The 243,793-nt window shown below is 42.4% G+C and overlaps 17 protein-coding genes and 2 long non-coding RNA genes across 35 annotated transcripts; 9 read left to right on the top strand and 10 right to left on the bottom strand.

The window, feature by feature from the left end:
* Window positions 1-11,066: 11,066 nt before the first annotated feature.
* Window positions 11,067-35,281, bottom strand: ehd1b (EH-domain containing 1b). Its single transcript, XM_035771966.2, has 5 exons — window positions 34,429-35,281; window positions 27,038-27,135; window positions 12,382-12,794; window positions 12,056-12,220; window positions 11,067-11,900 (listed from the first exon to the last, which is right to left on the bottom strand). The coding sequence occupies exons 1-5, from the start codon at window positions 34,815-34,817 to the stop codon at window positions 11,379-11,381; spliced, it is 1,587 nt and encodes a 528-aa protein (XP_035627859.1). The 5' UTR covers window positions 34,818-35,281; the 3' UTR covers window positions 11,067-11,378.
* An 18,206-nt stretch (window positions 35,282-53,487) lies between these two features.
* Window positions 53,488-58,108, bottom strand: LOC118385645 (uncharacterized). The gene is made up of 2 exons (XR_004826070.1): window positions 57,868-58,108; window positions 53,488-54,251 (listed from the first exon to the last, which is right to left on the bottom strand). It is a non-coding gene; the product is annotated as an uncharacterized LOC118385645 (long non-coding RNA).
* A 3,565-nt stretch (window positions 58,109-61,673) lies between these two features.
* wdr74 (WD repeat domain 74) lies at window positions 61,674-65,124 on the bottom strand. The gene is made up of 10 exons (XM_035771965.2): window positions 64,959-65,124; window positions 64,645-64,751; window positions 64,369-64,493; window positions 63,944-64,007; window positions 63,658-63,801; window positions 63,442-63,543; window positions 62,991-63,147; window positions 62,521-62,663; window positions 62,330-62,383; window positions 61,674-62,223 (listed from the first exon to the last, which is right to left on the bottom strand). The coding sequence occupies exons 1-10, from the start codon at window positions 65,017-65,019 to the stop codon at window positions 62,041-62,043; spliced, it is 1,140 nt and encodes a 379-aa protein (XP_035627858.1). The 5' UTR covers window positions 65,020-65,124; the 3' UTR covers window positions 61,674-62,040.
* Window positions 65,125-65,797: 673 nt separating this feature from the next.
* Window positions 65,798-75,675, top strand: cnih2 (cornichon family AMPA receptor auxiliary protein 2). The gene is made up of 6 exons (XM_052521045.1): window positions 65,798-68,088; window positions 71,751-71,819; window positions 72,770-72,817; window positions 73,884-73,996; window positions 74,667-74,810; window positions 75,024-75,675. Exons 1-6 carry the CDS (start codon window positions 68,008-68,010, stop codon window positions 75,049-75,051), a joined length of 483 nt encoding a protein of 160 aa, XP_052377005.1. The 5' UTR covers window positions 65,798-68,007; the 3' UTR covers window positions 75,052-75,675.
* Window positions 75,676-83,391: 7,716 nt separating this feature from the next.
* On the top strand, window positions 83,392-85,728 carry LOC118385104 (ubiquinol-cytochrome-c reductase complex assembly factor 3). The gene is made up of 2 exons (XM_035771963.2): window positions 83,392-83,654; window positions 85,041-85,728. The coding sequence occupies exons 1-2, from the start codon at window positions 83,538-83,540 to the stop codon at window positions 85,176-85,178; spliced, it is 255 nt and encodes an 84-aa protein (XP_035627856.1). The 5' UTR covers window positions 83,392-83,537; the 3' UTR covers window positions 85,179-85,728.
* Window positions 85,729-88,542: 2,814 nt separating this feature from the next.
* Window positions 88,543-90,067, bottom strand: LOC118385103 (FAU ubiquitin-like and ribosomal protein S30). The gene is made up of 5 exons (XM_035771962.2): window positions 89,908-90,067; window positions 89,410-89,491; window positions 89,153-89,294; window positions 88,975-89,030; window positions 88,543-88,836 (listed from the first exon to the last, which is right to left on the bottom strand). The coding sequence occupies exons 1-5, from the start codon at window positions 90,060-90,062 to the stop codon at window positions 88,711-88,713; spliced, it is 561 nt and encodes a 186-aa protein (XP_035627855.2). The 5' UTR covers window positions 90,063-90,067; the 3' UTR covers window positions 88,543-88,710.
* On the top strand, window positions 90,051-95,729 carry LOC118385106 (39S ribosomal protein L49, mitochondrial-like). The gene is given in 4 exon segments (XM_035771964.2): window positions 90,051-90,155; window positions 95,097-95,183; window positions 95,186-95,208; window positions 95,426-95,729. Coding segments are annotated over 3 exon segments (234 nt in total). The 5' UTR covers window positions 90,051-90,155; window positions 95,097-95,119; the 3' UTR covers window positions 95,573-95,729.
* Window positions 95,730-97,797: 2,068 nt separating this feature from the next.
* On the top strand, window positions 97,798-100,194 carry znhit2 (zinc finger, HIT-type containing 2). Its single transcript, XM_035771958.2, has 2 exons — window positions 97,798-98,020; window positions 98,111-100,194. Exon 2 carries the CDS (start codon window positions 98,195-98,197, stop codon window positions 100,061-100,063), a length of 1,869 nt encoding a protein of 622 aa, XP_035627851.1. The 5' UTR covers window positions 97,798-98,020; window positions 98,111-98,194; the 3' UTR covers window positions 100,064-100,194.
* A 191-nt stretch (window positions 100,195-100,385) lies between these two features.
* On the bottom strand, window positions 100,386-105,231 carry LOC118385101 (delta(14)-sterol reductase TM7SF2-like). 5 transcript variants are annotated; one of them, XM_052521042.1, is made up of 10 exons: window positions 104,738-105,231; window positions 104,469-104,702; window positions 104,313-104,367; window positions 103,772-103,831; window positions 102,657-102,851; window positions 102,437-102,540; window positions 102,221-102,340; window positions 101,656-101,731; window positions 101,189-101,311; window positions 100,386-101,035 (listed from the first exon to the last, which is right to left on the bottom strand). In XM_052521042.1, the coding sequence occupies exons 5-10, from the start codon at window positions 102,793-102,795 to the stop codon at window positions 100,833-100,835; spliced, it is 765 nt and encodes a 254-aa protein (XP_052377002.1). In that variant the 5' UTR covers window positions 102,796-102,851; window positions 103,772-103,831; window positions 104,313-104,367; window positions 104,469-104,702; window positions 104,738-105,231; the 3' UTR covers window positions 100,386-100,832. The 5 variants fall into 5 exon arrangements, with proteins under 5 accessions (XP_052377002.1, XP_052377003.1, XP_052377004.1 ...); XM_052521043.1 differs by having other exon boundaries at window positions 104,773-105,231; XM_052521044.1 differs by having other exon boundaries at window positions 104,808-105,231.
* Window positions 105,232-106,154: 923 nt separating this feature from the next.
* On the bottom strand, window positions 106,155-113,138 carry vps51 (VPS51 subunit of GARP complex). Of its 2 annotated transcripts, none has more exons than XM_035771954.2 (11): window positions 112,810-113,138; window positions 111,533-111,662; window positions 111,250-111,396; window positions 110,280-110,499; window positions 108,468-109,389; window positions 108,114-108,329; window positions 107,879-107,962; window positions 107,635-107,769; window positions 107,350-107,471; window positions 107,097-107,184; window positions 106,155-107,000 (listed from the first exon to the last, which is right to left on the bottom strand). In XM_035771954.2, exons 1-11 carry the CDS (start codon window positions 112,999-113,001, stop codon window positions 106,740-106,742), a joined length of 2,517 nt encoding a protein of 838 aa, XP_035627847.1. In that variant the 5' UTR covers window positions 113,002-113,138; the 3' UTR covers window positions 106,155-106,739. The 2 variants fall into 2 exon arrangements, with proteins under 2 accessions (XP_035627847.1, XP_035627850.1); XM_035771957.2 differs by lacking the exon at window positions 112,810-113,138 and adding an exon at window positions 111,938-112,064.
* Window positions 113,139-113,208: 70 nt separating this feature from the next.
* On the bottom strand, window positions 113,209-122,157 carry LOC118385102 (FERM domain-containing protein 8). Its single transcript, XM_052521769.1, has 11 exons — window positions 121,990-122,157; window positions 121,573-121,660; window positions 121,260-121,427; window positions 119,605-119,706; window positions 119,281-119,339; window positions 117,421-117,545; window positions 117,046-117,261; window positions 116,786-116,909; window positions 116,436-116,585; window positions 116,095-116,320; window positions 113,209-114,848 (listed from the first exon to the last, which is right to left on the bottom strand). The coding sequence occupies exons 2-11, from the start codon at window positions 121,658-121,660 to the stop codon at window positions 114,736-114,738; spliced, it is 1,371 nt and encodes a 456-aa protein (XP_052377729.1). The 5' UTR covers window positions 121,990-122,157; the 3' UTR covers window positions 113,209-114,735.
* Window positions 122,158-124,398: 2,241 nt separating this feature from the next.
* On the top strand, window positions 124,399-133,124 carry LOC118385096 (solute carrier family 25 member 45). Of its 4 annotated transcripts, none has more exons than XM_035771951.2 (7): window positions 124,399-124,546; window positions 125,733-125,788; window positions 125,891-125,934; window positions 126,045-126,116; window positions 131,587-131,775; window positions 131,857-132,109; window positions 132,405-133,124. In XM_035771951.2, exons 2-7 carry the CDS (start codon window positions 125,752-125,754, stop codon window positions 132,686-132,688), a joined length of 879 nt encoding a protein of 292 aa, XP_035627844.1. In that variant the 5' UTR covers window positions 124,399-124,546; window positions 125,733-125,751; the 3' UTR covers window positions 132,689-133,124. The 4 variants fall into 4 exon arrangements, with proteins under 4 accessions (XP_035627844.1, XP_035627843.1, XP_052377000.1 ...); XM_035771950.2 differs by lacking the exon at window positions 124,399-124,546 and adding an exon at window positions 124,571-124,920; XM_052521040.1 differs by lacking the exons at window positions 124,399-124,546; window positions 125,733-125,788; window positions 125,891-125,934; window positions 126,045-126,116 and adding an exon at window positions 129,272-129,610.
* A 2,092-nt stretch (window positions 133,125-135,216) lies between these two features.
* On the bottom strand, window positions 135,217-149,131 carry LOC118385095 (neutral alpha-glucosidase AB-like). 3 transcript variants are annotated; one of them, XM_035771948.2, is made up of 25 exons: window positions 148,863-149,131; window positions 148,502-148,603; window positions 148,198-148,306; window positions 147,898-148,025; window positions 147,580-147,759; window positions 147,210-147,275; window positions 144,825-144,891; window positions 144,462-144,555; window positions 144,204-144,300; window positions 143,548-143,719; window positions 143,315-143,435; window positions 142,900-143,135; window positions 142,640-142,766; window positions 138,761-138,840; window positions 138,402-138,542; window positions 138,159-138,255; window positions 137,927-138,028; window positions 137,583-137,826; window positions 136,995-137,059; window positions 136,756-136,832; window positions 136,553-136,627; window positions 136,307-136,420; window positions 136,092-136,204; window positions 135,895-135,995; window positions 135,217-135,684 (listed from the first exon to the last, which is right to left on the bottom strand). In XM_035771948.2, exons 1-25 carry the CDS (start codon window positions 148,880-148,882, stop codon window positions 135,575-135,577), a joined length of 2,838 nt encoding a protein of 945 aa, XP_035627841.1. In that variant the 5' UTR covers window positions 148,883-149,131; the 3' UTR covers window positions 135,217-135,574. The 3 variants fall into 3 exon arrangements, with proteins under 3 accessions (XP_035627841.1, XP_035627840.2, XP_035627842.2); XM_035771947.2 differs by lacking the exon at window positions 148,863-149,131 and adding an exon at window positions 148,751-148,773; XM_035771949.2 differs by lacking the exons at window positions 147,210-147,275; window positions 148,863-149,131 and adding an exon at window positions 148,751-148,772.
* A 127-nt stretch (window positions 149,132-149,258) lies between these two features.
* Window positions 149,259-153,954, top strand: LOC118385098 (phospholipase A and acyltransferase 3-like). Its single transcript, XM_035771953.2, has 4 exons — window positions 149,259-152,139; window positions 152,317-152,413; window positions 152,676-152,944; window positions 153,615-153,954. Exons 1-4 carry the CDS (start codon window positions 152,086-152,088, stop codon window positions 153,726-153,728), a joined length of 534 nt encoding a protein of 177 aa, XP_035627846.1. The 5' UTR covers window positions 149,259-152,085; the 3' UTR covers window positions 153,729-153,954.
* Window positions 153,955-155,951: 1,997 nt separating this feature from the next.
* Window positions 155,952-161,097, bottom strand: LOC118385094 (zinc finger protein-like 1). The gene is made up of 8 exons (XM_035771946.2): window positions 160,780-161,097; window positions 160,394-160,510; window positions 160,173-160,284; window positions 159,873-160,066; window positions 159,537-159,612; window positions 159,120-159,326; window positions 158,767-158,890; window positions 155,952-158,558 (listed from the first exon to the last, which is right to left on the bottom strand). Exons 2-8 carry the CDS (start codon window positions 160,493-160,495, stop codon window positions 158,372-158,374), a joined length of 1,002 nt encoding a protein of 333 aa, XP_035627839.1. The 5' UTR covers window positions 160,496-160,510; window positions 160,780-161,097; the 3' UTR covers window positions 155,952-158,371.
* A 2,147-nt stretch (window positions 161,098-163,244) lies between these two features.
* On the top strand, window positions 163,245-168,876 carry LOC118385093 (sororin-B-like). The gene is made up of 5 exons (XM_035771945.2): window positions 163,245-163,587; window positions 164,040-164,107; window positions 164,243-164,311; window positions 164,428-164,925; window positions 165,937-168,876. Exons 1-5 carry the CDS (start codon window positions 163,554-163,556, stop codon window positions 166,015-166,017), a joined length of 750 nt encoding a protein of 249 aa, XP_035627838.1. The 5' UTR covers window positions 163,245-163,553; the 3' UTR covers window positions 166,018-168,876.
* Window positions 168,877-183,629: 14,753 nt separating this feature from the next.
* On the top strand, window positions 183,630-187,177 carry LOC118385092 (RDS/peripherin-like protein xRDS35). 3 transcript variants are annotated; one of them, XM_035771944.2, is made up of 5 exons: window positions 183,630-184,042; window positions 184,138-184,323; window positions 185,428-185,858; window positions 186,040-186,286; window positions 186,490-187,177. In XM_035771944.2, the coding sequence occupies exons 2-5, from the start codon at window positions 184,174-184,176 to the stop codon at window positions 186,679-186,681; spliced, it is 1,020 nt and encodes a 339-aa protein (XP_035627837.1). In that variant the 5' UTR covers window positions 183,630-184,042; window positions 184,138-184,173; the 3' UTR covers window positions 186,682-187,177. The 3 variants fall into 3 exon arrangements, with proteins under 3 accessions (XP_035627837.1, XP_035627836.1, XP_052377737.1); XM_052521777.1 differs by having other exon boundaries at window positions 183,685-183,744; XM_035771943.2 differs by having other exon boundaries at window positions 183,630-184,323.
* A 1,584-nt stretch (window positions 187,178-188,761) lies between these two features.
* On the top strand, window positions 188,762-216,268 carry LOC118385091 (ribosomal protein S6 kinase alpha-4-like). The gene is made up of 18 exons (XM_035771942.2): window positions 188,762-189,772; window positions 190,367-190,438; window positions 190,645-190,712; window positions 190,818-190,968; window positions 192,433-192,548; window positions 192,718-192,825; window positions 193,063-193,143; window positions 193,275-193,378; window positions 193,742-193,892; window positions 194,008-194,169; window positions 209,061-209,186; window positions 210,231-210,364; window positions 211,083-211,176; window positions 212,430-212,600; window positions 212,968-213,159; window positions 213,259-213,427; window positions 214,617-214,780; window positions 215,476-216,268. The coding sequence occupies exons 1-18, from the start codon at window positions 189,679-189,681 to the stop codon at window positions 215,698-215,700; spliced, it is 2,382 nt and encodes a 793-aa protein (XP_035627835.1). The 5' UTR covers window positions 188,762-189,678; the 3' UTR covers window positions 215,701-216,268.
* On the bottom strand, window positions 211,222-212,413 carry LOC127930740 (uncharacterized). 5 transcript variants are annotated; one of them, XR_008139152.1, is made up of 4 exons: window positions 211,991-212,413; window positions 211,691-211,780; window positions 211,331-211,630; window positions 211,222-211,270 (listed from the first exon to the last, which is right to left on the bottom strand). It is a non-coding gene; the product is annotated as an uncharacterized LOC127930740 (long non-coding RNA). The 5 variants fall into 5 exon arrangements; XR_008139156.1 differs by lacking the exon at window positions 211,222-211,270 and having other exon boundaries at window positions 211,318-211,540; window positions 211,571-211,630; XR_008139154.1 differs by lacking the exon at window positions 211,222-211,270 and having other exon boundaries at window positions 211,318-211,630; window positions 211,661-211,780.
* Window positions 216,269-243,793: the final 27,525 nt, after the last annotated feature.

Below are 243,793 nucleotides of genomic sequence, written 5' to 3'. Positions count from 1 at the left end.
AGGCACTTGTCTAGTGGTGCACGGGTCAACTGTTTGTTCACCCGCCTGCAATTGCTTATAATAACCCAGCCCCAACCGCTTTATTCATAAAGAAAAATGTTTTTTTAAATCCTCAGCAATGTACACACAATACCTCACAATGACAAAGCGAATAAAGGGTCTTTTGAAATATTTACAACAGTTTTTTTTTTTACGTTTGCAAAAAAACATACCTTAGTATTCAGACCATTTGCCATAAGATTCAGGTGCATCCTGTTTCTATTGATTATCTTTGAGATGTTTCTACAACTTGATTGGAGTCAACCTGTGAAAAATTCAATTGGTTGGACATGATTTGGAAAGGTACAAACCTGTCTATATGAAGTTGAAGGAATTGTCCGTAGAGCTCCGAGACAGGAGTTTGTCGAGGCATAGATCTGGGGAAGTGTACCAAAAAATATCTGTAGCATTGAAGGTCCCCATTCCTATGGTGAAGCATCGTGGTGGCAGCATCATGCTGAGGAGACTGGATCGACGCAAAGAGGAACGTCCTTGATGAAAACCTGCTCCAGAGCACGCTGGACCTCGACCCTAAGCCAAGACAACACAGGAGTGGCTTCGAGACAAGTCTCTGAATGTCCTTGAGTGGTCCAGCCAAAGTCTGGACTTGAACCTGATCAAACATTTCTAGAGAGATCTGAAAATAGCAGTGCAGCGATGCTCCCCATCCAACCTGACAGAGCTTGAGAGGATCTGCAGAGAAGAATGGGAGAAACTCAAACCCAAATACAGGTGTGCCAAGCTTGTAGCGTCATACCCAAGAAGACTTGAGGCTGTAATCCCTGCTAAACACTGTGTCTCAGCGTGGTAGCATAGTACCGATGACCCCACGGCTTCCCTGTTCCATCTAATTGCTGTTCACTGGACCTTATGATCACTTGGCTACATAGCTGATGCCTGCTGGACTGTTCGAGCTTTTCATTTTAAAAATGAATCTCTCCAGAAATAAGTCTCTCACTGTTGCCGCCTGCTATCGACCCCCCTCCGCTACGAGCTGTGACCTGGACACCATTTGTGAATTGATCGCCCCCCATCTAGCTTCAGAGTTCGTTCTGTTAGGTGACCTAAACTGGGATATGCTTAACACCCCGGCCGTCCTACAATCTAAGCTAGGTGTCCTCAATCTCACACAAATCATCAAGGAACCCACCAGGTACAACCCTTAATCCATAAACATGGGCACCCACATAGACATTATCCTGATCAACTTGCCCTCCAAATACACCTCCGCTGTTTTCAATCATTATCTCAGCGATCACTGCCTCATTGCCTGTATCCGCTATGGGTCCGCGGTCAAACGACCACCCCTCATCACTGTCAAACGCTCCCTAAAACACTTCTGCGAGCAGGCCTTTCTAGTCGACCTGGCCCGGGTATCCTGGAAGGATATTGACCTCATCCCATCGGTCAAGGATGCCTGGTCGTTCTTTAAAAGTAATCTCCTCACCATCTTAAATAAGCATGCTCCTTTCAAAAAATGTAGAACTAATAACAGATATAGCCCTTGGTTCACTCCAGACCTGACTGCCCTCGACCAGCACAAAAACATCCTGTGGCGGACTGCGCTAGCATCAAATAGTCCCCGCGATATGCAACTTTTCAAGGAAGAAAGGAACCAATACACACAGTCAATCAGGAAAGCAAAGGCTAGCTTTTTCAAACAGAAACTTGCATCCTGTAGCGGTTAACTCCAAAAAGTTTTGGCACACTTTAAAGTCCATGGAGAATAATAGCACCTCCTCCCAGCTGCTCACTGCACTAAAACTAGGTAACACTGTCACCACTGATAAATCCACAATAATCGAGAATTTCAAGAAGCATTTCTCTACGGCTGGCCATGCTTTCCTCCTGGCTACCCCAACCCCCGCCAACAGTTCCGCACCCCCAGCAGCTACTTGCCCAAGCCTCCCCAGCTTCTCCTCCACCCAAATCCAGATAGCAGATGTTCTGAAAGAGCTGCAAAACCTGTACCCGTAAAAATCAGCTGGGCAAGACAATCTAGACCCTCTCTTTCTAAATAAATGTCCCTCAACCATTCGAGACCCCTCCCACAGCCCCCCGGAAGAAAATAAGTAAAAATAATGAATTCCCTTCCCCACCCCCAAGAACCCCCAAATGCAACAACCAAGAGAATGAACTAAAGAGAAACAAGAAAAAGACAGAAGAAAACAGCAAACAACAATGCAAAAAAAATACACTGCTCAAAAAATAAAGGGAACACTTAAACAACACAATGTAACTCCAAGTCAATCACACTTCTGTGAAATCAAACTGTCCACTTAGGAAGCATCACTGATTGACAATAAATTTCACATGCTGTTGTGCAAATGGAATAGACAACAGGTGGAAATTATAGGCAATTAGTAAGACACCCCAATAAAGGAGTGGTTCTGCAGGTGATAACCACAGACCACTTCTCAGTTCCTATGCTTCCTGGCTGATGTTTTGGTCACTTTTGAATGCTGGCGGTGCTTTCACTCTAGTGGTAGCATGAGACGGAGTCTACAACCCACACAAGTGGCTCAGGTAGTGCAGCTCATCCAGGATGGCATATCAATGCGAACTGGGGAAAAAGGTTTGCGGTGTCTGTCAGCGTAGTGTCCAGAGCATGGAGGTGCTACCAGGAGACAGGCCAGTACATCAGGAGACGTGGAGGAGGCCGTAGGAGGGCAACAACCCAGCATCAGGACCGCTACCTCTGCCTTTGTGCAAGGAGGAGCAGGAGGAGCACTGCCAGAGCCCTGCAAAATGACCTCCAGCAGGCCACAAATCTACATGTGTCTGCTCAAACGGTCAGAAACAGACTCCACGAGGGTGGTATGAGGGCCCGACGTCCACAGGTGGGGGTTGTACTTTACAGCCCAACACCATGCAGGACGTTTGGCATTTGCCAGAGAACACCAAGATTGGCAAATTCGCCACTGGCGCCCTGTGATCTTCACAGATGAAAACAGGTTCACACTGAGCACACATGACAGTCTGGAGACGCCGTGGAGAACGTTCTGCTGCCTGCAACATCCTCCAGCATGATCGGTTTGGCGGTGGGTCAGTCATGGTGTGGGGTAGCATTTCTTTGGGGGGCCGCACAGCCCTCCATGTGCTCACCAGAGGTAGCCTGACTGCCATTAGGTACCGAGATGAGATCCTCAGACCCCTTGTGAGACCATATGCTGGTGCGGTTGGCCCTGGGTTCCTCCTAATGCAAGACAATGCCAGACCTCATGTGGCTGGAGTGTGTCAGCAGTTCCTGCAAGAGGAAGGCATTGATGCTATGGACTGGCCCGCCCATTCCCCAGACCTGAATCCAATTGAGCACATCTGGGACATCATGTCTCGCTCCATCCACCAACGCGGCAGTGGTTAGAGCGTTGGACTAGTAACCGGAAGGTTGCGAGTTCAAACCCTCGAGCTGACAAGGTACAAATCTGTCGTTCTGCCCCTGAACAGGCAGTTAACCCACTGTTCCCAGGCCGTCATTGAAAATAAGAATATGTTCTTAACTGACTTGCCTGGTTAAATAAAGGTAAACATTTTTTTTTTTTTTTTTTTTTTTTTTTAAACGCCACGTTGCACCACAGACTGTCCAGGAGTTGGCGGATGCTTTAGTCCAGGTCTGGGAGGAGATGCCTCAGGAGACCATCCGCCACCTCATCAGGGGCATGCCCAGGCATGGTAGGGAGGTCATACAGGCACGTGGAGGCCACACACATTACTGAGCCTCATTTTGACTTGTTTTAAGGACATTACATCAAAGTTGGATCAGCCTGTAGTGTGGTTTTCCACTTTAATTTTGAGTGTCACTGCAAATCCAGACCTCCATGGGTTGATAAATTTGATTACCATTGATAATTTTAGTGTGATTTTGTTGTCAGCACATTCAACTATGAAAAGAAAAAAACATTTAATAAAAATATTTAATTCATTCAGATCTAGGATGTGTTATTTTAGTGTTCACTTTATTTTTTGAGCAGTGTATATATATATATTTTTTTTAAACAAAGGACATCAAGGGCTTCTGAAATCATAACAGCAATGCCAACTGTTTGTGTGCATGTCTGGCACTATTACATGCATGTGTGTGTTCTTGTATGTGTTTATTTGAATGAGAGAGTGTGTATATGCATGTGTACAAACACTTGCACGGCATCAGCCTCAGGCAAACTAGCATTAGTTGTAAAAACACTTCCACCTAGTGTCATTCAAATGTACTTTTATGTTTTATGGTGACTTTTTTTCTTCTAACTCCCCTCCCACTTGTCTCCAATTCCACATACCAACCCTCAGCTTCCCTCAGCCCATCCCATCTATCTCTGCTGGCCACCCACTTCGTGTTCCTACGCAACACATATCTTTCAACTATGCTATGATGTTTAACGTACAATTTCAATCTATCTAATCTACAGATTGTGTGTCAAAGATAAATACTTTTACTAAGAGTATTAGTAATTGACTGACCCGGTCTTTCCAGATCTCCTAACAGTACTATTTCTAGGGTCAATTTTAGATCAATGCTCTGCATTTTCAGCCATTCCTGAACCTGAGACCAGAAACAGGCTACCTACCTGAGGGCAATACCAAAATAAATGGTCTATTGATTCTGTATCCTCACAACAAAATCTGCAGAGCTTCAATGATTTTATGCCCCAAATATTCAACATTTTGTTGGTGGTAAGAATTCAATATAATAATTTTAGCTGAAAAGCACAAAGTTTTGAATCTTGCGTTGTTTTATATATCAACTCATAAACCGATTCTATTGTACAGGGTGTATCAAAAATCTCTTCCCAACTATTTTTCAATCTGTATGGCACAGTTGTCAACATCTTGGTCCTCAAATGAAACTGGTATACTTTCCTATTGATGCTATTTTTATTCCTCCGCCAGTTTTGATTCTTTATATTGGGCAGACAGACCTGTTCCCTACCTCCTCCCGCTGCCACCCACCTCCTCCATTTTTGGGGCAATGCTGTCATCAATTGGTTGTACTCTTGGATTGAGCAGACCTCTCCGTACAATTCTGATAACTCCATGAAAGACATAACTCTACAATTACAATTTACAATATCATTTAAGAACAAAATACCCTTTTCAAACATCTTTCCCATAAATATAGGTATTTTATAAACCAGCACATTTGAGTTCAGCCATAATTTGTTCTATCTTTTCAGGGGGATGAAATTGAAATTGTAGCCAGCTCTGCAATGCTTGTTTGAAAAAGACAGTTTGAAAAAAGTACAATTTTCAGTTAATCGAAAATGAGACATGGCCATCTGCACAAAGGATGAGCTTTTCTTGTTAATCTACTTGAGAACCATTTAAGGTTCAAATAAAACTTTTGAATGAGTGAAGCTTTTAGAGAGAGGTTTAGTGCTTTTATATTTAAGAATTTCAACCCACCCAATTCATATTCATTATATAGATAGGCTCATTTTACTTTGTCTGGTTTAGCGTCCCAGATAAAGCGAAATATATTTTGCTCATATGATTTGAAAAACGAATCATCAGGAGTAGGCAGCGCCATAAGTAAGTGAGTAAATTGCGATATGACTAAGGAGTTGAATCAGGGCAATTTTTCCATAAATAGACAGGTATTTACCTCTAAGGTTGCAGGATCTTGTCTATTTTTACAAGTTATCTATTGAAATTCATTGTGGAGAGCTTATTTATATATTTTGTGATATGAATACTGAGTATGTCTACTTCACCATCAGCCCATTTTATAGGTAAGCTGCAGGGTAATGTAAAAGTTGTATTGGATCCTTAAAAAATACCTAATATTGTACACTTATCATAATTAGGTTTTAGTCCAGAGAGTACAGAAAAGTTTAGATCTTTAATAAGACATTGCGAGGATCAAGCTTGCGGACTTAACATAAAACTTGAGTCATCGGCATACATGGACTCCTTTGTTTTAAAGCCTTGGATTTCTAATCCTCTGTTGTTATTGGATCTGATTTTCATAACTAGCATTTCGATGGCCATAACGAATAGATATGGTGACAGTGGACACCCTTGTTTAACTCCTCTTGACAATTCAAAATTCTCTGAGAAGTATCCGGTATTTACTATTTTACACCTGGGGTTGCTATACATTATTTTTTACCCATTTTATAAGTGAATTGCCGAAATTGAAAAAATCCAGGCATTTATAAATAAAATCCAGTCTTTCTTTATCAAATGCCTTTTCAAAGTCCGCTATAAATACCATTCCTGGCTTCTTATGTTTCATGATGTTCTATTATTTCTAGTAGTGGTCATATATTATCTCCAATGTATCGTCCATGTAAAAACACTGATCAGGATGAACAATACCTGGTAAAACTCTTTTAATTCTGAGTGCTATGCATTTTGCTAGTATTTTTGCATCACAACATTGAAGTGTAAGGGGCCTCCAGTTTTTTAGATAGACTGGGTCTTTATATTTGCCATCTGGGTCTTGTTCTAATACTAGAGAAATCAGACCTTCCTGCAGAGTACCTGACAGACTACCTTTTCTATAAGTAGTTAAAACAAATATTTGTATGCCATCAAGCCCTGGGGTTTTTCCAGACTGAAAGGATTTATTAGCCTCAAAAAGTTATTCCTCTGTAATTTGGCCTTCTCACTGATCTTTCTGTACATTTGTTAATTTTCCATTTTTTATATTATTTGGAAAGAATTCCTTACCGTAATCTTCATTCAGTGGGAGAGGATGAGACGGAAAAGAGAACATCTGCCTAAAATAATTATCTTCCTCTTTTAAAATCTAATTCGTATAATTATTTTTGTATCTCTGTAGTATCGTTTTTGCCATCTACCTGTACTATTAGTTCATGGATTTCCTTTGATAGTCTTGTTTCTTTAGCCAGAAACTGATTTTTTATTATTGATGAATATTGAATTGAATGACCCCTGAAGGTACATTTATTTAATCAATTTTAGAATAAGGCTGTAACCTAACAAAGTGGAAAAAGTCAAGGGGTCTGAATACTTTCCGAAGGCACTGTATATGACACGTATTAATGCCAAAATAACATGCAAAACAGGCAACAAAAAACAAGTGTCTTTTATCTAAACAGGTGGGGCTCAAAACAGGTGGCTCTGCCCCACTTGCCCTGAATGACTGGTTGCCACTGGTATTGATACACCATCCAAAGTATTTTTAATATAATTAATAACAATGCTCAAATGGATTTTGAATGTCTGCTTTAAAAAAAATGTTTTACCTATCTACCAACAGGTGCCCTTCTTTGTGAGGGATTGGGAAACCTCCCTGGTCTTTGTGGTTGAATCTATTATTGCACGTAAAGTGAGTCCACAGAAATTATGCAACTTGTTAAGCTAATTTGTCCTCCTGAACTTATTTAGGCTTGCCATATTAAAGGGGTTGACTCAAGAAATATCAGGTTTTCGTTTAAAACATTTTAAATGCATAATTATTTTCAAATAAATACAATGTTATTGGTCACATACACATGGTTAGCAGATGTTAATGCAAGTGTGGTGAAATGCTTGTGTTACTGCATAGTTTCTTAAGGACCTGAAGCGAGGTGCCCATCTCTGTCGGCGCCATATTTTGGCCCCATAAAGGGAGGGCGTATTGCCCCACTAACGCCCCCTTTCTAAATATGTTTTTATTGAATAACAGAGAATTCTGCTAACTTATTTCCCTTCAAATATGTTTGCCTACGGATAGCCAGTATGCACATAACTTTTTTTCCTGTCAGAAAAAAATGACTTTTCCCTTAAGGTTAGTTTCCATTTTAACCATCTGAACAGTAGGCTACAGTTCCCTTGACGTGCCTTAGGCCCATTTGAAGTCCCCGTCTTGTGAATAATTTTTTATAGCATCTCACATTTTATTTTACTAGGTAAGTCAGTTAAGAACAAATTCTTATTACGGCCTAGGAACAGTGGGTTAACTGCCTGTTCAGGGGCAGAACGACAGATTTGTACCTTGTCAGCTCGGGGATTTGAACTTGTAACCTTTCGGATACTAGTCCAACGCTCTAACCACTAGGCTACCCTGCCGCCCCACAACATAGCCTATCATCCTCTTTTACCACTTCACCAAATCTTTCCCAAACATTACTTTTATAACAAATTCTTATTTACAAAGGACGGAGCCAAGTCTACGCCTCTTCATCAGTGATTTGTCAACAGCAGGGATTATTCAGTAAAGTATTTTTCATTCAATGAGAGACAATGACAATACAATATAAATAACAGAATTATATTATGACAGGGAGATGGATAACGGTTCCAAAATGGCAGCATCCATGGAATTGTTGTTCGAATCTGAAAGTGCAGCAAGTGAAGTGTGTGACAATGAATGGAGAATAAGCAAAAGTTGTAGAAGACAAGGACCGGTACAATGCATTTCGGATTGCGTTTCTTTTAGACGAGGTTCATTTGGGAAATTGTACTATCGAGGACTGTGAAGAGAGCAGTGGGAAAGGTGGGTTCAATCAAGGTGACTAGAAGCGGCCTTGTATTGGTTAATTGTGTCGATGAAGAACAGAAGAATCTGCACTGGATCTGGCAAAATTGCCCACATCAGAAGTAACATGTATTGATCTTCAGACCAGGGCACCTGCCAAAGTTGTTATAGCTGGAGTCTCGTTAGATATAGATGACTAATACATTATTCAGAAAATCCCAGGTGTGGTCAGTGCACCTTATGGTAAATGGAAGAAAGGAGAAGCGCCTATAGATACTGTGAGGAAACCACCTGAACGGAGACCATGTGTTCAAACCACTACAGTGTGGGAATTGTAAAGGATATGGTCAAGTGTGAAATGTTTGCAGACGGCAGAAGTATGGTATTGAAGAATCTCTGAATAGAACATGTTGCCACTGTGCTGGGGTTCATACTCTGGACTTCCTTGAGTGCCCTGTTAGGGTGAAAGGGGTTGAGGTGTCAAGGATCAGGGCTGTACAGCAGATCTTCAATGTGGAGACGGTGAAGAGCGTTGAAAGGGCAAGAGGCCACAGTGTTGAAGATATGGCGGTGGATGCATTGCAACCAGTTGATGTTTTAAATCAATCAAGCGAACTGTCCAAGAAGGTGGACAGATCTGCAGCCGATACGTTTTTGGTGCTCCAAGACTTCACAGCAGAAGCACTGCATGGACTATTGTCGCTAGGAAATGTTCCGCCCTCACAGGAGACTTCTGAGCATGTGTAGGATCTGATTAGAATTTTTTTTTTTTTTTTACAAAAAAGTTGTTTTTGTTCATTTAAAATACATTTGTATATTTACACCCCCCAACACACACTATTTCCTTTTCGGAATCCTTATTATCCACCCGCACAGTAGGTTGTGGATTGCACATCCAATCATTTGCAAATGCCATTATACTATAGAAGAGACAACACGTCTTAGTGCACATTTTTTCCATTAAAATACAGCACTAAACATCTGTTTGATGTTAAATTGAACAACTACGACACCTTCCAAATTAGTAACAGATTTTCGGTTACCTTGGAAGTGTATCCTGGCTACGGTGTATCAAAATGGGCAAACTGTACTATTGTCGCTTTAAGTTAAGGTCAAGGGAGTATGCAAACAATCTTGTTCGGTTAGCCGCCAGCTGAACTGAAGCATGCCGACGCTGTCAAACCGTGCATCACTACAACAAGCTAACATTGGCTGCATGAGCTCACATGTTCCCAATGAACATTTGGCAAAATTAAAGCATATTTGTACAAAGTGTATTTTACTAATGCATTTGAACAGTTAGTACATTTTCAAATAGTTCATTATAAGGACTACTTCACTGGAATGAACAAGGACAATTTTAGCAATGTTTTATCCAGTCATTTCAAAACAGACAAAGTCTATGAAAAACAAATGTATTATAATACAATTTTATTTCAAAATAGACTAGAAACAATGTACATATGAACATTTAAGAGCTGTAAAGTTGAGGCACTTCTACAAAAACGTCTACAGCGACTGTCATTAAAAGCTAACCAAAGATGTTACTGCCAGGGATCAAACTGGGATTTTGAAGCTAGTCTGTCCCCTAAAATCAGTTAATTGGTTTTCCATAAATATATTTGATCAGACATTTTGTTAATTCATACTGTATGCCCAACTAGATCTGGACAATATCAGAAAAAAAATCCATATGATAAATTGACTGAAATGGCAAAATGTAGCTTAAATGTAACATATTTCATAATTTGACAAAATATGGTTTACAGGAGACAGCTGTTAAAGACACCAGGAGCTAGGAAATGTTGTCCAAGACAAACGTTTGTCTGTGATCTAATAAATCTACAAGTCCGTGACAATATGAGGCACAACAATCTGAACTTATTATTCAATTAATGAGAAGTTCAGATAATGTAAGGTTGATGTACCATCTGCATGTCAGTTGAGTCTACACAAGAGAACAAAGCAGAAGTGTTTGGCATGCTGGGAAGAACACTAATACCTTGTCTATTGTTATCATTCATTATGGGGTGACCAATATTTGCCCTGCCAACAGGTAGCCCTATATTTGTACTTCTGCAACTCTTGTTTTCAGACTTTAAAGCCACAATTCCTTTGAGGACTCCAGTGTTTTACCTAAAAGGCTCAGACTTTTCTCTTTCCATGGGTGCCTGTGCTTCTGCAACTCTTGTTTTCAGACTCAAAGAACACTTTGCTTTATAATGGCTTTAGAAAAGCCAAACATACACATTGTTTTTATTAGAAATTATATATTTTGATTAAATGTTTGTAAGTAGAATAAACAATGGACTAAACTCAGACAAACCATATCGAACTTAATGGAAGACAAGGATAAAATATAATTTTCCCCAGCATATATTTGTTATGAGCGTCCCTTGTTTCTTTAATCGTTTGATTTGTTGAGTGACCTGTATAAGTATACAAACCCTCTTATGAGACATTTTTTTAATCAAAGGAATAAATTGAATTCACTTTTGGACATGGCCCAATGAGGAAAATTTAAATGCGATTGTACTGTGAGCACAAATGACATCAAAGACCTTATAAGGATGAGAAATATAAGTAATAAAGATCAGGGATTCACAGGTGATGAATAAGTTAAACATGTTTATTTCTCTTTCTATTTTGAATGGACTATCCCAATTGTCATATACAGGCTAACATTACTTTAACCCCAACACCACAATTTATGTCACATTCCCATACCCCACAACACCTTATCTAGACAGTTTGCTATCAAACACCCACTTAGCAGTCACATTTACCCTGGCCAAAAATACTAACCCTTTCCCTTTTAGCTCATCCCATCCACCCACCCACCCAGCTCTCCCAAACACCTCTAAGCACCATTCTACTTGTTCAGGCCGATTCCAATGCCATATATGACAGATTTCCAATTCTACAGTCCCCTTTTGGAGGGGGGGATAAGGTGTTCTGGCAGGTCAGTGGGAAGCTCGTGACCCTCAAGCTTCACCTTGATCAAGTGATTGGCAAGGGCAAACTCTTCGTCGTCCAGGAAACCGTCCTTGTCTACGTCAGCCAGCTTCCAGATCTTCCCCAGCACTGTGTTGGGCAGCTTGGACTTCACCATTTCCTTCTTGGCCATGGCACCAGACACTTTGCCGTTGACAGGAGACAGGGTGTAGAAGATCTCATCGTAGGTGGGTTTGTCTCGTGCCACTACCCACTCCAGCTCATCAATGCCCTCGCCTGCACCCTCGCCGTAGCCATGGCCGAAGGGCCCATTCATGGTGCCCTCGAAGGCACCACCTTGGACTGACTGGCTGGGCATGGCTGCCTCCTCCTGGCGGACAAGGGTCATGAGTTTGGCGATGTCATTGGCTAGCATGTCCTCAACAGCCTCCAGCAGCTTGGGCTTCACCACCTGGAACTTACTGAAGTCCTGGTTTGCCAAGATCTCCTGTGTGTTCATAAAGTTGAAGAGGTCAGGAGAATTCTAGTCAAGTAAAAAGGCATCTGCAATGCTCATCACTACTACCGCTATCATTACTTACATGGCCACTTTGGTTAACAGAAGTACTACCTCCACTAGAAAAATAATGTATATTTATGTACCTGCATCTTAGCTAGTTTGGGGAAGTCTCCAGGTGAGATCTGGTGCTCTTTCTCAATCCTTGTGTAGATCTCCCCCAGGTTGGCAATCAGCTCCTTCTTCTTATTATCCTTCCCAAACATATTGGGCATCTCCTTCTTTAGAGAGCTGATAATGTAAGCGTGAACCTGGAGGGAGGGAAGACTAAATCACATCTGGACCTAAACAGCTACCCACTGATCAATTGATTTCAGCACAATGAGGATGATACAATAATGCAGTAGAGTAATTGCTTTCTGAGATTAATGTTACTGTTAACAAGCCCCAACATTTGAGACCTAGGTCTCACCTTGGCGAGGCGAGCCCGCTTGATGAGGTCATTGAGCTTCCTCAGAGCAGCATTCCGAGGCAGCCCCTGAATATCCTTGAAAAGGTCCTGTTCCTCAGCCTCAAAAAGCTTGCGGTTGTCTGGGACCAGGAGCGGCTGAGCCCAAAAAGAACCGATATACACCCGGATCACCTCTGGAGTGCCAACAATTTTACCAAGAGACCACATGAGGGCGCCATAGACCCTCATCAACTGCTGCGTGCCAATCTGGTCAGCCTTGTTCAGAACCACCCGCATCTTATCCTCATGGTTCTTCAGGGCACGGATCACCTCAGAGAATTCATCTGAGATGTCCAGCTTGTGGGCGTCGAAGAGCAGGATGATGCGGTCAACGCGTTCTGCAAACCACTCCAGCACTGCAGCAAAGTCATAACCTGAAGAGAGGAAAGAGAATTGTTCAAATAAAAAGGGGTGTGAAATCTTCAAAACATCAATGTGAATTAAATCCTTTTATCAAAAAGGTTAAGATTTAAATCATATGAAAATTGTGTGAGACGCATTCAAACAAAATTCCAGTCCAATAAGTTTGGCATCTGATTATGTAAGGAGTGGAAATATTCACATAAATCAACACCAATTTGATTTCAATTGGTGTGAGCTGCTCCTAGTAGTCCATGGGCCACCCACCAAAAAAAGGCTTCAGAAAAGGCATTCTGTGACCCAGGAAACATCATTACGTAGATCAAACTTGTAAGTTAAACATCAATAGTTTTAGATCTTTAATCAAAATTATGATCCAATATGTTAACTATATACAGTGATTTTCTGAACAACATTTTGGGGGGTGACCGTTAGACTAGACCATAGTAAGAGTGTGGTTGTTTCTCTATGCAAATCAAACTCAGATTCCAGCTTATCCTGTCTCCATGGTCTCTCTCCACACAGCAACAGACACCCCCCAGCTACAGAGCCAAAAACAGGTATATTTCACAATGAGACACAATATGTGTTTTTCCTGTGCCAGGAAAACCTTAACCAAACACCCTCCATCTTCCTCCCTCTTCTCAGTGTGACACCGACACTGACCCTTCACCCATGACCTCCTGAGCATAGAAATGGATAAAGCAGAATCCAGTTCATTGTACGTGACACACCTAGTAAAGCCTTATGAAATTGATGTGATGATGCAAGCGAATTTGGGCCTCACATTTCACCCTCATGTTCTAAAAGATAAGGTCTTATTCATAGTTGTTTTCTGGAGCACAATGTTGAACACTAGGTCTAGCCTACATAAAACACAACAAAAATATAAAACATGCAACAATTTAGATTTACAGTTCATAAGGAAATGAGTCAATTGAAATACATTAGGCCCCAATCTATGGATTTCACATGACCGGGAATACAGATATGCATTGGTTGGTTGATTGTGGCATGTGTAATGCTGTCCCACTCTTCAATGGCTGTGCAAAGTTGGATATTTGTGGGAACTGGAACAGGTTGTCGTCCACGTCAATCCAGAGCATACCAAACATGCTCAACGGATGACATCTGGTGAGTATGCAGGCCATAGCAGAACTGGGACGACTTCAGCTTCCAGGAATTGTGAGAAGATCCTTGTGCCGTATAATTTTATGCTGAAACATGAGTTGATGGCGGCATATGAATGGCACAACAATGGGCCTCAGGATCTCATGGTATCTCTGTGCGTTCAAATCGCCATCGATAAAATGCAATTGTGTTCATTGTCCGTAGCTAATGCCTGCCCATACCATAATCCCACCCTGGGGAACTCTGTTCACAACATTGACATCAGCAAACCGCTCTCCCACACAACGCCATACACAGCTCTGGTGGACATTCCTGCAGTCAGTACGCTAATCGCGCACACACACACACACACACACACACACACTCAAAACACGAGACATCGGTGGCATTGTTGTGCGTGACAAAATTGCACATTTTAGTGGCCTTTGTCCCCAGCACAAGGTACACGTATGTAATGTGGTTTAATCATCTGCCACACCTGTCAGGTGGATGGATTATCTTGGCAAAGGAGAAATGCTAACTAACAGGGATGTAAACATTTGAGATAAGCTTTTTGTGCATATGGAAAGATTCTGGGATATTTTATTTCAGCTAATGAAACCAACACATTACATGTTGCATTTATATTTTTTATTAAGTGTGTAATTAATATACATCTCACTCCAAAATATAAAATGTTTAAGCATTGGTTTACAAACATTCAAAAGGAAAACATAAGAAATTCTTGGTTCTGAATGAGAACAGATGCTTTATACATTAATTTGTCCAATCAAACTTGACATTCACACTTATCTTTTAAATGAACGAAAGTCCATTCTATTCACTCCATTTCTACGACAGGATTGACTTCGCCCCACACAATATCCTCCCCTGAATGACAAACAGGAAAGAGCCTTTGGTGCATTAATTGTGCAGCGGGGAGACACTGGGACCACAAAGAGACCTCTTCCTCACCTCTGTTTAGAACAGTTATTTATTTGTTCATTCTGAATTGAACTAGAGGGCAGCAGGGCACTGACTCTGCCTTGGCACGCTGTGCTGGAGACTTTAAAAAAAAACTGTTTAAAGGGAAAGGCCACAATTACTATCAACGTCCACAGTTAAAATGTGCTTGGGAAGTACAATGCAGAGAACAGTCTGACTCAGCGTTCCATTTGAGCAGTGAGAAACAGCTGTCTTCATCCGATCATTGTTTCTCTCGCACATACATTAAAGAGATCCATTATAAAATGGTGCAGAGCTGTTATTTTATATGCAATAGCTAGGCTACTTACTTAAAGCCTAATAAAAAGTAATGTATTTATTAAATCACATTTCTGCTGATTAAACCAGAAGAGAAGCCTGAAAGGCGTCGACCTGTGTACGTAGAGCCCGATCTTCCTCTGTCGAAGGATTGGTGCTCGACTAATATCACTTTACGTAATTGTTGTGTCTAGATTTGTTCAATGTTGTGTTAGTATGTATGTACAGTTGAAGTCAAAGTCTACACAAACACACACACACACCATAGCCAAATACATGTAAACTCAGTTTCACAATTGCTGACATTGAATCCTAGTAAAGATTCCCCATCTTAGGTCAGTTAGGATCACCACATTATTTTAAGAATGTGAAATGTCAGAATGATTAGTTTCAGCTTTTCTTTCTTTCATGACATTCCCAGTGGGTCAGATGTTTACATACACTCAATTAGTATTTGGTAGCATTGCCTTTAAATTTTTGAACTTAGGTCAAACCTTTCAGGTAGCCTTCCACAATAAGTTGTGACTTTTGGCCCATTTCTCCCGACAGAGCCAGTTGTAACGGAGTCTGGTTTGTAGGCCTCCTTGCACACACACACTTTCAGTTCTGCCCACAGATTTTCTATGGGATTGAGGTCAGGGCTTTGTGATGGCCACTCCAATACCTAGACTGTTGTCCTTAAGCCATTTCTCCACAACTTTAAAAGTATGCTTGGGGTCATTGTTCATCTGGAAGACTCTTTGCAACCAAGCTTTAACTTTAACTGATGTCTGGAGATGTTGCATCAAAATATCCACAATTTTCCTGCTTCATGATGCCATCTATTTTGTGAAGTGCACCAGTCCCTCCTGCAGCAAAGCACCCCCACAACATGACATTGTACTTGTACCGTGAAGCACGGGGGTGGCCATCTTTGTCCCCATGTGCAGTTGCAAACCGTAATATGGCTTTTTTTAATGGCGTTTTTGGAGCAGTGGCTTCTTCCTTGCTGAGCGGCCTCTCAGGTTATGTCGCTATAGGACTCGTTTTGCTGTGGACATAGATACCTTTGTTCCTGTTTCCTCCAGCATCTTCACAAGATCCTTTGCTGTTGTTCTAGGATTGATTTGCACTTTTCGCACCAAAGTACATTCATCTGTAGGAGACAGAACGAGTCTCCTTCCTGAGCAGTATGACGGCTGCATGGTCCCATGGTGTTTATACTTCCGCACTATTGTTTGTACAGATGAACGTGATACCTTCAGGCATTTGGAAATTGCACCCAAGGATGAACTAGACCGGTCTTGGCTGATTTCTTTAGATTTTCCCATGATGTCAAGCAAAAGAGGCACCGAGTTGGAAGGTAGGCCTTGAAATACATCCACAGGTACACCTCCAATTGACGTCAATTAGCCTATCAGATGCTTCTAAAGCCATGAGTTATTTTTCTGGAATTTCCCAAACTGTTTAACTTGTTATGGCTGCAATCCCCCTATCGGGTTAAGTGTCATGAACAACTGCTGAATAGCATAGTGCTACATACAATAAATATTACTATAAATATTTATATTCATGAAATCACAAGTGCAATATAGGAAAACACCGCTTAGCCTTTTGTTAATCCACCGGTCGTGTCAGATTTTGAAATTATGCTTTACAGCGAAAGCAATCCAAGTGTTAAAACATTAAGTACACTTCGCATCAGGTAGCTCGGTCACGAAAATCAGAAAAGTAATCAAATTAATTATTTACCTTTGATGATCTTCGGATGTTTTCACTCACGAGACTCCCAGTTACACAAATGTTCCGTTTGTTCCATAAAGATGACTTTTATATCCAAAATACCGCCGTTTGTTTGTATGTTCTGAAATCCACAGGAATGAGCAGTCACGACAACGCAGACAAATTCCAAATAGTTTCAATAATGTCCACAGAAACATGTCAAATGTTTTTTTATAATCAATCCTCAGGTTGTTTTTAAAATATATAATCGATAATATATCACCCGCAAATGTCTTTCACAGTAGGAGGGGGGAAAACAATGGCTGTCCAAATTCTGTTGCGTAAGCAAAACTCATGTGACCACTTGACGCGATGTTATCGTTCTGGCTCATTTTTCAAAATAAAAGCCTGAAACTGTCTGAAGACTGTTGACACCTTGAGGAAGCGATAGGAAAATGAATCTGGTTCATATTCCTTTAAATCCAGCAAAGGGAGGCTATGGAACATGGAGTTTTCAAAATAGAAGCCACTTCGTTTTGGTTTTCCTCAGGGTTTCGCCTGCAATATCAGTTCTGTTATACACAGACAATATTTTGACAGTTTTGGAAACTTTAGAGTGATTTCTATCCAATACTAATAATAATAATAATAATAAGCATATATTAGCAACTGAGACTGAGGAGCTGGCCATTTACAGTGGGCACCTTTTCATCCAAGCTACTCAATACTGCCCCTGCAGCTATATGAAGTTAAAGGCACAGTCAACGTAGTGTATGTAAACTTCTGACCAAATGGAATTGTGATAGTGAATTTATAAGTGAAATAATCTGTCTAAACAATTGTTGGAAAAATGACTTAGGACATCTACTTTGCGCATGACACAGACTTGCCAAAACTATAGTTTGTTCACAAAAAAATTTGTGGAGTGGTTGAAAAATTAGTTTTAATGACTCCAACCTAAGTGTAAGTAAACTTCCGACTTCAACTGTATGTATGGATGTAAGTTGTTTTGTCAGAGCCAAGAGTCAATTAAACAGTACAGTAGTTTGTTAAGATTGTTATTCACTAGGATAATAAGCACAGTAAGTAAGTAATAAGTTGGCTTTAGTGAATCACAGGAAAGTATTCTTCCATCAGTCTGGGTTTTGTGTCAACGTCAGCAGGATGTGTGATCTCTGGACCGATCCAATGAGGGCGTTACCTGGCAAAGTCCACGAGAACAGCTCCACTTATCTCTACTCCCTTTAAGGAGGGATGTACTGGTAATAAAGTCAGGGATGTCAAACCTACACCGAGAAGATCAAAAAGCACAGCAGGTCACAATTCTTCATTTAACCTGAAGGTTAATTGTTGCCACATCACATTGTAACTGAACAATCAATCTCTGGTGATATAAAGTTGAACACTTCAAGGTGAGCTCAATCACAAGAGAGAAAGAACATTCTGAATATTCAACCTTACCTCTTACCAGCCAATCAACTGTATGTCAAGCCCACCCAAAGTCTGTTTCAAACAATGGCATTAATCATTGTATTGACTTTTCTGCCTGATACAGATAGTCAGGGTCAATTCTGCTTGTCTTGCAATAACTAAAAGAGTTGAATTGCCCCCAACCTTGGAGCCAATTATTGGTGGAGGTGAAAGTGAACCTAAATGGAAGGAATTTCTCAGTTGTGATTTCCAGCAGCACAGTTCGCTAATCATCCAACATCAGTGCCAAACCTCTAATGCCCTTGTGGCTGAATGGAAGCAAGTACCCACTGCAATGTTCCAACATCTAGTGGAAAGTCTTCCCAGAAGAGCAGAGGCTGTTATAGCAGCAAAGGGGGGACCTTGGATGTACACAGATAGCTAACAATAATATGCATGTCAAGCTCTCCTGGCTGAAATTGGTGGAGAGAACTACTGGCACACAGCTTAGACACTCATGCATACCCCACAAGACATGCCACCAGAGGCCTCTTCAAAGTCCAGAGCAGACTATGGTAGGTGCACAGTACTACATGGAACTCTGTTCCACATCAAGTAACTCAAAGCAGTAAAATGAGAGATATAAAAAAATATATATATATATATATACATTATATATATTTTTTAAACACCTTAAGGAACAACGGACTGTGAAGCAACACATATTGGGCACACACTTAATGTTGTGAATGTATTGTAATGTTTTAAAACATTTATAACTGCCTGGACCCTAGGAAGAGTAGTTGCTGCCTTGGTAGCAGCTAACGGGGATCCATAATAAATACAAATACCAACGATTTTGGAATGAGATGTTCGACGAGCAGGTGTCCACATAGCAGATACACTAATTGCCAAAAATATCAGCAACTATCTGCTATGAACGCACGCATGGAGTTGAGAACAATACCAAACTAGGGGAGATAATTTCTCATTTCAAAATCATGTAATAATAGAGAATGTGGCACTGCCTAGGGTGAGAACGATCACTGTATGCTGAGCTGGTGGAGAATGTCTGCGTCATACCTATATGAAGCATAGGTTAGAAATTTGAGACAATCCTTGCAGGGCTCAGAAAGAGACATACTCAGCTGTCTGTCCAGTAGGCGCATACAAACAGGCATGCTGCTAGGCACCTACACAGCTTACCCAAAATACTGTCCAGATAGACATCCACACATTCATAACCTATTGTCAGTGCATTCCATCAGTTTGGCTTAGATATTAACTGTGTAAATCATGTCTGAACTTAATAAACCATGCAAGTGAAACCTGATCCATGTGGGGGGGGAGAATGCTTTCAAAGACTGACAGTTAACCACCCCCCCTGCCTGGCATCACATCCTAAAATGTGGTCCTACTGACGTGTACTTGCTGGTCATGAGGTCATGAACACCGCTAGCCTTGTCATGAGTTACATTACTGGTTATTTAGTACATGGTAGTCCCCAACAGCTCAACTCCTTCACCCCTGACAATAGGCAGGGTCATTATCAATGTCCTGGTGGATAGAACAGGAGACTGGGTGGTATAACATCAAATAACTATCTCCTCTGTGTCCCCTTGGGAAATGGCTAGCTTTTCACACTAATGGGAGTCATAAGCATGGCATCCCCTCTCCAGTTAATAGAAAGGCTTGGAACAGAAGGATCTAGGAATATGTTCATTGAATGGAAATTAGAATTCCACAATACAATGGATAATTACTTATTTGTTGGCACAGGGCCTGTTTTTGATGGAACATGTTGTTATCCTGTATGGCCTGAGGTCAAATGATTCATTGTGGGATGTGTGTGTGAATGTATGCATTCGTTCAACAAACTAAAAAAACTGAACTTAATACATTTCAGAAATATAAAAGAAACAGGCATAGGGTGGTTGGTGGACATGAACACTTTCTCCTTTAAGGTTAAGGAACCAGCAAAGTTGCATAAGCTGTTTGTTGTTACTGGTTAACCACATGGGTTCAAATCTCTTCCAACTCACTTGCTGACAGCTGACACAGCAACCCCTTTATTACCAGCCTTAATTTGCCAGGAATTGTTTAAGCGTGAGAGAGAATGCCCGTGACACCCGAAACCGGGAGAAACCTTGGGAGTCACCGAGGAGGACCTTGAGCATGTATACAGTAAATAATGAACGGTCTGTCTAAGTGAACCTTGCAGGACATGCTAGAGTGGCAAGGACATCACCCAATTCACCTGCCGTACCTTCACAGATAAAGTAGTAACCTAGATTCACTACTGTAACCCTGAGGCAAAATAGCAGTGCCCTTATTTGGAAAAGTCCTCACTCTAGCACCCTAAAAGAAAGGTAGCTAAATAGCCTACTCTTTTTTTCCATATAGCCTAGTCAAGAAGGCCATAGTATTATGATTAACAGAATTGTAAAGCAGCCGTGGAGCTGAACTAGTCGACAAATACATAGAAGACTTGAGATTATTAACTGTCCTTGCCAGGTTTGAGCCAGGGCAAATGAGACAAGTATCACTTTGAGGCAGATAACACTACAACAACAAAAAATAACTGTTTTAAGTGAGAAGTAGGCATTGGTATGAGGATGAAAAAGGAAATTCATCAGTACCACAATGCCTACTCTCCACCATAATAACAAGTTAACCAATGTAAAACGCATATGGGTTAAGAACTTTTGAGAAAGCACACAGTTTGAAAGATATGGCAAATAGAAATTAAACCGGATGTACCTGAGTTTTATTGGGCTGCTGTATTTAACATTAGGGGAAAAAAGAGCTTGCGTCCCTCTTCGAATGGTCTCTTGGTATAAGAAAAATCATGTCCAGCAAGCTAGTCTAGATTTTCTGCATGGGACTCCAAGAGCATTTGTTAAAGAGGCCAGCAGAGCACAGGTGCTTGCACAAGAGAGGATATAAGTTAAGCTTATTATGCATAACCCGTAATTAAATAAAGCTAACACTGCCTTGAATTCATTACTGGAAAGGGGTAGGCTAGAACATTTGGAAAGTATTCCGACCCCTTGACTTTCCACATTGTTACGTTACAGCCTTATTCTAAAATGGTTTGAAATTTACACACAATACCCCATAATGACAAAACATAAAAAGGTTTAGAAAAGTTTGCCAATTTATTAAAAACGGGGGTGCAACTCAATATTACATTTTTTTATTTTGTTGGCTCAGTGTATATTTAAGCATTAAGCACGGAGGGGTGTGGTATATGGCTGTTCCAATAGACAACGCAACGCAGAGTGCCTGGATACTGCCATTAGCCATAGTATATGGGCCATATCCCACAAACCCCGGGAAGTGCCTTATTGCTTTTATAAACTGGTTACCAAGGCAATTAGAATAGTAAAAAGTAATTTGTCATACCCGTGGTCTGATACACCACGACTTTCAGACAATCATTGAGGGTTTGAACCTCCCAATTTATAAACATTTGAATAGCAGGACACTAAAGTTACTCCACTGAAGAATTAGGCTGTTTGAGTAGGTTTGAATCCTAAGCAACCTGCATACACGTTGTTTGAAGTACAATAGACCAACAAAGCTGTTGTAGGAAGTCAAAGCTGTGTGCTGGAAAACCTTGGTAGAGCATGGGTGGAGTAGGCATTGTGGTGTTCATGTGAATTTCCTATTTTGTTTAAGACTGATGAGAACTCACTTTAAAAATTGTTTTGAATATCCATGGTTTTTACGTCGGAAGGTGATTACATTATAACACAGCAATACATAAGTAAAAATACACAATGACAAATGGCAACAGAAATAGTGTAGTAATTCATATTTATTTAATATTAAAATAACTGATTTGGCAGAGGGATGCGAAAAACCAGAAATCCATTTAAGCCAATATGGAGTTAACTGGAAAAAAAGACAAATTGAGCAAGCTCCTGGAAAATAAAAATAATCAATGTAGCCTACCAATCAACCATTTACATACATTATTGACGGTCACATTAGGTGGCTCTGAGAGCAAGGCATGAAGTGGCACAAACCGCTCTGTGTTCTGCGCCAGCAGAGTGCCTGTGCTACTTCTCCCCATGACATCCTAGTCACCCCACTCGATGGAAACGACTTGGGATACACCTAGGGGACGGCACCGGTGTGGCAGATGCACAGATTTGGTCATCCAAAAGGTTTCCCGGGACAACGGTGGTCTTCTCTGATATCGCACAGTGTAGGAGCTGGATGTTCCATAAGATAAACTAGTGCAGAGAGGGCCTTGTGCTCCATCAATCAGCTGGTGTAAGCATTTCAGGGAACACAATCCACCACCCTGCCACAAAGCAGTGTGTCCCTGGGATGTACCGTCGGGGTGGAGTGCATCTGGGAATTCTTTATACTTCTATTGGTCATTTTTAAGCTAGGACTCCAGTACACAGACTGGAGCACTACAGTAAAGTAGGTGGTAATTCACCATAACGTTGGATGCCAACTGCCGATAAACTCCACAGAAGAAAAGGCGGGGGCAACAACGCTGGTTGGTAGCAAGCTAGGACAACAGTAGACAGTGTCCTTCACCCCAGCCTGTCAGGCACCGTTTTCCTGCAGTTCTGTGAACGACGGCGAAGGCAGGTGTTTGGTAGGCGTTAGTGAAGGACACTGGGTGCTAGCTAGCTAAGTAGGACTTCAGTACACAGCAGGCGGAATTGTTAGCTAGCTCACACACCAGTAGACAGCGTACTTTGCAGGTGGTTGGCATGCAGGAGAAAAGGACACTGTGCTAGCTAGTTAGCTAGCTATCAGGAACCCAATGGAATGCTCGAGGTCTGAATTGCGGGTCGCAATCACACACTATTGGCAAGACGCGCACACTAGTACACACACAAACAGTCCCTGTCCATTGCAACTCAGCAATGCTTTGAAGAGCCACCTAATAAGCATGTGTCTGTGCGCACAAGTCTGTGTGCACAAGTTGGGACCGGGGTGTCAAAACAAATCTGATTTTAAACCTAACCACACAGGTTACCTTATGCCTAGCCCCAACCATAAATTAAAACCAAAGAGCTAATATTTATGAATTTTTACAACAACCCATTTTGACTTTGTGGCTGTGGTAACCCTTCAGATTCCATGGCTGTAATGTTAACGCTTACAGGCTGACTACACCGCTCGCGTTGCATGTGTGTTGCAAAATAAAATGTAGAAATCTATGTTATTCAATTATTGCGCCAATAAGCGTCTGCAATGCCAATGGCTAAATTAGAAGTTAGTTCTGACGCATATTGCGCCGTAAGTCCTACCTCTCCCATCTCCTCATTGGTTTATAGAAGCAGGTACCCACTGTAAGACAAACGAGGTCTTTCAGTGGCAGTAATGCACCTAATTTGTGAAAGTTGCCAATTGCATTATAAAGTCAAGAGAAGAAAAGCCCTGGAAAAAGGAGATGACTAGAAACGAGTCAGTTGACCGTTTTAGGTGTGAATTAATTGTCGGATTAGAGGGCCTTGTGAATTTCACGTAAAATAACAACTCAATGTTTATATCCCAGGACAAATTAGCTAACAGCAAGCTAGCTAAATTGCCATACATGTTTAATGCTTCGACCTGTCCCCAAATTAATATAATTGGTTCAGAGTTTGTTTTGATATTTTAACCTGCGTGTCGTGATCGCGTTTGGTGTGGGGGGACAAAATACATTTATGCACGATGGCGCACACGAGCAGTCTGTCTGGGTTCCGTGTTATGCTGCATTTAGACAAAGGACGCAAAAAACAAACCAGTCGGCATGGCGGAACAAGAAAGCATGAAAAACTGACGTCGAAAGCAAGCCAGCATGCATTGCTATGGTTATTTCAGTAAACAAACCAGTCAACATCCGGTAGAAAACAACACTATGGCAGACAGCAAAAGTGGAAATATTTGAACTCCGCCTACCACGGTGGCTGACCTCAAAGGCATTTACCATTGTGCTCGCATTGAAAACAATGATATCCGGTTTGCAGTCTACCATCTAAAACGCTACAAACCCTGTCATGAACGCATTATCTTGACACTATTTAAAAACAGACAGTCTGGTGATGACAGGACACTTGTTCTTCATTCACTCAGTACTGATTGAACTTTAACCATTGCATGCATAATGCGTGGCAGTTTTCCAAAGTTGCGCATTGACTAGGAACTTTACTTAGCTAGCTGTGATTTGTTTGTGGAAGAATGCGGGATAGCTATATTGTGCCGGTGCATGAGCCGTCCATTCAGCTAACATTACAGCCTTGGTGCTAGCTAATGTTACTGGCTAAAGTTAGTTGGCTAGCCAACTCGCAATATAAGCCAAGAATGCTTTTTGTGCTTATTACACGTGTAACAGTACAACTTTACGTCCGTCCCCTCGCCCATACCCGGGCGCGAACCAGGGACCTTCTGCACACAACGACAACAGTCACCCTCGAAGCATCGTTACCCATCACTCCACAAAAGCCGCGGACCTTGCAGAGCAAGGGGAACTACTACTTCAAGGTCTCAGAGCAAGTGACGTAACCGATTGAAGCGCTATTTAGCGCACACCGCTAACTAAGCTAGCCGTTTCACATCCGTTACACACGCAAGTGTCAAAGACCAACAGTTTACACAAAAGACTTCAGCCATGTGAAAAACCTGCAATAGCAAAATATAGTTAGATTCCTTTGCATGTAGCTTGCCTTTCATCCGACTGGTGTTAACTAGCTACTTGCACTGTTAATGCGCAACTCAATTACTTAGGTCCAGTTTTAGAACGCAGATGTGTCTGAAAAGATGTTAGCATTGTCGGAAATGCTACAACAATAGCACATCGTTGGTGCTTATTGGACAGAAATGAGCATGTGAGTGACAAATTATAAATGTAATACAAACTGTTGCACCTACAAACATATTCAGTCTTAAAGGTGGAAAGTCTAATGGTGGTAATGGATGCTGTAGCCTAGTTTTAAAATCAGACATCTGGAATTTCAGCTAGGTTTGGGCAAAGAAATAATGTCCAACAAAGCCATTCTGTTAACAGAGGTACTCAATGAAAATGAAAACAAAAGGATGAAAGGGAAAGTAGTTTGGAGTGGGATGAGAGAATTTGTGAAGGGAGATGGGCTGACAGCGTTCAATTTGGACATGTGCCACAGTCACAGGGACAATGGGGAAGTGTACTGCAGTGACCCTGCATTGACTGTGGTGTGGCTTTCCTTTGAGTGTCTGTGTGGTGTGTGTGTGTGTGTGTGTGTGTGTGTGTGTGTGTTTCCTATGCGTGTTTCCTATGTGTGTTTTAGCCCGTGTCTGTGTAGTATGCATGTTATAAAGAGATAAGAGGACAGCTTGGGGAAAAACAACCAACAACCTCCTATTTTCCATCAGTGACTAATGATTGTAGCAGAGCTTCCCCATTGTAGCCCCACTATTGCCTAATGAAAAATGTATTCTGACCACAATAACCACTCTACAAACTGTTGTAACCCCAGTTTCAATCCTTGTTCAATATACTGTCAGAATGTGAATTAAAATCCATTCTGGCCTGCCCAATTTTACTTCACCATGGTGCTCATGTGACTCGTGGGTACTGAGGTGTTCAATACTCTCTCCAGTAAGTGCATGAAAGCCCTGTTGCAATGTCCCAGTCCCCGACTCTCCCACCTAAAGTCAAGGACGGTACAGCACACCATGGTTCCACTCTTATTAATTCCACTGGACTTCAAACACTCATTCTATCTCCTGCCTTCAGCACTCCCAACATCAAAGTTAATTTAACATGACAAGTCTACTTTTATACCACCAATGTTTTAGTTAAAGACCAACTATAAAAGCCTCCCCGTTTTCTCACCTTCTACCTACCACTGCATCTCTTTTCTGTCCCCAGGAGGCTGTTTTACCCTGGGGTGACCATGCTAGCATCGCATGCTCTAGGGCACCCACAAGCCTCACAAGACTAGTCTGTTGCCCATCCCTGAAAGTGTGTGTAAAAACACATAACTAGAACTCAATGTATGCTTTGGATGAAGTCAAAAAGTTCCAGGCTCAACATTAAGTTAAACTAGCAACTCTTCCCGTCATCCTGCCCAGGAGTCAGTGTTTTGCCCTAACCATCCATCCTCCAGCCCTTTCCCTCTGAGGCTCCCACTGTTTCCTGGTGGCCTTCCTCTCTGTCAGGACATTTATCTTGGAGTGGGATGGCACTCACACACATTGTCACTGTGTTCAACATGAGGGGGGCAGGGGCGTGGAGAGGTTCTGACATCCTCTCTTCTGCAACACACACACACTCCCAACAGGAAGGTAAGACTGCTTAACACCCTACACTCTAAACAAAAAGGTGAACAATTGTTTCCTGAACAAAACCACTAGGCTATATCTCCACCCAATGCACTTGCCCTAGGACCATATATAGGAGGTAGTTGTCTTCTGAAGCAGATCACACACACAGGAATTCAGCCTAGAAAACAGAGTAGGCTGTTCTGCAGTAATATAAACAGGACGGCTAAAAATACACGCCGTGTTATGCTCTGGTAATGCAACTTATTCAATTTCATTCCTCTGCTTCACTACGGGTGTGTCCGAAATGCCTACAGTATGAATCTGCATTCTCAATGGCACAAAAAAAAAAAAAAAAGAATCATGGAGACAGAATATGGAGACAGAATATGGAGAGATAAGATGGAGAGCATGAGAGGAAATGAACAAGGGAGAGGAATAAAGGACAGCCATTGAGAGGGGGCATAGAGAAGAAAGATGGGGAAGTAAGAGACTGAAAAATAGGAGGTAAAGCACCAACCTCTGCTGAGCCTCTGCTTCTCTCCAGAAAGGATTCCTGGGGTGTCGATGATGCTGATGCTCTCCAATACAGCGTTGGGCATCTGAGCACACACAAACCTGGGAGAAAGATACAGAGTGTTGATATGTAGTAGGGCACACCCCATTTAGTCGAATGGTTGATTGTTTGGTCGACCGGCATTTCTTCAGTCGAGCAGTTGCAATAATTTTTTGCTAAAATCATGGTGTACCTGACACCTGTTTGATTGGTGCCTGTCTGATTGGTCTAATCCATTGTGAATGCTGTGGGGCTGGCACATTAGTGATGTGATCTATTAGTCTAAGACATGCTACTGAAATGTTATATAGTTATATCATGTAAGAACGGTACAACAAATAAAAATGATATTATTCTATAACAAATGCGCTTTCTCCCGCATTGGATAGTGATAGCTGTCCACGGTTCTGAAACATAATTGCGCTGTTGAATTGGCACCTTCCTAGACCATGCTGCTATGTGCATAATAGCTAAGTAAACAAGCATATTGGTGTTGAGAACCATGCGGGGGAGGTACCAACAAAGAGTTAGGAGACGAGAAAACAGCCCTTCCATTAATTGTATAAGAACAGTGAGAGGAAACCAACTTGTCTATAATCAATACCCTAAAATGTTAAGTGCCTTATATATACAGTGCATTCAGAAAGTATTCAGATCTTGACTTTTTCCACATTTTGTTACGTTACAGCCTTATTCTAAAATGGATTGAATTGTTCCCCACTAACATACACACAATACACCATAATGACAAAGAAAAAAACAAGTTTATGCATTTTTTCTAAAATATTTTAAATAAAATATCACATTAACATAAGTATTGAGACCCTTTACTCAGTACTTTGTTGAAGCACCTTTGGCAGCGATTACAGCCTCGAGTCTCATTGGGTACGACGCTACAAGCTTGGCACACATGTATTTGGAGAGTTTCTCCCATTCTTCTCTGCAGATCCTCTCAAGCTCTCCACAGAGTAATACTAGAGTTCTGTCAGAGTGACCATCAGGTTCTTGGTCACCTCCCTGACCAAGGCCCTTCTCCCCCGATGGCCCAGTTTGGCTGGTTGGTAACAAACTTCTTCCATTTAAGAATGGAGACCACTGTGTTCTTGGGGACCTTCAATGCTGCAGAAATGTTTTGGTACCCTTCCCCAGTTCTGTGCCGCAACACAATCTAGTCTCAGAGCTCTACGCACAACTCGTTTAACCTCATGGCTTGGTTTTTTCTTTGACATGCACTGTCAACTGTGGGACCTTATATAGACAGGTGTGATCCTTTTCAAATTATGTACAATCATTTGAATTTACCACAGGTGGACTCCAATCAAGTTGTAGAAATATTAAGGACGATCAATGGAAACAGGATGCACCGGAGCTCAATTTCGAGTCACATATAGCATAGGGTCTGAATACATATGTAAATGTGTTTTATATTTTTAATACATTTGCAAAAATTTCCAAAAACCTGTTTTTACTTAGTCATTATGTGGTGGTGTGTAGATTGATGAGGGGAGAAAAAAAATAACTATTGAAAGCCCGTTTGAGTGTTTGTTTAATAACCCACTGATTCCGTGAGCACCAAGCCTCACAACACGTCGTATAAACAATTTCACAAATTTGTCTATTATTATTATTGTCAATCGTTATAAGTAATGTCATTATCATTAGCAGGCTTAGTATAGCAGCCTTGTATAATCACCATTGAGCTGTAGAGCGCATCCTGTTTAGTTTTAATACCGTAACTTAAGCCTATATTTAAATACTTATCTAGGCTACTGTATCAATCAATTATTCGTTAATGTCATCATCACACGAGTCAGTTTCAAATGCAATCAAGCATTTTAGTTTAAAAAAATAAAGCAACCATTAAATAATTAACGTAAACAATAAATAGGCCTAAACCGTTGCACTTCAGAAATTTTATTCACAAATGAATGCAAATATAGGCTTTACAAAAATTATAGTAATCTAACAGCACCTGTTTGGCATGCGGTGCATGCTCCTGACCTTTTTTTAATCTCCGGTATTTTCCACAACTAGTCAAATTTATTTCACACATCTGAATTCCCCTCTACCTCCTGAGCAACCAATAAACATTCCCTTGTTTATATAGTTTAGTTGATCCTGTTTTCCCCATTCACATTATCAACACATTTGATCTAATTTATGCTTATAAATTCAGATGACAAGTAAATTACTGGAACTGAGCTTTGATGCAAACCTGCATCCTCTGACATCTTACAAGACAATAGATGAAGAGCTGTATCTGAGCTGTCCAGCTCCTCTAGAAATAGACTGACTATTGTTTTTGGAGACCCTCCAAATCAAGGCACAAAACCATATGCTACACTCAATACAACGAGCACACACACACACACTTTCTGTCCACTCTTATAAAACTATTTAGAGAGAGAGCTCAACAAAATCATTTGTGGAAATGTTGGGCAGCTACCTAGGCCTAAACACCAGATAACAATAAACACATGACTCCTGCATGATTATTTGAACACCATGTAATTGAAGTAGCTTTAATTTTTCATCCACCCCCAGAGGCAGTCAGTACATTTAGTTGGCAATCTAGACATTTACTAGACAGACTTCTCTATCCGCTGTCAGGCAATTCAAATGTAGTAGAGTCGTGTGACGGGCCTTCAGTGGAGTGATATAGTGAACCTGTACATGAGTTAATTTTCTTAGAAATTAGAGTAATGGCAAAAAGCAGAGCATACTGGAAAAAGTGATTTCTTTCCTCTCCCTTTTATTTTTTTTTATTTCACCTTTATTTAACCAGGTAGGCTAGTTGAGAACAAGTTCTCATTTGCAACTGCGACCTGGCCAAGATAAAGCATAGCAGTGTGAACAGACAACACAGAGTTACACATGGAGTAAACAATTAGCAAGTCAATAACACAGTAGAAAAAAATGGGCAGTCTATATACAATGTGTGCAAAAGGCATGAGGTAGGTGAATAATACAATTTTGCAGATTAACACTGGAGTGATAAATGATCAGATGGGCATGTACAGGTAGAGATATTGGTGTGCAAAAGAGCAGAAAAGTAAATAAATAAAAACAGTATAAAAACAGTATGGGAATGAGGTAGGTGAAAAAGGGTGAGCTATTTACCTATAGACTATGTACAGCTGCAGCGATCGGTTAGCTGCTCGGATAGCTGATGTTTGAAGTTGGTGAGGGAGATAAAAGTCTCCAACTTCAGCGATTTTTGCAATTCGTTCCAGTCACAGGCAGCAGAGTACTGGAACGAAAGGCGGCCAAATGAGGTGTTGGCTTTAGGGATGATCAGTGAGATACACCTGCTGGAGCGCGTGCTACGGATGGGTGTTGCCATCGTGACCAGTGAACTGAGATAAGGCGGAGCTTTACCTAGCATGGACTTGTAAATGACCTGGAGCCAGTGGGTCTGGCGACGAATATGTAGTGAGGGCCAGCCGACTAGAGCATACAAGTCGCAGTGGTGGGTGGTATAAGGTGCTTTAGTGACAAAACGGATGGCACTGTGATAGACTGCATCCAGTTTGCTGAGTAGAGTGTTGGAAGCCATTTTGTAGATGACATCGCCAAAGTCGAGGATCGGTAGGATAGTCAGTTTTACTAGGGTAAGCTTGGCAGCGTGAGTGAAGGAGGCTTTGTTGCGGAATAGAAAGCCGACTCTGGATTTGATTTTTGATTGGAGATGTTTGATGTGAGTCTGGAAGGAGAGTTTGCAGTCTAGCCAGACACCTAGGTACTTATAGATGTCCACATATTCAAGGTTGGAACCATCCAGGGTGGTGATGCTAGTCGGGCATGCGGGTGCAGGCAGCGATCGGTTGAAAAGCATGCATTTGGTTTTACTCGCGTTTAAGAGCAGTTGGAGGCCTTCAATGTGACAGAGTGGCAGGAATTCCCTTATTGTGGCAGAGGTCTTATCTTTCTAACCCCTTACCTCATCTGATCATGGGAAAAGTTTCCTTAGTGCATCTGGATGCGTGTGCATCACTCCTGACTAAACCACTCCATGTCGCTCACACAGCCACCATCACCCAATCCTAAAATATACTTGCCGGTTAGTCATAAAATGAAATAACATAAATATAAAAAACACTAACCCCTCAATTGCAACCCTCCACAGATCACTCAGCCAGACCTTATCTTCACGACACACCCACCCTTCCTGGAGGTTTCCCTTAGATTTTCCCCAGACCCATCTATGTTGGGTATCTTCCTCAGAGTCTCCGCTCCCTCAATTTTTTTCCCACATCTACTCTCATCCCGAATTCCTGGAGTTCCCTTGGCTCGGTTGCCAACGAACATGGTCTGTGTGTAAGCTGCAAACTGAAAAACAGAAAGGGGGCTCTGGGAGGCATTGACAGCAGCAGCATACACCACCCTGACAGGTTCATCATGCATCTGGAGTATTGTTAAGGGGTTGAGAGAGGCAGCAGAGAGGGGCTGGCTAGAACAGCAAGGTTATGGATGACAGTGCTGTGCATGATTGCCAAGAGAGAAAGGAAACATTAAGAGTCAGAATGTGCTGCCTATTGTGGTCCTTCTGTGGCTCAGTTGGTAGAGCATGGCGCTTGTAACGCCAGGTTAGTGGGTTCGATTCCCGGGACCACCCATACGTAGAATGTATGCACACATGACTGTAAGTCGCTTTGGATAAAAGCGTCAGCTAAATGGCATATATTATTATTATATTATTATTATTGTTTGAAGGAGAAACGGCTGATTCAGTACCCGAGTTCTTTCTGCCAAGGCAAAGCTGAAGTAAGGGACTGACTGGCCTTTCTGCTCAGAAAGCCTGACCAGTCTACAGACACAGAAAGAGTTTAAGAACCCCTGCACTAAAATAGTAACGAGCCAAATGTCTCATGGCAGGGGGTGACAGTCGCATAGAGCCAAGTATAAACTCAGCTGGTAAGTACCGCTATTGTAGCTTTTTATCAGCGCTTCTCCAGGAGACCCTCACCCCTCCTTACTGTTATAACCCCAGTCACCACTCCCTCCACATGACAACATTCAATACAGAGGATCCCATTCCTCAAGTGGCAGGCTAGTGTCAACTTGGGTCACACCCAAGGGAAAAGCACAACTGATTGAAAATAGAGGTGTTCTGAACACAGTGCTAAAAACACTGACACGTGAAATGACACAGCCACCTCAACTTTCAAAGGCAATTTTAAGTAAGGGGGGGTTGGGGTTGCATAGTCCTTGTTCTCACATTTCAAAATCCATAAGTGTGTGTGATATATATATATATATAAAAAAAACATTTTACACAAAGCAAAAGACAAGCCTACATGTCAAATACAGCATCTGCTTTTCAACTGCCACCCAAAAACATTATTTTCCATATGCACTACTGGAATGCAGGATAAAGTGATGAACACAGTGCAGGTTGTCACAAAATGTAGCTACAGTAGCACAGCTCAATGTGTAACCTAACTAATATATTTAATTATGTGAGAAAATGGAGGTGGGTCTTATTCTGTTGACATGATGATCAATGCTTGACAACCCTTCGACAGAGAAATATTCTCATCATGTAGACTAGCCTACCCACTGTATCTGCAAGCTGTTGGCTAGAGCACAAGTGCCAAGGCCAGTCCAGAGTAGACACATTTGCCATTTAACGCAATGGTTTGTGACAAAACTCTGTAGAGGGGAGTCAAGTGCAAGTGTTGGTTCAGGAACGTGATTTATTTTATTAGCGTTTGTAGAAACGCACCACTGGTGGGAAAATACAAAATGTTCTATATGTATATTTTTTAATAATCACCTGAAAATCTGTCACCAAATGGATGGAAACCTAGCTATAATCCATTTGAGTTGACATTCATATTTTTATGTTGAATAAATGAATGCGAAAAGGTGCATTTCCTCATCTAGACCTACTCCATAAATTAGCGCACACTACAAGTAGTATGACACCAAGATGTTGTCTGTATCATATACGGTTCACATATGATAAAGGTGTTGTATTCAGCGCATGTGACAAATACAATTTGAATGTTTAGGTCTAAAAAGGGCCACTTCCATCATGATTTCCTCAAAAATGGTTTGTGATATGCATGTCAAACATAGAAACCTCATGGGAGGAACTGTGAGGACTGTTGGAACAATCCAAGATTCCAAAAATATTTTCCGCTCCCACTGGCATGGAATCGCCATAGAATGTTGCAAGTGTAATGATTCACAGAGCAATGGTCATGATTTGGCATAGTTTTAGTAAAGCAAAAGGTCCATACCACTGACAATCCACTAAAGATGAGTATGTTTCTGACATCAGTTATACATTAAATAAAACAATGGTTGGTCAGGATACAACATTGTAGAATTGGTGTGTAAATTACAAATTTATAATGCCTTTTTAATGACTTGTTGCAGTTTCCCAGGAGGATAGATTACATATTTATTGGCTATTAACATGTCTTATCATGCCTTTTTTTCACTGATACGGGTCCGGTCTTTGTAATTTAACCGATTTGATGCTGAAGTGATAAAATAATGTCCCAAATTGGGATTAGTAAAGTACTACTCTACCCTGTCTGTCCAGGTATTCTGCATGAATGTGGAAATCAATGTAACAATGAAAGCAGCACCAGTTAATAATTGATCAAACCCGACAGCCGCTTCCGCAGCTTGTACCAGGACAGAGGCTGTGTCAATGGGTCCTCTGAGCGGAGACATTCTGCAATACAATTATCATACTTACAATACGTACAGTGTAATTAATAGATCACACATTTTCTCTCAGAGTAAGGGTAATAGTTTAGCTACTATCAGAGTTGATTCTCATTTCTTACATAAGCTATGACATCTCTTGCATTCATGTACAGAAGTTGATTGCAAGGTGATGTCAAAACAGGATGGACCTATTGACCACACCCCATTTCACTTTTTAAGAGACGACCTTAATAATATTTGTCATACTCCCATGACAGCTCTGTGTGGGAGCATTATGAAAGCATAGATTTTTTTGGGGGGGGGGTAGTAAACTTGTTAACTTGATCAGTCTCAGTCCAAGGACATGGGCTGAGCAGAGGTGGCTCTTCAACGTTCAACACAAACACACAGTCACTCCCCTGCATACTGTCACACACTGAACCGAGGATAAGAATTAATAAAATACCAAATATGAATAAATGGAGTGAAAAGAAAGTAGCATGATTATTCGATGATCCTCGGGCAAATATGACAATCAATAGAGAAGAGCTAGCGAACGTTAGCTGTCCACCAACAGTGCTAGCTCAGGCCATCTTTTTAATTCCCTGGCTGGGGGATTCATAAAATATTCCCAGTTAGCTGTCAATATAAACTAGTATTTCGCTAAGTAGTTAGACTGGACTGGGACTCACCTGTTAAGAAAAGCATTGCCAAAAGCGTTGAGTTTTCTGAAGGGTTTCTTGGGGTCAACTACTAGTGCGTTGCCTGGGATCAGCCCCTCCTGCTCTCCATGCATGACCGCTATGAAGGAGTCGGTGGTCGGTTCGGGCCCTATCCGCATGCCGGGGAAATCTTGCTCCATTAGATGCCGGATAAAGGTGGTTTTACCTGTAGAGTATTGGCCAACCAAGAGCACCATAGGCTTGTTGTCAAAGTCGGCATCTTCCAAAGCGGGTGAATGAAAATCGTGGAAGCGGTAGGTGTCTTCCAATGGAAAGAGTTTGGTCCTGTACAGTTTTTTCAGCCCTTCAGAGACATTTTGGAATAGTTCTGGGTCCTTCTTTCCATCCCGTTTAAACATGGTGCCCAAATTCGAAAATATTGCAGATGTACTTGTTATCTCAATGCAACGGTAGATGTTCAATAAGGTAGTTGTTGATATCGCTGGATAACGGTTATGTGTCTCTCCCCGATGAGGTAGAAAGTTTGAATTAGTAAATGTACTTGCCAGCCAGCCGGTTAGCTTTCTACGTGTCTTAAATAGATAGCTAGCTCAGTGTCTCCTCTTCACTCAAAATAATGTGTTAACGGTCTGAGGGGTTCGGCTAGCTACCACAGTTTGTGCAAATTAACAGACGGTTTAACAGTTCGAAGCTATTTAGTTTTACAATAGATTAATGAAGCTATCAAACACGTTTGCTCTAACTCTGGAACTCAAACCGCAAGGCTAGCAGCAGACCAAGAAACCGTCTCTTGTCAGACAACCGTGCTTCTCCAGTCAGGTCTCAAGCCCTCCCTAGTGGAACGTCAGAAAGCGTGTAACAGTGAGGGGATTCGATTAATATTGCCATGGTAGGCGTGTTTTGCACAGGGTGAAAGTTGATTGCATTCGTTTTGGAAAAGGACTAACCCCCGGGCGTGAGCCAGGTGCCCCGTTCAAAGCCCACGGCGAAGTCGGCTCAAAACAAAAGTAATGTCATTATGCACGATGAGTAATGAGTAGAATTCTGTGTTTTAACATGCAAACGTGATTGCTTTTGAATAAAACGCTTTATCTGCTTTCCCAATGAAAACTAGTTTTAAAATTCAAGCATATACTTTATGTAAAAGATATATATATATAGATGTATATTTCTGGCCAATGCACCATGCTGCCTCGTTGACAACATGGCCGAGCGGTGCAGATTACTGTTAGATTTGATAAGGACACTCCTCCCTCACCACTTTTGCCCGTTCACCTCACTGGCCATAGACCGGTGTCTTGCGGCTCAGCATAATTGAATAGATTCAGTATGGCGCCTGTATAGCAGAGTGAAAGGCAAAGCGAGGGGTATAATTGTTCCCAAACCCTGTCTTCTCCAGCAGTTGGCGTTTTTTCCACTCACCTAGCGGAGTTTTTGTATGGAGGACAACGAGAGTGTCGAATTTGGTTAACGAAAATGGAATGGCTTATTTGCAACGTGTGGTTTATTTGATCGAATAGAAGTTATAAGTAGGACTGATATAAGTAGCACGGACACGTGACATTCTGGCAACTTTCCTATAAAAAAAACGTTATATCGTGGCGCAGTGGTCTAAGGCACTGCATCTCTGTGTTAGAGGTGTCATTACAGACCCTGGTTCGATCCTGGTATAACAACTGGCCATGATTGGGAGTCCCAACGGGCAGTGCACAATTGGCCCAGCTTCGTTAGGGTTTGGCCAGGGTAGGCTGTCATTGTAGATAAGAATTTGTTCTTAACTGACTTGCTTAGTTAAATACATGTTCAAAATAAATGTCAGAGTGTATCTGCCCTCTCATTGGCTAGAATGGTCCCACCTGATCTTGCTTCCTCCCAATGCCTTCCATTTTTGAAGATATTTATTTTCATCCTTAGAGCGGCCACTAGAGCATTTGATCAATATGATGGATCATCTTTGATAGGGCCTAAAAAACACAAATTAGTTATCTCTGGTTTGTTCATCCATTCCTATGGGGAAAATCTCAAAACCATTACTGACACCCCTCTCGGCCCACTGCAATTTGCCTATAGAACTAACAGGTCTATGGAGGACGGTAATCAGCATGGGCCAACACTACATTCTCAAACACCTCAATAACCCAAAGACGTATGCAAGGATATTGTGTTTGTGGACTTTAGCTCTGCATTTACAGTTTTTTCTGAATGCTTAAACACTAACAGTGATTCTTGAAGCACTATCTCTGAAACCATTAACACTTGTAGCCAATGCAATTACCAAGTGTGCCAAACTGAATGCATGTTCTCTGCTTTACACTCAGTTTGCAATTTAATAACACACTTCTAGCAAAACTGTAAACATTGGTCTCTACATTGCAACACTATTTCACCAATTGCCTACCCACATTGACAGGTGAAAACACTTTCAGATAATGAGTTCACTTACAAATCAGAGCTTGAGCACTAAAAATAGGCAACAGGTAAACATTTGGTTAGGACAACAATGGAGGCCAATATTGGCCAGAGAGTAACAGGGGTGAGAACTAGAGGAGGACAAGGAAGAGTAGGATGAGGAGGTGAAGAAGTAAGAGGAGGAAGAGGTTAAGTGGGAGAAGGAGAGGACAGGGAAGAGGAAGGGGTTTCAGGAATACAATAACTGATGAAATCCGAGCGACTGTGGTTGACCATGTTGTCAACCAAGGGATGAGCATGAGAGAGGCTGAGCAACGGGTTCAACCAAATCTGAGCCCCTATGCTGTTGCAGGTATCATCCGGATATTTCGAAATGAGAACCGGTAAGTTACTGTTAGTGCTGTAGTCTTACTGGTACAGTAATATGTACTGTACTTTCATAATGAGAAGGATCAATAAAACCATTCAAATGTTTTTAATTAACTGCAAGAAATCCAGTATCTGGTGGAATAGGTTGACTGTTCACCCCAGAGCAGGAGACCCACATTTTAAAGATGGTCTTTGCAAATAACTGCATCAGACTCAGAGAACTGCAGGACCACATAATGGCAGATAACACCATATTCCAAAACGTCAACAGAGTGAGTCTCTATGCACTGTCTCGTCTGCTGAAACTCAATAGAATTAGGATGAAGCAGCTGTACTGTACAGAATTCCTTTCGAAAGAAACTCAGACCGTGTAAAACAACTGAGATATGAATATGTGCAGGTAAGTTATACTATCCTACCATTGGCACCGGATCTGGAAGTGTATACATCATGCTACATCATATTGACTGATCCCTGTCTTTTCTTACTGTGCTACATTGTTTTGTCTTGTCTCTTTCAGAGAGACATGGAGCTTGAATCAGATGCAGTGCATCATCAGCTAATATATGTGGACGAGGCAGGTTTCAACCTTGCAAAAACAAGGGGCCATTATCATCGGACACCGTGCCATCATCAACGTCCCGGGACAACGTGGTGGCAACATAACAATGTGTGCGGCTATTAGTCAAAACGGTGTCCTTCACTATCATGCAATTCTAGGCCCATACAACACTGCACACATTATCACATTTCTGGACACCCTCAACAACAGACTAACCCCTAATGACCAGGGGCCAGAGCAGCCCAGGTATGTTATCATTTGGGACAATGTTAGTTTCCACCGGGCTGCTGGGGTCCACAATTGGTTCACAGGTCACTTTTCATCGCACTCAATCTCCCCCATAATCTCCGTTCTTGAATCCTATTGAAGAATTCTTCTCTGCATGGCGTTGGAAGGTGTATGATCGCCAGCCCCACCAACGCATACCCCTTCTACAGGCAATGGAGGAGGCTTGTGGAGACATCGATCAGGGGTGATGTCAGGCCTGGATACGACCAGAACCACAAAGAAGGCGAGATGTAGCCTAATTTTTATTTCTGTTCTTTTTTGTTTCTAGCACAAATTTTAGAACATAAAAAAAAAAAATGTTTTTAAAAAACTTTTCCCCCTTATTTGTGTTAATAGTGTGTTATGTTCGGAATACACATCAATACTTTACACATTTGGATACCTGTGTGTATGTGTGTTTACTACATGAATGACAAAACTTTCTTGCAAACTGCTATGCCCTGCACACAGAAAAAGCCAAGTGTTTTTCATTTATACTTTCAGTGTGTAGTTTTGTGTGCTTATTCAAATTATGGTTTGTGTGGATTGTATTGACACAAAAACAAAAACTTTTTAAAGTTTGAAGAGTTTTGCAAGAATTGTTTGCTTTTGCAAGAGATGTATACTGTTTTGCTGGTTTAGTGAAAGGGTTTGTGGTTAGTGTGTAGAGTTTTTCAAAAATAGCCTATAGTTTCAAAGATCGTGCTTAAGCAATCAGAAAAAATCTAATACCATCGTCCCAGAACTGCTACAAAACAAATTCTCCCAGCTGAACGTGTCCAGCTCCATCTGTCAGTGGATCAGACTTCCTGTCCAACAGGACACAACACGTGAAGCTGGGAAAAGACCTTTCGTACTCTTTATCCCTCAGCACCAATGCACCACAGGGATGCGTGCTCTCACCTCTACAATACTCACTCAGCGCCAATGACTCCACCTCCAACAATGCATCGGTCAAACTACTGAAGTTTGCAGATGACACTACTCTGGCCGGTCTCATCACCGACGGCGATGAGTCCTTGTAACCTAGAGAGGTCTACCGGTTAGTGGCCTGGTGCAGTTACAATAACCTGGAACTTAAAACAGAAAAAAAAACATGGAAATGGTGGTTGACTACAATAAACTTATGGAAAATAGAAAGGAAAACGCTGCACACTGCTGCTCATGGTCCCGGTGATATTTATTTACAACAACGTTTCGACCTTTATGTCTTCATCAGGCATCCATATCCCAGGTGGGGTGGAAGGTCCTATATATATATATAATATGGGGCAGTACTCAGTGCCATCACTTCCTGAAACAGGAGGTAAAAAATGTATAACATAGTTTCACAATATTAACATTCAATGTATCAAAATATATGATCATCCACAGGGAACGTGATCAATATTTACAGTAATATACATACACATACAATATTCAATTAGGATTAAAAAAAACACCATTTAGAAATATTGAAACTATAAAAATGGTTTCAAGTCAAACTCCTCGTTAAGGCCAAGAGGAGACAGTGTGTTGAGCCTGTGGATCCAGAAAGATTCCATTTGAAGAAGTTTCCTCTCAATGTCCCCTCCCCTGTGTGACATCTTGACCATTTCTATTCCAATGTATCTCGGAGAACTAATAGGATGTCCAGCTTGTACAAAATGAGCAGCAACCAGATTTGTTTTCTCATCTGTCCATATATATTGCTGCAGTGCTCACTGATTCGTGTCTTAAGGCTTCTACGGGTTTTCAGACCACAAGGACAGACCACAAGGACATTTCAACATGTAGATAACATTTGTGGACATAGGGGTAATGTTAGGAATTTTATGAATAATGACTAAACAATATCTACATTTGAAATAGAACTATAACTAATCAAACTCTACTCTGTTTTATTATATCTGATTAATAATATTAATTCATAAGGAAGGGATTGTGGAGCATGAAACAGGGGGTAATTCAATTAAATAAATACCATTCCAGCCAGGTTGGAGAGGACTGGAATTGTGGGTTTTTAAGTAAGCAAAAAGGGGTCGTTAACCTATGGTTGAACCGACTCAACTTAGCTCTGGGATGTTTAGATAAGGCAGTGTGTGTTTTCTTAGGTTTTCCATTGGCTGGAACTGTCTGCTGAATGGTGATGGATGAAGACTTCAGAAGTTTAATCTCGATTTAACTGTGTGTCTGGAGTGAGAGAGAGAAGGGGCGGGAATAAACTTTTGAACTGTTGGGAGAAAGGACGTTTTATAACCTATGACGTCATATTTTGTATATAAACTGTTGTTCGTGGTTACATGGCAGCGCGCTCAGAAAATAAATACCATTATCTAATTTTTATAAGACTGGTCTCTGTCTATTTTATGCAAATAGGAATCTTACAAATTCTTATGAAATAGACTGAGTGATTTAAGTAATGTACAATTATAGGAATTATGAAATTCCAGTGACAGGTAATCAGGCCAATGATCTTAAATCTTTGTCCTGTGTGTGGGGGGGGGGGGTGCATTGAGCACATTGGCCACATTTGTAATGACCCTCCTTGTCCAAAAAAGTTTCCCTTTTCTCTGGTGGTTAATTAGATTTAACCACAATATCTCTCACGTTTGGGGGTCTTCTAAAAACCATACGTGGGGGATATTTAAAAATGGGTTTCAATTGTGGGTCAGTATCAATAATGTACTAGTGCTTCCGGATAATGTCCTTAAATGCCTTCCCCAATGGTGAGTATTGGGTGAAGCATGATGGTACATGTTCTGCTTTTTCTTTGACTTTTGGTTGAAGGCTTTCCAACTGTGTTAGTCCTTCAAAATGATCATTGGCATGTTTTAATATACACAATTGTCTTTGTACCCCGTGTCATGACGCTGCCCTTTTTGGGTATAGCAAGCCCCATCCCCCTCTCCCTGTCCCTGTCCCCCCCTTGCTTCCTTCAACTAGGCTGCTGTAGTCAAGAGAGAGGTCATAAATTCCTGAGAAGACCCTGCCACATGGCCACATAGTATAAGAGACAAAGGAATTTCTTCCACCTCACAGAACTTGAGGTACGTATACATTCAAATTGGTTGTGTGTGTGTTCCCATTTGAAGAAGCTACAGAGCGCCTCCGGTAGTGGTCTTTAGCGTCCGAGCAATGAGTGATAAATTCCAGATTTAGTCCGTTACGGTACTACTTCTGTCAGTCAATATTAATTCATAGAGCCAGTAAGGTTCGGAATTAGAAGATAGAACTTCGGGGTTCGAGCCAAAGTATTTAGCTGCCTACCGCACTACACCAGTGTGGACAGACTACAGGCATACCCGTATTATGTACCGTGTCGCTCCGGTCAACATAACGCTAGCAAAGTATGCCGAATGGGTTAATGTGAGACGTCACTAGTAAACCCACCCTTTCCATGGTGAGAGGACCCTATTTGGTGCTTAGAACATGATTTAGCTGGCACAAGAGGCTAAGCTAACAGAGAGGGAACATTTTTCACTTCCTGTGTTCTGTTTAAATTCCTCCGCCTTGCGCAACGGAAGTCCCGCCCTTTGTACATCTGTTTGATTTCAGCATTCTGCATCACTGGTGGTGAAGAATCTCAAGTACATCTCTTCAAAGAAGTGTTGGAATCACGTTAAAAGAATCCAGCAATCTCAATTGCTTGGATCTCATTCAATTTATTTATTTAAATTGTTGGACATACCTTTCTAGGTTCTTCCAATTAAATGAGACACCTTAAACGTTGCAATAGTAACCTAGATGAACCAACTTCCCAGGTGAATTTAAAGTTTCATTACCAGATTTCATATTCAGGTTTGATTATTCATTCAATTTGATCAATCAGTCAAATCTGCTTCTGCAAAGCACAATCAATCAGTCCCACCTCCAGCGGGAATCCCATATGGTTTTGGCCTGAGGGGAAAGTGTACCATAGTGGTAAATGTACCTAACATTACCTTTATGATAATCCAGCAATCGCAATCTCAATTGCTTGGGTATTATCGTCTCATTGATTGATTTATTTAAATTGTCGAACATACTAGGTTCTTCCAGTTAAATGAGACACTTTAAGCTTTGCAATAGTAACCTAGATGAACCAACTTCCCAGGTTAATTTAAAGTTTAATTCCCAGATAGCCTATACAGGTATGATTAATCATTATCATTGATTAATTCAATTTGCTTTGGCAAATTCATTCACGTCAAACTTCCACAGTACTGTCCAGTACTGATGGTTCATTAACGTCTATAAATAGATTAAAATCTGAAAATTTGGAAAATTAGGAAAAACTATTTTTCCTTTCAAATGTTCTAATAATGAGCAAGCTATCAGAGGGGGTAGTCCCCACTCGCCCGCTAATTAGTGAACCTCCACCCGCAAATGGATTGATCTCTGACCTCAGCAGCGATATCAACCCTAATTATGCCATTAGTGGAAAAGCAGACAACAACACTTTCCAAAATCAACCATCGGGTGCAGGCCTCGTAAAGGTTCTCTCCAGTCTAGCCCTGATGTCTTGCCACCCGAGATTGGCATCTGTCCAATACCGCAGTGCACAGCTGAAGCACAGCAGGTAATGGTAGACATAAAGGGACAGGTGGAGAGAACCGGGAAACCAATGACAAATGCAGAAAAGGGAAAATTCTGCTAGCTATGGAACTGCGCTTGAAAACTGAACAATTAAATGTAATTGCAAAAATGTATGACGATGAACAAGCACAAGCTCTTCAACAAAATCGTCTTCTATAGGAACAAAATCATATGCTACAGGAACAACTCGATTTAGCCAAAACTAATATGATGATGGTCACGCCAAACTAGATAAATCTGAAGAGTTATCTACAAACAGGAGCGCTCAACTTGATAACATGCATGCAGCTTTGTTGAACGTTACTCAAAGTAACACGGTGGGACCTAGAACAAGCATCTCTGTTTTGTCCGAGTTTAAAAGTAGAAAGTTTGCAGCCATCCACTTCCTTATCAAAAACTTGTTCTTATTCTGTCGGTATCGATAGTCTAAGAGTTTAACCACGTGGTATGGTTAAAAGATTCAGCAATGGTCTACAACCTTCGTCCTCTCCTAATGGAGAAAAACATGGTCTGGTGATAATTTCTCAAAGTTGGGTTTTATTCGGAATTGCAGAAAAGGGGCTGTCCCAGGATGCCTGACCCTAACTGGGCTCAGGGGCGGTCCTCTGATTTAGTTCAAATAATAAGGGATTTGGATTTTCCTTCATTAAACAGTCCAAAATCATATTACACAATTTTACAAACAGTATCATACTCACTCATTCATCTTATTCAACAATTAGATGTAAACCTCATATCTGAGGCTATTATATAAACAGCGTTATGGTAATGTGGCTACACCCATGAGCTTCCCCAAATTGTAACAAATGGACCAGTTCGTAGCTGGATTCTTCACCGATCTTTTATACTTTCTCCGGAACATGAAATTTGTTCGTACTTCAAGTTCTGTGAGGTGGAAGAAATTCCTTTGTACTCTATGAAAATTTACTCTGCCTCTTATACTATGTGGCCATGTGGCAGGGTCTTCTCAGGAATTTACGACCTCTCTCTGACCACAGCAGCCTAGTTGAAGGAGGCAAGGGGGAGGCAGGGAGAGGGGGATGGGGCTTGCTATACCCAAAGAGGGCAACATCATGACATACCCCCCCTGGTGGTTTGGATCTTGTTTGTCCTGCAAGTTACAAATCATCATAAAATCATGAACACGTGATATAGACACGTGACAAGGTTCATTCGTCTACAACAGCAACACGTACTAAATGACTATGCTAAACTTGCCAGCTTTGAAATTAGAATTCAGTGGTTCTGCGACTCGCAAACACGATAGCTCACTGGCTAACACCGTCAAACAACCTCGGAACGAACACCCACAAGCTTACTATCATAGGCTTTGTTCAGCCTACTTTGGCCTACTCACTGAAACAGGCATGGAAGACCTGTTATTATTTAAACAAATGTTCCTGTCGAACATGTAACCTACCTTGATTGCCTACTTGGGCCCTGCCGCCCACGTTGGTTTGCCTATCTTACAACTCAGAGAGCTTGCAAGCACAGCTTTTGAGGCATCAAAAGTTCACAACGCTCAGAGCCCTGACCACTCGGTTTTGAAGTTTGACCAGGAGCACTCACTCCAGTTAGAGGGTGCATTATCAGGTATTGGAGCGTTGAGAGATGACGCACAACAACAGTTTCTACCACAAAACCATAATTCCAATAACCTCCGCGGTCGAAATGACTGTAAAGTACGTCGCCATCAACATGACTACCACTACAATCAACCTGTTCACTACGTTCCTGCACCCAACCCACAAAAAGTTTCAGAGCACAAGGGTAACAAAGGGTTGAAGGACGATCAAAACGTAGACCAATGTTCTCCAGAAGTTCCACTATGGGATGAACTAAAGCGAGAACAATTTGAGAAAAGGGTAAAAGATAAGTCACAAGGACTAGACGAGGAATTACCGGACACCAGGTCCGCAGGAATTAACACACATAGCAAGGACGTTAAAGTTAAAATTTCTCCCGCTCTCATTCAAGACCCTATCCAGGGCTCGCTTGATCAAGAAACAAGCCCCCGGGCTTTGTCTATAGACTCTGATACAAAGGTTGCAAAGAAAATGGTCAAACGCTTCGTTAAAGCCAAGCCCACTCAAAATCGGAAAAGTCAATCTGCTTCCACCTTGAACAGAAATGGCACATCACGTCCTTGCGAACGACCACTCCACTTTGTGGGGAATATGTCCACTAACCACGAATCTAAACGGCCATACCTGGAAACAGTCCTGGAGGACTGCTTAACTTGTCATGCGCTAATTGATTCTGGTGAGACAATATCACTCATCTCTCAAACATTGTTTGATGATCTAAAAAGGGCTTTGAAGCCAACTAAACGTTGGTTAAAAGTGGAACGATGCGACACTACACTTCGAGGGGTCACTCAGACTACCTCGTCTCTCATATTGAGAGTCATGCTGAAACTACACTTCAAGGACATATCGCTCGTTCACCCTGTGTATGTTACCAGCCTCAAAACTGTAACCCTGCTACTTGGAGCAGACTTGATGGATCAGTTACTGCCATTGATGGATTGGAAAACCAACCATTTATGGTCACAGGCCACAGTGCCTTCTCCACTGACCACACTGTCTTCCCCTAACGCTAGCTGCAACGCAGTCATTCACAAGGGGTATCTGTCGAAAGCACCCCTTGGGAAAAATACGTTTAGAAACCTCTTGGGGCAGAATCCGATCCAAGGAGATATTACGATATCTCTACACATTCCATCAGCCAACCTGATTGACCATTCTTTTCATGATTTCGAGCCAGCTGTCTCTGTGAATACGCAACTTCCCTCCTCCTTGCAGTCGTGCAATACGGTAGTTGAGATGGACTCCTCTTGCCCTTCGGACACTTCCGCAAGCACTGCGGCAGTCTCAGCAAGAAAAACATTGATGCGCAGAGTATACTCTGCTTCCGATGATACACCTTCCACTTTGTTGGGGACTGTCACCCCTTACAATGATCCTTATGTAATACATGTATCACTAGCCACTTTAACTATGCCACTTTGTTTACATACTCATCTCATATGTATATACTGTACTCGATACCATCTACTGTATCTTGCCTATGCTGCTCTGTACCATCACTCATTCATATATCCTTATGTACATATTCTTTATCTCCTTACACTGTGTATAAGAAAGTAGTTTTGGAATTGTTAGTTAGATTACTTGTTGGTTATTACTGCATTGTCGGAACTAGAAGCACAAGCATTTCGCTACACTCGCATTAACATCTGCTAACCATGTGTATGTGACAAATAAAATTTGATTTGATTAATGGCGTCAGTCCAGCAACTGACCCGATGACTCCCACTGGTGAAACACTTTGCGATATCACAGACCGATATCCTCGTCTCAGTTCGCAGGTACTGAAGAGGTTGCCACACGGGACGCAGTGGTGACTGACATGCCTCGACAGCCACTTAGCATTTTGAAGCACAAACACCAGGAGATTTGGTTGAAAGGTTACAGCCATTCTCATAACGCGGCCGCTGACAACTCGTACATAGGGTCCGACCTTTTCGTTTGCGCCTCGGACACCAACACCACCCGCTGGTGGGGGGGTCCGAAGACACAAAGGGGGGAATAGTAGCCCAGACCCATGATGAGCCTCATCGAGGCCGGTGGGGGGGTCGAGACTACGGACGACACTGTACGAGGCCGCCAGAGCATAAATCAAATCTAGTTGTAAACTCCCCTATGAGAACAGTGAGGTGCAGACAGGCCCCTAGATGTGGATTATCTTAGATCACATCTAAGATAGTACTGAGGTGTACCACACTGGTCGTAAAGGAAGTCCAGTGGACTTGTCCACCTCCAAAACAAATGGCAGCAATAATCATTCCTTGCCATGTGTAGGTTCAACTACAATACAACTAGTAAAATGTTCCAATCATGTGTTCCAGTAGTATAATATTTCAGAATAAATCGGTAGGGTAACTGGTCTCTTTGAGCACCAGTACCAATACCAGCGACAGTCAGTCCAGCTACAATCAGTAAGAAGGTTAGAGACCTAACCAATCAAATTACCCTTAACAATAGCGACATAGGAGTCACTCAGAGTGCAACACGTGGAAGGGAATCTCCAGTGCACTCTTCCAATGGTTAACACACACGTCACTAATAAATAGAATCCTCCATTCAGGAAGAAAATTATTAGAAGTCATTAACCACGATCACACCACGTACGACTGGTCCAATACTTAAAAAGTACTTCCGTCGTGGGGTTAGCTCCTCCGTGGATGACATAGCTATGAAATAGACTTCATACCTATCACCACTACAATAGTGGAAGACAGTGACTTGTAGTAAAAACTACTCCAGACTCCCTCGACACAAATTCTGACGGACCTCCAGGCATTGACCTGAAAATTATCTGACTACGTCAGACTCATTCTGAACAAATTGTAATCTGCCAGGATACTTGGTTTTCTTCCCTTGACATGCACGCTTGTGTAAGCATAAACGCACATGCACAACGGAACATCCAATTAGGATTTATGCTAGGATCACTTAAGGGTCCAAGCAAAATACCAGCCTTAGTAAAGTTGAACATTTACTTATAGGCCTTTGACTCTACAGCACTCACCAGTTTTCTTCCCAGAAGTCCATAGGTCATCCCTGTAGACTGCCCAAAACTAGTGCCTTACAGCTGTAAACTTATCATATAGTTATCAACTTAGGATAGTGCCTAAGCAACACACCAAGTAGGAAAACCCTAGATATGGCATTAGAGACAATGCCATGATAGTCATTTTGCCAGAACATTGGACGTATATAGAATACAGTCCAATTAGATAATTTTTGTGTGAGAACTATATTTTGTATATCTTTTGTTTATGCTTTCATTCCTTTTCGGTTCAGTTCCTTTGACACTTAGGAAGTGATAGAGCCATTAACAAAGACCCCATACAACCATAACTTAGTGCCACAACGCCGCTCATTGGGGAATGAATGTAATTATATATATTTCCTGAGTGTGTGTGCGTTACTTTACAGTCATTTCGACCGCGGAGGTTATTGGAATTATGGTTTTGTGGTAGAAACTGTTGTTGTGCGTCATCTCTCAACGCTCCAATACCTGATAATGCACCCTCTAACTGGAGTGAGTGCTCCTGGTCAAACTTCAAAACCGAGTGGTCAGGGCTCTGAGCGTTGTGAACTTTTGATGCCTCAAAAGCTGTGCTTGCAAGCTCTCTGAGTTGTAAGATAGGCAAACCAACGTGGGCGGCAGGGCCCAAGTAGACAATGAAGGTAGGATACATCTTCGACAGGAACATTTGTTTAAATAATAACAGGTCTTCCATGCCTGTTTCAGTGAGTAGGCCAGAGTAGGCTGAACGAAGCCTATGATAGTAAGCTTGTGGGTGTTCGTTCCGAGGTTGTTTGACGGTGTTAGCCAGTGAGCTATCGTGTTTGCGAGTCGCAGAACCACTGAATTCTAATTTCAAAGCTGTGGCAAGTTTAGCATAGTCATTTAGTACGTGTTCCTGTTGTAGACGAATGAACCTTGTCACGTGTCTATATCACGTGTTCATGATTTTATGATGATTTGTAACTTGCAGGACAAACAAGATCCAAACCACCAGGGGGGGTATGTCATGATGTTGCCCTCTTTGGGTATAGCAAGCCCCATCCCCCTCTCGCTGCCTCCCCCTTGCCTCCTTCAACTAGGCTGCTGTTTTCAGAGAGAGGTCGTAAATTCCTGAGAAGACCCTGCCACATGGCCACATAGTGTAAGAGGCAGAGTAAATTTTCATAGAGTACAAAGGAATTTCTTCCACCTCACAGAACTTGAGGTACGAACAAATTTCATGTTCCGGAGAAAGTATAAAAGATCGGTGAAGAATCCAGCTACGAACTGGTCCATTTGTTACAATTTGGGGAAGCTCATGGGTGTAGCCACATTACCATAACGCTGTTTATATAATAGCCTCAGATATGAGGTTTACATCTAATTGTTGAATAAGATGAATGAGTGAGTATGATACTGTTTGTAAAATTGTGTAATATGATTTTGGACTGTTTAATGAAGGAAAATCCAAATCCCTTATTATTTGAACTAAATCAGAGGACCGCCCCTGAGCCCAGTTAGGGTCAGGCATCCTGGGACAGCCCCTTTTCTGCAATTCCGAATAAAACCCAACTTTGAGAAATTATCACCAGACCATGTTTTTCTCCATTAGGAGAGGACGAAGGTTGTAGACCATTGCTGAATCTTTTAACCATACCACGTGGTTAAACTCTTAGACTATCGATACCGACAGAATAAGAACAAGTTTTTGATAAGGAAGTGGATGGCTGCAAACTTTCTACTTTTAAACTCGGACAAAACAGAGATGCTTGTTCTAGGTCCCAAGAAACAAAGAGATCTTCTGTTGAATCTGACAATTAATCTTAATGGTTGTACAGTCGTCTCAAGTAAAACTGTGAAGGACCTCGGCGTTACTCTGAACGCTGATCTCTCTTTTGAAGAACATATCAAGACCATTTCAAGGACAGCTTTTTTCCATCTACGTAACATTGCAAAATCAGAAACTTTCTGTCCAAACATTATGCAGAAAAATTAATCCATGCTTTTGTCACTTCTAGGTTAGATTACTGCAATGCTCTACTTTCCGGCTACCCGGATAAAGCACTAAATAAATGATCATATTACTCCAGTGCTAGCCTCCCTACACTGGCTTCCTGTCAAGGCAAGGGCAATTTTCAAGGTTTTACTGCTAACCTACAAAGCTTTACATGGGGTTGCTCCTACCTATCTCTCTGATTTGGTCCTGTCGTACACACCTACACGTACGCTATGGTCACAAGAAGCAGGCCTCCTAATTGTCCCTAGAATTTCTAAGCAAACAGCTAGAGGCAGGGCTTTCTCCTATAGAGCTCAATTTTTATGGAATGGTCTGCCTACCCATGTCAGAGACACAAACTCGGTCTCAACCTTTAAGTCTTTACTGAAGACTCATCTCTTCAGTGGGTCATATGATTGAGTGTAGTCTGGCCCAGGAGTGGGAAGGTGAACGGAAAGGCTCTGGAGCAACGAACAGCCCTTGCTGTCTCTGCCTGGCCGGTTCCCCTCTTTCAACTGGGATTCTCTGCCTCTAACCCTGTTACAGGGGCTGAGTCAATGGCTTACTGGGGCTCTTTCATACCGTCCCTGGGAGGGGTGCGTCACTTGAGTGGGTTGAGTCACTGATGTGGTCTTCCTGTCAGGGTTGGCGCCCCATGCTGGTCATTTATGAACATTTAAACATCTTGGCCATGTTCTGTTATAATCTCCACCCGGCACAGCCAGAAGAGGACTGGTCACCCCACATAGCCTGGTTCCTCTCTAGGTTTCTTTCTAGGTTTTGGCCTTTCTAGGGAGTTTTCCCTAGCCACCGTGCTTCTACACCTGCATTGCTTGCTGTTTGGGGTTTTAGGCTGGGTTTCTGTACAGCACTTTGAGATATCAGCCGATGTACGAAGGGCTATATAAATACATTTGATTTGATTTTGATATGATATTAATTACTAGTCTGCAGCTAGGAATTCAGTATCATTGAACGCGAAGAACGACAACCGCCGAAACATCCATTCTATATCAAATTAATGAATATCACTCTGAACTATCCCCTCTAACCAAGGCAGAGAGAGAGAGAGAGAGAGAGAGAGAGAGAGAGAGAGAGAGAGAGAGAGAGAGGGGACGAAACTCTCCAACAGAAACAACCTTTTCAACAAAGATCCCGACGACACACTGAGCGTAAATATATATATTGATTGCAATTGTTCCCGAATGAGTTAGCATTTATGTGCAAAGGATTAGCATTTCAATTATTAGAATTATCAACTTTGTAGTGCCTCATCTCAGTTGTCCCCCACTTCCACTTTTGTCTAACAAGCCGCGATGCCGGTTTAGCCCACTAGGGCACATTCCCCTATCATTTCTTGTAACCACATTTACCTTGTTTGTTTGTTTATGCATTTCTGTGAATTACTTAGTTAGTAATAAATAAATGATTTAAGACAATTGATGTATAGATGACTCATAGTGAAGACGGGGTTCGTGCAGATAACCAACAATTTACGATGTTTGGAATGAGACTAACGTGAGGTAAAGTAAATAATTGATTCATCAGAAGACTATGGATCAGATATGAAAATATCTGAAAGGTTATATTAGGAAATTATAACCTTGTAATCTGAATATTTTTCCTTAGTGAAATCGATTACAGTTCCATGATTAATCAGTTGATCGCGTAATACTAATTACAGAGAATCTTTGATAAAACTAAGTCTTCAATTTAATGATAGTAAAGACACGACACCCCTTTCCTTAAATCTTTGTGTGAGGTCCGTGGTCTGTTTCTGATAAGAGGCATCAGAGCTGCATATTCTTCTGATACGACTTAATTGACTTATATGGAGACTTTTAATAAGTGGACGTGTTTGAAAGCTGTCACCTCTAAGGAGGGTATTTCTGTCTGTAGGTTTCCTATAGAGATCTGTAGAGAGGGAGGTTTTGTCCTTAATAACCATCACATCAGGAAAACTGATTTGTGATAGGTCATAGTTAATGGTGAAGTGAAAGTGTTCATTCATAGAGTTTAGCATGGAATTCCAAAAGTTCTTCCTGGGTGCCTGTACAGATCATGAAAATGTCCTCCACATATCTCAGAATTAGGAGAATATTGGAGGTCTGAAATCAGCACCACCTGTTTTCAAACATTTCTAGATACAGGTTAGCATAATTGGGAGCCCTAGTGCTCCCCATCTCTGTCCCTTTAGTCTGGAAGAAGAAGTCTCCTCTGAAGAGAAAATAGTTGGAGGTTAGTACCAGTTCAGCCAAGTCCACAATGCAATTGGTGCTGGGAAGAGCATTAGGGGGATGTTCATTGAGGTAGAACATGAGGGCCTCTAGGCCGCCCTGATGGGGGATGTTTGTATATAGACTGGTAACATCAAAAGTACACAGAATAGAATTTTCAGGTATATGGTCCACAGATTTATACAAATTAATAAAACCAATAGAGTCTCTAGTGTATGTGGGGAGGGAGATCGCCCCGGGTTTCACAAAATGGTCTACAAAGGTAGAGATATTCTCTGTCAAATATCCGTTACCTCTCACAATGGGCCTGCTTGGTATAGGTGGTGTCATGCTCTTGTGAATTTTGGGTAGAGCGTATATGACAGATGTGGTTGGACAGTCAACTTTCATAAACTCATATTCTGTCTTTGAATTTCCCCTTCATTCAAAAAACTGTGACACTTTATCATGGATCAGCGATTTGAATTGATTAGAAGGGTCATTTGGGAGTCTTTTGTCAAATTCATCATCAGAATGTCCTTTTCATAGTCTGCTGCATTTAGTATCACTATTGCACCTCCTTTGTCAGCAGGTTTTATAATGATACTGGAGTCATTTTTTCAGTTCCATAAGAGATTATTTCTCTGCTTTGGACATATCGTGGAAAACCTTGTATTGTTTTTTCTCAGCCAGGAGATGATGTACATCTTTCTCAACTAGGCGGAAATATGTTTCAAGAGAGGGATTTCTTTTGGGTGCTAAAAATGTGCTTTTCCTCTTAAAATATGTATTCTTCCTTATTCATGTCCTCAGGGTGAGAGTCAGGTTCATTGCCATTCAGGTTATCAATGGGGAAAACATTAGCATTGTTTCCTGTCTGGTTATTAATATCGTTCAATAGATTAACATTGGCAGGTGCATAGGGAGCAACCCCATTACCAAAAAACTCAGTCAATCTCAAACTGCAGAAAACGTTTGAAAGTCTATAAATGTATCAAAGTCCTTGGCCTGTGTTGGGACAGATGATAATCCCTTACCGAGGGCAGATGAACATGTATAAGAAATAGACCTGTTTGGCAAGTTTATTACAGGAAACCTCTTCAAAGGGAATCTTTCTGGATCCAAAGGCTCAATAAATATAACCTGGGAACATGAGCAGCAGTGTGCTGTGTTTTCCTTTCTGTTTTCTATGCATGATAGATGACCCCTGTACCATGTTTGACTATGATCGTTTTTAGTGTCTCAAAACTCAATTTCAGTGTTCTACAATGTGGTCCAAAAAAAATATGGATTTTGTATTATTGTATCACTCTGACAGTGACACTTACATTTTTCTAACTCTACTTAGTCAGTCCTCTTTCTTCATGGAGTTTACTGTTTGAGGTCAAACTATTGACACTGTTGACATATCACACACACACATAAAATATATTTCTTATTAAGTGCACTATGAAACTCCTCTGACTGGTAATATCCCTGTGAGATTCCTGAAGTGACTCATCCAGGGACCGCAATGTGAAAATTAAAGTAAGTTCATGACGTTTTCCCAGCACAAAGGTGATTTCATATAAACTGAAGAGACCTTAGGAAGATTTGTAGAACTAAGTGATAAAGTAAGATTGGGGAAAAGGTGTGGGAGTGGAGTCTGGGAATATTTTTGCTTTCACTTTTAAAAGCCCCTCCCTTGCAGGTTTATGTTAAAACACAACTCATCCTGTGGCAACACTCAGGAATACTAAGCTTCTACCAGACTAGACAACGTCTGTACAATTCTTGAATTTATAGAGACATTTTTTTCACTTACTCTCATGCACTTATAACAGGTATTATAAACTGGGTGGTTTGAGCCCTGAATTCTGATTGGCTGACAGCCGTGGTATATCAGACTGTATACCAAGGGTATGACAAAAAAAATATTTTTACTGCTGTAATTACTTTGGTAATCAGTAAGGCACCTCGGGTTTGTGGTATATGGCCAATATACCACGGCTAAGGGCTGTATCCGAGTGCTCCGTGTTGCGTCGTACTTAAGAACAGCCCTTAGCTGTAGTTATTGGCCATATACCACACCCTCTCGGACCTTATTGCTTAATTATATTATTTAAACAATCAGAGAGTGTTTTCAATCTTTATTTCCAAGGTTGGCAACAAAGCAATTGTATTGTCTTCAAATAACTTGCAAATGTATATCAAACAGAATATTATCAGGGGTTACACAAATACATCATAGGTTTCTGACAATTTATCAAACATATCAATGAGTTCATTTGCTCCATCTAAACCCCTGTGTGTGCTCAGTAGGATAGACACAGCAGTGGCCTACAGAACTGACAGGCAGTTGTGTTGCAGACACTGGCTGTCAATTCATAGGTCATCACCATGCATCCCAGGCATCCCTACTCTGAATTCAAACCAAAGTTTGGAGGGCATACATATCTTCACATGATGCTGTCATTGAAAACAAGGAGCCCATATCTCTTGAATGATCTAGAGACTGTTCTTAATAATACAAAATCAAAAAATACATGACAATGTGGTGAAAGCAGATATAACTGAGTTCAACCGAAAGAGGAGAAACATCAGAACAGCCATAATAAATAAGGACTGTGATATTCTAAAAATGGATTCCATGTCAGAGCTGGCTAGGGGGTGACTCTCTGCAGGTAACAGCATCTCCACTGGAACACAGACAACTTCCACATGGAGTTGCTGTTACAGCCAGCAAGCACCAGATTTGTCCACAAGCTGTTCATAGCACACGATGCCTCCTACAGGATAACAATATTACTGCATTCATGCAACATTTAGCTCGTCCCATTTATTGAGGTCACACCTTCAGTTGTTTCTGGTGGGCGTATGATATCTCACTTTGAAATACCTGAAACAGAAGTACATATAAGGTCAATTACAGGGAATTTACGTGGGGTTAAGGCAGGACTCTGACTTAGTCATTCGGTACTGGTACATGTGAGGAGCCTGCAATTGCAACTGACTTTGACCTGTCATTCCCCCTCTACCATCTTTATGACCGGCTATAGTCAACATCATAGCACACAAAGGCCAAGGCCTGTCTAGATAACAGGGTTTTATGGTGGCTGTCAACATAAGGGTGCATTGAGGATTGTGAACACAAGTTGAACATAATGGGTGTGTCTGGCTTCTCAATAACTATGTTCCCTTTTTAATCCTACTTTTACTTCACCATCAAATGTATTTAGTGTTTGGTATACTGATCATTTATTCCTGTTGGAATATTGTTACTCATTTATTTATTTTATTTCTCTCCCCTATCATGCTCAGCATTCCCTCTCCTGCTCTGATACCTCTGAATACTTTTCCTCGTAGTAAACCTCTCTATCTTGGTAAAAACAAAACAATAAAGCAATTAAAAAACAGTGACACTGACCCTGACGCCCCAGTCTGACTCATCGCACTTGTTGTTAGGCACACTCTCAAACACTGCCTTTTTCCTATTTTCTATCTCTCATCCATTTATCATTGTGTGTTGGCCGTGTGCCTCAGTTGGTAGAGCATGTTTCTTACCATGCTGAATGTCATGGGTTTGGTGAAAAATCTGTCAATGTGCTCTTGAGCAAAGCACTTAACCCTAGTTGCTCTGGATAAGAGTGTCTGTTAAATGACCAAAATGGCTGTAGGTAGCTTTGGATAAAAGCATCTGCTAAACGGCCTACATTCTTCTTATTTTTATTTCACAAGGTAAGCCAGTTGAGAACAAGTTCTCATTTACAACTGCAACCTGGCCAGGATAAAGCAAAGCAGTGCGACACAAACAACACAGAGTTACACAAGGGATAAACAAACGTACAGTCAATAACACAATAGAAAAGTCTATATACAGTGTGTGCAAATGTAGTAAGATTAGTGAGGTAAGGCAATAAATATGCCATAGTGGCGAAATAATTACAATTTGGCAATTAAACACTGGAGTGATAGATGTCCAGAAGATGAATGTGCAAGTAGAGATACTGGGGTGCAAAGGAGCAAAAAAATAAATAACAATATGGGGATGAGGTAGATGGGTGGGCTATTTACAGATGGGCTATGTACAGGTGCAATGATCGGTAAACTGCTCTGACAGCTGATGCTTAAAGTTAGTGAGGGAAATATAGGACTCCAGCTTCAGTGATTTTTGCAATTCGTTCCAGTTATTGGCAGCAGAGAACTGGAAGGAAAGGCGAGCCAAAGGAGGAGTTGGCTTTGGGGATGAGCAGTGAAATATACCTACTGGAGTTTGTGCTACGGGCAGATACTGCTATGGTGACCAGTGAGCTGAGATAAGGCGGGGCTTTGCCTAGCAAAGACTTATAGATCACCTGGAGCCAGTGGGTTTGGCGACGAATATGAAGCGAGGGCCAGCCAACGAGAGCATACAGGTCGCAGTGGTGGGCAGTATATGGGGCTTTGGTGACAAAATGGATGGCACTGTGATAGACTACATCCAATTTGCTGAGTAGAGTATTGGAGGCTATTTTGTAAATGACATAGCCGAATTCAAAGATCGGTAGGATAGTCAGTTTTACGAGGGTATGTTTGGCAGCATGAGTGAAGGATGCTTTGTTGCGAAATCGGAAGCCGATTCTAGATTTAATTGGAGATGCTTAATGTGAGTATGGAAGGTGAGTTTACAGTCTAACCAGACACCTAGGTATTTGTAGTTGTCCACATATTCTAGGTCAGAACCGTCCAGAGTAGTGATGCTAGATGGGCGGGCGAGTGCGGGCAGCGATCGGTTGAAGAGCATGCATTTAGTTTAACTTGCATTTAAGAGCATTTGGAGGCCACAGAAGGAGAGTTGTATGGCATTGAAGCTCGTCTGTAGGTTAGTTAACACAGTGTCCAAACAAGGACCAGAAGTATACAGAATGGTGTCGTCTGCATAGAGGTGGATCAGAGAATCACCAGCAGCAAGAGCGACTCTTCTTCTAATATATTAACAACTTTGTCAATTGGTCTTCATGTTTAAACACTGGCCCCTCTGAAACGGCACACTATATCAACAGTAACAAACACAAGGAGCCTGGCCTTCTCATACTAAATACAACAATTTCCCTAATAATTTCCCTAATAATGAATAACCATATTCCATGTTTGTCATGGGTTTGTACAGCAGAAGAAAGTAGAATTCTTTGGAAGGGTTATCCCACTAGACACCCACTGCTTGAATCAACATTTAACCATTTAATTTCAATGAAATTAAGTTGAACTAATGTGGAATAGAAGTTAAATTGGTGCCTGTGCCCAGTGGGATGTTAAGGTTTTCACAGTACTCAAGCATGTTTATTTGAATTCAAACACTGCTGACCTACTTATTTTGTCTTGGTTAACAAAAAAAACACTAAGCAAAAGCTCAGGGTTAGTTCAAATGCTTTAAAATACATATAATGTATTACATGCCATTCTCCTGTACTCTCTGTCTCTCACACACACACACACACACACACACACACACACACACACACACACACACACACACACACACACACACACACACACACACACACACACACACACACACACACACACACACACACACACACACACACACACACACATTGAATAACAGAAATATAATTAAATCTGTTAAATGTATATCTCGAAATACTCTCTGGTTGTAAGGAACTGATTTTAAACCATCTGCTTTCCCTGAAACTGCTCTACTCCAGCTGTCACTGTATAAAACAGTGGAATGTCAAATGATGTTTGTAGGCCTATGTGGCGAAACTTATTCAAACAGCCTCTTGTTAGGACAGCCGTTTAGCCTTTGAAACTGGAAGTAGAAAAATCAAGTACTGAGGTTTGTAAGATAATAACGTTGTGTTTTCCATTTTAAAGCAAAGACTGATATTGAGAGTTTATCTTACGAACAAAGGTTAGCATGGGATGGGTTGACACCTTTTGTGGATGGATAAATAGGAATCTCAGTTTCAAGCCTTTACAGGTCCAATGCAGACATTTTTATGTCAATATCAAATCATTTCTGGGTTATAATTAAGAACCGTACTGTGATTGTTTTCTTATTAAAATCGTCAAAAAGAAACAAAAATAGCTTCTTAGCAAGGAGCAATTTCTCAAGCAAGAATTTAGCTAGGACTGTCTGGGAGTGGTCTGAGTGGAGAGGGGAAAACTAGCTGTTATTGGCAGAGAGGTTTGGAACTCTCTTTTATTGGTCTATTAACAAATTGGCCAAAACGCCATCCTTACAAAACAGGCTGAAATTTTAGCCGGTCTTTTCAAACAGCTCTTACATTTAAAGAGCATTATCCTAATTTTTACTTCTCACAGTATTATTCCAACATCATAATGTGGAAATATATATGAAACACAGGATAATCACGTTTTTGACTGAACTAGGCCTTAAGATTATTCTTATCCTATCTAACATGTCTTGTAAATGTACAGTTGTAGGACATTTAAGTCCTGAATATGAGCTAACACATTCACACAGACAAACATCATACAAGCGCAGTACTCACCTTCAGATGCAGCCGAGCCTGGCCCGGTGACTTTCATAGCACGAGGCCAAAGGTTAGGGAGCGTCAGCTTTTGGGGGGTGCAAGGATAGAAAGGCAGAAATAAGGAAAGAGCGGTCTAATGTAGCAGAAAAGTCTGATGGAAGGCAAAGCAGTGATGAACATATACACAGACAGCCTCACTAAGAGGAGAGATAGAAAGGATAAGGAGTTTAGGGTGCATTTGTCAGCAATGCAATGGCAGAGAGGGTGGCCAGTTTAAGAGACATCAGGAGTGGGAGCCAAGTTAATTATTACACTCCCAGTCAATATTTAACAGTCTCAATGCCCTGCCCCTCAATCCAACATCCTGATTCCACAGACTCACACTCAAGGTAGGGCTACAGAGAAACACACTCGTAGTTCTCGTTTGCACCATTCACAAACACACAGTCAACACACAAAAACTGTGCCAATGACAGCAGAGCACACATTGTAAAACGCATTTGTAAATCCACCATTCCATTTGTCATTACCACTGAATGTATGATTATTTGACCTCAACGTGCCTTCCCATGAATGCACTTGATCTCATTGGCTCGTCAGTGTGAGCTCCATGTTATGTGGCAGCACTGATTTATCATTAAACCCGTACTAAAGTATACAACTGAGTGGAACTCTGCACCTTGATCAATGTCAGATTTCTCCACCAACTCTGAATCAGTGCTCTGAGCGAAAATATAAATTGTTTCAATGAAAAAACACTGGTGTGGTTGGCTAACATGGTGGGGATTGTGTGGTTGGCTAACATGGTGGGGATTGTGTGGTTGGCTAACATGGTGGGGATTGTGTGGTTGGCTAACATGGTGGGGATTGTGTGGTTGGCTTGGTGGGGTAACATGGTGGGGATTGTGTGGTTGGCTAACATGGTGGGGATTGTGTGGTTGGCTAACATGGTGGGGATTGTGTGGTTGGCTAACATGGTGGGGATTGTGTGGTTGGATAACATGGTGGGGATTGTGTGGTTGGATAACATGGTGGGGATTGTGTGGTTGGATAAACTTTTGTTCTAGTTTGTGTTTTTTGGAGTCACTAGACTAGAGTCAGAAACATCCCAAACTATTCAGTGGTCGACAAGCTGGCGGCATTTTGTCAAAAAGGATTGTTACATACTGTGAAAGAAATGCAAAAAGGGGTGAAACAAATTCATGCACACACTTGTTTTACTATTCTTGTGGGGACCAAACAATTGATTCCCATTCAAAATCCTATTTTCGCTAACCCCTAACCCTAACCCAAAACCTAATCCTCAACCTAACCCCAACTCCTAACCCTACCCTAATCCAAATTCTAACCCTAAACCTAACTCCTAATCTAAAATAGCCTTTTTCCTCGTGGGGACCGGCGAAATGTCCGAACTTCTGGTCCCCACAAGGATAGTAAGACTAAAAATACACACACACACACACAAGCAAGCACACACACACACACAAGCACACACACACACACACACACACACACACACACACACACACACACACACACACACACACACACACACACACACACACACACACACACACACACACGCTCTTAATTACTGGAGTAAGCAAAGATGAAACTCAGTGAGATCATGAGGTAATAGTGCAGGGGAAGCACAAGACTCTGGACTCCAAACACTGAACAAGGGAAACAGATTTTATAATAGCATAATAAAAATGATTTTGAAGAGTGTTAATGATTGTTAAAAACAGGGTTAAAGGGTACACGTCTTTTATCAGTGCAGAGATATAATACATATCTAAAGTTACGGATATATTTCACTTCATTTCTAAGAGCACAGACCTTTTACAATTCAATTCAGCAATATCCTCTGGTTTCTCAGCTCCTACTTAATCCAACAGGCCATTGCTGTAAAATGTCATCTCTTCTCATAAAGTGTGAATGTCTACTGAGAACTGAGAGATGATTGTAATGAAAACTTCCCACGGCATCATTTTTCGTCATGTATAAAAAAAAAAGGATCCCTGCTTAGACGAGCAGAAAGAAAATACTAAATAAGCTCCACACCATTGATATGAGGAAACTGAAAACATGAATCTCACAAGCCCACAGTCTGTGTTGAGGCCCCCTCCCCTCCAATAGGTTTTGTAATACTAAAACATTCCTTCCTCCACCCTAATAAGGTCTTAGGATCAAGTACATCATCTGGCCAGTTTAGCAACAATCTTTTCCTTTTTGTGCCATTTGCACCTAAACTACTTACCCTTTCTAACTTGTCCTTATTGCGGTCTATCGACAATCAGGTGACAAACGTCATTCCCATTTTATTAGACACATGACATGTTGCAAAAGACCGTGTGGATGTGTTATTTCCCTGAGAGAACATGACACCTCTTCAGGGTATTATTTATTTTGGGACCAAAAAAATGTATTTTTCCTTGAATGTCATTTTTGAACTGAAAGTAAATGCTGGGCAATTTATTTGCAACTGACAAATAAAGAGAAAAGTCTTCTTTCTTTGAAATTGTTTCCTCCTTGATTCAGACTGGTCTTATCGGGAGTTAAGGAATGGGTGTGTCCGTGTACAGAGTCCAGTCTCCGAATGAGTCGAACACAGGTATCTTATCTAGCACACACTGCTCTCCATGAAACTAGAGAAACGTGGTGCTGTCTTCAATACACCCACAAGGTCACAAGCAACTCCTAAATCCAAGCAGGTCAATTTGAAGACATAAAACCTAATGAAACTCACACTGCAATAATGTACTTTGTCAACCACAGTGATAAGTTACACAAGGGATTGATCAATCATGGTTATAACTAATCCATTCAACCAACACTTATCGCTACACCTAGGTTTATTATACCTTGATTCCGTAAATGTAAGATAGGCCTATCTCTTGAATAAGGTAGCAATTAAATTGAATCATTCATTAGACCCTTACCCCCTAGGCTTAGAAACATCATTTCCACAGAACACACCACTGCTGGTTAAAATCTAAACAATTAACAGAGACATATTTACTCAAACTGACAAACACAAATGATAAAACACTTCTGGGCTAACTTCACAGCTTTAAAGAGCAACTGCCCCTAAAAAGGTACTTCCAATTTTGAAATCGGCCAATGTGGCATTGATGAGTCAGAAACATTTATACTAGTGTCAAAATTTACTTGTGTAAATAGAATAATTTTGGTCATGAAGTCAGTCTCTTCCAAAACAGAGATTTGTGAAATAAGAAAAGATGGTGTGTCACAGAATGAAGGTTACCGTGACACTTTTCCTTTGTTTGGGTTTATTTTCATCCTGCCATGTATATGTCAATAGCTCTTAAAATGAAAAAAACTAAAAACGATATACAAATAATTAAAGAGACAACTAAAATATGTACATGAAAACATTGTCCAAATTATTGACCGTTCCTAACGACCCCCAGAGACCGGCTATCCAATTTCAAACCAACTTTGCCACGGTCACACACCAGCCGGCTGAAGCTAATTGGCGAATATGGCGACTTCAAGACAAGACCCGGTTGGACTGTTTCAGGTTATCTAGGAGGGTGAGTGACTGTAACTATGTACTTGGCAGAGTGAATGTACAAACGCTCACCACTCACGAACACACATTAAACCACACTCCCAAGACAACTCGTTTGGCTTCAGTCACGGCCGTTGCAGTTCTTAATTTCTAAGCCAAGAAAAGAGGTCATATCGGGAAGTTCAGCCCCCCTTTAAAAAGACACCCATCGCGCTGAGTGATTTTCCTAATCAGTACACTCTACTCCATTCCAGCAGACACCAAAACAGAAGCAAGCCAACCAATGGTATCAGATGCCATTGTTCTTTTTATTAGGGGCGTTGCACTCTCGCTGTCACACATACTTACAACCAATCCTGTTCAGAGTTCTGAGATATTGGAATAGCCCTGGGGATATTGTACATACAATACACTTATTTTGTGTGGCAAAAATAATATATATTATTTATGTTAGCTACATTTCAAGGAAGTTGGTATTGAAGGGCATGCAAACAACTCCAGAGTGAGTTTAGTTTTAATAGGAAAACTACAGCCATTTCAGTACAGACTCAACAGGAAAAGAGTCTGTACATCCGCAACACAGACTTTTGGCAGACCTCTAGAGCTTCTGCGTTTCTCATAGAGCACAGCCCTTTCCTTAAGCTCTCCACTGCAGGTCATTTGACCACTTTTCTTTTCTTCGTAGTCTTCTCTACACCTGTAACTATGGCTTCCTCTTCGTCTGTTGCTCGCTTCTTAGCCTGGTCATTTATCATCTCCATAGTGTCCCACACCTCATCCACTTCACCTCCCTCTTCTTTCACTTCCTCCACATCTCCGGTTACTGCTGAACTGCTCAGCTGAAATGGAGGACGGAGAGACTGTAAACACACTACAGTATTGTTGCAGCAAAATCACATGTTCACAGCAAAAGTATAATTCATAGCACTTTAAATTCTCCCCTACCTCTAGATCTTTGCTGGACAGAAGCACACAGTTGAGTCGTGACTTCAGATACACCTGCAAGGGAGACCGAGAGAGAACATCTTGAAGACAAATATTAAAAACAACTCCAGGATGCTTCCCTAATGATGGTTTGTGTAGCTAGCTTCAGGTGTACTGCGAGTGTAAGAGAAAGATAGTGTGTTTGTGTGTACCTTGTGCTGTAGGGAGCGGTCCTCCAGGCTGTGTACTCTCAGAAAGCGATCCAAACCACAGGTAGCCACCAGAGGGAGAGAGGGGTGGCACTGCAGCCCCCGCACTCCTCCTGCCAGCCCCTTCAAACACCCACGCACCAGACCTGCAGCGAATGGAGAAGAGAAGAGGCGGCAGGGTTATACAACCAACAGACTGTAGTCAAGGAGAGGATCTCACGCAACATGCACACATAAAAAGCTCCATACCTACATGACTATCAGAAGACAATAATTCTGATCATTACAGGCAAAGAACAATAAAGCTAAACAGATGCTTCAAAGAGAAAATACAGCAAAATGCCTCTCTAATGTAGTACAGTGAAAAATAAATACATGGGCAAAATGATAGCGGCTAACATGGAAATGTTCTGATGCAGATGGCTAAGAAAACACAATCATGTCAACAAGCAGACATCCTTTGCCTCATTCACCTTTCCGCAAATCTAAGATGGCGAGTTCTCCATGCGTGTTGCCCACTACAACACTGTCTTGGTTGGCAGGGAGGGAGAGGGCTGTGAGGGGGTACTCCCCAAAATGAGCCTCCAGAACCGGACGCCTCTGGGGAGAGGCTGGGTCATACACTCGCACCTAACAGAGAGAGAACAAACATATGAGTAAAAATAGATGTCTTTTGTAACGTCCTTAGATAAATGAGGCAAAGAGACGTGATCCAAGTCATTCATCCTGGTACCTGAACTTGACCAATATGAATTACAATCTTTACAGAAAAGGGACTATTAAAACCATTAAGAGTCCCTTTTCACACTACTGAGCAAACTGCAGCTGGACATATCATTTGAGGACTTTGCTCTGGGTCAGTGGCTGGGAACACCAGCAGACAAAGTCTAAGAGCAGGGCTTTTACAGGAAGAGACAGACAGACCTGGTGGTGACCTGTGCAGGTGACGATCTTGTCGGAGTCTGGGATGAAGGACATGTCTCTGACCCACTCTGGCACTCGCATGTCCAGCCAGTCATTACGTACCTGCAACATCAAAAACACAGCACTGTGTTAATGCAAAAATCACCTAAAAATAATAACATACTATGTAGTCATTCCCACTGTAATTCCTTGACATGTAGTTGTTAACGCTCTTACATTCTTAGAGGTGAAAATGGGTGTTTCAGGCCTCTCCAGATCCCAGACCTTTAGGCCATTCTCCTTCCCACCTGTGGCCACTTGGTTGCGCTGTGAGGGATTCTGTCGCATCCGACAAACATTCGTCCCTGCATTTATCTCAACCTGGATATAGGGACAGAGGTTATGTTCAAGGAACTGGCAGTGCACAAAAAGGCAGACAGTGAACCTTGTTCATTAATAAGTATCCATCAGCAATGTAACAACCCCTAAGGGGCCCAAGTGGTATACTGGCAGTGTCACTCACTGTGTCTGTGCTGCCCTCCTTCCAGACCCTCAGCAGTCCTGTCTCCACACACGTGATCAGAGCACTGCATAGACACACAGGGAGTGTGTAGTCCAGTGTCAACATCAGGGGTGTATTCATTATTCTCAGACTGTAGCAAAACATTTGGCTTGTTGCAAAACGTTTTGCAATGGAAACCGTTTACTGTAGGAAACAAACGGAAGCAAACAAAACGGGGAGGGACCATTTGTCCAATAGAAACTCTAGTTTTCGTTGCAAAACATTATGTTCATGGCAAATTATTTCTGTTACAGAATGTTGAAACAGACCAAACGTTTTACTACAGCCTGCGACAAATGAATACACCCCAGTATCCTCAACACATGACCACGGAGCTGCTGGTGTGTACGGTTTTGTTATGACTGTCTTCATCGACAAGACTATACCTGTCCGTGACAGCAATTCCTGTGAACCTGCCCTGGGTGCTCTCCCCACACTGTCTGGTCTCAGTGAAGATGCCCTTCTCTGTGCTAAATGTCTTCACTGTGCCATTCACAGACCCCACCAGTACCTAGAACAGAGACACTCCGGTAAATAACAGAATGGCACAATACTCATGAGGCAAACTTTCAGACCTACGTCCACTCTTAGCCAACACATCAATGACCAACAGATCAGACATCATCAAGGGCTCCATTACTTTCTAGAGCCCCCCCACACACCTCAGTCTCATGTTCATCTCCCCAGCCTAGGACACAGACTTCCTGGTCCCGGCTCAGGCAGCTCATCTCACAGAAGTTGAAAGCCTGTTTCTTGGATAGGCTCACTCCTAATGAAACAGACAGACAGAGTAAGTGATAGACATTTAAATATCCTGAAGATGAGCATCATTCCCAAACCAATCTGTGTTGGATTGGGTAATGCACTCTCAAGCTAGCTACAGCTAGCTAGCAAACACGTGGGATGGTTAGCTAGCTCTAACAAACCAGCACACATGCACAACATGGCTAAGTTGACTGATATACAGAATTTTTACCTTTTAATATCCCTGTTTCCGATCCAACCCATACTGAGCACACTTGACTTTTGTCTGCCATGAAAAAGAACGAAAAGATTGTCAAGAAAACAATTTTTTTAACACGTTAATGGTGTGTCCAGAATGTCCTCCGTAGGGATACACAGTCACCGTACTTCTGTTCCCGACCAAAATTATCTTATATAAAATTTCCAGGAGATGGTGCTCTTGAGTTTTACATTGTACATCACTGCATCTATCCAAAATCCACAGCCACTATTGCAGACAAAGTATTATGATATTTACAGTATCACTCAGACTGATAGATGAGGGCCATACACAGAAGCAACCCACAAGACACCAAAGGAGAACATTCATTTTGCTGTTGTTTTTACATTATGTAAGATTCACTGACTTAATTTTCAAAAGGGTATTTTTTCTGATGCTATTGGTGTTTTTCAAATGTTCAAGTTTGTAATAATTAGAGTGGCACTCAGGAGTGAGGTAGAGCAGGGAACAGGCAGAGGAGAAGGAAGAGAAGAGAAAATTGGACTTCAGGTCACCCTGGAGGATTTACCAGAGATTAGCTATTGGCATGGATTTAGTGGGTGACAAAAGATGGGACAGGGATAGGGATTAGGGGAAAACAGCATGGGCACTTTAATATCCAAAGCCAAAGAACTGTGGGAATTAAAAAGTTGTAGAAATCCTCAAAAGAGAATAAGAGTACCAGAGAGACTGGCAGGGAAGCAGGGTAGAAAGGGATGAGAGCGAAAACAGCAGGACCACAGAAAGATAGAGGTAGCTTTGAGAAAACAGAGAATGGGAGGGAATGAAAGTAAGAGAAATAATCATATACTTAAAAGAAAGAGAGAGAGCCTTTTCATCTTTCTGGAAATTACAGAAGAATAGGAGACACAGCATCATGACACAATGAGAGGGGAAGAGGGAGAGACAGAGAGAGAGAGCAGGAGAGAGTGAGAGAGAGAGATAGAGAGGGAGTGATAAAGAGAGTGAGAGAGAGAGAAGAAAGAGAGAGCGATAGAGAGAGAGAGAGCGGTAGAGAGAGAAAAAGGGAGCAGAGGGAGGGGTAGATAGAGACAAACAAGGGAAGTCGACAAAAAAAATATTTGGAGCTTCCCCTGCCCCCTCAACCATCTCTGGGGAACAAGGGAATACGGCAACGGTTCAAAGCCAGGGAGAGAGGGACCGAGAGAGAAAGAGAGAGAGAAAGAGGGAGGGAGAGACTGTTGAATGCACTTGGCCGGTATATTCTAGGGTGATCCAAATCTTGCTTTATCAGACTGTCTGAGAGAGAGAAGAAGACGAGACTGAGGAGGACAGAACATGAGGGAGAGTCTTTCTCGGTCTGTTTTCAAAATCGTTCCATTATTTTTTAGAGAAAGAGAAGAGAAAACATAAGGGGGAGCTTTGGAGAGAGAAAAGCGAAAGAGGATGGAGGGGGACAAGAGAAAGAGGGGAATTAATGAACTTAGAGACTTCTAAGGGCTGTGGAGATGTTTTTCCTTTCTTAAGAAAAAAGACTTGTACCCAAATAAGAGCAAAAAATGTTTTAACATCTAAACATAGTTGATTCTCTAAATGCTGTTTTTCCACCCTGCAAGTGAGCACTGAAAAGCATATGCGTGAAGAAATCTGATGGACGCGACTGAGATAGATAGAGAAAGGCAAGGCAGAGAATTCTGACATGGTGTCGACCCAAATTGACAGAGTGGGAAGAGGAAGGAGTTGGATATTCAGTGATAGACGCATCTACCACCAAACACAGGTACACTCTGATCAATATTAAGATCAGTCAAAATATCCATCGTCATCATCACAGATGATCATTATCCTGATACATCCATCGTTCATCAGTCTTTATTGATTTGAGACCTCAGTGTGGAGTGTAGTATTCTATCAAATTGCTGTTTATTTATATTCTACTCTATACATTACAGCACCATTTATCAAATCATTGCAAGCTATTGTTATCAAATTGATCATTTGATTGTAAAGCTGGTGATCTTTGCTCATTTTGTTATTATAAATGATCACTAATAACTGTCATCGTAAGAATATTTATGGGGCACATGTATGAATTGCTGTTATTGTATGAAAAACAAAATATCCTTTCTCTTTACATTAATGGACAATTATTATATGCCTACAAAACAGTCCTTTCTTTCTTGACAGCATATCTGCTCCGTTTAAAGACATTGAAATATCAGAATATACCAAAATCAAAATCTCTTTTGAATAATCTCTAATACCAATTACAACTATAAATGTTTGTAGTTAAAGTGTAAATAAATAAATATATTTGCCTATTACAGATGTGCGCTAACAATTATATTGTTCTTGAAATATGTGCCATCATGATTTTTTTCTAAGCAACTGAATAATAATAATAATAAGCCACAACACTGCAAACGTCTGCTATAATGACCACAAGCCATACTGTCTCTCACCAATAATCATTCCTCTCTTTACTTTACATACAGTCCAGTGTGTCAGGTAGTCACTTACTAGCTGTGTCACTGTGAGCAAGGTGTGTGGATATTGTGCAAAGTGGAGGTTACTGGAAGGGGGAGGGGACAGACACATAAAGGGCACAAAACCCCTGTCTAGAATCAGAGGAGGCTGGGACAAGAGGAAAGAGCATTACTCAGCTGTAGCTGTTCTCCATGAACAACTGTGCCTGTCGACCGCTTTGCAAATTGTATGTGTGACAGAGAAGAAAATATTTTGCACAGACTCATGAAAAGGAAAGAGGAACTCAAGCAGAAGGAGCAACCTAGATAAGCAGAAATAGAGAGACCTCAGCTGATAGACTAGAGAGTGGAGCAGGGATTTTTTCTTCCAACACAGTACTTCAGCTCCTCACCTGGACAATTCGGGCTCTCAATACAACGTAAGAGGGAAGGGAGTCAGAGAGTCAAGGGCAGGGAGTGGAAGAACAGACAAAAACCTCCTGAGGAAGGAGAGATAGTCATCAATAGAGAGAGAGAGAGGAGGGGAAGTTCCCCCTCTCTCGACCCAACTCGTTGTCAGGCTGGCTGACACAGCCATGGCGTTCACCTTCGCGGCCTTCTGCTACATGCTCACCTTAGTGCTGTGTGCCGCACTCATCTTCTTCGTCATCTGGCAGGTGAGTTGAGCTCACACACACACTCACCTTAACCATATTTATAAACTCTGGGTGATGGCGGTTAAACCATGTTTCAGCAATATTCTCTTGTTTGCTTTGTGACTCATACCTGAAATAAAGAATTGGTTGGTCTGAGAAATATCTATAATTCTGGGTGAAGACTACTTAACGTAATAGTAGTATGAGACAATGCAATAACTGAAGTCTAGCCATTGGTTGGTGTGAATGTGTGCCCACGTGCCCATCTGTGACTCACTATTTATTTTATTAATATCAGTACTGGAAGTGTCTCTCTCTCTCTCTCTCTCTCTGTTGTTATAATAAGCACATGTACAGTGCCTTCGAAAAGTATTCAGACCCCTTGACCATTTCCACATTTTGTTACCTTACGGCCTTATTCTAAAATTGATTAAATATTTTTTTCCCTTAATCAATCTACACACAATACCCAATAATGACAAAGCAAAAACAAACCCTTTACTCAGTACTTTGTTGAAGCACCTTTGGCAGTGATTACAACCTCGAGTCTTCTTGGGAGGACACTACAAGCTTGGCACACCTGTATTTGGGGAGTTTCTCCCATGCTTCTCTGCAGATCCTCTCAAGCTCTGTCAGGTTGGATGGGGATCATTGCTGCACAGCAATTTTCAGGTCTCTCCAAAGATGTTCAATCGGGTTCAAGTTCAGACACCTGTCCCGATGCCACTCCTGCGTTGTCTTGACTGTGTGCTTAGGGTCGTTGTCCTGTTGGAGGAAGGTGAACCTTTGCCCCACCCAGTCTGAGGTCCTGAGCGCTCTGGTGCAGGATTTCATCAAGGATCTCTCTGTATTTTGCTCCGTTCATCTTTCCCTTGATCCCGACTAGTTAGGTTTCCTCCAGACATGTGCCAGGTTTCCTCCAGATGTGATACTTGGTATTTAGGCCAAATAGTTCAATCTTGGTTTCATCAGACCAGAGAATCTTGTTTTTCATGATCTTAGAGTCTTTAGGTGCCTTTTGGCAAACTCCAAGCGGGTTGTCAGGTGCCTTTTACTGAGGAGTGGAGTGCTGCAGAGATGGTCGTCCTTATGGGAGGTTCTCCTATCTCCACAGAGGAACTGTAGAGCTCTGTCAGAGTGACCACCAGGTTCTTGACTCTTCTCCCCCGATTGCTCACTTTGGCCGGGCGGCCAGCTCTAGAAAAGTCTTGGTGGTTCCAAACTTCTTCCATTTAAGAATGATGGAGGCCACTGTGTTCTTTGGGACATTTAATGCTGCAGAACTGTTTTAGGTACCCTTCCCCAGATCTGTGCCTCGACACAATCCTGTCTCAGTGCTCTACTGACAGTTCCTTTGACCTCAAGGCTTGGTTTTTGCTCTGACATGCACTGTCAACTGTGGGACCTTACATAGACAGGTGTGTACCTTTCCAAATCATGTCCAATCAATAGAATTACCACAGGTGGACTACAATCAAGTTGTAGAAACATCTCAAAGATTATCAATGGAAACAGGATGCATCTGAACTCAATTTCGAGCCTCATAGCGAAGGTCCTGCATACTTATGTAAATAATGTATTTCTTTTTTAGTTTTTTATAAATTAGCAAAAACATTTTTAAAAATCGGTTTTCGCTTTGTTATTATGGGGTATTGTGTGTAGATTGCTGAGGATTACAAAATGTGGACATTTCTTTATTTAACTAGGCAAGTCAGTTAAGAAAAAAATCTTATTTATAATGCCAAACGCGGACAACGCTCCTTTCTAGGGAATTTTTCCTAGCCACCGTGCTTCTACAGCTGCATTGCTTGCTGTTTGGGGTTTTAGGCTGGGTTTCTGTACAGCACTTTGTGACATCAGCTGATGTAAGATGGGCTTTATAAATAAATTTGATTGATTGATTGTACACCGCCCTATGGGACTCCTAATCACGGCCAGATGTGATACAGCCTGGATTCAAACCAGAGACTGTAGTGACGCCTCTTGCATTGACATGCAGTGCCTTAGACCGCTGCGCCACTCAGGAGCCCAAAGTTTAGGGGTCTGAGTACTTTCCGATGGCACTGTATGGCACCATAAACAGGAAGTTTATTAATATGAGCTAGTGAAAAGGAATTTAAATTTGAGTAGGAATGGGGAGACAATTAGATGGAGGGCGAGAGAGATATATGTGCATTAATGCAACCTTCATCATAAGGACCAGCCTACTGACTGCAGAATTATGATAGGAATTTGTACAGGCGTCACTGGAGACTTCTTCACAATCAGTATTCTACATGTCTAAAGCCTCAGACACAGACTGCACAAAGGCCAGAGCTCATCTCTCTCAGCTATAGCCTTCTGTCGAGGGAGACATTGTTCATTTGAAATTCAACACAGCATTATCAGATCATTACAAAAGACTGGTTTGAAATTACTGTAAGTATTGACTGCTAAATTGACTAGTGGGTGAGACTGCACTGCATGTGAGTCAGTCAATGTGTGTGTGTCTGTGTTTGTGGGAGAGATGCGTGTGTATGTACCTGTGTGAGAGAAGGGCAAGGTAAAAGGTGGGATAGAGTGTGTGTATGCGTCAGCAACGAACCATGTTATTGAGAATGCTTATCAAACTATCATTTTGTTCCACCCCTTACCCCCATCTGCCTCCATCCATGGTTTGCGACCCCCATCTCTGTGTGTCTTTCAACCAATGAGATGGCTTGTTCACTTCTATAGTAACCATGGTGCCCGCTAAGGGGCTCATCAGATCACCATGGAAACTGTATCTGTTTACTACGAAGAGGAGCGTGAAACAGAGAATAGGGGGTTGTGCTATCCGGGATCCTTGGGACATCCCTACCCTAACCATAACCCGTATCGAACCCTAACGTTTACCTTAACCATTTTACATTTCAACTTCAAAGGGGTAGGGACGTTCCAAGGATCCCGGATAGCACGGGCCGAGAAGAGGGAGTGGTTTAGATCTATTAGGTGGAAAGGTGTTGTTGAAAGTCAAATACAGATGTGGAGCGTTACATTGGTTTCTGAAAGGGAAAGATGGATGTCACAGGGAGAGAGGAATGTTGAGAGGCAGAGAGGGATGCTTAGATGGAGATCTAAGAAACAGAGAGAAACAGAGAGAGACTGAGGATTTGAAAGATATAAAAGGATGAATGGAGGGAATTGCAAACTTAATGCGGCAATCAGCAGTTGACACAATAACAGAAGAACTCCCCGCCCCTCGTTTGGTAAAAAGCTAAGGGATGGAGCTGGAAATATGTAGCTATGGATGCAAGGACTGACCAAAATTATAGCTTTAACCATGTTGTGAGGCCATATGGTGTTTGTTTACATTGACATTGTTTAAAAACATTGGAGTAAAACAAGCTTATATTTTGGGCTCTGATGGGGTATGACAGTTGAGCTAAACTCACGAGGCATTATAAATGATATTCTTCAAGAATCAATGTGTACATATCATTAATTTACAAGTCCAAAATGTTTGTAGCAACTGCAGATTACCCCTTTAAGATGATAAGAAATCTTGTGAAAAGAGGCTAAAAGGGATATGATTGGAATTTAACGAGAATAACACATTGTGAATGTGAAAGAAAACACCATCCATTTACGTTCAATATTAATGTATCTTTATCCAATGCAAATGACAGAAAATGTAACCATATACACTGTACATGTGTTTTTAGATTATTGCGTTTGATGAGCTGTGCACAGACTTCAAGAACCCAATCGATCAGAGCAACCCCACCAGAGCGGTAAGGCCCCCTGCTTTATGAAAGGGAGGGGAGTTCTGTGAAGTGTGACCCAGTTCTATGAGCCCATCTACAGTCACGGCCACTCAGCTGTGAAGAGTAGAGCACTATAGACAGACAGGCAGACAGACAGACAGACACACATAGACTATGGCAATTTATTCAAATAGAAAAACCTTTGTTAATTTATCTATTTATTTATCATGTGTGAAGCATTTACTTCTATTTTGCCAGTGATATTTTTGTTGAGGGTTCCTTCATCTAAAAAAGCTACGCAATAATGTTCTGTATCTGACTCTCCATATCTGACTCTCCATATCTGACTCTCCATATCTGACTCTCCATATCTGACTCTCCATATCTGACTCTCCATATCTGACTCTCCATATCTGACTCTCCATATCTGACTCTCCATATCTGACTCTCCATATCTGACTCTCCATATCTGACTCTCCATATCTGACTCTCCATATCTGACTCTCCATATCTGACTCCCCATATCTGACTCTCCATATCTGACTCTCCATATCTGACTCCCCATATCTGACTCTCCATATCTGACTCTCCATATCTGACTCTCCATATCTGACTCTCCATATCTGACTCTCCATATCTGACTCTCCATATCTGACTCTCCATATCTGACTCTCCATATCTGACTCCCCATATCTGACTCTCCATATCTGACTCCCCATATCTGACTCTCCATATCTGACTCTCCATATCTGACTCTCCATATCTGACTCTCCATATCTGACTCCCCATATCTGACTCTCCATATCTGACTCTCCATATCTGACTCCCCATATCTGACTCTCCATATCTGACTCTCCATATCTGACTCTCCATATCTGACTCTCCATATCTGACTCTCCATATCTGACTCCCCATATCTGACTCTCCATATCTGACTCTCCATATCTGACTCTCCTTTCTCTCTGTTCACTTTTCAGAGGGAAAGAATTCTGAATATTGAAAGAATATGCAACTTGCTGCGGAAGGTCAGTAAGTGGCTCCAAGGCACACACACACACACACACACACACACACACACACACACACACACACACACACACACACACACACACACACACACACACACACACACACACACACACACCTTGTGGGAGAGAAGATCTACGCATCTATTTACAGGACTGAGACGGATTGATTCACATCTTCCCTTCCTGCCTGTAGGCCACCTTTTCATTCTCTCTTTACTCTCAGACACACACACACACACACACACACACACACACACACACACACACACACACACACACACACACACACACACACACACACACACACACACACACACACACACACACACACACACACAGACACTACAATTACCTGGCTTTCTATACTGCCACCACTCTCTAATTTTCTCTGTCAGTGTTAATGGACAAGCTGTAGAGTCGATGAGGGGAGATTGAAGGAGGGAACACCTGGAGGCCAGCAGGCTTTTATGAAAATCATAACTGATCCCTGCCACTCTCATTCCATATGAAAATCATAACTGATCCCTGCCACTCTCATTCCATATGAAAATCATAACTGATCCCTGCCACAATCATTCCATATGAAAATCATAACTGATCCCTGCCACTCTCATTCCATATGAAAATCATAACTGATCCCTGCCACTCTCATTCCATATGAAAATCATAACTGATCCCTGCCACTCTCATTCCATATGAAAATCATAACTGATCCCTACCACTCTCATTCCATATGAAAATCATAACTGATCCCTGCCACTCTCATTCCATATGAAAATCATAACTGATCCCTACTACTCTCATTCCATATGAAAATCATAACTGATCCCTGCCACTCTCATTCCATATGAAAATCATAACTGATCCCTACTACTCTCATTCCATATGAAAATCATAACTGATCCCTGCCACTCTCATTCCATATGAAAATCATAACTGATCCCTGCCACTCTCATTCCATATGAAAATTGCAGCTTTTTAAAAGCATTTTGTCCTGAAGTGTTTCTGATAACGACATTTGCATTTGTGTGGTGTGCACTCTATTTGTATATTTTATTTCTAGCTGGTGGTGCCAGAGTACTCCATACATGGGCTGTTCTGCCTGATGTTCATGTGTGCTGGGGAGTGGGTCACCCTGGGCCTAAACATCCCCCTGCTCTTCTACCATCTCTGGAGGTACACATACGACACAAAACGACACAAAACGACACAACACGACATGACAAGACGCAACAAGACATGACACAAGACACAACACAAACAACACAACACGACACAACACGAACGACACAACACAAGACAACACGACACAACAGGACACGACACAACATGACACGACACAACACAAACAACATGACATGACACAACACAAACAACATGACACAACACAACAAGACACGACACAAATCGACACAACAACACAACACGACACAACACGAACAACACGACACAACACAACACAACAGAAACAACATTACATGACACAACAGAAACAACACGACACAACACAACACGAACAACATGACACAACACGACACAACACAACACGAACAACATGACACAACACAACAGAAACAACATTACATGACACAACAGAAACAACACGACACAACACAACACGAACGACACAACACAACACGACACAACACAACACGAACAACATGACACAACACAACAGAAACAACATTACATGACACAACAGAAACAACACTAACAACACAACACGAACGACACGACACAACACGACACAACACAACACAAATGACACAACATGACACAACCACTCTCTCAAACAGGATGCTTTTTAGTTGTTTCTGTTGTAAGTATGCTCTCTCTGTCTCGTCAGGTATTTCCATCGGCCGGCAGATGGGTCAGAGGTAATGTATGACCCTGTCAGTGTGATGAATGCAGACATCCTGAACTACTGTCAGAAGGAGTCCTGGTGTAAGCTGGGCTTCTACCTGCTCTCCTTCTTCTACTACCTGTACAGGTGAGGTCATATTAATCAAGCTATTGATCATCAGTCCAGGCAAGTTCATTGGTGAATGGGAGCCTCCTCTTCTTACTGCACAATAACTGCTGTCACTCAGACCTAAAAAAAAAAGAGTGACAGGGGACATGATGTTATTGCTTGGCAACATCACATTCCTTCTAACATTGCTGTCCTTCTTTCCTATTTTCTGCCTCTCTCTGTCCTTGGCAGTATGGTCTACGCCTTGGTGAGTTTCTAAACACAGAATAGAAGACAAAGCGACAAAGAGGAGATTGAAAGACCGTAAAAGAGACAGAGCATGCAAGACTAAGACTGGGTGATGTCACTCACCCTTCTTTCTCACCACCCATTACTCCATCACAGACCCTGTTTTGCTCTCCTCAAATCTTTGGATGGAGGGACAAACATCGGAGGACATCGTGAGGAAATTAGGCAAAGTAAAGAGACTTTTTTGAGGCTGCTCAGACACTGCCGAGACATAGAAGAGGAGGCGCAGACAGTGAGGAGGAATGACATAATGAAGAGAAAGAGAGAACACATCTTAGCCTGTGTACGGGATGCCTTGATCTGACCACATCACGTCTTAAGGGCTGTGGGTCTGCTATTCTTAGTGATACTGTCACTCAACTGTGAATTTATAACGTTTGTGTTGCCTAAGTCCTAGCGTAGATGTTGCGAATTCATACATCAATATCCTTCCATTCCAATAAACCTCACCATTTTAGAAAATAAACATGTATTTAGTTATTCTACTAATTTGGTTATTATTAATTATTTCAATAATTCAGTACTTGTGGTAAATCTTATTCCGAGGATATGAATAGTTAGTTGTTTAAGCAAATAAATACACAGTTCAATGCTACTATTTTGATCCAGAGTGATAGTAATTGTGTTATTCACAAATATCTAATATACGTCATTTATGAAGTCAACAACACAAACACACAATATGAACTGAACATACGAACACAACATGAACCAATGGAGCAAGCCAACGAGGAGGAATAACAAGCTGTAACACTGTTTTGATTATGATGCAATGGCCATAAGCTTCTGCGAAGGATCACGGACACCCTGGAGCAATGTTTGAGTCTAGGTCCATCCCAATCAAGGCACTATCTCCCAGCCCCCGTTCCTGCCCAGGGCAAACAGGTCGGATTTCATTCCAACAGAAAATGATTCAGGATTGAAGGGAATGTTTTAGCTCTGACCGAGTTGGTATTTGGGTGTTTAAAAGTATTCTGTGTTTGTCTGTTCTGTTCTAGGCAGCAAGGGAGGATTTCACCTGGACTTTCCATGCTCTGTGCTCAGTGATTCTAGATCCTAGAAATCTCATTCAAGAAAAGCAATAGCTAGGAGTGATTACTGTACATGGGATCATATTTCCTCTGTGGACTAATACTGTGTGACACAAATAACTGATGAGGCTGCTGAAGATGCTGGTGTTGATAGGGTTCCAATGATGACTGTGTCAAGCGCAGAAACGCGTCTCACATAGAACATTATGGTGGGACATACATACAGTAACTGTTCTCACTCATAGATGTCACAGTGAATGTTGTCAGACACTTTAGTCTTCGGTTCATTTCAAAGCCGTGACTTAGCTGGTGCTGTCCTCATCGTCATGAATCCATAGCGCTATGGACATAGCGCCTACGTACATCAGCTGAGATATCAGATATCAGCTGATGTACGAAGGGCTATGTGTAGATCATTCATAATGATCGGACTGTGTGATGTTAAAATCATTAGAAAAATGGGTAATACTGGAACTTGAAAAATACATGTAAAAACTGAGTGATTATTTATTATAAACTGACCATAATTGTAGTAATGAATTGTTTACAACAGTTGTGATCAGTTGGCATCTGAACACACACAGAGCCCTCCCTGCATTATAATGGAGCCACTCACGTTTTAGTAATGTGTCAATATTGTTCAGCTAGGTTTCTTGTGCCAAGACACATACAGTATGTTGATCCTGACAGTTCCCTCTAAAAAAGGACAACAACTTCTCAACCCCTGCCAACAATGTGAGTCAATCACAGACAATTGCTAAAGCACAAAATGGCGGGTCACATAGGAGGGGAAATATAGCTAGGCTGACCATCAATGACTGTCATAATGCAGTTCATCAGAATGAATGAATTAATATATATTTAAGAATAACTATTTGTAACTGTCTTCTATACATCTCTCATCACTGTATGCTATATTTGTTGGTGCGGTAGTTTGTATTCATTAGAATACAATATGATATACAGGTCACAAACAGCAATTCACATATTATAATAAAATTGCAATGTGTTAAAATATTATGTGGTACAACTACTGTGTTTTCTCTTTTCTAAAACTATAGTTTCTTGAACAATTCTTTGTTAAGAATTGGATTCATTGGTCCAGTTGTAGTGCACTGGGTGTTCATAGTTAAAAATGCAAATGAAAGAAATTCAATGCATGATTGGGAGGTGAGGGAACTGTCTCAATAGCTGTAAGTAACAGGGGATCAAAAGAACATTGGAAGATCGAATAGGAGACGTATTCTGAAGGCCATACTTTGTTGTGTCTCAATCCCAAGATAATCTGTTTGCTATGGACTCGAGGGAACCTGGAATAGTACAATAAACAGGAGCTCAGGATTGTACATCTACAAGAGAGCAAGTATGATGGAGGAAGTGAGTGTGTTAATTATGGGGGTTGGAGGGGAGAGTGGGTGAGGGAGAGTTGGAGAGGTAGAGACAGGCAACCGGACATAGACTGCATCTCATTATACGGTGTCACCATGGCAACATAATTGTGTTAGATTCCTATTGACTCACCCTGTCTCTGCCTCACTCTCTTGCTCTCACTCAAATCTCAGAATCAAATCCAAAATAGACTTTACATGCATGGCAGCACTGAAGTATAGGTAGATGCATGATACAGCAAATACATTGTTATCACTTATCTTATTCAACTCAGATGCACAGCAAACCATCTCTCTACATTACTCACATACACCCACAAACACACACACACACACAAAACCACACGCACGCACACACACAAAGACAAACACACATAAAAACACACACACCCACAAACACACACACAAACACAAACACACATACGCACAGACACACACGCACACAAGTCATATTATATACACACCACACGTTTATGTAAGCATGCACATAAATGCCCTCTCTCCTTACACTCTCTCAGATAATTGACAGTCCATACCATATATTTCATATTTCATTCATTCTAGGCCCCCCCCTACCCTCCGAAATAATCATTTTCTCAACTCCGTCCCTGCATTCTCTCCCTCCTCTCTGCCTCCAGAGAGTAGTTGCCATGGAAACTGGTTACAATTGATAAGTTTGAAACATAAAGTACGCGCTTGGCATATGCACACACACACTCACTCTCTTTCTCTTTCTCTTTCACTCTCTCTCTTTCTCTCTCTCTCACACACACACACACACACACACACACACACACACACACACACACACACACACACACACACACACACACATTTTCACTTGCTCACACACACTCTCTCTCTCACTCACTCTCTTTCTCTCTCTCTCTCTCTCTCTCTCTCTCTCTCTCTCTCTCTCTCTCTCTCTCTCTCTCTCTCTCTCTCTCTCTCACACACACACACACACACACACACACACACACACACGCACACACACACTCACACAATTGAAACTACACTAGGATTTCTACATGGTGCATATACTCTACTCCCCATATTATAAAGTGTAAGCAAAGCAAGACATCAGGCAATATTATGACTCAGACATTGTGTGACCTCACAAACAGGGAATAGTCAAAGTAATTGGTGGTATGTCATGCCCATTGAAGTACAGTTGGTAAAATGGCTGATTAACACTTAGCTAAATTATTGGGTTTCTAGAAGTGAACCCATCACCTATATTTGGAATTAATTCCACAGGAATAGTCAGAGAGAAGGGGGATGCAAAATTGGGGGGAGATACAGTGGGGCAAAAAAGTATTTAGTCAGCCACCAATTGTGCAAGTTCTCCCACTTAAAAAGATGAGAGAGGCCTGTAATTTTCATCATAGGTATACTTCAACTATGACAGACAAAATGAGAAAAGAAAATCCAGAAAATCACATTGTAGGATTTTTTAATGAATTTATTTGCAAATTATGGTGGAAAATAAGTATTTGGTCACCTACAAACAAGCAAGATTTCTGGCTCTCACAGACCTGTAATTTATTCTTTAAGAGGCTCCTCTGTCCTCCACTCGGTACCTGTATTAATGGCACCTGTTTGAACTTGTTATCAGTATAAAAGACACCTGTCCACAACCTCAAACAGTCACACTCCAAACTCCACTATGGCCAAGACCAAAGAGCTGTCAAAGGACACCAGAAACAAAATTGTAGACCTGCACCAGGCTGGGAAGACTGAATCTGCAATAGATAAGCAGCTTGGTTTGAAGAAATCAACTGTGGGAGCAAGTATTAGGAAATGGAAGACATACAAGACCACTGATAATCTCCCTCGATCTGGGGCTCCACGCAAGATCTCACCCCGTGGGGTCAAAATGGGGCAAAAAATGGGGCAAAAATCCCAGAACCACACGGGGGGACCTAGTGAATGACCTGCAGAGAGCTGGGACCAAAGTAACAAAGCCTACCATCAGTAACACACTGCGCCGCCAGGGACTCAAATCCTGCAGTGCCAGACGTGTCCACCTGCTTAAGCTAGTACATGTCCAGGCCCATCTGAAGTTTGCTAGAGAACATTTGGATGATCCAGAAGAAGATTGGGAGAATGTCATATGGTCAGATGAAACCAAAATATAACTTTTTGGTAAAAACTCAACTCGTCGTGTTTGGAGGACAAAGAATGCTGAGTTGCATCCAAAGAACACCATTCCTACTGTGAAGCATGGGGGTGGAAACATCATGCTTTGGGGCTGTTTTTCTGCAAAGGGACCAGGACGACTGGTCCGTATAAAGGAAAGAATGAATGGGGCCGTGTATCGTGAGATTTTGAGTGAAAACCTCCTTCCATCAGCAAGGGCATTGAATATGAAACATGGCTGGGTCTTTCAGCATGACAATGATCCCAAACACACCACCCGGGCAACGAAGGAGTGGCTCCGTAAGAAGCATTTCAAGGTTCTGGAGTGGCCTAGCCAGCCTCCAGATCTCAACCCCATAGAAAATCTTTGGAGGGAGTTGAAAGTCCATGTTGCCCAGCAACAGCCCCAAAACATCACTGCTCTAGAGGAGATCTGCATGGAGGAATTGGCCAAAATACCAGCAACAGTGTGTGAAAACCTTGTGAAGACAGAAAACGTTTGACCTCTGTCATTGACAACAAAGGGTATATAACAAAGTATTGAGATAAACTTTTGTTATTGACCAAATACTTATTTTCCACCATAATTTGCAAATAAATTAATTAAAAATCCTACAATGTGATTTTCTGGATTTTTTTTCTTCCCATTTTGTCTGTCATAGATTAAGTGTACCTATGATGAAAATTACAGGCCTCTCTCATCTTTTTAAGTGGGAGAACTTGCACAATTGGTGGCTGACTAAATACTTTTTTGCCCCACTGTATGAATGACATACTATAGAAGAATTCTGATAGTTACACCTGGCCAGAAATAAGAAAATACTTTAACTGGAAGGGAAGGAGAGATGGGGAAGTGGATAGAGAAAAGGTTGACAAATTTCTGGGGGTTAGAAAAGACAGGGCGCTGTGGAAATATCTGGGTAAGAGAGACATGGGAGTCTGGATGGGGTTATTAAACAACTGGGCATGGACTGTAAAGACAAATGAGGGCATTAAATACTGTCCATTTGGTCTGTGTCAGTTGAGGATCTGTCATGATGCGACCGCCTAGTTTAAATATGCAGGTTACATGTAATCTATGAGCAAAGCATGTCAGAGATGAATGAACTAAACTGGTTGATACCAGACTCAGTAAGCTGAAGATGTGTGTATGTGTGTCATGTACTTTGTTCCCAGTGAGTCAATATGTCTGGAGACAAGCATGGTTCCCTGAATAAGAAACTCAGCCTATGCATAACATCTGCATATCATCACTTTTTTGGGCAGCAGTAAATGCTATACTAACTCACAAATAGATTTCCCCAATCTGCAGCCAAATCTGCAACATGCAACTGAAGAAGCAAGACTTTTTCACTGTGGCTTGTTTTCTACTAAATCTCTCAGTAAAAGGCACATGCTCACTAATATGCCAAGAGAGGTACATTAACACATACTGTATTCCTTCCCACCTTATCTCTCTCTAACACACACACACACACACACACACACACACACGCACGCACGCACGCACGCACGCACGCACACATGCACAAATGCACAAATACACACCACTGCTTCCCATTTGTACCCAAAAATGCATACTGAAGAGAGCCCAGATCCATCAATGAACATGTTGTATGTGTTTCAGATTATAGCAAACATACAGTAGTTGAAAACAACAATAGGCATGTCCTCTCGCTCAGTTTCATCTGTTTGATGCTGTGTCATGCTGTGAAATATAACACTGGAACAGCTGGGGAATGGGGCTACGTGTTGGTGTGAAGAATGCTACCAATTCTGTTTCTGAGCTATGCACAAACACACAAGCATTAATATTCAAGAATACTAGAATACTCTCAGACAAAAATGTACTAGGACAAACAGAGTGGGACAGGATTTAAACCACAATCAGACAAAGAATGTACACATGGATGTTGACTCTTGTGCACATAGCACCTTCGGGAAACACGGGTGTCATGGCAACGGGAACTGGCATCTGCAAGCGTTACTGTTGCAATTAGAGAGGAAAGGAATGGAAGATCAGATGGGGTAGGTGTGGGGGTGGGATGGAGGAGGGGATGGGGTAGGGGTGTGGGGGGGATGTAGGATGGAAAGGGGTATGGAGGATGGGATGGGTGGAGGATGGGATGGTGTAGGGGTGTGGGGTATGGAGGATGGGATCAGGTAGGGGTGGCGGTGAGGTGGAGGATAGGATGAGGTAATTGTGTGGGTGGGGTGGAGGATGGGATGAGGTAGGTGTGGGATGGGATGAAGGATGGGATGAGGCAGGGATGAGGGGGTGGAGGATGAGATGGGATGGGGTATGTGTGGTTGGGATGAGGTAGGGTTGGCGGTGAGGTGGAGGATGGGAAGAGGTGGTTGTGGGTGTGGGATGGAGGATGGGGTAGGTGTGGGGGGTGGGATGGAGGATGGGATGGGGTAGGTGTGGGGGGTGGGATGGAGGAGGGGATGGGGTGGGGTAGGTGTGGGGGGTGGGATGGAGGAGGGGATGGGGTAGGTGTGGGGGGATGGGATGGAGGATGGGGTAGGTGTGGGGGTGGGATGGAGGATGGGATGGGATGGGATGGGGTAGGGGTGGGTGGGTGGGTGGGATGGAGGATGGCATAGGGTAGGGGTGGGTGTGATGGAGAATGGGGTAGGGGTGGGGGGGGTGGGGTAGGTGTGTGGGGTGGATAAAAGTGTCATTATTGACTCAGCTATCATGGAAGAAGGGAGGGGGGGGAAAGAGTGAGGGGAAAATGTAATGTGCTGTTATGTATTTTGTGAAAAATGTTACACATAATTCTAAAGGGTCAGAGTGTTACAGTACGCCTAGGGCTAAGAGATATTTTGGAAAAGAAAGACAAAGTACTAAGTACTGAGTCTAAAAACTGTGAGGAATAAAATATGTGTCTTAGAAAGAAATAAAGCACACTGCCTCACTTACAGCAACATGTACTTCTAGTAACATTTAAAAAAGCAGATTGGTCAGACATTAGTTATCTTATATTGTTAAAATATGTATAAAATGGTATACACATGTTATTATAAGTGATGGACCTTTAAACAGTACAAAAAATGTCACGGGGGTCTCTAGTTTTGCTCACAATGTCACCAACTCTTGAAGAGTTAGGAGTACATTTTAGCACATAATATCACAGCAGAACTGCGAGTTCTATTATGTATTTTTAGCAAGTTACATTAGCTGGCACTGAACCTTAACAATCTTTCTCCTTCCACCCTACCTGACACTGATGAATGCATATTATCAGCACTTATCAGCACTCAATACACCCCCACACACTATGACTCACACATATATATACATATACACACACACACACACACACACACACACACACACACACACACACACACACACACACACACACACACACACACACACACACACACACACACACACACACACACACACACACACTTTCTGCCAATGTGCACACGGCAACACAGGTGATTTTCTGAAGAGAAAGTGTACCGAACAGTACTGTATTTGACCAAAAAAAGACGCTACTTGACTGACACCTGGTGGTTTTGAGTGGAAATTGCACAATTAAGCTTATCGTCAGTGGTCCCTACGCATTAAAAAATTGTGTTAATAATGCATCATCTTACATTTACATTAAAATATTGGTCAACACAAAGAGGAATATGGTCCACTTCTTGGATTAAAAAAGAAAAACGTGGTTTGACATGACATCTCATAACTCACCGAAAAAAGGTTGTATAAAGAAGGGTAGGCTATCCCATAATGCACTGCATATGTCTGTCAGCGGACATTGAGCACCTCCTAATGAACTTACTAGCTAACAGTCACAACAAAAACAGAACAGTGTATTGCTAATTAAGAATATACTCTCAATACGTCTTAGAAGGAGGATACATACAAGCTTAACATAATGAGTGGTCTACGCACTGTCCTGGTCTCTACTGGGTTTGTCGGTGTGGTAGGCATTGGATATGGAATGTGGTCAGTGATTACACCAGGAGAGGAAAGGAAGAGGGAAATGCTCAAGGTAGGCCGCTAACAATGCACTTGATTTACACAGCACTGACTTTTTAAACCGAGCAAAGGACTGCTTGTCATTTGTTAGTCAGATGTGTATGATTTGTGCATTACATTTTATTTTTGTAAATGGTAAATGGCTTGCCAGTAGCTTCACCTATCAGACATAGATAGGTACATGACGCTGTGGTTCTCTCTTTGCGCGCTTGTCCGAGAGAAGGTTCTCCTAGTGGTGCTTATTGCTTAATTCAGTGGTTCCCAAACTGGGGGGTGCGAGGGGTCAGTGTAAGAATGCACAAGGTGCAATTTCGAAAGTGCATCAACAGTTTTTCTCTTATGTCAGTCATTGCAGACCTTGGAGAGCTATTTATAACTTGTCAGAAATGTCCAGATCAACTACCCCACGTCAGCTGTTTATTTTGCTAGTTTTTTAAGCCCGTTGATTTTGTTGTAATGTTTGAGTCACTCGGATATCACAGGAACACACATAAGACATGGAAAATGTGTAGAATTTCAGGAAATAAGCTTTAAACTTGCAAAATGACAGAAGAGGGACCTAAGTGAAAAGTTTGGGAACCACTGGGTTACTTGATGAGCCATAGAATGGCATAGTCTGTCACTAATACTCACCAGAGACAGAAGAGAAAGTGCTGATAGAAATGTCATTTTTGAATATATTTTTTATTTATCTGTTATTTTACCAGGTAAGTTGACTGAGAACACGTTCTCATTTACAGCAATGACCTACAGCAATTTACAGCAACGACCTGGGGAATAGTCATGTGGATTGGAACATGCAATCATGTCCGTTCTCTATATTTAATTTCTATCTGCAACCATCTGCAATTGCCTCCCACTGAAAAAGGCCTCCTGATGGTTTCCTGGTCTGAATCAAACGTCGAAAGGAATAAGAAACAGCACAGCAGACAGTCTTCAATAACATTATACCTTGCTTTGTTTTGGTGTCAGCTTCTGTTGCATTATCTGTATGCAGTATCAGCTTTACATTCACCTCGGCTATGAAAAGCCAACTGACATTTACTCCTGGGGTGCTGACCTGTTGCACCCTCGACAACCACTGTGATTATAATGATTTGACCCTGCTGGTCATCTATGAACATTTGAACATCTTGGCCATGTTCTGTTAATCTCCACCTGGCACAGCCAGAAGAGGACTGGCCACCCCTCATAGCCTGGTTCCTCTCTAGGTTTCTTCCTAGGTTCTGGCCTTTCTAGGCAGTTTTTCCTAGCCACTGTGCTTCTACACCTGCATTGCTTGCTGTTTGGGGTTTTAGGCGGGTTTCTGTACAGCACTTTGAGATATCAGCTGATGTAAGAAGGGCTTTTATAAATACATTTGATTTGACCAGCTCTCTTTTTCCAATCTGACCATCAGAATCTACCCGAAGCTAACCCACTGAGAATGGAGGAGACAAGGAAGAGGAACGCCCTCATGATGCAGGTGCTGAAGGAAGCTGCAGAGACCGATGACAACATTGCAAGAGGATTGGGCCCTATGAGATCCCAGAAATAGTCATGCTCACATGCTGGTCATGTTCTCCAACTCAGACATCACATGCATCATCCAATGGTTACGTGCCATGTCATCGACTGTGCCGTCAGGCACCAGATTGATACAACGTGGTTAGCTGATACGTAAAAAAATATTTAAAAAACCTATCCAGATCTGACATGCAACGTCTGAGCAGGGGAACCAGACCATTGTCTTCACATTGATTTGAAAGACGTGGGGAAGAGACCATACTATTACAGATGACACACCAGTAAACCTGAGCTTCACCACTTCCTCTTAAGAGACAAGATTATATTGGTGTTTGCATTTGTGTTGAGTATGAATGAGTGTAAGGGGTATTAAGTACGTTGTTTCACTGAATGAGAAAGTGCTGAAAATAAGAGGCAATGGTTCCCAAACTTCACGACTTGAACACATGCTCTGTTACATTGAAACAAAGCATATTTATTACAATAATAGTGTTGTACATAATTCATTAATCATTTTTGCTAGCTGAATGTGCTTGTGATGGTCACAACAATGTATGGCTAATAAAATGTAAACAATCCTGCCCAGTTTTTTATATTGGATATTTTCTGTTACATTTTGTAAAACCAATTTGATTTCATGGATAGAGTAACGTTTTTAAATGATGTGGTTTACATGATCATGAATATAATTCTGTTGTCACTTGTCAGCGGACCAGTGTTGGGGACCCTTTTACCGGTTGCACCCATTTCCGGCTTGAGAAAATGACGTTAATTTCAACTGATGTCGAAGGTTGCGGTCAGGTACATGCACAACACATGCAGTCGTAATCGTCATACCTGAGTGGTCGTAACTGGGATCGGGGGATTACATTTTTAACTGTCTGATGTACGTTTTAAAAATAAGCGATTATAGTAATTTGTCAAGTTAGCTGCTTGGTAGTTATCACGTCAAGCCAAGCACAGCTAACGAGCTAGTTAGCATAAATCCATTTTTTTTTGACAATGTCAACACCAGAGCCATTTCCCGTACCACCGGGCTCAGTATCACCTGCAGCGGGTCAAATGTTTGGGAGCTGCTGGAGTTGTCGGATTCTTTCAGGTGGAGGTCTGCTGTTAGGAGCTGGATATGTCTTCCTATCCGCCCGAAAAGTAATGCGCCAAGGTGGGACAACCTCAATGGGAACTGTCGCACAAGTCGCGTTTGCAGCAAGTGAGTATTGTGATTTATTGGCAGCATGTCTAAATGTACAGTGGCAAGAAAAAGTATGTGAACCCTTTGGAAATACTCAGATTTCTGCATAAATTAGTCATAAAATGGCATCTTATCACCTAGGTCACAACAATAGACAGTCTGCTTAAACTAACACATACACAATGATACGTTTGCATGTCTTTATAGAACACACTGCGTAAACTTTCACAGTGCAGGGTGGGAAAAGTATGTGAAGCCTTGGATTTAATAACTGTTTGACCCTCCTTCGGCAGCAATAACCTCAACCAAACGTTTTCTGTAGTTGCGGATCAGACCTGCACAACAGTCAGGAGGAATTTTGGACCATTCCTCTTAACAAAACTGTTTCAGTTCAGCAATATTCTTTGGATGTCTGGTGTGAACTGCGAACTTGAAGTCATGCCACAGCATCTCAAATCAGGTTGAGGTCAGGACTCTGACTGGGCCACTCCAGAAGGTGTATTTTCTTCCATTGAAGCCATTCTATTGTTGATTTACTTCCGTTCTGGGTCATTGTCCTGTTGCATCACCCAACTTCTGTTGAGCTTCAATTGTTGGAAATATAACATTATCCTGCAAAATGTCTTGATAAACTTGAATTCATTTTTCCGTCGACAATAGCAAACTGTCCAGGCTGAGGCAGCAAAGCAGCTCCAAACCATGATGCTCCCTCCACCATACTTTACAGTTGGGATGAGGTTGATGTTGGAATGCTGTGCCTTTTATTCTCCACACATAGTGTTGTGTGTTCCTTCCAAACAACTCAACTGTCCACATATTTTGCCAGTAGCGCTGTGGAATATCCAGGGGCACGTTTGCAAACTTCAGACATGCAGCAGTGTTTTTTTTAGACAGCAGTGGCTTCTTCCTTGGTGTACTCCCATGAACACCATTCTTGTTTAGTGTTTTACATATCGTAGACTTGCCAGAGATGTAGGCATGTTCCAGAGATTTCTGTAAGTCTTTAGCTGACAATCTAGGATTCTTCTTAACCTCATCGAGCATTCTGCACTTTGCTCTTGCAGTCATCTTTGCAGTACGGCCACTCCTAGGGAGAGTAGCAACAGTGCTGAACTTTCTCCATTTATAGACAATTTGTCTTACCATGGACTGATGAAAATCAAGGCTTTTAGAGATACTTTTGTAACCCTTTCCAGCTATATGCAAGTCAACAATTCTTGATCTATTTTGTTCAAGGCATGGCTCACATTAGGCAATGTTTCTTGTGAATAGCTATCTCAAATTTTGTTAATGTTTTTTTTATAGGGCAAGGCAGCTCTAACCAACATCTCATCTCAATGATTGGACTCCAGGTTAGCAGACTCATGACTCCAATTAGCTTTTGGAGAAGTCATTAGCCTAGGGGTTCATACTTTTTCCAAAGAAGATCAGATCAAATTTGATGACCAATTTATGCAGAAATCCAAAGGGTTCACATACTTTTTCATGACACTATCTCCTGCATTGTATTAAGCAGCAGGAATTTATCCAACATTACTAAGAAGGTGAAAGCAAAGGCAAGAGCTATGATGAGTTGAAGCTATTCAAAGTATTCTTGCAGGGCCTCTGAGGTGCAGTCAACTCAATATTTCTGTTTCAGGTTTGGCTGCTTGGGGAGTCGTGGTCATCGCTGACCCTGTGGGGAAATCACACAGGAAGGCTTGAAGATGCTCTAACAGATGGAATTATTTGAAGCTGCTGAAGTATAAGCCATGGTCATATCCAAGATCACTTTGACAGATAGTGATCTTAGCATAACGAATGAGAACATGCCAAAGACTATTCTCATCATCTGTCAGTGTGACTTACATTAAATAAATTGAGAACATGTGCACTTGGAACTACCTTGTGCAAGTAAGAATTTCATTGGATGATATACCATGCGTATCCTGTACATACAACTAATACAACTTGAACTGCCCTGTGTTCATGCCACCATGACTGTATATAGACTGGTAGTCCAATTCTGATCATTCTCACTATAAAATTGTATTTCTTTCCCATCAGATAAGCTCTGAAAAATATCAGATTTGTCAAAAGACCAGTTGAGAAAAATATCAGAATTGGAATCTTGAGTCCATTTCATCTACTTCTGAACCATGAGAAAGACAGCCAATCATACAACTGTTCAATTCACCCATTGTAAAGGAACCATCAAATTGGGTCAGAGTACCACTCTTTCCTCACTGAGTTTTATTGTATTTCATCCCAGTGACAAATGTAATTATAAATGACAGATATTGCTCCCAGTCCATTGCTCACACTGCATGCATGGTCATGTCAATGTTGAACTGTGATGAGACAGCAGAAACAAGGCTTTGGGAAAATAGTTTTATGAGTTGGCATTGGGTCCCTTCTTCTTGCCAAATGTTGGTACCACATTCACAAAGCGCCGATTATACTGGATCCTCCTTTTAGCCCTACCAGTCTTCTTTTTCTTCTTCTCTTGCTTATCCACCTGTGAGAATGGTAATAAACATAGTTAGAGGTGTGGTCTCTTGACGTGCACACTAGAGACTAAGCAAACTTGCCAGAAGAGCAAGTCATGTTGAATATGCCACATGAATTTAATTTCTATTAAACACACAACGCCCACCTTGGGAGTCTGTCCCCTGACTTTCCCCGCTCGGGCCAAGGAGCCATGGACTTTGCCTGGGATAGGAAATGGAAATGAATCCAAGCAAGCCCCACCAAATAATGGTACAGAAACAAAGACCGTAATAATTTCACATATTTACAATAACGCTCAAGAATGTTGATTATTGATCACTTACCTCCCAACAGTCGGGGGGTAACCTCAAGAGTGCTGAACTCCAGTGCCGATTGGCCAATCACAGCATCATCCTGCAGGGGTTCCCCGCACAGAAAAACCACCTGGTCATCACAGGAGAGTCCCTCCAACGCCTCAATATGAGCCTTGTGGAGAAGGGACAAGAACAAAGAGCTGAATGTGGTTAAATTTTCATGGTCATCGATGAACTTTTAAACCAAAAAAGTTGGTAGACGAAAGCTCAGTAGTGCTATACTTTACCTTGATGTCAGCGACAGTATCTAACCCAGACACCTGAAAGGTGTGGAGAGTCTGAGCACGCACAAACAGCTGCATGGTCAACCTGTTCAAAATAAGATGGATGATAGGTCAGTGTGTTCTACAATCCTGAAAGACCCAAAGGGTTGTGCAGGATTTTGTTCCAGCCTAGCACTAAAACACCCGATTCAAACATGGTCACCAACAGGGTTTAATTGATTTAACTAACCAAGTTATGTATTAGTTTGTTTCTTCAGGCTTATGCCAGAATAAACGGTGAATCAAATGTCCAACAACTAGTGCAAAGATGAGTAGTTTGTGGTAAACCATTAGCAACTGACGTTATAGCTAGACTAGCCAGAGCGGTAGAACAATTTATATTTCCTGTCGACATCAAAAAATACAACTTTTTTTAAGAGACAATGTTTAAAATGTCATGAAACTTTTGAGTCCCTCTGTTATGAATTACAAAACAGAATTGAAACTTATTTCATAGCTCACCAAAATCTCGCTATGTAATAATCGTTTGCTTCGCCAATGGTGTTTGGCCTGGAGATGGAAAACAGGAAGCATTTCATTGCGCATACCTGTGACGTAGTATTCTCTGATCCCGCCCACGTGTGGTGGTCGAGAAAAAGTATGTCGCGCTCCTTCATAAACGGGACCACAATGTTATGCAGATAATTTAGGTAAAGTTTCGAGCTATGCGACCACACGGCAAGAATACCAATACTACGATACGGTTACGAGTGAGTTGGCTATTTGATACCCATATACAGTACCAGTCAAAAGTTTGGACACACCTACTCATTCAAGGGTTTTTCTATATTTAGACTATTTTCTACATTGTAGAACAATAGTGAAGACATCAAAACTCTGAAATAACACATATGGACTCATGTAGTAACCAAAAAAAGTGTTAAACAAATAAAGTATATTTTATATTCTTCAAAGTAGCCACCCTTTGCCTTGATGACAGCTTTGCACACTCTTGGCATTCTCTCAACCAGCTTCACCTGGAGTACTTTTCCAACATTCTTGAAGGAGTTTCCTTCTCTCTGCAGTCCAACTCATCCCAAACCATCTCAAATGGGTTGAGGTCGGGTGATTGTGGAGGCCGGGTTATTGTCCTGTTGAAAAGCAAATAACAGTCCCACTAAGCACTAACCAGATGGGATGGCATATCGCTGCAGAATGGTGTGGTAGCCATGCTGGTTAAGTGTGCCTAAATAAATCACAGACAGTGTCAACATCACACCTCCTACTTCATGCTTCATGGTGGGAATCACACATGCAGAGATCAACCGTTCATCTACTCTGCTTCTCACAAAGACTAGGCGGTTGGAACCAAAAATCTCTAATTTGTAATCATCAGACCAAAGGACAGATTTCCACCGGTCTAATGTCCATTGCTCAGGTTTCTAGACCCAAGCAAGTCTCTTCTTATTGGTGTCCTTAAGTAATGGTTTCTTTGCAGAAAATTGACCATCAAGGTCTGATTCACACAGTCTTCTCTGCACAGTTGATGTTGAGATGTGTCTGTTACTTGAATTCTGTGAAGCATTTATTTGGGGTGCAATCTGAGGCTGGTCACTCTAATGAACTTATCCAGCAGAGGTAACTCTTAGTCATCCTTCTTTGTGGTGAGTGTAGCGAAATTCTTGTGGTTCTAGTTGACAGTGCAGTAATTTCTAACAAGTAATCAAACAATTTCACAACAATGACCTTATGCACACAAGTGTAAAGGAATGAATAAGAATATGTATATATAAATATATGGATGAGCGATGGCCGTGCGGAACAGGAAAGATGAAGTAGATGGATTAGAGTACACTATATCAAATCAAATTTATTTCAAATCAAATGTATTTATATAGCCCTTCTTACATCAGCTGATATCTCAAAGTGCTGAACAGAAACCCCGCCTAAACCCCCAAACAGAAAGCAATGCAGGTGTAGAAGCACGGTGGCTAGGAAAAACTCCCTAGAAAGGCCAAAACCTATGAAGAAACCTAGAGAGGAACCAGGCTATGAGGGTTGGCCAGTCCTCTTCTAGCTTTGCTGGGTGGAGATTATAGCAGAACATGGCCAAGATGTTCAAATGTTCATAAATGACCAGCATGGTCAAATAATAATAATCACAATAGTTGTTGAGGGTGCAACAGGTCAGCACCTCAGGAGTAAATGTCAGTTGGCTTTTCATTGCCGATCATTGAGAGTATCTCTACCGCTCCTGCTGTCTCTAGAGAGTTGAAAACAGCACGTCCGGTGAACAGGTCAGGGTTCCATAGCCGCAGACAGAACAGTTGAAACTGGAGCAGCAGTACGGCCAGGTGGACTGGGGACAGCAAGGAGTCATCATGCCAGGTAGTCCTGAGTTATGGTCCTAGGGCTCAGGTCCTCCGAGGGAGAGAGAGAGAGAGAGAGAGAGAAAGAAAGAGAGAAAGAGAGAATTAGAGAGAGCATACTTACATTCACACAGGACACTGGATAAGACAGGAGAAATACTCCAGATATAACAGACTGACCCTAGCCCCCCGACACATAAACTACTGCAGCATAAATACTGGAGGCTGAGACAGGAGGGGTCAGGAGACACTGTGGCCCCATCCGATGATACCCCCGGACAGGGCCAAACAGGCAGGATATAACCCCAGACACTTTGCCAAAGCACAGCCCCCACACCACTAGAGGGATATCTTCATCCACCAACTTACCATCCTGAGACAAGGCCGAGTATAGCCCACAAAGATCTGCGCCACGGCACAACCCAAGGGGGGCGCCAACCCAGACAGGAAGACCACGTCAGCGACTCAACCCACTCAAGTGACGCACCCCTCCTAGGGACGGCATGGAAGAGCACCAGTAAGCCAGTGACTCAGCCCCTGTAATAGGGTTAGAGGCAGAGAATCCCGGTGGAGAGAGGGAAACCGGCCAGGCAGAGACATCAAGGGCGGTTCGTTGCTCCAGAGCCTTTCCGTTCACATATCCTGTACATATAAGATGAGTAATTTAGGGTGTGTAAACATTATATAAAGTGGCATTGTTTAAAGTGACAAGTGATACATTTATTGCATCCAATTATTAAAGTGGCTAGATATATGATTCTGTATGTTGGCAGCAGCCACTCAATGTTAGTGAAGGCTGTTTAACGGTCTGATGGCCTTGAGATTGAAAAACAGCTTCTATCTCTCGGTCTACTTTGATGCAAATGAGCATTTTCGAATCTGAGAGTAAATAGAGCAGAATATATTGATAGTCACCTTGTCTGAGAGAGATTGACATGGTTATCAAAACGTCACGCCAGGCTGGGCCTACACAAAGCACAACCCTTATTTTAAGTGTTTCTAAAATACCCAATGGGAAAAATGATTGGTGGAAAAACAATTTGAACCATTTCCCTGTTTGACCCCCATTTGATCTTGTTAGTCAGATAAACATATTAACATGACAAAATGTGTAGAATTTCAGGAAATAAGCTTTAAAACGGCAAAAAATAATCTGCACCCCATTGCAAAATGTACAGAATTGCAGAAAATTAACTATTCAACTTTTTCTCTCCGCATTCAAGAGGGGGGACCAAATATCCCCTATTTATTTATTTCACCTTTATTTAACCAGGTAGGCCAGTTGAGAACAAGTTTTCATTTACAACTGCGACCTGGCCAAGATAAAGCATAGCAGTGCGACAAAAACAACAACACAGAGTTACAAATAAACATACAGTCAATAACACAAAAGAAAAGAAAAATAGAAAGATCTATGTACAGTGTGTGCGAATGTAGAAGAGTAGGGAGGTGGGCAATAAATAGGCCATAGAGGCAAAAATAATTACAATTTAGCATTAATACTGAAGTGATATATGTGCAGATGATGATGTGCAAGTAGAGATACTGGGATGCAAAAGAGCAAGAGGGTAGGTAATAATATGGGGATGAGGTAGTCGAGTGTGCTATTTACCGATTGGCTGTGTACAGGTACAGTGATCGGTAGGCTGCTCTGACAGCTGATGCTTAAAGTTAGAGAGGGAGATATAGGACTCCAGCTTCAGTGATTTTTGCAATTCGTTCCAGTTATTGGCAGCAGAGAACTGGAAGGAAATGCGGCCAAAGGAGGAGTTGGCTTTGGGGATGATCAGTGAAATATACCTGCTGGAGCGCATGCTACGAGTGGGTGCTGCTATGGTGACCAGTGAGCTGAGATAAGGCGGGGCTTTGCCTAGCAAAGACTTATAGATGACCTGGAGCCAGTGGGTTTGGCGATAGATATGTAGTGAGGGCCAGCCAACGAGAGCATAGAGGTCACAGTGGTGGGTAGTATATGGGGCTTTGGTGATAAAACGGATGGCACTGTGATAGACTACATCCAGTTTGCTGAAAAGGCAGGGCAGAATGGAAATACGTAGGTCTATAACAGTTTGGGTCTAAGGTGTCGCCCCCTTTGAAGAGGGGGATGACCGCGGCAGCTTTCCAATATTTGGGGATCTCAGACAATTCAAAAGAGAAGTTGAATAGGCTAGTAATAGGGGTTGCAACAATTTTGGCAGAAAATTGAAGAAAGAGAGGGCCCTAGGGCCTGCCCTGCATAAATGTATGGAATTGGGATGGATTGAATGACAGACACTGCTTATTTTCCCTTTTCAATGCATTTGTCAATTCATTTTTTCATTAATGAGTTATCTGAAGCACGCGAGAATACATTTCTCCCTGTCACTTTCCCTTCAAAAACAGACATTGTGTATCCCAGCTGGAGAAGCCAAGAGTGGGATATTAGCATCTACAGAAGAATACAAATTTGTGGAACAACTGATATCACCTTCACGAGTGCCCTTTCCCCCTAAACATGATGGTCCTTCCCCATTTGGCTGGACTCCTCCATCAGATGAAGCTTGACACCTTACGTTATCCTTTGTTTTAAGGCAAATGGAGAGCAATGGCTTCGTTTATCACACTGATTCAACTTCTGCTTCAAATACCTTACTACATTTACATTTGTTGTTCGAGTTGTTTTACGCTTCTAATATTCTGTACATGATTTATCTGCCAACACTTAGTTGTTTATAGTCTCATACACACATCACTCATAGGCCTTTTCTCAATTGGATTTGCTGAACTCCTGTGTCCTCTCTCTGTCCTCTCTAGCCTCCTTTTGAAAAAAAAGTCATCGAGATGTGCTTGTTTGAAATGAAATCGTCCTTCTCCACTGCACGTCATCAGGCAAATTAAGTTTACAGGGGTGGAATCCCAAAAGAAAGGTGTAATGTGCTAAAAACACATTTAGTTGTTGTGCTAGACATTTTATAGATCGTTTTTAAATGTTTGCATGCTTTTCTCCTTTGAGAATGAAATATCTGATTCAAATGGGGTGTGGCAGATTTCAAAACTCTTCCGCAAAGAACTCTGGTAGCCTACACAGAACTTGCTAGGATACACATACGGCTATCCTTGATGAAAGTGGATATAGAGGAGGGCCGGACACTCCCCCATTAGCCTATAAACAAAAGAACACTCTCCTCGACCATGTCTCCACGTCATGTAGGAGAGAGGAAAGAGGACAGACTTTTTCTCAAATGAGACCATAGTCTCAGCAAACACACTTTGGGTATTAGGTGCTATTTACTTTATGGTTGATTAACCTCAATTAAATATTTTTCCTATTTTTCTCATCCCCTTTAACCCAACATTTTATAGGGGTGCCTCTTGCTTTACCATACATGATCTGTCGCTCCCGAATGCACAATGTTCCTGTCTACACTTACCTCACCCATGGCAGTCACACGACAAGGTTGAAGGGAACATCTGGGTGAGTGAGACAGAATTTCTAGGGTTCTTCTGTCAAAGCATTGTTGAAACATTTGCAGTATTGCATATCAGTAAGTATGACTGGCTGGAAACCAGAGTATAAGTATAAGAGCTCTTGTATTTATCTAGCAACAACTTTGGGTTGAATGTTATGTTTTCCTGTCACTGCGCAGTTGTTTCCCCCTGATTAATGCTGCTACTTTTGTGTCTCCTGTCAGGCTTTTGAGAAGGATGTTAAGGAGTACCTGCAACAGCTTACTGGCAAACACCTGCCAACCCAGGTCAATGAAGTGACCATGACAATTCGAGTCAAAGGTCACTTTGATACAGCGCTGAAGGAGTGGCTGGTGAAGAAGGGATTCTAAGTCGACCTTTGGTGAGGAGGTAAACTGTCGCAAAACAGTTGTCAAAGAAAAATAGTGCTTACTTTTCTATATGCACCCAACATTTTCAAATGAGTGGATAAATATGAGACAGTTGTTTATTTATGTCCATGTCAATTATATTTGTTTGTATGTAACACCTTACGCTCAAATGACAAGAGTTCTTCAAATTTGAATAATTAAATGGCCAATTGCTATGGGGGATGTCTGCTTTATTAAACATTTTTTTTTTTTATATCCACAGGAACAATATCAGTTGTAACTTTGATATGTGATTCGGGTATTCATTGCTGTAAAATAATACCACAGCTTATCAGTGGAGGTTCCTTAGATGAGGAAGAGGAGGACCATCCTCAGTGAATTTCCTAAAAATGAAATTGTAAAATATTTAAAGTTATAATTTTGAGATAAATCTATACTAAGAATATTCACGTCACCAAATAATTGATTAAAACACTGTTTTGCAATGAAGGTCTACAGTAGCCTCAACAGCACCAGGGTAGGATAGCGCCATGGTGTAGCCAGAGGACAGCTAGCTTCCGTCCTCCTCTGAGTACATTGACTCCAATACAAAACCTAGGAGACTCATGGTTCGACCCCCTTCCATAGACTTACATAGTAATTATGGCAACTTCCAGAGGACGTCCTCCAACCTATCAGAGCTCTTGCAGCATGAACTGGCATGTTGTCCACCCAATCAAAGGATAAATAATTAATTTAGTACTAGAAGCATAAGCTACAGCTAGCTAGCACTGCAGTGCATCAAATGTGGTGAGTAGTTGACTCGAAAAGAGAAAGACAATAGTTGAACAGTTTTTAACAAATACATTTCCTCTAAAATGAAGGAGCCGCAAGAGAGAGAGAGAGATTTTGTTTAAAAAAAGTAGTTTCATTTTCACTTACTTAGCTAGCAAATGCAGCTAGCTAGTTTAGCCTACTCAAACACCCTGCTCAAACAAATGGATGCTATGTTAGCCAGCTAGCTATGACGATCCAACACAACACTGAAACTCTTCCAAGTCAGGGTAAGCTTTTGGTTTTACAAATGTATTGCCACCAGGGCCTGCGGATGTAAGTGCTAACTAAACTGCTTACTGACTGTGCACTAACGTTACTGCATGATTGTAACATATGACGTTACTTTAGCTAATATGTTGACAACGGTATAGGCTGTGTATAGCGGTTAAGATATGGTTTGGCTTGGAAAGTTATTTTTGCCTGGTCACATACAGCTGATGTGTTGTGCATTGAAGTCCACAAGCGAAGGGAAAAGGTGAGATGAGGAGAGGCCATAGATGCGAGAAGGAATACAACGTGGCTGCTATGATAGTGAGCTGGGTTTACACGTGATAAGGGGTGTAATTCATTCTGCCAATTCTGTAGAAAAAATCAATGGAACAAAATGGGGATAAACCTACCTGAATAAACCTACCTGAATTTGTCCATTAGAAACTTGTTTGCAACTGTTGGACTAATGAGTACACCCTAGATCAGCTAGATGCAGGCAAGAGTGTGCAAGGTGGTATTGAATGTGTCACTGTTTACCCATGTGTTCTCCTGAAATGTTTCTCTTGACCTGCTTGCACCTACGTTGTAAACTTTTATTCATAGGCTAGGTTTTAGCAACCTCATGCAGTATCCTAAAACTATCACTGTTACATTGGACTGGGTGAATGGAATATGAATGACAGTCATCCAATATGCTGTAATAGAGATAAGGCCATGCTCATAAAAAAAAAAAAACGCCACCGACCGCCAGTGGTGTTCATTGTTTTGTGGTGTAGTCAATACTCAATACTGGCAAGTTAATTTAGGATTTGGTGTTTTACACATATTTTTCATCGCTGTTGATGGATTTTTTCATGGGAATTTAAACTTGAGGGAAATGTTCCGAAAGATGCTGATGTTTTCTGTGACTTTTAAATGCAGCTCATTTCATTATCCAGTTTCTATGGCCGTCACTAGTTACCACAGCCACAAAGTCTACACCCCGCCTGTTTTTTTTAACAATTTATCTTCTTAACATGTGATTTGAAACCTAACCCTAGCGTTAACCACATTTCTAACCATATGTCTAACCATAACATTAAATTAAGACCAAAAATATATTTTATGTTTTCATACATTATTACGAAATAGACCATTTTGACTTTCTTGCTGTGGTAACTAATGGAAACGGTCTTCGGTGTCTGGCAGTTATTTGTTTTTGCGAGCGTTTCACGACGGGGAGACGTCATCCAATAGTGACAAGCTCAGAAACCATTTACGGCAGGAGTTTTACCAACGTTTAGTCCGAAATACTTAGTCGCACATGTTATGTTCTTTGATAGTTTTAGGCTGATTAAACGCCGAAAATTGTAATTACTGTACTACATATTGAAGTATTGGGATTTTCATGTGTCTGACGACGTACGGAGAAGGCTTCTAAAGGTACGGCCATAGTAGTGAAACAAGTTATAATATATCTTACATTCAATTCTGTGAGAGGACTCGAGTTGTAAAATCTGTCTTTCCTTTCAGGCTAATTGGACGTTCATCGTTTCACTCAACAGAATTACATCAGCATGCAATGAGAAGTAGAAACTAATTTGCCCACCCAAAATCATGAATCCAATACTTAGACAGAGAATCCCTCCATCTGTGCGGAAGTTGTTGACTGACATTGGACCAAGGGATGAGCACCACTGCAGTGAATGGCCTGACACAGAGCCTGAGACTGTCACTAGAGATGGAATTGAGCTTCCTGCCAGAGGAACCACCAATAGCAGTGAATTTCTGACACCAGGTACTGGGAAAGAGGATGGAGATGCAGACCATACAGATGCCACAACACAAAGCAAAGTGTGTGGGCTGTGCTTATGCAAACTCTCTTACTACACCTGTCCACGATGCAATGTACCTTACTGTGGCCTGGAATGCTACCGGAGTACAAATCATTCTGTGTGCTCAGAGGAATTCTATAAGGAGTCTGTGTTACAGGAGCTGAAAGATATTGGAGAAACAGAGTGTGAGGGGAGGAAGAAGATGCAGGATATTCTGTTAAGGCTGAGACATATGGCAGATGGGGCAGAGGGAGGGATGGAGGGTGTTTTAAAGACCGTAGAGGAGATGGGAGGTAGTGAGGAGACAAAGGAAAGAGCACAGGTTTTAGACCTCCTCTCCAAGTTAGCAGAGATTCAATCATCTGGGGAAGAGAATGTGGAGGAGATTGAGGAGATTTTAACCAAACTCAAAGAGTTAGGAGACACGGATGAAGAAGCAGGGCAGGTGGTTTCTGCAAATGTTGAAGACGCCGAGGAGCTAGACTTGGCTGACAGGCTCTTGGGGCTGGATATCGATGCTCTCTCTGAGGAGGCATTGTGGGACCTTTTGAGCAGCCAGGAGAAGGAGAAGTTTAGGAGTCTGGTGAAGGGTGGCGCTGTAGGAGCTCTGGTCCCCCTGTGGAGACCGTGGTGGGAGCAGCACGAGGAGGGGGAGAAAGCTCTGATGGAGGTACTGAAGGAAGAGATGGGCGAGCCAGAAGGAGATGATGCAGCAGAACAGAGAGTGAGCAGGACAAGAGAAACAGTGAAGACAAATAAAGAAGGACAGGGGGGGAGTCTGCGTAAGGAAGAAGTGTCAGGTTTATCCAGTTGTGAAAAAAGAGAGGCAGAACGTCACATTGTGGTCATTGCGGATAATGAAGTCAAGGATTCTGGGAAAAGACTTGAGAGTGTGGGTAAATCAGGGAAGGAGCAGGGACAGAGAAAGTGTAAGGGAAAATACAGAAAAGAGGCGAGCAAGGCTAAGGGACCAAAATCAATCCCTGGTGTGCCTCCAATCAATGTCAAAATCCCACCTCTGAGCTCCTTGTCATCCCATCCATCCCCTCTTGTTCGCCATGGCTTGGTCGATGCACTGTTTGGCTACACCTTCACCCTACGCCTGTTCAATGGTGTCATCGAGTCAGACGTAATTCAGGAGTTTTGTCAAATGGTTCTCACTGTGTCCGAGGCCCTGAGCTCAGGCAGGGTGTTCAGCTCCCTCCAGGAGAGCCTTGAGGGAGGTGAGGCAGCCATTTTGGCCGGGGGCTACTTTGACCGAGAGGACCCCAGTTCCCCAGCCAGGGCTGTGGAGGCTGTGGCTCATATTCTGACTGGGAGAAGTAAGCAGGATGTCATTGGATACTCCTTGGCAGCTTTGAGCCAACTCCGTATGGTGCTATCCCAAGCCAGGGCAGCTCTGCCCAAAGAGGGAGAAGAGGGGGACATGAGAAAGAAGTATTTCCTCGCGGGGAAGAAATGTGAGTTCTTTCAAGCTTGGGTGTCTGACAATGCCCAGGAGGTGAGAAGACTGGCCGCTGGGTTATGGAGAGAGCACAGGAAGAGGGAGGATGAGAGGAGTGTTTTGCAGAAGGAGAAGAGAAGAGTTGAAGAAAGCTGGAAGAAGGGAAGAGGAAAAGCGAAGGGTGTGTTGATTAAAGAAATAGATTAAGAACATTCTGGTATTTTATGACAGTTAAGTAAATATGAGTCTCTTTATTATCTTGTTTTCAGGGCAAGCCTGGTATTTGTATACTATTTTGTAAAAATGTATTCTGACTGCAATTACAATTGAGACATGTTTATTGTTTTGTTTTTTAATTACAATTCAGTTATGCAATAAAGGTAATGTAAACTAATAAGGCTTACATTTCAGTTATCAATATTAAAGAAATAGGCCTACACTGTCATTCTAAAGAAATTGTCCAACATTACCTTAATTTCAAAGCATGCATAAATTGTCATGATAATTTGAATATACGTCAGATTAGTGCTATTTATACATCACAGTTACAGAAATGTGACTAATCTATTAATTTGAAATTGAGTTTTGGGCTGGTTGCCCGGACAGATTAAGCCTACTTCTCGACTAAAAAGCACTTTCAACAGAGATTCTCTATTGAGCATGTTTTTTAGTCTGGGAAACGGGCCCATAGTGTCCAATCTTGAGGAAGTATGGCTAGATCAGTACAAAAGGTGATGGTCAAGATTAATTGTGTTAGACTCACAGGACAGACATCACTACTGTGAACAACTTAAAGCTGCTGGGCTGGTGTGTCAGCTTGTCTTGTCTACTCATCCAGTTAGAAGTGTCATTTTCTCCACAGTGTTCACTTTTAAAGTACATATTCTTTATGACAGAAAAAAGACAGCATTTCACTAGTTTTTGTTTCATCCAGTCTGTTGAGGTTCAGAACGTTCACTTTATACAACAAAGCTGGCTATCCTATTGCATGTCCCTGGGCCCTGGTTCTGCCCTGACCGGTCCAGCTCAGCTCAGTAGACATAGGGGAATATCCTGTAGGGCACACATCTGCAGTAGGCGTCCTAGGCCAAGGCATACTTGGCCCTGCAGTGCCGCTCATCACGGGCCTCTCGCAGGACAGTGAAGTACACAACATAGAAGGTAGAAAATGGTTGAATCCTGAGGAAAGACATAGTACATGGGAATCAGAATACTGTCGGTAGTAGGAGGGATAGTGTATCACTGACATTCTATTCCGGAACAGCCACTGGTTATGGACACGTGTGCAGGGTGGCTGCAAGAGAGGATCTTATGTATTTTCTAGGTACTTACCACACGGCAGGGACCATGCCAGGGCCATGAGAAGGTCTCCTAAGTAGTTAGGGTGGCGGACGAGGCCCCACCAGCCTGACACCAAAAGGCGCTTCCCCGTTGCTGTGGCAATAGTCTCCAGGTCTACAGTAAGGCACGGGGGAACATAGTCTTTTTTCAGTTTTGGCAGTCATTTGAGAGAGCTCAGATTACAAATAATTCACACTCCATCTGCTCTTTCTAATGGGCCCAGATTCTACTCTGTGGTGCTTCCTACCATCCACTGTATTCATATCTGCACTTCGATCCATTATGGAAAATACAATTTGAAACAGACAGTAATAAAGCTGTCGCCAGAGAGAAGACCAAATGCTATCTATCCTCTCAAAACTGTTAAACTGATTTAAGAAAAGTTTATTAACAAAAAATGTGTGGATGTTGATATGCCAGGAGATACCAGAACTCTAATCAACAATTTGAATACCAACATGCCACACTGGGATGCATTGGGTCTGAATTGGTTCTTCTGGGAGTTGGATTTTCTGAAGATATAATACCCAACACCTAATGCCAGGGAAACAGGAAGAGAAAAAATTACCATCCATGAATAAGGGTACATACAATACACCAAATATTCAAATGAATAAAATAAGCATTCACACTGCCCCACCCCACACCTTGAAACTTGATTTACAATTCAATGTGACTATAGCTGTGGCTCCTAGAGGACTGAGGGACTGTGGGTGCACCACCAGGAAGGCAGCCTGCATGCCGTATGTGAAAGGAACCCAGGCCAGGTCCCCAACGGCTAACATAAACCCAAAGCCATCATGCACTATGTCCATGGTGGTTAGTACAGCCTCCTGCAATATTACATATTCTACTTTCAAATGAAACATTATACAGCACTGCAGAAATGTAATGAATTAATGCAGGGCTCAATGATACATTCGTAGTGTACCACCACAAATTAAATTGGCATCATCATCGGAGATCACTCTGCTACCACTGTTATTTTCTGTGGACTGTTCCTGTGGACCGTCCTCCTCTCACCTCATTCCACAGAGCATCCGCCACGTAGAGCAGCTGGAAGCTGTTGACCAGTATCATGGCCAGGGAGGCAGGGTCCCGTAACTCCACCTCTTTCATCAGCATCCCAAGGTTAATCACCACCTAATTGGAAGAGGGTATGTTGGATCAGATTTAAAAAATCTATATCAACACAATTACATTTAACTTGATAAAATGTAGTCATCCTTTTCCACTCACCCAGCCAATCAGACCTGGTCTCAGCTCACAAAAGTATTTCAGATCGAAGCTCCCAATCCGCGGGTTCAGCTCTTGTCCCATAAATAAGTCATACAGAGGGTTTCCTGTGTGAGATATAGCAGGCTTGAGCCTATACAGAAAAACCTCTGATACATGTTCATGTATAATTTTGTTAACTATATATTTTCCATGTATTATTTCCCTAATCCTCCACCTTTACCTGTGTTTCCCCCCTGGGCGAGGGCATGGTGAGGGGCCCAGAAGGAGCATATGTAGAGGTAGGGGGAGAGGAGGAATGACACCCCAATAGCACACACTGCCAGGGGCAACAACAGCTCAAAGAGATACCCCAGGGGCATCCCTAGCCATAGTGGCAATGTCAACAGCACAGCTGTGATGCACAGGGCATGAAAACCTGTAGAGGAAGATAGAACGATAGAAACAGCGAGAAAGGGTGGGAGATCAGAGAGAGAAAGAGATACAAAAACAAGAATTAGTTGGGAGAGGGAATCATTAAAAAAAAAGAGGTAGAGTTTGGACTGAGTAACTTACAAAAATATAAATTAGTCTTTGGACCAACAGCATGCATAGCTCAAGGTCAAGGACACCTGGCAGTAGATAAAAGGAAAACATAACCAGTTAACTCCTTCCACCCAGATCAATCAAACCTGCCAGAAATTGAAACTATACACACACAGGCTTAACTGACGATTGACATTGGAACCCACTGCTTAAAAAGCATTACTATAGAGAGCAATAGTAATGGAGTCTTTTTGTGGGCACTAACCCGCCATGGTTCGTTGGGCAATTTAGACATTTCGTTTTTGAAGGGTGTTTCTATAAATGCCAAAAATAAAGTCTGTGGTAAACACAGGTTTAGGAGATCTCCTATGAGATAATCTTCATCAGCTAATGTCACTTTTTGTGAATAGTGGAGGTGCATAAAGATGGCGGCCCCCATGGACGTGTTTAACTATCCTTGTGGGGACCTGAAGTCCCCACAAGAATAGTGAACAAAAAAACATCAAATCAAATTTTATTTGTCACATACACATGTAATCTAACTAACATTTCATTTGACCAACTGGGGATATTTTGTTAGTCCCCACAAGGTCAAATGCTATTTCTAGGGGGTTTAGCGTTAAGGTTAGCATTAATGTTAGAATTAGGGTTAAGGTGAGGAACTAGGGTTAGGGGTTAGGTTTAAGGTTTTCAGGTTAATGTTAGGGGTAAGGTTAGGGATAGGGTTATGGTAAGGTTTAGGGAAAATTCTATTTTGAATGAGATTGAATAGTGTCCCCACAAGGTCAGTTATACAAGACTTTGTGCACTTACCACAAATTCCTTCTTTTACTCAGTTCGCCGTATTGTACATTGCTATCCGTTACTCTTTTCCTGTATGGTGATAAGCAGAGTATACATGATCCCAATTCTAGCACCAAGACAGCAACAATTAAAACATTTTTTTTTTAAAGTAGATTGTGCTGATTTGTTGGCACATTGAACCATATCGTGCTCCGTAGTAAAAAAATAAATAATCTGTGGATAGTGTTAACACAATGATGTCATAACTTAATTCCACCATCTTTATGCATGTTTGCCATTTTGAAGCATTTATATAATAATAAAAAAAACACATAAAATATAGTCTTCAATATTCATAAAGGTCATGTTTACTGACTGATATTATATCATAGACCTAAACGTCTGAGATCTTATAAACCTGTGTTGACCTCAGACCTTATTTTAAGTGTTTATCCAAAAACCCAATTCTTTCTCCATACATTTTCCCCATAGGAATGGCTGAACGAATCAGAGTAACTCATTTAGGACTACAAACTGGCGAGCTTTATTGCACCCACCAACCCTAAAATACCGTTTATAGGGTACGTGAGTCTCGATCCATCTTTCAGCACCATACCCTCAGACAGCTACAGGTAAAACAGAGACAAGTATATCAGCCAAATCTCACATGACAACACAGTAAATCGACAAGAACTCAAAGGTATTTCTAATTAATAGCTAGTCTCACCAAGGGGTCCCATAGCTGGGCGGTGGAGGGAAGGACAGGGGGCCACTGGAGCACGCTGGCCGCAGGGGAGCGAAACACACAGCAGGTAAAGCACCGTCAGGGACAGGAAGACAGGGATGCAGGTGGCACCGTCAGGGGCAGGAAGACAGGGATGCAGGTGGCACCGTCAGGGGCAGGAAGACAGGGATGCAGGTGGCACCGTCAGGGGCAGGAAGACAGGGATGCAGGTGGCACCTTCAGGGGCAGGAAGACAGGGATGCAGGTGGCACCGTCAGGGGCAGGAAGACAGGGATGCAGGTGGCACCGTCAGGGGCAGGAAGACAGGGATGCAGGTGGCACCGTCAGGGGCAGGAAGACAGGGATGCAGGTGGCACCGTCAGGGGCAGGAAGACAGGGATGCAGGTGGCACCGTCAGGGGCAGGAAGACAGGGATGCAGGTGGCACCGTCAGGGGCAGGAAGACAGGGATGCAGGTGGCACCGTCAGGGGCAGGAAGACAGGGATGCAGGTGGCACCGTCAGGGGCAGGAAGACAGGGATGCAGGTGGCACCTTCAGGGGAGAAGTGAGGTGAGTTGAGAAGACTGAGATGACTGAGAGTGGGTTGAGAAGACTGACTGAGAGTGGGTGGGAGATGGGATTACGCAATATCCCTTTTTAAAGTGAACATACAAAATTTGTATTATTTTTATTAAAACACACACTATTGGACTCACCCAAAGTCCCTCCAAATTCCTTCTGCTTGTGAGGATTTTTGTCTCCTGTGAGCATTTTAAAAGGAGGACACTGGTAGACAGCATTCTAAAGATAAATCTGCTTAGGCAGCTCCATTTCGGAGCCTCAATGTATTTGGACTAGTATAGACTGTAATGGTCATACTGTATTGTTGATGTTGAGAAATAAAAACATAACTCAGAGCCAAAATAGTTTCTCTATGGCGTAATAAGGATACGATTCGATTGAATTACCAAAGTCATAGACAGATTATTCAACATATATAGGTTATATCACAGCAGAAAAACAATTACATGTGCTTTAATAGATACCAGGAACAGTAAACCGTTTTGTGCTGGACGTAAACCAACAAAATGAAAGGGTTTTTCATCGTAGCATAATTTCTAGCATCACTCACCTGTGCTTCTACACCTGCATTGCTTGCTGTTTGGGGGTTTAGGCTGGGTTTCTGTACAGCACTTTGAGATATCAGCTGATGTACGAAGGGCTATATAAATACATTTGATTTGATATTCCTCATGTATGCATACTCCAAACAATAAGCACTGTGCGACCATAAGAACGCGTGCAACGAACCGCCCCAAAATAGCCCCTCTGAACATGTCCCATCTCTAAACCAATGAGATTAAGCCATGTCCATCAGAAGAGCATGGAAGGGAGTGTTAAAAACCAGTCAAATTTACACTAGGGTGGTGACCACCTTTATCAAACAGCCGAGAAAAGTGATGGTCAAATTCCTACTGTACACCTTTTTACTCGACTGCGCGCTTATTGGTTGCTGGAGACGGGACTCATGCTTATGAAATTTATGGAAGTACCGATGTTACACATTTCCAATGATTCCAGTCATTGATTCAAACTACGATCAATCAATCATGATTGAAAAATAAATTGAAAAACAAAATAATTGAGATCACATGACCTTGAAGGTAGGAGAGGCAACTCAGTACCTCATCTGTTTATGAAAGTAACTTTTATTACACCATATTACCACGTTACAATTTTAGTAATTAGTAAATAAATGATTATAGATGCACCCCACCCAAACATCATAATTTAAACAGGCAAACCAATACTTTTTCCACTAATTGGTCTTTTGACCAATCACATCAGATATTTTTACATCCTCTCACCAAGGGGTTGGTACAAAGTGGATGTTTCCCGTTTTTCAGAGATACAATATTTTTAACAAAAGCTTCCGTTTCCCCTGAAAAAACAGATGTGGGAACTCCGCTCAGGCGTCTTTTTATGCCTGCCACACTAGGTTATTTCAAATCAGATCTTTTTCAGAGCTGATCCGAATTAAAGATCAGAATTGGTCTGGGTGTCTACATGCAGCAATAGTAAGTAGCGTTATCCTCCTACTGATACCACATTTACATCATGGGAATCCAGTGTGTCCAGCAAAATACCTATTTTTTAAAGTCTTCCAGTTCAGTTGACTTCAATGTTCTTTTATTTGGTTTTAAACTCTGTTACACACCATTCAATTTCACCATCGCATTTCACCAGTTCCTCAATCAATGTGACCTCTAGCCTTTAACCTCTCTCACAGATGACCTCGATGACGCTCTGCTCCATGGGAGCAGGGTCCAGACAGCGGTGGGCAGTGCTGCCCACTATCTCATCGAGCAGGAAGTGGACCAGGTTCTCATCGGAGACAAAGCGCCAGAGGTACATCTGCAGGTAGTGGCAGTCCACCTGAATCTGTTGCAGGCCATAACGACCAAAGGTACGCAGGCGGACACACTCCAGGAACGTCTTCAGACTGATCTTTATGATTCCCGTCAACACAGAGACCTGAGAGCAGAGAGATCAGGACAGAAAGAGTTGAGGCAATAAAAAGGCTAATGGGGGGGGAACCAGAGCTCTGTATCCAAACCACTCACTACCCACCTTGTTAAACTCCACAGGACTGAATATTTCAACCCGCTCAGAGAAGAGCTTGTGTATATTACTCAGGAGATTGGTATCCATAGGAGCACTGCAGAAAGACAAAACCATTCTTAAATCTTTATCCATTGGGGAAGACAGCAATCATCCTAACATTTGACTGACCCTGCCTCTGCCAAACCTCCACACATTGTGATGCAGTGTATATTATGTTATTATAAACATATTGTGTGTTAGGCAACTGTAGTTCAGGTACCTAGGTGTGTAGCTAGGGGCGTAGCGGGTTTGCTGCCTCGAACTGCTATAGACGGAGAAGGTCCTTTTGCTGGAGTCACTGCTGTGGGCTTTCCTCACCCCCTCCTCATAGAGAAGACCCACCTGTAGGGCAACACAGGGAGAGACAGATCAGGGAGGTAGTAAAGATGTTAAGATTCCTAGCACTGATGTTGCTTTTGTCCACTCACAATTATACAGTAATTACAGTTTACCCACAGTGTAAAGCATGTTTACCAAAGGGTTTTAAATAGATACCGGGTGTTACCTGCACATCAATAGAGGTGGTATCCTCCACCACTCTCTTCATCACAGCACGGACATTCCGTGGCTCGATGGTGTTGACCCAGTCTCGTGTCTCCACACTCTTTCTCAGCATCTGGGATATGATCAGGCCCTGAACCTGTCCACAGCAACAGAGAAGGGGTCAGCAGAGAAATAGAAGGACGAGGCCTGAGGTGGCCATTTGCAGAAATAGTCATTTGTTGGTAAGAAGGTGGGAAAATGTGTACCTTGACATAATGGTTCAGTAGCTTCTGTGCTGCCTCTCTGGCCTCTCCACATAAAGCTGTGACTGCAGTTACAGGAGAGTGATGCTGTGAACACAAGAGAGAATATAACAGCATTTGTAGTAGCATGTGATACACATTTCTCATGACTAAAGAGGACTTATCATTTGCACATTTTTTTCTTACATTTCCATCAATTGTCTTCAAGAAATATTCAGAGGTTCATTGGCACATTTACCTGCACAAGAAACTGTTCGTCTGTGAGGGTGAGGATGTAGGTGATGGTGGAGGTTTCATAGTCCAGGCAGAGGCGTGACAGCAGCAGTAGGAGGGCAGGGGGTGTAGAGCCGCCCCGGTCTCCTGCACTCTCACAGAACTGACGCGAGGACTGGCACACAAACTTAATGAAGTTAACCACCAGGCTCTCACGCACACCGTGGCTACAAAACTCCCCCTGAAGAAAGAGAGAGAGGAGAAAAAGATCCAACCGGGATGTCAATGTTAACATACAGTTAGTTACATAAATGGCATTAAAAAAATATATGGGGCCAACTAACTAACCACCAATAGCATGAATATTCATCTCGCTCACCTTGAAGTAAGGCTTGTTGGAGAAGGTGATGTCCTTTGCAGTAAAAAGGTGCACGGATGCCAGGACTGATTTGATCTGATTGAGAATGGAGGCAGACAGAGTGGAGAGGAGCTCTGGCAAGCTGGCCGGAGCATCTTTCCCAGTGGCTGGCCCCCCTAGATGAGACCCACCTCCGGCAGAGCTTCCACCCAGCCGAGGGGCTGCTAGGGCCTGCCTCACGTCTGTCAGGCTGTTCAAGTAGAAGCTCTGCAGGGCTGCCAGGTACTGCTTGATCCTCTCCCTGGCTGCTCGCACTACGATCTCAGTCCCCTGGCTGGGCACAGCAGACCCAGGCAGCAGTTTGGCCACGGCCTGGAGCCTGCGGTGGAAACGATCCAGAGCCCGGACCAGGAGAGAGTTGTCTCCAACACTTTTCTCCTCCTGTATCCTCCTCTCAACCAGGGAGAAGTAGCGGGTGGCCAGTGCATCCACAAAAGCATGCAGCTTGCCAATAGCCATCTGGGGGATGTTTTTGGAGGCCAGCTCACCCTCTTGCGGACGGTTAACAAACAACTCTTGGTACGAGGCAATGACCAAGCAAAGGCTGCTAACGAATTCATTGCAACCTCTGTCTATGAATTCCAAAATATCAGTCCTTGAGCTGGGAGAGAGGAAGGGATTGTTTAGAGAGGAGGGGCCAGTGGGAGATCCAGCAGTGGGTTCAACTGACAATCTGCAGGCGGGGCCAGTGTAGGGATCTGTCACTGCTGTGGGTCCAGAGGACAATGGTGGTCTCAGCTCCGCTTCCAGTCCTAGGAGGTCTGCTTCCAATCGTGACTGGGCATGACTCAGGAACTTGTCACAGAGTTCCTCTGCCGGCTCATCCAGCTGCAGCAGAAGCTCCACACACTCTGAAAGGTCCTTCGCACTCGAACCTCCATCTCTGCAAACACATGCAACACCAAACAAAGATGAAGCATTCATGCAGTTATAGTGTAGTATTAACCACGTTTCCATCCACAATTTTTATGCGAGTAAAGTCATAACGTACAAAACAAAATCACGACAGCTGTGATGGAAACAGGAAGTTTCGATTACATTTTATAAATGGCGACATGGTGGGATCTTTTTGTTAATTAAAATTAATTATGTGAGAAACGCCTTTATGCACAAATATTAATATAATAACCATCATATCAAAGTAAACTTGGAGTCATGCGATGATATGGTGTGTGGTCCTCCCACTACGACTCGGGAAATCATGCAGTTTATTACGCTACAGATTAAATATGTTTTTATGAACTCATAGGGTGCTGAAAGTGCACGGTGACGAGCTTGATGCTCTTTTCAAATAAATATCAAGGGTCTTATTGACATGATGATCGATGCTTGACTGCCATTTGACAAATAAAAATATTCTCGCTCGTATCCATAATAATCTCATCAACCACACTGTATCTGTGAGCTGTTGACTAGAGCGCATGTCAACAGCTCACAGATACAGTGTGGTTGATGAGATTTTTTTTTTTTACAAAACTATCAGTAGAGCTGAAAAAACGATGGAAACACAACTTCATATTTTTATTTGGTACATGAAAACGAAAGTGAAAAAGTACATTTTGTGTGCACTACGTCATCAAGCACTGATTTTTAATCCACAACAAGTCAATTTGGTGGAAACACACCACTGGTGGGAATATGTGCATATTTTCTTTATGTGAATGGAAACCTAGCTACTGCTATATAATATGAACCAGAAATTTAAATTAAAACACCATTGTTTTGCAACCATACCAAAGTGAATACCAACTGAACGTTTCCTGAGACTCCTACCTGAATTTCTGCCTAAGCTCCTGTGCCAACTTGTCCATGATGGCATGACAGTCATCCTGGATGCCCCTGAAGGAGGGCATGTGGCTGTACTGCTGCAGCACGCAGCGGGCACGACGATGGGAGCTCACTGCCTGGGCATAGGCCTGCAGTTCCAGGCACTTATTCAGCCTGGCAGGCAGCTCAAACAGGAACTGCAGCTTCCTCAGGAGAGTATGGACTCCTGGGTGAGGGATGGGGGGGGGGGGCTGCGTTTAGACAGGCTGCCCAATTCAAATATTTTTCCCACTAATTGGTCTTTTCACCAATCACATTTTTTTCAGAGCTGATCTGATGGTCAAATAACCAATTCGTGAAAAAAATATCAGAATTGGGCTCCCTGTCTTTAACACCGTAGTAGCCAATAATGCGTATAAACCCTGGATGACTGACATGGGCCGCTGTATTGAAGACACTGCCCAGCCATCTTGGTACTCATCCTCCATTGTGAAGCTATAAAAATGCATTTATTAATGTCTACATTCGTTATTGACACGTTTACTCTATTACATACTTTAATGATATTATGTGAGTTAAAAATAAAATGTAAAATGTATATAAAAACATTGTCCTTCAAGTATTTTTTATTTTTTTGTACTATTGTTACCATCCCCACTTCAATACAAAATAATTAAGTACTTTTGTCCTTAAAACATTTAATTGAAATACTTTAGAATTCCATTCATTCCTATGGAGGACTGCTCCTACTGGGGAGTGTCAATATGGCCAACCGATGGCTTCAAAGACTCAATGGCCAATACATAGCATCAGCAATCTAGGGTTTATATACATAATTAGTAGTAGCGTATTATGAAGTGGTTCACAGTCCACACAAGTAGTCTTACATTGATAGATATATGACCAAGAAATACGATTTGTTAATCTAGTTTTAATTTCAGGCGGTGGAGACGTCACCTAGGGTTTCATTACCAACCTGACAGTTTGGTGATCTGTGCATGCTGGTCTTGAAGAGTCCCACTGATGCGTGCACTGAAATCTGTGATAGAAGCCATGTTGGTAGAGAGACAGTCCATTTCATCCTCCATCTTCTTAAAATCATTCTTCATTTTTCTGATTGTGTCTAGTAGGAGAAGATGAGGACATTCATTAATTCATCACATGGTACAGTATGTGCACAGAACAGAGTGAGACCAACATGATCCAATTCAACAACATGATGTCCAACGCATTGCATACACTATCACCTATTGTCTTACCTGTGGCAGAGATGAACTTGTTGTAGTTCTCATACACCAATGTCTGCATGTCACTGTCCAAGGAGCGGATCTGCTTGACCATGCAGGTCTCCTGGTCCATCAGCTCTCCAAGGGAACATTCTCTCCTGAGCTGCAGACACCAGTAGGACTCAAAGGTCAGTTTTGAAGACAACAGACAGCTACTGTACTACCTGGATGACACCAATCATTTCTATATACACTAGATGACAGGTGTTTTGTAGCCTCTATTTTGGCACTCCCTCACCATTGTAAAATATATTTAGGAAGCCATCTAAATGTATTTATTCATGTCTAAATTTGCTTTTGTCACGTTTATTCTATTACAGACACCTTAATGCATACTTTTGAATGATACCATACAAATTAAATATACATATACACTACCGTTCAAAAGTTTGGGGTCACTTAGAAATGTCCTTGTTTTTTAAAGAAAGGCAATTTTTTTGTCCCTACAAATAACATCAAATTGATCAGCAATACAGTGTAGACATTGTTAATGTTGTAAATGACTATTGTTTTATTGCTTCTTTAATCAGAACAACAGTTTTCAGCTGTGCTAACATAATTGCAAAAGGGTTTTCTAATGATCAATTAGCCTTTTAAAATGATAAACTTGTATTAGCTAACACAACGTGTCATTGGAACACAGGATTGATGGTTGCTGATAATGGGCCTCTGTACGCCTATGTAGATATTCCATTAAAAATCTACCGTTTCCAGCTACAATAGTAATTTACAACATTAACAATGTCTACACTGTATTGCTGATCAATTTAATGTCATTTTAAATCGACAAAAGTGTGATTTTCTTTCAAAACAACATTTCTAAATGACCCCAAACTTTTGAACGTTAGGGTATATACAAGCAAAGTATCATTTTTGGAAAGTTCAAATCTTTCTGTTCCCACTACAACAAAAAAATAATTGAATAAATGTGATTTTTATAATACATTTAATTAAAATACTGTAGAATTATATTATTTCCTATAGAGGACTGCGTCTTCTGGGGAGTGCCAATATGGCCGACCGGTGCCTTCGAAGCCTGTCATTGGCCAATACTTTGCGTCAGCAATCCAGGGTCTTGTTTATATACACCACTGGTGACACCAATGATAGACAAGCAGTTGGCTCCCTTGTACGGTAAAATAATAGCAATCCTTTGCCACTGTAAAAGCAAGTTTTGCCTTTCACTTGTCTTATGGTCAGTAAATAGCGAACTAAATATGTCGCATCCAGAAACAGAAACTGGATTTTACCTTATTGAGATAAACCTCAGGATCGAAATGCGGCCCGTTGATATCGCAAGGATCCATGGACTCAGCTTGATCCACGGTCTTTCCTTCCTCGTTCAGCCCGTAGTAGAGCTTCAACATACCGTGCACTCTGCGCTTCCGCGCTGGGTCGGAGTCAGGTGGGGTGGTGCCCGGAGCATTAATATCCCCGTCCATTTCGACCGAATATCTGCGAAACAAACCAAATAATAGCTAGCTAAATACAACTGACAGCCACCTAAACAGACAACCAGCTATGTGCCCCGACACTACCAAACCTGCAAGAGAATTACCGTACTGTCATGACGAGATGCTTGTAAAACACGAGCCAGTAGGTGGCAGCAAGGACTCAAGGAACACAAAATCATGACATTCAGGCTCGGATATGGACAAACGTTTTTATTGTAAAAATGAACCAAAAAAAGTTTCAAATAAAAATATAAAAATCTCAGATTCACCGTTTTGTCAAAACAGTATAAAGCTGAATACAACTGTATTATGGGTTTGACTAAACCTACAGCCACTTGTTTAGTTTGGTAGTGCACATTATAGAAATTACAAAGAAAACAGTGAAGTTAAAGGGTTTGATATAGTTGACTGTCTCAATGTGTACACGAGGTGATGTAGATTTATAGCAAAACGAGCAGATAAAAAGGAATATAGTAACATTCTGATGATCATGTTTAAACAGACAAACAAGGAGACAAATACCAGGTTAGTCTCTCAATGCCAAATTAATACTGAAACAAAAGGCACTTGGTCTTTTTATACAGAGACTACATTGTGAATGAATAAGGCTTCAAATGACCCAATGCCTAATTTGTGTGAGAAAGACAGATTGGTGTATGAGAGTCAAAGGTATTACTCCAATAATATCAATAATTACCAAATGTAAAAACACTACAGTATTTCAGATAGCAACAGTACTCTAAGAGTCAGTCATGTGCGCACAAAAAAAAAGAACACTACAATTGTTTTAAAAGAGCTTAACTTAAGAACAATGAATTTGACCATTTTGTTGTTCTGATTATTTTGTAGGTTTGCATAATTGACAATATCAGTTATAACAGTGGAAACCACTTTCTTCCGTTTGTATTAACACTAAATTGCATCAGCGATACAGTAGAGTCACTCCTCTCACACTGACAGAGTAGATGCCAGCAGAAAACATCCTCTTTTTGAATGGATAGCTCCTAAGTCAAACTGCCCTTGCATGTTGTACAATATAACAATGACAAAAAGTGAAATCTAAACCCACTTGGAAAAGGGTGCAGTCTGGAATATGGTTGACCTTGTGATTTCTGGGGAGGACGACAGATTCAGTCTCTCATGGTCATCATGGACTGTATGTTTAGCACATAGCATCAGACTACTGCAGTAGACATGTTTGTTTTGGTACAGACTGAGGTTTGAGCAATATAGTTGCAGAGCCTTCAATATTGCCCTCCTTTTAGACAATACAATGCCCTGTGCTGTTTGGTTTCCCAAGAGTGTTGCATACATTTCAATGGGTGATACTGTACGTAGTCATAGTAGATCAATTCCATCTGAGGGAGAACAGTAAAAAGGTCCCTTATCACAAGGGTAAAGATACAAAGTGGTACAACTGAATGTTACCATCACTCCAGTTTCATATTAAAACTACCAATAGGTAGCCAGTTCAACTTGACCTGTGAAGCAACGACACAACATCACCTAAAGAATGCCAATATTCTCATCTAACTTCATATACACACACAATTATGCATAAATATTTATTCACACTTAAATCCCACTCTTGGTCCATTGTGTTTTCACAAACAAGATAAATGCCAAATCTTTGCATATCTTTTTCCTCTCGCAATCTTAACATGCATGTTCAGTTTTGGTCTCCAGTTAGCATAGAGCAGTGCCTATACTGGAGATGGAGGATCACCGTTGCTCCAAACTCTCTTGCACCTGTACTGCGGAATATGTTGGTGGCTGTGCCTGCCTGGTGAAGAAGGAAGCAGCCCGCTTTGGTTTCAGACGTTTGATTTCTTTACCTGCCGTGTCAACAAATACATTTAACAGTTAGTTTTACAACCTTACCTGATAAACAAGTGAAACTTACACTACCTGGCCAAAAGAATGTGGACACCTGCTCATCAAATGTCTCATTCAAAAATCATTGGCATTAATATGGTCCCCCCTTTGCTGCTATAACAGCCGCCACTATTCTTGGAAGGCTTTCCACTAGATGTTGGAACATTGCTGCGGGAATTTGCTTCCATTCAGCCACAAGGGCATGAGTGAGGTTTGGCACTGATGTTGGGTAATTAGGCCTGGCTCGCAGTCGGGGTTCCAAAGGTGTTCGATGGGGTTGAGGTGAGGGCTCTGTGCAGGCCAATCAAGTCCTTCTACATCGATCTTGACAAACCATTTCTGTTTAGACCTCCCTTTGTGCATGTGGGCAATTAAGAATAAATATATTTAAAAACATAAATGCTGGAAAGGGACTTCCCCCAAACTGTTGTCACAAAATTTGAAGCACAGAATCGTCATAGTTCCAGTGAAGGGAAATCTTAACGCTAACGGGCCTAGCCTGAAACATGGAAAACAGCCCCAGACCATTATCACACCACCAAACTTTACAGTTAACGGTCTCCTGGCATCCGCCAAAACCAGACGATGAAGCGTGATTCATCACTCCAGAGAACGTGTTTCTACTGCTCCAGAGTTCAATGGCGGCGAGCTTTATACTACGCCAGCCGACGCTTGGCATTGCGCATGGTGATCTTAGGCTTGTGTGTGGCTGCTCGGCCATGGAAACCCATTTCATGAAGCTCCCGATGAACAGTTGTGTTGACGTTACTTCCAGAGGCAGTTTGGAACTCGGTAGGGATTGTTGCAACTGATGACAGACGTTTCTTACGGCGGGCCCGTTCTGTGAATTTGTGTGGCCTACCACTTTGTGGCTGAGCAGTTGTTGATCCTAGACGTTTCCACTTTACAATAACAGCACTTACAGTTGACAGCGGCAGCTCTAGCAGGGCAGACATTTGATGAACTGACTTGTTGGAAAGGTTGTATCCTATGACGGTGCCACATTGAAAGTCACTGAGCTCTTCAGTACGGGCCAGTCTACTGTCCATGTTTGTCTATGGAATCGATTTTATACATCGGTCAGCAACGGTGTGGCTGAAATGGCCAAATCCACTAATTTGAAGGGGTGTCCACATACTTTGTGTATATGGATGGTTAATACTGACAAAATGAATGGCATGCATGATTCTCCCTCCCCAGACTAACCGTTGTCCACATAGCTGATGGTGTTCAGTGTATGGACCCGACTGCACACCACACTGTTCTGCCTACGCAGTTTGCCACGGCGACCGTTCCCTTCACCACTGCCCCCCGCCTGTCCAGCAGGCTGATGGGATGGACCGACAGCGCCGTCAGTTTCCGTGGTCGTCCCGCCTTCGGCTGCAGAACGTAGCTCCACGCAGAACTCGATAAGGCCGCTCATAAGCTCTGCCTAGAGGTACAAGGAGGGAACAAAGACTAGTAGGAATTCTGGTAACGTCAAGGGAATCTATGACCACCTACTAAGGAAAAGCACAATGGGAAATGGAGAAGTTAGGTTTTATTACTTGTTTTGAGTAGATCTTCAGTAACTTGTTGACAGGGGTGCCAGCCTCCTCCCCATCAAATTCGAGCCACAGGATGTGTGAGTCACCCTCCCCTTCAGGGTAGCTGTGGTCCCAAGACAGCTCACTGAAGCGCAGGCCCAGGAGCACGTGCTGTCATTGAGTAGGGATGTGAGAGAGGCAGAAAGGGAGAGGGTTGGGTCAGTCAGTGAAAAGTCTTTTTGCATTGATAAAGGATCCCTCTGGTTCATGCCAATACTTAAAATCACACAGAATAAAAAATAAAGTAATATTCTGCTTGTTATGGAAAGGAATTATCATTCATTTTAACTTTACATTATTCCAGGTCTCACCTTCTCTTTGACGTCCATTACATACACCCCTTCCAGACTGATCCCCACATTGACAGCTTTCCGTCCTGCTCTATAAAGAATACCTTGGGCTGGCTTGTCGATCTCCCCCGAGAAAAAAGCACACCTGCCCAGAAAAAGAAAAAAAAAGAAAAGAAAAACCCCCACCAGCGAGACGTGATGCAAGTGGTACATGAAGATAGAAACTGAATGTGTTCCATGCACCATGCAGTTGAGGCCATTTTGACCAGCTTGTTCCTTACCCGTAGTAAGGCAGAGAGTGGCATGTGCCGAGGTACTGGCGTAGACGCTGAGTGGGCTCCAGGGGGGTGCTGCCTGAGGTGCTGATCTTGCGATATTCCTCCAACAGGTTATGCTCTAGCCCTGCCTGACGGCCCCCTTTCCCCCTCAGGGTAGAGAACAGCCCCCCACCTCCCCCTGAAACATGTACAGGCAGGAAGGATATCAGCTTCTTCTCCCTGAGTGAGTTGGGAGAAGAGGGGCAATAATCAGGGTATGCAGTCAGGTATTGAAAAAAAATTATGAGTTATACAAAACATAACTCCAGCAAGAGGCAGATGTTCAAATCCCTGGCATAGTTTACCTTAAAGCAGCAGTGGCTTTCTGGTCATCCAGACCAATTCCCAGCTCCAGAGCAAAAGACAGTGCGCCCAAACCCATCCAAGTCACAGGGGAAGCGGCCCGCGAGGATGTTAACCCGTGCCTCATCATAAAGGAGTCTCAACACCCCCTCGTCTTCAATCTAGAGGGAAAGGCCATGCAATGACAGGTGGAATAAAGGAGGATGCAAACAGAAAGGGAATTTGGGTAATTTCCATGTAAAAGGACCCATGAGCACCAACATGTGAAGTTCATAAGAGCATCTCAAATTGAGTGTCAAATGAAAGCTAAGTTATATTTGAGAAATTATGGCATATACATATTTTTAAACCATTTTCCTTTCTAAAATTAAGAATAAGCAACGGCTTTGATTTCTGGTCGAACAAATAGAAAAACAAAACATTACCAGAAAGGCTTAAAAAGGCATTAGAAATAAATCTAAAACAATGTTGAAGACCCATGCCAAAATGTGAGTTGAAGAAAAATTCCATTGTGCCTTAATTCCATTTCCAAAACCCCACATATCTTTAAGATATATTCTAATTTCTCTCCCTCATGAGGAAGGGTAATGAAAGTTCACAAGGCAGACCTATCAATTAGTGTATTTACTGATATCAATTTTGTTGATGAATTAAGTGATTAAAACTCAAATCCGTTAACGATTTGGTAACAGAATTTCAGCAATTGAATTGGCTATAATTGAAAATCATTAGTAATCAAACCAGTTGTGTTCACAAGCTTAGACAGTAAAGAAAAGTATCATAGTAATGTACAGTAGAGTAAAGTTCAGAACACAATAACGTACTCTATTGTAATTTACCTTGATGGGTCAGATTGGTCCAGTCCAAATAAATGTGGTCTTGTTTAGGGACAGACCTCATTAAAATAATAGCCAGTGTGTAGAATAATACCCAAATATGCAAAGGAGGATAGCATATTCACACTTTTTCTACCCATTTAAAAGATACCATGAGAAGGACATTCATAACCATAATTATGCAATTATGCTGCAGTAGTTTGTGTCGGGGGGCTAGGGTTAGTCTGTTGTATCTGGAGTATTTCTCCTGTCTTATCCAGTGTCCTGTGTTAATTTAAGTATGCTCTCTCCAATTCTCTCTCTCGGAGGGCCTGAGACCTAGGACCATGCATCAGGACTACCTGGCATGATGACTCGTTGTCCCCAGTCCACCTGGCCGTGCTGCTGCTCCAGTTTCAACTGTTCTGCCTGCGGCTATGGAACCTTGACCTGTTCACTATGATTACTATTATTTGACCATGCTGGTCTTTTATGAAAATGTAAACATCTCCACCTGGCAAGTTAGAAGAGGACTGGCCACCCCTCATAGCCTGGTTCCTCTCTAGGTTTTGGCCTTTCTAGGGAGTTTTTCCTAGCCACCGTGCTTCTACACCTACATTGCTTGCCGTTTTAGGCTGGGTTTATGTCAGCTGATGTAAGAAGGGCTATATAAAATGTGATGTATAATACAGATCAGGGACTCATGATGAAATTCCATTACCGGGTGTAAATCACCTTCACTTAGTACTGTAGTTCAATAACCAAAATATACTTTTTCAAAGTTAATGTTTCATGTCATAGCTGACACCATTTGTTATGTAGACATTGTTGAATCTTAATTCAGAGCAGATATTTAACAGTTTTTGGAAAACATGGAAATAAACGGAAGGAGATTTTACAGAAATTATTTGACCAATCTCAGCATATTTTCTGAGGGTTGGTGCTAGAGTACTCGGGGTATGTGTCTACGACCAGGAAAGTATAATCTATCCATTTGACAATACAACCTTCCTGATATTAAGGAAAATGTTTTCCCCCAGCAGTTTCATGTGAAGTTTGAGAAAATTGAAACAAGTAGTACCTGCAGCTCTTTAGACTTGGGATAAAACACATTCCTTCTGTACTGCAAGCTCGGCTCATCTGGAGAAAAGAATACAGCATGAGGGTATTACAGAACATTTTATATGATGGCAGATGTACAGTTTAGGATGAGTGATGTTGGGTCAGAGTTAACAGGAAGTCAGGTTGACAAAGCAATATGAATTCAGCAGTGGGGATGAAAAAAATGCAACAATTTGGGGGAAATAACATGGGAGCCAAAATATGAATCTGCTCAAAAACCAGAAGGGAAAAAAAAGTGTTTTTTGTAACAGTCGTCCCTACACAGAGACACAGGCAGTCTCACCTTGAGATATATCCTCCTCCGAGGCCTCAGTGAAGCGATACAGAAGGTCCTGCCACTGGCGGCACAGTTTATAAGGCTGATGCTTCGGCTTTAACTGCAGTTCTGAGAGAGGAGGAAAAGGCAGGATGTAGACAACCAAATGTTATTATTTATGAAAGGATGAATAAACATTCTCATGGTATAACAGAGATCAAATGATTGGCACGACAAAGCATGCTAATCTTTCACACTATAGTCACAAGCTATAGACTTGGCCTAGACTAATTTTGCTGTAGTGATCTCTTCCATATTTTACAAACAATGCCAGTCTTCCAACATGACAGTAGTTCAAGAGAGAAGCATACAAACGGGTAGCGTTCCACTTATGGCCCAAGGGCTCTCTACAATCTCCACACATACATGATACTAGAGGTTGACCGATTATGATTTTTCAACGCCTATACCGATTATTGGAGGACCAAAAAAAAGCTGATTAAATCTGAAATTGAAAAAATAATTGTAATAATGACAATTACAACAATACTGAATTAACACTAATTTTAACTTAATATAATACATCAATAAAAATAAATTTAGCCTCAAATAAAACATTCAATTTGGTTTAAATAATGCAAAAACAAAGTGTTGGAGAAGTAAAAGTGCAATATGTGCCATGTAAAAATATGGCAATGTGCCATGTAACATTTGAGTTCCTTGCTCAGAACATGGGAACATTTGAAAGCTGGTGGATCCTTTTAACATGAGACTTCAATATTCCAAGGTAAGAGGTTTTAGTTAATGTAGTATTTATAGGACTATTTATCTCTATACCATTTGTATTTCATATACCTTTGACTATTGGATGTTCTTACAGGCACTTTAATATTGCTTTTGTAACAGTAAAGCTTCCGTCCCTCTCCTCGCTCCTCCCTGGGCTCGAACCAGGAACACATCGACAACAGCCACCCTCGAAGCAGCGTTACCCATGCAGAGCAAGGGGAACAACTACTCAAAGTCTCAGACCAAGTGACGTTTGAAACGCTATTAGCGCACACCCCGCTAACTAGCTAGCCATTTCACATCAGTTACACCAGCCATTAGGCTGATAGGCTTGAAGTCATAAACAGCACTGTGCTTGCGAAGAGCTTCTGGCAAAACGCACAAAAGTGCTGTTTGAATGAATGCTTACGAGCCTGCTGCTGCCTACCATCGCTCAGACTGCTCTCAAATCATAGACTTAAACATAATAACACACAAATATGAGCCATAGGTCATTAATGTGGTCAAATCCAGAAATTATAATTTTGAAAACAAAACATTTATTATTTCAGTGAAATACAGAACCGTTTGGTATTTTATCTAACGGGTGGCATCCCAAAGTCTAATAATTCATCAAAATCAGCATCCAAAAATACAGATTGTTATGAAAACCGACCCTAATTAAATCGGCCATTCCGATTAATCGGTCAACCTCTACATGATACAGTGAGCCATGGTACTAGACCAGCCACAACACTATTCCTTTGTAATACAAATCAGCCTGATTAAATCAGCAAAAATGTCAAATGAATGACCCAGTTGTTTATATTAAAATAACAGCACAGCATGTGCAGCACAGCTGTTTGAGGGCTAGGGGAGGAGGAAGAGTGGTGCATTACAGAGAGAGCTGTCATTACCGAGCAGAGGAGAGCAGAGCCAGAAGGCAAAGACATCCATTGCCGAATCAGGAATGTGGAGAGCCTCCCTGACACTGTGGCCTAGCTCTTGGACACTCACACAGCCAACCCCTTCCACACACAGGTGTACAGCACTGTCACCCACCAGGTACACAAGCACATCTTGAGCTGTAGGAGAAAATACACGGAGGGAAGTTGACATAACACTAACATTAGCACAAAACACAATCTTGGATCTTCCAAATATGAAAACACACAGAGGGACAAAACAATATTACATTGTAAACACCAGACTGAAAGAAAGGGAACTGACCGCGGGTGACTGAGGAGGCCACACTTCCCCTCTGTGATTTACCCTCCGATGGTTCTGGAGGAAACCTCCCACACTCATCTCCTTCCATCTATGTGGGACAAATATTAAATAGGGTTTTATTTTGAAGGTTATCCAGCAAATTCTCGGACACACTTAACGTTAGACATTTCAGAAGCTACGTTGGTTGCTAGCATTTAATTATATTCTATATCAAGGCTTTGATTTACTCGTCGTTGTTTAGTCGTAAGAAAATAGTCATTGCTAACGTTAGCCGCCAGCTTTTGACAAGTGGGATAGCGACATTTCACATCTCCGCACCCTGCGCGAACAGTAGCTATTCGTACACGAGCGAAGTTAGCTAGCTAGTTACTAGTAGCAAGAAGTCAGCGGTGCGCTAAACCAGTAAGACTCAATTACCTTTTAATGACGAGGTGGTATTGACAGTGTATAGCAAACTGACAACTCTGGGGAACTGCGCCCACCGCGGTCCAGACTCCAATCCGGAAGTGTCGAGCCAGTAAAAACAAATATTTTATACGTAAACCCAGATAAACCACAGCCTGTCGTTTCCAATTGTAACAAATTAGTCATAGTAGGCAGAACAAGCAAGGAGGTGGGCAGAGCCAAGCACGAGCTCCTATTGGCGTGTTCTACTAGCATATATCTGCACATGTCCATTAGGGACTTGGGAAGAGTCTTTCTTTTCCAAACGCAGTTCAGCCAAAACCACGCCCCGTTATTCAAAGAGACGTTCTACTACGCTCCCATTGGCTAGTTAGCGTTGTCTCACTCACAGGCAATTAGCGCTGAGACCATGCCTACTTAACGTTTCTAGCTCGTTATTAGAAGTTGTTAATTTATCGTCAGTAGTCTATTTTCCGGTAAAAGCATATGCTTATTATTCATACTTTCTCAAATATTTACTCTGCTACAGCCATTGAATCTGTCTTTGAGCGTCAATGGACGTTAATGGCTAGCTTGGTCCACGACGTTATGTTGTTATATTTTTCAATCTTGAAATACAAGGGCACATGTTATTAATCAGTGACTGAAATTTCGCGCTAGGTGATATTCACTTCCGGACTTGGTGGTGGCTCAAAGCGTTTTAGAACGCCCCTCTGAATAACGGGGAGTGATTTTGGCTTAACTGAGTTGGGGAAAAGAAAGTCGCGTTCGGAAACCCCTACTCTGTGCAGTGCGCGTGTGCAATAGCTAAATTCGTCTTTGCACAACTTCTAAACGCGATTTCAAAAAACTTTAAATATACAAAACTTAATCCACTCTTTTCATAACAGATTGCAGTTTTGGGAACAGGAAACTGTATTGAGATCAAATGATTCATCGATTAGAAAATGTGCAGAATGTCGGACAAAATCCATCTCGTTCCATCTTCTCCCACTGCCCGCCATCGGGCTTCCTCTCACTACCATATTTGGTAGTGAGTGAAAACGCCAAGTAGATGATTCACATTTATACATCCAGTGAAATATCTGTCTCATTGTTCTTTGGTCAAAATGTTCATATTTTTGTTGTTGTGCAGCTCAACTTTTATGGTGCATTACCGCCATCTATCGTTCTGGAATTGTAGTTTGTTGCTTAACTATTATTCTGTGTTTAGATATAATTGAGCAAGATATCATTTGCCACCAGAAATGTGTTCAACATCCACTGAAGTAGCTCGCTGGCAATTTGACTACATAGCTACAGTAGTTGCCGTGGTAACCATTCAAACAGACTTGCTAGTTTAGCTAACCAACCCATCAGTCCAAGCTTGCCATTATGAAAATCCAATTCAACAATGGCAGTAATGTTTTCAATTGGACTTTTGCTTTCAAAAGCAGCTCAAACATAGAACATGTAAAAATGAACTATAACCATTGAATTCATACTTGCAAAAATACCTGCAATTATAAACTGGGTGGTTTTGAGCCCTGAATGCTGATTGGCTGACATCCGTGGTATATCAGACTGTATACTACAGTTATGACTAAACATTTATTTTTTTACTATTCTAATTATGTTGGTAACCAGTTTATAATAACAATAAGGCAACTCAGCAGTTTTTGGTATATGACCAAAATACCATGGCTAAGTATTCAGTTCTTAGATCATTTATTATAACATGGGAGAGAGGGGACAAAGGGCAGGTCGAGGACGGCAGGCAGAGGTCGGTAATCCAAAACAGCGTCAATAAGAGACAGAATGGTCAGACCCAGAAGGACGAGAAACCAAGCTAGTAAGACTTGACAAGACGAACTGGCAACAGACCAGCAAAAAAAAAAAAAAAAAAAAAAACACAGGTATAAATACACAGGGGATAATGGAGGAAAATGGGAGACAACTGTTGGGGGGTGGAGACAAGCACAAGACAGGTGAAACAGATCAGGGTGTGACACTAAGGGCTTTGCAACAGCCGTGGTATATCAGACCGTATACCATGTGTTTGACAAAGCATTTATTTTTACTGCTGTTACTTTGGTAACCAGTTTATAATGGCAATAAGGCACCTTAGGGGTTTGTGATATTTGGCCAATATACCACGGCTAACGGCTGTATTCAGGCACTCCGCATTGCGTCGTGCCGAAGAACAGCCCTGACCCATGGTATATTGACCATATACCACACCCCCCTCGGGCCTTATTGCTTAATTATAAACTGGGTTGTTCAAGCCCTGAATTCTGATTGGCTGACAGCCGTGGTATATTTAAACAATAAGGCCAGATTAGGTTTGTTATATATGGCCAGTATACCATGGCTAAGAGCTATATATATTTTTATTTATAGCGGACAGTGCACATTTCTACCGCTCAAGGTCAGCAAAACCCTACCCTAGAAAAATTAATCAAAGACGATTTGCCTTGAGATTTAGTACTTTGTAGGCAGTCAGACAATAGTCAGTTCGATCAAGAAAGTATAATGTTCCGATATAACTTGTGTTGGTGTGTATTCTACGATGAGGTAACGCTCAAATCAGGTAAATCTTCCTCTTGATCTAGGTCACCAACCAAATTTTCTCGTCGAACCCACTCTTCAAAATATTTGCTTTCATTCTTTTAAGCGCAAAAAGCAACGTGGATGTTCGCCCCAAATTCATTTAGTATATTTTTTAACTGGTTTACTGCTCCAGACTGATGTGGGCGTTTATTAAGTCTGCACAGGTTGAAAAGCAGCATATCACTAGCTATATACAAGCCATATAAGCAATGCTGTATGCTTTTGCGACCTATATTTTCTATCAATGATTTAGAATGGGACTCCAATAGATATCTTGACATTGAACAGTCAACCCTGTGCAGATTCTTATCTTTTTTTGGTACTGTACTTGCGGTGGCTTGCTTTTGAAGACAGGTAAGTGATAATGTCTGTGTTCAGATTGACCTACGAACAGTAGGCATACTGTTAAGAGATCTGAAAAACCAAGATCAACCAATGGGAAATATGATTATACTCTTCGGTAAAGTATTTCTTTTTAGGCCAATCTAGGTTGAAACGGTACACATACAGAGGTTCAAGAACCTCGCTAGACATCCACAGTAAAATAGAAGGATGTATTGTCAAAGGAAACAGTCAAATAGTAATGTACTGGGAAAGATGGGTTAGTTTGTGGATGATGGGTTAGTTTGTGGATGATGGGTTAGTTTGTTAGTTTCTGAGGTTTGGAATTAAGATGGCAGTGTGCTGTATGTGAGCGAAAATAGCTGTAAGTAGCAGTAAAGGCATAATGTTGTCTGTTAGTCCCCAAACCCTGCCCCCTTAAAAACAATAAAACATTGACATGCACAAGACTGCAAGGATTGCACTCCCAAGCTCAAAGATCACTCTTTGAGATCCAGAACCATGTGCTGTGAAATCTGTATTAAAGTTGAATGAGTCTACCCACTGGGCAAACACTGGTTGAATCAACATTGTTTACACGTCATTTCAATTAAATTATGTTGATCCAACGTTGATACATTGAATTGACGTCTGTGCCCACTGGGTAATGTCATCAGAGAAAATGATTCATCATTTAATATTTTCCCCTAAAATGTAATGGCTATTCATGTATCATCATAAAAAATGCTGAATTCTGACTAGATGGTTACAAGGTGAGAGATTGTAAACCCAACTACCTTGATTAACCTGGGACTGATAGTTGTACTGTAATTTATCTGTTTTAGTGTGAGCAAGCAACTGAGCATGCCGTTTGTGGAATTCATAGCAGGATGCCTCTCAGGTAATGTATAGGAAGGAGTAACATAGATCTTTGTGTATAAAAACATTTTTGGACATGAATATGGAGAGTGAATTTAACTAGGCGTATATTAATATGTTCTAGGAGCAGTGGGGTTGGCTTTTGGTCATCCAATAGACACAGTGAAGGTACAAGTATTGGACTCACTCAAACTTTATGATTATATCCACTAATTTAGACCAAGGAATCTAAACTTGTTGACAAGTCACATAATATGTATATTATACTCCATGTGTAGGTGCGTCTGCAGACCCAGGTTAAATACAAGGGGATTTGTGACTGTGTGGCGAGGACATACACGCGTGAAGGGGTAAGGTTTTGAATACTTTGGTATTATGTGACTCATCCCACTGTGCATAGTGTAACGGTATAACTTTACGTCCGTCCCCTCGCCCATACCCGGGCGCGAACCAGGGACCCTCTGCACACATCGACAACAGTCACCCTCGAAGCATCGTTACCCATCGCTCCACAAAAGCCGCGGCCCTTGCAGAGCAAGGGGAACTACTCCTTCAATGTCTCAGAGCAAGTGACGTAACCGATTGAAACGCTATTTAGCGTGCACCGCTAACTAAGCTAGCCGTTTCACATCCTTTACACTAGCATGTAATTTCAATGTTGATAATTGGGTGATATTTGGTTGAGACGAACAATGAGATTACAACCTATATTCACCAACTCAAAAAGACACCCAAAAGTTAGATGCATTTCCAGTGTGTTATGACTAATCTTTCAACCATCTAAAAGCACAACCAAATTCCAATGAAAAAAACAATGTCTTCTTTTTGGTTTAGTTTTCACTCAGATGTCTATCACTGCGCTTTCAACCATGCACAGCAATGTTCAAGTGGGAATACAATGTCAGGATTTTAGTTTATTTATACAATATATTTAATGTGTTAATGTGTTATCGCTGTGCTTCATCTAATAGCAGAACCAAATTGCCTGGATTGCTGTTGAGAATACATTAAAAGTACATAGTGCAGGGGATCTATGCCGTTCGAGATTCTGCACAGATTATTACACAAAGGTGAAGATCTCCACAGACCTGTGACGACCTATGCATGTTATCTTGAACATCCACACTTTACATTATTACATAAAAATACATGTATAGTTACAGCAACCTCAAAATGTGGCCATGGATATGTTACTCATTTTGAGGTAAAATGTTACATTAGTTTGTAAGATAGCCTTAACGAAGGCTATTTACTGTATTACAAAAGTCATATTAAATTGTATTTGGTTGACAAAGTATTTATCATCAAGGTCAGTGCTAGTGGGAAAAGAGAAGTGCCTTTTTTTCTTTTCTTTTTTAATTGGGAGGAGGGGGCATCGGGGCGTCAGAGTTATTTAAGATACTCTTCAAAGAGGTAGAGTTTCAGATGTTTTCCCCAAAATAGGAAGGGACTCTGCTGTCCTGACTTTAGGGAGAAATTTGTTCCACCATTGGGGTGCCAGGACAGAGAAGAGCTTTGACTGGGCTGAGCAGGAGCTGTCCTCCCGTAGGGGTGGGAGGGCCAAGAGACCCAAGGTGGAGGAAAGGAGTGCTTGGTTTGGGATGTAGGGTTTGAGCATAGCCTGAAGGTAAGGAGGTGCAGTTCCCTTGCTGCTCCATAGGCAAGCACCAGGGCTTCAACTGGAAGCCAGTGGTGTGAGGAGGAGTGACATGGGAGAATATTGGTTGAACACCAGGCGAGCTGCAGCATTCTGGATAAGTTGCAGGGGTTTGATGGCACAAGTGTAGAGCCCAGCCAACAGAGTTGCAGGAGTCTAGACGGGAGATTACAACTGCCTGGAATAGGACCTGCGCCGCTTCCTGTGTGAGGAACGGTCGGACTCTACAGATGTTGTAGAGTATGAACCTGTAGGAGTGAGTCACTGCTTTGATGTTTGCAGAGAACGACAGGTTGTAGTCCAGTGTCATGCCAAGCTTCTTTGCACTCTGGGAGGGGGACACCGTAGAGTTGTTAACAGTGATGGAGAGATCTTGGAGTGGGCAGATCTTCCCCTGGAGGAAGAGTAGCTCAGTTTTGTTGAATTTGAGCTTGAGGTGGTGGGCTGACATCCAAGCTGAGATGTCTGCCAGGCACACAGAAATGTGTGTCGCCACCTGTGTGTCAGAAGGTGGGCAGGTTGTTGGGCAGCTGGACATCACTAGTCACATGATTTCATCTGGAGAGAGGTGAGAAAGAGCTCAACGCGTAGGGTAGTTCTGTGTGAGTGGGACTAGTGGACTTAGTAGGCTGAGTGAATGAGGAGCGGATGTTGTCAACCTTTTTTCAAAGTGGTTGACAAAGTCGTCCACAGAGAGGGAAGGGGGAGGTGGAGGATTAAGGAGGGAGGAAAAAGTGGAGAGAGGTTTCCCAGGGTTGGCGGCAGAAGCTTGACATTTAGAGTGACATTTAGACATTTAGAGTGGCAAAGATATACAGAGGAAAATAAGTTACAGAGGAGGGTGTGGAAGGATGATAGGTCCTCCAGAAGTTTATTTTCCTCCATTTCCCCTCAGCTGCCCGCAGCCCTGTTCTGTTAGAATGCAGTGAGTCACCCAGCCACGGAACGGGAGGGGAAGGTCAGGCCGGCTGGGAGGTAAGGGGACAGTGAGAGTCAAAGGATGAGGAAAGGGAGGAGAGGAGGGTTGAAGAGGCAGAGTTAGGAGACAGGTGGGAAAAGGATTTAGCAGATGGAAGAGAGGATAGGATAGAAGAGGAGAGAGTACCGGGAGAGAGAGAGCAAAGATTGCGGTGGCGCATGACCATCTGGGTAGGGGCTGAGTGGTTAGGGTTGATGGAGAGAAAAGAAAAAGTAGTTATCAGAGACCTGGAGGGGAGTTGTAGTGAGATCAGTAGGCAAACAGCCTCTAGTAAAGATGAGGTCAAGCATATTTTCTGCTTTGTGAGTAGGAGGTGACTGGGAAAGGGTGAGGTCATGAGGAAAGGAGTGGAAAGAAAGAGGTGGAAATAAATGAATTGAAGTCCTTGTCGGGAGGTTAAAGTCGCCCAGTACGATGAGTGGTGAGCCGTCATCATAAAATGAGCTTATCAAGGTGTTAAGCTCATTGGTTGTCAACACAACCAAATATCAACATTTGAACGAGATGTATCTTCTGCTTGGATAGTTCCATCTGTGCCACTGTCTGGCTTTAATTCCAGTTTGTTTATGAATTAATAATCAATATGTTGGATTTATGTCTCCATCTCAACCAAAAATCTAATTTAAAGAATAGGACTAAATCAAAACAAACTTGAAATGCACTTTAAATAAAGTTTGATTTGATTTAGTCCTATTCTTTAACTAGATTTTTAGTTGAGATAGAGCCCTATTTGGTAAAAGACCAAGTTCATATTATGGCAAGAACAGCTCAAGAGAAATGACAGTCCATCATTACTTTAAGACATGAAGGTGTCACGCCCTGGTCGAAGTATTTTGTGTTTTTCTTCATGTATTTGGTCAGGCCAGGGTGTGACATGGGTTTTTGTATGTGGTGTGTAGCTTAGTGGGATTGTAGCTTAGTGGGGTGTTCTAGGAGAGTCTGTGGCTGTCTGAAGTGGTTCTCAATCAGAGGCAGGTGTTTATCGTTGTCTCTGATTGGGAACCATATTAGGCAGCCATATTCTTTGGTTGTATTGTGGGTGATTGTCCTGAGTGTCTTGATGTCCTTGTTTGATGACACAAGTATAGGCTGTTTTCATTTTGTAGTATTTGTGTTTAGTCGCGTTTACTTTCAATAAACATGGATCGCAATCGACACGCTGCAGTTTGGTCCGACTCTCCTTCACCATATGAAGACCGTAACAGAAGGTCAGTCAATCCAGGAAAATTTCAAGAACTTGGAAAGTTTCTTGAAGTTCACTCACAAAAACCATTAAGCGCTCTGATGAAACTGGTTATCATGAGGACTGCCACAGGAAAGGAAGACCTAGAGTTACCTCTGCTACAGAGGATAAGTTCGTTAGACTTAACTGCACCTCAGATTGTAGCACAAATAAATGCTTCACAGAGTTCAAGTAACAGACACATCTTAACATGAACTGTTCAGAGGAGACTGCGTGAATCAGGCCTTTATGGTTGTATTGCTGCAAAGAAACCACTACTAAAGGACACCAATAAGAAGAAGAGACTTGCTTGGGTCAAGAAACACGAGCAATGGACATGAGACCGGTGGAAGTCTGTCCTTTGGTCTGATATGGTCCAAATTTGAGATTTTTGGTTCCAACGGCTGTGTCTTTGTGAGACGCATGGTAGGTGAATGGATGATCTCCGTATCTGTGGTTCCCACCGTGAAGCATGGAGGAGGTGTGATGGTGCTTTGCTGGTGACATTGTTGTTGATTTATTTAGAATTCAATGCACACTTAACCAGCATGGCTACCACAGCATTCTGCAGGGATACGCCATCCCATCTGGTTTGCGCTGAGTGGGACTATCATTTGTTTTTCAACAGGACAATGACCCAACACACCTTCAGGCTGTGTGTGGGCTATTTGACCAAGAAGGAGAGTGATGGAGTGCTGCATCAGATGATCTGGCCTCCACAATCACTCAACCTCAACCCAATTAAGATGGTTTGGGATGAGTTGGACCGCAGAGTGAAGGAAAAACAGCCAACAAGTGCTCAGCATTTGTGGGAACTCCTTCAAGACTGTTGGAAAAGCATTCCAGATGAAGCTGGTTGAGAGAATGCCAAGAGTGTGCAAAGTTGTCATCAAGGCAAAGGGTGGCTACTTTGAATAATCTAAATTCAAAAATACTTGTTTAACACTTTATTGGTTACTGCATGATTCCATGTGTTTGTTCATAGTTTTGATATCTTCACTATTATTCTACAATGTATAAAATAGTAAAAATAAAGAAAAACCCTTGAATTAATAGGTGTCCAAACTTTTGAATGGGACTGTAGTTTTAATGAACCTCACTGAGTATAGAAAACATTACAAACACCTGCTCTTTCTATGACATAGACTGACCAGGTGAATCCAGGTGAAAGCTATGATCCTTTAATGATGTCACTTGTTAAATCCACTTCAATCAGTGTAGATGAAGGAGGAGACAGGTTAAAGACAACTTTTTAAGCCTTGAGACTCGATTGTGTATGTGTGCCATTCAGAGGGTGAATGGGCTAGACAAAAAATGTAAGTGCCTTTCAACACGGTATGGTAGTAGGTGCCAGCCCAGGTGCACCGGCTTGTGTTAAAAACTACAACGCTGCTGGGTTTTCCACACTCAACAGTTTCCTGTGTGACATCCAGCCAACTAGACACAACTGTGGGAAGCACTGGATTCAACATGGGCCAGCATCGCTGTGGAACGCTTTCAACACCTTGTAGAGTCCAGTAAATCTTAGTTTTTAGGGGAGCTCTCACAACAATCAATTACCAAAGGGTAGCTTCTGATAGATCAATTCTCCAGGAGGAGGTGCTGCCCAGCCTATAGTTTGTTTTCTTCTGATAGTAGATTTTATCATTGATCATCTGAAGTTCTTTTAAAGGTACAAATTCAACATTTTATTCAAGGTTTGTCTATGTTGAAATTTGGTTATGATGACATAATCCTGTGGTTGAAATCTTACCCAGAGAACAAGTTGATTTACTTTTTTCAAAACTAATGTATTTTCCTCGTAGAGTTCACGTCACAATACGTTGACAAATTATGTTGAAACAACGTTGATTCAACCAGTTTGTGCCCAGGGATTTGTCGATTGAGTGTTTTATATTTTCTCTACATTGTTGTACCATCAGTAATTCCTTAACTATACTATTTTTGTATTTGTTGGATCAGATCCCTGGGTTCTTCAAGGGCATGACATTTCCTGTCCTGACTACTGGCATCACCAACGCTGTGGTCTTTGGTTCCTATAGCAATGCTTTAGACTGCCTCACCCAGTCCCAACGGAATGACCGAATCCAAGGCAACCCTGTCTCTGCATCAGCAGTCTTCGCAGCTGGCTGTTTCTCAGGTCTGGCACAGGTAATATGGAACGTGCTTTAAATGGCCCTGAAATATGGCATTATGTGTCCTTTTTAACACCAAGCTTGTCTTTGCTGCCAGGTGGTGGTTACTGCGCCTGTTGACCTGGTGAAGGTACGCTTGCAGTCCCAGACCAAGAGCTGGGCTGGTGTCGGTGGTGACGGGTATCGAGGTCCCATTCACTGTGTGACTGTCATCCTGAGGGAGGAGGGTCCAAGGGGATTGTTTCGGGGGGGGTTGGCTCTTACCCTGAGAGATGTACCCTGCTATGGAATCTACTTCTTGCCTTACGAAATGACCTGCAGGTTTCTGACTGAAGAAGGCAAACGGCCAGGTCAGTTGGAGAGAGAGATTGTGTTCCAGGCCATCTTTTCACGTGAAAAGATTGCTATATTATGTGGTTCCTGAGATGTTACGCTCATCTCCAGGCATTTTGAGATATGATAAACTGTTATACGTCACTGCAATAAAGTCGACTTGGAGTGTGTGTGTCATTAACAGTTCAAAGGCCATGCTAGTCTGTGAGAAGAAAGCGAGTCTGTGTCTAGATTTGACCGTTTATTGCTGATGGTTTGAGTGCTAGTGCAATTACATAGATTTTCAGGTAATTATTTGGTTTGTATCTGCAGGCACATTTGCAGTATTGATGGCGGGTGGGGTGGCAGGCGTGGTGACGTGGGCCTTTGCCACGCCCATGGATGTGATTAAAGCGCGGCTGCAGATGTCCGGTGCTGGGGGCCGGGTGTACCAGGGGGTCCTGCACTGCATGAGTGTGAGTCTGAAGGAGGAGGGGGTGAGAGTGTTCTTTAAGGGGCTCCTCCTGAACAGCCTGAGGGCCTTCCCTGTCAACGCAATCACCTTCCTCAGCTATGAGCGCCTGATGCGTTTTCTCACCCGGCCGTCTGCAGACTGACCACAAGACTATATGCATCTCCTGGATACACTCTGGTCGGACTAAATGATGGAAAGAATAGCAACATTGGATGGGCAAACCATTATCTGAAATGAACTGGTATATACAGTATACCTTAGCATGCTATACTCAATTGTATCTGCTAGACTGGAGTTTCACACTTTGTGTTATCCTCAATGTGGGCACTCAAGACAGGGCTCATGATGCTGTTTTAGTAGGACACAGTGCTGTGATATAAGGTGTCACCATACTTATGGATGCAAACTGTCATACAGCATCACCTCTCACAGAGCTATGATACCATCAGTATTTTATATCATGAGACAACAACCTTGAATATGAAAACACCTGGAAACCAAATGTTTATACCAAGACATGGTGTATTTATGTACGAACTTCATAGCCTTCATTTATACATTTTTAATAAACAAAATGTGAAGCAAATGGGAATGTAGTTGGTTTATTGCTGACAACCAATCCTCAATTCAAATCAACTTTTTTTAGTTAAACCCCCTTCCCCAAAATGTAAACATTTAGTAAAATGACGCGTCTTTTACTTGTTGCATTAATGTATTCACCCCTTTGGATTTATTCACATTTTGTTGATTGACAAAGTGGGATTGAAATGGACTTAGTGATTTGTCATTGAGCATCAGAATACCAAAGTGAAAAGATTTCAAAAATGTTAACATAAGTTGTTGCAAAACTCAGCCCTTTTGTTTAGAGAAGCCTAAATTAGTTCAGGAGTCAAATGCGGCTTAACAAATCACAAGTTACATGGACTCACTCTGTGTGAAATAATAGGGGTTGACATTTCTTTTAATGACTACCTCTTCCTCTGTCCCCAATACATACATTGAACTACAAAGACTAGGCGGCTTTTCAAAAGCCTCAGAAGGGCAGTGATTGGTAGATTAAATATCTGATCTGGTATTGTTATCCATCTTTAAGCATGGTCAAGTTTATTATGCTGTGGATGATGTATTAAACCACACACACAAAGACAGTCGTTGAACTGAGCTGCAAGACAGGAAGGAAACTGCTAAGAGATGTCACCATTGGTGCTTTTAAAACAGCTCCAGTTAAAATGGCTGTGAAGGGAGAACTGAGGATGGATCAACATTTCAGTTACTCCACAATGAAATGTAAAAAATAAAATAACCTTTTTGGCCTAAATGCAAAGCCTTATGCTTGAGACAAATCCAACATGTCACTGAGTAACTACCTCCCCCTTTTCAAGCATTGTGGTGGCTGCATCATGGTATGGGTATGATTGACGTTGGCAAAGACAGGAGTTTCAGGATAAAAATAAATGGGATGGAACTAAGCTTTACACCAAACACAGGAATTTACCTTTCAGCATGACAATAACCAACAACCCAAGGCCAAATCTACACTGTAGCAGGACAATAACCAACAACCCAAGGCCATATCTACACTGTAGCAGGACAATAACCAACAACCCAAGGCCATATCTACACTGTAGCAGGACAATAACCAACAACCCAAGGCCAAATCTACACTGTCGCAGGACAATAACCAACAACCCAAGGCCAAATCTACACTGTAGCAGGACAATAACCAACAACCCAAGGCCATATCTACACTGTAGCAGGACAATAACCAACAACCCAAGGCCAAATCTACACTGTAGCAGGACAATAACCAACGACCCAAGGCCAAATCTACACTGTCGCAGGACAATAACCAACAACCCAAGGCCATATCTACACTGTAGCAGGACAATAACCAACAACCCAAGGCCATATCTACACTGTAGCAGGACAATAACCAACAACCCAAGGCCAAATCTACACTGTCGCAGGACAATAACCAACAACCCAAGGCCAAATATACACTGTAGCAGGACAATAACCAACAACCCAAGGCCAAATCTACACTGTCGCAGGACAATAACCAACAACCCAAGGCCAAATCTACACTGTAGTAGGACAATAACCAACAACACAAGGCCAAATCTACACTGTAGCAGGACAATAACCTACAATACAAGGCCAAAGCTACACTGTAGACAGTGGATGTTCCAAGTGGCCAAGTTACAGTTTTGACTTAAATCTGCTTGGAAATCTATGGCAATAATTGAAAATGGCTGTCTAGCCATGATCCTCAACACCTTCCCAGATCTTGCACAATCCAGCTATGCTAAAGCTCTTGAGACTTACCTAAGAAAATCACAGCTGTACATTGCTGCCAAAGGTGATTCAGGGGAGTGAATACTTATCTATTCAAGGTATAGTTATTTTTAATTTACATTCTAATAAAATATTCCACTTTGACAGAGCAATAATGTAGATCAATTACAAAAAACAATTAAATTAATTTCAATCCCACTTTGTAACGCAACAAAATGTGAAAAAAATCCAAGGGGGTGAATACTTAACACCCACTGTATTTCATCATGTCCGATAGGTCATCTCTTCTTCATACTTGTCTAGTCACAATGCTAACCCATGTAAAAGCAAAGACATTAACTTGTAACAAAAATGGAAAGGAAAAAAATACAAACATTACATTTGGACATTCATTGTCATCATTTATTTATTTTATTTAGCTAGTCATAGAGTCATTATCATCAGTCATAATTTCAACCCTGGAAAAAATATTTCTTAAAATTAAGTATCAAAGATTCAGCCTCTTGTTAGTGGTGCAGAATTTCTCCTGACTAACACCATTTGTGGTCCTGAGTTTCATACTCTTTCAACAACCCTGATCCATTTCTCCTGCGGTTTGGGTAACTGCTCCAAATCCTAGCCAGACTTTTGAATCTGGTTGTGTGCTTTTCTGTAGTTGTATGTTTACTTGTTTGTCCAAAAGTCTGCGTGTGACATTTCATTTGTCTCTTGACTTCTGTGTGTGTGTCCTGTGTTACCGCAGATGTAATGTCCAGTTGACCCCTGCGTTCACGCCTGGCTTACGAAGAGTTAAGACTGCCGTGTCCGGGTCAAACTCAAACTCCACAGAAGACTCCCCACCATCTGTGGAGGATGGGTGAAGAACATCAGGCACATTGTAACAAACCCCAAAGTTCACAACCCGTACCAATTTCTGCACTAGCCTGCCAACACAAAAATAACTTCGCTGCAACAACTTATTTTTTCATTACCAGACCAGAAGGAAATTCAGGGGAAACTCCTGGCTCTACACGTGACACCATGTTGCCTGGTTATTGATGGTACATGACTAACCTGTCGTTGTGAGGGTGACAGCATCAGGCTTCTGAGCTCCCAGGATGTTCACTTGCTCTACCCAGGAGGCCGTGGGAAACTGGGAGTCAGGAGACAGATCACTGCAGCATCAGAGAAAGAGACAGGTTACACTCGATACAGAAACACAGGGAGAACATGGCCTGGTTGGAATGATAATGTTAGTTAGAGGGACAGACCTCGATGAGAGGCTGTTCGCAGTGAAACTCAGGCGTCTGTGAATAAACTGCTTGTCTGTCTTGTGTTTAAAGGTGTGACCATCATCTATGTAAATCTCTCCTTCTGCTTTGCCCTGGAACAAAGAGAAACATTTAAATGACGACAAAGCCCCTGCAAGTAAAATGGTACAACAACAACGGTAGTGATATCATAGTGGTGTAAACGAAGGTTATACCTGTGAGTCAAGGGCCACGTAGAGGGTGTAGGGATCGTTCTCCATGCAGGCTGAGGACCTGCGAACACGGTTCTTCCGGCAGATAATGGAACCTCCTCGCTGGAACACTGGAATCTGAGAGAGGAAGAGGTGGTGGGACAGAGAAGAGAGAGAGAAAAGCGAGAGAGTTATTTGTGGGAAAAGGTGCTGAGAGGTGGGTGATGGCTAAAGACTATAGGAGTTGAGAGAAACAAACAGAGAACCTACTGAGCTCATGGTGACCGGGATAGAGAGGTTCTGAGCTCCGTCATGTCTCTGGAACGTGTGGACGTCATACCAGACCTGTGACGGGGAGAGAAGCGCGAGGATGTCAGAGGACGAGAAGATATCAGGTTGACTGAACATGTGGTATATTTCAACAGGCAAAACTCCAGGTCAGCCTTCCCTCTCTCTCCATCCTCAAAACTCACCTCGCCATTCCCAGGTAAGTAGGCTGTGACCCCACTAGACCTTTCATCTGTTACAGGGTGAACCAGAAGATCTCTGCCTGATGAACACACAGGGGGAGAGGTAGCCTGGGGTAATGCATCATCCTCACCAGGTTGAAGAGCTCAACTTCATCCAAACATTTAGGTATTCAAAAGTATTGTACCATAAAAAGTTAAGAAGTACATACCGGTCTAAAGGCCGCTCTCCCTAACCTACTTACCAATCAGGAACTCATTGTCAATGGAAAATGTGGCAATATCCTCTGGATACTCCACCCACAGGGGCCTATAGTACAGAGAGAGAGAGAGAATACAACCCAAGGTGAATCAAAATACAAGGATTCTCTCTAATATCTTCTCAAAGACTGGTGCCAGCTATAGACCTTCAAAACATAGACGTGGCAGGGCTCGACATTAACACTTGTCCGCTTGCCTGGGCATGTAAAACAAATATTCAGAAAGACGATTATAGAGTTACGTTTTCCGCATGGACAAGTAAAAAAAAGCCTACTCCGATCAGAATGAGATAGTGTGCGGATCAAAAACCTGCACACCCAGTAGCTCTCCACATATGGGTTTTATACAGTAGCCTATCAGTGCAGTATAGCAGGAGACAATACATGGGATCAGAGACCAGCAGCCTTCCATTTTCAATAACAGTGATAATAATGGTATTATGGTGTTACAGAAGATTGTTTATTTTTGCACTTAGTGACTTGAGCTGACAAATAAAAAGTTAACAAAAAATTAACTAAAAAGTGTCTAAAAAAAGTTAATGTCAAGCCCTACATGGGGCTTGATGAGCCTACCTCATGACAGGCTGGCCAGTGCGTTGGGCATGGTAGAACTGCAGGTACCAGTAGGGAAGAAGTGTGTAGCGCTGACGCACAGCCTCCCGGATGAGAGCTGTGTTGTCAGGGCCAAAAAGCCAGGGCTCCCTCCGCGGGGTGTCCAGGTGGGCGTGGGCACGGAAGAAGGGCTGGTAGGCCCCCGCCTGGTACCAACGCACCAGCAGCTCCGCACTGGGAGTCTTAAAGAAACCACCCACGTCAGCTGGGATGAGAGGAGTGATTAGGATACTTTAAGAATTACAATCAAACAAGGACAGACCGAGCCATCCAATCTGTGCAGCACCAATCCCTGCCAGCCTCACCTCCACAGAAGGAGATGCCAACCAGGCCCAGGCTGAGACACATGGGGATGGACATCTTCAGGTGGCCCCACTCAGCTGCATTATCACCAGTCCAAACTGCACCTGGAGGAGAGTGGGTGAATGCGTGTGTGTGAGAGAGTAAACACTTCAAGAGTGGGTTGGGGGTTCAGTGAATACATACAGTATACAACATTTATGGTAACCAGAGGGAGGCGTTATTGAAGGGTCTAACCATAGCGCTGAGACCCAGCGAAAAAGGCCCTGGTCAGGACAAAAGGCCTCTCCAACCCCCCGGAGCGCTGGATCTGACCCTCTGCTGTCGCCATTTGCTGAGAGAGGGAAAGAAGGGAAGACTGAGTAGATGGCAGTAAATAATAAGGATGCTGTAACTAATCCAAAACAATCCCAACAGTGTGGACAGTGAACACCCCCGGGGCTATCTAGTCCTAGTAACGCCCTTCCTTCCCTTCCTCACCACGTAGAAGCCGTAGAGGTTGTGGATGTCTCTGTGCTCCCAGGGCCCATGGAGGGCATCCTTGTGCATGGTGACCTCTGGACCGTTGAACACAGATGGCTCGTTCATGTCGTTCCACGTGTACAGGTTCTCCATCGAGCCCTGGAGAAGAGAAACAGGAGATAATGACATGTCAGTACATCTGTGGTCTCAGTAGCTCAAGGCTCCAGCAGCTTTACTGGTTAACCAGTGACATCAATGCTAACTGACTCAGTGAAGAGGACAAAGTTTCCAAAGGAAGTCAAGAAAGAAGAAGGAAAGAGAAAAAAAGTAACTGTTTAAAATGTGGAGTTGAGACTAACTGACACGGGGTTACTCACCTCATACTGGTCATAGGCAAACATGCTGGCCCACCACTTCCTCATCTCAGGGTTGGTAAAATCTGGGTAACCTGCATTCCCTTTAACAAGGAAATATAGAGTACATATACATAACAGTTCTAAACAATTCTAGCCTTTGGGTGACTGAATCAGTAGAAAAACAGGCTAATCTTATAATGCGTTGACATTTATTGACATTTATCGTTCCCATAGCAACGATAAAAACATTCCCAAACCAGAAACCGTGGATTGATGGCAGCATTCGCGTGAAACTGAAAGCGCGAACCACTGCTTTTAATCAGAGCAAGGTGTCTGGTAACATGTCCGAATATAAACAATGCAGCTATTCCCTCCGCAAGGCTATTAAACAAGCTAAGCGTCAGTACAGAGACAAAGTGGAATCTCAATTCAATGGCTCAGACACAAGAGGCATGTGGCAGGGTCTACAGTCAATCACGGACTACAAGAAGAAACCCAGCCCAGTCACGGACCAGGATGTCTTGCTCCCAGGCAGACTAAATAACTTTTTGCCCGCTTTGAGGACAATACAGTGCCACTGACACGGCCTGCAACGAAAACATGCGGCCTCTCCTTCACTGCAGCCGAGGTGAGTAAGACATTTAAACGTGTTAACCCTCGCAAGGCTGCAGGCCCAGACGGCATCCCCAGCCGCGCCCTCAGAGCATGCGCAGACCAGCTGGCCGGTGTGTTTACGGACATATTCAATCAATCCCTATACCAGTCTGCTGTTCCCACATGCTTCAAGAGGGCCACCATTGTTCCTGTTCCCAAGAAAGCTAAGGTAACTGAGCTAAACGACTACCGCCCCGTAGCACTCACTTCCGTCATCATGAAGTGCTTTGAGAGACTAGTCAAGGACCATATCACCTCCACCCTACCTGACACCCTAGACCCACTCCAATTTGCTTACCGCCCAAATAGGTCTCGACCCCGCCCTGTGCAACTGGGTACTGGACTTCCTGACGGGCCGCCCCCAGGTGGTGAGGGTAGGCAACAACATCTCCTCCCCGCTGATCCTCAACACGGGGGCCCCACAAGGGTGCGTTCTGAGCCCTCTCCTGTACTCCCTGTTCACCCACGACTGCGTGGCCACGCACGCCTCCAACTCAATCATCAAGTTTGCGGACGACACAACAGTGGTAGGCTTGATTACCAACAACGACGAGACGGCCTACAGGGAGGTGAGGGCCCTCGGAATGTGGTGTCAGGAAAATAACCTCACACTCAACGTCAACAAAACTAAGGAGATGATTGTGGACTTCAGGAAACAGCAGAGGGAACACCCCCCCATCCACATCGATGGAACAGTAGTGGAGAGGGTAGCAAGTTTTAAGTTCCTCGGCATACACATCACAGACAAACTGAATTGGTCCACTCACACTGACAGCGTCGTGAAGAAGGCGCAGCAGCGCCTCTTCAACCTCAGGAGGCTGAAGAAATTCGGCTTGTCACCAAAAGCACTCACAAACTTCTACAGATGCACAATCGAGAGCATCCTGGCGGGCTGTATCACCGCCTGGTACGGCAACTGCTCCGCCCTCAACCGTAAGGCTCTCCAGAGGGTAGTGAGGTCTGCACAACACATCACCGGGGGCAAACTACCTGCCCTCCAGGACACCTACACCACCCGATGTTACAGGAAGGCCATAAAGATCATCAAGGACATCAACCACCCGAACCACTGCCTGTTCACCCCGCTATCATCCAGAAGGCGAGGTCAGTACAGGTGCATCAAAGCTGGGACCGAGAGACTGAAAAACAGCTTCTATCTCAAGGCCATCAGACTGTTAAACAGCCACCACTAACATTGAGTGGCTGCTGCCAACACACTGTCATTGACACTGACCCAACTCCAGCCACTTTAATAATGGGAATTGATGGGAAATGATGTAAATATATCACTAGCCACTTTAAACAATGCTACCTTATATAATGTTACTTACCCTACATTATTCATCTCATATGCATATGTATATACTGTACTCTACATCATCGACTGCATCTTTATGTAATACATGCATCACTAGCCACTTTAACTATGCCACTTTGTTTACTTTGTCTACATACTCATCTCATATGTATATACTGTACTCGATACCATCTACTGTATGCTGCTCTGTACCATCACTCATTCATATATCCTTATGTACATATTCCTTATCCCCTTACACTGTGTATAAGACAGTAGTTTTGGAATTGTTAGTTAGATTACTTGTTGGTTATCACTGCATTGTCGGAACTAGAAGCACAAGCATTTCGCTACACTCGCATTAACATCTGCAAACCATGTGTATGTGACAAATACAATTTGATTTGATTTGATTGACATTTATTGCCAAAATATTGCCCTGGAGGTAGAACTCAGCGATTTCCGTTAGATGGGGAAAATTTCAGAAAAACGTATGATTTAGCTTTTTGGTCTTAATTTAAAAGGTTAGTGCTAGGCATTAGGGTTAGTGGTAGGGTTAGTGGTATGGTTAAGGTAAGGTTTAAATCAGATTTCATGACTGTGGCTGTGCCAGCAAGTGACCACTCTGCAGAGCTGCTTCCAGGGCAACATTCATGACAAATGCTAACCTGCACTGTGTTGTCTGGTACGTTTTAGAATTTATCAATAAATAAATACACAAAATTACCAAAGGTATGTGGACACCTGCTCGCCTAACATCCCATTCCAAAATCATAGGCATTAACATTGAGTTGGTTCCCCCTTTGCTGCCATAACAGCCTCCACTCTTCTGGGAAGACTTTCCACTAGATGTTGGAATATTGCTGTGGGGACTTGCTTCTATTCAGCCACAAGATCATTAGTGATGTCGGGCACTGATGTTGGGTGATTAGGCCTGTCACACAGGCTTCGTTCCAGTTCATCCCAAAGGTGTTCGATGGGGTTGAGGTCAGTGCTCTGTGCAGGCCAGTCGTCACCGATCTCGACAAACCCTTTCTGTGTGGACCTTGCTTCATGCGCAGGGGCATTGTTATGCTGAAACAGAAAATTCCTCAAACTGTTGCCACAAAGTTTGAAGCACAGAATTGTCTAGAATGTAATTGTATGCTGTAGTGTTAAGATCTCCCACCACTGGAAGTAAGGGGCCTAAACCAAACCATGAAAAACAGCCCCAGACCATTATTCCTCCTCCACCAAACTTTACAGTTGGCACTATGCATTGGGGCAGGTAGCGTTCTCCTGGCATCTGCCAAACACAGATTTATCCGTCGGACTGCCAGATGGTGAATCGTGATTCATCACTCCAGAGAATGCGTTTCCACTGCTTCAGAGTCCAATGGCAGCAAGCCTTACACCATTCCAGCCAACGCTTGGCATTGCGCATGGTGATCTTAGGCTTGTGTGCGGCTGCTCGGCCATGGAAACCCATTTCATAAAGCTCCCGACAAACTGTTATTGTGCTGGCGTTGCTTCCAAAGGAAGTTTGGAACTCTGTAGTGAATGTTGCAACCGAGAACAGACTATTTATGTGCCATGGGCTTCAGCACTCGGCGGTCCCATTTTGTGAGCTTGTGTGGCCTACCACTTCGCGGCTGAGCCGTTGTTGCTCCAAGACGTTTCCACTTCACAATATCAGCACTTACAGTTGACTGGGGCAGCTCGAACAGGGCAGAAATTTGACGAAGTGACTTGTTGGAAAGGTGGCATCCTATGACGGTGCCACATTGAAAGTCACTGAGCTCTTCAGTAATACCATTCTACAGCCAATGTTTGTCTATGGAGATTGTATGGCTGTGTGCTCAATTTTATATACCTGTCAGCAACGGGTGTGACTGAAATAGCCGAATCCACTAATTTGAAGGGGTGTCCACATACTTTTGTACACAGTGTACATATTGACATGTTCCTACCTGGCCAGCACCAGCCCTCATAGTCTCCGCCATCTTTGTTTTTTATGTAGTAGCCTCGAGAGCGAATCTCAGTGTGGATCTTATAGCTGCTGTCCACCTTAATGTGAGGGTCCACTATGGTCACCATCTGTGGACAGCCGGGACAGGAGAGGACGCAGTGAGTGGAGGAGGAAGAGAGAACAGTGCCAAAAATGTAAATGATCTTCTAATTACCACACACACACCATTTCAAAATTCTATGTTTCCATCATTAAGTTCACCTTGCGTCTCTTATCCAGGAGGCCCTGCAGCATGTCTTTGGGCTGTGGGAACTTGTTGTTGTCCCAGGTAAAGTAGCGCTTGCCGTCCGTGTGCTCAATATCCAGCCAGATGAAGTCATAGGGGATGTCGTGTTCATCAAAGCCCTGGTCCACCGCACTCACATCTTCCTGGTCGTTGTAGTTCCAACGGCACTGGTGGTAGGCCAGCGAAGAGAGAGGGGGGAAGGCCTGAGTTCCTACGACAGCCAGAGAACAGGTCATTTCTAAAGTGAAGGTAACACTTCTGGGATAGGGAGCAGTGAAGCTATAAACCAACCATGTATTGAACATTAAAATGTGCTTGGTGTGAATATGTAGAATATACCGTGAGTGACGTGTACCTGTGTTCCTGTTAGTGAGTGTGTATGTAGTGTACCTGTTAAGGAAGAGTACTGTGTGAACACATCATTAGGTCGTGGTCCCAGCATGATGAAGACGTCAATGATGCCACTCTCAGAGATCCATCGGACGTCTGTCTGAGGGACCTCACTGGAGCCCTGAACGCAATCAAACATGCACAAAGAGGATTCAGAGATCAAACCAAGTGGATCCAAGGGCAAAGAAGGAAAGGCAAGACAGTGTGTGAGATCCAGTCACACACACACCCACCTGTCCAGAGCTGACGTCCACCCAAGTCTCTGCTGCGTTAAGCCAGAAGAGACCCATAGTCCTGTGGGTGTTGTGTGAGAGGAGGACAGGCACTGCTCCATACAGAGCCATAGGGTTAAAGAGCTCATACTGGAACACATCCAGGTTATAAAGCCTGTAGGGGTCTCCTCCACTAAGGAGAGGAACAGGAATCACTGGGTTAGCACTGGATGACCAACAAAAGGGGAGGCAGGTAGCCTAGTGGTTAGAGTGTAGGGGCGGCAGGTAGCCTAGTGGTTTGAGGGTAGGGGCGGCAGGTAGCCTAGTGGTTAGAGTGTAGGGGCGGCAGGTAGCCTAGTGGTTAGAGTGTAGCCTAGGGGGGGCGGCAGGTAGCCGAGTGGTTAGAGTGTAGGGGCGGCAGGTAGCCTAGTGGTTAGAGCGTTGGACTAGTAACCGAAAAGGTTGCAAGATCGAATCCTCGAGCTGACAAGGTTAACATCTGTTGTTCTGCCACTGAACAAGGCAGTTAACCCACCCACCCACTGTCATTGAAAATAAGAATTTGTTCTTAACTGACTAGATACTGACCTAGATAATAAAAGTAAAATAAATCAGAAAACTACACTTTGATGAGCTGAATGCAAATGACATTGGGGCAAGGGCGTTTATAGTCTCACTCTGTGTTTTTCAGTCTGAGGCCGTCTGCGTGTTCAGGGATGCCGTAGACGTGTTCTACTCCAGGCAGGGAGAAGTCCAGACTGATGGAGGAGGGACCTGTAGGACAGGAGGCAGGTTACATTAGAGCAGTGTTTTTATTTATATATATTTTAAAAATGTAACACATGATGTCAATGTTAAGTAAATAGGTGAAAACAAATAAATGGACTTGAGTAACAGTTTGTTTTACTATGGAATTGTAGTGTACAATGATGTACCATTAGGCTTGGTGTCAGCATGGGTCTTGAATGTCTCCTCCCACATTCCTGGCTGATCCACCTCTTCTTCTGCTTCCTCCTCTCCTTCTGACACCTGGAAAGAGAGGGGTTTTGTGGAGAACCAGAAAAGAGGCCAAACGTGTAGCTAAAGTGTCTCAGAAAGGTGCTACTCGTACACACCCTAGTTCAAAGTTCACATCAAATTGATACCAGAAGTTGGAGCTCTTCTCGCACCCTACTAGGCTACTACTCACAACCTGTTATCTCTACACACTTTGAACACAAAAAAATGGACAGAACGGAGTCTATAAATGCATCAATAAACCCATGCAGTGTTTGTATCAGAACAATAACACCACACACCTTTTCCTTGTCATGCTTCTCTGTGTCCTCTTTCTCCCCAGCTTCCTCTGTGTCTGTTTGGCTTTTGCTGCATCACACAATAATACATATCAATGTCAAAAGAGTGATTGATTGCTATAGAAACCACATGGAGAAATGTGAGGAACAAGTAAAGCAATATAAACTGCTTTTCATCACCTGGATTGACATGTTGTTAGTGATCGATTGAAGGACAAACTCTTTCCATTTGAGTTAAACATGCATTACAGTGCCTTGCGAAAGTATTCGGCCCCCTTGAACTTTGCGACCTTTTGCCACATTTCAGGCTTCAAACAAAGATATAAAACTGTATTTGTTTGTGAAGAATCAACAACAAGTGGGACACAATCATGAAGTGGAACGACATTTATTGGATATTTCAAACTTTTTTAACAAATCAAAAACTGAAACATTGGGCGTGCAAAATTATTCAGCCCCTTTACTTTCAGTGCAGCAAACTCTCTCCAGAAGTTCAGTGAGGATCTCTGAATGATCCAATGACCTAAATGACTAATGATGATAAATACAATCCACCTGTGTGTAATCAAGTCTCCGTATAAATGCACCTGCACTGTGATAGTCTCAGAGGTCCGTTAAAAGCGTAGAGAGCATCATGAAGAACAAGGAACACACCAGGCAGGTTCGAGATACTGTTGTGAAGAAGTTTAAAGCCGGATTTGGATACAAAAAGATTTCCCAAGCTTTAAACATCCCAAGGAGCACTGTGCAAGCGATAATATTGAAATGGAAGGAGTATCAGACCACTGCAAATCTTCCAAGACCTGGCCGTCCCTCTAAACTTTCAGCTCATACAAGGAGAAGACTGATCAGAGATGCAGCCAAGAGGCCCATGATCACTCTGGATGAACTGCAGAGATCTACAGCTAAGGTGGGAGACTCAATCAGTCGTATATTGCACAAATCTGGCCTTTATGGAAGAGTGGCAAGAAGAAAGCCATTTCTTAAAGATATCCATAAAAAGTGTCGTTTAAAGTTTGCCACAAGCCACCTGGGAGACACACCAAACATGTGGAAGAAGGTGCTCTGGTCAGATGAAACCAAAATTGAACTTTTTGGCAACAATGCAAAATGTTATGTTTGGCGTAAAAGCAACACAGTACATCACCCTGAACACACCATCCCCACTGTCAAACATGGTGGTGGCAGCATCATGGTTTGGGCCTGCTTTTCTTCAGCAGGGACAGGGAAGATGGTTAAAATTGATGGGAAGAAGGATGGAGCCAAATACAGGACCATTCTGGAAGAAAACCTGATGGAGTCTGCAAAAGACCTGAGACTGGGACGGAGATTTGTCTTCCAACAAGACAATGATCCAAAACATAAAGCAAAATCTCCAATGTAATGGTTCAAAAATAAACATATCCAGGTGTTAGAATGGCCAAGTCAAAGTCCAGACCTGAATCCAATCGAGAATCTGTGGAAAGAACTGAAAACTGCTGTTCACAAATGCTCTCCATCCAACCTCACTGAGCTCGAGCTGTTTTGCAAGGAGGAATGGGAAAACATTTCAGTCTCTCGATGTGCAAAACTGATAGACATACCCCAAGCGACTTACAGCTGTAATCGCAGCAAAAGGTGGCGCTACAAAATATTAATTTAAGGGGGCTGAATAATTTTGCACGCCCAATTTTTCAGTTTTTGATTTGTTAAAAAAGTTTGAAATATCCAATAAATGTCGTTCCACTTCATGATTGTGTCCCACTTGTTGTTGATTCTTCACAAAAAAAATACAGTTTTATCTTTATGTTTGAAGCCCGAAATGTGGCAAAAGATCGCAAAGTTCAAGGGGGCCGAATACTTTCGCAAGGCACTGTATGTACTGGCATCTTGTTGACATAGCAGTTCATCTTAACTTGTGTTTGCATTGATCTTAATGTTGGGGTTGCACAAAAATGTGCAGATTAAGTTAGGATTCAGCCCATAGAAAATGACTTGGTAATGGGCTTGGTAATATGCCCACATTTCTAAAAACTTTGCAGGACAATGATTCAGAAGATTTTTTATTTGTTAATAATTATCCATGGGTAAACCAATCAAATCACTGAACAATAAAATATGACATGCAATAATTTGTTTAGTTTAGAGGGTGGTGGGAAGCTTAGTAAATATATGTACACTACACTGAGCAGTAGAGGCTGTACAGACTTATGGAGAAATTGCACACAGCAACATGTTTACATATATGTAGTTGCTCTAGTAAAGTTAAGATCAAAAGTAAAAATCTGTTGACCTTATTTTTGACTTGTGGCATTTCTACTATAAAACAATACAGCCGCAAGCTATTTCAGTAGTTCAACTCAGGTGTCACACAAACATTACAGCAAGAGGCAAGCTAAGACCAGTTACCTAGAGAAAACGCTCTTGATCTTATCCCACATGCTACCGACTGTGCTACTTATTTTGTGGGAAATACTGGAGGACATGGTGAGAAACAGGAGGGAAAGGAAAGGAACAGAATAGGATGGGAAAACAGATCAGTACAGCACAGCTAAGTGCATTTTAGAAAACCTTTGAGACAATTATCAAATTCAGCAGGAGAGCACAAGTGGAAGCCTTCATTAAAAAGCCTTCCATGAAATTACACAACATATTACACGGCAATATTCCATCAAAGTCCATCCATGACAGGTCTAGTATATGCATTCAATTGCATTGTTCCATGTGATATAAATGCATGGTTTCATCCTGTACATGCAAGACTGCATAAGCGACTCACGTGTCCTTGCGTATGCGGAGCTGCTCGAAGGCTAGCAGGCCCCGGGAGTTGAGGGACAGCAGCACCTGTGGGCCCTCCATGATGTCCAGGCGGAAGGGTTGGGCACTGAGGATGAGCCTCCAGTCCTCCCCACCCAGAGACAACACCACCCTGTGCTCATCCTGGGCCACCACTGACATACTGCATTGGAGAGAAACGGCCATCACACCCATGCCAACACACCCACTATGGACCTTCTCTATACTTTACATCCATTACAAAACCATCCCAGAATGTGAGACATCAATAGTGGGCTGATATTGAAATGAAGAAACTCACAGTTCAGTGGGAGGGTCAGTGATGAGAACATCAGGCACCTCATATCGAGGCTTGATGGGCTTCAGCTCATTGATCTTCACTCTGGTCATGTTCCCCTGAAGGCGATACAGCTCGAGCAGCAAGAGCACCTGAACACAGGCAATGAAATTATCACACGGTTTGCACGATGTGGGAAAACACTAAGTGTATGGTGGATTTCCATCGTGTGCCATTCAAGTAATCCATTATAAAAGCTAAGTAATTTCACCCAATCTCCATGACAACTTATTTACGTGTGCAGCAGGTCTTGTTCATTCTGACCTTATTATTGTTATTCAGGAGCTGCACTGTGAGGTGGGAGTCACTGAGTTCCAGGGTCTCCAGTAAGGCTGTGTATGATGACTGGCCTGGCTTCATCGCCCTTTGACGACTACACACACACACACACACACACACACACACACACACACACACACACACACACACACACACACACACACACACACACACACACACACACACACACACACACGTTATTTCGTTTAGGTCTCAAAATGTCCATCTAGGTAACGTTATTGTTGTTACACATTTTTCTACAAGTGAATTGATGGTAGGCAGCCATCACCTGCAGAAGGCACTCTGGTCACATGTTTTGAAGTTGCTGCGATCCACAGCTTGAGTGATGCTCAGGAAAACAGACAGCACGAGCAAACGATATAGGCACATCCTAGGGAAGAATGGAAATAAACAGTGATGTAACTATGTTTGCAATTATCATATTCCAGCTAGCTAAATCATGTTGCTGCTGAACTGATTAGTTAGGTAGGTAGTTTTCCTCTAGGTTGCAAGCTATCCGTGACAAAAGACAACTGACCAAATGCGGCATTTATAGATAATATCCACAAAGACTGATGCAATAGTACACATGTTTTCTGTTGTAATGGCTTGCTAGCAGGCTAACTGAACCTGAATTCTGAAATAACTACCGTTCAATGAAGCTCGCCATCTTGATTCAGCTTGCTTACGCTCTCGATTCAGCTTGCTTACGCTCTCAAGCCTCGCCCCTTCAAATCATGTGCACGCAGATGATTTGACAAATAGAAAGTATAGATGCCTATAAGAAACAAAATATGTTATTTGGGGGACAGTCAGAGCCAACCCTGTCCATCCTGTAGAAGTATTGGCACATTTTCGAATTAGACGAACTCCTGTTATTGCCTTAACTTGAAATGGTAGTGGGATGCTATAATAATAAATGCTCTAAACATGGTGCTTTCTGTTAACCGTTGCTAAGCGTTTCGATCTTGAATGCGCTCCGCATTGCCGCGAGTCATTCAATGATTGGTCAGTTCATTTTGACGAGAGAGGCGCGTGTGCATAGCAAAGGTGCGTTAAACACTTTGGGGGTTTGGAACGTTCAGATATAAATATACTATGTAGAACAGGAAGCACGTCGGATCTATTCGTTCATGTAATTTCTATTTGCAACGTTCGGTAACGTTTGGCGACTGAAAGTAGCCAGTAGTCCATCCCAAATTAATGGAAAAGATGGGTATGGTACTGTCTAAAATTAAATGAGAAAGATGCCACGTGGCATGGACTCAACATTAGACTATTTCTGAAGTTTGCTATTATAGAAAGCAGGAAAGCAAAGGCTGACTTTTTCAAACAGAAATGTGCATCCTCTAGCTCTAACTCCAAAAAGTTTTGGGACACTGTAAAGACCACGGAGAACAAGAGCACCTCCTCCCAGCTGCCCACTGCACTGAGGTTAGGTAACACTGTCACCAACGATAAATCCATGGTAATTGAGAATTTCAATTTCTACGACTGGCCATGCTTTCCTCCTGACTACCCCAACCTCGGCCAACAGTTCCGCACCCCCCACAGCTACTTGCCCAAGCCTCCCCAGCTTCTCATTCACCAAAATCCAGATAGCAGATGTTCTGAAAGAGCTGTAAAACCATTACCTGTGCAAATCAGCTGGGCTAGACAATCTGGACCCTCTCTTTCTAAAGAGAGACCCCTATTACCAGTCTGTTCAACCTCTCTTTCGTATCGTCCGAGATCCCTAAAGATTGGAAAGCTGCCGCGGTCATCCCCCTCTTCAAAGGGGGTGACGCTCGACCCAAACTGTTATAGACCTATATCCATCCTGCCCTGCCTTTCTAAAGTATTCTTAAGCCAAGTTAATAAATAGATCACTGACCATTTTGAATCTCACTGTACCTTCTCCGCTGTGCAATCCGGTTTCCAAGCTGGTAACGGGAGCACCTCAGCCACGCTCAAGGTACTAAACGATATCATAACCGCCATTGATAAAAGATTGTACTGTGCAGCCGTCTTCATTGACCTGGCCAAGGCTTTCGACTCTGTCAATCACCGTATTCTTATCGGCAGACTCAACAGCCTTGGTTTCTCAAATGACTGCCTCGCCTGGTTCACCAGCTACTTCTCAGACAGATTTCAGTGTGTCAAATCGGAGGGCCTGTTGTCCGGACCTCTGGCAGTCTCTATGGGGGTACCACAGGGTTCAATTCTCGAGCCGACTCTTTTCTCTGAATATATCAACGATGTCGCTCTTACTGCGGGTGATTCCCTGATCCACCTATACGCAGACGACACCATTCTGTATACATCTGGCCCTTCTTTGGACACTGTGTTAACAAACCTCCAAACGAGCTTCAATGCCATACAACACTCCTTCCGTGGCCTCCAACTCCTCTTGAACACTAATAAAACTAAATACATGCTTTTCAACCGTTCGCTGCCCGCACCTGCCCATCTGTAAATAGCCCATCCAATCTACCTACCTCATCCCCATATTGTTTTTATGTACTTTTCTGCTCTTTTGCACATCAGTATTTCTACTTGCACATCATCATTTGCACATCTATCACTCCGGTGTTAATTTGCTAAATTGTAATTACTTCGCTACTATGGCCTATTTATTGCCTTACCTCCTCATGCATTTGCACACATTGTATATATACTTTAAAAAAGGTTTTATTCTATTGTGCTATTGACGCTTGTTTATGCCATGTGTAACTCTGTGTTGTTGTTTGTGTCGCACTGCTTTGCTTTATCTTGGCCAGGTTGCAGTTGTAAATGAGAACTTGTTCTCAACTAGCCTACCTGGTTTAAATAAAGGTGAAATATATTATATATTTTTTTAAAGATTGTTGTATCATGGCATTTTATTATGGTTAATTGAATTCCTATTGGATAGCCATTAGCAACATTATGAGCACACATTGTATAGAAAGGCTTTCAAGTATAAAACCCATTGTGAGTATAGGCTTCCGAGTGGCACAGCGGTCTAAGGCACTGCATCTCAATGCTAAAGGTGTCATTACAGACCCTGTTTTGATTCCAGGCTGTATTACAACCGTCCGTGATTGGGAGTCTCATAGGACTCCCATAGGCGCACAATTGGCCAAGAGTTGTCTGGGTTAGTGTTTGGCCGAGGTAGGCCATCATTGTAAATAATCATTTGTTCTTAAGTGACTTGCCTAGTTAAATAAAGGTTAAAGAAAAAATTAAGTTGAACTATAGTTGATTTAACTGTATTTGCTTTCCAAATTCAGGTCTGAACATTCAGGTCTGAACATTTTAAATACTAATTTTAAAAATCTTATTGTTGTGAATTTATATGTACATTTGTCATTTGCATTGCAGCGCTTAAATCGTTGCAGCTTCCCTCTTGCCTGGTATGGATTGTTGTTACTTTTTATGATCACTTTATAAACAATCCATAACAGGCAAGAAGAAAGTTTCATAAAAGAAGCCGACCATAAACACACCAGACATGTTACATCATTTCAATGCCAAACCTGGTCTAACAGTGGAAACGGTTGGTCCCAAGAAAGCACCAATCACTCATTTCCATTAGACAGTTACATAGATTATCTCATTGGCAAAGGAAACTCTAGTTGAAAGCCATCCATATTTTGAGAGGTCAGCTCTGCATATTTTGAGAGGTCCGCTCAACACAACTCACAAGTGCTACTCCAACAGTCAGAGATCAAGGTTTACTACCCAAAATAGACTGTGAAAATCCAATTAATGGCTTGATCCACTGTAGCCTAAGCAACACACGCTTTAGGTTAGCATGTCTGTTTTAATCAACAGAGGAGCATATTGCAAGTATGAACTTTTTTCACATGCTGGATAAGTACAGTATAAGCAAGAACAAATCAAAACCTGGATATGTTATGTTTTTGTCACAATCTTATCAAAAGGAATGACATTGTCCCAATAATGGTAAGTCAGTAACACCGTGCAGTGTATTTGACTTGATGACAGACCTGCTTTGGTATTTTTGTTGTGTTTGTGGGGTAATCTTCATCAAATACTGAATTAACATTGAATATAGACTTGTTTACTAATTGCCAGTTGTAATGTAAAAATCTGATATTGTGTTGTCAATATCAAACAAAGCCTCAACCTGGGGACCTGATTGAGATATTCCGGGGGACCTATCAGCACTGGGCCTTGTATGTTGGAGAAGGCTACATCGTCCACCTCTGTCCCCCCAGTAAGTACAATTTGGTCCTGATCTTTAATACTGGATGTCATGGCACAGAGAAGCCTATAAAGTACATGTATAAGGGATTCATGGACCTAGAAAAAATATTCTTATGATTATGTTAATAAAATCGTATATATACTCTATCAGAAAAACATAGTACACATCACTGATCTGATTCTGATACCCTCCTAAGATTTTCCTTTCTGCTCTTTCCTCCACTCTCACGTGCCCCTGCCTCACCCCACTGATCCTACCTCCCCTACCTAAGCTGAGGCAGCTGGGGCTGGTGCCTACAGCCTAGTGTCTGTGTTGTGTGACACAGCCGTTGTGACCAAGGAGAGCCTGGAGGAGATAGTGGGGAAGGACAGGTTCCTTGTCAACAACCTGCTGGATGGCAAACACAAACCCCGGAGTGTTTATGACATACTGAGGGATGCCCGCAGCCTGCTGGGCCTGGAGATGCCTTACTGCATCCTGAGGGGAAACTGTGAACACTTTGTCACAGAGCTGAGATATGGGAAGGGAGAGTCCCGGCAGGTGTGTGTGCTGACAATCATGATATCCTTCTAAGGATATCATGACATATCCTGTGATGTTGGTAAAGCAATACTTTTGGTCTATGCCTTGGTTTATTGTTTCTGCCAGTTGCCAAGCTGGACTAATGGGCTCCCGAGTGGCACAGCGGTCTAAGGCACTGCATCTCAGTGCAAGAGGTGTCACTACAGACACCCTGCTTTGAATCCAGGCTGTATCACAACCGGCAGTGATTGGGAGTCCCATAGAGAGGCGCACAATTGGCCCAGCATCGTCCGGGTTTGGCCGGTGTAAGGCTGTCATTGTAAATAAGAATTTGTTCTTAACCGACTTGCCTGGTTAAATAAAAATGTATTCAGTTTAGGAACAGTTGACCTGACCAAGGAGACTAGTCAGATAATCAGACACTACCTTGTAAAATAGAAAGGAGATGCATGTTACATATTAAAGCCCACATGGCTGCATTTAGACAGGCAGCCCAATTCTGATATTTTCTCCACTAATCACATCAGATATTTACCCATCAGAGCTGATCTATTAATGGGGAAAAAAATTCAGAATCATTCTGTTTTAGGACATGAGGTCTCTATTTGCATATGAAAACAAGTTTATTTGGGGATAGGTGTTTCTCATCGGTTAGTGGTTACTGTTATGATCTATTCTCTTTTTGCAGGTATATTATGCTCTGGGCCTAGGTGTTAGAGCAGTGGCGATTGGCATGAAGGCCCTGAATGCAGCGTCAAACATCTCTTGTGTGAAGTCAAAACAAAAGAGGATACTCCTTTGAACCTTCGAGTCACCTTCCTCCGTCTACCTCTGGGGTGAATGCAGAGACAGCGGAATTTTTTTTTTGACAGGGGGTATAATTCCAGACATTTGGTAGGCTATTTGTAAGTCAATTAGTCTAAAATTAGACACATGCATTTTCTTTTCTGCCCTTCGCCTACTAGTTGCCCCCTAGGTGAGGGTTTCCCAAAATTGGTCCTGGGGCCTCCCCTGGGTGCACATTTTTTTTTTTTTTTTTTGGGGGCACCAGGACCACATTTGGGAAACCCTGCTCACCAGGATAATGTCATAAATTAGGAAAACTACAGCTTTTCAGAACAATAAGGAGATTGAGTGCCTATCCTGTTGTCCTACGTATTGTTACAGACAGTGCGTAGGCCTAAATATGTGGTGTGATTCCATGCATGATTGTTGACAGATTGTACATGATGGATTTCTTAATGTTTGTTTTATTGACACATGAAATGGTAGCTTTTTGTCTAATCACATTAAACTGTATGATGGTGAATCAAATGTCATTTTCATTCTTCTGATTGGTGAGTCTTCAATTTTGTTAATTAAAAACTACACCCTTGGTATGACTACAGTACATATTTCTAATTTAGAGGACCCTTCACTACACACATTATAGCCGATGATGTGGATGTGGATTAAGGCAACCCCCCACACCTCTCTGATTCAGAGGGGTTGGGTTAAATGCAGAAGACACATTTCAATTGAATGCATTCAGTTGTACAACTGACTAGGTATCCCCCTTTCCATACCCAGAGCCTTCTATTTATTTGTAAATAGGCTTGTGTTCATTACAATGAAAAGTTTCAAGACAAAACATTTTATTTTGGTCCAATATTTAGAATCTTGGTTCTTGATGTTTCTGTGATGTCATAGCTGGAGAATATGAACATTCTATTACCTTCAGACAGTTCCACACTTCATCACAGTAGGTGTGCTGACAAATTACAAGTTGGGACAATTTTATTCAGTCCAAGAATCTGTATCATTGTGCAAGTGTCGGTCTAAGTCTCTCAAGAGTGGGCCACCAGTAGTTTGTGACATGGCAGAAAGTGTTGACCTCTTCGAGAATGTAAACTATGTTCCGTTTCTCCTTTTACACACAAATCAATTCACACATACATAAATAGTAAATGTCTTACAATCTGCTGGACAAAGACAATGCTTTACAAATATAATCATATAATGAATGATATGTATGATATTTATCTTGGATCCAGTTACTCATTATCCTTATTTTATATTCAATTACAGAAAATGCTTGTTCTCATCTCATCCATTTTGTGAGCAGGGCAACACCTCCGCTTTGATGGCATGGCTGTTTTCCCTGTCTGTGTCAAAGAGAGGGCTGTACACAACCATGTCGCTGCTCCTCTGCATCTTTCAGCTAGGCCTACTGGTCGCTGATGTCATCCTGCACTTTGTTATCAAGGACAACAGCTTTCCAAGCCAGCACCACACAGAAGCCATACTGGTGGCTACTTCTCATTTGATAATTATCATTGATAGAGGTTATATGAAAATTGAGATATTTTGTCTGGGTATTGATATCAGGTTGATATTAAGACAATCCCTGATATATATTTTTTACTCAGTTGTTTCAGGTGGTGAGTTTCTACTGGTCACTGATGGGCTCAGTGTATTCACTCCAAGCAGGAAATCGCAAGATGGGCTTCATTGCCCTACTGTCAGTCTGTGAGTCAATCAATGTCTGCATGGTCATCACTCCTAATTTTAGAGATACAGAGCTTATTTGTTTTGCATGCCCCAGTTACTGTTTGACATGAGCGCTTTCATTTCTCTTTTTTCTAGTTTTTAACTTGGTCATTTTCATCACTCGCTTCTGTTATGAGTTACTTATGATCCAGTACAGAAGAGAGCAGTTCTGAGAACAATAAATTAAATCACCTTAACCTCAGGAAACAGAGACCACTTGCAAGAGTCATCGTTATTTCTCAGAGGTGTTGCCATGTGAAAATTATCAGTATGACACGATATAAGGCCTACAAGTGTGTGTTCATAGATAAATGAAGTATTTACAGATATTTTAATTGAGAAATATGTGATTAGTATAGAAAAACATAATGGGTGTTTTTTTTTGTATGTCTGCTTTTATCAAAAGCATGTATTCCTCAAAAACTACATATTGTTACACTGACAGAATTGCCTTCTGCAGAGTAAGCATCAGCAAGAGAGATGTTTGTTCCTCAAATCATTTAACGTGTTTAATGTCACTTGGGGAAAAGTGCAGAGATATATAATAACAGCAGACTGATATAGGTGGTGTAGAATTTGATTTCAATACAGAAATGTGACTTCTCAAACATATATACAGTGCATTCGGAAAGTATTCAGACCCCTTGTCTTTTTCCACATTATAGCCTTATTCTGAAATTGGTTAAATAAAAACAATTCCTCAATCTACACACAATATCCCATAATGACAAAGCCTAAACCATTTTTAGAATTTTTTGCTAATTTATTAAAAGATATAAAACAAATAACTTATTTACACAAGTATTCAGACCTTTCAATGAGACTCGAAATTGAGCTCAGGTGCATCCTGTTTCCATTGATCATCCTTGAGATGTTTCTACAACTTGAATGGAGTCCACCTGTGGTAAATTAAATTGATTGGACATGATTTAGAAAGGCACACACCGGTCTATATAAGGTCCCACAGTTAACAGTGCACGTCAGAGCAAAAACCAAGCAATGAGGTTGAAGGAATTGTCCGTAAAGCTCCGAGACAGAATTGTGTCGAGGCACAGATCTGGGGAAGGGTACCAAAAAAGTTCTGCAGCATTGAAGGTACCCAAGAACAGTGGCCTCCCTCATTCTTAATTGGAAGAAGTTTGGAACCACCAAGATTCTTACCAGAGCTGGCCGCCCGGCCAAACTGAACAATCAGGGGAGAAGGACCTTGGTCAGAGAGGTGACCAAGAACCCAATGACCACTCTGACGGAGCTCCTCTTTGGATATGGGAGAACATTCCAGAAGGACTACCATCTCTGCAGCCCTCCACCAATCAGGCCTTTATGATAGAGTGGCCAGAAGGAAGCCACTCCTCAGTAAAAAAAAAAGCACATGGCAGCCCGCTTGGAGTTTGTCAAAAATGAACCTAAAGGGTTCTCAGACCATGAGAAATAAGATTCTCTGGTCTGACGAAACCATGATTGAACTCTTTGGCCTGAATGCCAAGAGCCACAACTGGAGGAAACCTGGCACCATCCCTACGGTGAAGCATGGTGGTGGCAACATAATTTTGAGAGGCAGGGACTTGGAGACTCGTCAGGATCTAGGGAAAGATGAACGGAGAAAAGTACAGAGAGATCCTTGATGAAAACCTCAGACTGGGGTGACTGTTCACATTCCAACAGGACAACGACCCAAAGCACACAGCCAAGACAATGCATGACTGGCTTTGGGACAAGTCTCTGAATATCCTTGAGTGGCCCAGCCAGAACCCAGACCGATATGAAACATCTCTGGAGAGACCTGAAACTAGCTATGCAGCAACCCCCCCATCCAACCAGGAAAGAGCTTGAGAGGACCTGCAGAGATGAATGGAAGAAACTCCCCAAATACAGGTGTGCCAAGCTTGTACCCAAGAAGACTCAAGGCTGTAATCAATGCCAGTGGCCCTTCAAACTACAGCGTAAAGGGTCTGAATACATATGTACATTTGATATTAGTTTATTTGTAATACATTTGCTAAAATGTCTAAAAACCTGTTTTGGCTTTGTCATTATGGGGTATTGTGTGTAGATTGAAGAAAAAAACAACTTTAATCCTTTTAAAATAAGTCTAACATAAGTTAAGGGGTCTGAATACTGTCCGAATGCACTGTACTTATTTTAGAGGTCCCATCAACACACCTTTCATAACACTTCAAACTCAGGAGAAAGTAGATCACTCTATCAAAGTGTCTGAGCACAGGGCACTTGTGGATTTAAGACTGCATGTGCCATTTTAATGCTAAACCAAGACCAATGTCCAATGGGTTAACCACTACTTGAATATCCTCACAGTATCTGTTGTACATTTTGTTTATCCACAAAATATGAACGTATATTGCATACAGAATTTGAGAATTGGTTAAACATTTATTCCAGTTCAACACAAAACACACTATCATCTCATTAAATTTCTATATTTACAGACTCATTTAAATCACCATACAATGTAGTATGTGAATGTCAGGCGTAGCATTCTTCCAATTCAACACAAACATCACTCTGTCAATGAACTTGAACAACTTACTGACACCCCCTTCAAAAATACCTGTTTTAGCAGATGTTGCAAAAAGCCATGTGTCATAGAATACAGTATTTCTGTGGTGAAAATCTGTTTTCCCCCATCACCATTCATTCCAACATTGCAATCTCATTTGATGTGGAGTGGGTCAAAATATATAAATTCATTGTACATATTGCTCTAAAAGCAACTGCCTATCCCAAAGAAGGGTGTAAGGTTGCCATCATTTCCAGGACAAAATGCACCATCCCATCCTCTTTTCTTTCATGTCTGAGAGAGAGAGAGAGAAGGTAGCTCTCTGCCTTTACTGGTCCCACCATCTTAGATGGCCTATATCGGCCCTATGTTCAACACTCACTAGGACTTGGAGCTGGTCAGTTGTTGCCCACTCGGATGTTGGGGTTTAGTAGGGGGTCTAAGTTGGGGTCGGAGTCGGCTGAAGCACGGCCCAGTTTAGCCATAATGATGATCAAGGTAAAGAATCCCAGAACTCCAACCAGAAGGAGCATGAAGACCCTCTGCTTCCAGGACAGGCCTGTCCTCTTGGAACCTGCCCGGTTTCTGAGAACACAAATTCAGTTACATTTTCAGAGTTAAGAGAAATTGGAAAAAGGACTCGACCTTTGTAGACAGAGTAATATATAATCGGATCTATAAAATGTAAGTCAAATACGGTTGTCCATATGTAAGGAGGTTTGCTAGGAAAGATGTACTTGCTGTGTAATAACAAAATGAAGCAAAACTTTAAATAACTAGTAACATTACTGACTTGAGAATCCGTGCAAACCAGCTGAGTGCTGGTCGTCGCCGGTACTTGTCGTCATCAAAGTCGATCTGTGTCACAGAGCTGTGTCCGGAGTCCCTAGTGTCATAGATCTTCCTTGGGGATGATGCTGGAAGCAATAATTCACATTAAATGAATACACCAAATATATGAGGATACAGCATACATTATACACTACGTGAGGAATGTCAGATGTGTCATCAAAAATGTCAGGAACTAGGATTAGAGTTGAGGCTAAGGATTGGATTAACGTATGGCATGACAACACTGTGTGTGGCTGGTTATGGTTAGGATTAAGATAGCTTCTCTAAACCTGGGTACCATTCATAGTCCTTTACCTGCGTGTAGGGTGATGGTGTCACTGGTGGTTGCAGTGATCATGTTGACCAAAGAGTGTTGTTCATGAGCCACCATCTCCCCTTTGTTGTGGAGACTTCCATGATCTTCCTGAACTGTGTTTGGAACTGGAGTAGGGGCGAGGCTAGGGTGTGGTTGGGAGGCGTAGGAGTCGGTGGGGTAAGCTTCAGTAGGCTCCAATGCTGGTGCTAGCAGAGTAGGGGAGAAGGGAAGGCAAATGTTACAGTAAACTCCCAGATTCAAACAAACATTTCCAACATTCAGTTGTCATGACACCCTGGATAAATAAAATAAAAACAGCTGATATATATTATTATGTATTGCAACATTCAATTGCAATACAGGCTCCCTTACTGTGGACCAATAAGGCAGTATCAACAGCAGAAACAATTACTTACCATCAAACGTGGACCAGTCGGCATAATCAGTGACATCCTGTGTGCTGTCTTGAATAGCTTTTACAGGTTCTTCAATCTTGCAGTGGAGAAACGATGTACCTGTTAGAGTTGAATTGTCACAGAACACCTATTTCATAATATTTGTGTCTTCTTTCTAAAAGAAACACTTGATTTATGGGGTCCTAAAAAGTGAATTATGTTTAAGCTCTGACATACAGTATTTTACACAAATATAATACACAACTGAATGTCAGCCAGCATTTGAACCAGTATCCCCCTTGTCACTATTCAATATCCCTGACTGCTAGTGTGACTCAGCCCACCCATATTCCTCACCAGAGGTAGGCCTAGTCCAGCTCTGGCCCAGTTGACTAAGGACAACTGTTCCCTCAGCATGTCAGCTATTGGGCTGGCCAGGTTGGAGGGGGGGAATACTGGACCCTGGCAGCTGGGGCACTGGTATCCTGCAGGAGCAGTGTGTAGGGGCAACCGGGCTGCCAGGTGATGAAGACAGGCCCAGTGGAATACATCTTGGATAGAGAAAGAGCAATGAACCAGAGGGTTTGAGCAAATTCCATACAGCAGTAATATCAAGCAACAGCAATAAGGATCTATCCTAGATGTTGACATTCTTACCATAGCAGACCAATCTGACAGTATCCTGGGAGATCAGTGGGTTATTACACAGTCGACAGTTAGGGTTGTAATCACTATCCTGAAGCCACTGGAGGTAGGACTGCACTATACACTTGGGATCAGACAGGTAGAGAAAATAGCTTAGTTTAGTGGCAAACAACTACTTTGTGGTCCATATTTAACATGACACATTGGGTACTTAGAGCTGCCCATCCACTGACCTTGTTGTGGTTGGAGACCAGGCAATGCTCACACACGTTCACCCGATGTTCAAAGCAGAACAAGTTGGTCACCTTCCTCTTAGGACACTTGCACAGACCCATGGTCTGTCTGTCGTGCTGTAGACAAGTGATCACCAAAACAAGCTTCAGCAACGACATAACTAGTTAACGTTATAGCTATTAACTAAGCAATAGTCTGATAACCAAGGCAAATTTACTCATGGTTCAAATGTAGTTTGATTATTACATATTGCATAGGTGCAAGACACTACTTGTACGTATTGAACATGTAGATAGATTGATAGTTAGAGCTAACGTTAACGAAGCTAATTCACAAGCATCAGATGCGTTCGGGTGGCTTTAGTTGTAAGTTAACTGAACCCTACCTGTCACAAAAGTTTTCTCCTCGATGATTTATCGTTTGAAGGAAAAGGTGTTACAAATAACTAAAGCTAGAAAATGCGAACGTTCTCAGAAGCGGACATTTTGCCACGTCTCTTCCGGCAGGCGCAGTATAATGATGTCATCTAAACGCGGAACATATAACGTAATGTTTAGAAAGGATCCAGCTTTTATTCAAATTAAAAGTCAAAAGTTATGTTTTTGTGCATCTTAGCTAACATTTTACCTAATTATCCTAACCGGCTACGTTAATTCTCCTAACCTGCTTCGAAAAATCAAATCTGACATTAAATTGACAAAAGGTGGAACCATTCTAGCCAGGGACCCACATTTTATACAAGCTGGTCCACGGGCAGGTTTTGCAGTTTGAACTTAGGTTGTCATGTTACGATTGGTTTGGAGAGAGCTGATCATCAATTCTATTTGATTTTACATTAGAAAGAAACGTTGGCTCACTTAATGGGCGTGTCAGCCTCACCCACATTAAATTTTGATTTATTTACTAATTCAATTCTAATCCAGCCTTTCAAAGCATTTCATGGCTACAGACGTGAGTGCCATGGTTCGGTAGTCATTTAGGCAGGTTACCTTAGTGTTCTTGGGCACAGGGACTATGGTGGTCTGTTTGAAACATGTTGGTATCACAGACTCAGTCAAGGAGAGGTTGAATATGTCAGTGAAGAAACTTGCCAGTTGGTGCGCATGCTCGGAGTACATGTGCTTTTAATCCGTCTGGCCCTGCGGCCTTGTGAATGTTGACCTGTTTAAAGGTCTTACTCACATCAGCTGCGGAGAGCATGATCACACAGTCGTCCGGAACAGCTGATGCTCTCATGCATGTTTCAGTGTTACTTGCCTCGAAGCGAGCATAGAAGTTATTTAGCTCATCTGGTAGGCTTGTGTCACTGGGCAGCTCTCAGCTGTGCTTCCCTTTGTAGTCTGTAATAGTTTGCAAGCCCTGCCTCATTCAACTCGCTTCTAATTCTAATACACTCGCGTCTTTATCATAGTTTATTTATTTAGATAGAATCACATATTTTTCATTAATTTAGTCTCTGTGCAGTGCCGAAGTAAAAAGTTCTGAAGAACACCTCCAAAAAGAAAGGCCAGGCTGTATCACAACCGGTCGTTATTGGGAGTACCATAGAGCGGCGCACAATTGGCCCAGCGTCATCCAGGTTTGGCCGGTGTAGGCCGTCATTGTAAATAAGAATTTGTTCTTAACTGACTTGTCGAGTTAAATTTAAAAAAATACATGTGATTTGGTAAGAATGCCCCTCTACCTGTGACTGGCAGAACAGGTGTTGTATGTTGAGGATGAGGGCTGCAGTAAATATCTCAGATAGGGGGGAGTGAGGCCTAAGACAGTTTTATAAATAAGCATCAAGCAGTGGGTCTTGCGACTGGTATACAGAGATGACCAGTTTACAGAGGAGTATAGAGTGCAGTGATGTGTCCTATAAGGAGCGTTGGTGGCAAATCTGATGGCCGAATGGAGAGCACCCTTACCTGCCAATCTATAAATTACGTCTCTGTAATCTAGCATAGGTAGGATAGTCATCTGAATCAGGGTTAGTTTGGCAGCTGGGGTGAAAGAGGAGCGATTATTATAGAGGAAACCAAGTCTAGATTTAACTTTAGCCTGCAGCTTTGATATGTGCTGAGAGAAGGACAGTGTACTGTCTAGCCATACTCCCAAGTAATTGTATGAGGTGACTACCTCAAGCTCTCTTAACCCTACCTCAAGCTCTAGTGTGTTAAAGGTCCCCAAAGCACACACATCCCTGGGTCCCTCCTCTTTTCAGTTCACTGCAGCTTGCGACTGGAACGAGCTGCAACAAACACTCAAACTGGACAGTTTTATCTCAATCTCTTCATTCAAGACTCAGTTATGGACAGTCTTACTGACAGTTGTGTCTGCTTTGCATTATGTATTGTTGTCTGTGCCCAATAATGTGTGTACCATGTTTGTGCTGCTGCCATGTTGTGTTGCTACCATGTTGTTGTCATGTTGTGTTGCTACAGTACCATGCTGTGTTGTCATGTGTTGCTGCCATGCTATGTTGTTGTTTTAAGTATCTCTTTAGGTAGTGTTGTGTTTGGAGGATCTAAGATGGTGCCAGAAGAAATGGCAGCTGTTTTACGGGCACCCAACCAATTGTGCTATTATGTGTTTTTCACCTTTTTTGCACTATTGGTTAGAGCCTGTAAGAAAGCATTTCACTGTACTACACCTGTTGTATTCAGCGCACATACACTTTGATTTTATTTGTTGTCTCTCTTTATCCTATATATTTTATTTAAGTTTATATTTTTAGTCCCCCCTGCAGGAGGCCTTTTGGTGGGCCGTCATTGTAAATGACAATTTGTTCTTAACTGACTTGCCTAGTTAAATAAAGGTTAAATCAAATAAAAAAAGAAAGATAAAATAACGGACAGGAACTGCACTCCAATGTCACTTCCGGTACTTCCAGGCGGGGAATTTTGAAAATTTTGAAGACTGAAGAGTTAAATCAAAATTAACTGCTCTCAAGTTATTCAGTCGTTCTTTTGCATTAGTTATTTGTTGCCTAGTTAGCTTGTGTGATATATGTATTTGCTAATTAATAAATAATTTGTTTTTACTAATTTCTCAAGTTAGCTAGCTTGTTGTCGATAGCTACTAGCCAGATTACGTTCATGTGTATTCTTGCTAGCTAATCACCCACCGAATTCATGTATTATTAACGTTAGTAAATAAATTGGACAGACGGCAAGAATGAGCAACGAGACACATCAATCCTGTTTGGCTGGTCAGTATGTTTAATATTTTGTTCTTTATTTTTTAATTTAGAGAAGTGCTTCTGTTTATAGTAGTGCTTGTCTGTAATTAGCAGATGTGTGGTTCACTCCAATGGCGAGATTATTCTAAATCAGTCAAATTGTCAAATGGTGCCTATTGTGCAGACTCCGTTAGACAGCTAGCTATATGCATCAATCTCAAATCAATGGCGAAGGTGGACAGTACAATTATGGAAACAGATGGTCGTCTTCATATTGAGGCATACAGCTGGATCTTCACAACATCTCGACATTACTCCAAGTTTTTAGACAAAAAAAAAACCTGTCAATTGACTTCATCAGTCAAGGGACCAGTCAAGTCATGTTGCTAACTAAATATCTCACATCATTGTTAGCTGTATAAAGGGAAGCCAATGAGCCAATATTGTTGATGGTTGGACCATTATTTGTCTTATCAAACCAGATTCTACCAGCCAGCCACGAAGGAGGTCAGCGCGGTTGACCTCTCCAAATCAAAATGTCCCCAACTCAGTAAGTAGTACCTTTTGTCAGCACAACCAGTAACATTTCAATTTACCTTTTGATGTAGTCAAACTGCATCCTACAAGCATCTTCAGTCTTGTCAGTGCTTTGTCTAAGTATATATAATGTTACTGTAATCCACAGGCTCCTACAGACACTGTGAAACGCAGCATCACTGTGAGGAAAATTGCACCCAGGAAAACACAATTCAATGTGAGTTGAAAGAACACAGCAAATTCATTTACAGAATAAGCTGCATAGTTTTAATATGTTTGGTCCTGCTATTTCATATCAGCCCAGTCATATGTGCACAATTGCTTTTGTTTCAGGTACCCTCTGAGGACAACAAAGAAAATGAACAAAGATTGTCTGAAGGCAGTCTGAAGAAGGCCAAAATTTCTATCCCAGGAACTGCCCAGGTTCCTCCACCAAAAGCCACCATGCTCTCCCCGATCTTGGCCCCCTATCCCCAGGCTGCAGGGAACCCTGAGGACTCAGCATGGTCACAGAAGGTTCGTCGGTCCTACAGCCGCCTAAGCCTAGGGGACCGTTCGTTTGAGCATCCCCAAGGCCAGGACGTGTCCTCCCCATCTCTGCGTCGGGAGACCCTGTTTGGGTTTGAGAAGCTTCAAACACCCCAGGTTCTCCGCAAGGTGGAGCAGTCCAGGGTGGGCTCTGAGGCCTCCAAGTCATTCTGTGGGGTCAGCTCCTTCACCCTGATAGAAGGGGACGACAGTGCTGCAGCTGCTCCTGAACCAGATGTCAACATTCCTGGAGTTGCTGTGGTAAAGGAGAAGAGGAGGAGGAAGAAGGTTCCTCAAATAAAAGTAAGTGAGACCATAACTGTATCGCATTAGTGGATACCCACTGCTCTCAGGGCAGGTCTGACGGATTTGACTAGCAGAAGTGACTACGTAGGAGGTTAGGAGAACTTATGCAGCAGGTTAGTACAATTAGAAATAGGGTTAGCTAAAATTGTCCAACTTAAACATATCTAGCATCTAGCTATAACCACGCCTGCCTGAGAACAGTCTTGGTTTCCAATAATGTGATTCTGTGAGAAGAGGGCATATGATACTACTGCGGTCACTGTTGACAACATTAATAAACAACTTAACCATAGTAGACTACAGTGTATATTCAATCTAATTTATTCATGAAGCCCTTCTTACATCAGCTGATGTCACAAAGTGCTGTACAGAAACCCAGCCTGAAACCCCAAACGGCAAGCAATGCAGGTGTAGAAGATGTTCATAGATGACCAGCAGGATCAAATAATAATAATCACAGTGATTGTAGAGGAGTAAATGTCAGTTGGCTTTTCATAGCTGATCATTCAGTGTCTCTACTGCTCCTGCTGTCTCTAGAGAGTTGAAAACAGCAGGTCTGGGACAGGTAGCACGTCCAGTGAACAGGTCAGCGTTCCATAGCCACAGACGGAACAGTTTAAATTGGAGCAGCAGCATGACCAAGTGGACTGGGAACAGCAAGGAGACATCGGGCATGGTCCTAGACCTCAGGTCCTCCGGGAGATTTAGAGAGAGCATACTTAAATTCACACAGGACACCGGATAAAACCGAATAAATAATCCAGATGTAACAGACTGACCCTAGCCCCCCGACACGTATAAACTATTGCAGCATAAATACTGGAGGCTGAGATGGGAGGAGACACTAAGGCACCTTCCGATGATACCCCCAAAGAGGGCCAAACACCTTCAAGAAATGAAAAGTAACATTTATTGCTTGCTTAAACTATTTTCAAGATGGAGATGTGTAAGACCCTATAGCATATGTACCTTTGTGTTGATCTACTTTTCCATTTCCTTCCTACCCAGCTGGCAGAGTTGGACGACCTTGCTGCAAAGATGAATGCAGAGTTTGAAGAAGCGGAAGGATTTGATTTGGTGGTGGAATAAACTCATAGGTCATCCTCAAAGACTTTACATGTAACTAGAAATCCTTTTTGCCAAGATTGGAGAAAGTAAACTTTTTACACCTCTATAATTGCATTTCAAAGGTGATAAGGTGTGAAAGTAGTTGATATTTGCATAAATATGGCACCTATGGGAACAACAAACAGGATTAATTTACAATACAGATGTAGGCTTTTTCAATGTTCTAAATGTGAGATTGGTTTAATAAGTGACTTAATACGAGTTGTGTAATCTTAACCAGTTTCTATCTTCACTGATGTTCCTATCACTTTGATAGGTTGATTTTTCTTTTTGAGATGACAACTTCATTAGGTCACAGGGACATTATCTTGTGTTGAAGAGCACCCTGTTATATTTTAAATCGTTGTAAATTGGATTACAGACATCAGGTGTGTTAACTTGTAAGATTTATTTACAAATAATTTTCTGTGATGTTGAGATTACAGCTGTTTGCTTTTTACTTTGTTCTTTTCCTAAGTGTTAGAATTTGGGACAGAACATGTCCAAACTAAGAATCTTCATCATGGCAGATTGTCATGTCCTACTATGATTTCAGAACTTGTGTTTTTGGATTTGATTGACGCCTGCATGTCATGCATTCCCTTATCACATTTGTTCTCTAGAGGGTGCTCTCACATTCTCATTGTGGAAGCCATCACTGTTTTTACATATAACATATTAGTTTAAATGTAATTATTTATTCCTCTCATATACAGTTGAAGTTTACATACACCTTAGCCAAATACATTTAAACTCTGTTTTTCACAATTCCTGACCTTTTAATCCTAGTTTAAAAAAAATCCCTGTCTTGGGGCAGTTAGGATCACCACTTTATTTTAAGAATGTAAAATGTCAGAATAACAGTAGAGAAAATGATTGATTTATTTAAGCTTTTAGAATTTTGGCTCATTCCTCCTGACAGAGCTGGTGACATCAGGTTTGTAGGCCTCCTTGCTCGCACACGCCTTTTCAGTTCTGCCCACAAATGTTTTATTTGATTGAGGTCAGGGCTTTGTGATGGCTACTCCAATACCATTACTTTGTTGTCCTTAAGCCATTTTTCCACAACTTTGGAAGTATGCTTGGGGTCATTGTCCATTTGGAAGACCCATTTGTGACCAAGCTTTAACTTCCTGACTGATGTCTTGAGATGTTTCTTCAATATATCCACATAATTTTCCTCCCTCATAATGCCATCTATTTTGTGAAGTGCACCAGTCCCTCCTGCAGCAAAGCAACCCCATAACATGATGCTGCCACCCCCGTGCTTCACTTTTGGGATGGTGTTCTTCAGCTTGCAACCCTCTCCCTTTTTTCCTCCAAACATAACAATGGTAATTATGGCCAAACAGTTCTATTTTTGTCTCATCAGACCAGAGGACATTTCTCCAAGAAGTACGATCTTTTTCCCCATGTGCAGTTGCAAACCGTAGTCTGGATTTTCTATGGTGGTTTTGGAGCAGTGGCTTCCTTGCTGAGCGACCTTTCAGGTTATGTCAATATAGGACTTGTTTTACTGTGGATATAGATACTTTTGTGCCTGATTCCTCCAGCATCTTCACAAGGTCCTTTGCTGCTGTTCTGGGATTGATTTGCACTTTTCGCACAAAAGTACTTTCATCTCTAGGAGACAGAACGTGTCTCCTTCCTGAGCGGTATGACGGCTGCGTGGTCCCATGGTGTTTGTAGAGATGAACGTGGTACCTTCAGGCGTTTGGAAATTGCTGCCAAGGGTGAACCAGACTTGTGGAGGTCTACAATTTTTTTTGAGTTTTTGACTAATTCCTTTTGATTTTCCCATGATGTCAAGCAAAGACGCATTGAGTTTGAAGGTAGGCCTTGAAATACATCCACAGGTACACCTCCAATTGACTCAAATTATGTCAATTAGCCTATCAGAAGCTTCTAAAGCCATGACGTTTTCTGGAAGTTTCCAAGCTGTTTAAAGGCACATTTAATGTAGTGTGTAAATTTAAGACCCACTTGAATTGTGATACAGTGAAATAATCTGTAAACAATTGTTGGGAAAATTACTTGTGTCATGCACAAAGTAGATGTCCTAACTGACATGCCAAAACTATAGTTTGGCCAGCAGCATACCACCCTGCATACCACTGCTGGCTTGCTTCTGAAGCTAAGCAGGGTTGGTCCTGCTCGGTCCCTGGATGGGAGACCAGATGCTGCTGGAATTGGTGTTGGATGGCTAGTAGGAGGCACTCTTTCCTCTGGTCTAAAAAAAAATATTCCAATAACCCAGGGCAGTGATTGACACTGCCCTGTGTAGGGTGCCGTCTTTTGGATGGGATGTTAAACGGGTATCCTGACTCTGAGGTCATTAAAGATCCCATGGCACTTATCGTGAGAGTATGGGTGTTAACCCCTGTGTCCTGGCTAAATTCCCAATCTGGCCTTCAAACCATCATGATTTGATTTGATGGTCACCTAATAATCCCCAGTTTACAATTGGCTCATTCATCCTCCTCTCCCCTGTAACCATTCCCCAGGTCGTTGCTGCAAATGAGAATATGTTCTCAGTCAACTTACCTGGTAAAGTAACGGATTAAAATAAAAAATTGTTTACAAGAAATTTGTGGAGTGGTTGAAAAATGAGTTTTAATGACACCAACCTAAGTGTGTGTAAACTTCTGACTTCAACTGTATGATGGTTTAGATTTGAGTGATTTAAGACTATCTGATCAAATTTATTATCCGATTTAACACTTCTTATTGGCTGTCTTCTCCATGACTGACTCCAGTATATTGAATTTTTGTTGTTGTAAGGACTAGTGGTTGCTTTTTTGTACATTTCTGTTTCATGAATATAATAAATAGTTTGAGCTATATTCTGTCTAGTAATGGTTGTACGAAACACACTGTGTTGTAGATGTGTCCTTTTGTATGGGTTTGGTATTAAGGTAATTCATGTTTCTTGAAACATACTTTTTGAAGGATTATTTTCCCAGGCCAGTGATCCTGAATGTCAATTTGTTTATATTAAGTATCAATGTTCTAGGTCTCTGAAAAAGGATTGTCCTTAGAATTCAAGGAGTCCGTTGATTTCTGAGTAATCTAACCTATATTTGGGTTGGGTCTCACATTAGCCTCGCACTGCTTTGTCCTTCCCTTCTCTTTGCTGGAGGGTCTCAATGCAGTACTGCCATTGATTGTGAGTGGAGGGCTGTGTTGTATCACACAATTGGCAATCGATTCGGGGGAAAGGGGCTGCGGGCGATGGACAACTACAGACAATAGGATTGTATTGCTATAACCTCAGAGCTAGAAATTAATTAAAATGAATGTCTATATAACTGGTGTCAAACATCCCGAAAGCACTTGTGTCCCTCTGTACCTACCAACTGTCAGGGTCTAGTGATATGGTAATTGAATGTGATCATTAATAACCAGTCAATCTCCTAAACACTGGAATCCAAACAGTTGAATTGTATACATAACTTAAGGGCAACTTTATTTGAGAAAATGCATAGACAACATTTTGGTTTCACTCTAAACTTCCTTGACATGAACATAACAATAATAAAGTCTTGAATATTGTTATTGAGTAAACTAAGCTTGTTGCACAAATAGGTATTCTTTTTTTTTTAAATGAACATTGCCCATACCATGTCATTTGAATAGAGTAGCTGACCAATGTTTAATTTTATCGGGCGTGATAAAAATAGAAAAAGAGCACGTGTTTTGTCTATGAAGCAGTTTTCACATGAGATTTGAAAAATCGCTTTAGGCTAGTGGATGGGTGCAAAGGATTTATTGATGTTTCATGCTCCACCGCAATTGGAAAATTGTTACATCAGATGGAGGGAGCAAGCAGAATCCTGGTACAAAACATCAATGAGCATCTCAACCTGTGTCATTCTTATGGGTCCTCTGACAGAGTATATGCTAGCACTCACTGCTTATGTGGTTTAGGATATCAGAGTTAATGATTAAGATCAAGTTAATTGAGTTAAGTTGACTATTTATGCTTCTTGATTTAGACATATAAGGATTCTTGAATTACTGGCACGTCTAAAACATTTCACACCATGTTTTAGGTAAGTCTGACTGTGATTTGAGATTGATGGTATTTGCTGATATACTATGTTTGTGTTGACTTAAAGTATTTCAAGAATAACTTAACAGATGTTTTGTAACCGCTTCATTTAGGAAGAAAATAGTTGTAGTTGATGATGTGGTTAATGGCCTGTTTTAAGTTAGCATAACTATTATACCCTTATGAAAGTGCTCAGTTAAATTAGCTCACAGAAAATGTATTCAGCATGTAGTAATGTCCTAACTTTGCTATAATTCTGCTATTTTTCCAAATAGTTGAGCTATGGTCCAGAAAATATATTTGAATCATCAGAAAGTAACAAGGGAATAACACAGGAAGAGGAATAGTTGCAGACCGCACAGCAGGGAAAAGATTGTCCCTGCACCCAGGGACTACCACACAAAAGCAGTGGAGGAGGACTTGGGTTTGGGGAAGCAGCAGGTGATGGAGAAGTACTTCACTCCCGTGCAGCATAAGCAGGGGACCAGGAGCCACAGGCACAGCAGGCCCCACCTCCATGACCATCACGAGAGGGACCACAAGCATTGCAAGATTGCTGACCAAAAAACTGATCACCACAAACACCATCTCCGCCATCACCACAACCATGATTATCATCACCATCCTCATCACCAGCACGAGCTAGATTGGTCAAAGGATCACAATTGTCATGGGTATGTTTGATTAAATTAGTTTATTAGTTCACCAATTTCTGAAATATTGGATGGAATTTCTTGTTTTTATATTCAACATTTTGGAAATTGTACATATTTTGAGAAATATTCAGATGTGACAAAATGATCTTGGCCTAGTTCATTTAACCAGCCCTGCGTTATTGTAAAATGTGTAACTCACAGGAGGTTGGTGGCACCTTAATTGGGGAGGACAGAATTGTTGTAATGGCTGGAGCGGGAATTAGTGAAAAGGTGTCCAATACATCAAACACATGGTTTCCATGTCCCATGCATTATTATGAGCTGTCCTCCCCTCAGCAGCCTCCACTGGTGTAACTGAGCCCTAAGAGTATGATCTCTGAACACTGCTGTCATCCTGTTGCAGTAGCAACCATTCAACATCAGAGGGCAACATTGTCTGCCACCATGGCCACAACAATCACCCTCACCACCACAATGAGAAATCACACCACTCTCCCCCTGGCCATCCTCATCACCAACACCAACCGCATCACCATGCTACAGATGTGACCTCCCACCCTCAGGTTGCAGCAACTTCCTCCAGCTCTACCTCTGGTTCCTCATCATCATCTTTCTCATCTTCCTTCTCTTCCTTAACATCATCCTCTTCCTCCTCGTCATCCTCTGGCTCTTCATCCACCTGGTCCTCTCAGACCACTATAAATGAGTCTGTGAAGGATTACAAACATCCACTGCAGAACCCCAAGTACTCACAGTCCTGCAATGAAATCTCTGAGGGGAGGAAGGCCTATGATGAAGAGGAAGATGAGACATCTCCTTTGATAGATGACGAAGGCTATCTCCACAAGTCCCCAAGCCAGGAAAGGAGCCTGAAAGGAAAAAAGAAAAATAAAGCTGTGTCCTCTCATCTGACCCCTGCCAAGATCACCCTAAAGAAGCAGGAGAGTGCTAAATTGGTAGGAATGGCTGGCAAAGTCCGCAAGGCAAAGTCAATGGAGGCGCTGTCCCATTGTGAGGACAGGGATGGAGATGCAGATACCATTGTAGATCAGGAGGAGTTGTGGAAAAGCAAGGAGGTAGCCAATAAGAACTTAGTGAAGGACAAGCTGAAGTTCTCTGCCTTTCTGAATGAGATCACCAGGCAGGTGCTCAGCCCATACAGACTCACCTCTCTTGGAGTCACAGCTGCTCACAGGCCTAGCAGCCCAGGACAAGCCTCCCTGAGGTTCCCCAAGGTGGAACGCACAGGGGAGCAGAGTAGTCGGCCTGGCAGTGCAACCTCTACGACAGTTAGTGTTCACTCCCACATCAGTAGGCATTCCCATTCCAGGAAGCACTCTCATTCCATCAAGCAATCTCGCTCCCATCTCGGCGCAAACCAGCATCACCAACACCATTGTCACCATCAGCCTGCAAGAGACATACACCACAGTCCTAGCAGCCACACCGGTGACAGCAGTAGCCCAGGAAATAGCCCCTCATCAAGACATCACTCCCGTTCTTCAACACCACACCATCATAACCAGCATCTCTCCCATTCTCAATCTCACCGCCATCACAGAGGTCTTCAAAGTCCATCTCATCACCATGGAGACCACCAAAGCCCAAAGCATCACCATGGAGACCACCACAGCCCCACTCATCCCCATCACCATGGACACCACCACAGACAAATTCATCCCCATGGAGACCACCACAGCCCAAGCCACTCCCGTGATCATGGGGACCTTCACAGCCCCGGTCATCCCCATCTCCATGGAGGCCAACACAGCCCAACTCCTCCCCATGGAGACCTCCACAACCCCAGTCATCCCCATCATCATGGAGATCTCCACACCCCCAGTCATACCCATCACCATGGGGACCTCCACAGATCCAGTCATCTCCATCACCATGGAGACCACCACAGCTCAACCCATCACCATCCCCATGGAGACCACCACAGCTCAACCCATCACCATCCCCATGGAGATCACCACAGCCAAACTCATCCCCATGGAGACCACCACAGCCCAACTCATTCCCATCATCATGGAGACCACCACAGCCCAACTCATCACCATGGAGGCCACCACATCCCAACCCATCACCATGGAGACCACCACAGCCCAACTCATCCCCATCACCATGGAGACCACCACAGCCCAACTAATCCCAATCACCAAGGATACCACCACAGCCCAAATCATCACCATGGAGACCACCACAACCCAACTCATCCCCATCACCATGGAGACCACCACAGCCCAACTCAATCCTATCACCATGGAAACCAACACAGACAAATTCATCCCCATGGAGTCCACCGCAGCCCAACTCACCCCGATCACCATGGAGACCATCATAGCCCAACTCACCCCCATCACCATGGAGACCTTCACAGCCAAACAATTTCCCATCACCATGAAGATCATCACGGCCCTAGTCATCACCATGGAGACCACCACAGCCCAACTCATCCCCGTCACCATGGAGACCACCATGGCCCAACTCATCCCCGTCACCATGGAGACCACCACAGTCCCACTCATTTCCATCACCATGGAGACCACCACAGCCCCACTCATCCCCATCACCATGGAGACCACCACAGCCCAACCCATCACCATGGAGACCACCACAGCCCAACTCATCCCCAACACCATGGAGACCACCACAACCCAACTCATCACCATGGAGAATATCACAGCCCAACACTTTCCCATCACCATGGAGACCATCACAGCCCAAGTCATTCCGATCACCATGAAGGTCACCACAGCCCAATTCATCACCATCACCATGGAGACCACCACAGCCCAACCCATCACCATTCCCATGGAGACCACCACAGCCAAACCCATCCCCAACATCATGGAGACCACCAAAACCCAACTCACCCCCACCAGCATGGAGAATATCATAGCCCAACACTTTCCCATCACCATGGAGAACATCACAGCCCAAGTCATTCCGATCACCATGAAGATCCCCACAGCCCAACCCATCACCATTCCCATGGAGACCACCACAGCCAAACTCAACCCCAACACCTTGGAGACCACCAAAACCCAACTCACCACCATCACCATGGAGACCACCACAGCCCAACTCATCCCCATCACCATGGAGACCACCACAGCCCAACTCATCACCATGGACACCACCACAGCCCAACTCATCACCATGGACACCACCACAGCCCAACTCATCACCATAGACACCACCACAGCCCAACTCATCACCATCACCATGGACACCACCACAATCCTCTCCACCCAGATTCACACCATCACCACGGCTCCCATCCAGAATCTCTCCATCACCAGGGCTCCCATCCAGAATCTCTCCATCCCCAGGGCTCCCATCCAGAATCTCTCCATCCCCAGGGCTCCCATCCAGAATCTCTCCATCCCCAGGGCTCCCATCCAGAATCTCTCCATCCCCAGGGCTCCCATCCAGAATCTCTCCATCACCAGGGCTCCCATCCAGAATCTCTCCATCCCCAGGGCTCCCATCCAGAATCTCTCCATCACCATGGCTCCCATCCAGAATCTCTCCATCACCAGGGCTCCCATCCAGAATCTCTCCATCCCCAGGGCTCCCATCCAGAATCTCTCCATCACCATGGCTCCCATCCAGAATCTCTCCATCACCAGGGCTCCCATCCAGAATCTCTCCATCCCCAGGGCTCCCATCCAGAATCTCTCCATCACCATGGCTCCCATCCAGAATCTCTCCATCACCATGACTCCCATCCAGAATCTCTTCATCACCACTGCTCCCATACAGAATTTCATGATCCCCATGGCTCCCATCCAGAATCTCTCCATCACCATGGCTCCCATACAGAATTTCATGATCCCCATGGCTCCCATACAGAATCTCTCCATCCCCATGGCTCCCATACAGAATCTCTCCATCACCATGGCTCCCATACAGAATTTCATGATCCCCATGGCTCCCATCCAGAATCTCTCCATCACCATGGCTCCCATACAGAATCTCACAATCCCCATGGCTCCCATACAGAATCTCACAATCCCCATGGCTCCCATACAGAATCTCACAATCCCCATGGCTCCCATACAGAATCTCACAATCCCCATGGCTCCCATACAGAATCTCACGATCCCCATGGCTCCCATACAGAATCTCACGATCCCCATGGCTCCCATACAGAATCTCACAATCCCCATGGCTCCCATACAGAATCTCACAATCCCCATGGCTCCCATACAGAATCTCACGATCCCCATGGCTCCCATACAGAATCTCACGATCCCCATGGCTCCCATACAGAATCTCACGATCCCCATGGCTCCCATACAGAATCTCTCCATCACCATGGCTCCCATACAGAATCTTTCCAACACCATGGCTCCCATACAGAATCTCTCCATCACCACCATAGTTCCCACCAACATTCCCACCACCACCTCTCTCATTCAGAATCTCAACATTCACACTCCCATTCTGAACCCCATCACATTTCTACCAACCCAGAATCTCATCACCACCATCCTTCCAATTCTGAATCTCACCAACATCCCTCACCTGCAGACACACAGCACCACCATCAGCACCATGACGGTCACCACAGCCCATCAAGCCATTCTAAGGAGCACTTTCCTGTCAGTGCATCGGCTACAGAGCTGGAGTCATTGTCCCATTCCAGCAAGTCTGGTTATTCCAGGAATACCAGCAGCCCCACGAGTCAGGACGAGCAGCAGACGGGCTACAGCGGCTCAACTACCTCTCTACATAAAGTATGACATTGCTCCGGGGGTTGGGTTTATCACTATCGCTAGTTATGTCAAGCATTATCTACAGTATACTGTATATTTATTGACCATTTTCTACCGCTGAACATGCTTTACATTCTTAATTAAGCAATTATGTAAGAATGTTCCACTCATTTTTCCCCCATCGATTGTGGAATTAAACATGCAGGCTCCTTCCTAACTACGTAATCATGGATGACACATGGAAAAAGTGATCACATGCAAACTCATGCACATCAAATTATCACACAATGTGTCCCTATTGGTTATCAATGTCTTTTAACTAGAAGCTGCAGAATCAATTTCTATTTCTGAAATGCATGTCGTGGACGAATGTAAATACTTTTTTGTTTTGTCCTTCCCATACAGGAAGCATCTGAGGTTAATCGAATAATGTGAGATTGATTTTGTTTAATTTGATCTCAGTCTTATTGTTTATTGGGGGAATCATTTTAATTGATAAAATAAAGTTTTAAAAAAACATATTTTCTTGAAGATACACATTATTATCTAACTGAGCACTAAACCCCTCCCCTTCCACTCTCCTACTTCATTCAGGAAGCTTCAGGAGCAAAATGTGGATCTGCACCACAGTTTGTGCCAGACTGCCGTGCGAATGGAGTGCATGGGCACTGAATTTAAGAGCAGTCACCAGCTCCTTGAGTCAGAACTACAGAACACTTGTGTCGAGCTGAGCAACCTCCTGGACAAATTCAAAAGGTCATGGGTGTGATGAGACGTTGGGACGGGTACCTCTAGCATTATGAGGGGGTTCAGAGAGGACTGGCAGTTCCAGTCCATTTTATTTGCCTTTTACAGGGACTCGTTCAAAAGTTTAGAAAAATTCAAATCAGCATTCATTTTGAGTTAATATGCATGACATTGTCAAGCTTAGATAGTGCTATTATTGTACCTCTTACAGTCCTTATGTATCTCTCTCCCATTTCAGACTTACAGATAACAACTCCTACACTCAACAGACCAACAATCTCCTGGAGCAGAAGCTTCATTCAGTGGTGAGGCACCAGAAGATCAAAAGCTCATTTTGCATACAAGTATACATTAGATAAGTCAATAGAAGGGATTTTGTTCACATATCTGGAAAATGGTATCACCATTTTCATCATGTTTATGTTTGTTCTGTCTTATGTGTGTGGTCTGTCAGGCTCAGAGTATGGACGGGGAGCCTGAGCATTTGAACCAGCGGATCACATCCCTGACAGATCAGCTGTCCTCAGCCAAGAACACCATCCACAGCATGGAGACTATTAACGTGAGAACTCCTGATGAACAGATCTAGCCGAGACAAAAAGACAACCTAAAACGTGCGCAAAACCAGACCAGAGTGGCCAAGTACAGAAAAATACTACTAGTACAGGCCCTGAAACAAATTCGCCTGACATCTATGATCGCCTGACCCTCATGCCCCAACCTAGGAATGCATTGCAATAAGAATCAGCTATAGTGCATGGTATGCACTTACACAATGTAGCAAATTGTAACTATGTTCCTCTTTGTATAGTATAAAATGTCTCCTACCTTTCACCATCCAAATCTCCCTTTAGTTTGACCTTCTGTTTATTCATCATGCCACCCATTTTAGTTGAGAGTAAAACCACCAATAGAAACCATTGTTTTTGCTTCGAGCTGCATGTAGTTAATAAATGTTGTTTTACATAACCCATTGTTTAAAAAAAAAAAAAACATTGTTAAGAAGCTATGAGTTGTCTTTTAGTTTAGATTTTTTTTCTTGATGTATAATTGTGCGTTGTTCTTTGTCAACAACATGCCTGTATTCTGTTCTTTGTTTTTAACTTTTGACCATGATTGACGAATCGATTGATTACTCCTTCACCCCTTAGGTAACATCATTGCTGCAGGAAGCCTTGGACCAACATTTCCACAGAGATGATTCTGTCAATCAATTAAATCTCCCTGCTGCGCCACCACCGGTCCAGTTCATGGATAGTCATCATTATGGAAAGGTCACCGCCACAGGGGAGGACCTATCGCTGGGAACATTGCCAGAAGAGGAGGAATCGGATTGGTCGGAAATGGGGGATAAGGCTCCAAAATGTGTTCTGAGGTCAGGGGGAGATCATCATGGTCGTACAGCGTTTCAACCGTGGAGACAAGAGCGTATTAGCTGGGCAGGGCAGGGAGAAGGAGAGACAGAGAGTGAGTCAGGGAGTGAGGAGATTGTCAGACAAAACCCTCCCCGCTCCCAGCAGGTCCCCCATCTCCATGTTACCATTCGCTCTGAGACCTTACCGGCCCCCATAGATGGTGTCACCCTCACCACCATTTTCAAGAGCTCAGCTGATGGCCCAACAGAGGATGTGTACAGGGCCACTGCAAGCCGCAAACTAGGCTCTCCCATCCGCATCCTGTCAGCCAGTCTGGATGAGATCCCCTCCTGTAGGGGGAAGAATCAAAGACAGGAGGAGCAGCATGGCCAGCTGAAGGGCACAGAGGCCATGATGGACCTCCACCAACCAGAGGATGGTACCATGGATGACTCAGAAGATGAGATCATCCGTAACTGGAGGACAAGGAGTGGGGACATGGGTGATGATGGCGGTGTGGATACCACGGAGGCAGATCCTGGCAGCAGTCTGGAAAACTTGCAGTCGGCCCAAAATATGCTCAACCACTTCATCTGCCAGCTGCAGCCCAGCGAGGGGGAGGACATGGGATACCGGACAAAGTGCTGAATGGGGAAAGAACACAGCTGTGACACCTGATCTCTTCACAGAGACACAGATGTTGACTGAGTTGGTGCATAGTTGTTTAAGTAATTAAACTTAAGAGTGATTTTTGTTACATTTGATATTCATAATTCATCTATGAGTATGTTGTATTTTAAACATAAAGCAACATAATTGGTCTTTATAACCAATTTAATAATAATAATTTAAATTATAATTCAACTATTTAAATCTGATTTGAAAGTTTCCAGGCCTAAATATTATTCAAAATTTAAAAAACAGCCAGCAACAAGTAAGAAAGAAACTAAAATATTATTTTTGCTCTGCACCTGAACCTATTAAGGCAAGCGGCCCAAGTTGGAGATCGAGGATCCCCAGTTCCACGTTTTGATATTTATGACATATTTCTCTATTCATAGTCAAAAACATGTCCTGGTGTGTTTTTGTTGTTGTTACGCTATGCAGGGAATGGCTTTGATGTCCTCCAGAGGTAACATCAAACACAAATCACATCGCTTTGACATCTCCTGTTCTCGGGTGCAATCTCTCCGGGAAACACTGTCCAGGCCTCCCTCCGTCTCATCATAGCAGAGCACCGAGAACTTCACAGCCCAGCGCTTTCCCATCACCATGGAGACCACGGCCCGAATCTCGCCCATTCCACTGATTTATAGAAAATAGATCCTTTCAGAACCTCTTGTGCATAATTCATTATAGTGGTTGGTGTGTGTCTTTCTCTCGGTGCGTGCATGTTAGATAAGACGACAAGTGTTTCACAGAATATAGGTCCTTAGGTAAGATTTAAGACATGTACATAGATATACTTTGTTTGTCCTCATAAATTAATTCCTCTGCAGACAGACATAATGCAAGGTCTAGTTTGGACAATGTATACCATCAAATATTTACTACAAATAGTATCCGTTGGACATCACGGTGGATTGGAAACAAGCTTTCTTAAGACCGGTTTTAGTTAATGGTGATAAAATTAAAACAGAATTTGGGGATGGATCGTGTGGTCTGGTGTGAATGGTTCCAACTGCTAAAATGTATAAAGATTTCCTCCCTAAAGTAATAGTTAAGAATCCTTGGGGAAAACAAAGAAACATATTTATTCTTCTTGCATGCTATGTTTTATCTTATAATATTGATGTTTATGTCTCCATGTTGATATGATGGAAAAAGCAACATGACATAATGTAAAACAGAATCACCATTATCATTGTGTTCACCAGAGGCATGCAACAGTCCAGTGAGATACACTACCTTTCAAAAGTTAGGGGTCACTTTGTTTTGTTTTTGAAATAAATCCACATTTTTTTGTCCATTAAAATAACCAAATTGATCAGAAATACAGTTAATAGTTTGCTAATGACTATTGTAGCTGGAAATGGCAGATTAAAAAATATATATGGAATGTCTACATAGGCGTACAGAGGCCCATTATCAGCAACTTCACTCCTGTGTTCCAATGACACGTTGTGTTAGCTAATCCAAGTTTATAATTTTAAAAGGCTAATTGATCATTAGAAAACGTCAACAGTGAAGAGGCGATTCCATAGATGCTGGCCTTCTAGGCATTTCTTGCATGGAATAGCCTTCATTTCTCAAAACAGAAATAGATAAATTGTTTCTAGCCATTTCGGGCATGTAATCGAACCCACAATCGCTGATGCTCCAGATACTCAACAGGTCTAAAGAAGGCCAGTTTTATTGCTTCTTTAATCAGAACAACAGTTTTCAGCTGTGCTAACATAATTGCAAAAGGGTTTTCTAATTATCAATTAGCCTTTTAAAATTATACACTTGGATCAGCCAACACAACGTGTCATTGGAACACAGGAGTGATGGTTGCTGATAATGGGCCTCTGTACGCCTATGTAGATATTCCATAAAAATTCAGCCGTTTCCAGCTACAACAGTCATTTACAACATTAACAATGTCTACACTGTATTTCTAATCAATTTTATGTTATTTTAATGGACAAAAATGAGTGTTTCTTCCAAAAACAAGGACATTTCTAAGTGACCCCAAACTTTTGAACGGTAGTGTATGTATGACACAGTATAAGCAATGTTATTATTCCACATGACATTTCCGTTTTGTCCTGTATGGGATTTCCCGCTGGTGACCATAGTAAATATATTTGGATGGATTGGAAGAAGCATATAGGCAAAGTTGAAAAAATACTATAAGCAACATTTATGTATCTTCAACCTAGCATATAGAGACATGTTGGGAACATATATCTCTATTTTCAACCAAAATCATAGTCACTATGTCACATGTCAACATTTGAGGAAAGCACAGTGTTTTGTGATGTCTATGTTTGCCATGCTCTCTGCTGCCTCTCCCTCCAATCCATACCTCTGTCCTCCATGGTGTATTTCAGGACCAGTGATAGATAGATTTCCACTATTTACGGTATATGTTACATATTTATTATTTCGAAGTGGCGGTTGCTATCACCATATTTCACCTTGTTCTAATTCCCTAGGTTGATCTTAATTTAAACGAACCATGTGTGATATGGTTTAGCACTGTAGAGCTGCTACTGTCTGTATTTTTATCGTTGTGTTGTGTCCTATAAATGTGTCTGAATGTTCTCAATAAATATAGTCATCTATCATTTACAAATGTATTAACATCAAATAATTCCATAAAACATCAAGCATAATTGATTCAGTTGAATATGTTAGAAGGTGACAGAGTTAGATTGAGTCAGTCAGTCAGTCAGTTATCACCAAGGGGAGCCACTCTTTGATTTATGGTTTCTCTGCATACAACAGTTTTACTGAGATATGAGTAATATATGAGTAAATGTATTTTCTACCCATTTCTCAGGCCATTTTAGTGGCCTGTTAACTTAGGGGCACTCTCTGCGGTGGTTGGCAATGAAGCGGATGTTTCCAGGGTATTTTCAACCTAACTTCCGTTTCCCCTGAAAAACGGATGTGGGGACTCCACTCAAGCATATTTTTTCACCTGCTATCTTAACTTAGGGGTTGGCTTGTCCCAAGGTTTTATTAACACTGATGTACTTTCATAAGGTCATGTCAGTCCACCTTCTTTATGGTCGTTACTAGTTACCACAGCCACAAAGTGAAATTGGCTATATCGTAAAAATTCATGAAAACAAACATTTGCTTTTTGGTATTAATATAAAGTTAGGGTTAGGTTTTAAATCAAAATTGTAGAAATAGGCAGGTTTTAGCCATTATTGTGGCTGTGATAACTAGTAGCAAGCCATTGAGTGTGTCACATGTATATTCGTTCTGAATTGTCAAGAGCAAGCCACATCATGGCAGTTTAAAATGGGTGTTACTGTCACAAACCCACCCAGTAAACAGAGAAGTCCATGTCCTCTATCTATCTTAGGTTTTTAGGCTGGAAATGGTTTTCCATGTTAGTTTAAACTCACCCTGCTGATAACCGGATGTGTTAGTAAAAAAATATTGATTTGGGGTCTTGAGATATACAGTGGGGAGAACAAGTATTTGATACACTGCCGATTTTGCAGGTTTTCCTATTTGCAAAGCATGTAGAGGTCTGTCATTTTTATCATAGGTACACATCAACTGTGAGAGACAGAATCTAAAGCAAAAATCTAGAAAATCACATTGTATGACTTGTAAGTAATTAATTTGCATTTTATTGCATGACATAAGTATTTGATCACCTACCAACCAGTAAGAATTCTGGCTCTCACAGACCTGTTAGTTTTTCTTTAAGAAGCCTCCTGTTCTCCACTTATTACCTGTATTAACTGCACCTGTTTGAACTCGTTACCTGTATAAAAGACACCTGTCCACACACTCAATCAAACAGACTCCAACTTCTCCACAATGGCCAAAAACCAGAGAGCTGTGTAAGGACATCAGAGATAGAATTGTAGACCTGCACAAGGCTGGGATGGGCTACAGGGCAATAGGCAAGCAGCTTGGTGAGAAGGCAACCACTGTTGGCACAATTATTGGAAAATGGAAGAAGTTCAAGATGACGGTCAATCACCTTTGGTCTGGGGTTCTATGCAAGATCTCACCTTGTGGGGCATCAATGATCATGAGGAAGTTGAGGGATCAGCCCAGAACTACACTGCAGGACCTGGTCAATGACCTGAAGAGAGCTGGGACCACAGTCTCAAAGAAAACCATTAGTAACACACTACGCCGTCATGGATTAAAATCCTGCAGCGCACGCAAGGTCCCCCTGCTCAAGCCAGCACATGTCCAGGTCCATCTGAAGTTTGCCAATGACCATCTGGATGATCCAGAGGAGGAATGGGAGAAGGTCATATGGTCTGATGAGACAAATAGAGCTTTTGGGTCTAAACTCCACTCGCCGTGTTTGGAGGAAGAAGAAGGATGAGTACAACCCCAAGAACACCATCACAACTGTGAAGCATGGAGGTGGAAACATCATTCTTTGGGGATGCTTTTCTGCAAAGGGGATAGGATGACTGCACCGTATTGAGGGGAAGATGGATGGGGCCATGTATCATGAGATCTTGGTCAACAACCTCCTTCCCTCAGTAAGAGCATTGAAGAGGGGTTGTGGCTGGGTCTTCCAGCATGACAACGACCCGAAACGCACAGCCAGGGCAACTAAGGAGTGGCTCCGTAAGAAGCATCTCCAGGTCCTGGAGTGGCCTAGCCAGTCTCCAGACCTGAACCCAATAGAACATCTTTGGAGGGAGCTGAAAGTCCGTATTGCCCAGCGACAGCCCTGAAACCTGAAGGATCTGGAGGAGAAGGCCAAAATCCCTGTTGCAGTGTGTACAAATCTGGTCAAGAACTACAGGAAAAGTATGATCTCTGTAATTGCAAACTGGTTTCTGTACCAAATATTAAGTTCTGCTTTTCTGATGTATCAAATACTTATGTCACGCAATAAAAAGCAAATTAATTACTTAAAAATCATACAATGTGATTTTATGGATTTTTGTTTTAGATTCTGTTTCTCACAGTTGAAGTGTACCTATGATAAAAATTACAGACCTCTCCATGCTTTGTAAGTAGGAAACACTGCCGATATTGCAGGTTATCAAATACTTGTTCTCCCACTGTATATTTGACTATCAATCTGATCAAAATTGATATCAATCACCAATAAATGTTGACTACAGTGCTTGAGAGCAAGGCCCTACACATAGTTAAAAAACATATATAATAATGAGCTTCATGCTAACATTTCAGAGAGGTTCCAGGTTATAGTGGCAAATGTATCAGTGGCCATGCTTCTACAGTATCTTTCACCCTGTCATCTTCAATTTGGTTAGTCAGAGCTCATCTATGTCCCCACCCCTGGTTTCAAGGGAGGCTAGCTTTGCTGACCAGACAATGGCCTGGATTCCAATTGGAAAGGCCTGTTTAATAGGACAGGTGAGGGATTAGTGCTAAGACTCTCCCGATGTCCAACATTGTCCAAATCCATTGTGTCTCACCTACCTAAGCATGGGCACACAGGTGCTAGAACAGGACTGAAGGGTCACCTGGACTTTCTTTAATAACTTTTTGGGGGGATTAAGCAGGTGAACTTTGACACACCACCACTAACAAATCCAGGAGATACTAATAAGATACAACGTTCAGTATTTTGTGGCTTATTTCTCCCCACAGATTTTGTTCACTAAACCATTTTGGTCTGATTATTCCTTATTTTCTTTTGGATTACAAACTCCTCTTTCTACAAGAATCCTCTAACCATCTCTCCTTTGAAAAACAATCATCGAATCAGTCAACTTCATTTAAAACGGAATTCTACCTGTTGCACTTCAAGTTTTTCCAGACTTACTCTTCTTCACCTTTGACCTTACCCACCCTTTCCAGGTCGCCTCTCAGATCATTCCAGTAGTCAGTCGCTGCACTCTCCTCCTTCCCCACAGATCCCACTCATCATCCCATTCCTAATTTATTTCTCCCAGTAACCCTCGGAGCCTCCGTGGGCTCCCACCACCTCCATGGTGCTGATGAAGATGAAGTTCCCTTTTGAGAAGAGGGTGAAGCTGGCCCAGGGGCTGTGGCTGCTCTCCTGGATGGCCACACTGGCCGGAGCGTTCACCTTCACCCTGGGCTGCTTCCTCAAGACCGAACTCCGCAGGAGGGCAGAGGTAGGCTACTGCAATGCTCTACAGCTTTACACTGTACGCTCTTAAATGTTTCGCTATCTAGAAACTAAAAGGGTTATTCGGCTGTCCCCATAGAAACCCCTTTGAAAACCATTTTTGGTTCCAGGTAGAAGCCTATTGGGTTTGATGTAGAAGCCTTTCCCCAGAGGGTTCCACATGAAACCCCAAATAATTCTACCGGGAACCAAAAAGGGTTTTCCTATGGGGACATTCAAATAACCCTTTTGGGACCCTTTTTTCTAAGTGCGTACAACGCCACTAGGGTTCTTCCAATACAATGCATATGACTTATCTAGAAACGTAACTTTCTCAGGGTGTATTCAGTGAAGTTCTACAGTATGCCTGAATCAAAGAGTGATACTTGTAAACTTCTGGTCATAAACTGCACGAAAAGCATGAGGGTGAATAGGGGGGGGGGGTAATTCATTACACCTTATTTTAGTGCATTGTAGCTTAAATTAAGAGTACATTTTTTTGAGTGTCTCTAGATGACAATGAAATGCATTGGAGTGTTGAAGATAACATCTCATGTAGAATTCAGGAGCCTTTGATAATGCTCTCGTGAGTGGGATTGGGATGAGGTATCTATAGATCTGTTGGATAGGTGGTTAGATGTGAACGTTATGAACAAGGGGAAACTGTCTCTGGTCTGAACATACCGGTGATAAGCTCATAATAGGGATAAGATGAGCTGACCAACAGAATGTGGAGTGACTGAGTGATTGACAGTTTTATTATGATCCTATTCATCATCTATCTCTTGAGATTACAGTATTTGGAATAATATACTGTCAATTATTGCACTTGTTGAGTACATCAACAGAAACAAAATTCCTCTCAATGCAGCCTTTTTGCAGAAAATATTTATGTTCAATTTCAGTAAAAATAAAAACAACCTAATTGATTTCCTCCATTATACAATATAGCCTTCAGTTATGTTCCCCACTGTAAACCATGAGATTATTCACTGACCTCTACATGTTCACTTTTCCTTAAATATGGGATCAATGGGTTGACAGCCTAACATATCAGTTTATACTGTATAGTTTGCTGCATCACTGATGCATGAGGTTCTTCTGCCTACAGGTAATGGACAACACAGAGATCCATGCTGTGCCCAACACCCTGATGATAGTGGGTCTGGCCTCTCTGGGTATCAACTACTTTGCAGGCCGTATGTGCCAGGATGCGCTGGATGCCGGACGCTTTCCCCGCTGGAAAACCTTCATGCAACCCTACTGGGGTGTTTCCCTCCTCTTCACCCTGCTCATGTTGATGGCTGTGATCATGAGCTATGCCATGAAGGGGAACCTGGAGTCCTCCCTGAAGATCGGCCTGAAGAACGGCATCCGCTTCTACAAGGACACAGATACCCCCGGCCGCTGCTTCCAGAAGCAGACCATTGACCGCCTGCAGATGGAGTTCCGTTGCTGCGGAAACACCGACTTCAAGGACTGGTTCGAGGTCCAGTGGATCAGCAACCGCTACCTAGACTTTAGCTCTAAGGAAGTGAAGGAGTGAGTATTAGAGGACTGGGAGCAGTCTGACAGTCTTTGGTAAAGGAAGAATCCCATGTCAGATTATAATTGAAATAAATAATTAAGGTTATAGGAAATGAGATGGTTGAGGTAATACAAAGGCATGATGTAAACCGTTTATTCTCTATTTACTTCCCTTCCTTCCTCTCTTCTTCTTTAGCCGTGTTAAGAGCAATGTGGATGGGCGTTACCTGTTTGATGGGGTCCCTTTCAGCTGCTGCAACCCCAGTTCCCCAAGACCCTGCATCCAGGACCGCCTCACCAACAACTCAGCCCACTACAGCTATGAGCACCAGACCGAGGAACTCAACATCTACATCCGCGGCTGCAGGGAAGCTCTAGTCAACTACTACATGGGCCTGATGAACACTATTGGTGCTGGGGTCCTGTCTGTCTTCCTGCTGCAGGTACTGTGCAGATATACAGTACATATCAACCTATACACCTAAAAGTGCGCTAATGTCCTGTGTGACAATCAGAAGGCACCCGGACTCCTGTGAGTGGCCACAATTATACATGTAGCTCGCTGTTGAGTAGTAATACAGTATATCCAACATCCTCCTGTATAACCTTTCTCCCTTCTCTTCCCTCTCCTATCCTTCCCTTCCAGTCATCTGTGCTGGTAAGTCTGCGGTACCTGCAGACAACCATGGAAGCGTTGGCAGGGCAGGAGAACACTGAGATTGAGACTGAGGGCTACCTGCTGGAGAAAGGGGTGAAGGAGACGATCATGGAGTATGTGACTCCTGTGCTGGTTTTCCTTCAGCTGAACGAGGTGGGCAGTGAAGACACTGAAGCTTAGGCGACCCCCGCCAGATAAGGTGGAGAAATCTAAATGTTTCAGACAGGGTGGTGTAGGGGACAAACGTGGCATTTTATTGGGTGATAAATAATCTAACTAGACACTGATCAATTAATCTGGTATTTCTTTGACATCACAATCCATTTTAATGCTGATATATTTCTGTGTTTAATGTTTTACCCCTAAATGCAGTGTTTCCCAAACTCGGTCCTGGGGACCCCAAGGGGTGCATGTTTTGATTTTTGCCCTAGCACTACACAGCTGATTCAAATAATGAACTTATTATCAAGCTTTGATTATTTTAATTAGCTGTGGAGTGCTAGGGCAAAGAGTTTGAGAAATTCTGCCTAAACGAGTGACATGAATGTTGTAATCTATTTCAGTCACCCGAGGGCTAATATATTTTTGTATCAGTTGTCCGGGGACAATGCACCCCAGTCTTAGGTATCCATGGCTGCACACACTCACTCACTCACTCACTCACTCACTCACTCACTCACTCACTCACTCACTCACTCACTCACCACTCACTCACTCACTCACTCACTCACTCACTCACTCACTCACACACTCACACACACTCACTCACTCACACACTCACTCACTCACACACTCACTCACTCACACACTCACACACACACACACACACACACACACACACACACACACACACACACACACACACACACACACACACACACACACACACACACACACACACACACACACACACACACACACACACACACACACACACAAAAAATAGAGGCTCACATTAACCTCACCCCAAACCCTCCACAATTCTCCATGATTAAATAGGGTTTTTGATGTTTAATCAATTACATATACTCCCCAAAGGAGAAATAAAAAACACATTATTGTAATTTTGTATTTTATAACTCGGGGTTGCTATGCATGGTTATTTCCACCTCACCAATGCAGTGTTCTCTCAGTTAATACCACAACAATATTATGGTTGACACTTAACAATGCAAAGATATCTCCAATTACTAAGGGATAGAATTATATGAACATTTTACATTTTGGGGAATATTTTAAAAAGCACATGTTACATTTTGAGTAAAAGACTCACAGCAATGTAAAGCTGACTGTAGAAAGATTCAATGCTCTGCTATGTAACCCTCAGCAATATGACAAACACAGCACTTTATTACAGAGCTATTATAACGGAGAATTATTAAAGGTTCAAGTTTTTAATTGATTTGTGGAGTTCTGTCATTTTGTCTGTGTCTTTGTTTTGACCAGCTTTCCTTTCCCTACCATTTCCACCTTTTGACCCCCGCCCACCCACACTTTGCTCCCACATTTTATTTTTCTCATATTCTCTTTCGACCTGTAACCCTATCTCTAAGGGTGCGTACGTAAATGCATCAGTTATTCTGTTCCCACGTAAGTGTCAGTCAGTGAGAGGAAGAGAATTATGAAGATGATGATTGATGTCATTAATGCAATGAAAGCTGTGAGTAGGGCTATGTCTGTGACCTCTGTCCTGACACCTTTCACAACTCTGCTAATGGGATAATACCCTGGGATAATACTCCAACTGCTGCCCCAGCAGGCCATGCAGCAGAGAGGAGATACATACATACATACATACATACATACATACATACATGCATGGGTGGTTTATTATGCAAAACAGCATTCAAACCAAGGAACATTATATGGAATAATATTAAACAACTGGTGGTTTGTTATGCAAACCAGAAATACAAGGAGCATTATATGGAATAAGATTAAACAACTGGTGGTTTATTAAGCACGCCAGAAATACAAGGAGCATTATATGGAATAAGATTAAACAATTGGGAATAATAATGTGTTAGCCTACTATATAATATTACTGAATGATTATGATAGCTGATAATTAATCAATATCATAACAATAATCATCAGCATCGTCATCATCCCCATTACTGTCATCCCCACAGTCAAATAATTTAGCTAGCTATTATCAACACAATTTCGGGTAGTTAGTAAACCTAAAAGTATTACCCGTAGGCTGTAGCAGCCCACTTCTAAGCGGTCTAATCAACAGGTCTCCCCAAAAAGTTCCTAAAACTGTGACATTGCGGCTTCCGTACTATGGACTACTACAGCCACAACATCAACTAACTACCTAAACCTACTTTTACAATCATTGTTGTCAAATAACTTCAAAAGTGGTATATCTTCAGCGTGTGTCACATCCTATCTGGACGAAATAGCATAAAATAGGTATTCGCAACATGCTAGCTATAAATAGTACGCTTGATATGAAATTAAAATTAACCGACAATCAGCAAGCTGGCTAACGTTAGCTAGCTCTGACAGGACAGCTAGCTTTCTAGTTAGCTAATGACGTTAACAGTTTGGTTGTGAAGTTGCCGAGGTTTTACATAGTTTTGACGTATTACTGAAGGTTAGTTAACTAGCTATAATTGTCTATAACCGGTTAGCGTAGCTACAAATGAGTAGCTAGCTAGTGGCTCATTTCAGTTTGTCAAAAATATTGTTGCAAAAGGTAGCTAGCTAGCTAGCAAGAGATAGGCCACTCGCTACTATGTAGCCAGTTTAATGCTGTCTGGTCAGTTCGGCGCTATATTGTAATCAAATCAGTGCTAGAGAGATCAGCAGCAGTTAACGTTAGTCTGTTGTAGTAGGCAATAACATCCTAATGGACACCGTTATCTAGCTAGCAACAGACGTACGATTCTGGTTTATTATTAGTTCAGTGTTAGCTAGTATTTTCGTTTTAGTAGTAGATTAGGCAGAACAGCGGGATGTCTAGGGGATTAAGTCTAGCAATGATATTGTTTAGAAAATAAAACGACAAAACTATGTTTATAATGCATGCAACGGCTCCCAAATTAATTCGTACATAAGGCTACATTTGTTATTTTCTTTGACTACATAAAATCTAACGCGGTTATTATACAAAACACTTCAGCTAAATCGGTTTATTTATTTTGAAGAGTAGCCACATAAACATTTGAAATGTCTGGAGACGGCTCGGATAGTAGTAGTAGCGAGGACTCCGATACTGGGATCCGGAGGAAAGCCTGCACTGTCAAACATGAGATCACCAATGGTAAGTAACCATCAAAGTAAACTACTGTTTCATAATGTATTATTTGAACCTGTCAAAGGATTTGAATATGTTATACACTTTGGGTAAATGTTGCCAATCAAGTATTTCAGTGAATGAATAGAACAGGCTTCCCCAATTCAAGTCGATGGTGGACTGGCGGACATTGCAGGTGTACCCATGGGAGTAAAGCAGGAAGTAAAAGCAGGAAGTGTACCCTTCAATATGTGCTTTGCTTTGTTGATTAATTCTACTGACGTTACAAAAAATACATTCCATTGCATGAGCCACATCTGTTAACATAATTTGAATGAACATTATGCATTTTCATGGAAATTATTGCATCATAATACCAGGCAGCCTCTGTGAGTGTACCCATGAGTTTAACAGTCAAATTGCAGCGGTTAGAGGTTCCTAGTTCTATGACCCGACACCTGGGATCACAGCAATGAATGAATGCAAGCAGACCATCAATGTTTGTTGTGGTGTCACAAAATATTTACAGTTTACTGTGCTCAGCTGTGTTTCCTCAGTGTGTGTGTGCACGAGCGTGTGTTGTGCGTAAGCACTGATACTGTACTCTTTCCCCCATGCCAGCGAACCTCACGGGCCATACTGAGAGAGTGGGCATGGAGAACTTTGAGCTTCTCAAAGTCTTGGGCACAGGAGGTGAGTCTCACTGTGCCGATCTGGGGTTCATAGCATAGGGTCATGGTGTTATTGGAGACCTGGATAACTTTATTTTACCGTCTATTTTTTGTAGAACATTTAGAATAAATTATATTAAATGTAGTGCAGGCTCCTGGGTGGGTGGTAGTGGCTACAATCAAATGTGATGCAGAGTTTTCCATTCTGTGCTGTGTGTCTCTGTCTAGCCTATGGGAAAGTGTTTCTGGTCAGAAAGAACAGTGGTCATGATGAAGGGAAGCTGTATGCCATGAAGGTGAGTCTCTGTGACATTGGTCCAAAGACAACCCAAGCATTGACATTGTCTGATGTAGGGAGAATTTATGGGCGGGTTGACTGACTGTTGATGATTATGTCTCAGGTGTTGAAGAAAGCAGCCATCGTTCAGAAGGCAAAGACTGCAGAGCATACACGTACAGAGAGACAGGTGCTGGAGCACATCCGCCAGTCCCCGTTCCTGGTCACACTGCACTACGCCTTCCAGACCCAGACTAAGCTCCATCTTATCTTGGGTGAGCGCTGGGTCAAAAAGACCCATACATGGAACACTCCGGCTATGATCTTGAAGTGCTGAAAGTGTATCTTTCTGTGTGTATACTAGAGGTTGACCGATTATGATTTTTCACCGCCGATACCGATTATTGGAGGACCCCAAAAAAGCTGATACCGATTAATCGGTCCATTTTTTTATTTGTAATAATGACAATTACAACAATACTGAATTAACACTTATTTTAACTTAATATAAAACATCAATAATATCAATTTAGCCTCAAATAAATAATGAAACATGTTCAATTTGATATAAATAATGCAAAAAAAAGTGTTGGAGAAGAAAGTAATATGTGCCATGTAAAAATGTTTGCCATGTAAAATATGTGCCATGTAAAAAAGGCTAACGTTTAAGTTCCTTGCTCAGAACATGAGAACATATGAAAGTTGGTGGTTCCTTTTAACATGAGACTTCAATATTCCAAGGTAAGAGGTTTTAGGTTGTAAGTAATATAGTATTTATAGGACTATTTCTCTCTATACCATTTGTATTTCATATACCTTAAGTATTGCCTGTGTAACAGTATAGCTTCCGTCCCCCTCCTCGCCCCTACCTGGGCTCGAACCAGGAACACATCGACAACAGCCACACTCGAAGCATCGTTACCCATCGCTCCACAAAAGCCACGGCCCTTGCAGCGCAAGGGGAATAACTACTCCAAGTCTCAGAGCGAGTGATGTTTGAAACAGTATTAGCGCACACCCAGCTAACTAGCTAGCCATTTCACATTGGTTACACCAGCCATTAGGCGGATAGGCTTGAAGTCATAAACAGCGCTGTGTTTGCGAAGAGCTGCTGGCAAAATGCACAAAAGTGCTGTTTGAATGAATGATTACGGGCCTGCTGCTGCTCAGTCAGACGGCTCTATCAAATCAGACTTAATTATAACATAATAACAAACAGAAATACGAGCCGTTGGTCATTAATATGATAGAATCCGGAAACTATAATTTTGAAAACAAAACGTTTATTATTTCAGTGAAATACGGAACCGTTCGGTATTTTATCTAACGGGTGGCATCCCTAAGTCTAAATATTCTTGTTACGTTGCACAACCTTCAATGTATGTCATAATTATGTAAAATTCTGGCAAATTAGTTTGCAATGAGCCAGGCAGCCCAAACTGTTGCATATACCCTGACTCTGCGTGCAATGAACGCAAGAGAAATTACACAATTTCACCTGGTTAATATTTCCTGCTAAACTGGATTAGTAGTTATAACTAGTGATTATGATTGATTGTTTTCATAAGATAAGTTTAATGCTAGTTAGCAATTTACCTTGGCTTTCACTGCTTTTGCTTAACAGGCAGGATACTCGTGGAGTGCAATGTTTAGAGCGTTGGACTAGTTAACTGTGCGGTTGCAAGATTGAAACCCCTGAGTTGACAAGGTGAAAATCTGTCTTTCTGCCGTGTGTGTAGACTATGTGAGCGGAGGGGAGATGTTCACACACTTGTACCAGCGAGATCACTTCTCTGAGGAAGAGGTGCGGATTTACATCGGGGAGATTATCCTGGCCCTGGAGCACCTCCACAAGGTATGTTATCGAGCATTTCTGTCCTTTACATTACTTGGCAGATATTCCATTCTATTTACTTCCAACATGTTAATCTTACATCATTACGTGAAGGCTAGATTCTATCCTTTCTCTGTTAATCATATGTTATCCTGTGTATGTAACTTCCTGTTCGGTATGATTCTCACAGCTGGGCATCGTGTACCGGGACATCAAGTTAGAGAACATCCTCTTGGACAGCGAGGGACATTTAGTGCTGACAGATTTTGGGCTCAGCAAAGAGTTCCTGGAGGAGGAGGTATGTAAAAAAAAAAAAAGGAAACCCTTTTTCATTGATGCTTCTATTTGTGTGGACGCAATCTGTGCATGTATGTATCCATGCATATATTTTTGTCACTACAGACTAGTCTTATCTGGTTTTCAGGGATACATCTAATTCAATCTAGCTTCCTTTTCCGCTGAAAACTGCATTCTTTTACACCTGCTACATTAGGTTACTACAGACTGAGTCATGTGTTTATTTTCCCCACTACAGAAGGAAAGGACGTATTCGTTCTGTGGCACCATAGAGTACATGGCTCCAGAGATCATCAGGGGGAAGTCTGGTCATGGAAAGGTAAGAGTTAACGCATCACACAGGGAGAGAACTTTGGACAAGCGCTGTGAGCTACAGCATTTTATTACACATCAATTACTGTAGAACACAGAGTCATCTTTGGTTTATTTTATCATCCTTCCTTTCTCCAGTCGGTAGATTGGTGGAGTCTGGGGATCCTGATGTTTGAGTTACTGACGGGGGCGTCACCATTCACCTTGGAGGGGGAGAGGAACTCCCAGAGTGAGGTGTCCAAGTGAGTGCTGTGTGTCATCCATCCCTCCTCACAAACACTGGTTCCGTCCCACTCTTTCATCATTGTCTATGGCCCTCGGCAACTTATCAAAATAATGACATCTATTGTAAAGGTGGCTCGTTCCACCCTCTCTTTTAGCTTACTGTCTGAATACAATAACAAAGAAATGAGTTGTGCTGCGTCCTTTGTGTAACAAAGCCTGCAGCTTAATTAGATATTCTGTTAATGTGTTGCTTTGCAATCGTGTTCTTTATGGCCATAATGGTTGGCTTATAATTAGGGCTGGGTTTACACAGTGTATACAGTGATTGTTCTACCCGCTTTCTCTTTTTCGTTCCTCCCCCCTTCCTGCTCTTCTCTCAGGCGCATCTTACATTGTGAGCCGCCGTTCCCCTCTATGATCGGCGCCGTGGCTCAGGACCTGTTGAGGAAGCTGTTGGTCAAAGACCCCCACAAGAGACTGGGCTCTGGGCCCCGAAGGGCCGAAGACATCAAGACTCATGCCTTCTTCAAGGTGCTCGTCTTCACTCCTGCTTTGTCTCTAGGCCCATCTCACTCCCTCTCTTTATCTTCCAACTACCACACACACACACTCTCACCATTCTCTTTCCATTGCTCTATATTCATAGGGTCTCAGTTGGTCAGACCTGGCTGAGAAGAAGGTAGTCAGCCCATTCAAACCAGAGATCAGGAGTGAGCTGGATACAGGAAACTTTGCTGAGGAGTTCACTGGCATGAATCCTCTCTACTCTCCAGCCAGCACCCCACCAAGCACTGATCGACTGTTCCAGGTACCCCTTATACCCTACCTTCTGCAATATGCAGAATACATACTCTGTGCCTACACTGTCACAGGAAGACACCTTTTGATAGTCCCTCCACAAATAAGACTATTCTTATTATGGTAGGAGACTATAACACAGTGTTAAGTACCTCAATGGACCGTAAAGGAAATCACTCTACAAACTATCATCACCGTGCCCTTAAGGAAATCACAAATATTATGGACACATTAGAAATAGTGGATATTTGGAGACTAAAAAACCCTGACCTAGTGAGATATACATGGAGGAGACTTAATCAAGCTAGTCGTCTTGACTACTTTCTTGTCTCGTTGTCTCTTGCATTAAAGGTTAAAAAAACTTTAATAGGAGACAGAATGCGATCGGATCATCATCTAATTGGCCTTCACATAACTCTTATAGAATGTCCATGTGTACGGGGATATTGGACATTTTAAGTTTACTGGAGTACAAATTATTTTTAACTAAGACAGAATAATTTATAACAGAATTTTTCCAATATAATATAGGAACAGCAAATCCACTTATTGTTAGGCATACCTTTAAATGTACCATCGGAGGTCATTCAATTCATTATTCATCAATAATAAAAAAGCAGTTTCTGGCTAAAGAGACTAGACTAACAAGGGAAATACATAAACTAATAGTACAGGTAGATAGCAATACAAACGATACAACAGTGCAGGGGTTCTTAAACATTTTCAGCCTGGGACCCAAATGAGAAATTCTGTGTTTTCCTGGGACCCAAGCTTACAAAAACATGTAACTACGTAAATATCAATACTTTTCATTGCCCTTATGACCATTAACAAATGCAACATAGACAAAGAACAATTTAATTAAATACCCATATAAAATAGCTATTCATGTTTATTTTTCCCCATTAAAAAGCTCTTACATATGTGTCTAGGTTGGACCTGTTGCTGTTAAAATACAATAATTCACTGCAATAAACTGATTGATCACATCACACAGATGTAGACCATAAAACACACACACAGTCCTAATGAATGGTGTGTGACTGGTTGAAGTTTTCAACAAGCAGGTCTATTCTGGGATCAGTTTTTGTCAGTTGAGAACCCTGACTCTCACAGGTATGGGGTGCCAAACTGGATCAGAACATCTACTACTTTTCCGTCAGTTTCTCAGCCTCAAAAAGCATCTTGTGTCTAGCAGTGTATTCCAGTTCAGAATGAAAATTATTGCGTGTATTTTAACAGCAACAGAGACACAACTGCTAAGCAGAGAGGACACTGAACAGAGAGTAGAGACACCGCTGCTAAGCAGAGAGGACACTGAACAGAGAGTAGAGACACCGCTGCTAAGCAGAGAGGACACTGAACAGAGAGTAGAGACACCGCTGCTAAGCAGAGAGGACACTGAACAGAGAGTAGAGACACCGCTGCTAAGCAGAGAGGACACTGAACAGAGAGTAGAGACACCGCTGCTAAGCAGAGAGGACACTGAACAGAGAGTAGAGACACCGCTGCTAAGCAGAGAGGACACTGAACAGAGAGTAGAGACACCGCTACTAAGCAGAGAGCACACTGAACAGAGAGTAGAGACACCGCTGCTAAGCAGAGAGGACACTGAACAGAGAGTAGAGACACCGCTGCTAAGCAGAGAGGACACTGAACAGAGAGTAGAGACACCGCTGCTAAGCAGAGAGCACACTGAACAGAGAGTAGAGACACCGCTGCTAAGCAGAGAGGACACTGAACAGAGAGTAGAGACACCGCTGCTAAGCAGAGAGCACACTGAACAGAGAGTAGAGACACCGCTGCTAAGCAGAGAGGACACTGAACAGAGAGTAGAGACACCGCTGCTAAGCAGAGAGGACACTGAACAGAGAGTAGAGACACCGCTGCTAAGCAGAGAGGACACTGAACAGAGAGTAGAGACACCGCTGCTAAGCAGAGAGGACACTGAACAGAGAGTAGAGACACCGCTACTAAGCAGAGAGCACACTGAACAGAGAGTAGATACACCGCTGCTAAGCAAAGAGGACACTGAACAGAGAGTAGAGACACTGCTGCTAAGCAGATAGCGCACTGAACAGAGAGTGCAGTTGCACTTGGCCAAAGTCAATTCCAGTAATTAAATAATTATAAATGTACTCTGACACCTTGTGACCCACCATTAACAGGTCTGCGACCCACTTTGGGTCACGACCCATACTTTAAGAAAGGCTGCTCCAGAGATACAAAATAAATTAAAGGAAAAACAAAAAGAACTTGTGGAACTTATTCAAGAACAATCTAATGTAATCTATTAAAAAAATAAAGCATACTGGATGGAATATGGAGAAAAATGCACAAAATACTTCCTGAATCTCCAGCAGAAACTCATTACTGAAGACGGAGTCATCTATGATTCTCCAAATGATATTTTAAAAGAGGAAGCTAAATATTTCAAGCAGATATTCTCTTTTCCATCTCATCCTCTCCCACTGATTGAAGAATTCTTTCTAAATAATACAAAACATTTAAAATTAATAACTGTACAGAAAGATCAGTGCGAAGGCCAAATTACAGAGGAATAGGCCTGGTATTTATAGCGGATTCTGAAAAGGCATTTGATAAAGTAAGACTGGATTTAATTTATAAATGACTGGATTTTTTTTCAATTTCGGTGATTCTCTTATAAAATGGGTAAAAGTAATATATAGCAACCCCAGGTGTAAAATAGTAAATAACCCCTACTTCTCAGAGAGTTTTGAATTGGATTAAATAAATGTATCACTAGTCACTTTAAACAATGCCACTTTTATATAATGTTTACATACCCTACATTACTCATCTCATATGTATATACTGCATTCTATGCCATCTACTGCATCCAGCCTATGCTGGTCGGCCATCACTCATCCATATATTTATATGTACATATTCTTATTCATTCCTTTACACTTGTGTGTATAAGGTAGTTATTGTTAGATTACTTGTTAGATATTACTGGATGGTCGGAACTAAAAGCACACGCATTTCGCTACATTCGCATTAACATCTGCTAACCATGTGTATGTGACCAATAAAATTTGATTTAATTTTGAATTGTTAAGTGGAGTTAAACAAGGGTGTCCTCTGTCACCATATCTATTCGTTATGGCCATCGAAATGCTAGCTATTAAAATCAGATCCAATAACATTAGAGGATTAGAAATCAAAGGCTAAATAACAAAGGTGTCTATGTATGCAGATGACTCAAGTTTTATATTAAGTCTACAAGCTAGATCCCTGCTATGTCTCATTGAAGATCTAGATAACTTTTATGGACTCTCTGGACTAAAAACCTAATTATGATAACTGTACAATATTACGTATTGGATCTTTTAAAAGCACAACTTTTACATTACCCAGCAGTTTACCTATAAAACGGGCTGCCAGTGAAGTAGCCATACTTGGTATTCATATCACAAAATATATAAATAAGCTCTCCACAATGAATTTCAATAGAAAACTTGTAGACAAGATCCTGCAACCATGAAGAGGTAAATACCTGTCTATTTATGGAAAAGATTGCCCTGATTTAACTCCTTAGTCATATCTCAGTTTACTCACTTACTTATGGCACTGCCTACTCCTGATGCTTTGTTTTTCAAATGATATGAGCTAAAAAATACTTTGCTTTATCTGGGACACTACACCAGACAAAATAAAGCGTTCTTATCTATATAATGAATTGGGTGGGTTGAGATTATTAAATATAAAAGCACTAAACCTCTCTCTAAAAGCTTCACTTATTCAAAAGTTTTACTTGAACCCAAAACGGTTCTCAAGTAGATTACTAAGAAAAGCTCGTCCATTGTTTAAAAATGTCCTTTGTGCAGATTGCCACGTCTCATTTTCGATTAATGGAAAATGATACTTCTTTTCAAAGTATCTCTCTTAAAGAAGCATTGCAGAGCTGGCTACAATTTCATCCCCCTGAAAAGATAGAACAAATATTACAACAAATTTTATGGCTGAACTCAAATGTGCTGGTTGATAAAATACCTATTTATGGAAAGGGTATTTTGTTCTTAAATTATATTGTAAATTGGAATGGTAGAGTTATGTCTTTCATGGAGTTATCAGAATTATAATATAATAATAATAATCATTATCAGAATTGTATGGGAAGGTCTGCTCAATCCAAGAGTACAACCAATTGATTACAGCATTACCCCCAAAATGGAGGAGGCTGGTGGCAGCTGGAGGAGGTAGGGAACTGGTCTTTCTGCCCACTTTAAAGGATCAAAACTTGCGGAGGAATAAAACTATCATCAATAGGAAAGTATACCAGTTTCATTTGAGGACCAGAATGTTGACAACTGTGCCATACAGATTGCAAAATAGTTGGGAAGAGATTTGTGATGTACCGATTCCATGGTCCAGGGTGTATTAGTTGATATACAGTGCCTTGCGAAAGTATTCGGCCCCCTTGAACTTTATTGGATATTTCAAACTTTTTTAACAAATCAAAAACCGAAAAATTGGGCGTGCAAAATTATTCAGCCCCTTTACTTTCAGTGCAGCAAACTCTCTCCAGAAGTTCAGTGAGGATCTCTGAATGATCCAATGTTGACCTAAATGACTAATGATTATAAATACAATCCACCTGTGTGTAATCAAGTCTCCGTATAAATGCACCTGCACTGTGATAGTCTCAGAGGTCCGTTAAAAGCGCAGAGAGCATCATGAAGAACAAGGAACACACCAGGCAGGGCCGAGATACTGTTGTGAAGAAGTTTAAAGCCGGATTTGGATACAAAAAGATTTCCCAAGCTTTAAACATCCCAAGGAGCACTGTGCAAGCGATAATATTGAAATGGAAGGAGTATCAGACCACTGCAAATCTACCAAGACCTGGCCGTCCCTCTAAACTTTTAGCTCATACAAGGAGAAGACTGATCAGAGATGCAGCCAAGAGGCCCATGATCACTCTGGATGAACTGCAGAGATCTACAGCTGAGGTGGGAGACTCTGTTCATAGGACAACAATCAGTCGTATATTGCACAAATCTGGCCTTTATGGAAGAGTGGCAAGAAGAAAGCCATTTCTTAAAGATATCCATAAAAAGTGTTGTTTATTGTATGCCACAAGCCACCTGGGAGACACACAAACATGTGGAAGAAGTGACCAGGTGGCGAATCGCATCTCTGCATGTCTGGCAGACATATCAGGATCACCACCTCAAGCTGAACCTCAGCAAGACGGAGCTCCTCTTCCTCCCGGGGAAGGACTGCCCGTTCCATGATCTCGCCATCACGGTTGACAACTCCATTGTGTCCTCCTCCCAGAGCGCTAAGAACCTTGGCGTGATCCTGGACAACACCCTGACGTTCTCAACTAACATCAAGGCGGTGTCCCGTTCCTGTAGGTTCATGCTCTACAACATCCGGACCCTGCCTCACACAGGAAGCGGCGCAGGTCCTAATCCAGGCACTTGTCATCTCCCGTCTTGATTACTGCAACTCGCTGTTGGCTGGGCTCCCTGCCTGTGCCATTAAACCCCTACAACTCATCCAGAACGCCGCAGCCCGTCTGGTGTTCAACCTTCCCAAGTTCTCTCACGTCACCCCGCTCCTCCGCTCTCTCCACTGGCTTCCAGTTGAAGCTCGCATCCGCTACAAGACCATGGTGCTCGCCTACGGAGCTGTGAGGGGAACGGCACCTCAGTACCTCCAGGCTCTGATCAGGCCCTACACCCAAACAAGGGCACTGCGTTCATCCACCTCTGGCCTGCTCGCCTCCTACCACTGAGGAAGTACAGTTCCCGCTCAGCCCAGTCAAAACTGTTCGCTCTCTGGCCCCCAATGGTGGAACAAACTCCCTCACGACGCCAGGACAGCGGAGTCAATCACCACCTTCCGGAGACACCTGAAACCCCACCTCTTCAAGGAATACCTAGGATAGGGTAAGTAAGGGTAGGTAATCCTTCTCCCCCAACAAGATTTAGATGCAAGTGGCTGTTCCACTGGTTGTCATAAGGTGTATGCCAATTTGTAAGTCGCTCTGGATAAGAGCGTCTGCTAAATGACTTAAATGTAAATGTAAATGGAAGAAGGTGCTCTGGTCAGATGAAACCAAATTGAACGTTTTGGCAACAATGCAAAACGTTATGTTTGGCGTAAAAAAGCAACACAGCTCATCACCCTGACCACACCATCCCCACTGTCAAACATGGTGGTGGCAGCATCATGGTTTGGGCCTGCTTTTCTTCAGCAGGGACAGGGAAGATGGTTAAAATTGATGGGAAGATGGATGGAGCCAAATACAGGACCATTCTGGAAGAAAACCTGATGGAGTTTGCAAAAGACCTGAGACTGGGACGGAGATTTGTCTTCCAACAAGACAATGATCCAAAACATAAAGCAAAATCTACAATGGAATGGTTCAAAAATAAACATATCCAGGTGTTAGAATGGCCAAGTCAAAGTCCAGACCTGAATCCAATCGAGAATCTGTGGAAAGAACTGAAAACTACTGTTCACAAATGCTCTCCATCCAACCTCACTGAGCTCGAGCTGTTTTGCAAGGAGGAATGGGAAAAAATTTCAGTCTCTCGATGTGCAAAACTGATAGAGACATACGCCAAGCGACTTACAGCTGTAATCGCAGCAAAAGGTGGCGCTACAAAGTATTAACTTAAGGGGGCTGAATAATTTTGCACGCCCAATTTTTCAGTTTTTGATTTGTTAAAAAGTTTGAAATATCCAATAAATGTCGTTCCACTTCATGATTGTGTCCCACTTGTTGTTGATTCTTCACAAAAATACAGTTTTATATCTTTGTTTGAAGCCTGAAATGTGGCAAAGGTCGCAAAGTTCAAGGGGGCCGAATACTTTCGCAAGGTACTGTATAAAACGACATTCAAGACTTTGTCCATTTCAGCTAAAATTATTATATAGAATTCTTGCCACCAACAAAATCTTGAATATTTGGGGCATAAAATCATCCAAGCTCTGCAGATTTTGTTGTGAGGATACAGAATCAATAGACCATTTATTTTGGTATTGCCCTCAGTTAGGTAGCCTGTTTCTGGTCTCAGGTTCAGGAATGGCTGAAAATGCATACTGTAGCATTGATCTAAAATTGACCCTAGCAATAGTACTGTTGAAAGACCGGGCCAGTCAATTACTTATATACTAATACTCTTAGTAAAAGTATTTATCTTCACCTCACAATCTGTGAATTCTTTTCGATAAGATAGATTGAAATTGTACGTAAAACATCACAGCATAGTTGAAAGATATATACAGTAGGGCAAAAAGTAGTTAGTCAGCCACCAATTGCGCAAGTTCTCCCACTTAAAAGATGAGAGAGGCCTGTAATTTTCATCATAGGTACACTTCAAATATGACAGACAAATGATAGAAAAAAATCCAGAAAATCACATTGTAGGATTTCTAATGAATTTATTTGCAAATTATGGTGGAAAATAAGTATTTGGTCAATAACAAAAGTTTATCTCAATACTTTGTTTAATACCTTTGTTGGCAATGACAGAGGTCAAATGTTTTCTGTAAGTCTTCACAAGGTTTTCACACACTTGCTGGTATTTTGACGCATTCCTCCATGCAGATCTCCTCTAGAGCAGTGATGTTTTGAGGCTGTTGCTGGGCAACACGGACTTTCAACTCCCTCCAAAGATTTTCTATGGGGTTGAGATCTGGAGACTGGCTAGGCCACCCAGGACCTTGAAATGCTTCTTACGAAGCCACTCCTTCGTTGTCTCGGGCGGTGTGTTTGGGATCATTGTCATGCTGAAAGACCCAGCCACGTTTCATCTTCAATGCCCTTGCTGATGGAAGGAGGTTTTCACTCGAAATCTCACGATACATGGCCCCATTCATTCTTTCCTTTACACGGATCAGTCGTCCTGGTCCCTTTGCAGAAAAACAGCCCCAAAGCATGATGTTTCCACCCCCATGCTTCACAGTAGGTATGGTGTTCTTTGGATGCAACTCAGCATTCTTGTCCTCCAAACACGACGAGTTGAGTTTTTACCAAAAGTTATATTTTGGTTTCATCTGACCATATGACATTCTCCCAATCTTCTTCTGGATCATCCAAAGGCTCTCTAGCAAACTTCAGACGGGCCTGGACATGTACTGGCTTAAGCAGGGGGACACGCCTGGCACTGCAGGATTTGAGTCCTGGCGGCGTAGTGTGTTACTGATGGTAGGCTTTGTTACTTTGGTCCCAGCTCTCTGCAGGTCATTCACTAGGTCCCCCGTGTGGTTCTGGGATTTTTGCTCACCGTTCTTGTGATCATTTTGACCCCACGGGGTGAAATCTTGCGTGGAGCCCCAAATCGAGGGAGATTATCAGTGGTCTTGTATGTCTTCCATTTCCTAATAATTGCTCCCACAGTTGATTTCTTCAAACCAAGCTGCTTACCTATTGCAGATTCAGTCTTCCCAGCCTGGTGCAGGTCTACAATTTTGTTTCTGGTGTCCTTTGACAGCTCTTTAGTCTTGGACATAGTGGAGTTTGGAGTGTGACTGTTTGAGGTTGTGGACAGGTGTCTTTTATACTGATAACAAGTTCAAACAGGTGCCATTAATACAGGTAATGAGTGGAGGACAGAGGAGCCTCTTAAAGAAGAAGTTACAGGTCTGTGAGAGCCAGAAATCTTGCTTGTTTTGTAGGTGACCAAATACTTATTTTCCACCATAATTTGCAAATAAATTCATAAAAAATCCTACAATGTGATTTTCTGGATTTTTCTAACCTCATTTTGTCTGTCATAGTTGAAGTGTACCTATGATGAAAATTACAGGCCTCTCTCATATTTTTAAGTGGGAGAACTTGCACAATTGGTGGCTGACTAAATACTTTTTTGCCCCACTGTATGTTGCGTAGAAATCCGAAGAGGGTGGCCAGCACAGATAGGTGGGATGGGCTGAGGGTTGGGATGTGGAATTGGAGACAAGTGGGAGTGGAGTTGCTTGGCAGGAGATAGAATGATGGTCAAAAATAAAGTATAAAACATAATAAAAAGTTTGAACGACACTGATGGACAGCGTTTTTACAGCTAATGCTGGTTTGCCTGAGGCTGATGCTGATGTTTGTACACATGCATATACACACACTCATTCAAATACACTCATACACAGACACACACATATGTAAATAGTGCCAGACATGCACTCAAATATACACAGTTGGCCTTGCTGTTTTGATTTAAGTTGTCCTTGATGTCCTTTGTTTAGTTTTTTGCATTGTTTTCTGTTTACTTTTGTCTTTCTTTTTTCTGATGAGCTCATTTTCTTGGTTGTTGGTGCATAGAGGGTGTTCTTGGGGGTGGTGGATGGAATTAATTAGGTTTTTTGTTTGATTTTTCTTGGGAGGGGTGATTGTGGGATGGGTCTGGTTGAGGGACAGCTGTGGTGAACTGTGGGAGGATCTTGGAGGGTTTGTGTCCCCGTTTTTGAATGGGAGTCTGTTGGGTGATTGGTGTGATGTACCGTCATTTCCGGACTATATTCCCGCTTTCACAAGATTCATGCCGCCAAAAATCTGAGCACCGTCACATAATGTGACGTAAATCGAGCTCGAACTTGCCATCATTCTGATTACGGTAGTCATTTTGTCACCCTCATCATGGCAAAGACACGGAGAAATGCATATGATGCAGCTTTCAAGTTGAAGGCAATCGATCTGGCTGTTGGAAAAAGAAATAGAGCTGCTGCACGGGAGCTTGGCCTTAATGAGTCGATGATAAGACGTTGGAAAGCAGCGTGAGGAACTGACTCAGTGCAAAAAGACAACAACAGCTTTCAGAGGGAAGAAAAGCAGATGGCCCAAAGTATTTGCAGCCACTGACATCAGTGTAAATCGTGCGCTCCTTGTTCAGTGGGAGGCTTGGATGACAAGTGGGAGAAATCCTTCACTAAAACGGGCCGCAGGCGAAGAGCATCTTATGGTCAAGTCTGCCAGTGGGTCCTGACAGTGTGGAGCATTGTCAAAAAATCCACTATCATCAACGGGTTTTGAAAGGCTGGACTGCTGCGTGTTGAAGGGGCAGCATTTTATTTTATTTTTTATTTCACCTTTATTTAACCAGGTAGGCTAGTTGAGAACAAGTTCTCATTTGCAACTGCGACCTGGCCAAGATAAAGCATAGCAGTGTGAACAGACAACACAGAGTTACACATGGAGTAAACAATTAACTAGTCAATAACACAGTAGAAAAAAATGGGCAATCTATATACAATGTGTGCAAAAGGCATGAGGAGGTAGGCGAATAATACAATTTTGCAGATTAACACTGGAGTGATAAATGATCAGATGGGCATGTACAGGTAGAGATATTGGTGATATTGGTGTGCAAAAGAGCAGAAAAGTAAATAAATAAAAACAGTATAAAAACAGTATGGGAATGAGGCAGGTGAATAAGGGTGAGCTATTTACCTATAGACTATGTACAGCTGCAGCGATCGGTTAGCTGCTCGGATAGCTGATGTTTGAAGTTGGTGAGGGAGATAAAAGTCTCCAACTTCAGCGATTTTTGCAATTGCCCAGTCACAGGCAGCAGAGTACTGGAACGAAAGGCGGCCAAATGAGGTGTTGGCTTTAGGGATGATCAGTGAGATACACCTGCTGGAGCGCGTGCTACGGATGGGTGTTGCCATCGTGACCAGTGAACTGAGATAAGGCGGAGCTTTACCTAGCATGGACTTGTAAATGACCTGAGCCAGTGGGTCTGGCGACGAATATGTAGTGAGGGCCAGCCGACTAGAGCATACAAGTCGCAGTGGTGGGTGGTATAAGGTGCTTTAGTGACAAAACGGATGGCACTGTGATAGACTGCATCCAGTTTGCTGAGTAGAGTGTTGAAGCCATTTTGTAGATGACATCGCCGAAGTCGAGGATCGGTAGGATAGTCAGTTTTACTAGGGTAAGCTTGGCAGCGTGAGTGAAGGAGGCTTTTGTTATTCTGGATTTGATTTTTGATTGGAGATGTTTGATGAGTCTGGAAGGAGAGTTTGCAGTCTAGCCAGACACCTAGGTACTTATAGATGTCCACATATTCAAGGTTGGAACCATCCAGGGTGGTGATGCTAGTCGGGCATGCAGGTGCAGGCAGCGATCGGTTGAAAAGCATGCATTTGGTTTTACTCGCGTTTAAGAGCAGTTGGAGGCCACGGAAGGAGTGCTGTATGGCATTGAAGCTCGTTTGGGTTTGATAGCACAGTGTCCAATGACGGGCCGAAAGTATATAGAATGGTGTCGTCTGCGTAGAGGTGGATCAGGGAATCGCCCGCAGCAAGAGCAACATCATTGATATATACAGAGAAAAGAGTCGGCCCGAGAATTGAACCCTGTGGCACCCCATAGAGACTGCCAGAGGACCGGGACAGCATGCCCTCTGATTTGACACACTGAACTCTGTCTGCAAAGTACCAGAACCAGGCAAGGCAGTCATCCGAAAAACCGAGGCTGTTGAGTCTGCCGATAAGAATTTGGTGATTGACAGAGTCGAAAGCCTTGCGAGGTCGATGAAGACGGCTGCACAGTACTGTCTTTTATCGATGGCGGTTATGATATCATTTAGTACCTTGAGTGTGGCTGAGGTGCACCCGTGACCGCTCGAAACCAGATTGCACAGCGGAGAAGGTACGGGGGGATTCGAGATGGTCAGTGACCTGTTTGTTGACTTGGCTTTTTCAAGACCTTAGATAGGCAGGGCAGGATGGATATAGGTCTATAGCAGTTTGGGTCCAGGGTGTCTCCTCCTTTGAAGAGGGGATGACTGCGGCAGCTTTCAATCCTTGGGGATCTCAGACATATGAAAGAGAGGTTGAACAGGCTGGTGATAGGGGTTGCGACAATGGCGGCAGATAGTTTCAGAAATAGCGGGTCCAGATTGTCAAGCCCAGCTGATTTGTACGGGTCCAGGTTTTGCAGCTCTTTCAGAACATCTGCTATCTGGATTTGGGTAAAGGAGAACCTGGAGAGGCTTGGGTGAGGAACTACGGGGGCGGAGCTGTTGGCCGAGGTTGGAGTAGCCAGGCGGAAGGCATGGCCAGCCGTTGAGAAGTGCTTATTGAAGTTTTCGATAATCATGGATTTATCGGTGGAGACCGTGTTTCCTAGCCTCAGTGCAGTGGGCAGCTGAGGAGGTGCTCTTGTTCTCCATGGACTTCACAGTGTCCCAGAACTTTTTGGAGTTGGAGCTACAGGATGCAAACTTTTGCCTGAAGAAGCTGGCCTTAGCTTTCCTGACTGACTGCGTGTATTGGTTCCTGACTTCCCTGAACAGTTGCATATCACGGGGCTATTCGATGCTATTGCAGTCCGCCACAGGATGTTTTTGTGCTGGTCGAGGGCAGTCAGGTCTGGGGTGAACCAAGGGCTGTATCTGTTCTTGGTTCTGCATTTTTTGAACGGAGCATGCTTATCCAAAATGGTGAGGAAGTTACTTTTAAAGAATGACCAGGCATCCTCAACTGACGGGATGAGGTCAATGTCCTTCCAGGATACACGGGCCAGGTCGATTAGAAAGGCCTGCTCACAGAAGTGTTTTAGGGAGCGTTTGACAGTGATGAGGGGTGGTCGTTTGACTGCGGCTCCGTGGCGGATACAGGCGATGAGGCAGTGATCGCTGAGATCCTGGTTGAAGACAGCGGAGGTATATTTGGAGGGCCAGTTGGTCAGGATGACGTCTATGAGGGTGCCCTTGTTTACAGAGTTAGGGTTGTACCTGGTGGGTTCCTTGATGATTTGCGTGAGATTGAGGGCATCTAGCTTAGATTGTAGGACTGCCGGGGTGTTAAGCATATCCCAGTTTAGGTCACCTAACAGGACAAACTCTGAAGCTAGATGGGGGCGATCAATTCACAAATGGTGTCCAGGGCACAGCTGGGAGCTGACGGGGGTCGGTAGCAGGCGGCAACAGTGAGAGACTTGTTTCTGGAGAGTAATTTTCAAAATTAGTAGTTCAAACTGTTTGGGTATGGACCTGGAAAGTATGACATTACTTTGCAGGCTATCTCTGCAGTAGACTGCGACTCCGCCCCTTTGGCAGTTCTATCTTGACGGAAGATGTTATAGTTGGGTATGGAAATCTCTGAATTTTTGGTGGCCTTCCTGAGCCAGGATTCAGACACGGCAAGGACATCAGGGTTAGCAGAGTGTGCTAAAGCAGTGAGTAAAACAAACTTAGGGAGGAGGCTTCTGATGTTGACATGCATAAAACCAAGACTTTTTCGATCACAGAAGTCAACAAATGAGGGTACCTGGGGACATGCAGGGCCTGGGTTTACCTCCACATCACCCGCGGAACAGAGAAGGAGTAGTATGAGGGTGCGGCTAAAGGCTATCAAAACTGGTCGCCTAGAGCGTTGGGGGCAGAGGATAAGAGGAGCAGGTTTCTGGGCATGGTAGAATATATTCAGGGCATAATGCGCAGACAGGGGTATGGTGGGGTGCGGGTACAGCGGAGGTAAGCCCAGGCACTGGGTGATGATGAGAGGTTGTATCTCTGGACATGCTGGTTGTAATGGGTGAGGTCACCGCATGTGTGGGGGTGGGACAAAGGAGGTAACAGGGGTATGCAGAGTGGATCTAGGGGCTCCATTGTGAACTAAAACAATGATAACTAACCTGAACAACAGTATACAAGGCATATTGACATTTGGGAGAGACATACAGCGAGGTATACAGTAATCACAGGTGTTGAATTGGGAAAGCTAGCTAAAAACAGTAGGCGAGGCTAATCAGCTAGCACAACAAACAGCAGGTAAAATGGCGTTGACTAGGCAACTGGGTCGACAGATAAAACAAACAAGCAGAATGGAGTACCGTGATTAATGGACAGTCCAGCGTGCCAGCTATGTAGCCAAGAGATCAGTGTCCAGGGGGCAGCGGTGGATGGGCAGGGAAGCTGGGCTGGCGAGTGTTATCCAGGTTTAGAAAAAAAAAACTAACAATGACTAAATAGCTTGTAGCTAGTTAGCTGGTTAGCGTCTGGAGGTTCTTGAGTGTGTCATAAAAATAAAATAAAAATTAAAGGTGATAGCGATTCCGTATCACAGTGGGTGATGCAGGTTTCGGAAGGTATAAACAAAAAATAAAAATCAAAGAGAGATAGAAAGTAAATGGGTTCAGAGTGTTTAGAACGCAGTGAGCCAGATGGTTAGCAGGCCTGTGCTAACAAGCTAACAGTTCGTAGGCCCGGGCTAGACAAGCTAACCGTTAGCAGGCCGAATTAGCAAGCAGGGAGATAGCGAGGGCTAGAGAGCTAACCTTTGGGGGACGTCGCGATGGGGTGAGTCTGTTTATTCCTCTTCTTGCGGTGACATCGACAGACCGGTTGTGGGCCCGGGTAATTGTAGCCCAGGATTATGCTACAGGAGCTCTAATGCGCTGGGTGAGCTGGAGACACAGCGTTTCAGAAAGCTCGCGGGCCTTGGCCAGCAGATGGATCTTTGGCGATGTCGCATGAGCTCAGCGGGGTATTTGCCTCCGGATGAAAGTGACGAGAGCGATAATGAAAATGATCCAACATCGGATGAAGCAATTCTGAGGCTATTCAACTCCGACACCGAAGATGACAACTTCAGTGGTTTCAGTGCACAGGAGGAGGAAGATAGTGACCAATGACTTTCTTGGTAGGCCACTGTTTAATTTTTGTTATAAGCCGTGTTTCGTTTAAAGGCTGTGTAAAGTTCATTTGTTTCAATGAACCGGTAAGCACCTGCGGCTTATAGACATGTGCGGCTTATTTATGTACAAAATACATATGTTTTTATAATTCAGTGGGTGCGGTTTATATTCAGGTGCGCTTAATAGTCCAGCAATTACGGTAGTTGTTGAGCGGCTTCACTGCAAGTATATTGTATGTTTTGGATTTTCAATAAAATAAAAAGACTTCTCTTCCATTTCAGGGCTATTCTTTCGTTGCTCCCTCCATTCTGTTCAACAAGAACGTGGTGATGGGGGACTTCATGGAGGGCCAGATGGGAGCAGAGCGACCGGGATCATCCACTGTCCGTCGCAGTGCTATGTTAGCGGTATGGATCTAGTCCTCACATGGCTGTAGGAAAGCTAGTGCTATGTTAGCGGTATGGAACTAGTCCTCACATGGCTGTAGGAAAGCTAGTGCTATGTTAGCGGTATGGAACTAGTCCTCACATGGCTGTAGGAAAGCTAGTGCTATGTTAGCGGTATGGAACTAGTCCTCACATGGCTGTAGGAAAGCTAGTGCTATGTTAGCGGTATGGAACTAGTCCTCACATGGCTGTAGGAAAGCCAGTGCTATGTTAGCGGTATGGATCTAGTTCTCACATGGCTGTAGGAAAGCCAGTGCTATGTTAGCGGTATGGATCTAGTCCTCACATGGCTGTAGGAAAGCCAGTGCTATGTTAGAGGTATGGAACTAGTCCTGACCGGGCTGTAGGAAGCCAGTGCTATGTTAGCGGTATGGAACTAGTCCTCACATGGCTGTAGGAAAGCTAGTGCTATGTTAGCGGTATGGCTCTAGTCCTCACATGGCTGTAGGAAAGCTAGTGCTATGTTAGCGGTATGGAACTAGTCCTCACATGGCTGTAGGAAAGCTAGTGCTATGTTAGCGGTATGGAACTAGTCCTCACATTTACATTTAAGTCATTTAGCAGACGCTCTTATCCATGGCTGTAGGAAAGCCAGTGCTATGTTAGCGGTATGGAACTAGTCCTCACATGGCTGTAGGAAAGCCAGTGCTATGTTAGCGGTATGGAACTAGTCCTGACCGGGCTGTAGGAAAGCCAGTGCTATGTTAGCTGTATGGAACTAGTCCTCACATGGCTGTAGGAAAGCCAGTGCTATGTTAGCGGTATGGTACTAGTCCTCACATGGCTGTAGGAAAGCCAGTGCTATGTTAGAGGTATGAAACTAGTCCTGACCGGGCTGTATGAATGTTGTTAGGTGAATGTATTATGTCAGGTCTTGCTGGCCTGAGCTCAATCTGTGCTGCTTTAATCAATATCCGTCCAGCCAGCAATTTAAATATTTAATTTGGACACATTCTACAGTTTCCTGTGCAGTTGTATTTGACTTCCCTCTCTTGTCCTCTGCAGGACTCTACGTTCTTCCAGCTGTATGAGCTGTGCCTGCAGGGGGCGCCCCTGGGCGAGGGCAGCTTCTCTGTGTGCAGGAAGTGTCGACACCACCAGAGTGGCCATGAGTACGCCGTTAAGATCATCAGCCGCAGGTGAGTCAGCCGGGGTGTGGCGATGGCTGAGACTCTGTCACTCGCTAATGCAATGTGTCATTATTACACCAGCATGATGAATTACACACTTCACGCTGCTGTGTTTTAATGCCTATTCCATGGCATTTTGTTTTTTATTTTTATTTTAAGGGGGTAGGGCGCTTTGCATTACCAACCACAGCATTTTTCAGACCAGTTAGTACATACTAGCAACACGCATAACCACCAAACCAGACAGGCAAATTCAGGGAAGCTAAGACAATCCAAGCCAAGGACAAATCATCTTAAATCTACAGTTTTATATAGAGCCATAGCTAAATTGAACTCTTTACCAATCCATACTTCTCAGGCAAAAAGTAAATCCACCTTCAAGAAAAAAATAAAAACGCATCCATCTAATGTGACCATATGACTGGACAGGAAATAGAAAGCATCAACTGAATGTTAAATGTGTTTCCTGTCAGGTATTTTAATTGTCTGTATTGTCTATTTGTTGAATATTTGTGAAGTCTTGATTTGTGTTTGTAATGTCTTGTTAATTGGTGTTGGACCCCAGGAAAATTAGCTAGCAGTACGGTGTTAGCTAATGGTGATCCTTATAAAAGTACAACAAAAGAAATGACCACAGCTGTTTCATAGGCTGTTTGGCGCACTGAGGTGCTTTGTGTTGTTGACCTTTAATGTGTGAATGCCTCTCTCTCTCTCTCCTGCTTGTTAGAATGGAAGTGAACACTCAGAGGGAGATTGCTGCCCTCAGGCAGTGTGAGGCTCACCCCAACATTGTCAAACTGCATGAGGTCTACACTGATCAGGTACAGAAGGATGATATTATGCACATGCACACACCTTCAAGCACTAACAACTACATGCACACACCTTCAAGCACTAACAACTACAGGCACACACCTTCAAGCACTAACAACTACATGCACACACCTTCAAGCACTAACAACTACATGCACACACCTTCAAGCACTAACAACTACAGGCACACACCTTCAAGCACTAACAACTACAGGCACACACCTTCAAGCACTAACAACTACAGGCACACACCTTCAAGCACTAACAACTACAGGCACACACCTTCAAGCACTAACAACTACAGGCACACACCTTCAAGCACTAACAACTACAGGCACCCACCTTCAAGCACTAACAACTACAGGCACACACCTTCAAGCACTAACAACTACAGGCACGCACCTTCAAGCACTAACAACTACAGGCACACACCTTCAAGCACTAACAACTACAGGCACACACCTTCGAGCACTAACAACTACAGGCACGCACCTTCAAGCACTAACAACTACAGGCACCCACCTTCAAGCACTAACAACTACAGGCACACACCTTCAAGCACTAACAACTACAGGCACACACCTTCAAGCACTAACAACTACAGGCACACACCTTCAAGCACTAACAACTACAGGCACCCACCTTCGAGCACTAACAACTACAGGCACACACCTTCAAGCACTAACAACTACAGGCACCCACCTTCAAGCACTAACAACTACAGGCACCCACCTTCGAGCACTAACAACTACAGGCACACACCTTCAAGAACTAACAACTACAGGCACCGACCTTCAAGCACTAACAACTACAGGCACCCACCTTCAAGCACTAACAACTACAGGCACACACCTTCAAGCACTAACAACTACAGGCACACACCTTCAAGCACTAACAACTACAGGCACACAACTTCAAGCACTAACAACTACATGCACACAACTTCAAGCACTAACAACTACAGGCACACACCTTCAAGCACTAACAACTACAGGCACCCACCTTCGAGCACTAACTACAGGCACTTTCTTTCTCTTCTCCTTGGCTGTGTTTACTTACAAGGTTTCAGGTCTTGAATCACAATAATGTTTGATATTTGGGGTATTTATTGGGGAACTTCATCAATCATGCAGCAATAATATTTTCTCATCATACAACCTTATTATTTTCTCTCTCCCCACCCCCTCTTTTCCATCCTCCCTCCCCCCACCTCCTTCTCTTTCCCCATCCTCCCTCCTTCTCTCTCCCTCCTCTCTCTCAGTTCCATACGTACCTGGTGATGGAGCTGCTGCGTGGGGGGGAGCTGCTGGAGAGGATCAAGAAGAAGAAGCTGTTTGGGGAATCAGAGGCCAGTCAGCTGCTCAGGAGCCTTGTGTCAGCTGTTGGCTTCATGCACGAGGCTGGAGTGGTGCATAGAGACCTCAAACCAGAGGTGGGCCAACAGACAGACACAGACAGTGAGAGAGAGGGAGTCTAAATATATTCTATAGAAATGTATGGCCCGAAATAAGTCATTGAGTTTGCTGCAATTAGTACTCTGTACCAACCAAAGCCTGTAGCCAGTGAGTATGATGAGATCAAAGTCTTTAGCAATGCTGTAAAAACCACTAAGCATGGCCTATCAGGTTTATGATTTTATTTTGTTGGTTCAGGCTCAAATAAATTGACATTTGTTGCTCCATTACATCAGCCAATGACTGTAACCTTCTGTTGACTGTGTTGTTCCTGCACGGCCCACTCACTTCTTTCTCGCTCGCTCGCTCGCTCTCTCTCTTTCTCTTTCCTTTTCTCTTTTTCAGAATGTGCTGTTTGCAGACGAGGGGGAGGACTCGGTGCTGAAGGTGATAGATTTTGGTTTTGCCCGGCTGTGCCCTGCGGGCAGCGCCCCCCTGCAGACTCCCTGCTTCACACTGCAGTACGCTGCTCCTGAGCTCTTCCACAGCACCGGTTACGACCAGGCCTGCGACCTCTGGAGCCTTGGGGTCATCCTGGTACTTACTCTCCCAACCTGACTCTGTAATGTGTCATTAGTAAAACCAATTATCGTTACGTTATTAATGACTGTGTGTGTCCGTCCGTCCGTCCGGCAGTACACCATGCTGTCAGGACAGGTGCCCTTCCAGAGTAAGCAGCAGCAGCGAGCGGGGATGACCTCATCTTATGCTGCTGACATCATGCATAAAATTAAAGAGGGAGACTTCTCGTTGGCTGGAGAAGCCTGGAAGGGTGTGTCAGGGGAGGCTAAAGAGCTTGTGAAAGGTATGTTCTGCATCCCTTACATTATCCTTATTCACTCATTGACATGATCCAAATCACATTTTATTTGTCACATGTGCCGAATACAACAGGTGTAGGTAGAGCTTACAGTGAAATGCTTACTTACAAGCCCTTAACCCACAATGCTTTTTTAAAAAAAAAATGTAAGTGTCAAGTAACAAATAGAAAATAAAAAGTAACACCTAGAAAATAAAAAGTAACAAAAAATTAAACAATAACAGTCAAATAACAATAGCAAGGCTATATACAGGGATGTGCGGGGGCACCGGTTAGTTGAGTTAATTGAGGTAATATGTACATGTAGGTAGAGTTAAAGTAAATATGCAAAGATAATAAACAGAGAGTAGCAGCAGCGTAAAAGAGGGGTCTGGGTAGCCCTTTGATTAGCTGTTCAGGAGTCTTATGACTTTGGGGTAGAAGCTGTTAAGAAGCCTTTTGGACTTGGCGCTCTGGTACCGCTTGCTGTGCGGTAGCAGAGATAACAGACTAGGGTGGCTGGAGTCTTTGACAATATTTAGGGCTTTCCTCTAACACCGCCTGGTATAGAGGTCCTGGATGGCAGGAAGCTTGGCCCCAGTGATGTACTGGGCCGTACGCACTACCTGTAGTGCCTTGCGGTCGGAGGCCAAGCAGTTGCCATGCCAGGCAGTGATGCAACCAATCAGGATGCTCTCGATAGTGCAGCTGTAGAACCTTTTGAGGATCTGAGGACCAATGCTAAAACTTTTCAGTCTCCCGAGGGGGAATAGGTTTTGTCGTGCCCTCTTCACGACTGTCTTAGTGTGTTTGCACCATGTTAGTTTGTTGGTGATGTGGACACCAAGGAACTTGAAGCTCTCCACCCTGCTCCACTCTAGCCCCGTCAATGAGAATGGGGGGCGTGCTCGGTCCTCCTTTTCCTGTAGTCGACAATCATCAATCAATCACGATGCAATTATTCCTTCTTCATTCACTCAATCTTTTATCTGTCCCTTCCCTGCCCTCACTCACGTTCCTCTTTTCTGTCATGCTTTCTCTGCCCCTCCCTGCTCCTTCCTTTCCTCTCTCTCTCTTTCTTCTAAACTAACCCCCCTCCCTTCCCAACCTTTCATATTTTTCATTTTTGCTTTCCCTCCCTACTTCCTTCCCTCCCTAACTCTTCTAAACCTCCTTCCTTCCTGTTTGTGTTCAGGGCTTCTGACGGTGGATCCAGAGAGGCGTCTCAAGCTATCTGCTCTGAGAGAGAACAGCTGGCTGCAGGGCGGGGCTATCCTATCCTCCACCCCCCTCTGCACCCCAGATGTGCTAGAGTCCAGCGGCCCCATCGTCCGCTCCTATGTCAACGCCACCTACAAGGTAATGGAATTCCAGTGGGAAGAAAGTATACATTTTCTATAACCAGTAGATTACATTCCTTGTTCTTTTATTTATATATATTTTTTGAATCTCCCAATCAAATCAAAGTTTATTTGCCATGTGCAGAGTATAGCGTATTGTACGCATTACAATTAAATGGTTACTCACTCGCCAGCTCTCCTCTTCAACAGTGCAACATCTATAAAAAAAGTATTCAATCAAAAGTAAAAGTTGGAGTAAAACAAAATAGAGAACACAATATAAAAAAGCACTATAGGAATATAATAAAGGGTATGCGCAATATAATGACAATAGAGAAATAACGACAATAGAGAAATATAATGGATGTGTATATGCGTTGTAATAGAATAGGTAGGTTATATTTAAGCAGTTAGGCCAGAGGTGTGGTATATGGCCAATATACCACTGCTAAGGGCTGTTCTTCAGCACGGCGGAGTGCCTGGACACAGCCCTGAGCCGTGGTATATTGGCCATATACCACAAACCCCAGAGGTGTCTTATTGCTATTATAAACTGGTTACCAACGTAATTAGAGCAGTAAAAATAAATGTTTTGTTGTATCCGTGGTAAACGGTCTGATAAACCACGGCTGTCAGCCAATCAGCATCCAGAGCTCAATTCACCCAATTTAGAATATTGTATGTACTATTGTATGTACATCCTCTCTCCATTAGGCGTTCAACAAGGGGAAGAGGGAGGGCTTCTTTCTGAAGAGTGTTGACAACGCCCCCCTTGCAAAGCGACGCAAGCTCAAGATGACAAGTACAGGTGTGGAGACTCGACGGAGCTCCTCTTGCTCATCCTCTTCTTCCTCTTCCTCAGCTGCCTCTGCCGCTGCAACAAACTCAAAAACACAGCCACCACACCAAACTCTGCCCCCGAAGCTAGAAAAGCACTAGAAGGGGAGGAGGGGGAAGAGTGGGAGGAATAAAGTTAGAAGAAGGAAGCACATTAATTCAGATATGACAGATTGGGATACTGTCTCTGAAAGACCAGAGATGACTTGATTCGAATTCCAAAGTCATCTAGAATCTCCAAATTCTAAGTCTAAGAGCTTATTTATGAACCAACTAAGAGACTAGTTAAATATTTAAGGATTCACCTCCCTGTTTTCTAGAAAGACGATGCTTTTTGCATTGTCATAATGATGCAATGACTTTATCTATATGTGTTTATACCATTTGCAGTAAACTGCAGTAGCTTGTACCATCTCATTAAATTTTCTCAAGAAATTAACTAACATGTAATTTCTTGAATGGAAATAAGCTTTAGACCAGTGTTTTCATAACTCTGGTCTAGAGGATAAATATCAGTATGGTAGGTTATGGAAGACTATTGGCTTTAAGGTCATACTAAGGAAGGTTTCAGTCACCTTGCCAGTGTGATGATGATGAGCATGCAGTTATCCTGATGTTAACATGTTCTCAGTACCAGAGGAAGGGAGGGAGGCAGGGTGGAGGGAGGGAGGCAGGCGGGAGGGAGGGAGGCATGGTGGAGGGAGGGAGTGAGGCATGGTGGAGGGAGGCAGGCGGGAGGGAGGGAGGGTGGGAGGCAGGATGGAGGGAGGCATGGTGGAGGGAGGGAGGGAGGGAGGCAGGATGGGAGGGAGGGAGGGTGGGAGGGAGGGAGGGAGGGAGGCAGGCAGGCGGGAGGGAGGGAGGGAGGCAGGGTGGAGGGAGGGAGGGAGACGTAAAAGGGAAATGAGGAGCCATAATGAGCACAAGCCATATATACATAGGGAGGTCATGACCTCTACACCGGAGCACTTGTAGATACATACACAGCACTCATCGCATGACAAACCGAGGCAGTGGTTAGGAGTCTGTTGGAAGTCTCTCACTGTATCTAATGGTGTGGTTGAGATTGAGAAATAATGGTGCTACTGTACTATATAAAATTAAATCTATTATTATTACTGCGGACAGCTGTTCAAGTGAACTTTGACCCTGCGTGATGATCCCAGTCCATGGGACGCAGTCTTTGTGACCCAGATGTCCCATACTGCCAATTTACAGGAACCTTAGTATCATTCCCTTTGGCTTGAGATGTCAGTGTTCTATTGACATCGGTCTCGCTGTGTATACTTAACTGGTTCACTGAAGTTCACCTGCAAGTCAAATAACAGCATCCATTGTCCTGTGTGTGAATATGTGTGCTTCATTAATTAATAAGCATCATGATTCTGACTAAATAAGATAAAACGGGGAAATAAACACTGGGTTATGATAAACATTCTGATTTGATTTTATATTCTCATAAACAGATGACAGTGCCCTACAGCTCATGGTGTTGAGTTCTTATGAGCAGAGCAACTTTTCGCTATATTTCTCAAAGGGACAAATCAAAATATGAATTATTTTCTACTGTGAGTAAGAATTGTCACCCTGACTTAAAGAATTTCGTGTTTTTTTTAAGACATTTCGGTATTTTATCATTGAATGTCAGTTACACTGATAATTTACCAATCACTTTTTTACCCAAATATATTGACTGTTGATTAGATTTGTACCTGGATATCGCACAAATGTAGTCATTTAATCAGTGATACACATTTCAGCTTTAAACATAATGCTTATTTGAGTATTTATTACATTTTATGGGTTATGATGTGTTTTTCTGATGCTGTGGTAATGGTTTTCAGACTGATTTACCTTTGGTGGGTTTGAGTGTATGTGCTGTATGCATGTTGATTGGTTTGCGCAGCGTGACTGGTTCTGGGTATTATATGTGCTCTTTTCCTTAGTCTCCAGGTAAACCATTATTGCAAGTTAATGTAGTAAATATATATATTTTTCGTTATTTCTTATAAACATTATTTTGTGTCGGGAACTGTGCTTTTGTTCTATTCTATTGTTTGTATTTTCATTTGGCTGTTGATGTCGTATGTTGTCTTTTTAATGTTATGAATTTGAGATACTATTTTTAATGAGCTCCTGCCCGTGCCATGTATTGTTGTCCTTTTTGGCAAAAAATATAAAATGTTCTTCAAAGCATATCATGATATTGAGATACACTATGTCACAATAACTTGTAATGCTTTGTCTTGTGTCGAACACTTAAATGTGGAGAAAAATAAATGATTTTACTCAATATTTATTCATTTTCTTCAGTTCTTAGTCTCTTACATAAATTTGCCGTGAGTCTTTTTGCTCAGGAGATAATGATTGATGTATATTTTTAATTCAACTTTGTCTTGCATTTTATGCTTCCAGGAAATATTTGTTACATGAGGTACATTATTGGTTGTGACAGTTGACAGAAATGGACTTTAGTGTTAATGTAACCAGCAGGGGGCAGTAGGGTGCTTACCAGTAGCAGGCCAACAGGCACAATGAGCCATTGAAAACCAATAGACAACATGGCTATAACGTGATTATCATTTTGCCATTAATCAAAACTATACTTGAGTGGATCATTTCAATGGGAAATTGTGATATATTGAACGTGACACAGATGGATATGGATGAAACTGTAAATCATGTCCATTCCAATAATTACAGTACAATCTGCAGTCTTGGAAATGACCCAAGGCATGAGCCTGCCTTTGGTAAGAGCACGCGAACACACACACACTGGGATGGATTAAATGTATACTTGAGCAGATACAGCCAGCCCTTTAACACAGACCCATGCAAACTGCTTTGGCAGATCTCAGAGCCCTGCAAACACCACATATAGACTTTGTCTTACATTCATCCACCAATATTTAAATTATTAAAACAGTAGAGAAGCTCTACTCATGTCAATGCATCAAGGTTGATTTCATGGCAGACCTACCACTCTCTATTCTCTGCCATCAAAATTGTATTATTTATTTCTAAAAACTCCTTTCATTATTAAGTACCGGTACCTAAACATGACTTCTGTTCACCATATAACCCGAGGAAGAAACATTCCATCACCAGCATGTTCTATACTGAACCCAAACAGTTCCAGTGCTATCAGGTAGAAAAAGCAAAACCAGCAATCATGTGACTGGAGGCCAAGAGGGTGTTCGCATGCAAGGTCACTGGTGGTGAGTGCTCATTTGTAAGCCCGAGCACTAGAGTCACATTGACGGATGTGTTGCTGGCGCAGGGGAAAACATGGAAGGAATATGCGTAAGCAAGGCTAACATACAGTGCCTATCGAAAGTCTACACCCCTCTTGGATTTCTTCACATTTTATTGTTACAAAGTGGGATTGAATTGTCATTTTTTTATCAATGATCTCCACAAATTCTATTTTTTTTTTAAAGATTCATGAAATATAAAACACATATATACCTTGATTAGATAAGTATTCACCCCCCCCGAGTCAATACATGTTATAAACACCTTTTGCAGCGATTACAGCTGTGAGTCTTATTCAGGAAAGATCCTTGGGGAAAACCTACTTCAGTTTACTTTACACCAGTAACCAGGAGAGGAATTTACCTTTCAGCAGGACAATAACCTACAACACAAAGCCAAACCTACACTGGAGGTGCTTACCAAGACGACAGTAAATGTTCCTGAGTGGGCAAGTTACAGTTTTGACTTAAATCTTCTTGAAAATCTGTGGCAAGACTTGAAATTGGCTATTCAGCAATGATCAACAACCAACTTGACAGAGCTTGAAAAGAATAATGGGCAAATATTGCACAATCCAGGTGTGCAAAGCTCTTAGAGATTTACCTAGAAAGACTCACAGCTATAATTTCTGCCAAACATGTATTGACTCTGGTGTGAATGCTTATGTAATTGAGATATTTCTGTATTTAATTTTCAATAAATGTGCTGAAATTCCTAAAAACATGTTTTCACTTTGTCATTATGGGGTATTGTGTTAAGATGGGCGAGAAAAATATATTTAATACGTTTTGAGTTCAGGCTGTAACAAAATGTGGAATAAGTCAAAGTACTGAATACATATGCATGTTTTGGAATATTTTTATTGTGTATATTTGTATTCTTTTCACTCTGTAATTTAGGTCATTATTGTAGAGTCACTACAATGTTGTTGATCCATCCTCAGTTTTTTTTCCATCACAGTCATTGAACTCTGTAGCTGTTTTAAAATCACTAATGGCCTCATGGTAACATCCCTGAGCATTTTCCTTCCTTCCTGTCCTGCAGCTCATTTCAGAAGGACAGCTGCATCTATGATGTGTCTGGGTGGTTTAATGCATCATTTACAGCATAATTATTAACTTCGCCATGCTTAAAGATATATTCAGTGTCTGATTGGTTATTGTTACCCATCTACCAATCACGGCCCGTCTTTGTGAGGCTCCCAGGTCTTGTAGTTGAATCTGCGTTTGAAATTCAGTACTTGACTGAGGGACCTTACAGATGTTGTATGGGGACAGAGGAAGAAGTAGTCATTGAAAAATAATGTCAACCCCTATTATTTCACACAGAGTGAGTTCATATAACTTCTAATGTGATTTGTTAAGATACATTTGACATCTGAACTAATTTAGGCTTTGCTAAACAAAGGGGGAGAATACTTTTGCAACAACAATATTTTAGTTATTCTAAAAATGTTATTTTCACTTTGATATTATGGAGTATTTTGTGTAGATCAATGACAAAACATGACAATTAAATCTATTTCAATCCCACTTTGTAAGGCAACAAAATGTGAAAGAAGTTCAAGTGGGTGTAGAATTTCTATAGGCACTGTATAAGCTAAATCCACATATAGGCTATTTCTCCATCGTGTGTGTGTGTGTGTGTGTGTGTGTGTGTGTGTGTGTGTGTGTGTGTGTGTGTGTGTGTGTGTGTGTGTGTGTGTGTGTGTGTGTGTGTGTGTGTGTGTGTGTGTGTGTGTGTGTGTGTGTGTGCGCGCGCTTCTCCATACAGCATGTGTGGGTGGCAGTGTTAGTGTCCTTATGCTTTGGGACATGTCTTGCTGAATACTGCAATAGCCATCTGTCATAAGGAGAAGAGGAGGTAAGAGTGATCCTCAGTGTCTGTCCTGTCCCCTTTTACCTCTCCCTGCCTCTCACTCAATGACATTTGCACAAGACACTTTAATATTGCAACAGTCAACATCTGTGAGTAGGTCTGAGACATCTGACTTAGAGAGTGTGTTAACAGTACACACACACACCCAATCACAGTACACTCTCTCTCTCCTTTTCCTGTCATTGCGGTAAGCGTCCACTTTACCACTGGCAGTTAAATAGCTTGAAAAATAACAAAACTATCTTTCATTGTTTTATGCCAAGACTTTTTAAACATAAATACACATTTCATTTGAATAGCTCGGCTGTTGAGAGCCTTGTGTTATCATGATCATTGATCAATATTGAATTGGATTATATTTAGGAACAGATTTAAATTTAGGGGAGGATTGTCAAAATTGAATTGGATTATATTTAATGACCTTAAGGACCGATTTATATTTAGGGAGGGTTGTCAAACTGTTTGTTTTGCTTTGGGGAGGGTTGTGTTGTTTTTTATTGGGCACATGGCAGGGAAGTGGGGTTTTTCCCTGGTTTACATTCGCTCTTTTGCGAATATTTCTTCCATCCTAGCCAAATTTCCTCATCTGCTTGCGGGTGTCTTCCTTATACCAAGGTGTTTTGGTATTTCCCTTATGCACGACGCTTTTCCACACACTAACTTTTACTACGCCACAGGTCAATATAGTCTACCAGTGTAACTGTATATCCTGCCCTGAATCCACCATTCATAGTGTCAATAGTGGTAGGTGGATCGTTTATCTGCATCTGCAATAGGCCAACTAGCAATCATACCACACATAAAAGTATTTAAAGCTGCATACATTTTCAATAATGAATCCACAAGAACAAATGGCAATAACTGATAGACACCAAACCGGAGAGGCCAGGTGCATTATTGCGCATGAAAGAACAATGAAGACATGAAGCATGCAGCTCAAAAAGCCCTCCTATTGATCGGGACAATGTAAGTATCCTACCCAAGTCTAACTTACAACAACACCACAATGCAAGATATAATTGCATTATTGTTTTCAAGAGTGCAAAATTCTGCAGTGAAAATGTCATTTGAATAGCGGCTCAAAAGACCTGTGATTTGAATGTTTCATTCCATTTGGATCCGTTGTGGGCCTCATCTCAACAATTTATAAGGTCTAGACAAGCACAGTGGCATACTGGCTGTATTTTTACTTCTGATACTGAATGCGCTGTCTGTTGCAGATCATGATTCTCCCAAGTCATCCTATAATAATATGACCACATAGCTCCTGGCAGGCCCAGTTTTTCAGGAAAGCTTAATAAATTCTCTGCATCCTCCAGTCCGAGCGGCTATTATGTGATAACCATCTTATGGGTTGACATAAATACTTTCCCCAAAACCTTCTCAATTAAATGTTAACTGCAAAGTAGGCTTACCTGGCAGAAGTATATCATGAGGAAGTATATAAATTGTATCTACTATTTGTTATTTTTTAAAGTTTCCCATGAAATGAGCAACAGCAGTACAGAACCATCACTATCCCTTATATTAGATGCACATTCCTCACTTGCTAGATGTGCAATTAAAGGGCAAGATGTGCAATTAAAGGGGAATTACACTCACAAATCCACGTGTTTGTTTTCTTCCAGACATAAAAAAAATTGTCTTATGTGATGTAAGCATTGATATGGACTCAGAGCTGGTATATGCAGGGAGTCAGGAAGCAGGCGCAGACGGTGAGTTTATTAATAAGAAACATTCAGATAAATAAAACAGGTGTAGCGTACTGAACGTAAACAAAACCAATAATGCCTGCTCCAGACACAGGATGGCCCCAAGGGCGACGAGCGGGCCGGCGGAGATGGAAATCGCAGATAATGTTGGGGTTCAGGATATCTGCCTCCGGAACCCAACAGCGCTCCTCTGGGACATACCATTCCCAGTCCACCAGGCACTGAAGCCTACCCCCACAACGTTGGGAGTCCAGTAGGGACCTGATGGCATAGGCAGCGGGGACCACAAACTACCGGCCTGGGGAGGGAAACATGAAAAGAGGGTGAGATCCGGTAGTTGGTGGGGAGTTGTAAATGGTAAGTTACCTCATTAACCCTACAGAGGACATTGAAGGGCCCCACAAACCGGGGGCTCAGCTTCCGGCAGGGCAGGCAGAGCCCTGGTCCTCAATTCACATCCTGGGTCTAGAAAGCCTTTATGGAGAAGCTGGGGGCCACGGTCAGCCTCACATCCGGATACCGGCCTCAGTCAACAGGCTGGAGAGCCAGATGCGATCACAAGGATGGAACGCGGGAGCCTCACTGCGGTGGTGGTCCGCCTGAGCCTCACGTGGGCATCGCTCCACACTTTCTCTGCACATTGGAACCACTCTGACCACTGCAGGGGCCTTGGTCTGGCTCAGAATCCACAGAGCCAGGGCCGGCTGATATCTGAGATCGCACTGGAATGGAGTCAGCACGGTGGAGGAGTGACGAAGTGAGTTCTGGGCGTATTCTGCCCAGGGAAGGAACCGGGCCCACTCCCCCTGCCGGTCCTGGCAGTGACTCCTTAGGAACCTCCCCAGCTCCTGGTTGGTCCTCTCCACCTGCCTGTTGGACTGAGGCCGGTATCCGGATGTGAGGCTGGCCGTGGCCCCTAGCTTCTCCATAAAGGCTTCCCAGACCCGCGATGTGAATTGAGGACCATGGTCAGAAACAATGTCTTCCGGAAGGCCATAGTGCCTGAAGACCTGCTGGAATAGTGCCTCAGAGACCTAGAAAGCGATAGATAGACCGGAGAGAGGGATAAAAGGCAGGATTTAGAGAATCTGTCAACAACGACCATAATAGTGGTTAAACAATCAGAAAGGGCGAGATCAGTTACAAAATCTTTGGACAGATGTGACCAAGGCCGCTGAAGCATAGGAAGGGGAAGTAGTTTTCCTGCTGGAACGTGCCGGGGAAATTCGGATTGGATACCAACGGTGCATGAGTTAACATAGTGAGCAACGTCCTGCACCAAGGTGGGCCAACAGTATTTACCGGAGAGGGATTGGATGATGCAGGTGATACCTGGGTGTCCAGCGGTGATGGATGTGTGCACCCAGGTCAACAGCTGATCTCTCACCCCGTGGGGACATGGATGCTCTCTGGGGGGCAGGTAGAAGGAGCGGGTTCCCTCTCCAGTCTGAGATTCAGTGCCTTAGACTGCTGCGCCACTTAGGTAATGATGAAGCCCAGGTGTGCATAACTATGGGGAGCAGTTGTATGTAATGATGGTTGACAGATGTGCATATTGTGGGTTGCCAGTACTGGTGATGAGTAGACCGGTGACGTCGAGTCCCGGAGAGAGAGAACGGGAGTAGGCGTGACAAGAGCATCCAATTTAGTTGTTTCTCGAAGAACAATTGTAAAAATAAAAAACAATCCCATACTTTGAGAAAACATAAAACAGACTTTGGGAGAAAAAAGTCACAGATTTTATAGGGCCCCCCTTAGAGTTGTTTATTAACCATTATTTTACCAGGTATATTGACAGAAAACAGTGCACTACTTTCTTTTGTACACTAGGGAGGGATGTATTTTCTGTTTGTTAAGATTGACATAGTATTTTTATTGTGGTGTTGAAAACGCAAACCATGATACTGAAGTGCCCGAAGTTGGTATGATTTTTTTATTGGTTGTGTGGTTCATTGGGACCAGTGGAAATTTTAGCATGTAAATCTTGGTGGGGCAAATATTTTTAATGTGGGATGCATATGCAAGATAGCCAATACACAACACAACACTAAACAATACATGAATTGCACTATAACGGTGACAAAGGGTGCCCACAAACTGTTAGGGCCTACATATAGCTGTCCCAATGTCACGACTCCCGCCGAAGTCGCCTCCTCTCCTTGTTCGGGCGGCGCTTGGCGGTCGACGTCACCGGTCTTCTAGCCATCGCCGCTCCACCTTTCATTTTCCATTTGTTTTGTCTTGTTTTTCTACACACCTGTTTTACATCCCCTCATCACTCTCCGTGTATATTATTCTCTGTTCCCCCCATGTCTGTGTGTGTAATTGTTCGTTACGTGTCATGTGTGACGCTTCATGCTGGTTTTTCGCCGGGTCTTGTTTGGAACCCGTGGTATTGTATGCTGTACATTATTTGTGTGATGAGTGTGGTATTCGCTTTTGCCTTTGGCGGGAGTGTCGTTACGCAGTTGCGTCCGACTGTTTTCCTTATGCCAAATAAAGTGTGCCTGTTCACTCTCTGCCTGTTCATCTCTGCTCTCCTGCACCTGACTTCAGTTGACCAGTTGTGCACACTGTTGACACACAACACCTTACCACTACTACACCTGGCTATCAGTGGAGCCTTTTCTGGCCACGAAACAGTTCATTCAGCCTCATTTACTGCCTTTTTTAAAAACATAGCTGATATGGCTGACTTGCTTAAACAAATGTGGTTTCTACTGACAATTGAGAAGTAGAAACTATGGCATAAGAGGATGATAAGCAAATAAGAGGCAATCTGTAATTTAAATTAAGACATTAATGAGCGAGCTAGGACGGACGTAGTCAATATAACTATTTGTTCTGCACTTTTGACATGTACAGCGACAGAATTCCGAACATGGGCCGTTCTTAAAGTTTTCTCCTAGTACACCAAATCAGAACCATATGATAAATAAAGGGGGCGTATAAGCAGACAATGAAAGCTCTTACAATATTTGATGATTAAGGATTGGTTTCCAGAGAGACATTAGAGATTGTAACATTCTCTGTTTCACGGAAACATGGCTCACTCAGGATACATTATCAGAGTCGGTACAGCCACCTGGTTTCTTCACGCATCGCGCCGACAGAAACAAACATCTCTCTGGTAAGAAGAAGGGTGGGGTGTATGCCTTATGATTAATGAGTCATGGTGTGATCATAACAACATTCAGGAACTCAAGTCCTTTTGTTCACCTGACCTAGAATTCCTTACAATCAAATGGCGACCACATTATCTACCAAGATAATTCTCTTTGATTATAATCACGGGCATGTATATCCCCCCCAAGCACACACCTCGATGGCCCTGAAAGAACTTCATTGGACTCTATGTAAACTGGAAACCACATATCCTGAGGCTGCATTTATTTTAGCTGGGGATTAAAACAAGGCTCCCTAAATTTTTATCAGCATATCGAATGCGCAATCCGGGCTGGTAAAATTCTGGATCATTGTTACTCTAACTTCCGCGACGCATACAAAGCCCTCCCTCGCCCTCCTTTCGGAAAATCTGACCACGACTACATTTTGTTGCTCCCAGCCTATAGACTGAAACTAAAACAGGAAACGCCAGGCAGCATTCGCGCAAAACTGAAAGTGTGAACCACTGCTTTTAATCAGGGCAAGGCGACTGGAAACATGACCGAATACAAACAGTGTAGCTATTCCCTCCGCAAGGCAATCAAAAGAGCTATGCGTCAGTATAGAGACAAAGTAGAGTCGCAATTCAACGACTCAGACATGAGAGGTATGTGGCAGGGTCTACAGTCAATCACGGACTACAAAAAGAAAACCAGCCCCGTTACGGACCCCGATGTCTTGCTCCCAGACAAACTAAACAACTTCTTTGCTCGCTTTGAGGACAATACAGTGCCACCGACATGGCCCGCTACCAAAACCTGCGGGCTCTCCTTCACCGCAGCCAAAGTGAGTAAAACATTTAAACCTGTTAACCCTCGCAAGGCTGCCGGCCCAGACGGCATCCCTAGCCACGTCCTCAGAGCATGCGCAGACCAGTGTTTACGGACATATTTACGGACATATTCAATCAATCCCTATCCCAGTCTGAGGTTCCCACATGCTTCAAGAGTGCCACCATAGTTCCTGTTTCCAAGAAAGCTAAGGTAACTGAGCCAAACGACTATCGCCCCGTAGCACTCACTTCCGTCATCATGAAGTGCTTTGAGAGACTAGTTAAGGATCATATCACCTCCACCCTACCTGACAACCTAGACCCACTCCAATTTGCTTACCGCCCCAATAGGTCCACACGTAATCGCAATCACACTGCCCTAACCCATCTGGACATCTTACCTATGTAAGAATGCTGTTCATCGACTACAGCTCAGCATTTAACACCATAGTACACTCCAAACTCGCCATTAAGTTCGAGACCCTGGCCCTGTGCAACTGGGTCCTGGACTTTCTGACGGGACACCCCCAGGTAGTGAGGGTAGGAAACAACATCTCCGCCCCGCTGATCCTCAACACTGGGGCCCCACAAGGGTGCGTTCTCAGCCCTCTCCTGTACTCCCTGTTCACCCATGACTGCGTGGCCATGCACGCCTCCAACTCAATCATCAAGTTTGCAGACGACACTACACTGGTAGGCTTTATTACCAAAAACGAGGAGATGGCCTACAGGGAGGAAGTGAGAACCCTAAAACAGGTTATAGGCTACATGTGTACCACCAAGTCAGAACAGTAAGCGAAATTAAGAGGGGAAAATAGACCGAATGATTAGGGTGAGGCACATGGGCTACTACTAACACAACATACACTTAGTATTACTTTCTTAGCTATAGTATACATATATATATCACATATATATACATATATTACATATATTACATAATTTATGCAGCAGCATACAAGACATTTTTGGACTCATCTTGTTGTGCTGTGCTCACTTGAACAGGAATGTGGTATGGTGGTCCTTCGTGGGCAAATCATCAAACTTGGTCATCAAAGTCTGACATTCTCTGGATTTATGGTGCTTTCAAGACAACTGGGAACTCAGAAAAAACAAGGATGAATCATGATGACGTCAGTGATCCAATCAAAGCTACTGTAGATATAACGTGATTTGATGTCATTTTATCTGTGGCCAACAGTCTTGAGCCTTCTTGGATGGGCACTTCTAATGTAACTCTATGGCAGCACCCAAGGGGCTTGAATTTTCAAGCTCTACCCTTAGACTTGGCGGTGATGTAGTGTCCCATGAGTGACAGAACACTGAGCCAATCACGGCGCAACTAGAGAACATTACCAACACCTATGCTCTGTATCTTCCGCTGGCTACCCCACCATTACAGAAAGCACTGAACTAGGCTGAAACACCTGTGTTTTGGAGCTGCCTTACTCAAGAAATCAAAAAAGAGACCATGTTTGTATGCGGCTTTATTAACTCAATGAACTGATTTATGGCACGTATTAATGCCAAAATAACATGCAAAACATGTTATTTTTTTATTTTACATTTTATGTATTTATTTTATTTTAAATTTTACCCCTTTTTCTCCCCAATTTCGTGGTATCCAATTGTTTAGTGGCTACTATCTTCTCTCATCGCTACAACTCCCGTACGGGCTCGGGAGAGACGAAGGTTGAAAGTCATGCGTCCTCCGATACACAACCCAACCAAGCCTCACTGCTTCTTAACACAGCGGGCAATGTCGTGGAAATTTCCTCTATTTACCAAATCATGGGAGCAAACCACACACACACGTCAGAGTTAGTTATAAAAGTCCATCGTTAATTATATGAGCTCTATCACAATCCTGTGACTCTCAGATAAATTCAGTGTCTCTCAGTGAATTATCTGAGAGCCCCCTTACAATGCAACTGCGTTCCTTTAATAGCAAAGACACACATAGTCAGACAGCATAGACATAATTCATCATTCAGCTTTGTCTCCTTTCCCAAACCCCAGAACCATAAACCAAATCCTCCATATCAACAGGCATATATCAAATTGTCATTTAGATACAACCAACTCAAAATACAACCTCCTGGACAAACTCACGGAGAGGAGAGTGAGGCTATAGGTTAAGATAAAAGCAACATTAGAGGGAGCATAGAATGATTCCAGACACTGCAACCCTCCTTTCCCCATTGGGAAAGGTAGGGAGTAAAATATATGTTTACACATGATGACACTTTGACCTCTCCCCTCTCTGTGGCCCATGCAACTTAGTTTTGAAATAGAACAGATAACTGCAACCTCGCCACAGCAGTATATAAAAATACCTTTCAGATTTTTTAATTTTACCTTTATTCAACCAGGCAAGTCAGTTAAGAACATATTCTTATTTTCAATGACGGCCTGGGAACAGTGGGTTAACGACAGATTTGTACCTTGTCAGCTCGGGGGTTTGAACTCACAACCTTGCGGTTATTAGTCCAACGCTCTAACCACTAGGCTACACTGCCGCCCCTGATGAGAATTCACTTACACACATTTGATGAATATTAAACATCCTACATATGTTACCAACAAATACTGAATCTTCCACGACATTCCCCTCTCAAGGGACTAAGTCCCTTTTGAAGAATCAGAATATTAATTACATACTCAATATTTTAAAATTCAAATCCCCTTAATGTCAAATACCTTAGCTTATATGTAAGCTTTCTCCCTTCTGAAACTAAGATTACAACCTTTATTCTACAAGACAAACTTGCACATGTTTAATAACACTCATCCATTTGAGGAAAAATAAAAACATAACATATTTATGCTGTTTAAGTTACATGAGAACCAGTGTCTAAACACAGGCCTCCTCACAACATATAGGACAGACATCCCTCTAAGTCCTCATGCTCAGAAATATACTCAGGAATAGAGAATAGGGCAGTGAAATCATTCATATTTCAAATCATATGTAACAACCCAACTATTTATCCAACATTCCTCAGTGATTCAAATGGGTCATTATCACTTAAAGTAAAAACCTCAATTTAACACACATCAATATTAGCAGATTTACATACAGTATAATTATCCCATAATTCTACTACTAACTTTTTTAATCATGATTTTAATACAGATCAGTATCTCAATGCATTCTTAATCTAAATTACTACAATTTACATGGTGTAGACCTCTTCAATCAATCTGATACCACAAAAGTATAAACAATTTTAATGGCACAGTTTGATTAAACCCCCCTTACACAGGCATGGCATCTTCTGGCATCTTCGCTTTTCTTCAGATAGCTTTACAGTTCAAAGTGGACGGCCCATGATAATGTCCCAATTTCAATGTCTCATCTTTACCACTCATGTCTTGTCCATTCGTCAACCAATATACCAGCATCATAAGAAAATGTTAGAACAGATCTTTCTCCATGATCACTCCAAGTGGACTCATTACAGTATGACAGAACCATGAAAGAAAAGCAGTTGATAGCTTAGATCTGATACTGTACACCAATTTCTGGCTTGGTTCTTTTCTCTCGGTAGAAGTGGTTTGGAAAGCCTCCTTCAATGCCTTTGTCTCTCTTCTTCAGCCAGTTAGAGGGGGTTTTGAGGTACACACACCATTCGGTCCAAATGATCTCTTCCATGCATTAAGATACCGTCTGATGTCACTTTTCATGATAACCTCGAAAGACCAGATCAGAACAACAGTTTAGTTCAGTTCATTAACTACATGATAAATGATTACTTTTACCAATTATTCTTAATACACATATCTAAACATATTTCACAGAGAATATCAAAACATTCTATTGAAACTATTCTTTCAAATTGGTTTATACTCCCCATCTCACTGTCAACTCCATCGTAGAGCCAAGGATCAAGAAATTAGACCTATATCTCTCGGGAATAGAACAAAACAAACACAACAATACAATACACTCAACAATACAATACACTCATTCACATATCACTTAAATTGTATAACTTCAATTCAAACCCTCAAAAAACTGAATCCTCCCCCATGTTTTACACACATCTCTCCGTATGAGAGTAATGTAAAACAAAACAGAATCCTCCCCCATGTTTTACACACATCTCTCCGTATGAGAGTAATGTAAAACAAAACTGAATCCTCCCCCATGTTTTACACACATCTCTCCGTATGAGAGTAATGTAAAACAAAACAGAATCCTCCCCCATGTTTTACATACATCTCTCCGTATGAGAGTAATGTAAAACAAAACTGAATCCTCCCCATGTTTTACCCCCGTATGAGAGTAATGTAAAACAAAACTGTTTTCCCCATGTTTTACACACATCTCTCCGTATGAGAGTAATGTAAAACAAAACTGAAAACAAATATAAAACAACATTTCAGCTAATCCTAATCTAATTAAAATCACTAAACTGAGAAAAAAAACTCCACAAAGAAAAATGATTTAACCCCTATGGTCATAGGAAAATAGACTTAAAGCAGCATACCCTTAGTTAAAAGCAATGCCCTACTCCCTCTTCACACTGGTCCAAATTACACATATGGATAAGAAACATATTTACCAATTACACAAATTATTTTGAAAGCAGTATTACAAATGACCATAATTTCATTATCCAAATGGCTTTCCAATGCGGGTGATCAAGCCACAACGGAAAGTCATCAGAAGGTCATAGGTCATACAAAACCCCCCAAAGCAGTGTTTTGCACTTTATGAAATAATTTGCAAACAATAATCAACTAGTTCCAAACATTTTCGTATTTCCATGTTCCCAGAACATTCCTTTATCAAAATAATTTGCGTGTGTAATGAAAAGTCAGAAAATAAAATAAAAGTGCCCCTATAATACCTTTGCACAACAACAAAAAACTTCCCGGCCCCCTCCAATGTGGTAGTTTATGGCCTCCATTTCACTCACTCTCCCCCAGAGTATCGTCCCTGGACACATTCCAGAGAGAGACAGTGAAATATCCATTTTCCCAGAGAAAACACAATAACACTTAGTATTCATTACACCACATGACTCAGAAACTCAAACTCAAACGTGAAACTATAAACCAAACCTAACGATAATTCCACTGTACCTCAAATCATTAATCATAAGTTTTAATCAAATCAATGTATATGCATGATACAATGTTTAATTAAGTTAAATCAACTCCTAAAAAAAACTCTTAATCAGCAACCTAATAATTTCAATCTGTCGATATAAATTTAGTAAAAACCAATCCTGATTTTTTAAAACAAATCTAAAATCCTTCAAAAGTCGGTGCTGTCTCATCATCGTAAAAATACAAATAAACATATTTTTTCCCCCCCCACTGATATCCACAAAGGTCAATACTGTTCAGCACATCCATTAATGATCTTCCTTTAGTCTGTACAGGGTCTGAAATTCCAATGTATGCAGATGATACATTGATAAATTCATGCAAATAACAAACTACACAAGAACTCACTACTATAGCACATCCATAATTAAAATCTATGATACTCCCCCACTTAACATACTAGTTTAGTCTTTGGCCCAATCTTGCTTTTCAACATTCATACCCATTCAGTCTTCTGTCAACAGGTTGGCGTACTATTCAATCCAGCAACCATCTTTAATGACCTGACATTTTTCCACATAATGGAAACATACCATAACGTTAGAGACTACATGAACTTTCCTGCTCAAATGAACTGGTGTTACTTAAACAATCAAACCAAGAATCAATAACCATCAGAATCTATCCTTACGATGTTTTATGATTCAGACATCCAGTCTCCCAATTCTCATAGCCTAATACAGTAAATATAAACGCCACAAATCTATGATGCCCACCTAGCGAATCAGCTGCTAGAAATACAGAATAAAATGTACCTGAACAACGGTCAAAACAATTAGAGTAAGGTTATTGTATATTCAAACTAATAACGCAAATGTACGTTATTCTACAACAATCTACCTGCCTCCAGCAACTTTCCCTGACAATTAGTAGCAAACTAACTCTCTTCCATACTCCCCCCAGTTGGGCAAAAATATAACCCCTCTCATTTCAACATTTTTTCCTGACCTCTATCGTAAGATTAAAACCCAACTTTATAACTTCCTCTTTGCTCTCCACACTTATGAAATGTATCCTATTTCTTTAAAAATAACACACGCAGCGCTAAAATTATAACATGCGTCAGTCAATCTATAAGAATGAAAAACATTTCAGTAACCACTTTCCTATCGCCATTCTCTCCCCGCTAATCATTCAGAATTTCTTTAACTTAGGTAACTGTCTTCTCTATTGATACAGTAATTTAAATACGACCCAATTCTCAATACATTATTCCAGCAGATAATGTAGTGAACAGACATCGTCTTGCATCAGAATTCGCTTCGTTATTATTTTAAATTGAATTAGTCTATCAATTTAACCCAAACAATCAAATTATCTGTTATACAAACACTAGCGACCATAACCTTCCAGGCAAACATTCAAATAGATGATTTACGATCAAAAACTCAGAATTCAGCCAGCGCCATGACTGGGAATGGAACTCGGGCCTCCCACGTGGCAGGTGAGAATTCTACCACTGAACCACTAATGCTATTACAGAAAACTACAATTCACGTCACTATCGGTAATTCCCAGAAGAATAACAGCCCAATTTTAATAGTACAAACGTCACTCCAGCTATGATTCTCAAATTCCAGCCATGATTCTCAAATTCCAAATTACACATATTAGCAATCAAAGAATAAAATCGACAATAATGACTAGGAAACAGATATTGCGCCTTTTAATTAAAAGTAGATTATGTTTACTTATGCAACATCTTTCAATTACTTTACTACATCACATTAATCACGCAATGATAATTAGTTTGATGGAAAACCTTAGGCTTTGTACAACATTATAAATTACATTGAGCATCCCTCGAATTCTCTTTAACTTTATACAAACACTGTTCAATAAATCCCGCAACTTCTCTCATACTGGGAAGAAGAATTATAACATGTTCAGACATTAAGGGCAGTTTAATTTAACATGTTTCACCCAGACGGAGATAATCCAATATGCGTTCTATAGTTACATCGTTAGGGTAAGATAACCAAAACTGGACACACTCTAATCAGTTTCTAGAGCTCAATTTCCCAGATTTTGTAGATTATTTTAATAGTGCTTAAAAACTTAATCTTTATCAAATTATCCATTTAAGATATCAACTCAAAACCTACGTACGTCTACGAATGGGTGGTTTAAATTGTATCTAATCATTCTCCGCATTACTATATACACACATACCATTTATCATAATTTCAAATAATTCACAGAATCCATATAAAACTTTTAAAATCTTAGGAACTCACACAGAACCTTCAGGATCATCCACACAGGATTGGTCAGATTTTCACATAGAAACTGTTCTGACGTCCACACAGGACATCAAAAGGTTTGCCCACACAGAGTAAACCTTACCCCGCTCACACAGAACGGTCCGACTCACACAGAGTAACCCAAAGCATACCTGGCTAGCACATTTAAAATAATTGGAATTCACCACATCTGAGGGTCACTTAGACAAATCACACAGACGCACAGAATGAGGTCCTTCTTCCAATAGGGCTTCACCAAGTGCCGTGTTTCAACTAGAACACACAGACCCCCTGGCCCATCACCCCGACAGACCTCACCAAATCCCCACTGTGATCAATTCAGTGTCAGGAGGGCTCTTGGTCACTGGCAACCGGACAGTGCAGAGTATTTTTTGAGTCCACAAAACCCCCAGAATACTCTCCTCGGACTCGGCCCTGCTTATGCCGCCAAGGTGCCCCCTTATAAAGGAATTCACGCTCAGAGGATACGTAACAGGCATAATTAAAAAACTCGACTTCAAATCTGTGTGTGGTTCGCTCACCTTTTTCTTTAAAAATAACTCAGTTCGAGATGTGGTATCCACTCGGCTCGCTTCCTCTTAGATAAAAGGTTGGTCCATCTGCTTCGTTCCCGAAGTGTGGTTCTCCCTGAGATCCCAAGTTTAGGGGATCCCTCGTGCACGATTTATTTACCTAGATCGTAGGAACGGTCACCGAGTGAAGATTCACATCCCATCCTCGTCGCCAAATGTCGTGGAAATTTCCTCTATTTACCAAATCATGGGAGCAAACCACACACACACGTCAGAGTTAGTTGTAAAAGTCCATCTTTAATTATATGAGCTCTATCACAGTCCTGTGACTCTCAGATAAATTCAGTGTCTCTCAGTGAATTATCTGAGAGCCCCCTTACAATGCAACTGAGTTCCTTTAATAGCAAAGACACACATAGTCAGACAGCATAGACATAATTCATCGTTCAGCTTTGTCTCCTTTCCCAAACCCCAGAACCATAAACCAAATCCTCCATATCAACAGGCATATATCAAATTGTCATTTAGATACAACCAACTCAAAATACAACCTCCTGGACAAACTCACGGAGAGGAGAGTGAGGCTATAGGTTAAGATAAAAGCAACATTAGAGGGAGCATAGAATGACTCCAGACACTGCAACCCTCCTTTCCCCATTGGGAAAGGTAGGGAGTAAAATATATGTTTACACATGATGACACTTTGACCTCTCCCCTCTCTGTGGCCCATGCAACTTAGTTTTGACATAGAACAGATAACTGCAACCTCGCCACAGTATTATACAAAAATATCATTCTGATGAGAATTAACTTACACACATTTCATGAATATTAAACATCTTACATATGTTACCAACAAATTCTGAATCTTCCACGACAGCATCCAACCCGGAAGCCAGCCACACCAATGTGTTGGAGGAAACACCGTGCATCTACAGTGCCTTGCGAAAGTATTCGGCCCCCTTGAACTTTGCAACCTTTTTCCACATTTCAGGCTTCAAACATAAAGATATAAAACAGTATTGAAGTGGAACGACATTTATTGGATATTTCAAACTTTTTTAACAAATCAAAAACTGAAAAATAGGGCGTGCAAAATTATTCAGCCCCTTTACTTTCAGTGCAGCAAACTCTCTCCAGAAGTTCAGTGAGGATCTCTGAATGATCCAATGTTGACCTAAATGACTAATGATGATAAATACAATCCACCTGTGTGTAATCAAGTCTCCGTATAAATGCACCTGCACTGTGATAGTCTCAGAGGTCCGTTAAAAGCGCAGAGAGCATCATGAAGAACAAGGAACACACCAGGCAGGTCCGAGATACTGTTGTGAAGAAGTTTAAAGCTGGATTTGGATACAAAAATATTTCCCAAGCTTTAAACATCCCAAGGAGTATCAGACCACTGCAAATCTACCAAGACCTGGCCGTCCCTCTAAACTTTCAGCTCATACAAGGAGAAGACTGATCAGAGATGCAGCCAAGAGGCCCATGATCACTCTGGATGAACTGCAGAGATCTACAGCTGAGGTGGGACACTCTGTCCATAGGACAACAATCAGTCGTATATTGCACAAATCTGGCCTTTATGGAAGAGTGGCAAGAAGAAAGCCATTTCTTAAAGATATCCATAAAAGGTGTCGTTTAAAGTTTGCCACAAGCCACCTGGGAGACACACCAAACATGTGGAAGAAGGTGCTCTGGTCAGATGAAACCAAAATATAACTTTTTGGCAACAATGCAAAACGTTATGTTTGGTGTAAAAGCAACACAGCGCATCACCCTGAACACACCATCCCCACTGTCAAACATGGTGGTGGCAGCATCATGGCTTGGGCCTGCTTTTCTTCAGCAGGGACAGGGAAGATGGTTAAAATTGATGGGAAGATGGATGGAGCCAAATACAGGACCATTCTGGAAGAAAACCTGATGGAGTCTGCAAAAGACCTGAGACTGGGACGGAGATTTGTCTTCCAACAAGACAATGATCCAAAACATAAAGCAAAATCTACAATGGAATGGTTCAAAAATAAACATATCCAGGTGTTAGAATGGCCAAGTCAAAGTCCAGACCTGAATCCAATCGAGAATCTGTGGAATGAACTGAAAACTGCTGTTCACAAATGCTCTCCATCTAACCTCACTGAGCTCAAGCTGTTTTGCAAGGAGGAATGGGAAAAAATGTCAGTCTCTCGATGTGCAAAACTGATTGAGACATACCCCTAGCGACTTACAGCTGTAATCGCAGCAAAAGGTGGCGCTACAAAGTATTAACTTAAGGGGGCTGAATCATTTTGCACGCCCAATTTTTCAGTTTTTGATTTGTTAAAAAAGTTTGAAATATCCAATAAATGTCGTTCCACTTCATGATTGTGTCCCACTTGTTGTTGATTCTTCCCAAAAAAATACAGTTTTATATCTTTATGTTTGAAACCTGAAATGTGGCAAAAGGTCGCAAAGTTCAAGGGGGCCGAATACTTTCGCAAGGCACTGTAGCAACCTTGGTTAGCGTGCACTGCGCCCGGCCCACCACGGAAGTCGCTGGTGCGTGATGAGACAAGGATTTCCCTACTGGCCAAACCCTCCCTAACCCGGACGACGCTAGGCCAATTGTGCGTCGCCCCACTGACCTCCCGGTCTCGGCCGGAGCCTGAACCCAGAGTCTCTGGTGGCGCAGCCCTGGATGACGGGGCACCACTGATTGGCACAGAAACCTGTTGGTGGGAAATTTGTAGCATATATTTTATATAATTATAAATATAGCATCAAAATGTAAAAAATCTGATATCCCCTAGCTGATCATTGTCTGCAGCCGGTTCTGATCGTAGCGTAATGAAACAGGCAAGGAGAGTGAGCTCGTCCGTGGTGATTGGCGAACCCTCCACCTTCTGACCCGTAGCCCTGCAAGGCATCGATTGTGCCACAAAAGCATGCTGAAGTAGCAAAGTCAATATCCACATTTATAAACACAGGGTTGCTACAGTTATTGTTATTTGTGGTTGTAAACATTCTTTTGAGTAATTTTTTTTTTGTGACACCTTGAGTTGGACCAGAACTGTCCCTTATATCATAATTATACCTGCCTTAGGCTATGCTAGGGATCCACTCTGTTCTTTCTATGGTAATTAGAATGTCGATTTGGTTTGTGACTCGTGATTGATGGAGGTTATTGCTTGAAACACTCAGATGGATCTTTTGTGCTAATGAAAAGCTGTTGTGTTTCCTTTTAAACAAATTAAAACCATTTCCATAATAATAAATAAGAGGACATATTCATCTTCAATTTGGCTGCCCCACGTCCTCTGCACAATGCTTCCATTGCATGCTGATGAAAGTGATTCGAGGTTTGTCTAGTCTTTGCATAACCTTTTACAGATATATAGGAAATGATTAATCGGTTGTTTGTTTATTGGTAAAAAAAAAGAATTTTTAAACTCATTTCGTAAAACCAATTAATTTCTAGCTCAGTATTAATTTGTCTGAGATGTGCAACGGTAACCTAAGCAACTACAGCATTGGTCTTGGGGCTGAAATAAATGAGATTGTTGATGTTTCTAATTCCTTGAACGTAAACAGCAGTTTACCCCAGTTTCTCCTCACTCAGTCTGCACCCATTCACCCCTATACCACGAGTCATCACTAACCCCATCCCCAACTGTGACAGGCTCTCAGACAGCGAAGCAGTACATCGATTCAACGGCTAAAATGGCATTTTCAATTCAAATGCCATTTCACCCACCCTAACTTAATTTGCTCCTGCAATTCCATTAACCTCGCCCTACATACTGGCCAACCCCCCTCTTCCATCTCCCTCTCTTTTCACCCCACCCCCTTTATTCTCATCCCTTCATTTCTGGTTCATTTGAGAGAGAAAGGGTAAGAGTGAGGGATGACCCCTGTCTTCTTTACTCTCTGTCCCTTGTCTGTGATGTTACATTGACCCCCACCCCTAACACCAATTATCATCATCCTGCCCCGCTCTGCCCTGACCGACCACCCACCAGCCCCACCTCTCTCTCTCTCTGTCTCTCTCTCTCTCTCTCTCTCTTCTCTCTCTCTCTCTGTCTCTCTCTCTCTCTCTCTCTCTCCTTCTCCCTCTCTCTCTGTCTCTCTCTCTCTCCTTCTCTCTCTCTCTCTCTCTCTCTCTCTCTCTCTCTCTCTCTCTCTCTCTCTCTCTCTCTCTCTCTCTCTCTCTCTCTCTCTCTCTCTCTCTCTCTCTCTCTCTCTCTCTCTCTCCTTCTCCCTCTCTCTCTCTCTCTCTCTGTCTCCTTCTCCCTCTCTCTCTCTCTCCTCTCCCTCTCTCTCTCTCTCTCTCTCTCTCTCTCTCTCTCTCTCTCTCCTTCTCCCTCTCTCTCTCTCTCTCTGTCTCTCTCTCAGCGCTGAGCAGAGGATGATACGGCTGCTGAAGGTGTCAAACATGTCAAATTAGAGGAGGAGAGGTGAAAAGGGAGCACACAGAAGAGAGGGTTTCAGGCGGATGCCCTTTGGTTGGTATAATTTCCTATGAAATAACGACTCATCTTTCTCTCTGTCATTGTTAAGTGCACCTCCCTCAGTATCTGATCTACAGGGCCGTGAGCAGTTTATTAAAAAGTGAAAGTCATTCTAAATGAGCTTATAATGCTCAACCCTATCTGGAAACAGCAGACAGACCCTAATGGGACGCTACAGCGTATCTCTGACAAGGTTAAACACAATGGGATGGACAGTGGGGGAGATGGGGGACGTAGGACCGCAGGCAGTGGGATTAACTAACCAACACAAGCACATTTCTGTCCTCAAATAAACAAGCTGCCCCACCCATTAGTACTTTCTCAGTAGCCTACTGTCCCTTGTAAGTGGGGGGACCGTTCAGAGGAATTTATAATGCAGGCCTGAGGGCATCAGACACTGAGGCTGTGAAATGGACAGCCTTGTCTATTGGGATGTTGAAATGTCATGAATTGTTGTGTCCATCTGTGATCTAGGTCAAGGCCTTCTCTCTCTTGTGTGTGTGCAATTACGGGTCCGGTCAGGCACGCACAGAGACAACGCATGCAGCGGCATCATTTCAAAGGCAGCACAATCAACTGCATTGTGGAGACGCCACTGCTCTTATTAGCCTCTCCCCATCTCTCTCTATTGAACTGAAGCTGAATCGCAGTGTGGACTTCACAGTGCATACAGTCACAGAGTCCTCACAGGCCCGATGCCTTTTATAGGTTCCCTGTGTGTTGGAGCTCTAACCACTGAGGGATGCAGTGTTGACTACATTCTCGCCCTTGTGCACAAACAGAGTGTCAGTGTAGCATAATGATTACATTTGAGTTGATTCGTACCAGGATTGCGAGGCAGGGAGTAGTGGAAGATGGGGGGGAGAAAGGTGACAAGTAGAGTAGAGAGGAACCACGCAAAGCAAACAGGAGGAGTGGAGTGCAACCACATTGTTCACAACCAGTCAGTCCCCCCTCAACCCTCCGCTCATTATCATCATCATTAAGATTGATCTAATACTGCATTGTGTATGTGTCAGGATAAAACAGTTTGGGGCAGTCATCATTACAGTTGTGCCCAGCAGGAAGAGCTCAGAGGGATGTTAAAGTATGCACTCCCCACTCTGCCAGCTGGACTGAAACCTTTAGAGCTGTTGTGTCATCTTCTCAATGGAAGCCTGTCAAGTGCTGTCTCTGTCAGTCAGCCAGCCTGACAAGCCCACTAGTTTAGTGGGTGTTTGTCCAAAATGTGTTCTGAACAAGGGAGAGGATACTGAAATAGAAACTCTACGATTTGTTATTTTTGTATGATTGTATGGTGTGTTAATTGTATTATATGGTAGTAATATACTGGTAATATGCTGTAAAATAAATACTATTAATGGATTACAGTTCTGGATTGTCCATTAAGGATTATATTCTGGGTTTCCAAAAGTGTTCTCCGGCTGTCCCCATAGGAGAACCCTTTTTGGTTCCAGGTAGAACCCTTTTTGGTTCCAGGTAGAAATATTTTGGGTTCTATGTAGAGCTCTCTGTGGGAAGGGTTTTATATGGAACCAAAAAGGGTTCTCCTATGGGGATAGTCGAAGAACCATTTTAGATTCTAGATAGCATATTTTTTTCTATGAGTGTAGCATAAGAACATTGAACCTTTTTGTATACACATGTTGATAGCCAAAATGTGGCCTTAGATGCTGGTCTTTGATATGTAACCCTGTCATGCTACAATAGAATTAGAGTTGAGTGACAGGGATTCATCCAGAGATGTCAGAAGGAGTAAAGCAGATCCATTTAATACACATTCTGGACTACATATCAGAAAGCATTCTACCTGAGTCTCAACAGACACACACCACCTCTAACCATATGCATCTATGGCAACTCCTCCAACCTTCTCCACCTCCAATATTTCCATCCCCTACTGACCCAGTGGTGTGGAAAATTAGATCTCTAATTGAGAATCTTCAAAAGGAATCCTTAACTCGTAATTTCACACGTCTTTGGAGTTTGTGGGAAGTGAGCCTTGTTTGGAGAATAGCTCACCCCCCAGACAGACGAGGGGTACCACAAACAGAGAGGGTGTGGTGTTGCTGAGATGCTCCTCTTTCTGCACCCCCACTGTTCCCTCTTTCTCTCTCTCTCCACACCCTGCTGTGTGTGCTTGTACCAACCCCAGGCCCTTCTCTCTCTTTTTGTGTCTGCTCTGAATGGCTATGTGGATGCTGCATACATACTTTTGATATATCTGTGATTTATGTTAGCCTCTGTGTGATGATTGGCCTCTTCATATAAAAGGCCAGGCAAGACGTGTGCGCTGACTCAACACAACTCCCCGTTCCCCACAACTCCCTGTCCTCAACCTTACTATAGCAGTCCCAGTGTGAAGCCTTTTACTCTCCCCCCAGCAACAACAACAGTAGGAACAAGGAACCCAGGTGGTGCAACAGAGAAGAGAGAGAGAAAACAGCCACAATAGACCTGCTGGGATGAAAGATATCAACATATTAATCATAGGTTGGTTGGTTACCTCATATAATATTTCATAACAATGATAACACAGATGACATCATCAAGGCCGCATAATAAACAGCCAATCAGCATTCGGGGCTCGAACCACCCAATAAACAGTATAAATACTTTGAACTGGTTACTAGTTATCTGTTCATCTCAGTTCTGTGTAGCTCATTGGAGTATTTCCTGTCAAGTCAAATGTTCATTGGATTTGATGAGAGTGGTTGAGTGAGATTGCGCAGGACCCCCCGGTCCTCTGAAAGTTTTGCTGCGTTTAACAGAATTCTTGTGAAAGGGGTTCATCATATGCAGTGTGATTTTATTGATTGCATTGACAGGCAAATGAGATTTTAAAGCAGGAAATTAAAAATGAACTCCTCCTCTCCTCCTCCGCCTAGCTGTCCTGTTCCTCTGCTATGATGGCTTATTTACAACCTCGTTCCATTCCTGTTTACAGCATCCATTGGCCCTGTGTTTGTTTTACCTGTCACCGAGACCATACATCAACAGAAAGAGGGAGTAACGGAGAGAGAAAGAGGGGAAAGAGGAGAGGGAGAGAGAGAAAGTGTGTGTGTGTGTGCATGAGAGAGGGTGTGAAAAGGAGAGGGAGTGAGAGAGAGCATTACCCAAAGAAGCAATATAATCTTGTTTGCTCATCAATTTGATCAAAAGATTGCAATGTGTACAGCACATTCAGTCAACGGAAGCCATCAGTAGTGCTGTTAAGTCAGTTATGTCTCAGCACAAGTTCAAATTTAAACATCTCAAGAGCATGTGTGTGGGCCGCGGATTTGCTTTAAGAAAGTCTATTTATTTAAAGTGGTTTTACTTTTGTTGTCAGTGGCGGTATGGGACAGCGAGATGGCTCACCAGTATCGGTCCTCCCCATTGGTGCTCAGTGGAGCAGACACTCTGACCATACAGTGCCACAAAAGCATCCCTGGCCTCATTCCCTGGGGCTATCTGCTCATTTTACCCGTCGTTCTCTCTCACTGTCCTGCCTCCCCCTCAGCCCTGACTCCTCTCAGCCATGGCCCTCTCCCAACCTGTTCTCTCAGGTGACCAGCCAATGAAAATAGGTTGAGATCAGATAATAAAATTGATTAATAATGACATTAATAAAATGAGGGATTTGGTGGTCTTTCTGTCTGCGAAATTATATACCTCCAGAATGCTTTTCTGAGGGTGTTTTCCCTCAAAGCCATTCATTTTTTTTTTACCCCTTTTTCATGGTATCCAATTGGTAGTTACAGTCTTATGAAGGTGAAGGTCGAGAGTCATATGTACTCCGAAAAACACAACCCAACCAAGCCAGACTGCTTCTTGACACAATGCCCACTTATCCCAGAAGCCAGCCACACCAATGTATCAGAGGAAACGCCATACACCTGGCAACTGTGTGCACTGCACCTGGCCCGCCAGAGGAGTTGCTAGTGCGCGATGGGACAAGGACATCCCTGACGGCCAAACCCTCCCTAACCCGGATGACACTGGGCCAATTGCGCGCCGACCCATGGGTCTACTGGTCACAGCCGGCTGCAACAGAGAGAGGGCGTATTGAATGTAAAACACGCTGCCTACAGGTGTAGGATCTTAATTTGAGGCAGTTTGCCACAGCAGGAAAATAATCCTGCAGCGACATGAAATGTGAATCATTTTGTGGATTATAATTAATTGCCTATTTTTGTAGGAGTTAATACATGTAAAATTAAATCTGAAATTTCCAACTCTACAATCACATCATTTAGCAGACACTCTTATCCAGAGTAAGTTAAGTTCATACTTGTCTCCTGTGGGACTCAAACCCATACAAATGGCATTGCATGCGCCATGCTCTACCAACTGAGCTACACGGGAAGCCTTTTTAAAACTCAAATACACTGTAGATGAAATGTTGCTGTAAGGTAAGCTAGCTATACATAGCTTTTAGCTACTGTACATACATATCCACTATATGTACAAAAGTATGTGGACACCCCTTCAAATTAGTGGATTTGGCTATTTCAGCCACATTCTTTGGCGACAGGTGTATAAAATCGAGCACACAGCCATACAGTTTTCATAGCTGCTGCTACTCTCTGTTTATCATATATCCATAGTCACTTTAACTATACACTCATGTACATACTACCTCAATTGAGCCGACCAACCAGTGCTTCCACACATTGGTTATCCGGGCTATCTGCATTGTGTCCTGTCACCCACCAACCCCTCTTTTACGCTACTGCTACTCTCTGTTCATCATATATGCATAGTCACTTCAACCATATCTACATGTACATACTACCTCAATAAGCCAGACTAACCGTTGTCTGTATGTAGCCTCGCTACTTTCATAGCCTCACTACTGTATATAGCCTGTCTTTTTACTGTTTTATTTCTTTACCTACCTATTGTTCACCTAATACCTTTTCTGCACTATCGGTTAGAGCCTGTAAGTAAGCATTTCACTGTAAGGTCTACACCTGTTGTATTCGGTGCACGTGACAAATAAACTTTGATTGGATTTGATTCATAGACAAACATTGGCAGTAGA

Source organism: Oncorhynchus keta, chromosome 6 (assembly GCF_023373465.1).
Source record: "Oncorhynchus keta strain PuntledgeMale-10-30-2019 chromosome 6, Oket_V2, whole genome shotgun sequence".
Taxonomy (NCBI): Eukaryota; Metazoa; Chordata; class Actinopteri; order Salmoniformes; family Salmonidae; genus Oncorhynchus; species Oncorhynchus keta.
This window is presented reverse-complemented; position numbering and strand designations above follow the sequence as displayed.

Coding starts and splice junctions, on each gene's coding strand:
- ehd1b (XM_035771966.2), bottom strand. CDS start 34,817: ATGTTTAAACGGGATGGAAAGAAGGACCCAGAACTATTCCAAAATGTC. Junction 27,136..34,428: donor GGCAATGCTTTTCTTAACAG/GTGAGTCCCAGT, acceptor TCTTTCTCCCAG/GTTTGTGTGTGCTCAGATGC. Junction 12,221..12,381: donor AGCGGGCTCGCCTCGCCAAG/GTGAGACCTAGG, acceptor CCCTCCCTCCAG/GTTCACGCTTACATTATCAG.
- wdr74 (XM_035771965.2), bottom strand. CDS start 65,019: ATGGCAGACAAAAGTCAAGTGTGCTCAGTATGGGTTGGATCGGAAACA. Junction 63,802..63,943: donor AGGAGGGCAGCACAGACACA/GTGAGTGACACT, acceptor CCCTATATCCAG/GTTGAGATAAATGCAGGGAC. Junction 62,384..62,520: donor ACCGCTCCCTACAGCACAAG/GTACACACAAAC, acceptor TCTCCCTTGCAG/GTGTATCTGAAGTCACGACT.
- cnih2 (XM_052521045.1), top strand. CDS start 68,008: ATGGCGTTCACCTTCGCGGCCTTCTGCTACATGCTCACCTTAGTGCTG. Junction 71,820..72,769: donor AGAGCAACCCCACCAGAGCG/GTAAGGCCCCCT, acceptor TTCACTTTTCAG/AGGGAAAGAATTCTGAATAT. Junction 72,818..73,883: donor TATGCAACTTGCTGCGGAAG/GTCAGTAAGTGG, acceptor TTTTATTTCTAG/CTGGTGGTGCCAGAGTACTC.
- LOC118385104 (XM_035771963.2), top strand. CDS start 83,538: ATGAGTGGTCTACGCACTGTCCTGGTCTCTACTGGGTTTGTCGGTGTG. Junction 83,655..85,040: donor GGAAGAGGGAAATGCTCAAG/GTAGGCCGCTAA, acceptor TCTGACCATCAG/AATCTACCCGAAGCTAACCC.
- LOC118385103 (XM_035771962.2), bottom strand. CDS start 90,062: ATGAAGGAGCGCGACATACTTTTTCTCGACCACCACACGTGGGCGGGA. Junction 89,295..89,409: donor ATACTGTCGCTGACATCAAG/GTAAAGTATAGC, acceptor CTTCTCCACAAG/GCTCATATTGAGGCGTTGGA. Junction 89,031..89,152: donor TACCCCCCGACTGTTGGGAG/GTAAGTGATCAA, acceptor TTCCTATCCCAG/GCAAAGTCCATGGCTCCTTG.
- znhit2 (XM_035771958.2), top strand. CDS start 98,195: ATGAATCCAATACTTAGACAGAGAATCCCTCCATCTGTGCGGAAGTTG.
- LOC118385101 (XM_035771960.2), bottom strand. CDS start 103,025: ATGCATGCTGTTGGTCCAAAGACTAATTTATATTTTT. Junction 102,341..102,436: donor GACCAGGTCTGATTGGCTGG/GTGAGTGGAAAA, acceptor TCTTCCAATTAG/GTGGTGATTAACCTTGGGAT. Junction 101,312..101,655: donor AATGCATCCCAGTGTGGCAT/GTTGGTATTCAA, acceptor GCCTTACTGTAG/ACCTGGAGACTATTGCCACA.
- vps51 (XM_035771954.2), bottom strand. CDS start 113,001: ATGGACGGGGATATTAATGCTCCGGGCACCACCCCACCTGACTCCGAC. Junction 109,390..110,279: donor GAGCTTAGGCAGAAATTCAG/GTAGGAGTCTCA, acceptor ATGTGTTTGCAG/AGATGGAGGTTCGAGTGCGA. Junction 107,963..108,113: donor ACGAACAGTTTCTTGTGCAG/GTAAATGTGCCA, acceptor TTGTGTTCACAG/CATCACTCTCCTGTAACTGC.
- LOC118385102 (XM_052521769.1), bottom strand. CDS start 121,660: ATGGAAGGAGATGAGTGTGGGAGGTTTCCTCCAGAACCATCGGAGGGT. Junction 116,321..116,435: donor TGAAGATCTACTCAAAACAA/GTAATAAAACCT, acceptor TTGTACCTCTAG/GCAGAGCTTATGAGCGGCCT. Junction 114,849..116,094: donor CATCAGCTATGTGGACAACG/GTTAGTCTGGGG, acceptor TTGACACGGCAG/GTAAAGAAATCAAACGTCTG.
- LOC118385096 (XM_035771951.2), top strand. CDS start 125,752: ATGCCGTTTGTGGAATTCATAGCAGGATGCCTCTCAG. Junction 125,789..125,890: donor CATAGCAGGATGCCTCTCAG/GTAATGTATAGG, acceptor AATATGTTCTAG/GAGCAGTGGGGTTGGCTTTT. Junction 132,110..132,404: donor TGAAGAAGGCAAACGGCCAG/GTCAGTTGGAGA, acceptor TTGTATCTGCAG/GCACATTTGCAGTATTGATG.
- LOC118385095 (XM_035771948.2), bottom strand. CDS start 148,882: ATGGCGAGCTTCATTGAACG. Junction 148,604..148,862: donor ATGGCGAGCTTCATTGAACG/GTAGTTATTTCA, acceptor ATTCTTCCCTAG/GATGTGCCTATATCGTTTGC. Junction 137,827..137,926: donor TGGCATCTCCTTCTGTGGAG/GTGAGGCTGGCA, acceptor CTCTCATCCCAG/CTGACGTGGGTGGTTTCTTT.
- LOC118385098 (XM_035771953.2), top strand. CDS start 152,086: ATGTTATGTTTTTGTCACAATCTTATCAAAAGGAATGACATTGTCCCA. Junction 152,140..152,316: donor ATGACATTGTCCCAATAATG/GTAAGTCAGTAA, acceptor TATCAAACAAAG/CCTCAACCTGGGGACCTGAT. Junction 152,945..153,614: donor GGAAGGGAGAGTCCCGGCAG/GTGTGTGTGCTG, acceptor CTCTTTTTGCAG/GTATATTATGCTCTGGGCCT.
- LOC118385094 (XM_035771946.2), bottom strand. CDS start 160,495: ATGGGTCTGTGCAAGTGTCCTAAGAGGAAGGTGACCAACTTGTTCTGC. Junction 160,067..160,172: donor TGTCAGATTGGTCTGCTATG/GTAAGAATGTCA, acceptor TCTCTATCCAAG/ATGTATTCCACTGGGCCTGT. Junction 158,891..159,119: donor CACCATCACCCTACACGCAG/GTAAAGGACTAT, acceptor TATTGCTTCCAG/CATCATCCCCAAGGAAGATC.
- LOC118385093 (XM_035771945.2), top strand. CDS start 163,554: ATGAGCAACGAGACACATCAATCCTGTTTGGCTG. Junction 163,588..164,039: donor ACATCAATCCTGTTTGGCTG/GTCAGTATGTTT, acceptor TTATCAAACCAG/ATTCTACCAGCCAGCCACGA. Junction 164,926..165,936: donor AGAAGGTTCCTCAAATAAAA/GTAAGTGAGACC, acceptor CTTCCTACCCAG/CTGGCAGAGTTGGACGACCT.
- LOC118385092 (XM_035771944.2), top strand. CDS start 184,174: ATGGTGCTGATGAAGATGAAGTTCCCTTTTGAGAAGAGGGTGAAGCTG. Junction 185,859..186,039: donor AGCTCTAAGGAAGTGAAGGA/GTGAGTATTAGA, acceptor CTTCTTCTTTAG/CCGTGTTAAGAGCAATGTGG. Junction 186,287..186,489: donor TGTCTGTCTTCCTGCTGCAG/GTACTGTGCAGA, acceptor CTTCCCTTCCAG/TCATCTGTGCTGGTAAGTCT.
- LOC118385091 (XM_035771942.2), top strand. CDS start 189,679: ATGTCTGGAGACGGCTCGGATAGTAGTAGTAGCGAGGACTCCGATACT. Junction 211,177..212,429: donor ATGAGGTCTACACTGATCAG/GTACAGAAGGAT, acceptor CCTCTCTCTCAG/TTCCATACGTACCTGGTGAT. Junction 213,160..213,258: donor GGAGCCTTGGGGTCATCCTG/GTACTTACTCTC, acceptor TCCGTCCGGCAG/TACACCATGCTGTCAGGACA.